Source organism: Pagrus pagrus, assembly GCF_965226575.1.
Source record: "Pagrus pagrus genome assembly, chromosome: 23".
In the NCBI taxonomy this organism is placed as follows: Eukaryota; Metazoa; Chordata; class Actinopteri; order Spariformes; family Sparidae; genus Pagrus; species Pagrus pagrus.
In genome coordinates, this window is record NC_140205.1 from 20,343,327 (window position 1) to 20,560,161 (window position 216,835).

Sequence of the window (216,835 nt, forward strand, 5' to 3'; positions counted from 1 at the left end):
ATACGTTCAATCAAGAAGACAAATATTTGGCAGGCACACACACACACACACACACACACACACACACACACACGTATACCTATTTTGGTGGCTCATAATCAAAGTACAGTCCCTGTTGCCCTGCCCTACATCCTTCCATGGTGTAATCCAGTGCAGCAGTCCCCAGCGGAGCTCCTAACATTGAGTCTTATTATAGACACCACACTGTCCAATTATCACCGCTATCAGCCCCAACCTCAGGGGAGGGGGGGGTTCTCCATGCTCTATATACCTGTGACAGCGTTGTTACACCTGCAGTTCAGTTTGAGGGTGAAGGTGAGATAGAGGTCAGTGGCTGATGAAGAGCAGGGGCCATAGACACATGGAGATCAACTGTAAATATACGTCAAGCTATACTATACGTCAAGCTATATTAAGGGCCTGAGCACCAACTGGTGCATTAAGGACCTTATTGGAATAAATCAGATTATTTTTCTTCTAGTTTAGAGGTATTGTGCATGGGTGTGGCAAAAATGGCTCACTACCATCCCCTAAACAGCAGCCCCCACAGCATGTTTCACGTACATATATGAAATTTGGTACACGTGTATCACACGGAGACCTATACTAACTCCTCCAACAGCTTTCACCTGATTGGCTTCAAATTTTGTCAGGGCAATCTTAACAACTTTTCAATGATGAAGGATCAAAAGCTTGAACTTTTGTTGAGGGCCATGGCAATGGTGGCATTGCAACTGTCTTATGTTTCACCAGGAAACAGGATGTTGCTCTCACTGTACATTGTAGAATCTGCTCCAAACTAACCCACATTTCATACTAGTCTCAGCCTGAAAACATCCACATGCCAATTTTCAGTTACAGTCATAACACCCCCGAGTGGCAGCAGGAAATGAGGATCATCTGCCTCAAACATGGTGAGAAAACACTTAAGACCTTGATGGTGTTGTATTGTGAACATTGTGAGTTTTCGTTGAAGGGCATTGCCATGACGGCATGGCAAAGGTCAATGTTTCAACATGAAACAGGAAGATGCCATAACCGGACTGTACATCATCGAAACTGCCCCAAACTTCATGTCCGATAAGAGCCTACACACCAAATATGCCAACATTCTGTTACAGTCATAGCGCCCCCTTACTGGCAATAGAAAATTACATGTTTCTATACCTCTATGTACTCTTCCTAGGAGGTTGGCCAAATCCACCTGAAATTTGAAGACTGTGCTATAACCATGGCAAAAAGTTAGTTGCCACGAAACAGGAAGTTGTGGTAAGTTGACTGTATATTGTCCAATCTTCCCACAGATTTGACGTGTTTGATCAGAGTCCCAGCAAGTCTGACCCTAATTAGGTGGGAAAAGAATTTTGTGACAGTGACCACTATGACCATAAATTATTATGTAACATGAAAATGCTCATACACTATATCAGAATTTGAATAAAACTACATATAAGCCCAGAAAATGTTCACCCTTGATCTGACTTGCTGATAATACACAATTTTCCATCCGTGACACTAACGGCAGATTAGCGCCCAGTATGACACATCCCTCACCAAAGGAAGGACATGACAGTCAAGTTACATAACCTGCTAACACATAATTTATGCATCAGCTGTTCAGAGTGCAGAGAGAAATTAAAAGATTATCCTGCAATACCCTTTTTTTCACCAGTTCGCAAAGTCATAAACACAGGAGAGAAAATAATTTAGATCAGAAAACGGATCACCAGAAAAAAAAAATCCTCACTTGCCACCTAGTGCAAAAGTAAAAATGTATCAGTTGTATTAAAACTCACTTGGATCTGAGTGGTTTTGAAAATGCCGCCACTGATATAATATGAAATTTAAAATGACATCAAATGTTGAAAATGCCATTCTCATTAGGCCATGAGCCATAATTCAAAAGTATGTAAAAAGAAAAATACTGACAAGTCAAGTACAAGTTGTGTGATGACTGGACACAAAAACAGACACTTTTATCTCCTTCACTAAGTTTTTAATAATACTGACCCATATGAGTATTTGGGGGGAAAAGGTTAAAAATTTAATGTGATAAACTTTGATACTTAATTCACTGAATTTTACTGACGTTGAGCCTTTAATAATCAAAACAAACAAATTCAAAACCCCAGAAGAACATGATTGGTTATACCTGTGCGTCCTGTCATCCGGAGCTAATAGTTCCACCCTCTTCATCGGTCATATGAAAAACATATTTTTTCCGCATTTTAAGAAATTTTGTCAGGTCACCATTTTTTTCTGATAATTTTGATGCACATTTTTCATGATTGGATTCTCTCAAACCAAAATGACAGTATTTTCAAATTACTACACTAATCATTAATATATGCCAAACCTGTCCCAGATATCAATGACATTTTATCCAACAAATAGTCATTTTATAATTTATTATGGGGAAATCATCGAGTCTGCTTTCACCAAATGTGTTTTTCCAACAGCCCTAATAATATTGTGTGAATTGTCTAACTTCATATTATAAAGTTACACTGATTTCTGTACTAATAAACATTGAAAAAGTTTCAAACAACCGAATCAATAAATCAGACATAAATAAAATAAATGTAGGAAGTTGTCTTCCCTACAAGATGATTGTCCAACTCAGGGGCGACTCCTATCAGCAGCATTACATGACGTGCCTGGGACTGAGCAAGGCATGGAAGTCACAGATTACATATTTTTGTTGGATATACAGTATTTTCATTTTATTTCTTATTTTTCTGTGATTTGTTTACTACTATTTGTTTTTCTTTATTATAGTAGAGCTGCATCAGCATGTAGCAACGTTTTTCTGAGTTATAATTACATTTAAGTGGGCAAGCATTCATCACAAGTTGTTAGAAATTGTCCAGACTTACTTAACGTGTAATTGTTCTGTAATCATATTTATATAAACAAAAAAACATAATATTTAAGCAATATATCTGTATTCATCAAATAATATCAGCATGATCTTTATTCCTCCAAACTTCCAGAAAAAAAATAATAATTTTGCCATCTTTCTTTGACAATACATCCTGTGGATGCACTGGGATGCATCAGTGAGTTTAACTGGGGTCATCCGGTGTTTCAACATCACACACCAGCGGTCAGTCCCCGGCTTACATCGTGCAGTCTTTGACCATGGGCCGTCCCTCTTCAGCCAAAGCCATCTGGTGGCTTCCTCTGCGGTGTCAGTGACTGACAGTGCCTTCTTTCCTTGCCAACCACACCAGCCCAAGTTTGGTAATGACTTTACAGTCAAGGTTAAAATCTGTACCAAACATTCACGTTCACATTATATGCTTATTAGCCATCTTTTGAATTAGGAGGTGGAGTGGATGATGGCGGCGTTATTACCAAGCTGGCTGACCATATCCACCTCAAACGTGGTTAGGAAAACCTTAAAACCTTGATGATGCTGTATTGTGAAGATTGTGAGTTTTTGTAGAACAGCATGGGCATGGCGGCACAATGAAGGTGGATGTGGATGCCACAGCGATTGACAGTGTCTATACTTTGATTTGTCCACTCCTCCCAAGCAGCAACCTCTGGGGCTGAGAAATGAAACCAATGCAGAAGTACCGAAAATTGCAGTTCCTCGAAATTCCCCCGGGTGAATTTTTATATAACTTACTTGTTTTGGTAATTTTAAGGCTTAAAATGACCTCAGCTAATTCCAGTTTCTGAACTTGATCTCTTGGCCGTATTTATGGTGTTGATGCCTTTTGAAGAATTTTGAATGCAAATATCAGACAAATAATATAGCTTTCTGTGCAGTTAACACACCAGGGAGGCTGTGTTTTAGATTAACACGCAAGTCTGTTAGCGCTGACCGGACAGCTGCTGAATCCGCCAAGTTCTGGAGGAGACAGCTGAAGCCCAGATCTTCTGGAGGAAAACACCGCTTTGGTATTAAAAAGTGGATTTATCTTCACTTTTCGCCTGCTGTAACGAGCCAAGGAGGTGTCGAAATCCAGTGTAATGTACTTAATTATTTTGACTGCTGACTGGAGGGGAAATTTATTTTAATTAATGGCTGTTTCACTAAAAAGACCACGCCATTGTATAGCATAAAGCTAGTTTATTTGAATTGATAGAATATTTGAGAAGGATAGGAAGGGGGTCGAGGTCAGGGGAAACCATGGATGAGCAACCGGACCTGGCCTGGGCGTCGCCGCAGAAAGGACAGGTGTGGAGAAAGTGGCAGCTAGACATATTACAACCAAGGTCATTGAAATTATTGCACACCATTTCACCAGTCCTCCCTTTTTTTGTTGGCCAACCAAAGGTCGTTAGGTGCATATTTAAGACATTATTGAAACTGGCATGAGTGCAAAAGTCAGAGTTTTATTAACCTGCAAGTATACGTAAAGCGTGGAACTAGAGGGCTGGAAAATAATTACAGCTGGGAAAAAACATCCCATTTCTTAGGTCAAACTGCAGGATCGCATTCAGATTTAGCTGATTTTGTGAGATTTTAATCACTAGCTCACACACACCATCTACACGACCGTCGACATTGACAGTCTGGGTTAAATGTGGGTTTAAATTAAGCTTGAAATTGTCTCCAGAGAGGTAGGGTGGATGCTGCAACATTTAAGAGGAATCAAAATCAATTCTAATCACACTGAATAAACACAATAAATGAGACATGGAGCAAGGGAGGAAACAGAGCTTGAGCTCTTGTGATGCAGTGGATTTTCTCTTCCTCGTACCGAATTCTTCTTCATCATCAGATTTGTCAGATGTGATTGTCTTTTTTTCCTTCCTTCCCATTAAGATCAGATTTTTTTTTTACAGGACCAGCTACCAGTGCACATTCAACCGATAATTAGATCGATATTAACTAAAAAGATCTTAATCTTAAACTACGGCAAAGCAGACATTAAATTAATAAATAAACAGAAGAAGAAAAAGAAGAAGAAGAAGAAGAAGAAGAAGAAGTAGAAAGGGGGGTGGGGTTGTCGGGCTGCTTGGGGCATCTTGCTCCCTCAAGCACAAAGCACACTTCCACATCAGAATGTCACCAGAACAACAGCTGCTACTCCAGCGATCATCCTTTAAAGTAAACTTTCCACAACTCTCCAGAAAGCACACACACACACACATACCTACACACACACACGCAGTGTCTTTAATGAATAAGACAGTGAGTGGGAGGGGTGGGCAGGGGATGGAGGGAAGTTGGGTAGTGTATAGGGGGGTGGAAGACACAAAGTGCTGATATTATGGGAGGAAATCTGTGCGGGAAAGACAGGCAGTCAAACTGTCAGGCGTGAGCGCTGAGACGGAACAAAGAGGAACAGTGGAGACGATTACAGTGGCGTAGCGGAGTGACAGAGGCATCGTGCACACAGATGAAGATGAAGGCAGAGGGGGAATTACACTGCCGTGCACGGACCGCAAACATAACACACACACGTGCACGCTCGATTGATCAATGCCAGAGAGGAGAAGCATCCTGATACAAGGCCTCAGCACTCTCTCATTAGGCCTCATGGATGCGGAGTGACGACTTCCACTTCCGACATCAGCCAGCAATACTACTGCAGCGGCTTTTAAGCCGAGAGGTTGTTCTTTTTTAAATGTATGCCTTCATTTTTTGATAAACATATGCATGCTGCTGAGGAATGTATGGAATAAAGCACAGAAATAATAAGTTAGTTGGCTGGTTCAGAGGAAAAACTGATGCCTGCTATCGCAACAGAGGTGCAAACAAATGACGTCTGCTTTAACAGCTGCCAGAATCACTTCTGCTCTGACCAGTCTCCGGGGCCATGGAGCATCATTTGTCAAAGAAAGCTGCCTGGGAGAGATAAAAATAATATATATATTCTACTGCCATCTTCTGGATGATACTTCACATAACAACACAGAGATAACATTCTAACACACATTTCAGGCCAGGCTTTTCTGAGGCCCCCATTTACACCCTTATCAAGTGGTACCCAAATACCATCAGCTCAAACTGGGTGTGTTACATATATTATTTTGGGAAAGCAAATGCAGCAACAGGAGCAATAAGCGCTCAACCTTGGAAACTTTGTTGAAGGACAAAATGAAATTTCATAGCTTCAGAGTTCATTCATGACCTTCGAAACAGAATTTGACAAAATTGGCCAAAAAATAAAAATGTAAACAAAATGTGCATATTCTGATATTGCCATGTTGGTGATAACACAGATAAGTTAAAACTTTGCATTTCTTGATGTCACAACCTTGCGTTTCCTTTGGAATTTTTCACTAGTGACAACGCTGTGCTTGTGACACTGGTGAGGTTTAGGCACAAAAACCATTTTGTTAGGGTTAGGAAAAGATAATGTTTTAGCCTAAAATACCTGTTTTGGTCACCACAAACGTGGCTGGAGATATCCTAACTATTCATCAAAAATATCTGTTTTTCCTCCCCTCAAACACATCTTGAAGTTATCTCCTTTTAAGTCTCCTTAAAAATATTCAGTGGTGTAACAATTACAAATGTTGTTACTGGCTTGCGAGCCTTGTCTCCTGCAACTCCACCACCATCCCCTCCACCTCCGAATATGAAAGTGAGTACTGTGACCGTGATATGACATGTACAAATTTGAATTGTCTGTGGTTTGCAGAAACATTAACTGCTAACTTTATATCCTGATAACTGGACCAGTTGTTCCCGGAACATCATAATTAATGTTGCTCCAGGACCTAATAATAGGAATGACAGATGCAATATAACATTTACAGCTCTTTAATTTTCAAACAATCTGACAGTGAACTGGGCAGAGGCATACAGTATTAGGCACAGCTGGTTCAATGCAAACAATACAACACAGGCTCTTAGAGCCATTATATGATGTTTAAAACTAATGAACCTGCAATGAATTATGAGTGCTTATATAGAAACAATAGAAGCACAAATATGACGAAGTGCATGGGCTTTTTTTTAAAAAAAACCAACACATTCCTACATACAAGCAATTAAAGTGCATATGTGCCTTTTAGAACAATAGAGGCCATATAAAGAAAAACAAATGATAATAATAATGAAGCAGTGATGTTGCAAGCATAAAGTAGTAAGAGAATTAGTCAGAATATTTGATCGTAATATCACAAGCATAAAGTCTAAATAAATATTACAATAGTAAAGTCATAATTTTATGATAAAAAGTTTTAATTTTGCAGTAATCTGCAGATTACTTTGTAACAAGTTACCCCCAACAACTAATCAATCCGTTCAGCCACAACAGCTTACTTCAAATGTGGACTTGGGTGGGTAGAAAGAAAGAAAGAAAGAAAGAAAGAAAGAAAGAACACAAGTGCAATGCTTTTTATCATCTTCTGCTTGAAAAATCAATTTAAATACAGAAGCAATTGTAAATGTTGTATGACACAGGAAATACATGCAATATGTTAGACCTTGAGAGCAAACATGATATGTGTTTTGTAGGTAGGTTTAATGAAAGCTTAAAAATCTACTTCATGTGTTGAATGGCTGTTGCACTGCAAGGTCTCCAGGACTCTTCTGACCTCTTCTTTGCTCAGAGACATTTGTTGTCAATATCAAGTAAAACCTAAAAATACACAAAACAATGAAGATTTGTGAATTGAGGAGGTTGATCAGTGTCATCTGCTGTGGTGAGTGCTATCCTTGTGATGCTCTGCTGTTGGTGTAGGGAGGTTAATGACTTTGGAGGCGGTGTAACTGACACTGTTAAGTTGTTTTTTGCTGGAAACAGCTTGGTGAAAAAGCAGAGGAAACAGTACAGCAGGATGAGATAATTATGCTTTTATAAAGCAATAACAGGAGGTAGAGGGCAACAGAAGGTGCTCTGATCTCACACTCTTTTATGGAGAGCAGTGATGTGTTGATAAAAACTGGGTTTATTGCCTATAACGAGTCCAAGTTACAACCCTGATGCCAAAAATGTTGGGATGCTGTGTAAAACATAAATAAAAATTGAGTTGTTCCTGAGCCCATGTAGTAATATCCTTTATACAGTCATGTGTTTTCTCTTTCATACCCAATCATGATACTGTCATCTGTTGCCACTAAACCTCTTTACCTGTGAGAAGGGTCAAAACAGGTGTTTTTGAAGCATTCCACAACTTTCCCAGTCTTTTGTTGCTCCTGATAAAACATTAAACATTAAATCGTCTTTGTACTGTTTTCAATTGAGTATATATAAAAAGGATGAGCAGATTATTACATTTTGTTTTATTTATGTTTTACAGAGCATCTCAACTGTTTTTGTATTTGAGAGTGTCAAGATGGTGACGTGCTTTGCTATGTATGGAGGCCGGGTTCAGTCCAGTACAGTGTGTGTTTGGTGCACCTGTGATAGGTTTGTTTGTTGTCATTGTGCTGGAGATACAGTGCCAATAAAAAGTATTCACCCCCTTAATTGTTGTACTCTTTTAATGTTTTTATAAATGGAATCATGGTCAATATACGAAAAATATACAATACAAAAAAAAAACTCTTTCATGTCAAAGTGAAAACAGATTTCTACAAAGTAATGTCCATTAAATAAGGATATATAATGTAAAATAAGTGATTGCATCAGTATTCACCCCGTTTAAAGTGACTGACCTGATTCAACAGAGGTCCAGCCAATTTGTGCTAGGAGTCTCGCAATTAGTGAACTGAAGATCACCTGAGTGCAGTGAATGTTTCTCCAGTGATTGTAGTATAAAGACACCTGTGTCTGAAGGTCCAGTCACTGTTAACCAGTATTCCTGGCTACAATTACACCATGAAGACAAATGAACACTTTCAAGTAACTCCCTGAAAAGGTAGTTGAAAAGTGTAAGTCAGGGGATGGATACAAAAACATTTCCAAGTCACTGAACATCCCCTGGGGTTCAGTTAAATCCATCATTAAGAAATGGAAGGAATTATGTGTAAAAGCGAAAGTTACACATAAATTGTTTAAAGACAACAAGGTTAATGTTCTGGAGTGGCCGAGTCAAAGCCCAGACCTTAATCCAATAGATAATTTGTGGCTGGACTTGAAAAAAGTGCTGTTACGCCCGATCCCTGTGCAACCTGACAGAGCTGAAGCAGTTTTGCAAAGAAGAATGGAGAAAAATTGCAGTGTTCACATTTGCAAGTCTGATTGAGACCTATCCACAAAGACTCAGTGCTGTGATTGCGGCCAAAGGTGCGTCTACTAAATACTGATTTGAAGGAGGTGAATACTTATTCAATCACTTATTTTACATTATATATTTTTGTATTAATTGACATTACTTTGTAATTGTAATAGTAATAGTTCACCTTAACATCCATTTTTGCAATTTTTTTTGTTTTGTATATTTTTTGTATATTGACCATGATTCCATTTATAAAAGCAATTAAAGCTGAAACAATTAAGGAGGTGAATTTCTTTTATAGGCATCGTAGGTATTGTGATTATCAGCTCATTTGTAATTTGTAATTTATTGTTTTTTTCCAAAGTGTCATACACCAAATGATGCCAAGCCTGTATGGATTTACAAGACATTACACAGATAAAAAAGCAATAATGTGAAAATATAATGAGTGAAAGAACAAATATAGTTCATCTCGATACATGTCAAAGACTGCCAAACCAAATGTGAGCACAATCCTGCAGTCTAGACATGACAGCTTGTACTTGAGTGTACCTTTTCACATCAAACATAAAGCACCATGCTGTTTGTTGGTAGCATTTAACAAAAATTGAGCTAAATTAAACACTTTGTGATCAAGTACTGACGCCTGCAGTCAAGTTTATTTGATTTACCTTGAAGAATATGGCAATATTTCTATTCTACAACTTGAGAAATGACGTCAGTCCTTATCTGGTAACACACAACACCAGAACAGTTTCTGTTTATAGGGTAATCATTATGGTACATCCTCTTAAATACTGGGTATGTTTTTGCTGATGTTTTTACAATTTACACAGTACGTAAGATGAAACTGGACTGTAAAAGGAAGTCTTCCAGGGTATTACCAGGATATTACTATATAACCTAACAGATTAGTCTCTTTTCTGCGCCATCAACACAAACCTCTACCATATAGGTTCCACAACATTAGTAAGTAAAACATGAATATTTACTCAGTAAGTAAGCTGAAACTGTACTGTAAAAGTAAGCCTTGTCTATTTCCAGGGTATTACTATATAACTTGTAATAGATTACTCCCTTTTCCATAGAATCAACACAAACTTGTACCATAAAGGTTCCACAACAGTACCAAGTAAAACATGAATATTTTCTTAGTAAGTGAGATGAAACTTGATGGTAAAATGAAGCCTTGTTTGTTTCCAGGGTATCACCTGGATTATATAGATTACTCCCTTTTCTGTGCAATCAACACAAACCCGTGCCATATAGGTTACACAACGTATAGAAATAAAGTAACCCATCAAAGTAACTTATTAATTAAACTAATCTGCCCTACAAAGGAAAAGTGCATAACTGCATTCCGACAGAATGCTTACTGTAAAAAGAAATCACACTGATCACTTCTAAATACATTTGTGAAATATTGACTATATTAGGGTTCAGTTGTGTGGCCCCTCACTTCCTGAAGGAAGTCTTCTCCCTCAGGTCAGATTCTCGCTGCTGATGCTGATGCTCAGTGTGCACATGCACTCTTTCAGGACAGCTCAGGGTCTGTGCACAATGTCCTCAGGTCTCTGGACTACAAGACAGATCGTTAAATGACATAGAGAGCCAAAAACTAAAGGGTGACTACTGTTTAAATGATGACCTTACAACGGATATAATTTATAGTGAAGTTCAAATGGCTATCAATAAAGCAAAACCAGGGAAAGCAGCTGCAATTGAAAATATACCAAGTGAGATATTCAAATTGTCCAAATTATTTGAACATGTTTTGAATCTGGTAAAATACCATCTATGTGTTCTAAGTCTATTACAGTGTAAACCCAATACCAAAAAAATGCAATGAGGACCCAAGGACACTACTAAATTACACAGGCATCAGCCTAATAAGCACAGTCTTCAAACTGTATTCTTATATAATTAATAAGAGGCTAATGTTGTATCTGGAGAAGGAAAGCCTCCTGGTAGAAGAGCAAAACGGGTTCTGTATATAAGATCATGTCTTGAGCCTACCTTTGTACTGTCGACAATTATATCAGATGTAATGATACAGAATAAACCTACATATGCATGTTTTCTGAATGCTTTTGCTATGATCATTATAAATCTTGAAGCCTACACATTTATTCAATATGGAGTAAATGGAAGGTTTTACATGGCTATACAGGCCAACTACAACAACACCACACTGGTGTACGATTAAATAAATATTACACAAATTGGTTTTCAACATCTTAAGGGGTGAAACAAGGCGATTCTTTGTACCCCACATAATTTTGAAATTAATATTAATGATTTGGCTAAAGAAATTAAAGCTTTAAGCTGTGGGATAATGTATGGAAAGTATTATTTTGTATGCAGTATGTATATGTATGTATGTGCTCATCTGAGATCTGGTATTTAACCACTTATGATTGAAACTGGACTTAATAGCAGTCTGGAAGAAGAAAGGTGAATTTGTTCTATGTGGTGTTTGGCTGATAGAGAAAATAAGTTCCATTTTGTTTCTTGTAATTGTTAACAATTATTGACTACGTACATATGGATGATGCAAAAAGATTAAGCTGGCTCTTTACATATGAAATATTGAGAATAGCCACTTACCTAGAGAAAGCATGGGAGATAAGGAAAAAAGGTACTGTAATTATCAAGATTGTTAGTTACACATCGTAACTCCAGATTCAATGAGTACAGGCATAGCCCTCTAGGTGCCTCCAGAATCACCTAGAGGGCACTTTTCACCCCTGATGTGTTTGCAGCCCTGCATTCAAGATCTGCACATGCCAGAAAAAATCTGTGCTCTTGGCTTGATGTTAATATTGGTGTTTACATTGTTCTTTTTCCACCTTTGTTTTGATACACATCACCGACATCAGAGGAGTTGAATTGCGATGATGTGACACAACCAGAGACCGATGAGACTTGGGATACCACTGTATGTAGCAGAACCTCAACCTCTACTAGTACCAGCACCTCTATGGGACTCGTCAATAAGCAGGAAGAGGAAGAGGAGGACACAGAACGATGTGGGTGACATGATGGAGACCTTCACGGACATGCAGAGGGAACAGCATGATGCCTTCATGCAAGCAGAGCAGATTCGCCACCGTCAGGAGATGGAGATGTTGAGCGAGTGGATGACGGCACGGAGGGAAATGGAGGCGCATTGGGAGCAAGAGACAAAAAACATGTTTCAGCTACTTGCTGCCATGGTGCCTTCTCTCCAGAGGCCCTCACAGCCGCAACACCATTGCACTCCTCTGCACTACTCCTTCTCTGCCCATGAGGGCACTTTACAGCCACAGAAGTACAGATCAGACTTCCACAACCTTTGGTTGTTTGACTGAAACTGTGTAATATTCAGCTAATTTCTTGGCAAATGCTGCTCCTTACACCATGTAATTTTTTTCAAAAGTGCTTTCATATTTTTAATATTTATATTTGGATATTCTATTTTATGTTTTCTATTTTTTTGTAATCTATTTTATTTTCAATTGTGCCCATTACACTCTGGTGGTTGGTGTTTTGTTAAATTACTCAGGTCATTTTCAATAAAACGTATTTTGTCTGTTATAATCAGAAAACCTCTGTCTTTTTTTCATACTATCTATATAATTGATCAACAAAAGATACAAAAAAAAGATTCCAGTTACATCATAAGAAACCCCTGAAATATTAAAGGTGCATGATTTGTCTGTTATATGCCAATAGGTCCACACTTTTCTTGTCACTTGTCAGCACTACAGACTTGCCAAAAAAGCACACAAAGCATCTCTAGTGGTGTTTGATGTGGTATTAGCACAGAAATAATTGCAATCACGTGCCTGTCCTCTTGACCATCGGTGTCATCACTGTTGTCTTCACAGAAATTGTGATGCACGCAACAGGCTGAGATGACAATCTGATGTTGTTGATGTTGCGATCATACCTCTTCATCAGGCACCACCACCTTCACTGAAGATGACCAAATGCCCTCTCACCAGTAATCTGAGCCTTGCTGAGGTGGTTGTTGAAAGTAAGCTGTGCATGGATAGTCTGTTGGTTTTCAGGGTATGGCTTCATCAACCATGGTAGATGTGGATATGACTCATCACCCCAGCATCACCACTGGCACGTGTACGCCTTCAAACCTCTCTGTGATATTATGGAACACTGTGTAGCACTTTGACCCCTCTCATACAAGGATGAATTGCCAACCCACATTGATGTCCCAGAATTGAGTCTATGGTCAATCACACCTTCTACCTAACAGAGTAGAAACCTTTACAGTTAAAGTAGTCTACAGGGCTGTTGGGTGGGGCTAAAATCCCAATATGAATTCCATCAATAACCGCTTCACATTGTGGGAAACCCCACCCGCCTCAGAAACCTTGAATTTTTGCCTTGAACTCATGTTCAGAGGATGAGGGGCATTTAACTGCCATTCATAATCTGTCCAGTTGGTGATAACATGCTCCCACCACACACCACATCTCTGCCGAATCCAGATGGTCCTGAGGCAAAAGGAGAAGTTATGTAAATATAACTAAAGTGATGCATAGATGAATAACTTACTCAAAATTATGAGATAAAACGTCATAATGAGATCAAAAGCGGAAATTATGAGATTAAAAACTCCTCAGCCCTCAGCTCATTGCCCTCTCCAGCTCACCTGAGGTGCCTGCCCTCGTCCTCGTCATTCCCCATTATTGTTAAAAGTTTACTTTGCAAAAATCCTCATCTTCCTGCTTTTGGGTCCGCCAGCACTAAAGCCTAACAATTTTCCTCATGAGAATGGTGACAGAAATCTTTGTTGTGAAAACAAAAAGGACTGTTATACCTGCAGATAAGTTTACTCTCAAGTGCCAAAGATTAATTGTGTATATTACAATACTCAAAATTAGTTCGGGATATTGGGTTATGGGTGCATATATGCATGGATATGCAACAAAAGTCAAAGCATTACCTGAAACATACCATTTATGGTTGAAACGTATTCTCCCTACAGAATAAAAGAAATGGGCATATGCGAGTATTGTTTCTAAATGATGAATATTCATCTGCCATCTGATGATTGCCTATACAATGCAGCCCTCTATGTTCCCAATTTCAACTGCATTTCATTTCTTTTACCAGCCTGTATTTCACGGTAGTAACAAACCACCTTTCACTGACTCATTTCCATTCCTCCTGATAGCAGCACTTTGAGAGCACTAAACACATTTGTGCAATTAACAGAAGGTCTGAACAATAGTTAAAAGAAAAAGAACACAGTCATTAGATATTGCCTGAAGACACAGCTTTATTAATAAACCAGCAAGCAAAGCATGTAAAATACAACGCAAAGATGCCCAGGAAACAGAGACAGTCATGTATAAAAACCCAAACAAACCACCTGTAAACAGAGTGACAGAAGAGAGAACAATGACCAGAAAGAATGAACGAGTCAATGTGACGGGTGTGTGCTGAGGTTGTTGTTTACATCCACACAAGAAAGACATTCACAAGTGTCTGGTAGAGGGATTGGTCTGCTGGACTGGAAACTACTGTGACAACAGAGCAAGAGGAGGCGGTGCTGGACTACTTGTAAGTGATGCCTCAGGCTAATAGTCTGACTCCACATACTGCTGCTGTGGTGACAATACAGGGAGTAGCAGAATACAGTAAATGCTGGTTATGGGTTAATACACTGCAACTCCTGCAGCCAATACCTGACAATTCTGAGAAACAGAGAGAAAGAGAGAAAAAGATCACTGATCATCCATTAGTGGTAGTATGATTGCTAACCAACCCTATTTACACTTGTGCACTTGATATGTCTTGGGTAGCTAGAAAGCAAAGTGTAACTGTATCCATCACATTAAAATCTGATTCAGACCTGCTGTGTCTATGGCAGCTGAAGTGACACTGAAGTGATCCATTGTTCTTCCACTCACATGTAAACTGATGGGAAGAAAAATGCCGCCAGCTATTTCAGCAGGTCTTAGAGGAATTGGCATGTTGCTGTACGGTTTATCTGATCCCTGATGATTGCTACCTGCGAGTGAGGAGTCGGAGCCTGTGAAGACATCATTAGCTACTCTTCTGTTAAACAGTTAAACTGTTGTTGTAACTAAACTGCTAAAGAGAACAAGTTATCCTTCTACTGGTGTTTTTTTAGCTGAGACCAATGAGCTTCAGGTGCATTACCCAGCACAGTCAGCAGAATATATAATGTTGGCAGTTAACATTTTTCCACATCAGAAATGATACATTCAGATTTGTACATCTCATAGACTATGTATCATGTTGACATTTTTACAATACATGTCCTATCATGTTCACATTACATGTTCAGGACCTGATGTTGATAGCGTGAGGTGGTGATTGAGTTATGTGTGAAGGATGCTAAGCCAGTGGCCACAGTTCAAGTCTGCATTGCAACAAAAAAGTTACATTTTTGACAGGAAGTTGGGATATCTGCAGCCACGTTTGTGGCAACCAAAACAGGAATTTTAGGCAAAAACCTGGTCTTCTCCCATCTCTTACTAAGTTGTTTTTGTGCCCAAATCTAACCAGAGCATAAGCACATGTTTTCAAATGATAAAATGTAACCTACAGAATCTCACTGGGGTTCAGTAGCCTGAGAATGATCACGGCTGGACACCGAAGTGGGATTGAACACAGACTCTGAGACAGATGGAGGTTGGTTTATAGACAGGGGATACAGCACAGAGATGATTTACAGCAGCTCTGACCGGTACTATGACTCCAGGGACCAGAAGACACAGCAGGCAGGGAGAGGCATGAAGCAGCAGCAAAACGGCATGTAGAGCCGGAATATTTTCACATTTTACTCTGTGAACTGAGGATTTATTTTGACCAAAGCAAAGGTGATTGTGGAAAGACAAAACAAAAGACTCTTTAGATGAGTTTTGTTTTGTCCAGTTTGAAGTGTGTTTTACCATGGGAATTAAGTTTGTCTTAGTTCAGTTAAGGAAAGTTGAATCCAGACGGTATACAGTTGCATTTTTCTGTTTAATAAGGAAAATAGATGGTAAGTATTTAGTTTCTTTGCATTTTGTGAGTTAACTTTGTTCATTTATTGCACTAAAAGCTAAGAGAGCTTGTGAAACACAGCAGGGTCACACCTGGCATATTATAGCTAAAACTACGGGGCTATCAGACTGTCGCCTCTGATACAGGTGGTATTACAAGACAGGATGGGCCGGGGCTAGCTGGTCAGCATGCTAACTGCATAACGTAGTTTTCTTCAAACTCAGTTGTGAATGTGTTTAACTAGAATTCTGGCCATATCTTACGAATTGCACATTTAAAATACAGAACAATGTCATGTCTTTTATTTCATGTAATCTTGTCAATGTTGCCTTGAGTTTTTGGGATAGGTCTTTGTCTACTTTCATGTGCATTATTATCAGTACAGTATATATGTAAACAAGTTTCTTTGTTTAATGCATGTGTATTTAAATGTGTTTTTCTGTCTATCATATGTTTCATAATTGCTGTATTTTTACTCTGCGAAAAAAGGGGAAAAAATGATGTCAAGGCCCTCAGTCTTGAATTCCATCACAAAGAAAATAAAAAAGTTTGTCTAAATTATAGCCATTATAGCTGGGAGACGATAGATCACATAATATTTACTGTGTTTGGCGCAACCTCATCTGCAACAGAGCAGCAGCTGCACATTTAACCACCAGGAGGTATAAATTTGATGATATACAGTAAACACAGTGCAGCAGATTGCATCTCAAATGCTGACGATGTAACCACCACGTTTTTGTACAAAACACCAGTTAATATCTCAAGCAAAATGTTCAAGTGTGGAGTGTGCTACCCCTTGCAACCATTATTTCTAGAATGTGCTCTAGATTCTTTGTCTTGCGTTAAGCCCGTTCATCTCAGTGTCAGATCTTACCACAGTGTTATTTTTGAGCGACAGAGTTGCACATAATTTATCATTCTACACAAAGTGCATTGAAAGATCCTTGATGTATCCTTGATTTTGTCGTCAGTGGGGACACAGAGGAGGCTGAAGGCAAGACATAACTCTTTGTCTTGCTTGCTTTCTCTCTCTCTCTCTGTCTTAGACAATAAACATACACTCACATACATCCATACACACACATAAAGCTTATACGTTAGTGTCCAGTGACAAATGGTAAAGGAAGATGAAAGTCCTGCAGCACTTGTAGCAAAAAAAAACAATGATCATCTGACACAACAGTCTCCCAGCCATGACACTGAGCTGCTGGGTTGATTTAGGCGTGATAGGCTTCTTCTTTTCTACAGGCTTCACCTCTTTCAGTTACCTTCCATGCATCAACCGGGCTTGGAGCCACCGCTGCATTAAGACAACTGCTAAAGCACTCAGTTTCAGGGTTAGACCGATATATTAGTTTGACACATTACAGGGCAAATGTCTTATCGTAGCTAAATTATATTTTCAAAAATCTTTTCAGCAGCAGAATGCTGCCCAGTTAATTCCTCACTCACAGGCAGTAATGTATTCCAGTTTCCCCACCAATAAACCGGTGTGTGGGGCCTGGCCTATAGAGCCACTTACCATAAAGCTGTTTCATTAGTCTGGGCCTCTCTGAAGAGGTTAAGTATCTCATGACGGTGTAAATGTTTCAGAGGGTTTGACCACCTGACAACCAGACACATCACGGAGTATTACTGAGGCTACTTACATATTAAAGATATTTGTGGCTGATCAACACTGTTATTTAACAGATCCAATGGCTTGCAGGTGAACAATAAAGAAATATAATAAACTTTAATTAATCAAAGTGGGTTAAATGACCATGTGCAATGTGAAATGGGTCGCTCGTAGTGATGACCCCCTGGAGAATCATCACTTGACTCAACAGTTGCTCTATGAAGGATTTTAGCTTCTTTAGGTAATTGACTTGCTTTTTTTCCAGCTAGCAACTTTATTTTTTTTAGTGCAGTCTGCTCAACCTGGTTTCCAGCAGGCAGCTGTTTTCAGCAAAACCCCCCACTATACACCAAACAGCAGACAAAGTTAGCAACTAGCGAGGGAACATGGTGGAGCATTTAGCAGCTAAGGTGACACATATTTTTCTCAAGAGTTAAGCGAAGACCCAAACAGAGCTAACAGGAGTGTGAATATTGAACTTATATTTGTTGGGCAGACAGAAGCATGAATCTAAATGAATGCTAATATTGCCACTCCTTACAAACATGTTTAGCACATGAACATTTTGACATGATAAATCAGTGTTGTCCCCGATCCTGCTGATCAGCTCAAGTATGATAAATCAGATAAATCAGTGTTGTCCCCGATCCTTCTGATCAGCTCAAGTAGACTAGAATGGCCCTTCTAGTTAGGGAAGGCTAGAGACATTTGTATTGGCATGGCAATGTACAACAAGTTTTGTAACTGTCTAAAACTGACAGTTCACATCATACCCTCTTCAGGTATCAGTGGTGAAGTGTGTGCAGGTGGGAAACTCAGATTTGAACCTCTCTTAAGCTCTTTTTAATCACCCTTCACAAACTGCTTCTGTCACTAATGCTGTATACAAATGAGTGCAACACATTGAAGGCTTTTAAGGAGAAAATGTCTAAAAGTGTGCACCATTATCCAATTGGAACAATTTCCGTATCTCAGGAACACTTTTTGCCCCTCATTTGAGTTACTATTTTTTAGACAGTTAAGAAAACTTTTGCTTACAGAAGATTTTGGACAACACTTCCTGGTTTGTTTCTGGTATACTCATGAACTTCGTGGGTCAGCAAATAAGGGATAACAGGATTACAGGACAAACCAACATGAAGAAATATTTCGACATTTAGACATGTGATTTTCTGTGTATTTCAGTCACAAATATCTTCATGTATTTTGATTATAAATGTTGCCCAATACTTTAGGTCAAAAGTATTGGTATTAGCCCCTAAAAAACCTACATCGGTCAAACCCTGGTTAGTATTTACACATATACATACACAGCAGTGGGAACATACCGTGGAGGTAGGGGTTGAGGGAGGTTGGTTTACTATTGATTGAGAAATTTCATTAAATTCCCAATAAATCTGGATTCATTTGGATCAGTCCACAAGGGTGGGGTTGGTGATGACTTGTTGATTTGAGACAGATTGCATTCTGGGAAAAGTCTTGTAGTGTACTCCTACTGTCTTACTGTACCATAAACTTCAGACTGATTGACTGAATGGCGATGTAGTAGCGTGGGCTTTGGCAGGAAGTGTGCACTTGTCAACTGTACTGAAGTAGATCAGTGGGTGTAGAGTAGGGAGACGATGCTGGGGGAGGGTCCTCCTCACAGGCAGAAGTCAAAGGTCAGGTCAGACTTGCCCATCTTCTGTCTGTAAATTGTGTCGAACTTGTCATTCATGGACACTGTGAAGACGTCCTTCCACAGACCCACACGACCTGCAGGCAGGATACACAGCAAGAGGGAAGAAATGAAAGCATCCATAAAAAGTTCAGTTACCTTTGAAGATGACATACTATTGACAAGTTTTGTACAGAATGAAGTGTGTTGGAATTTATTTTTGATAAAAAATATTTACATGTCAAATTATAATTGATATATGTTTGGTACTAACTAATGCTTTCATTCTGGCTCATCGTCATATTGGCATTGTGTCACTGACTGCGTCGTGTGGTTGGTTAGTTGGAGAGCTGGCCCAGGAAGACAGCAGTTGCTGAAAGAGAATTTTGCCTAATATGGCCAAAGACTTGGCTGAAAGTTGAGGGAGCCTTCCAAATTTTCATGACAGCGCGCCTTGAACTTTGACAATCTTGCTCCTATATCTGCTGCAGCCTTAACACAATTTTTTTTATTGTTCTTACACTTAGACGACAGACTGCAATGACAGATGAAAGCACATTTGTCAGTGAGCTGTCAAATGTTTGTGCTCGCCCAGCTTTGTTTTATGTTGCGTATGTGACGTATCTTCCGCTGCCAGAGTATTGTCGGTCAGCCAGAAAAGAATGCCGACTTACATGCTGCAACATGCCACCGGATGTAGCAGGACATCCTGGTATTTTTTCGCATTCTGTATTTCACATACTTCAGGACATTCTAAATCTTTTTCTGACATTCTAAATAGTATGGTAGTTTGGGTATTGGAACGCAAGGCTTTTTTGAGGGGATTCCCAGAAACCCAATGACTTACACTTTCAAGGCAGTGAGAAAAAGAGACAGTGGGGTACAAACTCAAGTTAGTTCACAAAAGCAGCCATTAGTTCTCTGAGGTACAGAGTGGGTGGGCAGCACCACCTTTTGCATGTGCAACGTTACTTAAATGCAGACCATAAGCGAGTCTGCTGTCATGGATCATTTGCTTTGGGACCTTCCCTGCATAACCCTGGGCCGCACTCAACCAGATCCTCTGCTGTGAGAGGGATGTCTTGGAAGAGTCCAAGACAACATTACAGTATAACAAACCACACATCTTTAAGGTTAAAATATAACAAATTAAACTAGTAAGCTTTGTGTATGAGATGACATTAAATATGCTATTTTACAAAAAGCAGCTACAAATTAGGCTTTGTTTACCATGTTATTCTTTCACAATTTTTTTCACACAGGTCTGTTAAGCTTTGTGTAGCTGCATTGGACCACAACCACAACGTGATTGTTACCACCCTAGTGTTGTGGGTGTGTTGGTGTTTTGTGCGTTCTTGTTTTCCCCCAGGAGCTACCCTCTTCTCCCCTCCTCTTTGCCTGTGAGTGGAGGAGACAAAGTGGCAGTCTAAACCTATTGCTGTCTAAAAAGACGAGACAACCCTTGTCAGAAGTGATTTAGAGATCATTTGCAACTTTAATTAATGCTGTGTCATTGCTATGATGCACTCTAAAACCTGATCATGAAGTTTAGTTCAATAATGAATTTATAATAGGTCTTCTGAAAATCTGACCAAATCTGCTGAAAAATATACATACAGCAAATAATAGGGCAAATTGAAAGATACATTTAGGTGATTATAGAAAGTTGTGTGAATTGAATGTTCTTTGTAGCATGGCCTCTTAACTTCTGAGTGATTCTGACTGATAGCAGCTGGTGACTCTGGGCCCATTTTAATAGGGCTTGTTTGATACAGCCACAAACACTACAATGGGAAAGTCTAATGAGCTCATCATTGATCTGAAAGCCCATCATTGAACAAGTCAGGAAAGTTGCTTGGAACCATTTCAAAGCAGTTATAGGACCCAAGATCAACTGTGCCAAACCACTTTTTGTAAGTATAAAGTGCATGGCACAGTTGTGTCACTGCCACGATCAGAAAACACAAACTATCACCTGCTGCCGAGAGAAAACTGGTCAGGATGGTCAAGAGTCAACCAAAAACCACCAAAAAGCAAGTCAACGAATTAGAAGTCAAGCGTGTTTTGCATCACCATGGGCTGAGAAGCTGCTGTGTTAGAAAGAAGCCCCAGCTCCAGACGCGACTGAAGTTTGCTGCTGATCACATGGACATAGAAAAAACAATAGAGGAAAACTCTGGTCAGATGAAACAAAAATGTAGTTTGGCTACAATGACCAGCGATATGTTTGGAGGAGAGAAGGTGTGGCCTTTAACCCCAAGAACACCACACCTACTGTCAATCATGGTGCTGGTAGTATTATGCTGTGGGGCTGTTTTTCTGCCAGTGGATCTGCTGCTCTAAAGAAAGTAAATGGAATAATGAAGACGGAATTATCTCCAAATTCTTCAGGAAAACCTAAAATCAGCAGCCAGAAGATTGGGTCTTGGGTGCAGTTGAGTAGTTCAAACAGGACAATGATCCCAAACACACATCAGAAGTGGTAAAGGAATGGATCAATCAGGCTAGAACTGAGGTTTTGGAAAGGCCCCCCCAAAGTCCTGACTTGAACCCCATCGAGAACATGTGGACTGTGCTGAAGAAATAAGTCTGTGCCAGGAAGCTAAGAAATTGAGTTGAACTTCACTGATTCTGTCAAGGCGATTGGTTAAAAATGTAGCCAGAGGCCTACCAGAAGCTTGTGGATGGACATCAAAAGCACCTAATCAAAATGGCCAAGAGGCTTTAAACCAAATATTAGAATTACTGTATGTATATTTTTGACCCAGCAGATTTGGTCACATTTTCAGAAGACCTATAATAAATTAAATATTGAATCAAACTTCATGAATGTTTTTGTGACGAAGTACTATGTGTTCCACTCATTCCATCACAGAGAAAGTTTCAGAAATCATTGGACCTCAAGACTGCAATGATACATATGTTATTTTCAAGTGTATATAAACTTTTGACCACGTAGACTGTAGAATCCAGATTAATTTGCATATCAATAGAATATTTCGTACTTAACGAGGCAAAGTTGAAGAGTTACATTTTTTCATGGGAAAAAAACCCAAATATGTAATTGTGAGGAACGGAGATCAGTTTTCAGGGTTAAATTTATGCCAGGAAAGAGTTGCTTATAAATGGCTTATAATCAATAAAAATGCTTGATAGTATCAAAAGTCTTATTGATGATATTACACATCTTATAACAATTTAAAAAGGTCCTTTTTACCTGTTAACTAACGTTTATTAAATGGACCTCAAAATAAAGTGTTACATGACTAAAACAGATTCATTAGCTAAAGCCCACCGAGTTATGCCACTCCCTAAAACATTCATTAATTTACATCTTGGCAAAGGAATTCGGTTCAAGTAAAACCAGATGTGAATTAGATGACTGCTTATCTAATCTAATTTATTGAGTGCTGTCCTATTTTTTTGTTCCAAATAGGGGCACAAAATATCCTCAAACTGCTGTTTTGAATCTTAACAGTTGGCTTGAAAGCTTTTTGCTTTGCTTCATGCAGATTCTAATTTTGTTTTCTGTACTGAAAACATCACATGTTGTTTTACATGTTTCAGCTGCAGAGTGAATACAGCCTGATGTGGCAGTGACTCACCTGCTGTGGTGTGTGTGAGACAGATCAGACTGACAGGCTGTGTGTTAAGCCTATAGCAGACCAGACATCAGACTTCCATGTACTAAAAGGAAAATAAAATTGATGGGAAAACAGAAAAAAAGCACGTGACAGAAACCAAAACATCAAATCAAAACAGGAATGGTATATAAACAAAACTGAATAATAAGAACACATTTATTTAAAGAATGTGTAAAAATGTACACATGAAACTCCAGAGAGGGTTAAAACAGGCTGGGCCTTGCAGGGTTAAATCATACCCTATATAGTTTATACATTAGTTATAGTATGCTGAAGTAAAGTATATTGAAATGCAATCTGTGGTGTAAGATCCAACATGTAGCCACATGGTGGTGCTATAATCCTGTCAAACTGAGTGTAAGAAAACACTATACACCATCAGCCACATTAAAACCACTGACAGCCAGGTGACGTGAATAACATTGATCATCTCATCACAATGCGATGTTCAGGACCAAGTGAACCCCCTCATCACAACAACACTACCCGTTGGCAGTGGCCCCCCAGCAGGACAATGTGCCCTGACACACCACAAACACTGCTCGGGAACAGCTCGGGTCAGACCGGGCCTCCAAATTCCCCAGATCCCAATCTGATCGAGTATCTGTAAGACGTGCTGGAGCAGGTCTGATTCATAGAGGCCCCAACCCCCCAAATACAGGACCCAGAGGATCCACTATAAAACGCCCTGGTGCCAGACACCACAGGACACCCTCAGAGGTCTTAAGTCCATGTCTTGACAGGTCAGAGCTGTTTTGGCTGCAAAAGGGGAACTTTCACAATATTAGGTAGGTGGTCATAATGTTATGCCTGATAGGTGTATATATCCATTAGGGATGCAATGGTACAGTTTTCCCACGGTTCGGTATGCATCACGGTTTTTGGGCCACGGTAACGGTACGGTATCTTAATATAAAACTACTCACACTAGCAAAGACAATATTGCATGTAAAAATAATTAAAAGCAGATATAGTCAAACCACAAACCTTATTATAAAAATGTAACACTTATCTTAATTGCCTTCCATAAAAAAACATATGCAGTATCCAATCAAGTTAAACAGCAAACATTATTGTAGTATTGTACTGTATTGTTTGCCTTTGTGTTTTGAACCTAACAGGGCGTATTGAACGGTTCGATAAAATATTGAATGTTGTTGCATACCTAATATCCATGTATTTAACTTAAAGTGACTTATAGCGATAACTATGGAACCCAAAGGTGTTCAATATGGTATAAATCTAGAAATGCATATGTGTATTTAGAAATTCTGAGAAAAGTAATCATATGAATGAATTGTGTAAAAAAAAAAAATAATGGAAAAACTATCAAAAAACTCAACTCATAATTATTTAATGCCATTTCATTATTTTCATAGCAACAATTCATCTTCATTCACCTCTTTTATTGCCACATATATTAGAGCCCAACCGATATATTAGTTGGTCAATATTATCAGCTGACACTGACCTATCACAGATATATCCTGTCACTGTATGTTCTATGATATTGGCTGATATGAAACCTTTTTGTTTTACAGACCATGATGCAGAAGAATTCTTACATGTCCAGTGAAGATTACCGTTTCAGTGCAGTGATGTCATTTTAGACAATAAGGTTTATTGTTAAACTTTAAAATGGATATTTTGCCTCTCTTACATATCTTTGTGACAACTGCTTCATAACCACATTTGAGGGATCACTGCAAAAAAAATTGCTTATATTAAGGGTGCCACGAATCGTATTTTTCTGTCAAGGTTAAGGTTACTGTCTTCAAGCACTGCTTGACTTGTCACCACACGAGTGGAAACACTTCAAACATGAGCGCAAATCTCAACACCACCACTCAGCAATAACACTGTGTGGAAGCAGGATGGCCGAGCAGGTAACGCTGTCAGTGAAACAGCAGTCTCTCTCTGATGCCTTCAGACAAACCTATCCTACCAGTTCAGAAACACCCCCCCCCCCCCCCCCCCCCCAAAGAAAACACCAGTGCAGTGGGGACGTTCATTGCTAAAAGACTTTCATCGCCAAATGAAAACAGCTGATCCACGTTACATTGTGCCCTCTTGTACTTTTTTTTAGCAGCCAAGTTATTCCCGACCTTTATGAAAAGGCACCAGTGTCATAAAAGACTAATTGGCTAAAACACAGACTCTTGGCTGTATGACAGGAAATCAAAATGCATACAAGAATAGCTAGATAATTGATATTGCACTTTACATCCTGAATATAGTGAATTATGTTTACTTAAAATAGGCTGAGCACTAGCTATTTTTGAATGTATGTTTCTCTCAGATTATATTGTCTGTGGGCTACCAGCTGTGAGCTGTCAGGACAAAAGCGCACTTTTACTTTTGAAATTACTTTTTATTATACCAGTAGTCAAGGCCAAGAGGCACTTTTCACATTTGAAAGTGTTTTTATTTTTATAATAAAAACCCAACCAGTAACATGGTGATCTAAAGTGATCTAGACAAAATATTCAATCCTATAGTAATGGTGAAATCCATTGATTGTACACATCTAAGTCCGTTTATAGGTCTTCAGTAGTGCACCTACAATTGTCAAAAGTTGGACAGGAAAGCCTCTGTGTTACCAACGTTATGTAGGGTATGTCCTCTAGTGATGTCATCTGAGTCAGTGTTGGTTAGTGCTGAAGACTGCAAATTTGAAAATGTGGTAAGTGGTGTGAGTTTTGGAGATATTGGCCATAGAGATGCCTGCCATTTCTCCAATATAATGGAACTAGATGGCTCTCAGCTTGTGATGCTAAAAGTACTCGAATCTGACTGTCATATGGTTGGCCAATATTATCAGCCAATATTGGCCTATCACATATATCGGTATCAGCATTTATGCTGCCCAATTTCTTTTATCATAATGCAGAAACAGATGCTTGGGGTAATTTACAATTATCGTGATTTTTGGAAAGAGACATTGCTGTCGAGTTTTTTCACATTTTTTTATTCATGTTTTTTATTTTCCATTATGTAGAAGAGAAGGCAGACATGGTCTGAGACACATTTGGCAAGCCTGATGCTTTGGAAATGCTACTCCACAGTGTCAGTGTCAGCTACAACGAGAGCCCTTTCAGCCAGGCATCTCACAGCAGATGACAAGGATCCAAAAACTCAAAATTCTGCCTAGTTAGCAGACCAGAGGAATGTTGTGTTTATCCTCTTCCACTCACCCCTGCAGATGGACAGTGCCTCTGTGTTGCTGCACTGCTCGATGAGCTGATTACAGCTCTCCACCATGCCCTCCAGCTGAGCCTTGTCACAGGAAACACCCAGGAAACGAGCTAACTGTTCCACAAACGTCCCCGAATCCTGGAGGAGAAAAAAATTCGAAATCTATGAAAAAAATCATTTCATACAATTATAGAGAAAACTGCCTCCCTCTTGAATTCTTACATAATATGATGGCAGCAATTCTGCTTCCCTAAACAGTATCCACCCACAGCTGTAGAGAACACAGTGCTCCCTTGCTCACACAATCTATGTGGTAGAAAGGTGAGACACACTTGCTGCAGACATATGACAATTGTAAGGACAACATGTACAGCTCTCACAATTTATTATCTAGGATCATATGGGTTATCAGTGAACTGGGTTATACTGTATACACATGCATGTTTATATATGGGTGTCTGTGTGTTCAAGGCATGTTCAGTTAGAATTATTGACCCAGATTGCAGCTCTGTGAGGCTATAGGCTACACAGGGCTTTAAAGTTGCAATAAGCAAGAACTGTAGTTTAAAACACTCAACAATTAACTAAAAACAGAACAGAATGTGGATAAATATGTCAAAGACGTCTGTGTGATATCTGTAAGGTATCAGAGATATCTACTGAAGTTAACATGCTAACAAGCTAGTCCTGTCTCACAATACCACTTTGTACCTCAAGAGGCAATAGTCTAACAGTATAGCTAGGCCTTCAGAGATGGTACCGACTGCTGTCAGTAGCCATCCTCTCAAGCTCCTCTCAAGCGTCATGTATCTCCGGTCCCTGTGCCTAAGTGTCTTTGTTGTCCCCAGAGTCCTGTTCGGAGCTGCTGTAAATCACCTCAACCCTGTATTCCCTGTATTCCCACTCCCTGACAGAATTCCCTGATGGGTCACCACTGTCTCAGGCCTGAAAGCCTCCTGGCAGTTTAAAGTTATTGTGCTTGCAGTGTAAACAATCTGACTCTGAGCTCCCTGTCCTGGGCGCGAGCTGAAGGTCTAACTAAGCTAACTGACAGCTAACAGCTGTTACAATTAACAGTAGTTAGTGGTTATTCTGGTGGTATGCTGTCTCCTTTTTGTTTGGAGTATGAATTCAACAGGTGACCAATTCTTATATATTGCACCTTAAAGTTAAATGCTAATGTCACTATGATCACAAATACAAAACTAACAGCACATTAGGCTGCTGACAATTAGCACAAAGCAGGCTGGAGACTGATGGTTATTTATTCCTCTATTTCTTAATGGATTAAACAAACAAGATATAATGTGTTAATTAATAATCAGTTCACTTTAGAAGAGGTTTTGTTAACTTTGGACAGAGCCAGTATAGCCGTTCGTGTCTTTATGCAGAGCTCAGCCCTCCTAGTTTCCTACTTAGTGTAAGCTACATATGATAGTTGTTTTGATTATCTAACTAGAACTAACTAACTAATTCTGACTCTAATGTCAAACTATTCCTTTAAAACAGTAATATTGCATAATTGCCTTTGCCTAACGTGTTAGCAAACAGTTGCCCGTTTACATATCCAGCAGAAATATAGCAAGATTAGCATTTATTTTGAGTCGTGCGTCTCGCCAACCTGATTAAGGTACATTTAATATTCCCTCTCCTTTTAGGTCTGGTTTGATTTCCACCAACTTTTGAGGAACCTTTGGAAAACCAAACAATGAGCTAAAAGAGGCTAAAAAGCTTTGTAGAGCCACTCATATTTAGCGGGATTATCACTATAAGTGAGTTTGTTTTGTTCTTTTACATTACACCATTGATCATTGCCAATATAAAAATAAATATAAATAGTGCAGCTTTAAATTTAATTTAATGTAGTCTTATGTATGACCACTGCTACTGTGTATATTAAGTGTCTAATTTGCCCCTTTTACTGAAGACTTGGAGAAGATGTACAGGCCTGATTGACACTGTGACACTGTGCTGTGATTGAGGCTAGAGGTGCAGCTACTAAACACCGACTTGAAGGGGGTGAATCCTATGCAGTAACTTATTTTACATTATATATTTTTAATTAATTGACATTACTTAGGCAATTTCCACGGAGAACTGGAAAAGTATTAATTCAAATGGCATACAATAAAGAGTGGATTTTTTCTCAACACTGGGCATGTTGGTCATGTTTATGCAAAAATGCCAAACAGTGAATCATTCAGACTGGTTACGTCTTCTCTGTTCAGTTCTAAGAAACCAATTCTGAGAAAAGCCTATGATGTGAGTCAGTGCCTCATAACCACGATAAGATCAGATAATGTAAAAAAAAAAAGGGGCCTTTGAGAAAGCAAAGGTCAAATATTGTTGTAAATGTGGCATATTATGTTCTTTTTCTTTAACTGCAGAGTTTTACACAAGAATGTTATGAGCTTCCACATCTTAACGAATCAAACTAAAGGTTAAATTAAGTTATGGTTGTAGGCAAATGATGGGAAATGTGCTTTTGGTTCACAGATAAGTTTTCCTTTACATGCAGGGTTTTTGTCAGCATATGCTTTGATCTGGCATGTCCCTACCAATGTCAAGGTGCTGCTGAATTATCCTTACCAGTGTGTGTTTTCCAATTTCAAATGATCTTATCATTATCATTACACAGGACTGTTGATGAGATCTATGCAGAGCCACCAGATTTGTGTTGTTTGCAAAAAGTGGACCGTTTTGATGAGGGGTGAAAGACTGAGATGTCAGGAGACCTCACCTGATGATCTAGCAACTTGCTGTACAACACATTGTTGGTGGTTACAACACTGGAGGTAGTAGTAGTACTGTGGATAATTTACCAGACTGAATGTAGATATTTTATCCCAAAGTATGATCCTAAACTTTACCAAGTTTAAAAAGTTCTTATGGAGTCTAAACCTGACTAAGTAGTTTTGGGGCCCAAACTTAACCAAGTAGTTTTGAGGCCTAAACCTACTCAAATCCTGGTCATTTGACAACATTGGTAACTGTCCAAAAGCCTTAATATGTCATAATATGTGAAGTGTTTGTCGGCAAGCTTTATTTTGAAAGTGTAACTGGGCAATGTGTGCTATCTATTATTGCCAACTTGACAAAAGACCCCTTCACCTCCAAAACTGCATCATAGTTTGAAGCTTCAGGCCATTGATCAAGCTGTCATATATGATGAGTTGGGAGTGAGAATGTGTTGTCTTACTAGCGGAAACTGATGAGTTGTGTAGCCAAATCAACAAACTGACTGAAAGACCGAATTACAGAATCATAGGTGAGGTCTTTGAAGTTAGTTCAAACAGAGTAACACATTACCTACAGGTTTATTTTCTTGTCACATTCATTGAAAATCATTTATGGCCTGTCTAACTTTTTAATTTATCACTTAAGGTTCATATTAATACACTAAAGCCTAAATCATCTGTTTAACATCAGAGAAAGATTCATATAATACATGTCCTGTTTGACAAATTGTACAAGTAAATATATTTTTAGAGCCTTTGGGTATGGGGGAAACATCCTTCTTTGAAGGTTGACCTATGGCTGTCTCCTTATCTCTTCAGAGCATTTAATGTAAATCTGCCAATTGGAGATGGTGATAAAATAACAATAATAATAGCAACAACAACAGGCTTGTAGTTGATGACTATACTATATCTCGCTTTGTGTTGGACAGATGACTAGATTAATAGACCTGACATCCAGGACTTTGCATTTTTATTAATCTTGTTAAGTGTTTTAACTCACACAGACACACATTTTAGTCAGAGTTTATATTAGAATATTACTATTCAGCAATATTGACAATTTGGAAATTGGAACCTACTGCAATGGAAAGTAAGACAAAAAAGAAAAATGTGCAGCTGCAGCTGTCAGGAAGATGAAGAAAATATATGTATAGATGGCAAGTTTCAGTGCTGTTTTGAAGATTTTATCCTGCTAAGGCATTTCAAAAGCTGGCTCCTGATTATATTGCTGATGCGCTACAAATCAGAGCACAGCCTTGGGCAGGACTCTGACTATTCCTCATCCACAAGACTAATGGCGACCAGGATATTGCATTCAGGGCTACTCAGCATTGAAACTCTCTGTCCGAGGTACATCTCAATAAAAGCGCAAAAAATGTGTAAGCATGCATGCTCACAAAGACCTTAAGTGTATGAATATAGGTTAAAAAGTGATTTCATACCAAAGAGCTGCACAGTACATAGTCTCACTCATCAGTACAGAAGCTGCCCTAGATAAGTTTACTGATTCACTGTACTTATCTGATACACCAAACAGTCAGAGGAGTCAGATCTTCACTAAAGCCAGAGCAGTGGCTTATGACTTGGAGTTACATACTAGCAGACAAAGGCTAAAAAAGCACAAGAGGTGTTACCTTGTACATGTCTTCATATTTCAAGAAGAGGACATTGGAGTCCATACGATGTTCCCAGAATTCCTGAACATGTTCAAACCAGGAACCATATCCCACTATGAGAGAGAGAGAGAGAGAGAGAGAGAGATAGAGAGAGATACAGAGATACAGGAGTTCACTGACCTGAAACCAGATTAAGGTCACCAGACAAGGTATGTCCCAGTCCATACTCACGCTTGTCATTCATAAAGCGCCGGCAAAACTCCTGGAAGGTTCCCCGGTAGCTCATGGTCCTGAGAGAGCGGTGGAACTGGTAGTAGGACACCACCAGGTCTTTAGGGTTACGAGCCATGTAGATCACCTAGAACAGAACCACAACAATACCCTATGCCGTCAGATACATAATATTAGTCCCATGTCATGCTGCTTAAGCCTCATATTAGAGACAAAGGCTCTTCCTTTTAGGGCACACTCTTAACATGTGAATCTGCCTAGAAATATAAGTGACAAAAATGTCTACATTAGCATCTTAATGCAATGAATAGTCCTTTCTGCTGTCAGGCCTCAATGGACTGACCTTGGCCTCTCCATTGTGCATGGCTGTGGGGAGGAATCGATAGGGAAGATGGCTTTTGATCAGACGAGGGGACGTCAGCTCCTGTGGAAACAAAGGGAGTAGTTACTTTTTCTAAAGTAAATTACTTTTCTTCACTTATAATTTGTGGCAAGGACGATGTTCTTGATAAGTTCGGGAATCCGTTAAACATACTTCAAGGAACATTTTACTGGTTTTGAAACACTCACAAAACATAAGTTCCTTGTAGCAGCTTTAATGTTGGCTCTGCATTGGTCTTATACCATAGTTGCTATATACATCTGCATTTGTGTTCCTTGTTTTCTGTTGAAGTAGGCAGTTTGCTGAGAAGTACATACCATTAGGTGCATTTATATCTACCTGTTTTTATGCACATTTTCAATTTGTGCAAGAAAAAAATTAAATGAAAAAAAAAAAAGAAAAAAAAAAAACAGTTGCAAAAAAGATTTTACGCTTGGCCTACATTCCCTGCCGGGTCAATGCCTTCATCAATAAAACTTCACAACCCCATTTGTAACTCAGGCTTTGTGCTATAAATATGTAGTTGATAACATCATCAGTGACTTTTCCAGATTTTAGGAGACTGTGCAAAACCAAAGAAAACATTATACAACTGTTCTCACAGTCCCTGTCATGAGTAATCTGACCTTTTAGTGTGTTTTTTTTTTTATTCCTGCAGCAGTCATGTGTAGTCAAATTAAAGACACTTCTCTTATACTGCTTTCAAAGCATGAATACATACAAAATAAAAAACTGAAAAACAAGTGGCAAAAAACACAAACACAAAAAGGGAGAAAAGTGCAACAACAGCAACAAAAAAAGCTTAATGAGCAACTTAAGCTCAATCTACTCCAAGACAGGTTATTGTTGAAGACTCGCAACCAAACACATACTGAGCGGGGACCACTCTGTCACAAACTCAAATAAGGTTCCTTGCGATACATATAACCTTTCGTAAAGAAAATGTCTGTAATTTATCATACCAGTGATAATGTAGGTGGGTGTACATCAAGCCAAACACAGAGGATTGAAAGGCGTGCAGCATAAAATATGATATTGAGGCGGCCAGCGGAGAAGGCATAGGCTGGGATCCTCTGGAGCCCGGCGGTGACGGCGTAGGTGTAGGCTGGGACCCTCTGGTGGCCGACGGCGATGGCGATGGCGATGGCGAAGGCGAAGGCATAGGCTGGGACCTTCTGGCGGCCGACTCCGACGGCGAAGGCATAGGCTGGGACCCTCTGGTGTCAGCCGGACCACCAACTGGGAATCACTGCCAGGAGTCAGCCAGGCCGCCGCCGAAGTAGCGGGAACAGGTATCCGCTGGGGTGTCAGCCATGCTTCTAATGGAGAAAACCCAGCAGGCGTTGGCTGGGCCTCCGACACTGGAGCTGGGCCTCTGGGCAGGCATGGTTCTGAGGCGCTAGGCAGGCACGGCCCTGGGGCGCTGGGCAGTAGTGAAGACGAAGCCCCGGGCAGCGACGAGGAACCGCAGGCGCTAGCAGACACCGGAACTGACAGATGGCTAACAGGCTGAGAGTCACTGCTATACAGGTTTTCAAATAAAGCCTGTCTGAGCTTCTCCGCCCCTGATACCAGTTCCGCGGCAACTGGAGCCTCCTTCAACCATGGCTTAAAAATATATTTTTAGCAAATTAACTCAAACCTATGGATTAACTTAACTGCTGAAGTGTATGAATTTGCTTTTCTTCTGAATTTGAAGGTGTTATTTATTGAGTTAGACAAATAGTGCCCTTATTTGTTTCCATATTTGTATTTCTTATGCTTTTTTTCTGGATTGCACTGTGTTAAGAGCAGATTGTGCAACACAACATCAACCTCCTCCAGCATTTGATTCAAGGCTTGTTGTATCTTTAGTTTTTTTATTACACAGTTCCAGTAACCACCCACTATCAGTAAAGGACAGCTGTATTTAAGGAATAAATCAAATGGCAAATAGCTTCTTCTGAACAGCCGTACTGGAGTCGGGATAAGTAGAGATCCTTCCCCCGCTGAAAAGAAGTTGTCCTCGCTCCCGGGCGCAGTTCATCACTTTTGTCGTCTGTTGGTAAGACTATAGGCCTTGTTCTGGACATTGTATTTGTGTAGAGCTATGAGGCCTTTTTTCAATTTGCTAAGGAGAAGCCCCTTGTATATCCAGGCCCAGGATCTCCGGCAAAAAACTGCACAAATGCCACAATGTCATTCTAATCCGCACCCTCCAACACACCAAAAATCAGCAGACTTGACTGTCGTAATCCATCTTCATTTCCAGAGCCTCTACTGTTTGAGCAGCCCTGTGATCTTTTTATCAGCATCCACTATATTATCCATGGTGGCACTGACTCTAGTTTGAACTTCGGCAGTTTGTTTATTGAGTGCATTCATTGATGAATGTATATGAGCCATCTGTTAATCTATCTTAGTCTTTCTGCTCAAAAATGTATTTCTACTTTCATTTACTATAGAGTAATGTGGCCCTCTGCCATTGTTGTCCTGCAACAATGGCAGAGGGCCAGGTGTAAACTCTGTGTGGGATTAGCATGGATTCTTCAAGTCGCAAAATCAAACAAAAAACTAACTAAACATTCCCAGTTGAGTTAAGTTAAGTTAAGTTAGATAGGCTAACAGCTGCTTATCTTGTTTCAGGGTAGACCTGAGAATTATTGATGTCTCTCCATACTGGTCTACAACTTTTGTTTGAGTAAAGCCTAAAATATTAATCACCCAGCAGTGTCTGAGGATGTGATAAACCTTAAAAACAACCTTGCTGTTCAGTTGTTCTTATGTTCTCATTAAACTAAAAGATAGAATCCTTGTGACTGTGAGCAAGGATAGCCTAGTTTGGATTTTGGTGGTGTAAAATTGAAACAGCTACCAGTAACATCTCATGTTACACATCTAAACAAGTTGTCAGTTTTATCATAATGCTGCCACACCCAGCAGGCCCCCAGAACTCCTGTAGTCCAGAATGATTAAGTCGATTAATGAAGTGAATGAATGCTAACATATTTTTAGCTACATTACCTGTATGATGTCCAGGCCAGGTTGGGGGTACTCTAAGACAGGCAGCTGTTCATCGATGTTCATGAGGCCAATCTCATCAGGGTCTGCTCCCTGACTCACGAGATACACAATCTCCTGAAGTAAACTGGTGCCTACGAGGAGAGAGGAGAGAAAGCAAGAAGACAGTCAGGAATTTGAGACAGCAGGAAGAGAATAAGTAAAGGGGGATAAACATGAAAATGAGACAGAGTCCAAGAGAAACTAACTCTTGCAATGTTGGCTGAAATAGTGTTTCAGCAAACCCTAAATGGCCAATACATTAGTGATTTTACTTAAAAGCTTACAAGGTAAATTCATCGTCATTTTTTTAATAACGAAGGTTTTAAAAACACACTGCCTTTTTGGGGGACAGCTTCGTTCTGCCAGCAGAGATAGTAACTGACCCTAGTCACCCTGTCTGTTCTACCAACTCCTGGTGGCTCCCGTAGTTGACTGGCGATGATTATGTGACATGATTTTCAACATGTCTTTGTTCGCTGGAAACCTCCACACACTGTCATTAAATCACTGGTGGAACCTGCTGTAAGATATTCTGACCTTAGAACTCTCTGTTGCATGGTCTCATGGTGCAAAGGGAAAGACCTTAGGGTCTTGGTCTAAAGCTCTCTTAGTTGTTGAATCACTTGCCAGAAGAAGGGGGAGTTAACTGCGTTTGGGGTATGCTTTAGTAAAGGATACACGGCTTTATGCCGACATTACTTGGTTCAGTGTGAACACACAAAGGCGGTGTTAAGGCAAGCCTTTGTTGCGACAATATTGCGGAATCTGTGTGACAAGGGCTAACTAAATATTGTTTGAGCCTTCCTCAGTTTCTGTAGGAAGTAGAGCCTTTTCTGTGGTTTTCAGGGTTCTCAGCGACGGTAATTCCAAGGAACCTTAAACTCAGAGGAACCTCAAACTCCAAGGAACCTCAGCTCCACTAATGTAGATGTTGTTGATTTACCCCCGAAATTAACACTCAATGTGTTTGTAATACAACTAATGATGGTGGTGTTGAATGCATACTTCACAATAGAGTTCTGTTGATGAATGGGAGTGCAGTCATGGGTGTACAATGTGAACAGGACTGGGCTGAGCACACAGCCCTGGGGGGCTCCAGTGTTGAGCACCAACATAGAGGAGGCGTGACTACCAATCCGTACTCTCCGAGGTCTGCTTATGATAAAGTCCAGTATCCAGTTGCAGAGTGTTGTGCTCAAGCCCAGAGTAGTTTTCCAATCAGCTTCATGGTGATATTGTATTGAATGCTGAGCTAAAGTCAGCAAACATCATCCTGATGTAGCTTTTCTTATTCTCCAGGTGAGTGAAGACTGAGTGGAGGGCAGTAGATATGGCATCCTCTGTGGATCTGTTGGTTCTGAAAGCATACTGATGAGAGGCTGGCAGGGATGTGTCTTTGATGTGCTGGGGAACCATATTCTCAAAGCATTTCATCACGATGGGGGTGAGAGTCACAGGGTGGTAGACATTTAAGGGTCGAATATACTACTCCTACTACGTAATACGTAATCCGACTCCGCAACCACGGAGACCCCTCGAGCCTTCGCAGTTCTCCGTCGTGGTGCCGGATACGCAATGCAATTTCCCCCCCGATACAAGCATCCTTGTATGTCTTTAAGGAGGTTACATAAAGGTTCTCGTATTTTCTAATTTCTTCGGCTAGGCGTTCTTCGATCGGATTCATTCTCGTCTTGATTGCGAACAAGTCAAACTCTTTCAAAAGTAATTCCGGAAATGATGTTTTTAGCAGACCAATCACAGCCCTTGCCGTCTCCGTTTCCCCTCAACGGAGTGAAGGACACTTAAAAAATCTTTCATGTGCCCAGAGTACGGAGAGGGTCTCCGACAGGCTCTCCGGCGACGGAGAGGGCTCTCCGTGTCCATGTACAGCACTTTACGCAGTAGTATAAATTAGGCTTTAGACTAGACACAGCAGACATTTTAGGTGCGGGAATGATGCTGGCTGTCACTCTCAGCAGGATTTTTCTCACATCTGCTGTTGTTACTGACAGTGGCCAGTCCTCACTTCACAGCTTAATCTTTTTTGAGGAGATCTTAGCGAGCATAAACTTGTTCAGATCATCCGGCAACATGGCCACACACATGATTTTTGTAACCTATGACATTTTGAATTGCCTGCCGCATATCTTTTGTGTTTTTGGTGTTGAGGTCCCTCTCCAGTCTCTGCTGATGTCTCCTCTTTGCCTCCTTGATGCCAGCTTTCAGGCTTGCTCTGGCAGTGTTGTATGATTCCTTGTCACCTTACCGAAAGGTAAGGATAGAGCCCTTACCTCTCCATTCATCCAGGTCTTCTAGTTGGGGAATAATCTTACTGTCTTTGTGATCACCACATCATCAACACATTTGCTGATCTATGAAGTCACTGAAGATGTATATTCTTCAAGACTGATGTTGTCATCTCATAACAGTCAACTGTTGTAGGCAGAAGGCAGAAATATGATCCGACAGGCCAAAGTAAGGACGTAGGAGGGCTTTGTAGCTGCCAGGAATGTTTGTATACACGTGGTTAAGGATATTTCTTTATTTGATTAAAATCTCTACCTAAACTGAAAATTCCTTCTGATTGTTTAGTAATGTTGCTGCTGATAAAAACACTGGTGAATTCTCTGATCAGATTATATGCTCAACATTTTAGCATCAGAAATTTGACATCTGGTGAACACTATCCATCCACTTTAACTGTGCTTGAGCACCAAGCATTATTTGTGTAGACACAGAGCCCTCCTCCCCTCCTATTACCGGAGTCCTGTGTCCTGTCAGCTCTGAACAAGGTCTGTCCATTCAGTAGCTTGATCCGGAATGTTAGGGGTTAACCACATCTCTGTGAAGATGTGCGCACAGCAGTCTCTAATTTCCCATTTCTGAGTGAGCCTGAGTCACACCTCATCTACTATAATCTCCTGCGACCGGACATTAGAGGAACAGCTATTGGTTCAAGTCCGATCAGCTTAGCTCTGATGCCACCTCTATTTCCATTTCACAGCATTTTCAGTGATTTTTTGTCTTGCTGGTCTGGCGGGCCACTCATCAGATTCCACTGTAGGAGATCCTCTCGCAGTCTGCTGCACTCAATCCAAACCCCACACTTCTTTTTCTGATATTGATAAGTGCATCTCTATCATAGGCAAATCGTGCTTCAGTAGAAGGGATGCCCCCTTCTAAAGGCAAAAAAGGTCATCTTAGATGGTCACACAAGAGCCAATCGCAAGGAACCTCAACCTGTGGTTTCTTCCATGTCTATGGAGCCTTTGATCTTCTTTTAGTTCCTTGTTTGTTTTTTCGGTCCCACAAACTCGGCTCTCATCAGCCTCATTTGCACCTTAATGACAAGCAGACAAGTAGACATTGAGGTGTGTTATACTATTAGCAGCTAATGTAACTTTGAGCTGCTAACCTACAGTACGGATGAGGAGCACGCTATAGAGGTCTAGTAAGCTCACCTCTTTCCAACTCCGCACCCACAGAGTTTTTTTCATTTTAAAGGCATTATTTAGCCACTACATGTGGCATTCCATCGCTCCCCTACTGTTGCATTCACATCACAACACCACTGTTGTTCAAATCATCTGCCCCCTTAAGTGGTTGCCAGTTACTGGTAGCTAATGTCGCTAACACTAAAGTTGCTTTAACATTAGCTGGCGAGTGTTACCAATGCTAGCTAATGTTTTGAATCAGAATCAGAATTCCTTCATTCGTCCGGCAAACGGGGACATTTCTGTGTCACAGCAGCCAAAGGACAGTAATATTACAATGAACAATTATAATAGTTAAAAATAAACAATATAATAAAAAGGTAAGAAATAAAAGAAATAATGTCGCTAACACTAGCTAATGTTAACATTGCTAACACTGGCCAGTTAATGTTATGGCAGTACAGTATGCTGGACCCATCCTGTAGAAATCAGCCATTTTTACTTTTTTTTTCACACAAAGTGGAAACTACCAAGACTCTTGATGCTGATGAAGCATGTTATAGCCTAATATAAAATTATTAATTCACAACCATAATAATGTTTTTAATGAAAAGAGATACTTTTATTCTGCACCTTTTTCCAAGCTCTGTAGATAGCTCTGTATTATTATTCATTATGTATCTACATAAAAAAAAGTTATCAATATTTACTTTAACTTGTAGTCTACAGACCAAAATAACCTTGACTAAAGTGACATCACTTCAGGACATTTATCAGACTTCACACAGCTCCCTATGAGGACACATCAGCGTTAGCATGATGAAATTGTGCTGTAAACATAAAAGTAGTAAATATTGAGCAAAGTGGGCCACAAAAACACACATAACAACATGTTACAGGTTTCAGATCAGTTAGGAAAATTCTAGTACAATGTACCACTTTTGACCACTCGGCAGCTCAGGTATACAGTATGTGTCTTGCTAAAGGGTAACTTGGCAGCAGATGTTCAAGTCAGCCTGGGGATTCAGTCTAGCCGCTTTTCAACCCTAAACCTGCTGGTCTTACCAACAATCACTTATTAAGTAAAAATTCCAATAAATGCTTGTACTAAAGCAGAATCTCTGTCATCATAATACTGTTTTATAACTGGCCATGCCTATGTTGTCTGTGTTGTCCCTGTGACTCATTGTGGTTTTGCAGATATGTTCAATCAGGTCAGTCTAATCTTAAATTCCAATCGCTTTTTTTGGAAAAGCTGAAGTCTAATAACACAACAAAGTGCAGGTTAAAGGCTGCTGTCAAATCACCTCATGAGAAACCTGAAGAACATTGCTTCATTAAGCAAAGCGTAAGGTGTAGCTCTGACTTTTAAAACAGTACAATGAATTCATGACTGTTTTTTAGTAAACTATCAACCTGACAGCTTGGCAACTTTTTGCCTAACAGGGTGACAGGAAAAAGACAGACTGTTCTTGTTTACAGGAAGTTGTCATCTGTGTGGCCTCAGGCAGGCCAAATGCAGCCCGTGAAACCAAATTAAACATGTAGCAAAGATTTTTGTAATTCCCCTGAAAAAACCTTACTCACTCTAAAAGAAAACTTTATTTCTCAGTGGTAGCAGTTATGGTGTATTTTGCAGTCATGAAAGGCTTGAGTTGTGTTTGAAGCATGAGAAACTTCAGCTGCACCCAGGACCAGCTTCCTCACAGCGGGGAAATACACAGAAGATGCATTAATGTTGAACATAGCGTGTTTGTATGTAATCCCCACATATTATATGCTCCTTTGCTTTATAAATAATGCTACTGCTCATAATTACTACTGTAGTTAGTAACCAGTTTTTGGTTTTAGAAAGGCTCAAAGAAGACACCATATTCCATGCTACATGCAAGGCTGACTAACAGTGATGGCAGTCTGATGGACAGATCTGTATTTAGCGGAAAACAGGAGAATGAAGGGAGTAATGGTCTTGGGCTGTTTTTTAATAGGGTGGTTTGGCCTAGGCCAATCAAAGGCACTGGCATTTAGACAGTACTTTCAGTTTGGCGAAGGCTTTTTCCTTTTTCAACATGACAGTTCCCTCGTGCACAAAGCCAGCTCCATAAGAAATGGTTTTCTCAACTTCTTGTAAATCTCCACAGTGCTGTTTCAGCCCTGGAAAAGGCCTGGCTGCTTTAATTCTCATTATGGGGAGAAAAAAAACACTCCGGCTTGTTCGTATTTCTTTAAACCAATTACAAACTTGGTTGTGCAAAGCCCAGGATACATCAACGGTGCCCTTGCAATATAGTCTGGGGGAGGGACTTGTTTTGCACGTAAGAAGGCGAGCCCTGGCATTAAAATGGCTAAAGCCCCACATGAGAAAGGGTAAGCTCTTCAAGCTTTTTCAGGTTTGTTCTGTCAGCAACCAGGTGGTAAATTGCGATTTTCAATGTGTAGGTTGCCAGCTCAGAGGTTTGTGTTTCCTGCAGTGAGAGGGATTTTAAAAATAGTAAAAGGAAGGAGAATACTGCCTAAAATAGGCACAGTGTACATCTGGTGAGTCAGACTAGCTGTGGAAGAACTTGACTTGCCTGCACAGAGCCCTCAACTCAACCCCCTTTATCCTACTTTTCTGAAATGAACTGGAATGCAGACCTTATTATCCAACATCAGTGTTGGACCTCTCAAGTGCACGTTATAGCAGCAGACTACTGCCCATGGTTTGGGATAGTCATCGTGTATACCTATTTAGACTGTTAAACATTTCATTACATGTTGATCTAGATACTTGGTGGTGCTGAATTTCAATTAACAAATTTCTTACTCCCCATGACTAGTTAAGAGATTTTAGTGTATGTATTATATGTATTAAAATATCAGTAGATTGGCTCTTAAAATGTGTATCATTTTAACTACACAGCAGCAGCACAACATGCAGCCAGACATCAGATTACCTCTCCTCTGTCAGATTACCTCTCCTCTGTCAGTGCTTCCAGTGTGTGTGTGTGTGTGTGTGTGTGTGTGTGTGTGTGTGTGTGTGTGTGTGTGTGTGTGTGTGTGTTTGTGTGTGTGCGCATGCAGTGCAGTGCGGTAAGAATCTTGCAAATCCCACTGAGTGTCACATGTCAGCCAATAGCACCACAGCTCTGCTGCATCCCAACCCAACACGTTCCTCTGCACCGGAAACCAACACAGAGCAGGGGGAAGTGAATAGGAAAGATGGGAGGTTCAGCGCTTTGGATTGCTTTTGACTGCTTCAGTCCTGTACACAAGAATCAGCAAGACAAGTTCTTTGGATCTATGAATGAAGTTATCATTGTCTTAACTCCACAATGTCATCTTGTTTAATTAAGACAAACTGCCTCGTTTACAGCTTGGTGAACATGGACTTCTTTCTGTGTCTTTATGTCTTTACTGTATGTCTTTTGAAAGGTTTTCAGCACCATTTGTCTCCTTCCACAACAGCAAGTTGAATGTCAAAAAATGAGGATCACCTGGATTCCAAAGTTTTCACCTGATAACATGAATATGGTGTGCAAAAAACTACAGAGAAAAGAGGAGAGGCCACTTGCATAATGATTCAAGTTCACTTTTTGCATTTATTCTTTTTTTAGGTCTCCAACCTAAGGTTAGTGAAATTGTCGATATTAGTGAGAAATGAGAGCACCAGACATGCATTTTAGATTAATTAGATAATTACATTTGAAATAACACAATAAAAAAAGACCATCAAGTTTTGTAAATAAACACTGTCATTGTTGCTATAGCAACAACAAGAAGAAGATCAAAGGAGATCAATGGAGACAAATCAAAGGAGATCAAAGAAGACAGATCAAAGGAGTTCAAAGATTCAGTAAACATTCTAGAATGTTGGAAATGCTATAAAGGTAAGAATCTACATTTATGCCATTAGTACTCAGACCCTGTTACAATGGAACGTGTCCAGAGTAGAAAAGAAAGAAGTCAGATGAGAAATCAAGCTGCGATTAGGAAAAGCGAAAGACGAGAGAGGAGAGAACGTATGCTGGCAAGGAGAAGACAGCGAAGCCAGATGAGACAAAACCCAGAGGTCCAGCAGAAGACAAAGCTGGGAGACATGGAAAAAAACACCAAGATGGATGAATTTGCTTTGCTTTCCCTTCAGAGAAACCTAAGGTGTGAGCTGAGGGACTGCAAGGTGAAGCTCATCCAAGTTGGATCTGAGGGCAGAGTCAAATTGGAAATCCAAGAGGATGCCCTGACTTATATCCTTGATCAGCTCCAAGGAAAGAAAGTGTGGAGCTGTGAGAAAGAGCAGATGGAGAAAGAGATACATGGCCTGAAAGCCCAGCTAAATAAGGGCCAGTCTGTCCATTCGGAGTTGAAATCACAGATCCAACTGCTCTGTAAGAGTCTGTCTCAAGCTCTGGATGATCGTGACGTAAAGATTTCTTACAGCAAGACCCTCGAAGACACACTGCGAAAGATGAAAGAGGATATGAATCTGAAGTTGGAGGAGAGTAAAGAACTGGAATCACAGCTCATCGAATGCTACGAGATGCTGAAGAACACTAACGGTGCCCTTGAGCAGCAGATGTCTAACAGCAAGGACGTTCAGGTCAAATTGGAGAAAGTGGAGGCTGAGAATGAGGGCCTTCAGAGGGAAATAGATGCAATGAAATTAGAAGTTCATGTTGAAAAGCAGCTGCGCGCATTGGCTGAACACAACACTGAGACAACTTCTCTAAGCCTGAAGGTGCAGCTCTCTGACAAAGAGGAGGAAGAGGAAACCAGGGAGATCGCGTCTGCCCTGAAAAAGGCAGAGGATCTGCTGGAGACCAAGTGCCTCTGCTGGCAGGAAGAGAAAACCTCCCTGCTGGAGGAGATGGAGAAATCCAGAGCTCTACATGTGGCTCAGCTGGACGAGCAGAAACACAAGAACGACACCCTCATGGCTGCTCTGAAAAACGTCAAGCAGCAACTGGACAACGGTCATTTTGAGTGGAAGGAGTTAGAGAATTCCCTCATTCAGAAGGGGAGGGAGACTATGGAAAGTTGTCAGGCTTTGCATCAAGCCCAGCTGGAGGAACACAAAGAGGAAACCAGGAAGGTCGCATCTGCCCTGAAAAAGGCAGAGGATCTGCTGGAGGCCGAGTGCCTCTGCTGGCAGCAAGAGAAAACCTCCCTGCTGGAGGAGGTGGAGAAATCCAGAGCTCTACATGTGGCTCAGCTGGACGAGCAGAAACGTAAGAACGATACCCTCATGGCTCGTCTGGAAAGCATGAACAACCATCATATTGAGTGGCTGGAGAAAAATACATATCTCATTTGGGCCACAGGAGACTTCCAGAAGACTCTGCAGGATATGCAGCAAGAGGTGCAGGAGGCTATAGAAAGATCTAAGGTTTCCCATCAAGCCCAGCTTGAGGAACAGAAAGAGGAAACCAGGAAGATCATGTCTGCCCTGAAAAAGGCCGAAGAAGATCTTAAGAAGACTCTGCAAGAAAAGGAGCAGGAGTGGGAGGAGAAAGAAAGCTCCTTGAAGTCCAAGTTGGAAGATCTCATGAGCAAGAAGAAGAAAAAGAAGAAATGGTTCCGAAAATTCTTCTAGAGCCCAGATCCACGCTCAGGAACAGAGACTTGCTCAAACACATGCATTTGTTATCCCTGTGCTACGACGGGTTTTCTCCGGGTGCTCCGGTTCGCCCACTTTCATTGAGGAAGAAATTCTTCAATGAAAAAAAAAAAAAAGTTAAATCAGTGCATAAAAATGATAACATCTGCACAGCATTGCACGATCTGGCCCAAACCACCTACGTTCATCTGGCCCACATATGGTCTGCAAGGCCATCTGTACCACCATCTGCATAAAATATCATTAAATCTGAGCATAACAAAAAAATAGCATGAAATAAAATCAAAGGAAAAAAAGATAATAATAATGTCACGTTTGTCAGTCAGTTGTTGTTGAGAATTTAAAATCTGTTGTACAGCTTTAACCACACACAGGTCATTTGACAGCAGAACTTGTGCTTTACTTCTGATACTTCAAGTACCTTCAGCTGATTATACATGTACTTAACTAAGGTTTTGAATGCAGGACTTGTACTTGTAATAAAATGTTACATTGTTGTATGTATTTCTACACAAATGAAGGATCTGAGTACTTCCTCCACCACCCATCTACTACTGACTACAGAAAAATAACATATCAAGTCCCAGAAAAATCCTGTGAGCTTTTTGATGAGGGAACCAAGGTGATCACTTTTTTAGATCACTCTGTATATAAAACACTGATGCAAAGGAAAAATACAGAAAAGCATAATATGTCTCCTTTGAATAATTTTGAATTTTTGAGTGAAAAGGACAAGAACAACATCACGGTGAAATGCAGGCTGTGCCTGCAGGATAAGTGCTTGTTGGATTGTTTTTATTGAACCAGCTGTGCCTAATACTGTATGCCTCTGCCCAGTTCACTGTCAGGTTGTTAGCCAAATAAAGAGCTGTAAATGTTATATTGCATCTGTCATTCCTATTATTAGATTGTGGAGTTACCGATTGTGGGCCGTAAAGACGGCTACAAAATGACGGTAGAATCAATACATTCAAAGTACATGTACAGCTGGCTACACGCCATCTGGACAATATAACCAACGTGCAATGAGTCACAAAGGGGTTTTACCATGATTTTTGGTAACTCTAAAGTTACTTTTTAATTATAGTAATCTTATAACGTAATGAATTACTTTTAAAAGTAACGTTACCTAGCACTGGTTAACACAGAGGAATGTCCATAGTCGGAAACAAGTTTGTTCTTAGTCTCAATATAAGGATAAAAACATACAGTACTGGACGGACACTCACACACAGAGGAAACGGCAAAGAAGCATGCCAGAAAATCAAAGGAAATGTCTGCAACCTGTGATTACCCATTACACTTTTGTCTGTATATATTAAATAAGACATTTATATGTATCTGTAATTGTAAGTACAATTCCTGCATTATCAGTACTGTTTTAATAATAAATGAGCAAAACCATGATCAATATCATACTGAAACATAAATATTGCTCAACCTTTTCCTGAATAATTTTATGCTACATAAACCCAAATATACTATTAGATAGCCCACTATCTCTTGGGATTACATTAGTCACTAACTTTGTCTGTCTTCTGTTTTGGTGCTGAGCAGGTAGCATACAGAGGGGTTTTAGACAGCTGCCTGAGACTGAATAAAAAAATAAAGTTGTGGGCTGTTAACACTTGCCACGACAAGTGACACCTTTCACATTACACACACTTATTTCATCTGTTATTTAATTAACAAACTCTAGCATACTCTGTCAAACATCAACAATTTGATATGATTAAATTTTTTAGAGAAGCGCAGTTGCTTTCCGCAGTTGGCTACTGGGGTCCAGAAGAGCTAAATTGAATCTTGTTAACACAAGCCTCTCTGGATGGAATGGGTAGATGCAGCACAAATATATGCTTGCAGGGCAAAACATTAATAGGAAGCAGCACGGTTTGTTACAAACAGGAGAGTCTGGCTCGACTGTGTTCTGTCACAGTATCATGTTACTGCATGTGTATAATATCAAGTAATGTATCTAATATACAGTCCATTCATGAATCCATCAAGAAACCTATCCACAGTCTTGCACTGTGTGCTTTTTTCTGACTCCTTTACTATTAGGCTTTTGCAATTGTCACAATATAACTTTAAATATACTCACATTGAAGGCCTGGTCACACCAGATGTTACAACAGCACATATCTGGGCCAATTTCTAATAATTCCAAGGGAATCGCCACCATTCATGGATTTGCACGCTTAGATAAGAATTATATATTATATTATTATTATAATATTATTAAGAATTATTATATTATAAGAATTATAAGAATTACTGTATATTCACATTTTTTGGCCTTTTATTTACTTTGTAGTTTTACATTGCTTACGCAGGCTTATGCATTGCCAATGCTACTATTAGCATGTTGTTGTTACATGTACTGTCTTTTAGGCACTGGTATGCCCTGTGATGAGGAGGAAAGCATTGGTTTCTATTTACATCAGAGGTTAACATTAGCACATTGAATATGATATTGAAAATCAGAAAACTTTATTAGGCATGACAAAAGCATTTCATTTTCACATGCATTTAGGCCAGAAACTATCATAACAGAGACAGAAAAGCCCATTTGTGGGAGCATATCGGCCTGACACTGAACGTTGCGGGTGATTGTTGTCCTGTTATCACTTAACGTGTTGTAAGCTTGTTATTACCTGTGTAGTCAACCCTCTGTTAACTTAGCGATAAGTTAGCTAGCTATAAAACTTGCACAAGCACTTCATCCCAGCGCTCCAATGTAGTGCTGCCAGTGCTGTCCTGCAAGAAAAACCACTAAATGAGCTTGAGGTCCAAGGAAGAGCGAGATTCTCTCACTTAGCCAACAGCTCTATTTAAAAAATGAAACACATTCAAATAGGAATTGTTGCATTCTAATATTCTTTATGCTATTCTAATTATATTTGACTCCCAGAATTCATTCCAACAGCCCTAACCCTAATCTTTTCATGACATTCATCTTTTGGGAAGTCTGACTTAGGAATTTGCCCCATTGACCAATATCAAGCCATCTTGATAGTGCTGACTTTGAGAAGACAGTGAGCTGGAGATCCCAAAATGGAGGAACCTATCTTATCTTTTTGCACCTTTGACGTTGATGTAACCCTCATCTCACGAAGTATAAACTGCTCCATAAATGAGCTGTGCTTTACAGTCAGTTATGAGACAGGAGTCAATGTCTTAATAACAAGCTTGACTATGCTAAACTATTGTCTTGTTAGTGACCAAGCTAAGCTAAGGAGCTAAGCTTGGTCGGCTGCACAGCTTACTGGTGTGATCAGGCCTTTATACTGATTTTCTTTTCAAGACAGACTTGTTTCTTAGTAATGTGTCATCTTTCAGCATGTGACATTCCATGAATGAATAGAAGTGAATAACATTGTGCCAACCCCTCCATCTCTCAAAGAAAGTTTTGGCTTGCCACAAAATAATAATAGCCTTATAATAATAATCACCTCCCTGTATCTTCTATATTTGTTTATGGTTTAAATTGTGTGTCAATATTATGTATATATTATGTTATACTATTACATAATATGCAGTATTATTTGATTGTTCGAAGATTAAAAATTGTATGAAAACATTAAGAGAACGTTAACTGTGTCACAGCAGAATGTGAACTCCCTGTCCATGACAGGAAAATGCTATTAATAAAGGCTGCCTCTTACTTAATATTTGGACGATAACTAAGTAACTGTGCACAGTTGACTTTCTTCCCCCAGCCTACAGTATCCTACACATGTAACTATGCTGTTGAACCAGACCAATAATTCCCACGACTATAATCAAACTCCCTTTGGCCATCTGCTTGCACTGAGGGCGAGCTCAAGCTGCCCACCCGCCGTCACATGACTGGACCCACCCAGCGCCCAGCAGGGCCCGGCGTGCGGCCGCCGGCCTGCAGCAGCGCTGCGCAACAACACTCCGAGTGTAAACATTAACTTCCATGAGTCTGAGGCAGCGCGTGTGATCACGGAGGATGCTGAAGGCCAGGTTAGACGTGTAGGCTCTGCACTACAGCCAGGCACGACTGATTCACTTTACATGACCACATTTGTGTGCATCTGATTATCCATGCTGACATCGGCTACTGCTTGTAATAGCTTATTAGAAGCCCATAAATAGAGTTCTGCGGCACAACGCAATATAAACAGCTGTGAGTCAGTCTGATAACTGTGACCCGCCCAACGCTGTTAAATGATCAACACGGCCTGATCTGCAACATGTATGTGTTTAATGGCTGTGCTCTGCGAGAGGAACCCTGTGGCTGATGGAGGATGTATATTTGCTCGCCCTGTGCTTTATTTATATGATGAAACTTTAATAACCACAAGGGAAGCCTGCAGTCACCGCTGCAGCAGAGAGCAGCAAACAGCCAAGAGATGCGAAGACATAGCCAGCACTGTACGGAAGGTGACGCAGAGGCTTGTTTACCTGACTTCGGGTACGTGACAATCCATATGTCGCTACTTCTGAGCGAGAAGTTGGCGATCTCCTCCATCTTCCCTCTGCAGAAGGGCGGCAGCCGCACTCCATCAAACTCGAAGTATTTGCTCTCAAACTCAATCGGCGTGCTCGGCGTGTCTGCCTCGCTCTCGGCCATCCTCGAAACAAGTCGCCAGTGCAAGGACAAGAAAACGCGCACACCCACGCGAACAGTTTGGTATCGTAATCAGAGATGATGGTGATGAAAATGGTGGTGATGGCAATGGTGGTGGTGATGATTTGAAACGCCGCTGCCGCTCGCTTCTTCGTGATGCTGGAGCTCGAAGTAGAGCTGCATGGCAAGCGGACCGGTTGACCTCCAGCCAATCATGCGGGAGAGAAGTGATGTAATGCGCGCGCACGAGTCCCAGCATCAGGACCACTCTCACTGGGCCGGAGGATGCGCGCTCCCGCAGAGGAAAGACGTTTCCCAACACATAATACAGACCTACGCGCTCCAGTCAAACTGCCATAAGGCTGCTGTAATAATCCTGTTATTATGTTATAATCCTCAATGCTTCATGTAGCAGCTAACTCAATTACCATGCTGCTACATAAATCAATCATGTTCATAATATTCTACAGCCTTTATTGTTGGGTGTTACAGTGTATCGGTTGTTTGATAGTTAAAGAGTGATCAGTATCATGCTGGTATAATACTCTTATAGTGTAGTCTGTGTAAGTCCTAGGCTTTCATAGTGTTTGTGAGTGCTTTTAAGTTTGACTGATGTCTTGTGTTAATTATGTGCATTTTTTATTTATTCATCTTAAATTAATAAAACATACAATGCTTACGTTAATAGCTTAATGCATAACAATACCAGCAGCACAGCACAATGCACTTAATATATACAATACTCCACATTAGAGTGTGTTTACAGGCCTTGATGAGTGCTACTGCATGTGGGTAATGTAGGTGCCAGGATTTGAAAATTGGTGGTTTGCATTAGTGAAAGCTGGTGGAAGAATTATGGACAGTTTATGAACAAATGATCAAAATCAACACAGCAGAACCAGATATATCGTCTTTTTTTATTCCACACATTCTTCCACCCTTTTAAAAACCTGGTACCTGCATTATCCACAATGCAATTTAGCACTAGAGGCAATCTATCAGATTACATGCAGCTTCCTCCGCCGCTAGAGGCTTTACACTACTTTTTTCACACATGAAGTAGTACTCCCCAAGACCTGTATATACACTTTAATGTGAGAAATTGGTGACGTCACACTTTAAATTATACTGTTATTTTCAATAATGTACATTTCCTGCATTTTTATAACATTTGCAGACTTCACAGCAAAACAACGTTGCAGCATTCTCCTAAACGACAGAAATGGATGGGGGCTTTGACCTTCACAGCTACAGTGAAGATTTCCGCTTTAAAAATGGTGTAGATAGCATCATATAAAATCAAGTTGGCATCTCTGGGCTGCCTGAGACTTGGATGATAGCTGACATGCTCTATGGAGTCATTTTATGTTTTTGTTGTTTTTGTATTTTTACATTTTAAAACCATTTCCCACATACTTCAGCTGTTCAGAAGAATGTTTGTCTGTTTTGCTGTAAAGCTCCACAAATGTTTTGGACTACGTATCTCCAGACTTTCTATCAGCATTTCGGTGAGTAGATAATGACAGAATTTTCATTTTGTGTGAATTTACCCTATAAGATCATGCTAATGACACGTACAGTTTACCAGTTAGATACCTTTATAAATTAAATCCTGATGCAGAAGTTTATTAAAGCCTGGTTTACCCTCAAAACATCTATAACTCAACCAATGCATTAAGTTAAAGTAACATTGTGTAGATATTGTCATTTTGTGCAATTTAGCAGCCCCCACAGTTTCTGAGTGCAACACCACTGTCATACATACAAACCACAGGTCTCTAACAATTTGTCATACGTGATGTAGGTGCTAACTACTGCAATATGGCAAGTTTTTCCTCACTGGAATCGAGGGTCTAAGGACAGAGGATGTCATTCACTGTACAGATTGTGAAGCCCACTGAGGCCATGTGATTGTGGTTTTGGGCCATATAAATAAAATTGATTTGATTTGATTCGAACTTCAAACTAAAATCATTACGTCATAACAATGTTATGTGTTGAAAACTTTTATCTTGAAATTAACATTTATGTAACACTGTGACCCTACCCTCTTACTGAAGTTACATAGAGCAGGAACAAGTGATAGAGGGGCAGAGTGGCTGCAGAGACACAGTTTACCATAATAAAAGACACTGTACCATCGAAATGATTTTGAAGCTGTTATTTTGAGGTAAAGAGGTTGAATAATGTTGCTTTAAGGACAATTAGCATCAATGCACACAGCAAACATACATATTCTTAGAGAAATTCTTTTTTGAGTTACTTGTACTGTCACTATAATAAAATGTTAACAAACATATTGTATTATAATCTACTTATCCTTGTGTTGTGAACACATTAATGCATAATCCTATCCTATTATTTAACTCTTATTAGGGTGTATGGTGCACTAAAAAGTTGACCTTATTAAGATATTTTGTCTTATCTTATTTGTAATAATATAATATTTAATAATACCCTTCCCCCAGGTCAACAAACAATTGGCTAATATATATTATTTTCATTTTTACTTCCTTCATGGTTTTGTGTGATATTAGTGTAATCTTTTAAGGACTTCACCATTGTGGCATAGCTGGACTTCCCAGTGGCTGTCCAGTTACTTATAGGGAAAAATCCCTCTAAATCAGATTAAGCAAGATGTGCCAACAAACTTGGCAACGTTCCTAACTCACTGAAAAGGAGAGTGTGGTCTGTCACCATTATAGATGTTTCTATGATCCCCATAGAAAAGTTAAATGTGTGAGACATTTTTAAATAACTGTTAGGGAAAGAGAACAGAAGCCAAGTATGACGTAGCCCTGCTGTTGTGTGTTTTTCTCTCTTTTTTTAAGGGGGCATGACGTCACCCTGTGTTGTCTTGTCTATCTTCCATGTTGATTGGCTGCTGTGTAGAAAAGGGAATTGATAGACGTGCATTAATCCAATCATGTTTTCAGTAACATATGTTGCCTTTACGGAACCTCATAAATCTTGCAATTGTTAAATAACTTGCGACTTGCGGCACATCCAGTGGCTTCACCCTCTGATTCACTTAGAAAGAGTGCAAATTATCATAATATAGACTAGGTCCCCGAATACAGTGAATAAACTCATGGAATTCCTTTGTCATATATTAACACTGGACAATAAAACCGTAGGCAACATGTTTAGCTACACACGGTACATGTACGTTTATGCAACATAACTGAGTAATTGCAGTGACACTTTTTTGTTAACTGTTTTTAAAATAATGTATACAATCTAATAGCCTTTCGTGAGAATACATTTCCCGACAGACGCACTATTGCCCCGCTCACGTGTGGGTGCTGATAGTTCCAACAGCACTTGAAGTTGTCGTCAGCAGACCGCCTCCCTGCACTTCCCTCTACAGACCCAGCTCTATAGAAGCAGCTGCACAGAGCCCGTCAGAGGGGCTGCGGTCTGTTTCGTGCTTCTCTCCGTCGAGTGGCTGTCCACGCTAGCCGCCGCGCACTCTGTCTGCTCTCAGGGCTCTCCAGGCGGGGCATACCCCGCCATGTTCGACCTAAACGGAGGCTGGAACCTGTCATTCGCCGGGTGCGGGTTCCTGGGGATTTACCACATCGGAGTTGCCAGCTGCCTGCTGGAGAAAGCGCCGTACCTCGTCAAACGGGCCACCAGGCTGTACGGGGCTTCTGCCGGCGCTCTGACCGCCTCGGTGCTCGCAAGTCAGGCATCCATAAGTAAGACATACCGCTGTGGCTCTGTAGCCTGCAGGACACCGGAAGTCCTTTATTCTTATTCTTATTCTTCTTATTATTATTATTTATGATTTGTTGTTTTGTGTTTTTTAGTTCAGTTTCTTTTAGTTCTATTAAAACTGGTTGGATTCTTTTTGTCATGTATTAAATTGTTTTATTAATTATTTTATTTTAAAAGTGTTGGTGACTTATAGTTAAATTAACTTTAGTTAATAGTTATTTTATTGTTAAAAACAATGAAATGCTTATAAAGGGTTTGTTAAGATGTTAAGGGGTTTTATTTTGTAAGGTGTCCTTGAGCGCTTTGAAAGGCGTCTTTCAATAAAATGCATTATTATTATTATAATTATTATTATTATTATTAATTGTTCATTGTAAAGTTGCAACTGATGTTTATAAACCTTTACAATTGCTAAATAAATGGCTTGTAAGGGATATTAACTAACTATTAACTAAAGATTCATTTACTTTAAATTGACCATTTATGATTGATGGTTATTAAAAAGTTTTATCGAATCTACATACATACATATCCTTTCACTTTCTCTTTCACGAATAAGCAATCATCAGGGCTGACATGTGAGATGTGAGATTGCTGATCGACCTATGTGTCTTGACCACTGAAAAGCTGCGGTGATATCAGCATGGGCTCGGAAGAGTGCTTGCAAAGGTCACTGTTGGTTACTGACTCCTAGTAGCTTTAGTGAATATTGATCCAGTCGCAGGTTGACACTTGTGTTTTTTGTTTAGTTTTTTGTTGTTTATTGATCACAAGGAATCTTTACTGCTCAAAGTTCCATCGTCTGATTCTAACCTCCTCACCTTTCCTTCTTATTTTAGCTAAATGCTGTGAAGATGTGATCGAGGTGGCAAAAGAGGCCAGGAAGAGAAACCTGGGCCCCCTTCATCCTTCCTTCAACTTGGTCAAGGTGATAAAGTCTGGCCTGAATCGTGAACTGGCCTCTGACGCACATGTCCTGGCCTCGGAGCGCCTGTGTGTTTCGCTAACCAGAGTGTCTGATGGGGAGAATGTGCTGGTGTCAGAGTTCAGCTCCAAAGAGGAGCTCATCCAGGTACGGGACGGTGGTCACATGGTTATCTTTTCAACCTTGAGACGCCTTTAGGGCCTCGACATGACATAGATTTCCTCTGGTGTAACCCTGCGCTCCATCCACAGGCGCTGGTCTGTAGCTGTTTCATTCCCATCTACTGCGGGCTGATTCCTCCATCCTTCAGAGGAGTGGTAGGTATCTGGTTGACTTGCTTATCATTTAGGTTTAGCTTAGGTTTCTCCTTCTGGAATGCAAAATGTATTTCACGTGCATGTCACTATAAGGAAAGTTTAAAAAAGAAGAAGAATGGAATTCAGTCACGCTTGTTTTAGAAAAATGGAGAACAAGCAAAGCAGAACAGGAAATCCTAATGAGTAAGACTGTGAAGTGTTGTATTAAAGGAGATCATGGTCTGTAATTCGAAGAACATTTGGTTTGCCTGTGGGCATAGCTGTAGATAAGCATATCTATTATATAGCAGCATACCAGTAAAACTTGTTAATAGGGCTACGGAAATGTAACAGGGGAAATATAGGTCAAGATGTAAGACCGAGATCATTTTGTTTAACACTAGAAAGGATCACGATTAGTCCTTTGCATGTTAAGAAGAAGAACTGTGGTAATCATTTTAACTGCAAGTCCTACTTGAAGGCTGCCTTCACTTTAACTTATCAGCTGCCGTTGGACTTTGACAGCGATCTTATTCAGATTGACAGCCTCGTTTGTCCCACTTTGAACAGGTAGCACTTATCAGGCCTGTTTCCCACCCTCTGTTGCCTGGTCATACAAACACGATCATAACTAAATTAGTCAGATTAGATTCAGATGACGTTATGTAGTTATAACAAAAACCAAAGGTCAAGTGATATACCATGTAATGAAAGTGCAAGGAAGAGTATTGACAGATAGCAGTTGAACTGTCAGTTAAAGAATTCGGAAAAAAGCAAATATATATATTTTTGGCTGATATTCTTTTGAAATATACAGTATATACTATATTGCTCCCTTACAACACGATTTGATAGGTATTGAGATACATGGGCTCTAGTTGAGACTGGTTGAACTGTTTACATGTCACATGTTCATGTACATACACGTACACATACACAGTCTGTCTGCACGCGTCACCTGTAGATTCTGTACATTGTGTTCTTTCTGCTGCCTCAACCACCGCTTGCTCAGAGCCCTGTGTGACTCATTAACTCATGTGCATGAGTGTGTGTTATCACTGTGTGTTCCACACTTTTTCTTTATTGAGGGGGCCTCTGTAGTTTCCTTACTTCCTAGAAAAGAACTGATATGTGCTATAGATTCTTAGAAAGATTCTTTGAAAGGACTGTGTAATTTGATAATAGGGTAAGTGGAGCTAGTGGAGACATTGGCTCTCTTTTATTTCATTCATTCACACAATTACAAATCGATACCATGCACAAGTTACATAGATAAGGAAATAACGTTTCCAGGAAGTTTATATCTACATTGGTTTAAGTTTAATTAGATTAGATTCAGATTTTAAAAGCCGTTTGAAAAACTCCATAGGGAAAACTATTACATCAAAAAACTAAACATTTTGCTAAAGCCTAACTGACACTGGGTTTGTGAGGCGGATACAGATATTGATATTTGACAGTGTTATTTATTTTTTAATGAATTGTGACCGAGATTTGTTCTGAAATGGACATTTCACAAAGAGACTTAAGAGTCTACAGCCATGCTAACAGTACTTTGAGCTAAATGATGACCTCAGCATGCTAACTTGCTCACAATGACAATGCAATCATGCTGATGTTTAGCAGCACCAACAAGGACAAACGCCACAAAATGTTAATGCTCTAGTGCTAATGTAAAACATCCAATATTACTGTAAGAAGTTTGCCAGTTGAGGTAAACATGTCAAAATATATCTTTTTATCCTCTGTACGCACACTGAATTATCCTGACCTCCATTTAATCGCTGACCTATATTCTGTCAGGCTGGCTGTTCCAGAGGCACGGAGAGAGAGAGAGAGAGAGAGAGAGAGAGAGAGAGAGAGAGACACACACAGAGGCTGAAGTTTCATCCGTTCAGTCAGCTGGCAGTGTCTCTGCCAAGCTGAATAAGATTTTAAGGCTTGGAGTTAGAATAAGGTTCATTCTTAGTCCATTGCATTTAAATGAGAACATTTCGTTTCATTTACTAATGTCCCACAGGTTAAATGTGATATGGAACTGGTGCATTTCGTTACATTTGAAATGTATCAAGTCTCTTAAAATTGTGTCACTCACACCTACAAAGATGTTAGTGTTAGAGAGATGTAAGCAGCAAAGCAGGTTCTTGTTTTGTTTTGTGTCTTCCGATGATGTTATGTCAGGGCAATTGCAGGTCACTAGAGAATGATTATTGTGTGATCAAAATGTTTGTGTATAAATAAAGCTTTGTTTTGAGTCTAGCCCCATTGTCATGATGCAGCAGCCAAGAACAATATCAGTTTGTCTCAGTGAGACCTGTTCTGTAATGATGACAAATACTGGCACCAGTGGGTGCAAATATTGTATCAGTTAAGTTAAAACTACACCAACCTTTAATTAAAAAGTAGGTGCTTACATTATACATGTCTGTTTCTGTGTATTTAGCGTTATGTGGATGGCGGGATCAGTGACAACCTGCCACAGTCGGAGCTGAAAAATACCATCACCATATCTCCCTTCTCTGGAGAGAGTGACATCTGTCCCCGCGACAACTCCACCAGCTTCCATGAGCTGCGCTTCACCAACACCAGCATCCAGATGAACCTGGGGAACATGTACCGCCTCAGCAGGGCGCTGTTTCCACCAGAACCCAAGGTAGGCAGTGCTTCAGCATCAGCGTGGACATTCTGCGCTTTCAGATGGTGTACTTTTTTCTGAATCTCAGTCATTTAATACTGAGAAATCCTGAGAGTCCTAGTTTGATATTTATGTCTTCCTACATGTCACAGCAACACAGTGTCTGTTTCGAGTCCATTAAAGCTACACAGTTAAACAACTTCCACGATCGTGCATTACTGGGCTTTATGAACGACATAACCAAACTGAAAATAATCGTAACAGTTTAAACAAATGTAAAAGCATGTGATATGGCCCAGTAGCTCTGTTGGTGTGTGAGCGTACGGCCCATGTATCGAGGCCTTATCCTCACTGCAGCGCTCCAGGGTTCGAGTCTGACCTGTGCTGCATGTCATCCCCCCTCTCTCATGCCATTTCCTGTCATCAACATGTGCCACATGGTCTTGCTCAATCTGAAGGCAACATTAACTTTAATCTACAACCATCTGCTAAACTAACATCATCCAAAGCAAGGACCTAAATTGTCAGAGGCTGGCAGATGTTACTGTAGGATAGGAAACATCCCCCAGCTTGATGGGATTAATTAAAGTAATTCCACACTGCGACGTTGTAGCGGCTCGCTGATTATTTTAATACGTATGCCTCACCCCTTTAAGGCACACATGAGAGCTGGAAGGTCAGAGTACAATAATGGTTCATATGCAGATCACTGAGATGTCTCTTTTGAAAACCTTCACTCCATGGCATTTTTTGCTTCCTTCTTTACCTTCCTAATCTCCCTCCATTCATTTACCTGTCACTGAAAGGAAGTAGTGTCTGGATCTACCCTCTGTCTCTGGTTTCACCTGCTGTCACTCTCCTTTATCCCCCGTTTCCTTTTGTTATTTCCTGTCGCTGCGATGATTGTGAGGTAACCTTTAAAATGAGGTGAGCTTTAATCTTGCTGTGTTCTCATACAGCCTGGCTCCTGACTGCTTCCCTCACGTGTGCATGCGACACCACGATTATGTAATTGGGTGTACATGTCTGTGTGACAGGAGCATGTGTGTTCTTGCACCACATTCCTTGAGGGAGGAAACACCAAACAACACAGACCTCTGTGTGTTTTGTCCCATGATCTGCTGGTCTGTCTAGCCAGTGATTTAGCTGTGAGCACTTCTGAATATGTCAGGGCTCTCTTTTATTTAAGAAGTTGGTCTTATGCAAATCAACAAATTGACTACAGTGATATGGCTTTATCATGATGACAGTGATAGGATATGAATTTCTTAACAAGGCAGGTGCATATCTTTGCATCACCTTTTGGCATGGTGCTTTATCATGAGATATAACCAGATTTCACAAATAATACTAAATAAACAATTTATCTAAAATTATTGTGAAACAAAGTAGTTAGTTCTTATAGGAATATAAATACATATAGTTTAAAAAAAATACACAATAAAAAATATAAAATAAAAATAAAAGTGACCATCGCAAAGGTAATGAAAACTTTAAAAAGCAGTAAGTACTTGCCAACTTTCTTAAATGTATAGTTTTATTTTTTCGGAAATGAGTTTATTCAGGTTTTTTTTTTTGCAGAGTTAGATGAGACGTTTGATACAAATGTAAAGGTTTGCATTCAGCATTGTATGGAAGATTTAAATTGCCTAAATAAAAAACGGCCAAAGAAATGATTTGAAATACAATACACATTGTTATATCTGTTAGCATATACTATTATATATAATAAATTGTTTTTCATTGAGGCAATAATTTTGCACGCAACATTCAAAATCAAACCACAACATAAAATAACAAATAACAAAAAATAAGAACAATTGTATGTTGATGTTGTCCAGCACAGGCATTTTTAGGCTTTCAAATGTTCATAGCCCTGTGTTGGACAACACTAAAATACAATACATTTCTACATGTTTTTCATTGTTTTTCATTGAAGTATGTCACAGTAAATGCAAGGGTTGTCACAGTTCTCCATATCCACAATTTGATTTGTCTTTTGAGTTTATGGACATGATTTGACCTGACCTGATGACTATGCCATTGTTAGACCATCAAGGTTTGACTTGTAAAGATCAACAGATCTCTGGTTGTATGCCCTGTAAACTGTACTTTACATTTTCAGATTCTTCTTTAAGAAGAATGGTTTCAAGTGTGACATAACCGCCATATTCTTTTAAATCCTGACACCACTCGTTAATGCATACATAAATAGGAAACACATGTAACAATTGTTTTGTATGTCACTATATTTTGATTTGTTTTTATTTAGGTATCTTCCATAGAATAGAGCTAGAGCCGGGAGGTAATTATTTTAGCTGACCTCGGCACAGAAAGAAGTAGTTGCTGCATTTCTGTTTGTTTATGGTTTAATGAACATTATACAATACATTAATTAGTGAGCTTTAGAGATGTTAGGAGGTGTATTCTTTAACTTTGGACGAGGCGCCTCTCCCTTTGCCTCCAATCTTTATGCTAAGCTAGGCTAACCATGTACTGACCCCCACTCCTTGTTAAACACAGACATGAAAAAGATCAATCTTATCGACATTCAATTAGAAAATGTAATAAAAATGTTCTTAAATGTGTTTTTCTTGTTATTATTGAAGTTTTCTTTGCTAAATATCATTTAGAAAATGTCTTACTGTACAATAGTAGGTTGAGGGGGAGAATGGCAGCCCTAAAAGGTAAAAAAAATAAAATACAATAAACTTTTAAGTACAACTTTATTGTGAAACAGGCAGGAGTGTGAAAGACAAGCCTGTACCATAAGTAGAAAAATAAACAGAGGATGGCAGCCTTACTGGCCGATGAAAAAAGGTCCAAGTATTAATTTAACACCAGTTTCACAAAATAATACAGAAATGTAAAAAGATGTCATTCTAGTTTGCTATTATTGATTTTTTTAAAACAGGAAATTCAACTGATAACAACACTATGTCACTGATCAATAATGTAAAGTCAATAAAATGCCAGACAAAGACAGATCTTTGTTTTCCCATATATAAGATGTGCTGTCTCTCTCTCCACAGGTGCTGGCTGAGATGTGTCAGAGCGGTTATAAGGATGCTCTACGCTTCCTTGAAGAGAACAGTGAGTATTTTACTGTTGTGTTACCATGTTATGATCAAGTTATGATGCATCCCTATCAGCCTGTAGCCTGACCTTTGAACTGTGTCGCTGATGTCATGTTTTGTGGTGCCAGACCTGGTGATGCTGGAGTGTCCGACGTCAGGCCCCTCCCTGCCAGAGAGCCCACCCACGTGCTGCTGCCAGCACACAGAAACCACCAGAGAGTGGGTGCTCCGAAGGCTCCGCCTGCTGCGTAAACAGCACTGGTGGCTTGATGAACAGATCGCTCTACCTCCGCACATCAAGAAAGGTGGGGTGTCATCCAGGACTACACAGTTCATAGTGAAGGTTAAAGTTAAAGGTCAAAGGTTTAAGGTTACAGTTCTTGTCGTGCCTCTTTAAACTGGTATGTAAATAATGGAGTAAACATGCCATGTGGTTGACTGGTCATGTTCTGTATGTGTGCTTGTCAGTGTTCTGTGAGGCCTGCCAAGACAAACCCGGCCTGTATGCCAAGGTGTCTGAGATGTTGCCTGTGAGAATGGCCTCCTACATGCTCATGCCATACACACTCCCTGTGCAGTCAGCCTACTCAGTGGCCCAGAGGTGAGTATAGATCCAAACATCTCAACTTTAAGCAAAAGAGTTCTGCGCTTAGAACTCATTTCCACTCATCTCATGGCAAGAGTCAGCTCCATTTCAGTATTAAACATCACCTTAGTGCTTGTTGAAATAATTTCTCCTCTGTCCAGGTTTGTGGAGTGGATTCCAGAGGTGCCAGCTGATGTGAGCTGGCTGGCTGGAATGGCGGGTGATGTTTACAGACAGGCCTGGAAAGGAGCACCAGCCAATTCCAAGAGGTGACAAATGATTTTCTATACAGTGCAAACAATATTCAGGTTCAGTCATACTGTTATCTACTACATATGTCCATTTAACAAGTGCTCAAGTACTTGAAATCAGAGTAATTTTCTCACGTATTTATTGAGTCTCAATGTGGAACAGTAAAACTGTATTACTGTTGGCACTATAAACACCGCTACCCCTAGCAGCATGGCTACTGTCCCAAGGAAAAAAACAACTATAAGAATCCCAGTTTGACCTAGAAACCCTGATGCCAGGGTTATGAATTAACAATGAGTAACACATGATTATATTAACAAGTAGGCAGGTTTTGTTACTTACTGATCTAGTGGAAAAATAACAGTTTTGAACCTCCTTCAGTACCGGTGTTAAAGGGAAACATATTTTAACTGGGGAACAGACTTTGACACAACACCAGCATTCTCCATGAAGTGAGTGCCCGTCCGTTTACTCTCATTCTACCTCAGTTTCTATCACTCTCCCTCGTTGCCTCCTTTGTCTCTCCATCAGCAGGGTTCTTTTTCTTTTGCAGTTAGTTTCCACATTTAATCCAGTTGTTCTACCATCACCTGGGGATAGCAACCCTGTTCAACTGTAATTTTTCCGTGAAAAATCCGGCCCAGTGGCAGACCAAATGAAAGTGAGGTTTATAGGGAACCAATTTATATGCAGATGGTGTCATTTTTCTCCAACCATTACACTGTGCAATTAGTGTTTACTTTGGAGTATGTTAAACCAAAAAAGTTGTCTATTGAAAGTTTGAATAAATTAATGCATTAATACAAAAATACTACATAAAATGATTGTACATTTGGCTTTCATGTGTGCAGTATGTTTTCGGCAAACTATCACTCATATAAATGATATCAACACGCAGCAGAAATAACAACAATGATTTCTATTATTCATAATAATGTTCATGTTTTGGGAACACCTCACACCAACTATATAACTCTCTAAAGCCGATGGTGTAATGTAACATTACTGTGTTACTGTGATGATGAAAGTTAAAGAAGGGGGTTTCATGCATATATCTAAAACTGTGGGTTTGGAACTGCTGCGTCTAGAACTGTGAGGTCTCTTTGGCTCTGCGGGTCAATGAAATGGCTGCAAGCAGCAATAGTGGCACTCACTAATAGACTCTCTAACATTATGACACATAACATTACCCAGAGTTACAACTCAAATCTTTAATACTCTTTCTCAACATTACATCAAACTAGGTTACCTACAATACTGCATTGTTCTTTGATACTACAGGATTTTCAGTGGTATTATAGTGTAAAGTTTGGGCAGCCACAGCCGGCATTTGAGCAGGCCACATGGTCATGTTTAAACCTCTAGACACGGTATGTCATCCCATAGAGTAATCAGTGAGACAAACAAAACAAACAATCTCTTTGATTCAATCTGAAATTAAGACACTTTTTTCAGATGTAAGTAAGGCCCGAATCATCTGGAGTATCTAGTGAATTAATGGCATGAAGCATTTTGGCGTTTTTAGACATAGTCAGACAGCATGTTTGTACAACTTAGTCAACAGGAGTCCTTTTGACGATGGACCTTTTAAGGTTATAATTATCAAAGGAATAAATTTGCTCCCTTGACCTTTGTTTTTGACCAGACCGCCGTGCCTGAGGAAATGCTTGAGTACACCGCCTCTACCTACGGAGCGTCACAATCCCATCCAGAAAGACAACCTGCCGGCTCTTTCCTCCCTGGACCTCCATGGCAGTTACTGGGAGATCCCCAACTCTACCTCCTCTTCATCCAAACATCACCCTCACACCGCCCCGTCCTCTCCGCAACAAGTCTGCTTCTTTGTCGGCTTAAAGGATGAACCTCAGAGCCATGCACAACAGTAGAATTATTTAGGACCTGCACTTTAACAATGACATGGTCAAATTTCCACTCGCACTTCAAGGAGCTGGTGTATCCATGGGTGGTAAAAATTTGAACCAATTTGACAGCCAATCCACACAGCACCAAGTGTATTATTATATGAATATTTTAAAGTGTGCTCTGGAAGATGGCATCGCAACTTCCTCAGGATCATGGATGTGTTTTATGACCTGTTTTAATGTACAGCACAGAAATGTGTCTAGTTTTATTGTCTTAATACAACCCTACCTCCCTGTTTGTTCAAATAATACTCAAAAAAGCATTCATTCCTCATTCTAATAATGTTAATTGAATCAAGATTCAATCTGTTGACTTTTACAGTTTAGTGATATCTTAAGGTGCCACCTGGGTGCTTTTTAGGTGACATAATGAAACTTCTGGCAGTCACATTGAAGGTCTGTTGGCCTCAATTCTTAACATTTTTAATCTCACCAGAAAGGGAAATCATTGCTCCAGAAGTCTGACGGTTTTTGTTTTTGACAGTGTTCCCTCTGTGGCTTTTGCTACAGCAGGAGCCCAGCCCTGCTGTCGACTGTGGTGAGAATATTTTCATAACCAATAGAAATGACAAAAATATAACTTAAGTAGTAATACACTAAAGTGTCCTTTAACTGAGATGATGTCAAAGACCAGACAATAGAACTCTATATATTGAAAAAAAAAACAATCAAATAAGACGAGTCACTTTACTTCCTGGTCACTAACTTTACTAACCAATATATTCTTGCAAGATAATCTATTCTATTTTCTATGTGTAAAGCCAGCAGCAGACCTCCATGATGATGTGAGGTGGCTCCTGGGAAATTTTTGATGAAGCCTCTGTAAAGGTCATTGTTAATACTTAAACTGCCAAAACGAAACACTGATGTAAAGTGTGCTGATCAAGAGAAGGTAACCAGTGTTATTGTAATGTCAGTGTTATCAGAGTATATGGGCTGGCCTTCAATTTGTAAATCTATTTAATGTCTGTTATCACTTAAATGTAAAGTTATGTCAATACAACTATGCTACTCTTCTAAGGATTAAAGATTTTTAAACTGGTTGTTTTGTTTATTTGACTGCCTGCAACAAATGGTAAGACTAGAAAACACAACCAGGATGCCACATGATCAATCATAATACATTGCCACAAAGAGCTTTTTGAAACAATGTATTTTAATAAGTACATGTTTAGGGACTACATAATCCGATTACAAACAGTAACCATAATCTTTGAAAAAAGTGTCTAATTGTATCATTGTTAAATTATCAGGGATTACTCAATTACATTTTTGACTACTACTTTAAAATATTTCACTTTTAAAATGATGAACTTATTTGTGTCAAATACAATATGTTCCACTGAATATCAAAGTAAATTACTCCTCCGAGGTTGCCAGTTTTATTAATGGTGTCTTAACTAATGATGATAAAGGAGTTTTAATTCCCTTTTATGGACATTGAACATGGAAGATGAAATTTTGAGTAAGTGCTTCTCTTGTGTTACAACACCAAAGTCCTCATGTGGCCTCTGATTTAAAAGACAGCAGCAACAACATCTTACACAAAAGAAACAGAAACATCCCAAATGTTGTAGAATGCACACAGTACACCTGAGAAAACTACTAAAACTGGTGAAATGGAAACTGGCCCACTGCAGGTTGTCCAATAAGAACCTAACCAGACTTGTCTGACTGTACAGTCAGGAAAGTTTATTGAAGTTTTATGCATGGCGAGATATAGGCAAATAATGAAGAATGTAAATTAAAACTTGTCAGTATAAACCACATTGTATCTCTGTACATAGAATTTACATTCACTCTATATGTACCAGAAAGACATTCGACTACCAGTGCTACCACTTTAAATGTGTCAACATAGAAAAAGCAGCCACATGAATCCCCAGGTTATAAGGCTGAGGTAGAATTAGCATACCTTGCATGAGATAAAATGATTACATTAACACAAACTGAGAGTTTGCTACATCAATTACAACTCAGTTATCCACTACAGCACAAATGGTGACATGCACCTCGAATGTCACTCAATGCACTACTTACTGCATAAACCATCCATGCAAAGAAAAAAAAACAGCAACAGCATTATTAACAAAGAGATAGCTACTGAATCTCTCTCGCTAAAGTCTAGAACTTTCTGCACACTGCAGCCTACTCAAACACTAGTGGACTTAGTCCTTAAGTTTCCAAAGACAGCAAGGCATCAGGACCAATAACACTTACGCTTTTGGTTACACACAACTTCAAGAAGACCAAAACGGGAAAATACATATGTGAAAAGTCTGTTCACAGCCGCTGCAGTCCTCTCGAGCTGCCTGAGTGGAGCTGATGAGTAAGAGGGCTGACTGTCGTCACTGATTGTTCAGGCATCAGGACAGTCCAAATTACAGCTGCGTTGCTAACAATAAATTAATGGCAGCTACAGTCCAGAGTCCATTTCATTAGTATAAAGTGCAATATGTTCAATGTTTGATTTGGAATGTAATCCAGAAATCATCTAAAAGAATTCAGAATAGATTACCAATTAGCCTGGAAATTACAAAAATTGCCATGTAATTTGTGTCCAGTAACCGACTACATTTTAAAGTGGTGTGACCCAACCCTGTGAAGCACAGTATTATCTCTGTTGATCTAATCAAAGGCTTTCTTGAAATGAACAAAACAGGCCAACATTGATTCCTCCTCTTCTATTCTTGCTCTCACCACAGAAGATATGGGATTAATATAATCGAAACATGTCCATGGAGGTGATAATTCATTTGACAAAAAAGGAGGCAATGAACCACACCCCATTCAAATGATAAGTAGGCCTACATTTATGTGATATGTGATGTAAAATTACACAAAAAAAAGCCAAAATTACACTTATTCAGAGGAAGAGTTAAGAACAGTGATTCCCTTATCTGATGTAGAATCACGCAATTTTGGAAAAAAAGGCATGTTTTTAGGAGCTTTGCACAAAACTCTGTAACATTTTTTGTGGCTCAAGTAAGGTGACACCCTGTCGCCCTCTATTGGCCAGCTGTCCCTGACTTTAAGTACAGTTTTGAGGAACCTGTACTTTACGTGAGTATTCCCATTTTCTGCTACTTTATACATCCACTCCACTACATTTCAGAGGTCAATGCTGTACTTATTACTTCACTACATTTATTTGATCATTTCAGTCGCTAGGCTACTTTGCATGCTGCCTCAGAGCCAAAATAGCACATTTAAACATAAATAAATAAAATAAAATGTACTTATTTTAAAAGCAATTGGTTAAAAAAAAAAAAAAACACTGATTCTGACCATCTGAAAAATGCTGAACATCAGATCGATAATTGACCAGGCCAATAATCAGCTGACCCATAGCATACAGTGTATGCATGCATGTAAATATTTGTATAATTTAGGCCTACTTGTACTTTTAATTGGTATCATTTAGTACTAAATCAATCACATTTAGTACTAAATGTACTAATACATTTATTGCCAGAAAAATACTTTTGATACTGAAGTACATAAATTAACAGACACCATTAGTCTTTTACTTGAGTTGGCTACAATTGGTATGGGTAACTTTTACTTTAATCAATATAATATTTTAACATCATATCTTTACTTTTACTCAAGTATGACTTCTGGGTACTTGTAACAGCTGCCCTGTCTACATGAGTGGTGCTGAGGGGCTCCTGGAATCAGCATCACAGAACCTCTTCCTCCTCACGCATCACCACTGTGGCTGGATGATGTGTGGGTTTGCGCATGCGCCCTGGCTCAGCAACAACATCAGGAGCAGAGAGGAGGATGGCGGAGGATGGTAAGGAAGAGCCGGTGGCGACGGACGGCGATTCAGACCACACGGCTGCAGATGGGAGTTACAGCTTGAACAACACGGTAAAACAGTGACTTGTCCTTCTCATTCCTTTTTGTGAAAGTGTTCGTAGCACAAGCCTGGCAGCGGGTAAAGGCTGTGTTAACCTCACATTGTATTTGTTGACCGCTGGCTAACAGTTTAAAGCTCAGGGCAGGGCTAGCTTACATTATGTTGTCGAGAAGCTAGCTAAATATAAGTTAATACACGTTCATTCAGCGTCATTGAGTTAATATGTTTACCACCATTTGAATTGTTTTCTCCCTGCTGCACGCTGATGTCATGTATGTATGCAGTATGCAGCCAGTCAGTTATTTTCATGCGAACATTAGTTCTTGATTAATAATGTGTCCTAGTTTATATGGACAGCTGTTAGCTTGTATCCTAGCCAGACACAAATGTGTAGACGTGTGGGAACAATGGCACAGCTGTGTTACCAAGAGCTGTTTCATTGGTTGTTGCTGGTTCTGTGTGATGTTGTGGTTCAGATGGTGGAGGAGGGCTCAGCGCTCCTTCGCAGGATGGAGATCTGTGTTGCTGAGGCTGAGAAAAGGAGTGGTAAAAACTCAGTCAACATGCAGGAGACATTCACCGTGTACCTCATCGAAACACGGTGAGAACAGCACTCCCCTTATCAGTCATTTGACAGGCAGCACTGTGGGTTAAGCTGAACCCTGAACTTCCTTGTTTTTGCTCTGTGTTTCATGAATTTACTTCTGTCTTTTGTCACTGTGGTAAAATGAGATTACAAAGTTGTCCTGTGGCTTCGTCTTTAAAGGCCAATGGATGCAGTGGCTGAAGGTCGTAACCTAGCCCCCGACTCTCTGTGGAGGAGATACAGTGAATTTGAACTGCTGAGGAATTACCTAATAGTTACCTATCCTTACATCGTGGTCCCCCCGCTGCCTGAGAAGAGGGTGAGTCCAGTTTAGCTGTGCTTTCCAATCCCTGTTCAGTGATGCTCAAAGGATGCAGCCTTGCTGTATATCCTTAAAGATGTAATATGACTGGAACCAACCAGCTGCCAGATAGTAATGATAGCAATGAGAGGTATTATCAGTTTGATTGCAGTCAATCAAATATTAGCATTGCCTCCAGGAATTTTCTCAAGTTTGTTCAGAGCAACACAGAAATTAGGAAATACGAGGCCCTTTTTTTTACTCTTGTGGCCTCAAAAAGGCAAAACCAGGCCAGGTCAGTGGTTTTCTCGAGGTAAAGTGGTGGTTTATCGCCAACAATTTCCATTTATAGAAGATTAAACCAACCCAATTAGATGAGAATGGTTCGACTGTAAGTATTACAAATGATACACCAAATCATGTACCTAAATCAAGCTTTAGTAAGGAAACTGAGAAAATGTGAGGAGAAAAGCTGAATGTTTGTTCTCTTGCATACAGGCAGAGTTTGTGTGGCACAAGCTGTCGGCTGACAACATGGACCCAGACTTTGTGGAACGCCGCAGGGTCGGGCTTGAGAACTTCCTGCTTCGTGTGGCCTCACATCCAGTCCTCTCCAATGACAAGATCCTCCACCACTTCCTCACTGAGGTACTTGCTGCAGCTGTTGGTCAGTCCAGTAGTTCAAGTGATCATTTATAAGTCAGTGGCTGATGAACTTTTTTCACTGCTGTGTGTGGCAGGAACACGGCTGGAAGGAAGTGGTGTATGAGACAGGATTCCAGGCAAAGGTACTGGATATTTGTGGAGCTTCTATGTCTTGATTCTTACAAAGATGTTTGGGTGTTCACAAAGCTTGACCACTTCCTGTTACTGCTGTTGCAGGCAGATTCCAGGCTGAGAGCTCTCAGTGCCACCTTCAGGGTGAGAAATCCGGATAAGTAAGTTAATGTTTCCATAACATACTATAAGAGGAGCTCAGTTGTATAAAAAATGTTGCCAGAAATAATCATATTATAATAATAATACCACTGAGATATTTTAAAGTTTGAGCTGTATGTTTACCCAAGCTACTAACTAATAACTAGATACAATGAGATGTTAGCTTAACGTGTTTGTAGGTAAATGGATGTTATGTTATTTGTTAGTATTATCCATTTGAAAAGAAACTGTACTAAAATAGTGCTCACATTTGAGAACCCCAAGCCATCAAATGTTTGATATTTGTGTTTAAAAAGTTACTTTGACTATCAAAATAAAGAATAAAGATATGATATCCTTGCATCTCTAGATTCATCAGATATAAAGAAAAAGAACAAATTTAATTAAATTGAGGGTAGAATGAATACATATACACTTTAAAATAACTAGGTAGAACATAAGTAAATGACATTTTATTTCACTGTCTTCTGTACGTGACTTTATTTTCTCTTACTCAGACGTTTCATGGAAATGAAACACTACAGCGATGAGCTGCAGTCTCACACTTCTCAGCTACTCCGAGCACGAGCAGTAAGTCCCTCTTTCTCTTTCAGACACACACACACACACACAGACACACACACACACACACACACAGACACACATGTTTTCATGCTTGCTTAAAATCAATTTAAAAATGACAATGGCTGATTTTTCTGGCCACATGAGGGCAGCAGAGAAAAGTTATGAACACAACAAAACTTGTTAGCAAAGCCCAATGCTCTGCTATACAGGTCAGCCACAATATTAAAACCATTGGCAGGTCACATAAATAACATTTATCATCTCAATACATTTCAGTAGTCTGTAGGAACACCTTGGGTCCTGGAACTCATGTGGATGCCACTTGACATACACCACTGACCCAAACACTGTTGCAGACTTAGTACACCCCCTGATGGCAAAGGCCCTCCCCAATGGCATAGTCCACCCCAGCTGGGCAATGTGCTTAAGAATTGTGACAAAAAGCTCAAGGTGTTGACCTGGCTTACACATTCCCCAGATCCCAATACCATGAAGCATTGGGCTGTATTGATCGAGTGGGGGTGCCTGTCAACAGTTTCATCCACATGAATGCCAGGACCCAAGGTTTCCCAGAAGCATATTGCGTTGTAACACACTGATCAATGTTATTCACTTCACCTGTAAGTGTTTGTAATGTTGTGGCTGATCGGTGTATGTTCACCAGCTAGTCTCTAACTGTGTCGGTCTGCTGTTTGTTGCTGAGCAGGTCATATCCAGATGGTTTTTAGGACTTTTTCTCTGAAAAGAGCTGCCTGTTGCAGCAAACAACAACACTATTAGGGCAGTGAGAGTGAACCAAAACAGTAAAGATGGGGTCAAACTTAATTAATATAGCACCTGACACCAGCAATGCAAAGCAAGCAACACAACAGTGACTTTATAAGCAACAACAGATCATAAAAAACAAGTTTTCAGCTACTTTTTAAAGGCATCAACAGAGACATAACATGTTTAAACTGGCTAAATCTAGAGTTGTATCTCTGTCCAGATTAAAGCAAAATGGCTCCTTTAGAGAACACTGTCCAAAATGTAACAACTATACACAATGGTAGGTGTATAGAGTGGAAGCAACCAAAGCTGGAGAGATTTGTTATATTGTATCGTTACAGCAGCGCAACTGTATAAAACAGTGTTCAGGGGGTAACCTAATGATATTAATATGAAAGAACGGATGCAGTATTTACAGGCACTCCAAACACCAAGCTGCAAACAGCTGCTACACAACAACTTGTCAAATCTGTTCCTCCTGTTAAAGTAACTTGACACTAATTAGAGAGCACAAATTATTCATTTGTGCCTATAAATAAAAAAAAAGATACTACTGACAGCTGCTGGGCTCCTTAAGCAGGAAATTTGAATTCATCAAGAAATATTGACTATAGTTTTAATTGTTTGAACTCTGAGTTTCCTTTTTCTTCTGTCTCTCTTCTAGAGGGTTGCAGATCGACTCTACGGTGTTTACAAAGTCCATGGGAACTATGGAAGAGTCTTCAGGTTTGAGAACAAGAACATGATAATGTATCTGTGCATGAATTATTGATGAATGTTTGTCCCATTATCAAGTCAATTATTATAAGTTCAGAATCACACCATGAAGGGCTTCAACATCTGTACAGCATACAACACCCTCTATCCTCAGACACTACTAAAAACTTCAACATGGCACAGTGTGTCTCCTAATGACAAAAAAGACATGGGGGGAGGGGGGCTACCTTTAAAAATGTTATTCAGTCCCAGAATTTAGGGCCATTTGAATGTGACCATCATTGTTATTACAAATACAGTAAAAATTAATTCTACTCTACATATCCAATACTGGAAAACAAACCTCTGTTTTTAAGACTATATTTCCTCCAACATAGCAGTGTGTGTGTGTGTGTGTGAGATTGATTCTCCTTGCTATTTTGGAAAATGTGTGTGTGCATCTCACGTGTTCACTACAGTGAGTGGAGCGCCATCGAGAAAGAGATGGGAGATGGACTGCAAAGTGCTGGTCATCATATGGACGCGTGAGTATTTGAGTCTGGACTTGCTGTCTTGTCATAATCTGATAATCCTATCTCTCTCAATTCCTCGACAAATGTTATCTCTATATTTAATACAGCAGGATTGTTACTGCACTACCAGCTGTGTTGCTTGTCAATACAAATGTTTTTTTGACACACACCTGTAGATATGCTGCCTCAATAGATGATATCTTAGAAGAAGAGGAACATTATGCAGACCAAATGAAAGAATATCTCTTCTATGCTGAAGCTCTGAGGTAAGACCCAACTTTAGCAGCACCTTCACACAATATGTTAGAGGCCTATGACACAGCGGTGCCATGAGCTTTATAATGTCCCCAGTTGGGGTCTTGTTGTAGAGAGTTCCCACAGCTTCCCAATACACCTTACTATTATGTTTTGTCCTTTTTTCTGATAAAGTCAAAGTAGCCATTTCATCATTTCACTAACACAATTCTTCTGTCGGGGAGATTATTTCTGGTGGCATGGTGTAGATAAATTCTTAAGAAAACATCAATGAACACTGATTTCGGGTGGTAACACATTACTGGACATATTTACAGCAATATTATTATGAAAATTATATTTGCAACATATCATATTTCTCTGTTAGTGCTTCATCCAGCCTACTTGCCTCTGTTGCTACAACAGAACACATTGGTATGATAACCATATGATAAATGAAAATTACAGATGTCCCGATAGAGTTTTTTTTGCCAGTACAGTAAAAAAAAAATTCTGATTTTGATTATCTTTTTTTTAGCTTCTAACAGTCCATTGATCCAGCTGCAATGATTAATCCATTAATCGCTTAGTTGTCAACTATTAGTTTATCACCACCTATTTTAATAATTGATCAGTACTTTGAAGTATTTTTTAAAGAAAGAAAGTCACAATTCTCTGATTCCAGCTTCTTAATGTAATTATTTTCTTATTTCTTTCCGCCCTCTATGACAGTAAACTGAATATCTTTGGGTTGAGGACAAAACAAGACATTTGAGGACATCGTCTTGGGCTTTGGGAAACACTGATAAACATGTTTTACATTATTTCTGACATTTTAGAGACCAAACAACTAATCAATTAATTAAGAAAATAATCAACAGATTTATCGACAATGAAAATAATCATGAGTTGTAGCCCAATCTAAACTTTGATAAACTCACAATGCTTAGATATAATGCTGATTATAATGCTCATTCATGAACTTATTTTTGGCAACTGGTCGTTGTTATTGTATCACATCAGTGGTCACTGGATCTCTTTCCTCTGCTGTGTTGAAAGCTTGTGTTAGAGGATAAGAGCAGAAATTGATATCATGTTGTACACTTTGCTTTGGCAGAGCAGTGTGCAGAAAGCATGAGCTGACCCAGTTTGAGCTTGAGATGGCCTCTCAGGACCTCATCTCCAAGAAGCAGCAACGTGAGGAGCTGGCTACAGGGGTACACTACTGTTATACTCATATTCCTTTATTCTTCCTCTCTCTGCTATTCTTGGTCAGTGATGGCTGATTTTGTGATGTCAAACAAAGGCCTGTAGATGTTAACAACTTCCAAACTAACGGTTTTCTGTGTTTATATCTTCCTCAGATCGTGCGGACGTTCTCCTTCAAAGGCATGACCAACAAGCTTTTTGGCCAAGAGGCACCTGAGCAGAGGGAGGCCAGACTGAAGCTGCTGGAGGAGCTGATAGCAGAGGGTGAAGAGACCATCAAGGAGAAAACTGTCGAGTGCGAGTGAGTCACTGCTGGCAGACTACGTGTGAAAGCATACATAAAGGTTTTGACTTATTAGCAGAATATCACAATCTGTCCTGAGCTGAAATATAATATTGTTTGTGTGCTTTTTTGATCTGTTTTTCTGCAGAGAGCATGTTGAAAAAGCATGGGTGGACATGCAGCGCTTTAAGGAGCTGAAAGACAAAGATCTGCGGGAAGCACTCATTAACTATGCTGTTATGCAAATCAGCATGTGCAAAAAGGTACAAAACAGCACATGAGCGTGTTTGAATGAATTTGATCATTTCACATTTGTTCGAACTTCGTTTTCTTCTCTCTCTCTCTTCAGGGAATACAAGTGTGGAGCAATGCCAAAGAATGTTTTCTCAAGATGTAAAGATGAAGCCATATTTAAAGGATGTCCACCCAGTGAACATCAGTGAAGCTTACTGTAGTTGTGGATGCTGGTTGAAGTCTGAAAACAACCACAGAAAAGTGACAAAATTGTGTGTAAAGATAATGTTATTCCAAGTGTTGATACAAAATGGGTTAATATGCAACTAATTTCAATAGTGATCTACATTCACTATTAACATTTTGAGGAGTGGACATGGGGGGTGATAAGAAGGTGTGTGATGGAACTCACAAAGCACATGGCTGAGACCAGGGTTCACAGCGTTGACTCTTTGAATATTAAAGTCATCACTCAACAGATCGTTTTCTTTAACCTTAAAGAGATCACTCGACATTTGTACAAGTTAAAATCATTTAACTAGTTCTGGGATCAATAAATTGACTTTGGGCAGAGAAAGATACTATTTAGTTGTATCATGGGAAGTGTATGATTCAGGATTTTTGGACTTAAAGTCTGGTTATCTCAGACACTGCTGCATGGATATTCACTATTATTTTTTAATTTTGTATCTTCTCAGTTGCCCAACTTAAAGAAAATTGTACTAAATTGCTTGAGGACACTGAGGGTGCCTTCACACATACAGTATGTACTGTACTGTAGCCTGTTAGTTCAGTTTGTTTAGTGGTGGTAAAGCCTGCCAATCAAACTCTGGTACTGAGAGGGGAAGGTCCAGTTCCAATTGTGGTTTGTTAATGGTGTGAAAGCAAAACAGACATAGGATTTTTTGAAAGTCGTCATTTTAGCATAAATTCAACCCCTGGTGCTGGTTTCACATAGAAAGACTTTGACTATGGCTTGGATCAAACTAATAGTCATCTAAATGCATCCTTTATTCTTACATGTCATGAATTCTGGGTAATTTTTGACTTTTCCAAAATGGAAAAAAACGTTGCTGACCAAGAAACCAAACTTCTTGGCTATGTTTACGTCTGGAAGAATTCCACTAATTCACTAAGGAATTTGTACAGGGAGTGTTCAGTCCAGAATGTAACTTCCAGTGGCAGAACATCTATGTAGCAGAGCTGAGCTGCTGTGGCTTCTTAATGTGGCAGTACCTGAACTTCTGCTAACTGGTCAGTCAGGTTAAGGATTGTTTCTTGGCCAACTGCAGTCTAACACTCTTTCCTTTATTTTTATTCACTTCACAAACACATACCACGTGACCATTCACATACCCTGGACATATGCATGCCAATAGAAACAGGAAGCAGAAAAACCTATGACCTATTTTTACTTTTAATTCTCTGCACTTGCTTACACTTAATTTTATTTATTTATTTTCGAATATGTTACAGGTACCAGGCTGGTACAGGGGCAACAGGTAATTGTACCTGTAAATAGCACAAAAATAGTTAGGTAGGGAAAGGTGACTACTGTAAACAGTTCAGTGTTAGCCTGGGGTTAAGGTGGCTAACTCTTCACAAACAAGTCTAGTAAGACTTTTTTTTGGAAGCTTCTCTCTGCCTAAGAGCAAATTTAAGACAAGACCAACACTACAGACCAGTTTAAAATATATTTGTAAATCTGGCCCGAGAGGTGTGTTATGACTTATGATGCCCAGTTGCAGTCTGGAAATAATAATGCTCATAAATCATTTCTTACCAGAGAACATGAATAAACTCACCAGGTACAATTAAGTGCAACACAACCTGCCATCAGTCACCAGAATTTAATTTCTCCATGTGGGCCCATGTAGAGCTGATCTTAGTTGACAAACCTGTCAAATGTCTTGCAGTCCATTTGGCTTCATGTTAACCTGTCTTGGTGAGTGTGAACCAAATTGGACCAGAACCTCAGGGGAAGAAATTGTCCTTGGTCCAAACCAAATGAACTTGAATTACAGGTGTGAAATGGACTGCCTATATAAACCTCAAGTACACTGTAGTGCTGAATAGCATCTAATCATGCTCAAGTTGCCAGGAGTGGATCTTGTAATGGAAACAAATCATGATAAAAACAGTATCTAAGTGGCATTCACTCCCCAACTTTTCTCTGCTATGAGGCAATTGCTTACATGTATGCTTGAAATGAACAAGTCAAAGTGAAGGGTGTATAAGATGTGAGATAGATGATTCTCAGTTTAAGATGATTTTATTAAAGTTCAACTGAATTTAACCTCCATTTATCGACTGAAACGTTTTCTATTAATTGTTCTATTATTTAAATAACATTTGATTTCCTGTTTTCGAGGATCGCCAGCAATAAGCTTTGTGAGTGTATTTATGAAGTTTTCGTAATTCCATTTGTCCGTAACCTTTCATATTTCAAATTTTAATGTTTAATTTGGATGTCACTCTTGTTTGTTGTTTATTTTAATACAAATGTGTCACACCACTGACTGTATTGAGTTCTGTTGTTTGTCCTTTTAACCTACACCATAATCCAGATGTCTGTTATACTGTGGCTTTATTTGAGCTTTACACATAGAACAGGCCTTGCAGTGCATCAAAAGCTCTGAATGTGAGGTAGAGGAATCTGCTCTCTGTGTTTATTCATCTGATGATCTGAAAATGTTTTAGAATAAAACAGAATTTACTGAAGAATGTGCTTGTTTCACAAGGATTTAGAAGACAGGACAAGAATGCATATTGGCTACCTCTAAATGAAATTTAGCATCAAACGTCTTGCATATAAGCCAACTGGATTTTCCCTCTCGTAAAATGATTCATTTCAAGTAGTAAGTGAATAGAATGGCTGTAATCATACGGTGGTGGAGAATATGTGAAACCAGATTTATCACCTCTCCTGTGATTGCTGACGTTGAAAACAGCAGTTGACAAAACAATCTCCTCACAAGGACCATTAGTAGGTCTTCTGAAGCGAGAGTTTTCCTCCAGTCTTTACAATGTATTACTCCATGACAACTAGGCAAACTGCCAAGGAAGATAAGATCAAAAAGAGATGAAAGAATCTTTCTGAGTGTAAAAATACTCCCTTACAAGTAAACTTTGCGGTGGCCCTGAGGGTCAAAACAAAATAGCAAGTTTGTCATTGTTGCTTTTTCTGAATTCTTGTATTTTGACCCACAAGGCCACTGTGGAAATTCCTGCATGCAAAATGTTACTGACGATAAAGCAGAGAGGTATTATTAAAATGTACTTAGTATGTCAAAGGTAAAGTACTCCATGCAAAACAGCCCCTTTCATAGTGTTTTCATACTGTATATAACAATATTAACGCCTATAAATTAACAAATTAGTAGCGTTTTAATGTTAGCTTGTAAAACCACTTCATCATGAATATGATTAGAAATCCATATTACTGAGTTTTAAAAGTCCAGTTTTCTAGAATAAGTGAAAAAAGAAGAATAGAAGAAAATAAATTGGGCTACCTGGTTCAATACATTTCATAAAAACAGTTGACTTCCAATAAAAGATGTTGTAATCAACTCACTGGCAGAAAGAAAATGAAAATTCAAGACAAATGATGGTCAAACATAACAGTAGGTTTGTGTGTGCAGTAAGCAAAGTGGTTAATCTGCCAAGTGACTCCAGCAGTCATTCAAATGCAGTCAAGTATTTCTGTCCTGCATTTAGTCAAGGCAGTATTGTAAAGAAAAATACTTGAAAAAAACTTTTTTTTAAAATACTGCGTTAAAATATTATTTTGGTAAAAGTGAAAGTCACCCATATGAATAGTACTTGAGTAAAAGTCTAGTATCAAAAGTAATCCCTGGCAATAAATGTACTTAAGTGTCAAAAGTACAAGTAAAAGCAAGTTATACATATATTTACGTGTATGTATGTATACACGTTTATTATGGGTCAACCAATCCAACACCTGTTTTTTTTTTTTGTTTTAAACTGCTGATAAATTAAATGAATTTCGAAATGCACTACTTTGGCTCTGATGCAGCGTGTAATCTGCAAAGTAACTAGTCACCAAATGTATCAAATAAATGTAGTGGTGCACAATATTTGCTTCCAAAATGTAGTAAAGTATTAAGTAGCAGAAAATGGGAATACTCAAGTAAAGTACAAGTACCCCAAAACTGTACTTAATCAGTGCACTTGAGTAAATGTTTCTTAAACTCTCCTACAAATAAATGTTTAATTTGGCTGAAATGACTAAAACTCAACCATACAGTAAAAAAGCTGTGTGGGGCCACAGTGTGCCAAAACATGTCCATCAGCTCTGTGGGTGGAGTCCTTTAAAGCATTCTCCCACAATGCACTGCAGACCGAGCTACCTTCTTCCGGATTTGAACAGTCCATCTCCACGTGAGTGACATCCTGGCTGCAGGGATGTCAACAAACCCAGTAATGTTGAATGGAGACCAGGACGAGGAGTTTAGCGCATTTGTGGCCCTCCACGCCGCGGCCCTGCAGTCCTCAGGAATACCCAGAATCTACTGGAGGAGCCTTTATCACAAAATCACCAACGAGGTCAGTACGATAAGGCAAACTAAATGATCTTAGTAGCTGTCATCCACGTGCTGGGTGTTTAAGAGTACTGTTGAAGTGTCGGTATGTTCCTGTAGTCCGGTGGCGGAACCATCAGCTCTGCAGCTGAACATGCTGTTTGTCATGGTCCTGCTCCACCGGTGTGACAGCGCTGCTGCAACAGGGTTGTGGTGATAATCAAGCGGTGAGAGGATCTTCAGAATCTGCTTCAGTAACAAAGAAATGATTTCTCTCTTAGCTCATAAACACAGTGTAGTTGTCAGTGTTAAAAGAGACAGTTAAACTACACACACACACTCCATGCTGCCATGCTGCAGTGGTGGCAGGCAGGCAGCGCTCAGCTGTCAGCAGCCACGTTTCCAGAAAATGTCAAGCACATTTTAAACGAACGCAAAAAAAAAAATCAAAATACGAATCTGGTGCGTTTCCATAAACTATACTGAGCGAATGAACTGGGCTACGTAAAGTATAGCTTGGTCAGAGGATGGCGGTGTAGGCTACGTCACGCGCGGATGCGGAAGTAAACAGAAGCTAGAGGACGAGTCAGCTTCTTTCAGAACTTTCCAGTCCACCTTAAAAGTGGCCCACCGCCTGTAGGTGGCGTTGTTCAGTCCTTTACCAGTTCATGGACTGAGAAACGTTATACATATGGGGAAGATAAGATGACAATGAATTATACAATGACACGCTCTGTAATTGGTTTTCAATCCTAATTGTTGATCATTTTAGATCTATTTTTTCCTATTGTTCTCGCTCATGATGAGCTGATTTTCAGTCTTGTTTCTATCCCTGCCCAATTCTATCCCTGCTCAGTATTAAAACGTCTCAAGAAACCAATAGGTTATTTGGGCTTTTTTTTTTAAGTAACTAAAAAGTAGGGTAATAAGTTTTTAAATGATTTGTTTATATTCAGTAATGACTGATGGAGAGTGTGTGATATAACACCTTTATATTCATATCACAGTTTGTTATGTTGCAGAGCAGAGGAAAGTAATAAATTACATCTTTTTATTAAAACTGATGACTGCTTGGCTTTTAGTTTTTCAGTCCATAGGTTGTAATGAGGAGTAATTACAGTTACTATGACACAGAAACTTTATTTGTGTTTTATAGAAACAACAGACTAGTTCCAGTCCCAGTTAACTGCATCTACTGTAAATAAGTTGGTTGTCATCACTGAATGCAATCTTACCTTCCAATAACATATAAACCTTGTGCAGGTTTGTTTACTATAATAAGGTATAGACTTGGACACAAGTGGTTTCCCTGGGGAATGATTTCACTGACATTTTCAAAGGCATCTCAGTCAACAGCCTTCTAACTTTCTGAAGAAAAATGCAAACATGGGTTGTATTTTAAGATGTAAATAACTGTATTTGAGTAAACTTTCCACCAGGCTTTACAGTTTTTATGTTACCAGAAGAGGTTTGTTGTAGAGCATCAGATCCAGACACTCGGAGATACCATGTGATCCTCCGATTGGCACTGGCAGGTACAGGCACAGCAGTGGCAACTTATAGCACCATTTGACAGCTACTGACACTCTCTCTCTCTCTCTTATTGTGTGTGTGTGTGTGTGTGTGTGTGTGTGTGTTGCTTGTTTGATGATGTATTATATATCACATTCATATTGACTGTCAGACCCAAGTCTGATCCACGATTGGGCCTCCGTGGATGGGACTTGTGCAGTGACGTCTCACGAATGCTGGATCAGATTGGGCTCTGGGGAGTCCGGTGATAACTCCCATGCTTTTTATGTCCTAGATTTATGATGCTGGGGAAGTTTTCGGAATCATGCACTTCCAGCAGGCAGGTGAAGAGGACGAGGGAAACGGAGAGAATGAGGAGACGGAAAAGCACAATCCCGGAGCAGAGATCAGATGTAAAGTTTTGGTGACCCGGGAGAGTGGGCTGCAAGCCTCAGAACCAACCAGGTGACGGTGCCAGAGCCCCAAAAAGCCCCATTGACAAACACATTTTAATTCATTATGGTATCCCAAAGTTTTATTTTTACATAAATACAAAGCACATAATGAAATGAATAATCACTTTCTTACACTGTTAAAAAAGGAAAATAATATATACATGTATGATTTGGCAGTTCAGCTTGCATTATGTCCTATATGTGTAAACAGTATCTGCAATAAAATCACCTTGTTGAATAATCATACTAAATTATTTTCCTATATTTCTGACTCAAGCGTAACATCAATTTAATTTTGCATCAGAGTCATTGATTTTGTTTGTTTCATGTGTGTGAGTCCTTGATGAAATCCAGACCTCTTCCTGACGATGAGACATTGGCCCCTAGAAGGGTCAGCGCTGGGTTGTTGCCATGCACAACTGAAAGCAGTCATAAATAAAAAAGTCATTATGGTCATCCTCTGTGAGTCCTGCCAGGCTGTTTTGTAACCTCTCCTCTTGACAGAATCGATGAAGTTCAACTAAATTTCTTAGCTTCCTGGCACAGACCTGTTTCTTCAGCACAGTCCACATGTTCTCGATGGGGTTTAAGTCAGAACTCTGGGAAGTCCATTCCAAAACCTCAGTTCTAGCCTGATTGATCCATTCCTTCACCACTTCTGATGTGTGTTTGGGATCATTGTCGTGTTGGAACACTCCACTGCACCCAAGACCCAATCTTCTGCTGATGATTTTAGCTTTCCCTGAAGAATTTGGAGATAATCCTCCGTCTTCATTATTCCATTTACTTTCTTTAGAGCAGCAGATCCACTGGCAGCAGAACCACCACACAGCATAATGCTACCAGTACCATGCTTGACAGTAGGTTTGGTGTTCTTGGGGTTAAAGGCCTCACCTTCTCTCCTCTAACATATCGCTGGTCATTCTGGCCAAACAACTACATTTCTGTGTCATGCAAGTGTTTTTTCTTTGTCCATGTGATCAGCAGCAAACTTCAGTCGAGCTTTAGGTGCCTCGTCTAGAGCAGGGGCTTCTTTCTAACACAGCAGCCTCTCAGCTCATGATGTAAAACACACCTGACTGTGGACACTGACACCTGTCCTCCAGCAGCTTCCTATTCACTGACTTGCTTTTTGGTGGTTTTTGGTTGACTCTTGACCAGTTTTCTCTCAGCAGCAGGTGATAGTTTGTGTTTTCTTCCTTATTGTGGCAGTGACACAACTGCAAACAAGGCAAATTTGATTCACACAACTTTCTATAATCACCAAAATTGATCATTAAAGTTACTGTATGTATATTTTTGATCCGGCAGATTTGGTCACATTTTCAGAAGACCTATAATAAATTCATTACTGCACCAAATACTGTGTATATCATCATTGAAATCAAATGAAAACCTTCTCTCCCTCTGTCCTGTGCTACCTGCAGTGTTTTCCTGGTGGATCACGCCTGGACGTGCCGCGTGGAAAACGCCCGTCAGGCCCTGAATCAGCTACCCGGCCTGCTGCCTAGAATGGCCGCCCTCATGGGGCTGGACTTCCACGGTGAGGCCCCTGACCCAGACACGGTGGAGCTGGTGATGGAGCGCATGTGGAAGTACAACCAGACTTACAGTCTCTCCCAGGGGGTATGTAAGGAAACATGATCCACACTTTCTTTATTGTTTAGATGCATATCTCACTCTGTTGAGGTACTCTCAGAACTGCTGGTATGTCCCTGGTTACTTAAGCTGTTTGGACAGAAATTCAAAATGTCCCTTATTCTCCATTGAATGGCAACCTTATATATTAACAGCCAATCCAATAAATAAAACAAAAAGCAGTAACATCAGTGTCAAAAGCAGAGCAGAGACAGTCACACTGAGCCACGCAGCTCAGTGCAACGACAAACAGAAGTTTGCAGGCTACATGGCTTATTAGCTGCTCGCTCAGCTGCAGCACATTAAACAGCATGTATATGTACTTGCAAATGTCACTCTTAGATACTCTTCAATACAAGTAGCAACACGCTGTCTGCCAGTGACATGTAAGTATAACCAAGTTAATTTCCTTTCTTTCTTTCTGTACAGTGAAACACTTGCACTCACATGCTGCTGTCAATCAAACAAGACATCTACACACTCCTTCAGCCACCAGAGATGAAAAACAGCAGTTATATTTCCCCAAAGACTCTTTTGTTTCTTAATGATAAAAACTAGAATTAACAATCAAACATTGGAGCACACTTACGGGCAGCCTAGCTCTTTTTTATGGAGTTTAAATGCACTTGTGTGTAAGTCTATTTTGGCAAGAGCATCTGCTAAGATAATTTATTAGACGCAAAAATGGCCACAACAGGAAAAATGCATACATGCATACACTGTCAGTCATGTCTCTGTCTTCCCCCGACTCACTCTTCTCCTCCTATTGTGTTTTGTTGTGCAGTCTGCAGAGGAGAAGGTTCCAGTGTGGTATGTCATGGATGAGTTTGGCTCCCAGGTGCAGCACTCTGACCAGCCCAGCTGTGGCATGGCTCCCTTCTTCTACATCCAGGGCCAGCTGCCCTACTCTGTCCTCTGGCCTCTGCATGACCTGCAGGAAGGAGGTGAAAGCAGACAGACTGACACATACACACACACACACACACACACACACACACACACACACACACACACACACACACACACACACACACGCATACACATGCTCTCTGTGTCCTCATCTGATTGTACTAGCCTGCATGATGGCGGACAGGAACGACTTCCGGTTCAAGCAAGGATTGAGGAGCGAGGATGCGAAAAATAAGAGAAATGAGACTTACCCCTTGTACTAATTGCTCTTGGTTCTCCTAAACCCTCACTTGGCGATATCACCTACAAATGACATGTCGGATGACATCTGATATTTGAGTCATAATGCAATTGGGACAAAAATGTAGACAGCAACACTAAATAAGTGGATGCAATGGATATCTATCTTAGGAGGCAAGTTATGGTGATATAATAATGCTACTCTTATTTCTTATAATCAAACCTCTGTCGGGGCGTTCGTTTATTTGCTTCAAGAGAATCCAAAGACAATTCTATTTCTCACTTCAAGTATTTATTTAAGCATTAGAGAATCAAAAGGCATGTACATGCATCTTTTTTGTTCAGAAAACAGCAGTCCACGAGCAGCTGTCTGCAAGCAGTTTCTGCAGCCAACGTCCCAAAAAAGAGTAACTTTCTTAGCATTCATAAATGGTTTATAAATGATTTCATTGTTTGTGAACAGTGAAATATAGTTCATTTAGTTTATTTAACTAAAAATGTACCATGTATTGATAATGGATACGATAAAGTGTTACCATTTCCCCCTTTAGAAAGTTACTATTTATTATACATAAGTGTATTTAAAGATTGTGTGTGTGGAGCTGAGCGCTGCACACAGAAGGGGGTTAGAAAGAGTTCCACACAGCAAATTTGTATATTTTATTATTTCCACAGATGAAGTGACCCGAGATTACACGTATGGTGAGACAAACCCCCTGGTGAGGACATGCCGTCTGTTACCATGGATACCTGTAGATCTAGAAGATGTCAGTAGTGTCACTACTGAGCCCCCGGACTCATACTACGAGGTGAGGACTATTATATTGCTTTATCAAATACGACACAGATTCCTTCACCTGTTCAACTGTCATTCACAGGCTTGATCTGGTATGTAAATGGGCAACATGTAACAGCAAAGAAAGAAGACATTTAATGAGAATTCAAGCAATGGCTAGAAGACGGTCAATAGTAAGCTCCATCGAGTTGCGTAGCAAGAAACGTGTCTGCCAAGGCCTGCCTTTCTTCCCTGACAGCTGTTACCATCACAGACAACATGTGTAACATATGTATATCATAGCAGTCTTCCCTTCCAATGATTTCTACAGCCCTCATTTTTGTGTGATGGAATGAGTGGAACACAAACTACTTGGTCGCAAAATACATTCATGAAGTTTGGTTCAGTAATGAATTTATTATGGGTCTTCTGAACATGTGACCAAATGCTGGATCAAAAATATACATACAGAATGTTTGATATTTGGTTAAAAGTCCCCTTTCACCTCAATAAGGTGCTTTTGATTAGCCATCCACAAGCTTCTGGTCGTCCCATGGCTGGCATCTTTACAAGTGTGTGTTAACTTTTGACCACAACTGTATATTTAGCCACATCTGTGGCACTGCCACAGAACAGTGAACTGGTGGAGCTAGAAACTTTTGATACTTAGTTCAGGTAAAAAATGATTTATCACTATTAAGTTGATTACTGTTAATATTCTGCAACAGCTAATTAAATTAAAACATGTTGCAAATCATCCTGAGGGTTTCGAAAAATTTGAAAAACAAGTGGTTGGTGAGGCTTAGAATTCAAACACAAAGAAAAAAAGTAATAACTTAAAGTATTTAGAAAAATAGAGTATAACAGAGTCAATCTATTTCAGCTGAAAGGCCAGAGGTCTGTACACCAGAGTGTACTTGGTGAGTCTGACAAAGAAGTACAAAAACCGACACACTTAATTGGATACAGTGATAACTCAGAAAAGGGAGAGCTAGGGAGGAATATGAAGTGGCCTTGAGAACAATCGCAGCACCTGCTTCGAACTGATTAGTGTCCTGAGAACGGAATGTTCATCTAACTAACATAGAAACATACAGTATCAGGGACACCGGCTCACTTCAGGTCAGATCAGCACTTCAGTTCATATAAAGTAATGATATGTAAGGTGATTAATGATACTGTATAAGGTAATCATACATGCTGTTGCTATACTTTTGGGAACACTTCATTTTACAGGTGAAATATTTATGTAAAATGACCCCCAAAATATATTACCTCTCAATTTATTGTGAATATATTTGATAATATTATACTCCTTTTTTTCCGATAAGCAGTTGGTAAATAGCTGGTTATTTCTTTAATACATTTCCAGGAAACTTCCAACTGGTTTCTGCCTAAACCTTTCTGTCTAACTTCCTAAGGCCACTAAATTATACAGATTAATACATTTCCAAATAATTGCTGCAGGTCTGACATCTGCACATTTTGATCACTTTCTTTATAATTTCAGCAGATCTGTCCAACTTTGGGACACATTTTCTAAATGTCAAATGTTTGTTTAAAGGAACAGCTCACCCAAAAATGAAAAATCAGTCATTATCTACTTGACCAAATAGCAAAAAAGCTTTGCAGCATTCTCCTAAACAACTGAAGTAGATGGGGACCAAAAAAACGTAAAATACACAAACTGCTCCATCCAAGTCTCCAGAAGCCCCAAGATCCCAAACTGATTTGAAAAAATGTGTTATTTTGTGCTTTGCGTTACCCCCAACTCCGATTGATTTATACAAGGAGCGACTGTCTACGTACGTATTTGTACCAGCTCCATACAAACGAACGTTTAATTGCTAAATTTTCTCACTTCTTATTTAGAACGGTTTCCCTGTCAGAGTTGACTTCACCTTACACTGGAGGAAAGGTTACATCGGCACTGTATTAGTGTTGAGCACAAACAAACAGATTGAATTGAAAAATTAAAGAGATGTTATATATATCAATAACATGTTTCCTTGATGCTTGCAATGTTTTATACTGTCCAAAATGTAGCAGTAGAAATCCTGTCAGCACTGACTTCACTCTCTGACTGTCCTTAAAGCTCAGAAATCATTCATCATCCACGAGCCTTTAAACAAATCAGTCATACCATATCGAAATGATTCTTTTCGTGTAACAAACACAACCCTGATTCACATCTCTTTTCTTCTCCTCATGCATGGATAGTGTCATGTTTTGGTGGCAGGATTTCCTCACAAAGTGATAAAAGAACCAGTTTGGCCTTCACTGTTCTGTGTCTGTTTCCTCTAGAACATTGCACGGGAGAACAAGGAGCAGCTTCCTGTAGACATCCAAGCCTACACTGTGCCCAAGGACAAAATCCTCAAGTAAGTGTCTCATCCCAGCAGCACAACATTGGGGATCTAAAGAGATGAACAGCTATTGTACAAAATACTGAAGCGACATAATGTTTTTGTGAAATATCTGAGGTAAAAAATCACTGAGCTGATGCTGACTTCCTTTATTAAACGTGTACAGTTGGATTGCCCATCATGATGATAATGGGCTGAGAAAATATATATTATTTTGGTCCAGCAAAACGGGTAAGACATCAGGGGAAAAGTCATGTCTCCCAAGCATATTTCCAGCACTGAAAGCACTTATTGTTACCAGGACCCTAAAGGAGCAGTTTACCCTAAAATAAAATTGCAGTCATTATCTACTCACCTGTGCGAATTGTAGCCTCAGTTTCCTGTTCTTAGCTGACAGGAGTGTCACCCGGTGTGGCCTTCTGCTGCTGTGGCCCATCTGCTTCAAGGTTCGACGTGTTGTGTGTTCAGAGATGGTATTCTGCATACCTTGGTTGTAACAAGTGGTTATTTGAGTTACTGTTGCCTTTCTATCATCTCAAACCAGTCTGCCCATTCTCCTCTGACATCAATGAGGCATTTTCGTCCACACAACTGCCACTCACTGGATATTTTCTCTTTTTCGGACCATTCTCTGTAAACCCTAGAGACGGTTGTGTGTGAAAATCCCAGTAGATCAGCAGTTTCTGAAATACTCAGACCAGCCCGTCTGGTTCCAACAGTCATGCCACGTTCAAAGTCACTTAAATCCCCTTTCTTCCCCATTCTGATGCAGCCATGTGATTGGCTGATTAGCTATTTGTGTTAACAAGCTTTCTGGGTAGATTCTAATAGATATAACATCAGCTCCAAATGAACATCATTAACCAATTATCTCTTTACCTGTATGATGATGTTTGAAGCCGTTACAGCCGTAACTATAATTACACTGGCTACAAGAACCACAATGATGGTTGCCATCAGAGATAAGTGCAAAAGTAGCTTAAGCTGGTACTGATTGAGTTGCAGCTAAATTTGAGTGTACTAGTGTCGCATAACGACTTCTCGTTCTTTGTTTGTTCAAAAGGTTTTTCAGAGATTCAAAAGTCACCAAAAATCATCAGGAGTCTTCAAAGCTGAGTGCAGTAGAGTTTTATTGCCGAAGATCATACGCAGACCAAAGTCTATGAGAAATGTTGGAGGTTGATTGTCTGATCACTCTCACATGTGTTTCCAGGGCGTGGCCCATATAACATGAGTGCCTGTGTTTCAGTATGGCATGATCTGATTCAAGAAACCTGAACATTCCTGAATCATTTGGTCACATACATTTTATATTCTTCAGTTCATTCATGATTATTCAGAAAATGTTGTCCTCGGAAGATAGAGGTAAATATCAGTTCAATGTAAATAAATCAAACTCCATTACAGTTTTTCTCAATTGTTTACACACATTTTCTGAAAGCATGCCTCATACTCTCAGAACTCTACACACAAATCAAAAAACACACACACAATGGGCAAAACCCCTCACTCCTCCTGCAAAATGAAACTTTACATTCAAAACAATGTTATTTCTTCTCAAAATGATATTTTGTTTTCAAATGACACACACAAACCATCATATGAATAGACATTTATAAGAACCAGTTGAACTCTGATGTGCTCAATGTAAAACAATATGATGAATGGAAAACACTTCTTCTCCATTCATCATTCACCTTTTTTGTTTGGTGTTACACTTACTACAGACAGTGCATACATAAGTGTGTTGTAAAATATTTTAGAATATTGTTTTTATACTCAGAACACACACATACACAGTAACAAATATATTTTATTTTTCCCACAAAAACAATGTACACGGTGTACATCCCAACCAACACAAAGCACATACAGTGGTCGACATACAAAACAACAGAAGAATTTGCAGTTACAGTAAAAAAACAAAAAAAAAAAAAAAACTATGCTGCATCCTCTCTTCTGTTTCGGTCGGGCCACAGCACCTCATCCACATTGCATCATCATGTCGCCCTTTTATGCTAAAGCTCTGATTGCTAATTGTAAAACTGTGTGACAGGTGTTTGCCCATGTGATGAGTCAGTGTGCATAGCGGGGCAATTAACTTTAGAATTTTGAATAACAGTGGGTTCCTTGTGAAAACAAGAGATTTTCTCCATGGAAATTGTGCCAAATGCAGAGAATTGTGCGTAGTGTTCTGAAAAAAGTGTGTTTTAGAACTGCAATTTGAGTGTAAAGCAGGAATTGTGTTTGTAGTTTAGCAGAATTGGTTCAGGGGATTGGTGCACAAGTTTCATGTTGAGGTCATTGTGTCTCAAATACCAGTAATTGTGTGTAAACAATTGAGAAAAACTGTAACACAACTGTGCCAAGTGTCCCTGTCCTCAATCAAACCCTGTTGCCTTCCCACACAAAGACATTGTCTTCTATGTCTTGTATTAACTGTAATGGAGCACATTTTTTACAGGCTGTTACTCTTTTCTAGTCTGTTTGTTTCTGTGTGTGAATTGAAATTTGAAATTGAACTTGTTCAGACCAGGTTTCTTATCATTCAGCCCTCCTTTCACTGTGCCTTGAAGACTGAGACTGTTTGCATGGTGAAAACCTGATAAACACACAAAGCAAATCTTAACTCAAGGATGAGGATGAAGAAATGACAAAATATTTGCAAGAGAACCTATTTCCCATGCGTTTGTTTGTTTGTTTGTTTGTTTGTTGGTTTCTGTCTTTTTATCTGTTCATTGTCCTGTGCTTTGCTTTCAGGGTTTACTCCGAAATGTCCCAAGTCACAAACAACCTGAAACATCCACGGTTCCAGTTGACAGAGAATAAGGAGGAGGCTGATATCATGTGGATGTATAATCACATCAAAGACTACGGGTAAGCACTGACTGGTAGATTCCACCTGGCACGGCTACATTGTGGCCATTCTACTCGTCGCCTAGGATTGATGATATGAGCAGTGTTTCCCACTGCTCATATCATCAATCCTGGTGGGGGGCCTTGGACCCTGTAGGGGGGTTTGGAAAGATTTTGGAAAGATTTTGCACAATTTAAAGTTAAAAGCATCAGTCTGGTGCTCATAGATACATACATGTTGTATTAAGATGCTTGGTGCACAGTGAGCCGGGCAGACATACTTGAGTTGTTGTGTAATCTATCTAAAGGAATTCTGCACTGTTTTTGTGGAGTTATATTATCATTATGACCTAACTTTTCAAATCCACCTGCATTTAGTCTGTATCACCACAAAAGAATTAAGAATAGAAGTGTTAACAATAATTAGTAAGACCTGTACCTGCACTCCACTTCACGCTATTAGAAAAAGTCAATATTTATACTGAATTACACAATTTGCATTAAAGGACATTTTGATTTGCGTTAAAGGATTATATTTTGCATTAAAGGTTAAGTTCATCCAAAAATTACGGGTGCAGTTCCGCTGATGGCCTTGAAGGCCAGTACCACCGTCTTGAAGGGGGAAAAGAGAGGAACAGTTGGGTGTCGTCTAGGGCTGCCCCCGACCAAGGATTTTCTTGGTCGACCAGTGGTCATCATTTAGAGCGATTAGTCGACTAATCGATGCATATATATTTATATATATATATAAAAATAAAGAAATAAATATATCTCCGCAGTAAAGTGGATGCGCCTGTAGAGAGATTTACACAATAAGTAAAACACAGTGAGCTGGATAATTTAGCTTCCCCAGTACACATGAATAGTCTAATATTAGCCCATATAACAATAATAAAATGTATTTATCTCTGTTTTCAAACGTTCGGGCCGCCATGCGCAGGTAGCTAGGCTACTTACACTCACAATGGAGGTGCGCGGTGCAACTTTTCTGTAGCATCAAAATCGCTATTTTTAAAACACTAAGAAGACTCGACACAACATGAAACTTTGCTCGTAGCATCACCAGGGTCTCTACACATGAACACGAGCATTGAGAACATCATTTGTGTACACAAAGTTTGCTAAAAAGGGTTTTCAACAACTCACGTTAGCAGTAGCAGTCCTGCCAGTCCTGCGTCGATCCCCGAGTGCGGCATAACATGGAGCTTTCTCCTTCATGTTACGCCGCACTCGGGGGGTCATCCTTCTTCTTTTCAAAATGATCCCATATTTTAGACGTCTTTCCCGACATGGTTGGCTATTAATTGTTAACTGTCTAACCGCGATGTCGAAGGGACCTGCCGTGTAAAAGAAAAAACACTGACCCGCAGATTCCACTGGATACGGTACAGCTCCGGTACGGCTGCGTTACGGCTCCGGTACGATTGTGCTCCGTCGTCCTCGTCCGGCAACCCCCACCAGTTGCGTTTTGAGTCCGCCACTGCGCAGCTCCGCCGATCAGCTGGAGAAACGAAACCGAGGAATTCCCGCGATAATTACATAATCACACACGACTGCAGTTATATGTATGTGTTATAAACACAACAACACGAAGTGTTTCCGACCGACGGATTAGAAGAAGAGCTCGTATTTGTCTCGTAACGCAGCCGTACCGTATCCAGTGGAATCTGCGGGTGACAGTGAGTGAGTGTCACGACCTCCTGTGTCTGGCCCTTCAAATTAAAAGCCCTCCAGCCTTTTATACACAGACCAGCCGCCAGTCACATAGATTTTGACTTAAATTTGACAAGACACGGCTCCAAATGTTTTTGGCTTTTTTTTCTGCGACTAATCGACCAATGAAATTTTGGTCTGCTAATGATTTTTTGGTCGACCAGTGCTTGGTCGACTATTTGGGGGCAGCCCTAGTGTCGTCTTTATAACAGTGGTAAGAGAATCCAGGGTGATGTGATTGCAGAGTCTAGTGATCTAGTGTATAGTGAAAACAGAAGTGGTCCGAGTACTGAGCCTTGAGGGACAACAGTTTCCGGAAAGCAGGGTTTGGACAAGGAGCCATTCCCTATAACCTGAAAGATGCTGTTTGCCACTGCCTTTCACTGAAGCAGTTTCAAGGCTTTGAACTGCACTGTGACTTCTATTCTTTAGTCTTGTCTCTTTTATTCTATTTTAGCTTACTTTCCTATGTCTTAACTTGTTTCAGTGTTTTGTTTCTTAAAGGATAACTACCGTTTTTTATAACCTGGACCTTATTTCTAGCAAAATATATGATAATTTACTCACCCAGATAACTTTGGTGTCATTCGGCGTCGTTCGGACGAAATTAGATCCAGTGGAGCGCCGTGTATATCCATATAATGCGAGTGACGGGGCACCGAAGCGCAGCCTCTATGAGCATTATCTGCCACGAAACTAGTTCATTTCACCAATATTTTGTTAAGATACGCTAGTGCTATTCCCCGTCTATTGTCAACATCCGGGGTCTGTAGGTTGACCTACCACCTCTGACCTGGAAGAAGTCGTCTCTGAGCTGCGCGCGCACCCGCGACAGCCGGCTTGTTTACCTGTAGCTGCTACTGCTAGTTTGACCCCGGATGTTGATAACAGACGAGCCCGGACTCAGAGGGGAATGGCACTAGCATGTCATGAAAAAATATTAGTGAAATGAACTAGTTTCGTGGCAGATAATGCGTTATATAGAGGCTGTGTGTCGATGCCCCGTCACTCACATTATATGGATATACCGGCGCTACACTGGATCTAATTTCGTCCGAACAACTTCAAATGATACCAGAGTTATCTGGGTGAGTAAATGATCATATATTTTGCTAGAAATAAGGCCCAGGTTGTAAAAAACAGTAGTAATCCTTTAATGTCTTCCTACTTGTTTTTAATATATCTTAAATGCAATTATTTATTTCTTTTAATGTAATTTTTATGCGCCTGTAAAGCGCATTAACAAGTTGCCGTGTGTCTGAATTGTGCTTTACAAATAAACTTGCCTTGCCTTACTCTTACATCCTTTAATTCATTTTCTCGTAGAGATTATTTCTTAGTTTCAACTTCACTGCTACCAAATATAGCTAGCTGTATATATGATAGCAGTCTAGTCTTTTTATGATCAGGGTGAGAATACCTGTAAATGTTATGTTCTTTTTTTAGGACCATCATTCATTTTTAGGATAGATGATAAAAAAAACCTGATCAATGAAAGTATTTTATTATTTTTTGTCCAAATAGTATGCAGCAGGAATGAGCACTAAAACCTGCATTTTTGCACTACCAGTTCCCTCATGTCAAAGACAGTGGGTTATTGAATGGGTTTCTGTTAGGTGACTGAAATGAGGTCTGTAGTTAACACAAGTGTAAGAGAGTTTCACGTTTGGTTCTATGACTTAAAATATGTCAATAAATAGCACACTTGTTAATTTTAAAGCATGTTGTATATCCAGCTGCAGCCACAGCAAGAATGTGAAGGAAGCTGAAGAGGGTTAAACTTCCGAATATGGTTTGTGCAGGGTTCAGAGGCTTATTTAGTCAGAGAAGAGCACAAAAACGAAATTTTCCTATAAATGAATAATGTAGCTGAGGGTTAAAATTTGCAGCAATACTTATTAAGTTAATAAAATGATAATGTGTTCTAATAATTTTGGCCACCACTGTATATATGTGATAATAAATAATTCAATATATTGTACAAAACAAGCAAACAGCTTCATAACTAAGAAACATGGTTCAACTGGGAAGAGACCTTGTCTCAGTAGTTTTCCACATACAAACCCAATTGCATTTTTCCCAATACAACTTGTAGTAGCTTTAAAGTCAAGCCTAAAATTGTGAATCAAGTCTGATTCAATTTCAAGTCCACACAGTTTTTGAAGCGTAGGATATTTTATTTATTCATGTATTTATTTTGGATACGATCGATTGATATGAGAAACGACTTCTTCTGTGACAGGAAGCTGAGCGAGGAGCGACCTCATGTGATGCTAAACCAGTTTCCCTGTGAGAGCCTTGTCACTGTGAAGGACTGCCTGGCTGCTGTGGCCCGCAGAGTGAAGGGAGGACCATCACCTGACTGGCTACCAGAAACCTTCAACCTCCAAACAGAGCTTCCGCAGTTCGTTAAGCATTATCAGCTGAAGCAACAAAGGTTGGAATCTGAGGATTTTTAGTGATCACTGAATATTCTACTGAATAATACTGTAATATAACCAAAAATACGTTTTTAGTTAGTTCGACTAGCTAAGATGTTTCGGTGTGTGTTTTAGGTGCGAGGACAACACCTGGATCTGTAAGCCCTGGAACTTGGCCCGTGGACTTGACACACACATCTCCAACAACCTCGACTATTTAATCAGGCAACGAGAGAGTACACCAAAGGTGCGAACACACAAACATGCACCATTAAACTACCTAGCCTAAGATCATGCACATATTAAGCTAACTAAACAAAGCATCATAAATGTGTCTTTTAGACTCCTTTTAGGCCTTCAGTTCACTACACCAAACCTCCATAACAGGTGTTAGATCCCAAGTTTACCCCTGCTCAGGTGGTACTAGACCGGTTCTCCTTCCAAAAGGTTAGGTACAATCATTTGAGACCCATTCTAACCCTAACCCTCAGGTAATCTCCTTTTCACTAATTGTGAGACTGCTAGCACCAATTGCACCTCTGCTTAATTAAAAGGGGATGAATATTTATGCAGTCACCTATTTTTACATTATGTATTTTGAATTAATGGACATTACTTTATAGAAATCTGTTTTCACATTGACATTAAAGAGTTTAGTTGTTTTTATTTGCACATTTTTTGTTTTGTATTTCTTTGTATATTGACCATGATTCTATTTCTAAAAGCAAAACAAGGGGAAAACAATTAAGGGGGTTAATACTTTTTATAGGCACTGTAGGTTTTATTGCCAGCAGAGTGAACCAAACAACTCCAAAATCCAATTTTAATCCACAGTTGGTTGGTAAAAAATGGTTAATCCGTTGATAAATATGATGCCATACGTTACAATTGTCATACTTGCTATAATGATAAGTAAGAATTTAATTGTGCATATGTAAATGAAGCTAAGCCTGTATTGGTTCTGTTGTTTTCTTACCTCTAACTTTGTGCCTATGTGTGTCTTGTTTTGTAGGTGGTGTGTAAGTACATTGAAGATCCAGTGCTGTTCAGTAGGGAGGATGTGGGAATGGTGAAGTTTGACATTCGCTACATGCTGATGTTGCACTCTGTACAGCCTCTGCGTCTCTACGCCTACAATGTCTTCTGGTTGCGCTTTGCTAATAGGTGCATCATACATACACATACATGCATATACATTAATTGTATTGGTTGTGATAGCCAGCTGTTTTAGAGACTACAACCACGATAGCTCCACTGTGATTTTGTAATGCTTGTTGTAAAGAAAACCAAACCATTTGATATACAGAACAAAATGTTGTGATGTCCAAATTGTGACTGGATCGTGGTGCTAGTAGAAGTCTGGGAGTCACCAGTCATAAGGATTGTGCTCTAGGAGCCAAGGATATATGTATTGAATTTCATGGTAGCTGAAGGCAGTGAGGTATTTCAGTCTAGACCAAAGTGTTGGACAGACCAACATGCTTTTCCATAGATGCATGCCGCTAGTATGATTACAAATAATACAGATGCCAAGAAAACACTCAGGTCAGATGCAGCATGATATTAGTTTCATTATTTATTTATTTTTATCTGTAATAAAAATAAATGTATTTAAATGTATATAGAGAGTGTACATTTTCTTGTGCCTTGACCTGGTCTTATTCCTTCTATCTAGACCTTTCTCCTTGGACCATTTTGATGATTACCAAAAGCACTTCACTGTCATGAACTATGCAGAGGGTGTGGAGCTTAAGCAGGTACTTTATATTAATTATTGTTTTGCCTGCCAGCACTATCTTCTTGAAAAACAGTCTGTGGTCATAAGAACATGGTCACTATGATATTGCTTGACCAAGGTGATTATTCAATTTAATGTAAGCCCTTGAACCCTGGAACAGTATATATAATAAACATCTTAATAGCCATACTGCAGCTTTTATAGTCAGATCTGTTAGCTGCCAGTAGGACAAGGCTATTAGAACTTTTGTTTAATAAATTGACCTTTTCTAGCATCCTGGTTGCCACAGTGTGCCCAGTTGGACTGTGCCTTGGGATTTTTGTTGCTGGTATCCTCCTTCTCTCCCTATGGTTCCCGTCTCATTACTGCTATCTATCACATAAAGGCAAGAATGCCCAAACAAACATAATCAGTAAGAACTTAAGGATTGTTTAAGTCTGGTAATGGAAGCTGAATCTCTGTCTCCAGGTGCACTACGATGAGTTCATCCCCATGTTTGAAGAGCAGTACCCACTGTATCCGTGGAAGGAGGTGGAAGTAAGTGTGAACTTGTAGCCCTTTTCAGTTTCTCAAGGAACTTCTTGTAATAAGGAACTAGACCATTTGAGTTTCTGGGCTATAACATCTGCCTTTTAACTCACTAGGTGGCACTCTGACTGTAACCATATATTAGCAGATAAATGTGTTATCCAACACTTTGATTGTAATCCAGTATTTGAATATAAGTGCATTCAGGGTGGGACACTTGCCAAACATGTGAAGTTTGGTGCAGATTGGTGCAGACAGTGGCTTTACAGCACTTCCCGCCACGCCCCTTCAACGAAAGTAAAAGCTTTTGATCTCAAAGGTGTTAAAGGTCCCATATTATGAAAAACTCACTTTTTCTGGGATTTGGGGTGTTATTTTGGGTCTATGGTGCTGCCACATGCATACAAACTTTGAAAAAAGACCATCCATGCTTTTTTGAGTGAGATACAGATTTCTGACGGTGTCTTGCCTGCAGTTTCCAGATGAGCGAGTCAAATCTGGCTTCGGTCGTCGACGACGTAACCCTAACCCTAGCATGACAAAATTTGAAGTCAGTCGGGTTAAAGCTGTAGAAGCTGTAGAAGACTTTGTTAAGTACAACACCTGCAAATCGCCAAAAAGAGCACAAATTCAATTCCTGTCGTGCTCGAAGAGGCTTTATGTAAGTCTGCCTACTAATTTTCATGCACGTAGATCAAACAGGTCTGGGGGCTGCTGTTTAAGCGGTGCGGTTAAGCCATTCAGCCATATCCCTGCACAAGACGAATATCAGGCATACATTTTCACAACTACTGACACGTGCCCAGTTTGGTGAATTTAAGTATGCTTAGCCCCACAAAAACGAGATTATATAGGCAGCAGAAGATGAAAAATAGTAACTCCTTCAGTTTCAGTAGGGTCCTTGCACAGGAAGTGCTTGGGCCTTAATAATTCCTTGCATTTCAAGAGGGTCCTTGCAGCATTACAGTAGGTGCTTGGGGCCTAATGACCAAATAAACTGAATCTCAGCAAGGCGACAAAATTGGGCAGGCAATATGCTGCACTTCTTAAACACTCCCAGTGGGGAATGAAGCTATGTGGAAGACCAAACAAAACCGCATTGCAGACGGTGGCGTTGAGGAAATCTTATTTACGTTGTTTCTTTATGTCATTCAGGTCCTTAATTTAATTTAATAATTTGGTTTTCTGTCCTTCCTTTTCCTACCTTTCACAGGCAGAGTTGTTTAAATCATTCAAGGAGCTCTTCCAGGCAGCTTCATCTCGACCAGCACCTTATGGTATCTGTCCCCACCCATCATCAAGGGCAATCTATGCCGTGGACCTCATGCTGAAGTGGAGTACAAGGCAAAATGGTGAGCATTGGTTTCATACTTGGTTTGTTTGCAGGTTTAAGAACTTGCCATCTCTGGAGAGATTTTAACTCCTGGGTTCAGTTTCAGTCTTGCAAGGATTTCTAAATCAGGACTCTTTCAGACACAAATTAGATGCAGGGGCCTGGTACTCCCCTCAACCAGTCTTTTCAGAGGTACAAGTACAACCAAGTTTGGGCCAACATATGAATCTGAGGGGATGGGGGGGACTTATATGACTTACAGTACCCCGGGTAGAGAACATTCCACTCTCTTCTCCATTGTTTAAATTATCCAGCTCCATAGATTCTTTGGCTAAATATATTATCGGAAAGGACTATTGTTGTACATTTTACAGTTCACCTTTATTGTCTTAAATTATATCATTTAACTGAACAGGTAAACTTTACTGGGAATTGAATAATTTCAAATTACTCCAAGCATCTTTTTCTGCATTATAATCTAAAAAAAAAGTTTTCATATCTGTGCATATCATCACCAATAGCTGACAAGCAGCATTGTTGGATCTGCACCGCAAATGTAATAAAACAGGGTTTAACAGTGCATCAGACATTGTCTGTCATAGTTCTAGATGACCACTTGGAACTCACATGACATCATCGTTCAGTCTGTGCATAAAGCAGTCATTGTTGCTCTAGTCTATGCTTCTCCTCTTCCCATCTGAGCTCTGGAAATGACCATTGGGAAGAATGCATTTTTAAGCTGCACACATTCACATCTCTGCACACCTAACCAATAACTGTGTGAATGGGGTGTGGTAAACAATAAGTAAACCACTAAACCATTTTAATTTAATGTGGGTATGCTGTAAATGTCTGTGTATTTAAATATACTGTTCTTTCACCTGTGGATCTCTTTGCATAGGAAACACTTGTTTCTGTTTTGTGTAATCACCCTAATCATCATTTTTTGTTTATCTTATTTGTGTACTTTCTGATGCCGGGTCAGGTGAGCGGTTTATGCAGCCTCAGATCCTGGAGTTGAACTTCAGCCCCGACTGTGCCCGGGCCTGCCTCTACCACCCCTCCTTCTACGATCACATGTTCCAGACGCTGTTTCTGGACCAACCCGAGCACTGCCCGGTCACACAGATCATATGATCAACTCAACAAAATCAGAGTGTCTGGGCGAAGTTCTGCTTTTTTATCAAGAGGCATCCATTTATTTTTGTCTATACTCCTTCTCTTTTGATTGGCTCATGTGTTTACTTGTCTTGTTCCAGTTCTTGATAAATCCACTTGCCTTTTTTTCATTTTGATGAAATGGTTAGAAAGTTGTTATCAAAACAGGCTGTACTTGGAATCCAGTGATAAAATCAAAAACACTACTGTACACAAAGGAGAAGCAATAAAGAATATTGTTAGATAAACTTGAATTCTTTATTCACGGGCTCTGGGGCAAATAATCTTTGGGGCTCTGACACTAAGCAGACAGTTACCTCTGCCCACTCTTCTGTTTGCTTGTTTTCTTGCCATATTTCTTCACTTGTCAGTCATCTATTGCTGGACAGAGCCCTGGGGCCTCATGTATCAATGTTGCGTACGCACAAAAACGTGGCGTACGTCATTTTCCACGCCAACGTTCAGATGTATCAAAAGTGAAATGACCGTGGAAATGTGCGGTGACCCACGCCAGCTTCATGGCTGGCGTACGCACGTTTCTACAGCTATTGTTCCTTTGGCGACACTTTGAGGTGATGCTGGGAAACTGTTAATTATGTGAAAACAATTAGTCCTCAGAGTAATGTGCACATCAGAGACAAGGACAATTAACACACACATGTTTGCAATCATATGGATCATAAATCATAAAAGCATGCGCAAAGTGATGAAATAATGCCATTAACAATGGCAGCCTTGGCCTTGTTAGAAGACATCGCAAATGGTTACATCAGACGTGAGAGGGTGTTTAGTGAACGGGAAGATCTGTTGGCGAATGACGACAACTGGCTCATGAGTCGTTTTAGGTTGCCGAGGCCAGTGTTACTGGAGCTGTGCGCAGAGCTGCGGCCGGCCCTAGAACGACACACAAAAAACGAGCTCAGACTCGGTGAAGTTGCACTTCTTCCCTTTACTCATGGTGTAAATCTGATGGTGCAGAGAGGGGAATCCCCGGTGGAGGCCCTATTTAAATTAAATTGCATGTTTAAATGGAGGCGTGGACAGGGAGAAGTTTATCAGGTACTTTCCAAATGCTCATTCGAGGACAGCTGCTCGCTCTCCATGCATGGTGATGTGCATTTGAGTTCACCTCAGGCCATAGGGACAACTTTCAGTCTCTACAATGTTCAAATAAGTGAAATGTTCATAAAACATCTGCTTGCATTTGAGTAACTCATTAAACAGAATACTAACACCTTCTCCTTTTTCATGCATTCTAGTCTCACTTATGAAAGAGAAGTTTGGAGGGCTTAATCCAATGTGAACAGCTGCACTGTTATCTTGGTCTAACCATGTTTCAGTTAAAAACATAAAATTAAGATTATGTTTGATGATAAGATCATGTATTAAATGTATTTAAAAGATTTTCCTGCCAGAGACCTGATGTTTAATATAGCTAAATTAATTTTTTGCAACAGTTTGTGGCTGACGAGGAATGGGAGTTAAATTTAATAGATTGGCAGATTTAGGTAAGCACTTTCTGTTTCTCAGCAAATTCACCATTTTCTCATATCTCCTCTTCGGACAGTCGGTAGAGGACCGCTGACAATCGCCACAGTATCAAGAGATCTGACTCTGCTCAACAGATCAATAAAGTCTTGTTTCAATACCTCAGATTGTTGCTTCATAACATCACAGGCCCCTGTGTGTAAAATGAGAGATTTCACCGTTTGACATTCAGCAACGATGTCCAGAATTATTTCTGAGATGTCAGAGACCATATCGTTGGTCAGACAGAGTACTTTGGTGTTCTCCTTGCTGCAAAAGCTGTTTCCCTTCTTCACAGCACCATCACCCAGAATGATGCCCAGTCATTAGCTCTCTCTGTAGCCGTTTACTTTTAGATGTAGTCTCATATCTTTCCTTGTTCTTTGAGGATTAGGTGTTTTTCAGCTTGTGGGACGGAGGACTTGTGAGGTCTTGTGAAAGTGGAGCAAATCTGTTCTTCAGATGTGTTTTTGTTATTTGGGTAGGTTTGTGGCCTCCATGTCCTGGTTGGCCTGCTATGTCTGGCCATCGGACTGGGGGTGGTAACCAGAAGTCAGGCTGGAGGCTGTGCCCACAGCTCACAGAATGCCTGCTACACTTGGAGCTGGAGGGGGAAGAGCTCTGACTTACCAGTGTGCTCTCCTTCACTAGTGAACCTTGTTTTTTTGGCTTTGTGGGGCATGAGGCTAGTGTAGGAGATACACTAGTAATAACTGTAATGTATTAATCACTGGCGATTAATAAAACACTCGTTAATGGGGCACCACCTCCGATGTTTTCTCTATTCGAATAATCCGGAGTTAATTATAAAATCCGACTAAACAAGGTTAACTTGTATCAATTCTAATCAATTTTAGATCAGTTTATTCAATCTCATGAATGAAGTAGTGAATTCTACACAGTTTCCATCGGTTCTCCACATTAAACACAAACCTGCACAGACAAGGACATACGGTTAAATATGTTTATTGACTAAATATTTCAGATTAAATCAATGAAATGGCAATTTAAATGAATATCAACAGGTAACAGGACATGTGAATAACTAAGAGGGCTAATGGGTTATTAGTGGAATATGGGCTGATGGTGAGATCACGAGTAAGGTTAGAGCATTTAAATATTACGAGAGTAATTTTAATACTAACAAATCCTAACTGAATTTCTCTTAAACTAAAAGATCAGAGCCCTAAGACACCAACTCATCATGTGTGAATCCAGCTGTTCTGGGTGATGGAGAGCCTACTTTCTTAGCAGAGTGGCGGAGTCAGCGGCGGAGGGTTTCTCTCCGGTGGTTTGCGACTCTAGCCGGAAGTCCCGGTCCAATGGCCGAGTGTCAGCTCGTCCGGTATCAGCCGGTTGGGGAGTTACCGCTTGAGAGCGTGGTGGTGGGTCAGAGCCCTTCTGGCTTGTCAAAGTCTGTCTTTCACGGTTTCAGACACAGCAAGTTGCTGTAGTGTCGTGATGATGACTTTAATAAAGATGTTCTTCTTCGTTGCTTCGAGTGGTGGTTCTCAGGCTCTGACTTTGTAAACTAAATTTAACTTCTTGGATAAAATAACGGAGAATGATACGTTGATCAGGCGGATGTTACTTAATACAAGATAATCTAAATTAAGTTCACTTCCTCTAAATCAGGTTACCATACTTAACGATATAATAAAATTAAAACAGAACTTCGTTCTGGTACAAATTTAATAAAAGAAGCTAATCAATACTGCGAAAAATATAAAAATGAGAAAAATCAATGCGTGAGCACTTCTGCTGAGATCGCTGTCTTGAAGCGTGTTTCAAAGTAAAAGTAGGCTAAAGAAAAATGAAAGACGAGAGTTTCAAAAATAAGAGTGAGACTAAGAATAACTAAGAACTTAAAAGACTGAAAAACAAAAACTACTTGAAAACTTGAAACTGAAACTTGAAACAAAACTTGAAAACTCTGAGGAGAGAAGTGATGTCTCTCTGTTTTGTTGTCTCCAAAAGGCGGGCGGGCCTGGGGGCAGGACTGCTAGCTTTTTGTCTCCAAGTAGATAGTGGAAAGTGTGAAGATCCACAGGAACTCACTAAAACTAAACTATAGTTTTAAACGTTTCAAAACCGTGCTTCACCTTTCACAGAATCTCACCATGGCTCAATAGATGGACTTTGTCTATCATGAAAAAGGATTATGTCATGATTAAAAATCACTGAACCATTAAAGGAAATTAAAACTGGATCAAAATAAAAACACACTTGAATATACCGTAGAACTGGTAGAATTGATAAGTTATACTTATTCCTCCTAGTTCTAGCTTAATACTTGTTAAAACAAAACATATCAGAGACATTTGCTGGTTATCAAGGAACTTATTACACAAAAGATCTCCTGAAGGTCTGTCCCAATCGTACCAGGGCTTATCATCAGGAGGTGCTGTGGTTTCACCGAGGGCAACAAGGGTTATTCAAGCTGTAAATAAAGAAGAGGGGTTTTTCCTGGGATGCGTCAATCTGACGGTTTCATTGGAAGCAAAACAAGTCAGGTGAAGAGGTGAGAGGTGTCATGGCGTCTCCTTCCTGCTTGCAGATGAAAGGAGTACACATTCACATTCATATTCATATTATTAACAGCACACAATAAATAATTGTTGTCTATATTAATATGTGACCAACTTAAATCTAACTTAAATCAGACTGCAGCATATTAAACAACACAAAAACTTGTGGGAAGTCGGATGTGAGGATTCAGAAGTGAAGCCTTGACAATATAAATATGTGACAGATCAATAATGTAATATTGTCTTGTATTTTTTTCCTTTTGTGTTTAACTTTTAATGCATACCATGTCTTAATGTAGTCTGAGAGGGAGAGGGTTTGAATAGGCTGCGGTGTCATAATTAACAACAACTGAAGACTGTGTAGCCTACAGACTGATCAATGTGTCTGATAACATTTAAATCAATCGGAATCAGATCTAACAGGATGAGAGTGTTTCTGTGACCTCCTGTACAGACTGAGGGCTGATGGAAGACTGCCCCACCTGGTCTCAGCTCTTCGGCTCTGCCCCCTGCTGTTCCTGCAGCCTGGTCTCGTCCGCTATCCAGCCGAGGCGCAGTTCATCTTCATCTACTGATACACACCCCTTCCGAAAACCCGACCAATCACAACTCCCGTTTAACGTCATATAGGCCTAAGTTCCCAACCCCCACTGGCTACTCTACTTGGAGTGAACGGTAAACCTTCTACCCGTTACGGATAACTATTACTGAGGGCTATCCTCAGCCTCGGACATATGGACGTTTACCGATAACAATCATACCAGTGGGATTACCTTCCGGTGGAGTGGAGTTTTACAGCGGCAAGAAATCCTTTAAAACAGTTTTGAAAAGGCTTCGGCGGTGGGAAGAGATGCGTTCAAAAGTGCGGAAATACGGTAAGTTAGGTTCACAGTTAGTGGACAGTCCACGTTTTCACTTGCAATGTTGTTGTTTTTTAATTGCATGAACTTTTGTTTGAATGTGTCAAATAGAACACACCAGGGCAACATGCTGCTCACCGTACTCATTTCTCAATGTGACGCACTTTCTGTTTCATTTCGAGCCTTATACGGTTCGCTGAACGTGTGTAACCAGGGTGTCCCCTGTGTTATCATCGGTCTCACTAGCTTAATGTCATTAAACGTAGGCTACTTGATAACCAACGCTGTCGATTTCAATGAAACGAAAGTTACGTTACCTGTTCTTGTCTCAGTGATGACTTCACAAGCATGGTGTTATAGGGATAACATATGCTTGTGAAGTCATCACTGAGACAAGAACAGGGCGTCGGCTAATTACATAATCCACAACTAAAAGTTAACAGCTAACCAAGTGCTTCAGTTGATGAAGACACTAGCTGTCAACATAAGCTAGCACAGCCTCTCTTCGTCTTTGAAGGATGCTGCAGCTGGTAAACTTCGCATGACCCTACATCAGAGTTGCCAGATCTCGCGAGAGAAAACAAGCAACCAGCTCTATGGAAACAAATAAATAAAATAAAGCCCAACAGGTGACCTAACCTACCACATTGGCTGTGTCCAAATTCAGGGGCTGCAGCCCACGAAGTGCGCATTTGAACACTGCGCGAAGGCTGTCCAAATTCAGAGGCTCCTCCAAACGCAGCCCACAAATGCAGCCTAGCCTTCCCTCTTTTCGGAGGACGCACCGCAACTATCCTTCGCGGCCTGCCATATCCCAAGATCCTTTGCGCACCGCTGCTCAGTCCCGAAACCATGGATCTAATAATACATCCATGCCCGAAACAGAAGAGGAAGGAAGAGAAAATGGCGACATCAAGTGGCGCAGACATGACATTTAATGGGTTTATACTCGGTTTTTATTCATTTGAACATCCAACGCCAGATATGTTAAACTTCAAAACCTCCAAATTTCAACTTTCAGTTAAAATATGTGACGCTGGTGATGCTATGGCAAATATAGTTGTTATTCACTTATTTATTTTGTAATGTTGATGATTCGATTTAGATTTGACACATTTTGTTGTTAATTTTTATACACACACAAATAAATGTACACGTTTGATAGATTTGAACCAAAACATACTTTAATGCATCTCTTCATTCACAATCGTGACGTAAGGGTAAGGGGCGGGAACATCTGGTGAGGCAACCAGGAAATACTCCGAAGGCTAGACCGTCCCATTTAACAACGGTGGACGAGGCCTTCAAAGACCTGTCCGAAGGACCCGACCCTCGTGGGCCGCAAAGGCTAGGCCACTGAAGGCTGCAGGCCCTGAATTTGGACACAGCCATAGTGTAAGGCTATGTACACACGTAGCCGGGTATTTTTAAAACCGAATATCTCCCCCCCTCCGTTTATAAAATAAATTTTATCCACACTACCTCGTTTTCGAAAAAACAAAAACCCTTCCACACATAACCGAACATCTGCGTTTTCAATCACACTGACGGGTGATCGCATGACAGTGGACTGCCCCTCGATATGAGGACGTAATAACTCCGACAGCGACAGGAGTGAGGACCGAGACATACGGAAATTGTCACGCAATGTTATCCGTCGCCTGTGCTCTTGGAGCAGTAGTTGGGCTTGTAAAATCAAAGAGGTAAACAGCGCCTGCACAATAATTAACACCACCACAGTTTTCAAGGCACTCGGAGCCATGCTTCTGCAGTAAACAAAGGTCGCACGTTTGATGTCAGAGCAGATTTGTTGTTGTTTTGGCGCATATTGTGACGTTCGAAAACGCAAAACTCCGGTTATCTCTGTCTACACGCAAACGCATAAACGGAGTATTCGCAAATCTTCACTTTGCCCGGAGTTCTTTTAAATATTCGTTTATGATGTGTTTTCATGTGGATGACAGGTCCAAACGTAGAAAAATATATTCGTTTTAGCAGATACCCGGCTACGTGTGTACATAGTGTTAGGTTTAACACTAATAAAATACACACAAACAGACACGGACTCAGAGTTTGTCTTTCTTTGCAAAGGGGAAGTACAGGTGTCAGCACTGTGAGTCTGATCAGCAGTCTTCCAACGAGCTCTCCCCCGTGCATAACTTTTATTCACAGACAACTGGGCGTGATCGTATATCATTGGTGTAACACAGAACACAGAGAACAACTTGTTGAGTAACTTGTTGCTAGGTGAAAGTGGCAGATATGTAAATGTCCTGTGGTCAAGCTCTCCCATGTTTTCAGCATAACAGAATAGCATAAGATTTAGCACAAGATTTAGCTAATCAAAAACTGATAATATATTTATTCACATATAATTCCAACATTTCCCTCCTGTTTATCAGTTTTGAACATGCTGTTTCATCAGAGACTTACTTGTCATGTATCATGCTTTAAGTAAGTCATTATGCTTGTTCAGAGTGATACTTTCTTACTCCCACATGTCACACAGCAGTGCAATCATCCTCATACTCACATCCATTCGTCTCAGCTAGATTAAGTAGCTCATATTGGGCCTCACATGCTTGTGCTAGTAGCTGCATCTGTACAAAACTTCTAGCAATCATCTTCTCAAACATGGAACGCAGGCAGGGAATAACACATGAAGCAAATAGACAGAACAATACCAGGATCACCAAAACAGGAGCCAGTGCTTTAAGCAGTATGTGCCACCAATTCCCAGAGAAAAATCCTGAGAACCAGTCCATAGAAGGGGTCGCTCCTGGGGTATTGTTCAACACATATCGCTGGAGGTTGGTCAGATTTTGCAAAGCTCGGTGAATGTCTCCTCCATCACTGAGTCCATCAGGGATGTAAGTGCAGCATGTCTCTCCCACGATTGCACACACTCCTCCCTGTGAGGCTGTCAATAGGTCCAGCACGATCCGATGTTGCATCACCATGTCACGTATGCTCCTTTGTTCCTTGGCCAGTGAGCGGCCCAGGCTTAGAGTGGTGTTGATGTGTCTCAGCAGGGCATATCTGTTGATTTCAACGTGGTCACGTACGTATCCTAGTCCCACCATTGGGACCAGGCTCTGGCCGAATTTGGCTCCTCCTGACCAGATGCGATATGCCCGGGGGACGTCCTTAAGACCGAGGTTCATACTGCGGTTGCTGCGGTGACGGTGATGGGGGTGACTGGAAGAGTCCCCACTTTCACAGTTCCATTTCCTTGCACACACTTGTTCAGCTGTCGTGGATATACTAACCCTGGCAAGGGTAGTAAGTCTGTGCTCCCCGAGCAGTTTTCAGGTCCTCTGACGGGGGAGTCACTCCAGGTGATGTTCAGCAGTGGATACTGGCATGTGTGTGCAGACATAGCAGTTCGTCCTGTTGTTTAGGTGAGCGGTGGTGTTCATGAAGCTCCACCATTCATTGGTGGCAAATCCATGTGGGTAGTGGGTGTGGCGTGCGTGCTCACCTGACAGCTCCCGTCGTCCGACTGGAGGCTTTTCTTTTTCTTTTCGCAGGAGCCACCACACCAAGAATCCTAATAAGAGTAGTGCAAGAAACATCACACTACACCATAACTCTCTGCACCACATGCGGCATCGTCGTCCTCTCCCTCTCCCTCTATGTCCACGTTGGCGGCGTCGGGTTGGATCCTCTGGATTGTCCATCTCCATGTTCTGCATCGTACACTCTGGTGACTCCTATTAGAGTAGGGATCAGTTGGTTTCTTCACTGGGTTTGAGACACTCGTGTTTCTATACAACAGAGCCCCTTTGTAGCCCAGACTTCCCCACTACTCCGGTGAGTCAGGGAACGGCTGCAGTTTACAATGGCTGAGGTGGATCCACGTAGTTCTCTCTGCAATCTTGACTGCCGTTGGCGTGGTCAATAACACTTGATATGGTCCGTCCCAGCGTGGACTGGACCAGCACTTCCTCTTTATGACTTTCACGAACACCCAGTCGCCTGGTTTCACCTTCTGGGCATTCTGTGAGAGGGGAAGAGAATCAGAAGGCAGTAAATTTGCATTTGATACTTGTTGCTCTTTAAACAGTTTCCTCATGTGTTCAGCTAACGTTGTTTCTTCGTCAGCTTTCTGTATGTCTGGAGAGAAGGATGGCAGTTTAAAGGCTCTGCCATTCACTATTTCAAATGGTGTTAATCCTCTCTCTGTAGGTGTTATTCGCATGTACAGCTTAACTAAGTCCAGGCATTCTGGCCAGGGACGCTTAGTTTCTTCCATACACTTTCTCAGTCTTGACTTAACTGTACCGTTCGTTCTTTCCACTAGGCCTGCGCTTTGTGGGTGATAAGCACAGTGATTTTTCAGATGTATTTGTAGGTGTTTAGCCATCTGTTGCACTATTTTGTTCACGAAATGGGGACCATTGTCACTGTATAGTGTTTCTGGGATGCCATGTTGTGGCACTATGCTTTTATATAGAGCTTTTGCTACTGTTAGCGCATCTGCATGTTTGGATGGGAATATTTCTACCCATCTGGAAAACGCATCCGCTATCACTAGACAGTACTTGTAAGGCCCACTCTGATTTAGTTCGATGAAATCCATGTGCAGGGTTTGGAACGGGTATTTTGGTGCGGGAAATTGTCCTCGCTTTGGTCTTAGATTGCCCTGTGGGTTGTGTTTTATGCATATCACACATGATCTGCAGAAATTTTTTGAGAAGGTGTTAAAGCCATAAGTAGTAAAGTGTTGATGTACTAGGTCTATCATCCCTCCTGTTGAGACATGGCAAGGCCCATGGCTCAATATTGCTGCAGCTTTAAATAAGCTTTGTGGAAGGACGGGTTTCATTTTTCCCCCGTGTTGCTGTAACAGTACAGATGTCATAAACCCCTGTCTACAGTCCACTGTTTGAGTGAACGGCTTCTCGTAGTCAGGAAGAGAAAGCACTGTAGCTGACATTAACTCCTTTTTTAATTTTTCTAAGGAGTGTGTGGCTTCCTCAGTCCATTTTACTTTATCTGACATTGACATTGGTTCGGTATAGATGAGGTTCAATAGTGGCTGTGTTTTCTCAGCATATGAAGCTATCCATGCTCGGCAGTAGTTACACAGTCCCAGAAAGGTCATCATTTGTTTTTTGTTTTGTGGTTTTGGGACGTCTGCTATCGCATGTTTTCGTGCTTCCTGTATCTCGCGTCCTTGAGCGCTGAGAGTGTAGCCTAAATATAGAACTTGTTCTTTCACCCACTGCAACTTTTGCTTTTTCACTTTGTTTCCAGTTTTTGAGAGATGTTGCAGCAGGGCGAGAGAGTCTGCAGTGCAGCTGTCTTTGCACGGTGAGGCTACAAGAATGTCATCCACATATACAATTATTTGGCTTCCTTTTGGTGGATTAAAGGTAGACAAACAGTTATTTATTGCTTGCGTGAATACTGTGGGGCTGTCACAATATCCTTGGGGCAACCTAGTATATGTGTATGACCTTCCTGCATATGTGAAGGCGAACCAGAATTGTGAGTCAGGATGCACAGGTATAGAGAAAAACGCATTACTCAGGTCGATGACAGTATAAAATTTGTTTCTTGGGTGCAGAGTGTTTAACAGAGTGTGCGGATCCGGCACTAGAGGAGCGCGAGATTGCACAGCTTCGTTTATTTGTCTGAGATCCTGCACCATTCGCCAATTAGTACCGTCTGCCTTTTTCACTGGGAAGATGGGTGTGTTACAGGGTGAGTCGGGACACTCTCTTATCACGCCAGCATCCAGTAATTGTGTAATTACGGGTTGGATGCCTGTAAGGGCTTCGGCTTTTAAAGGGTATTGTCTGACCCTTGGTCTCCAATCAGATTTTGGTTTAATTTTTACTGGAGCAGCTGTTGTCATTAACCCGACATCTTCAGGCCCTTTCGTCCACAGTGAGGCAGGCAGGTATTTTAGTTGTTTCTCTTCTTCTTCAGTTAAAAACGCAGAAACTAGTCACCTAGAGACATCATGCAGTCCGGGGACTGCAGTGGTGCTCCATCCTAAAGTTTTTCTGTACATCTGTGCAGATGGGCTGTAACTCCACCCATCGTTGTCAATTTCTCTATAGTCTGAGGCTCGTGCGGCTCTGGTAGCCATTTGACCTAAGTCTTTCCACTCCATATCTGGTGATTTGGAGAGAGAGATGTGTGGCGTCCATCCCATGTAGAATAACGACTTTACTTCGCGAGGGAGGATCACATCAGCTACTGCAACTGTTTTCTTATCAGAGTACAAATATGGCACTTTAAGTTCGACTGTCTGCAAAGCAAACAGTTTCTCTCGATACTTAGCATCTGGTTTTAGTGCTATGTTCATAGTTGCATGTAGCTGATCTGTCTCCATGTCGTCATGCTCTTCAGTTAGGGAGCTTTTGGCTGCTCTTAGCAGTTTGTCAGAGATATCAGTAAATGGATTGTTACTGAGATCCAGAGAATAGAACACTTTGTTCGGGAAGTTGTCTATGTGATACAATTCACCAGACTCATCGTCTAGCCGCACGGCCTTCATTCCCTCTGAGGTGGGAATGACACCTATTTGCAGTTGCTGCATTAGATCTCTGCCTAATAGGTTTATCGGACAATCCGGCGAGATTACTACAGGTGCTTTAGTGTTTTTTCCAGATTTCTCATCCTGTATATACAGAGGTTTTGACATGCGTTTCATGCTGACCGCCCCATTAGCAGATTTGACCCAAATAATCCCGTTGGAGGCCTGGAGGCCTGGGACTTTATTTCTTAGCACAGTTTTGCAGGCCCCAGAATCACACAGGAAACGCACATCTTTCCCATTTATTACCAATGTAATCTCTGGTTTGTCCGTCATGGCACTAAACACCTCCCATGCGCTGTATACATCCACTAACAACAGAGGAGATGCATCGCCAGGCTTGGGAGCTGTCTGTGACCGTCACTTTTGATTCCAGTTCTCATCTGGAGGAGCTGAGGGGGGAGGATTTTTGTTATCTCCCCATTGTTTTGTTCTCCCTCTGTATCCTCCCCTGCTCGATCTACATTCTTTTGACCAATGTCCTTTTTTCCCACAACGATAGCATGCATCTGAGTCGTTATTTTCAGACCTTCTATCCCCTCTATGTGGCCTAGAGCCCCCGCGGCCCCTTCCCCTTACTCTATACCCGCGGCCTTGGCCCCCCGAATGGAAGAAGGCGTCACTGTCTTCTTCAGTGTCATCGTGGAGGAAAACGTCTCCACTTCTCCCCTTTTGAGCCTTTTTACCCTCTATGTGTTTACATGCATGTCTTATCCATTGCATGGCTTCTGGGACGCCAGCTGTGTCCAGCTCTATGTAATGTTTTCGGGTCCAGGCTGCTACTCCTGGTTGGAGGCCATTTACTATAGCCAGTTTCAATTGTTGTTGGTAAGCACTTGTTTTAGCCTCGCCAAAGGTTATTCCACTATTTGCTCTGAACACAGTTTCCATCCGCACTTTAAAATCATCGGGGTCTTCACCGGGTTTTTGTTTTACTGCACTTATACGAGTGTAATCTGCTTTTCTGGCGAAAGTGGTTTTTACTCGTGCAAACAGTGCGTCTAATTGGGCTTTATAGTCGCCTGCTAGGGTACTGTCTGCGGGGTAAGGAAATACAACTCCTTGGGCTGTGCGTCCTGTATAGTCTCCTTTTACCCTGCCCCATTTTCTCCCCAGAGAGGATTGCATGGCTTCACCTGCTTCATGGCCGTTTAGTCTGTAAGAGTGAATTATTTCTGTCATATTTTTAACCCACTCTTCGGGGTCGTCTTCAGGACATGGAACTCCAGCCACTGCATTAGCTGCTTCGGCTAGTGTCCAGGGCCTGAAAACGTACATTGTTCTGTCTTCGGCCCCGGTAGCAGCAGGATTTGGGACTTCTATCATTGGAAAGATTGACTCTGGTTCGTACCTCACTGGGGGTTTTATTTTGTCTGCTGGTCTTAGTGATTTAGCTTCAGGCAGTTCTCTTGGGACCAGTGAGGGATATATTGGTGGGGTTGATTTTGATGTTTTTGGCCTGGTTATAGGGGGGTTTACTGCTTCTCCCCCCGCCGCCCCTTGTACATCGTCAGCATCGGGAGGTTGATCAGGCCTCCGTCTACCTTTAATTACTCCTTCATTATCTTCCTTTCGTACAAACATTGCTTTTGCGTCTTCTTGTCTCTTTTGTTTATTTTTTGTACTATTTGCTTGTCTTTTGTACGCCTGTTCTAGCCATTTCTTGGCATTTGTCAACTCTTCCTCCTTCCTATGTTTTTTAAATTTTTTTTTTAAATTTTTATTTTTTACTGCAACACTTAACTCTAATTTACCTACAAGCTCTTTTAATTCCTCTACTTTGAGTCTTCCTGTTACACCATACTTTTTTCTCCATTTAGGTAAGTATTTTACACTGTGTGGATGTAGTTCCATCATGAACTTTTCATCGCCTTTTATTTAGTAACTTGTTGCTAGGTGAAAGTGGCAGATATGTAAATGTCCTGTGGTCAAGCTCTCCACAGATTTCAGCATAACAGAATAGCATAAGATTTAGCACAAGATTTAGCTAATCAAAAACTGATAATATATTTATTCACATATAATTCCAACACATAGCGTAAGAGAGAGGCCACTTAATTACTCTGTGTGTGTGTGTGTGTGCAGTGTAATCAGCATCTTGATATGCAACACCTGTGAGGTGGGATGGATTATCTCGGCAACCGAGAAGTGCTCACTAACACAGATTTAGACAGATGTGTCTAAATCTTTGAGTTCAGCTCAAAGATATGTATAACTTAAACTATATATACATCCTCACATCCTGTCCAATGTTAAATATTTTTTTACAGGCTGATTTGAATTTGTCAAATGCTTACAATGTGCTGTTTCTTATGTCAATGTGGGTTATTTAGTCTCCACACCGGTCACACGGCATGCCTTCTCTTAATAGAATAGCCTACACCTACAAATAAGATCAACATCTAAACCAATCAGCTGTTAGATCAGGCACCAGCCAGGTATTTCCCATCATGCCAGGGTCTTGCAGTTGGTGGAGAGCAACTTTTTAAATTGTTTTTACTTATTTACAAGAAAAACATACAGCACCCTTGTAGGGGAAGAAATATCATACAATCAGTCAAAATGTATTTATAAAGCACATCTCGCTTGTGTGTTCCAGTTAAAAGACGAGCTGCAGCATTTTGCACCAACACCAACATAAGGGGCATTACAGTAGTCAAGCCGAGAAGCGAGAAAAGCATGTATAACCCTTTCCAAGTCATGAAATGATAAAAATGGCTTGACCTTCGACAAAAACCTCAGCTGGAAAAAGCTAGATTTTTACCACTGAGTTTATCTGTTTTGTCCGGCTTAAAGTTACTATCCATTATCACACCCAGATTTTTCACAGCAGGTCTTACATATGGTTCCAGGGAACAAAGGTGCATATGAGGGGCATCACAGGCACCACTAGGTCCTAAAATCAGGACTTCAGTTTTACGCTGATTTAAAGTTTAGAAAATTTAATGAGAGTAATACATCATGCAATACAAATGTTGTTGGTGGAAAGGAAAGGGATCACATAAACAAAATGGACCATGAAAAGAACAAAAAAAGGGGTATTAAATGAAAATCACAAGGCTAAGGCTAAAAGGCTTGACAGGAAACAACATTTAGGAGCATGTCTAAGGAAACATTTATCAAAACAACAATTGGCTAGATATATCACTATACAGCTTTCTTCCAATTTTGCTAGACTTTACCTTTTTTTAGCGAGGAGAAAAACTATTTAAATTGTTTAAATATTGTTTATAACCCATACAAAAGAAGGCTTACAATATCTCCACTTATTACAGTGAGTATGATATGTTGGAGAGCAACTGCAGTGCCTGGCTCTAAAAACTGCACCCACCTAGATCCCGTGAGATTACCATTGCCCACGTGTGCATGATAGCAGAGCAAGTCGGGATCAAGTCGAACACAAATTCAACCGGCATGCACAGTTGTCGCCGCTTATCAGTTCTGTGCAGGACTGGTTGTTCTTCAATGAGCCTTATTATGAGGACAGAACTACATGCCCAGTGAGCACAAACCAGGATTTCAATGTGGATTTTGTTTTTTTAGGTGAACCAAGGATTACTTCCAGTTTAAATGTCTCAGGCCTTGTTTCACTTGTCTTTTTAACCATCTAAAATGCGGTTGCAACATCAATGTGTCACAAAATATTAAATTGTAGTAATCTTTTTGATAATTTGTTCATTTGTAGGTTGAAAGAGAGACAATAGTGATTAATATTAAGCAGGGTGTAGTGCCATTTGTTGAAGTACCGAAGTGCACCCAACAGGCAAGTGTGTGCGTGCACATGACACCCACACCATCTTCATACCTCATCTAATACCATTGTAGCTATTCCAAAATATTAATGTTTTGCTGTCTTCATCCAGGTTAACCTTAGCTAGCTATAAACTGCAATTTTGTGCATGTAGTGCTGTTGCCAGGATTTTATAAATACTGAGGTCAGTACATTGGTACAACATGCATACTAGAAGGAGCAGTATAAACTTGATTTATTTATTGCCCTGATATGGAAGCCCATCCCACACCAGTTAAAGGCAAAAAATGATGATCAAAATCATGAGTTTAGTGTTGACATTTTATCTTTTGAATTTTGTATCTCAATTTGAATTTTTGTCTCATAATTTTGTAATCTCGTGATTATGACTTTAACCCATACTTTTGACTTTAATCTCATAATTTAGATTATATAATAATAATGCTAATTTAAACTAAATTTTTATTACATTTATGGATTTTTATGTCAAATGTATCATTTCTTTATTGTATCATTTAAAATTTCTATCATAATTTTGACTTTTTTTTAATCTCATAGTCTCTACCTTTTAATCTCATGATTATGGCTTTATCTCTCATAATTAGGATTTACCGTGGGAATATTTTTTCATCAAGCTTAGTTTTCATCTTATACTTTTCTTCAACTGGCAGAAATGGGCTTCCATATTTATTACTGTGGACCTTGTGCAAAGCCTGGCACGGGGCACATTGTTTTATTCACTTTTTTCATTATGTATTTTCCCACTGTGAATATTTTTGCCACTGAAAATGTCAGAGCAGAACTCCAAATTGACTCTGTGTGTAAAGCCTTGTCACTTTTTAATATAGGTTAATAGTTTGTTTGTTTGGGTCCTTAATAGGGTTGCTGCTCCTGTAACTCTTAGTTACTAGTTCTCATACTTACTAGTTACTTGTTTTGAGTGTGTAGGTCAGGTGAAATGCAGCCTCCCGCACAGAGAGTAAATGACGGGACTATACTGTACGTGCCCAGCCTGTTACACATATCTCACATGATGTAATGAGTTGCACATGCAGAGCTGTTCAGCTTTGCTGATGAGTACATGCCATACAACTAATACCCCTTTTTCCCTTGTCAAAAATCCCACGTAAACCTGCTTGTGTTGAAGGTGGAGCCCCGTTCATTACTGTGAAAGCTGCTCAGTGGTATTTTGAACAAGCCCCCAGGAAGAGTGCCAGGCTTTGAAACCAGTTTTCATAGCGGCCAAACCGTGTAATTATATTGTCAGGCGATTCACTGCAGCCCAAAAAGACTTTTTCCCATAAGCTAACTTGGTGAAAAAAAGGGTTTGTAAAACGGTGGATACATTTTTTAGCATCACAATCCCTGTGAAATGACTCATTTCACTCATTATTTGAGCCATTTGGTCCAATAACATCTAGTGGTGTCTAGAAGATCCGCACGATTAAGTTATTTTATCCTTAAGCTGCGCGCTAAACAGGAAGTTGGCCGGCTCGGTCATAATTAAAAAATCGTGCTCTGTATGATTGTAGGACGGGTCGGCCGCCATCCCAAAGCATCATTATTTGGTCTAACTGGCACAATATAAGGGTTGTAGCGATGCATAATGTCTGTGCCACATGAAACACTAGCTGATATGGCGTTGCGAGAAGATCAGCCATTGTCAGAACACATATACACAGGAGAGGTCACACAGAAAGGTTACAAAAATACTCTTCAGGATGATGAACTCCTTGGACAAGAGTCTGATGTATCTTAGGTTTTTCAACCCTCTCTATCACATATTGAAACCATATACTCTGCAACAAAACTGTCACATGACATAAACCATGGGAGGCCCACAGACATAATGTTTTCACTCTTAACACATCTTCTATACTCATTTCATAACAACAACAATAACATATCAAAATAACAAAGGGACATGTGGGAATCTCCCTCAAAAAGTCTAGAAAGCAACTTAAGTATGAAACTTCTGTACAATCATAAAACAGGTCCTCCCCATCACCATGCGTACAGTCCATTCTTCCTGCAAGGGTACAAACTTGCAGTGTTTGTGCCAATATTATATCCTGGTTTTAAGTCACCAATTTGTCATCATAATCCCTCGAGTGGTTTGTTTTTCTAACGCAGCCACCTGTCTGTTATACTCAAGCTCCCAGGAACAGCACCAGGCTTAGAAGGCAACTTTCGTAGTGGGCAAACTGTATAATTCTCACGTGACCATATATAAGTTCCCTCTGTGAAAAATTTATGAAAGGCATATTGAATAAGAAACTAGCCAACCAATAATTTTTCTTTTTGTTTCCTAGATCTGACGAGCACTTAACTGAAGCCCTCACTTGAAAGATTGCTCTACATGCAATGCGATCTGGATGTCCACACAAGGAGGGGCCTATCCTGCATTCCAACTCCAGAGTAACGTTTGCTTGCTTACATCGCCTCAGAATCACAATGTTTCAACTGTACCAGTGGTTTACCCAGCAGATGGAGTACAATACAACATTGTAGCCACTCCATATCCTGGGGAGCTCAGCGTGGCTGAACAGTCCAACTCAGTGGCAGCAAGGCAATGCACAATCACAACAGAATTTCCAGGGACTCCACCAACTGGAATCTGTATGTGCTAGTGAGACAATCTTTTTATAACAGTGGACAACAAAGGCATTGTAACATGCAAAAAGAGTCAAATTTGAACATTGCCACGGGACTGCAGCAAAGACAAAATCTGAATTTGCCTTCTCAGTTGGTACCAGTTATGCAGCACTTCAGGGAGACGGCCTTGGAATCACAGCACAGACATGTCATTCACTGACTCAGTGTTCTTCTCTGCCTGAGAGCAAAAAGTAGAGATCTAACCCACTGTTGGATTCATTACTTCCTCTGGATTACAAAGACTTTGTGACCACTCCTTCTTCTTTGTCTGGCGAAACTAATGCGAAGATGGATCTGAATAGTAGTACTAATTTTTCAGATGAAAGACACTGCAAGAGTCAACAAGTGAAATGTTCACTAACTGCTCTCAACTGTGGAAAAACTAGAACACAAAACTTGGATCATTCAGGAGGAACTAATTCCACCCCCTGTCAGCAGCAGGCCTCCTCTCCTTCTCCAAGCAATCAGTCATACCCAGAGAATGTCTTGCCATTTGGAGAAATTGTATCACCTACAGATGATGATATACAGGCATTTATTTTAAGAAGTGTTGTAGAGTTTACAACTCAGAATAACCGAAATAATGGACATGCACATTCTTACTCCACATGCCCGACTGACTGCATGCCAAAGTCCAACAGTAAAGCCCATCACCCCAAAACCTCTGTCTCTGACAAAGAAGATATGGATTTGCAAATTCTCAACTGTGCTGTGATTGAGCAGTGCACCAGTAAAGTTGGACAAGCACCTAAAGAGGGCAGCGCAAAGGGAATTAAAGCAAATGCTGAGTTCATTCCAAAGTCCAAGGACAGGGGGGATTGTGCTACATCTGCATCAAAGAAACATTCAACAGGTACACCAGCCTCTGCTGTAGGAAACTCTAGACATGCTTCCAAAACCAAATCTGCTGAGAGTGCACCCATAGATTTTCCAATGGCAGACTTGTTTAATCATAAGACTGTGAGGATAAAACATTTGCCGGGTGTCATGATGCAAGTTTCCGTAGTACTATATGGTGTGATAAGTACTTAGAGAATGACATGATCACTCTTTATTATTTATTAATTGCACTGAAGGAGCCAGTTGGTAGTCTGAAGAATGTAGAGAACATAGCAGAGATGGATAACTGTTTTAAAGTCGTACTGCAACAATATTGGAATGGGGATATCGATAACACTCATCTCTTTGCATCCACAGAATATCCACAAATTATTGGGAAAGTTGCTGCCTCTTGCACAAAGAATGAAGATGAGAGTCCAGCAATTATCATCACAGCGCCTTCAGTGACCTTGGATGAACTCACTGAGAAGCACCCCAGTTCATCACTCAGCTGCAGCTCATCACAAGAACAATATAAGTCTCTTGGGGAAAATATTAACAAGAATTTGGATGACACAGAACAAATGCCTGGTGTTTCTTGGCCTCTCAAGCACATGAAAGACAGGGATAAAGGAGATACAGGCCTAAAACCAGTGGATGCAGTTTGGATGGACAATGTGCAAGGTGTGACTGATGTCTCGGAAGATCTTAAAACCAAGTCAATTTCAGTGCAATCTGAAAGCAAAATATCTGAACCCACATCATTTACTGAAAATCAAGAAAAAAAAAATCAAAACACTGACTATCAGCAGAAGAGCGATGTTACCTGTCATGGGGTAATTGCACATTGCAAGCTGAATTCATCAACTGTTATTCAGATTCCTAATGTATTATCAATTACCACGAATCAAAGCGACCAGCTATGCAACCAAACAAGCTATGAAGGTGTGAGGGAGGATCGGTGTTCTGTGTATCCACAAACTGATGTAAGAATAGCACTTTCTGAAAACAAAGTGAAAGAACAGGCTCCTCTATCTAAAGGAGAGGATAGGGAAGCAGAGGGTAAGGAAGGAAGCTGTGTGAGATATTTCAAAGATCCACAATATGAAGACATTTCAGAAAATGAAGACATGTCTCAGCTAGACACAAAACTCCTGGTCTCAGAGCTTGGGGATTTAAGCATCTCAACACGTTTTGAAGACTTACATTATGAAGATATAAGTGAAGATGAAAATCCACAGACTGATAATATGGCTGTGGAGAGGCCTTCGCTTACTCAAGCACCTGAATCAGACAATATGCAGTCTTCATTTAAAAAAGAGAAATATGGACATGTGCAGTGTCAGGTTTTGGAAGATGAAGATGAGACTGATGATGAGATGAGTGATAACTGGATTGTCATTCCTATAAGTATATCTGACCTTAAGTTTGAACCAGAAGATGAAGACTGCAAAAACCAAGAAAACGTGTTGATAGTTGATGGTGCAAGTGGAGACAAAACACAGCTTGACACAGGTCCAACACACTGTGACCCTAATCGGCCAGCTCCACCTCTGTCATCCCAGATCGAGGTGTTTGACACATGTGAGAGCTTTCTAAAAGCTCATGGTGTACAATTGCCCATTGTATGTGAGGTGGAATTAGACTGCCACACAACAGAACATGAAATGGATGCTTTGGGAGAACCACAGAACCAGAGAGACTCAAGCTCTGAGGCTGAAGAAAGCTCTAAAACTGAGGACAGTTTTGATTACTCATCTGGATCAGAACACAACTTTTTGACACCTTCCAGGAAGTCATGGAACAAGAGATCAGCAGCAGATGAAAAAAAGGATGAAGATGATGAAGTTGAGCAAAAGATTATACGAGTGATTCAAGCCGAAGCTGCCTCCAAGCCTGTTCAGCAAAAGACCGATGGACAAAAGACTTCAAAAAACTCTAATATAATAATCATTGATTCTGACACAGAGGATGAAAGTGATCACAACTGCAAGAAAGAGGCAGAAAGCAAAAGATGGTTCTCAGGTTCAGATAGCAATGAACATTCCCCTTATAGTCAACAAAAGAGACATTCACCTGAAATTGTGGGCAGCAGGTGTGGAACTGTTAAAAAGAAGTTTAAAAAAAAACGACTAGCACCACAGCCCCAGTCTACACTTCATGATGCACAGTTTAAAGAAATGATGTCGGTTGTAACATCTGACCTGTTACACAGTACAGAAAAGAATGGACAGCTGATTAAAACCAAAGGTGTCTCTGATCATGGTCAACATAACGCACAAAAGAGTTCAAAAAATGAAAGATATGGTATTATAATCCTTGACTCTGACACAGAGAGTGGCAGTGACCAAAACTGCAATAAGGTTAGCGGGAAGAGATTGTTCTCTTCAGGATCAGCAGAAGGTGATATTGCCCCATGTGTTCAACGAAGGACACAATCACTTGAAAGAGTGGACAGTGAAACTGCCAAAGAAAAGCTCAGAGAAGCCCAACTCTCTTCTGCAGACTCATCACTGCCACAGCACAAATCTAAACTTCGTCATTCACAGTTTAAAGACGTGACACTGGATGCACTCGCCGACCTGGTACGGAAACGGTCACGTGGTATGAAAAAGAGTAGACAGCTGGTTGAAGCTAAAAGTGACTCTGAGCATGTTCAACACAAGACCAACCAACCAAGGATACCAGAACAAAGAGGAAATACAAAGAGAAGACTACCAGGATCAGAGGACAATGCCTTATTTGCTATAAAAAGCAGTCATTCAGCTGAAACTGTGGACAGTCTTTGTCGTACTACAAATAAAAAACCCAGAACAACAAGCCTGTCATCAGAAGACTTTCAAAAGAAGCAGCCCCAGTCTGTGGAGAAGGAGGCAGACTCCACTTTGGGTCTTAATCCTTTCATTCCTCGCTTTGTTATTCAGAAGTCTTCTCAACCCATGGAACGCTTGAAACTGTTAAAAAAATCTACAGTTTGCATGCGGGGTGATGATAAAACCCGGGTTCCAAAGACCCCCACAGAAACCAGCAAGAGGACCGATCTCTGTGAAAACAATACACTGCATTCATACAGAAGATTTGAAAAACCTGCGAATGAAAGAAACCATTCAACAAAGAATAAGGTTCAGGCCATCGTTGAGAAATCCAAAAAGGAAAGCCCAGCTCTTTCAGTTGCTCATCGAATTGTGACTCCGGCAGGGAAGCAGGACCTAGTCACTACAATAGGGCACCCAGACAGAGGCACAACTCTCCACAAGTCTCCAAACCCACTGAAACGAGGTGTGTTTTTTTAAAATGTATTTTTAATTGTCTTTAAAAATCATATAGTAGTCGAATTAAGTTATTTTGAATGCATGTGACCAAACATTCTTCATTCATCATTCACTCTGAGTGAAGGTTACAAGTGGTCAGGGAAGCCAAAAGTGGCTCAGCCAAGAAAAGGTAACATATTCCCATTAGTAACAATTCAGTTACACCACTTTTCGTCACATTTCACGTCACAAAAATAACAGACTGCATCCCAAATTCCTTCCTTAATTACACACCAGCACCAGATGTTCATAACACTTCATCACTCTGCTTGGCTGAGCCGACGTGATTTAAAAACCTGCATCTACTGCAGAGTCAATTGACGTGGGTGTAAAAGCCTAATCTTGGCGGGTTTAAGTGGGATTTTTGACCAGTGGAAAAAGGGATATTAGAGCCAACCTATGCACTATGCAGTTTGGTCAGGTTTTCTCGTTTCAGGGACTTCGGTGTAATCCTCTTTTCTCTTGTTCTGCCATTTTTCATTGTAGGTTCCAACAGATAAGGAGAGAGGTGCTGAACCCCTCCAGGACCCCATCTGAGAAGGGAAAAGCTGCCAGACATTCACGTCCTTGGACAAGTGGTTGATGAATGAAAGCAGCAGTTAATGTTGAAGCTGCATTTGTGAATAGTACGACATCTATACTATAAAAAAAGAATACTTTGTATTTGAATTGTTAACTGTGGCTATGTACACATATATAATGTATCAGCTGTTTGTGGTAGATGTCATTTTTTTTTTTTTTTTTTTTTTTTTTTATGTTTTGGTGTCAAATGGAAACTAGCTAAGTACCCCTTATTTTTACCAGCTACCTCAAAATGTAGGAATGATAAGTATTAGGTCACTTTTTTTTTTTTTCTGAAAACTGTCATTCCAAATATTTTAATCCTCTTTTTTTTTTAAATCACATTTCTTTTCCCTTTTTAAGTTTACTATTTTTGTACTTTGAAAACTCAGCAATAATTATACTATTTACTAAGGCAATGTTGTATTTCTTTTTTGAAGGTCAATGTCAAAATTCATAAAGTCTTAAATGGATCCATCGCTGTCTGACTTGTGTGTAAATTACTCTTTCACCTTTAGAGGGAGACATTTCAATAAATAATGCTTTTACATTTACTCTGCATTTCAATGATACATACCAGCGTCTGTGCCAAACCAGTCACCAGATCAGCCACAACATTAAAACCACTGACTGGTGATGTAAATCATCTTGTTAGAATGCAATGTTCTGCTGGGAACCTTTGGACACCACCCATACAAACATTGTTGTGAACCAAGTACACCTCCTCAAGGCAACGGCACTCCCCAATTGCAGTGGCCCTCCTGCCAGGACAGTGCCATGAGACAAACACAACAAAGTGCCCAAGGCTTGGGACCGGGCCTCCAAATCTCAGACCAAAAATTATCCACTAAAAACGTCCCAGTGCCAGACACCACAGGACACCCCCAGAGGTCTTATGACCATGCCTTGACAGGCGAGAGCTCTTTTGGCTACACAAGGGGAACCTGCACAATATTAAGTAGGTGGTTTTAATGTGATCTGAGTAGGAATAGTATTGTCAGTAGGTACTATATTGCCACTCTCCCTGTGGTTACATGATAAATTGGCAGCAGGAAAGTTTTCAGCAGCTGGAATTGCAAAAACGGTTTGATCAGGAGAGCCTCAAAACCTCATCTGTAAGTGTTAGTTGGGCATCTTGCAAAACAAAATCTATGGATTTTTGTGCAACGGTTGTCATATAATGATGAAAATACAATATAAATTAATTATTTATGAGATGAAGAATTCATGTCTGTCTTGGTAAAGTTTTGGTTGACTATTACAGGCAACCTCCTGTATAGTTTAGTGGGCTACAGAAGCTGGTGGTATTTCAGAAATCGGAGAACACATGGGCAAAATACGGGTGGCGGTTCCAGTCAGCGGACCATCTCAACCCAGCCCACAATGTCCTCAAAAAAGATCTCCAAAAAATCAATAAGAGGCAGAACATCAATGAGTCTCATGGTGACTGACTATAGTGCGTCTGTATTGCTACTTAACTTGATTGTCTACCTTTCAAGTCGACAATAGGCCTCAAGTTGACTCTTGCTCACTCACCTCGAGCGACAAGTTACAATAGCAGTTGATTAGATAGACATTGAACTTCAACAAGCCACGTTACAGATCACGACTGACTGATGAGCATCCATTTCTATTTACATGGGTGGGCATTGCCTTTCATGTTGTCATTCATAAATATCGTAGTTATAATTCAGTGTCATAGGTTAGTTATAGTTAATCTGTCAAACAGAAAACGGTTAATCCCTGTTAGAGAACCATAATGCACATGAGATAGCAAAGGCCAGACCATTTTTTTTGTGTTGGATGTGGGTTGTATTGCAGGGGTAAAAACTTCATTCATTTTATCAAATACCATGAAACTCACCCTTGAATTTGTACTTGAATTTGTTAGGACTTGCTGGATGCAAGTCTTATAATGACTTAACGTCAAGTCAGAGTTTTGGAATGGAAAGTTTGGAAAGTCTACCTGTATTCCAGGACACATTTCATTAGGCACTTCAGTTCTCGGACATTCCCCATAGCCTAAGCTTATATAAATAGATTTTAAAAAATAGGCTGTAACTCAAAACCAACCGTGAGAGTGAAGTACAGCCAGGGAAAGTGATAAATCACTAGAAAAAACACTAGAAGCTGATACAACTGGAACTTTCAACAGGGTTAGTTGATGGCACAACAATCCGGCCAACACACAAGGAATATATATATATGTATATGTATATATATATGGCTATATGGCATGTTATATGCATGCCATCTAGCCAGCACCCCACCCCCAGGAGCCAACATGCTCAGCCACAACACTGCTATCATCCAAAAGTCCCAGCAGCTCCTCTACGGTGTGAGGCACCTGAAGAAATTTGGCCTGAGACCCAAAATCCCTTGTACCAGGGCACCATAGAGTGTCAGCTATATCACCTGGTATGGCAGCAGTACAAGGAAGGACCGCAAGGCACTGATGAGGGTGGTCTGAACAGTCTGCAGGAAATCAATGACCAGTGGTGCCTCAGGAAGTCCCTGAGGGTTATCAAGCACCCCACTAAACAGTCCAACCTCCCACCTGCCCTCAAGGAATAGATACAGAACACTAAGGGTACATTCAGACCAAATCCAGTGAAATTCCGGTGAATTACTGGATTCATTCATACATCATTGGCATTATTCCACTTTTGAAAGCGAGCAATGCACATTTAGCATCAGCTTTTCAACAAACCTATAGTAATTCACATCATTCATATATTTTTGCCATTTTTCAAAGTTTGAAAATCCTTGAAAAAGTGTAAAACTGGGATTTTTGAACAATCCATCCATTTACTAGAATGGGGGAAAATATAGGTATCAATAAAATAAATGAGAAAAGTCATAATAGCATATGAGGTCCTAATTGAGATGAATATGTTGATGTTTGAATGGATTTAAGATGTTGTAAAATGTGGAAGGAGTTAGAGGACAGAAAAACATGACGGAAGTATGTTGATAAGGAAAGAATTCTGTCTCTGAATGCTTTCAGCTCCTTTTCAGCAGGAGCAGTTCAAGGAATTTTTAACAAGGGTGGCAAAAGGATTGTCTAGAGGTGGCCACAATATGTTGTCAATGATCGAACATAGCGCACAGAATTTTTAATGTGTGTTAATTTACTAATAATAGGCTAGAACACAAAATTAATATATGCATACATATAGGCCTAACTGTTGATGGTCAGCCTCCTATTTTGCAGAACCTTTATAGTACAGGAGGTTAATATTAAGAATGACAAATAAGAAGGACCTTTTTCTGAGCTCATTAACAAACATTAAGGCTATTATATAGTCAAGTGCTCTAAGCTTAATGCAGCTCTTTTGCTGAATTGAATGAATTGAATGACCCTGAACTGACATTGGTGTGTTTTATGCTCAGGCCCGAGGGTTGATTGCTATACATGGCTTCGGAATAGAAAGAAGAGGATTACCTCACATTGAAGTGGACTGTTTTTAATGCTAGGCTGCCATTATATATTTTATTTATTATCAAAGTAGGCTGTTTTTTATTTTATTCATTTTCACAAACATGGGGAGGACTCAAGTAAGCCTGCATGTAGTTCTGCATTGCTAATCTATTTCAAAGTAGGCCTACACATGCCAATATATATTTTCTTCACTTAACAAGTGTTCAGTTTTGTGTTGGTTATAGAATCCCCCAATAAAAATGATAAAAATATAAGCGGTTTTCCTATTGTTATGGAGCCATTTTATATTGTCTTTCATAGTTTTTTCACAATTTAAAACAAGTTCCCATCTACTTCAGTTGTTAAGGAGAGTGCATCAATATATTCTGCTGTGAAGCTTCAGAAGTGTTTTGTAGACTACAAAACTTCACCATCGACCCCTTCACTTTCCGTCAGCATGGGGATGAATAGATAATAACTAAATTTTCATTTTTGGGTTTATGTTTCTCATAACTTTCATTTGAGACATAGCGTTACACCCAGATGGTGCACTCTGCTCCTGGTGCTTGCAAGTATCTGTGTTGTTGCATAGAGCAACATTTTGTTGATGTTTTGCCTATAGCAACACAACTCTCCTTTATAAGTGGGACTGACCAGAAATACATGGTGCTACTCAAATTAACTCGACTTACTGACTTACACTAGGGGCTGCTGCAGGATCATCAGTGTGAAGTACACTTGTGAGTTACTGTCAAAAAAAGTTCAGGAGCCTAATTTACAGCAACCCAAACTGCATTGTGTCAAAGAGGAAAACAAGAGGAAAGATTAGACACCGCTGTAGTCCACAACACTGTACTGTACTGTAAATCCAGCAAACAAGACAGAATGATTTTAATGTTTGCAAACTGTATAGCTATTCTAGGCTGCTCTTGGTCACAACCTCACCAGTCTCATGTATTACATTGTGATTCTACAGAATACGCTGGTCGCATCTATTTCCTAATGAACAATGACGGTTATGCTGCATGTTGCAGGCTGCTGCTTAGCCTTAGTTTATAGTTTGCTGAACATATTAGGTCCTTGCCAAATATTTTGTTATAGTTTCATACCAGAATCAGCAGCAGCCAATTACAACTACAGGTGCTGATGGAGAGCAAAGTGTTCTCATTTGTTAGTCAACATTTCATGTTGCAAGCTATCTTTCATTTTAAACAAATTATGCTTTTAAAAAGTGAAGAATGAAATTAATTTCATTCTTGTTTCCTTTAATATTACTGCAGTGTTCGGTATTCATTCTCAACACGTAAAAGTTTAGACGCTGCCCCCCAAACTGCAATTGACTGAATCACCATTTTACTAATGTTAAAGCTGCTGTAAGCATTATTTTCTTATTAAAATACTGTGAGTGTCAAGTGCTTTAAATTCACTAACCCATGTCTCTTCTCCTCCTGCTCCTGCAGTAAAAGAGAAAAGAAATGTTCTGGTATCCCTGTCAACTTTATCCAATCAGGACAGAGAACTCCATAAAGTGATGGTCCTGTCTGCTCATGAATGCAGAGAGCAGGTTCCTCCTGTTACCTGCAATAGAGTGGTGTAGCAATGATGTATTTTTTTAGGCTAACCCAGAAGTTAGCATCGCCATGGTTCCCTCGACAAAAAACCTATGATATTTTTGAATCGGATTTTCAATATTGTCAAAGTTTACGATACTTGCACATTTTGTTCAGTAAGATAATCTTCACAGATGAACACCACTTGTAAAAAGTTATTTTTAGGCTATAAACACACTACATTGCGGTCACATAATTTAAACATCACCACCACTGAGCATCTTACTACACAATTACTAAAGACGTTTTCTGATAAATCTGCATGTTGGAATAGTTTGTAAATGTAAACATGGACTAGTGAGTAGATGAGTCTCCATGTCCGGTGTGATGATGTGTAATGTGCAAGACAACTTCTGTAGTCTTGTTTGTTTGCAACCATCGTTTTTAAAGACACGTTTGTGCTTTATAATGAATTGTGCGAAATTTAATGACATATTTTATGTTGTAGAAAAACATTTGTAAATATGTTAAGCCTGTATTAACCACAGACCTTATTTCAGGCATTCAACTCAAAAATTATTTAAACAAAAGTAAGATTTTGATATAGATATAGATATAGATATAGATAGTTATTATCTATAGAGCTAGATAGACAGACAGATAGACAGAGAGAGAGATGTATATATGTCATTATATAGAGATATATATCTCTCAATTCAATTCAATTCAATTCAAAGGGTTGCCAAAGCAACTGTCCAACTACTCGGACAGAACACAACAAATAACAACACAAACACAACACCAAGATTGATTTACATTAATTATACAGTATATACAGTGTGTGTGTGCGTGTGCCTGCGTGTGTGTGTGTGTGTGTGTGTCGGTCATTTACTGTCCCTCAGGTTGTGGCATGTTGACGCATATTGGGCAGCAAGATATGCCCTATCTTCTTCTCCCAGGAATATTTTAAATTTTGATATGTCGTTCAGCTCTTTGAACTCTGAGATTACAGAGCTGGACTTGTTAAATTAAATGTTCGTCGTTTGTAGGAGAAAGTGCATCTCTGTCTCAACCTCAACTGTCGAGCAGTGACCACATATTCTGTTTTCTTTTGGTTTCCATGATTGTTTGTGTCTTCCTGTTTAAACTGTCAGTTTGTGGTCAATGAGCCTGTACCTGATCTGTCTCTGCTTTCTATTGCTGACAGTAGAGAGATAGTCTGCTAATTCAAAATCTCTTTTTAGGGCTAGATAACATTTTAATCTACTTTGGCTTTTAGTTTCTTTCTTTTTCTATATATATATATAGAGAGAGAGATATATAGAGAGATATATATCAATAGAGATATATATCTCTCTATAGCGAGATATATAGAGAGATACATCTATATAGAGATATATATAGAGATATGTATCTCTCTATATAGAGATATATATCTAACGTTTCATGACGTAAAGTCATGATAGATAGGTAGTGAGAGATGTATATATCTCACTATATATAGATATTTATATCTCTATATAGAGATGTATATCTCTATGTATAGAGATATAAATCTCTAACGTTTGATGATGTAAAATCATGATAGATAGATAGATAGATAGATATCTATATAGAGATATATATCTCTCCGTAGCGAGATAGAGAGATATATCTCCATGTAGAGACATATATAGAGATATGTATCTATATAGAGCGATATATATCTCTCTATATGGAGATATATATCGAACATTTCATGATGTAAAGTCATGATAGATAGGTAGTGAGAGACACATCTCACTATATATAGATATTTATATCTCTATATAGAGATGTATGTCTCTATGTATAGAGATATAAATCTCTAACGTTTCATGATGTAAAGTCATGAAAGATAGATAGATAGATAGATAGATAGATAGATAGATAGATAGATAGATAGATAGATAGATCTCACTATATAGAGATATATATCTCTAGAGATCAGAAACAAATGATGAAATAAGCCATTGGTGTTTCATGTTCTGATTTTGGATTGTCAACAACAGCTGTTTCTAAACCTCTATATTCCTTTTGTTCAACAACACAGCTTTGTAAAGTGTCAGTGTGAAACACAACAATGCAACAGTCTGCCTGCTATCCAATCTCCACTAATACAACACTATTAGATGTTGGACTTTTGGCAGAACCGTACGCTCTTTGATCCACACAAGTCAAGCTCCATCACTGTTCTGTCTTTATTCAAGTGTTCTCGGTCTCAAGTCCACTTTCTGAAGGTCTCGTCTCCAAATCAACCACGTCTCCCGGTTTAGTCTCGGTCTCGGACAAAGAGGACTCAGGTTTGATCTGGAGACCGGTGGAGAGCACGACCGCAGGGACATGACTGTAGTGAATAATCCAGACCTTCTGTACGTCACCATGGTGGGAATGTGAGGATGAGAGCCGCCGACACAAAACCTGACGCTCGCCAAAACTTGATGAAACGTGGAAGAGGAGTGATGGATGCAGATGGTTCATGTTTGTGTTTGTGGCTCATATAACATCAACACAGTGAACATTGAGCTGGACTCTGATGTTTGATGGTTGAAGACATGTCTCATGGTGCACTTCTGTCTGGACACATACATATTTATATGGCAATAAAAGAGCTGAATGAAGAGAAACTTTCATGAGTCTTATGCGACTGTTTTCATCTCAATATTTGCCCCATCAGTTTCAGGAGGCTCTTTTTGCAGCTTCCACATCTTACTGGAAGCGGGTCCCGCAGTGTGGGCACACTGCCGCTCCCGGTCCGGACCCGGTCTTGGTTTAGGTGGTCTGGACTATGGCGCTGCGATCCAACACCAGTGTTTGCCGCAGGTTGATCATTTTTGGAGTGAACATGGGAAACTCTGGCATCAACACTTGAGAGTCTGAGGCTCAGTTTAGGAAACACTGAGGGTCTTTAGAAGATCCTGGACCAGCAGACAGAACAAACGCTTTCATGGCCACCAGAACATGATGCATGTGCTGCAGCTGATTGGTGCACGTAGAGCTGCAGGGATAAAAACAACAAAGTGAATTCTTCTGTGCGTTCTTCACTTTTCTCTTCACATCCTTCGCTGTGTTGAGACGTCCTGATAGGAGTCGACATCTTCAGGGCTGGAAGCATTCAATGACCTGGTTCTGGTCCACAAGTTGACACTGGGATCTCGAATCTGCACACTTCCAGGAATAATAGTCACACAACAGCAATCTGACAGCTTCTGTGACATCATCTCACAGCTGACTTTGCCTACCTCTGATTGGTCAAAGAAACCACGTGCGTCCTGCTGGTACCGCTCACAATCTGATGCTTTGATTTAGTTTCCATCACAACCCTTTGTTCTTTATTCTTATATTTTATTAACACGTTTGTTTATTTTGCATTTGATCTTTTCTGATTTGAACTATTAATGTTATTGCAGTTGGAGTTCATCAGTCTCCAAACCTGTCTGTGTTTTCTCCATCACTTGTGAAGCACTTTGAATCACATTTCAATGTGTTTGAATGTATCAATAAAATCTGACTGATTGATTTTTTACACATATACAACAATGCAACAAACGACACGTATCATCAGTATAGAGCCGTGTTAGAAACAAATGTCACAGATTTAGAGAATGGAGTCAGAATGTTTGGATTAAAGAAAGTCAGAATATTACAAGAAGTAGAAAACTTTCATCTTCTGAAGAGAATATGTGGAATCTGTGCATCTGATGCTCGCTGTGAGCGACGCCTGCAATAATCAATGTCCTGTGAGTGGTTTGCTACCACAGTCAGTCACATTTGATTAGTACTGTAGAGCTGAATGACTTCAGCTTTCACAGCAGATTGGAGGTAAATGTCTGATGGCGACACACAAAACTGGAGCCGACTGAATCGTGTGTTAAAGAGATATGGCCACATTTTCACCTGAGGAGACGAGGCTGCACAATCACTCACTTCTGTTCAATCACTTGTTAAAAGACACTTTTATAGACTCGCTTCATGTGAAGTCGTCCTTCTTTAACTCAAGTTTCATCTTTCACTCCTTTTGCTGCTCTCAGTCTATTTATCTGCTTTTAATTCCTCCCTTGTGATGTCTTTTGTTCTGTTTTCTGACCTTTACTGCTTTTATTTCTTATCTTTGATCCATTTATTGTCCTTTATTCTTTTTACTGCTCGTAATCTTTTCACCTGTCGTCTTCTAATCCTCCTTCATTGATTTATTCTCTCAGTACTTTTTCTTCTTGTCCTGTGATTTTGCCTGTTTGTCTCTTGTATTCTTTGACTGACTGTTTGTGTTTTGACATGTTCTGTTCTGCTTCTTGTTTTAACCTCAGACGAGGCTTCCTCGTGTTCATCTCCACTGTTCATTCTTTATTCTGTCATATTGTCGTCCTGACTTTCCTGCTTTTGCTTGATTGTCAGAACACTTTGTAAACTGTGTGTTGAAAGCTGCTGTATAAATAAAGTGTATTACAGTAAAAATCATATATTTGTGTGAAGCCTCAGCTTGAAGTATTTCTCAGTACTTTCTGAGTTTTCTCTGGCTCTTTATTCAGCATTATTCTGCTGGAGTTGGAGGACGTTGACGCCCTCTGCTGGTGAAAAGAAACCACAGCTGTTGTGTATCCAGTGAGCTCATATCACACTGTTCAGTCTGTATATATCTCAGTTTGTCGTCCTGGAATCAAATGAGGGAAATGTTCAGTGGTGTTCTGAGGCGGCACAATCACTGACATCTTTTAAATCAGCAGGAAGTCTTTTATTAATGCTGCCACCACGCTGTTTTATTTCAACATGTCTCGTCTGTTTTATTATCCTCCATATTACTCTTTATTTATTGTATTATTTATACATGTCTGCTGTTATTGGCCTCAACTCTGACATGTTTTAATCACAATAAAGTTTATTATTATAATTATTACACATACAGAACTCAGCACCAGTGTGCTTCAACTAATAATGCAATTAACCGTCTCAAACAGATGGACATAAGTGATCATTCATATTTACAGATTCAAATCCAACAAACATCCTGAAAATACAGCCGGACCTCAACAGCCACAAAACACAGAGAAACACAATGATTGTCATTAAAATGTGTTTTCTTCTCATATAATAATCACATAGAAATGAACAGATGTTGACAGTTTATGACGTCACTACGGACATAATTACATGTGTTAACCAACATGATCGAACTGTTTGTTTCATCATTAGAAACACATGAAACAAGTCAGAGTGTTTCAGGTGGAGTGTCGAGTACATTTGATCATATTTTACTGTCCATTTACAACTTTGTTCACAATGACTCTTTACAATTAAAGCTACAGATGAGTCAATGTTTTCTGTTTCTTACATTTCACTAATATTTCTGGATTTTATTGGAACAAGAGCCAGAATTCAAAACAACACATGACAGAAAGTACAAGTCAACAGAATTGGAAGTGGAAGAAGTTTAAAATGTAAATGAAGAATCTTTTCAATCAGTTTGAATCATTTTGTACAAAGTTCACTGATGAATTTATTACAAGAAGCTGAAAGATTGATGTGACTGTGATCCTGTACAGACTCAACTGTTCACCACTGACAATGTTTCTGTGACAGGAGGAGACTCTGCAGACTAAACATCACACAGACACACTGAGGAACCAGGCCTGGACCTGAAGAACCGAAATCCAGGATAAAGAGGTTCAGTGAATGTGGTGTTGAAGGTGTGGAGGTGGATCAGTGAGTCAGAGGAGACTCTGTAGAAGGACAGAGTGCCAGCAGGACAGTCCACATACACTGCTACTCTACCAGAGGAGGAGGAGGAGGAGGAGGAGGAGGAGGAGGAGATGTCTGTTTCTATGTCATTGTGCCAGACAGAGTAACGACCAGCAAAGCACCACAGACTCCAGGACTGATCCTTCAGTCCAAACACACAGTCTTCACTGTCTCCTCTCCTTCTGATTCTTCTGTAACCCACTGATATACAAACATCTCCTCTCCACTCGACCTCCCAGTAACAGCGACCAGTCAGACCAGTTCTACACAGCAGCCGAGGACACAAGGAGGACTCAAACATCTCTGGATATGACTGAACCTCTCTCACATGTGTCATCTTCCTGTTGTTGTCAGACAGTTTGATGTCTCTGCTGACTGTGTTTGTGTCGACTGTGAGCTCACAGGAATCTGATGGAGAGAAAAAGACACAACACAGCTGCAGTTATTAATGTATCAGCAGTGTGATGATGACGTCACAGATGTGACTGAGTGATGTCACAGTGTGAAGCTGCTTTGTTTTCATGAATCAAAGTAAAAACACACTCACACTTCCTCAGACCTGGTGTCAACCATCGGACTCCAGCAGGCTCCACCCTGAAAGGAGGAGGGGGGTCAGAGCAGCACATCCTCTTTCAGCATGCAGACATGGACATGACATGACTCATACACAGAAACACAATATGTCCATCAGGCCTGCTTCTCCCTGTTCTCCTGAACCTCTTCACCTCTGCCACTCTCCTCACACACAGAGTGAGCCACAGGATGTTGGTGTGTGTGAAAGAGGACGACAACATGTGAGAACACACACAAACACACACTCTTTTTGGATTTATGACTTCATCTTTATTTTATTGGATGTTGGTGCTGTTTCCTGTGGGCTACCTTACGCTTGCTGTCTGATCCAATGTCAACTTGTGCTTATGTTTGTATATTATAGGACTTTTGTATTTGGATGTCAGAACGTTTGAGGTCAGATTCCTGTTTGAAGCTTCCAGGGCTTTTCTGAATCTCACCTGCACAGTCTGCTTTTTGTTCTTGCTGTGTGTTTCTGCTGCTTTGTTTTACTGAGCAAATAAACAAATACAATTTATACGTAATAAATCATCAGAAAACGTTGGACGTTGGTTCCCGACCTCTGCCACAAAACCAAGTGACACAGACTCCCAGACTGTTTCCCTGCAGAAGCTCACAAGTGTCACTGAACCTGCTTGTGATAGAAACAGCATCACTTCATGTGTTGACATGTTCATGGTACTATAGTTTGGTGCTGGATTGATATCTGATGTACATTACAGCAGTAATAGTTACTGTGAGGAGAACTTCATGTCATGTTTGATGCTATTAAAAGCAGAAAAAATGACAGAAAATGTCTCTTAGTTTGAAATCTGCTGTGGTAAACATGATGTGTCCAGATGTGACAGAGGAACATCTGACTATAAAGCCAGGAATCTGTCTTTCTTTCTGTCTGTCTGTGGTTCACATGTCTCCAGAACCGTTCATCCAATCTACTTTATACTTGGCAGGTTTGTCGCTGAGGACTCAAAGAAGTGCAGTGTTGACTTTGAATTCAATATTGGAATTTTTTAGGGCTGCGACAACTAACCCATTGAATCCATTTTAAAAACAGCTGCCAACCAGTTTCATCGTGGATTAGTTGGTTTACGTTGTGATGCAGGCGCTGTGGCACGGAGCGAGCTGTTTCACTTCATAGTCAAAGACGGTAGAGCGGAAGATACGTCAGGAAAACACATTCAGTGCGGCAGTTCTAGCAAATGGCACGCTTCGCGTTAGCTCAGGTGACAAAACAGGAAGCTACTCGGAGTCGCGCCGTCTCCTTTCTGAATCAGCTCCGTTACGCATTTGCAATATAGCGGAGGCCACGGAGGCAACAGGAACTACAAACGTTACAGAAGAGGAACGTGTACGAGCCATGTCATCAAAAGTGTGGCAGCACTTTATATTAAAGTGTTCAAAGAAAACAGCTACAAGATGTGCAGAGCTGCTCTCACATGGCAGGTAGCACCACATCACTGAGCAGCTGAAGAGAAAGCACGTCGGAGCCACTACGGGTGAAGGAGACTCGGCACGGTAACTTAGTAAATGTTTCAAACCCTTAACCTGTCTACACTGATCCGTAGTGTCTGTCCCTTTAGTCACTTATTGTTCAGTATCTTTAATGAGCAGCAGTATTTGTTTGTTGGACAGGCTGACTGACACAAGTTTGGACAGGATGAACTTTTGGAGCTGATAAACTTCATCCATTAGTAAACCTGTTGTTCCTGCAAACACAAGATAAGGGCCCGGCTACATTACGGGTTTCAATTTAAAAAACGTTTAGGACAGAAACACCTTCCATCTGTGCTCTCAGGTTTGTGATGGATCAGTGTCGCCCCCTGTTGGGTAATTAGCTGAAGTACAGTCAGAGACACTGGAGTACATAGGAGGAGTTTTTAGAATATTTCATGTCATAGTAAGAGATCGTCTGAAGTCAAGTCTTTATTTCTTCACAACAGAAACTTGAGCATATCTGTTCTGTTCAAATATATATTACATTTCCTTTTTATTCTCAGTGCATGGCTCAGGCTGCGTTCACAATGTCCATTTATTTTTTTATTTCATTTTCTAAATTCAAAAATGTCTTTATTGGCACGATGTAACACAAACATGTTGCCAAAGCAAGCGCACGAACATTGAGAAGATAAAGAAGAAGAACATTCTAGTGTAAAGACTAGTACAGTAGATCAAAACACACCATAGATAGAACTATAACCAAAGCTGACAATAACAGCACAACACTAAATAATAAGTGTCATCACATATAACAGGAACAACTCTCAGCTGACTGTCACTCACTGTCCCTCAGTTTGTGGCAGCAGAACATAGACTGCTGCTGGATCACAGCTCTTTGGGTTCTCCCCTAGTAGGACTGTTGTTTCTTCATCTACTGGCTCAACAAACCCTTTGTAATCTATTACATGTTTAACATGTGTTTCTCTAATATGTTGATACTTTTCACATTTTGTGAGGAAGTGCTGCTCTGTTGTTGTTGTGTTTTATTGTACAGGCCTGATCTGTATTTGCCCTTTACATCAGCAAATATTAACTCAAACTGATATTTAACTGATATTATGTAATACTGTGTCTCTCACTTCACAAAGAAGTAACTCAACATGGGTGACTACGTTCTGAGGAGGGACGCCCCATGACACCACAGCCAGCAGCTGTTCTGACTGATGCTATCCTCAGTATGCTGCTAACACACGAGGCCACTATCAATGGTGGAGGATGAAGGAGTGCTATGTGCACTTTAGAAAACAAACAATATTCTACTTTTGCATTTTTTTTAAATTTACTTTTTATTTGTTTTTCTTTCGGTATACAAAACAACACACATGCGCCAACTGGGCACAAAACACATAACATGGGGGGGATCTGAGTGTTAAATAAGACAGGAGAATCAACATAAATACAATATGCATACACAGACACATGTACCCACACCCTTACTTATCTCGACAGCTCATTCATTTTACACATAGTACTGGAGTATAGGTACATATTCACATATATACACACCATACCCACTCCTACTTGTACAGCATGCGTCTTCTTATACTACATCTTTGTTTTTGCATGGGCACATACATCTAAACCGAAAAACATGAGGATTCTGCACTTAAGCAGCAGACATTGGGGACAACAAAGCTACAGACCGGCAGAGGGCGAAAACAACTCTCCACTGACCGGGATGACCGTCAACTCATTTGAATGTCACTCAGCAACCGTAGGATGACATCAAGTGACCTACAAAAAGAATGGCAAATGGCAGCTGGGGTGAAGTGCATGGCGAGAACGGTTTGAAACAGGATCGTGGGGGCAGGGCTCAAGTCCTGTAAAGCTAGAAATAAGCCCTTCATCAATGAGAAGCAAAGAAGAGCCAGGCTGAGGTTTGCAGAAGACCATAAGGATTGGACCATAGAGGGCTGGAGTAAGTTCATCTTCTCTGATGAGTCCAATTTTCAGCTTTGCCCAACACCTGGTTGTCTAATATTTAGATGGAGACCTGGAGAGGCCTACAAGCCACAGTGTCTCGCACACACTGTGAAATTTGGTGGAGGATTTGTGATGATCTGGGGGTGCTTCAGCTTCAGCAAGGCTGGAATCGGGCAGATTTGTGTTTGTGAAGGACGCATGAATCAAGCCACATACAAGGTTATCCTGGAAGAAAACTTGCTTCCTTCTGCTCTGACAATGTTCCCCAACTCTGAGGATTGGTTTTTCCAGCAGGACAATGCTCCATGCCACACAGCTAAGTCAATCAAGGTGTGGATGAAGGACCACCAGATCAAGACCTTGTCATGACCAGCCGCAATCTCCAGACCTGAACCCCATTGAAAACCTCTAGAATGTGATCAAGAAGAAGATGGATGGTCACAAGCCATCAAACAAAGCTGAGTTGTTTGAATTTTTGCAGAGCTTTTCCAGAGCACGGGCAGAGACACCTCTCCATTGTCATTATATTCTAAGTAGTCTTGGATTTCTCTTGCAAACTGTTCTGTCCTATTTTTATTCAATATACTAGGATTTAATTTCCAGAGTATAAGCTTCCGTCTATGGGTCACTTCTAGGGACAAATACAGTGGGCAATGGTCCGAAAGATTAATTTTTCCAATGTGGCATTTTTGTACCTTACTACTGTCTGTCCCAAATAGTAAAAAATAGTCAATCCTGGAATATGTTTGGTGTGGAGATGAATAGAAAGTATAGTCTTTGACGGATGGAGTTAGATGTCCCCAGATGTCAATCAGTCCTATTTCTGATAATGAGTTAATTTTCTTTGTTATTCTTTGGGGGTGAGATATTCTTGTTCCAGAGGAGTCAAGTTTTGGAATAAGAATAGTATTAAAATCACCTCCACACATTAGAGTCCCTTGTGATTCGGTTGCAATTCTATCAATTACTTGGATTTAGAAATCTGGTTCTGAACCAGGAGGAATGTATACATTACACAAGGTAAACAGATTCCCTTCAACTTCCCCACGTATCAGTATGGTGGAGGGAAGAACCCCTCCTCGATGGCTGTGGCCCTCCCTAGTGATGGAGTGATTGGCCTGCAGCTGCACTCCATATCCACTAATATGTCCAACTCTGATGTTTTGCTCAGTCGGTGATTTATAATAGTTTCAACAAATCAATATTATAATTCAAAATAAAGAGAGAGAGGAGAAGAAAGATCAGATTACCTCTCTTAATTTTCAGTCCGCTCACTTGTTGTCCTGCGCAGTTTCTAGTCTTTCAACTCAGTGGTGATCTCTTAAACTCCTGGAGCCTTTCTTTCACTCACGTCTCCATTTGTTTTCCTCTGTTGGCTGTTGCCATGGGAACGCCTTCAGTATACTCTCCTCCAGGATGGGGCCCGGGTCCTCTCTGATGGCAGCCACCTGTATTCCCTGTGCCCTCAGCTCCTGTGCAGCCTGATGTGCATCCTCGTAGGTCTGTGTACACTTTCTTAATTCCCCCGTAGGCTCTGCGTTTCTCCATCACCTCATAAGCATAATCATGGTCGAAGAAAATCTGTTCGTTGTTTAAGTGGATTTTCTTCTTCCAAGCCAACTTCAACACAGTTTCTTTGAGGTCAAACTGCAGGAAGTTTATCACGATAGACCGAGGTGTAGCATCAGGTCCTCGCTTCTGTGTCAAAGCTCTATGGGCCCATTGAATCTGCAGGGACATACCGTCTGGGAGAACGAGCTCCGTGGTCAGCAGGTTTTCTACAAACTTTATCCTCAAGTCACCCTTGGAGTCCTCCGGTACACCATATACCTGAAAGTTATTTTGTAATAATTTCCCTCAACTATTAACACTCAAAGGAAAAGTACAACGCAAATTCTAAGGGGACGGACGGACCTGATAAATGCGGCCAATGGACACTACCGGCTGGCCGAAAACTAATTTTAAACTCCCCAAAATTAAATGGCAAAACTCTCCCTTACACCTAAAGAAACGAAAACACACAGGAGGTTAGCTACCATATACTGTATTAACAGAGAATAAATTAAATTATGTCCGACCTGGACACATACACCTAACAAAAGAAAAGAGGCACACCGCAATACAATCAAACATTTGGCCAACAACCCCCAATAACCCCGAAAACTCCCCACAGTTCACATGTCCGACATCCAACGGAAAGAGTCCGAGAAAGAATTAGGTCCGAAAGGGAAAGTATCAAAAGAAAACTACCTTGCAAGGTGGAAACATGGCGAGCCGCCCGTAAGTCTAAAGCTCAAAAAGAGGCGAACCAACGCCAAGCTCACCCGGCCCGTTTGGCAAAAGGATCCCGGGCATGCAGACTCCAGTGGTTATTATAATCCTGCTTTGGTTTTGATGATTATTCATCCTGAGGAGATCCACCGGACACCGCTGCTGTCCACGTCCTCCAAACTCCGCCGGTCCCACCTGCTGCGCGCATCAACTCTTGCGACCTTTCCCCTCTCCCCCATTTAACCATTGCCAAAAAATAAATAAAAATAATAATAGCAGTCCATATCAATGATCCGTGTCCATTAATGATCCCCGACCATAGGCTCCTGATACGATTAACCACATCATGGTAATTAAAATTATGGCAAAAAAGACTACACAAGAGAACATGTTAATCACCATAATTACTGCAGGTCAAGGTAGACTTGGGCGACCTTACAATTTCTTCTGGACCTGCTTTCCAGATCCATGACTTTTTCCCGCAACCTGCGTTGTTCTTTCAGCAGACACAGCAGAGCCTCTTTCGTTACAGCGCTGCTTGTTTCCATGTCCGAGATGTGCTCCTCTGCCTCGGTGATAGCCTGGTCATGAGCTTGAAGCGTGGAGTTAGCTTCTGGTTTAGCTCTTGTCTCGGCATTGCTAATTCATCCTTGAAGTCTTTTTTAACATCCTCTTTAAAATCAAAGACAGCTGAATGTATGTCGTTCTTAAAGTCGCAGATGTTTTTAGAAATGTTCGACATTTCCTGGAGCAGTTTGTCTCTAGATTGACCAACTTCGCCGCTAGCTAGCGGGTAGCCATTATCTTCATCTGTCGGCTCCATTTGTTTTTCGTCGGGCTGTAATTGTTCAGTTACGCGCCCTCTCAGATTCTTAGGTCCTCTCTGTGATTACCCCCCACTCATTTCTTGCCTCTTGAAGTTTTGCTGTAGAAGTTCTCGAGTTGGGAAGTTGTTTTTAATAACGACTGGAGCAGAGCAATTGACTATGTGTCTTTCCCGAGCATGGCTTAACCAAAGTCACTTTTGCAATTGTCATGTAACAAACATTTTAGAGGTGTGAATCTTCACTGGCCTCACGATTTGATTACGATTCCGCTGTCACCGATTCTCGATGCATCTCAGTGTTTTTTATCATCCTCAATGATCTATATCACTGCACACGGCTACTTTTCATCATTTAAATTCCCCTTTTATTCAGAAAGTCCTTCCAATAATCAGACTACAGAAGGCTACAAAATAAAAGCTGCATCTATTCAATAATCAAACAAAACATGTTTCCATCTGCAGCGTCTTTCATGTGTGTCTACAATAATATAGTTTTCACATGGCAGCTTTAAGATAAAAGATTTACTGACTCTGCTGCACACACCTCTCTCAGAGTTGGACGGCAGAGTTGACAGCACCTCCTCAGATCTTGGCTGATTAGCTGGGCTGCTGTAACAGTTATTATTTATGGCTGCAGACGTTAGCTTCAGGTGAAAATGTCTGACGTGATTAGTGATTGTTGTGAGGAAGAAGTCTCGTCCAGTTCGTTCTTCACAGCAAGTTTATAAGTCTGACATGTGTCCCGAGATGTCCGTTTAAAGAAATCACTCTCAGATGATCTCTGCCTCCCTCCAACATCCCTCCTACATAAGTAACATTAGCTGGAAGTCCTCCCACAGTTCAAAACATGGGAGCAACGTCACAACGTAACTTTATTGTCCAGCTGAGGCCGAACAATCAACAATCAACGTGAGCTGCAGACTCTCGATTCTGCTCTGTCTCTACATCGTAATGCATCTTATAATGGAGACATTTCCACACAATACATTTATGTTGCTTTACAATTTGTGAGTTGTTTGAAAGTGAACTGAACAAGACTAAAGAGGAAAATGTAAGAGCAATGTTTTATTGTTTGAATAAAATACTGGAAATGTAAAGAAAAAAATCAGCTTTTGTCTTTTTATGTGATTAATGGGTTATGAAAATAGTTGTTAGTTGCAGCCCTATAATTAGTGACAACAAACACTACTCTGTGTTGTGTTGCTAGGAGTGAGTCTCTCGTATGTGACAGAGCTACGAGCACGTTGCTGCAGTCACAGTAAAGTGCACGATGTTATTTCTGTAGTCGGCCATAAAGTGTGTGATAGACCCAGTTAGTAACTGAAACCATGTGTGTTGTTTGCTGCCACAGAAGAGAAATTAAAAGTCCATTCATGCAACGTTGTCACGGCATCTTCCTGAATTTAACACGTCCTATAAATCCTTCACAATAAAAGTCCTGCATTATGTAGTCATTTGAAAGCTTTTATTTTGAAGCAGCAAATTCAGGAAACATTAGATTTCCACCAGCAGAACCTTAACACGACTCCAGAACAGCTGAAAGTGAAGCTGAGTCAGCAGCTACGAGCCAGGCTGAAGTACATTACAACAGCATTAAACCAGAGGTCCACCAACTACTGTAGAGAGCTGCAGCTCTGAACAGGTCACATATCATGTTAATCAATGGAGCAGATGATTGATCACTGAATGTTTTCATTTGTCTTTTGATTTTGCTGACGGTGCAAAACACTGAAACTGTCCTGCCCCTGCAGGCTGTTATAATGAGAACTACCCAAAACAGCCCAAACTCAGCTGGAGCAACAGTTTGCTCATGACAGGAGCCAAGACGGCACCACTGACCCATCTTAAATTCATCTATGCACTACTGCTGTTATGGTAATGTGACGGGAATGTTCCACCTTGTGTCATCTAACGTTGTTATTGGACTGGATCTTCTGTTCACTTTAAACTGATGCCACAGACAGTTGTTACAGTCTGTAAATCGTTTCACACTGAGGCACAAATACACTTGTCAGTGATGATCTAGAATGCAGTTACTCCAGTGTTGATAAAGATCCATGTCAGAACCATTTTAAGTTCAAAGTCAAGCACTTTGGCAAAAAACTGATTCTCCAGTTCAGGGAAAGAGTTTCTATGACATTCAGTGTTTCAATTCATTCATGTGTCACAGAAATCTTTTGAATTTGAGGTTCAGTATTTTCTGATCAGACATCTGACACAGAGGGTCTGTTGTTATTATTAATATCATACCACAACAGTGACATGGTGGAAATTAGATGTAATGTTAATGTTTTGATAACCCTCTGCAATCAGTGTGAGTGTGAAGTAGTTTGGATGAGCAGTTCATCAAGCAGCAAAACCAGAGGCCAACAAATCAGACAGGCACATTTTGAACAGGCACTGAACTAGTCTGAAAAAAGAGGTGTAACCAGTGTACGAAATTTGGGGGGTCCGCGGGGGCTTGAACCCCCCCCCCATTAACCCATGAGACCCCCTGAAAGCCTCAAAAGCAATATTTGAAGGGGGTCTCAAATTTTGTCTAAAAAATAAAAAATAAAATATTTTATTGTCACTAATGGTCACTAAAATGTGTTTAAGCTCACCATGTCCAGTATTCAGAATTCAAAACATTTATTCACAGATATGTTGTATTTGTTGCCAAGCGGAGCAGCTGTCCTGCGCACGTATGCAAATTGGCCATGTGCGCCAAACAGAAGAAAGACGTGACGTTGAGAATAGTGTTGGGAAGTTCGACTCTTTTTACTGACTCGGATCTTTTACTCTCGAACAGTAAATTGAACTAATCTTTTTTTGAGTCATTTCGTTCATTTTGTTCATTTTTACAGCGGGTGGCGCTGTAGCCCTCTTGTGGGCATTGTAAAAAAGACTGCGGTTCTCAAACACTTAACACTGAAGGCAACATGGTTTGCTTCAGCTGACAAAGCATAATAAACAAAATGCCACAAGCAATTAAAACCATATGAAAACCTAGGAAAGCAAATACACACCACAATAAAGTGACTGTATCCTGTATCCTCCCTGCCATTGTTGTTTAACAGCACGACAGTGACTAGGTAGCTGTCACATGACAAATGAACGAGAGACCGATCCGAGAACGAACGTACTGCTCGTCACACAGCCTGAGCTGCCTGTCACGTGACCAATGAACGATCCGGATGAACGAGAACGAACGAGAATGAACCGTTCAGCGTGAGCTGCCTGTCACGTGACAAATGAACGATCCGGATGAACGAGAACGAACAAGAACGAACTGTTGAGCGTGAGCTGCCAGTCACGTGACAAATGAACGAGAGACCGATCCGTATGAACGATCCGTATGAACGATCCATAGACCTATGAACGAACGTTTGTGCTTACTGCTCGTCACACAGTGCTTTGTCACGTGACAAATGAACGAGGACCTGAGGACGGACGCACAGTTGAGTGAGTCGTGAACTAATCATTTTGGTTTCCTGTCCTCCTGACTGAGCTTATGCAGCTGCCATGTGGCGAGGGAAGGTACTGCATGAAAATGAACGAATCACTCACTGAGATGACTCATTACTCCTGAGTCATAAAAAAGATTAGTTCATATTGAACGAATCGTTCACGAACATAACATCACTAGTTGAGAAGTCATACTAAACATGGCTAGCAAGCGAAAGCTAAACCAGAGTGTATCACTCACAAACTTCACTCAGAGATGAAAAGGCACCGAAAGACGATGCAGGTGCAGCTAGCGCAGTGGGCCCACTCGCTACCAGAACAGAGGACCCTCTCCCACCCAGTGACTCCCCAGAAGAACAACGTGAAGTTGAGGCCGAGTGCTCCGAAGACGCAGCAGGTGCTGAGGTAACGTTAGCTGCTACTGCTGCTAGCACAGGTGACCTGCGGCTGGTTGGACAACGAAGCAGGTGGGCGAATGGAAAGACCGCAAGTTATGTAGGCCCTGTGGTTGGTTGTGGTCTTAGAGAGAGCTTGGTGCTGTTTGGCTTGTTGTATCTAGCTCAGTTTCAGCAGCAGCAGGTTCCTCATCCTCATCTCATACCTCATTAAGTGGTGACTGAAAGTTATTATTACAAGTAATCGTTTCACATTGAGGTCGCCGACCTCGCGGTAAAAACAGTTCAAATTTGGAGCGATATTTAGCTCCTTTCCCAGTAAGCTAGCATGATATGTTTGGTATCAGTGGATTCATTTCAATTTCAAGATGTCTATGACCTAGCAAAGCTTAACATCATGAACTACATGACCCTCAGTTTCAGAGACAGCCAGGGAGATAGACATGCACATGCAGACTGTGTGACTCAATACAACTCTCAATACAATCAGAGAAATGTTTATATTTTCTGGAAATCAGAAGATTAAATCGCAACGACCATATAGCCCCATATATGTATTTTTTCACCCCAAATCCAACGCCACCACCTGTGAGTCTACAGTTAAAGATAAAAGAGATAAGAGATAAATTAGACCTGCATGTGGGACTACAAGGTAGTGAGCAGTGACCAAGTAACTGTCATGTTGTTCTTTTCACAAATATGGGAATGATAGTCAAAAATATCATTAAAATGCATAGTTTTACATAACACAGCATCAAATTTTTTCGCCGGCCTATACAAGGGCCCAATTAGATTTCTCTGCATGGGGCCCAAAATCCCTGGCGGCGCCCCTGGTTGTCATGTAGGCTATAGACTGATTGTCTTGGCTTGCATCCATGAAATATTGTAATGTTATAGGCCTACTGCATATTGAGAAAATGTATTTCAGTATTGCGCAACAATTGGGAGATGGGGACCCCCCCGAATATTGACGGGTATTTCGCACACTGGGTGTAACTTTAGTGTTAGTGCCAAGACTCTCCTGGTCACTGATCTTCATCTCTTCTTCTCATCTTCCTCTCTTCACTTGTAACTCTTGGCTTCAAGCTATGCTGCCTTTTCTCCTGAACTGAACTGAACTGGAGGTGGAGTAAACGAAGCAGACCTCCCGACACTGAACCATCTACAGTCGAGATACAGTCTCACACTGACTGTCTGCGGCTGCAGCGGGACTCTTCATACCTGAGAGTGTCCAGTCTCCAGCCTGGATCCTCCAGTCGAGCAGACAGAAGCTTCACTCCTGAGTCTCCTGGATGATTGTAGCTCAGGTCCAGCTCTCTCAGATGGGAGGGGTTGGAGTCCAGAGCTGAGGCCAGAGAAGTACAGCCTTCCTCTGTGATCAGACAGCCTGACAGCCTGCAGACACACAAAACAACACACACAGATCAGCTGAGGGTCCTGATGATTCAAAATGGGTTTAACATTTATTATATTCATCATCTTAGTTTTCACTGATTTACTAATTAGCACTAAACACAAAGTATAACTGAAACTGATGGAAATGCCATTAGTTTTGCAAATACTTGTGCATGAACCAACATATTATGCAGATTAAAATGATGACCTGATGATGGCACCAGATTAAAAGTCAGAGGTTCACCAAAGTAATTACAGTTCATCCTGAGGGGAGCATGGATGTCTGAACCAAACCTCATGACAATCCATCCAATGGTTGTTGAGATTAGTAAGTCTGAACCAAAGTGCAGAATAGACTGACAGACCCACATTTTATAGAAAATGCATTCATGCTTCCATCAGGATGAACTGTAATTACTTTGGTGATCCTCTGACTTCTCTTCTGGTCTAGACCTGCTCCAATTGGAAAGTCACAGGAAATAATGAAATAGAATAATGAATCCTGACCTGAGAGTTTCAAGGACACAGTGTGAACTCTTCAGTTCAGCAGAAAGTAGCTTCACTCCTGAATCCTGCAGGTTGTTGTTACTCAGGTCCAGCTCTCTCAGACTAGAGGACTGGGAGCTGAGAACTGAGGACAGAGCTCCACAGCTTCTCTCTGAGAGGTTACAGCCACTCAGCCTGGATAAAGAATAATGAGCAGAAAAGGAACATTATTTCTATTTGGGTCAATAACAGCACATTAACTGCATTCTGAAAAAACTTTTCCACACTTACAGAGCTTTGTTGGAGGCTTTGACCACTGGCAGCAGCCTCAGAAGAGCCTCCTCTGAAGCAGAGTATTTCTTTAGGTCAAACACGTCCAGATCTTTTTCTGATGACAGTAAGATGAAGACCAGAGCTGACCACTGAGCAGGAGACAGTTTATCTGTGGAGAGACGTCCTGATCTCAGGTACTGTTGGATCTCCTTCACCAGAGAACGATTGTTCAGTTCATTCAGACAGTGGAACAGATTGATGCTTCTCTCTGCAGGCAGAGTCTCTTCTAACTTCTTCTTGATGTAATCGACTGTTTCCTGATCGGTCTGTGAGCTCCTTCCTGTCTGTGTCTGCAGACCTCGGAGGAGAGTCTGATTGGTCTCCAGTGAAAGACCCAAGAGGAAGCGGAGGAACAAGTCCAGGTGTCCATTTGGACTCTCTAAGGCCTTGAGCACAGCACTCTGGTAGAGACTTGTCTCTGCAGACTGACGGTCTGTTGTTTGTTTTTCTGACATCAGATTGACACTAGAGTTGATGAACGTCAGATGGACATGAAGAGCAGCCAGAAACTCCTGAACACTCAGATGGACGAAGCAGAACACCTTGTCCTGGTACAGTCCACTCTCCTCTTTAAAGATCTGTGTGAACACTCCTGAGTATACTGAGGCTGATCTGATATCGATGCCACACTCTGTCAGGTCTGATTCATAGAAGATCAGGTTTCCTTTCTGCAGCTGCTCAAAAGCCAGTTTTCCCAGAGACTCAATCATCTTCCTGCTCTCTGGAGTCCAGTGTGGATCTGTCTCAGCTCCTCCATCATACTTGACCTTCTTCACTTTGGCCTGAACCACCAGGAAGTGGATGTACATCTCAGTCAAGGTCTTGGGCAGCTGTCCTCCCTCTCTGGTCTTCAACACATCCTCCAGAACTGTAGCAGTGATCCAGCAGAAGACTGGGATGTGGCACATGATGTGGAGGCTTCGTGATGTCTTGATGTGGGAGATGATTCTGCTGGTCTTCTCCTCATTCCTGAATCTCTTCCTGAAGTACTTCTCCTTCTGTGTGTCAGTGAACCCTCTGACCTCTGTTACCATGTCAACACACCCAGGAGGGATCTGATTGGCTGCTGCAGGCCGTGTGGTTATCCAGAGGCGAGCAGAGGGAAGCAGGTTTCCCCTGATGAGGTTTGTCAGCAGCACAGCCACTGAGGTGGATTTTGTGGCATCAGTCAGGATTTTAGTGTTGTGGAAGTCCAGAGGAAGTCGACACTCATCCAGACCGTCAAAGATGAACACAACCTGGAACTCTTCAAAGCTGCAGATTCCTGCTTCTTTGGTTTCAGTGAAGAAGTGATGAACAAGTTCCACCAAGCTGAACTTTTTCTCTTTCAGCACATTCAGCTCTCTGAAAGTGAATGGAAATGTGAACTGTATGTCCTGGTTGGCTTTGTCTTCAGCCCAGTCCAGAGTGAACTTCTGTGTTAAGACTGTTTTCCCGATGCCAGCCACTCCCTTTGTCATCACTGTTCTGATTGGTTCATCTCTTCCAGGTGAGGCTTTAAAGAAGTCTTCTTGTCTGACTGTTGTTTCTGGTCTGTGTGGTTTCCTGGATGCTGTTTCAATCTGTCTGACCTCATGTTCATCATTGACCTCTGCAGTTCCTCCCTCTGTGATGTAGAGCTCTGTGTAGATCTGATTCAGAAGGGTTGGGTTTCCTGCTTTAGTGATCCCCTCAAACACACACTGGAACTTCTTCTGAAGGTTAGATTTGAGTTTACGATCACAAACTCCAGAATGACTTCCTGAATAAAAACACAACAAACAAGATCATTAAGTTATTTATAAAGAAAATATGACAATTTCCTTCCCCTAAAGAAACAGATTTTGTATCATCATCATCATCATCATCATCATCAGACATCAGGAAACTTCTCATTTATCCATCATGTTAAATCTGTAGAGAAATCCTCTTACTGCTCTGCAGACAGTCAGCCAGCTCCTCCTGCTTCATTCTCCTCAGGAAGTTCAGTGTGATCTTCAGAAATGCCTCTCTGCTGCTCCTCCTCTGCTCTTCATCCTCACCATCCAACACCTCCTCATCCTCTCTCTGACTCTCTAAGCATTCTGGGTAATCTGAACTCAGAACCTTCTGGACCTTCTTCAGCTCGTTCTTCACAAAAGTGACAATGTTCTCCTCCAGCAGCTGGAACAGAATATTACGTGAATGAGACAATTTAAAATCATGGAGCCAAACATCAGATCACTGGTCTGTTAAGTGCAGCATGGAGATTATTGTGAACAGACCAGAAGTTACAGTAGTTGTTGTTCATGTACAGACCATAAATATGGAGTCCAGGTGTGTTTGATGCTGCTGGGCAGACTGACCTCTGGGAACCTCTGAGCTCTCCTGGTCGACTCTGTGGAGGAAGACTTCATGATTCATGATGACTTCATGGTTCATGATGACTTCATAATGACTTCATGGTTCATAATGACTTCATGGTTCATGATGACTTCATGGTTAGTAATGACTTCATGGTTTATAATGACTTCATGGTTCATAATGACTTCATAATGACTTCATGATTGATAATGACTTCATGGTGACTTCATGGTTCATAATGACTTCATAATGACTCCATGGTTCATGATGACTTCATGTGACTTCATGGTTCATAATGACTTCATAATGACTTCATGGTTTATAATGACATCATGGTTCATGATGACTTCATGGTGACTTCATGACTTCATGGTGACTTCATGACTTCATGTTTCATAATGACTTCATAATGACATCATGGTTCATGATGACTTCATGACTTCATGGTGACTTCATGGTTCATGGTGACTTCATGGTGACTTCATGACTTCATGGTTCATAATGACATCATGGTTCATGATGACTTCATGGTGACTTCATGACTTCATGGTTCATAATGACTTCGTGGTTCATGATGACTTCATGGTTTATAATGACTTCATGGTTCATGCTGACTTCATGGTTCATAATGACTTCATAATGACTTCATGATTGATAATGACTTCATGGTGACTTCATGGTTCATAATGACTTCATAATGACTCCATGGTTCATGATGACTTCATGTGACTTCATGGTTTATAATGACTTCATAATGACTTCATGGTTTATAATGACATCATGGTTCATGATGACTTCATGGTGGCTTCATGACTTCATGGTGACTTCATGACATCATGTTTCATAATGACTTCATAATGACATCATGGTTCATGATGACTTTATGACTTCATGGTGACTTCATGGTTCATGATGACTTCATGGTGACTTCATGACTTCATGGTTCATAATGACTTCGTGGTTCATGATGACTTCATGGTTTATAATGACTTCATGGTTCATGCTGACTTCATGGTTCATAATGACTTCATAATGACTTCATGATTGATAATGACTTCATGTTGACTTCATGGTTCATAATGACTTCATAATGACTCCATGGTTCATGATGACTTCATGTGACTTCATGGTTTATAATGACTTCATAATGACTTCATGGTTTATAATGACATCATGGTTCATGATGACTTCATGGTGGCTTCATGACTTCATGGTGACTTCATGACGTCATGTTTCATAATGACTTCATAATGACATCATGGTTCATGATGACTTTATGACTTCATGGTGACTTCATGGTTCATGATGACTTCATGGTGACTTCATGACTTCATGGTTCATAATGACATCATGGTTCATGATGACTTCATGGTGACTTCATGACTTCATGGTTCATAATGACTTCGTGGTTCATGGTGACTTCATGGTTTATAATGACTTCATGGTTTATAATGACTTCATGGTTCACGATGACTTCATGGATCATGATGACTTTATGGTTCATGATGACTTCATGGATCATGATGACTTCATGGTTCATAATGACTTCATGGTTCATAATGACTTCATGGTTCATGATGACTTCATGGATCATGATGACTTCATGGTTTATGATGACTTCATGGTTCATGATGACTTCATAATGACTTCATGGTTCATGACGACTTCATGGTTCATAATGACTTCATGGTTCATGATGACTTCATGGTTCATGATGACAGAGTAGAGAACATGTGAGTTAACATCTAGAGGGCATCAAAGAGGTGTATTTCAAATAATGTTTTGCCAGTGACTTTACTTATTATGTTGCTTATACAGCGATCTATTACCTAAACATAAAGATAATAATAAATTCATCATTTGTAAACATAAGCTATATTCATGTAAACATGCCTTGCAGTAAGAAAAAATACTGAACACACACACAAAACATCTGAGTTTCAAAATGCTTCACGTAACTTTAGGCGTATTTCTAACACTTTTTTTTTTGCATATTTAATAAATATTGTAAAATGTTCTGCCTTCAGTTCATATCTTTGTCTCAAGTGTTTGAACTATGTTTAAGAGATCAGAAAATAAGTTATTTGTTTTTATTTATTCTTTGAAAAATTAAAAAGTTTAATCGGGCGATATACTGTATTAGTTATCAGAGTTTTTTACTCGTTAATATGGGATTCGGTACCGGCCCCACAAAGTCCAGATCGGTCAGGCCCTTGTACGGTTAGATATAACCAGGGTATATAGAGAAATTCTTAAGTTGACTTTAATACCTTTTAATACCTTTTTTAATACCTTCACAATATTTTTTAATACCAACACAACTTCGTGCTGCAACTGTAGTGGCAACCTTTCGAACTTCAGTGTTGGGGGTAACTAATAATAAAGTAACGGACTACTGTCATTTTGTTACAACTTTCTGAGTGAATAAGTATAGTAATGCTTACAATTACAATCAAGTACATAATATTACTGGATACTTTGTTACTTTTTTGCCTCAATCAAAACACTGACCTATACACAATTATTTGTTATTTAATCCTAACCCAAGACAAAAAATGATTTCATTGTTATGTGTAGGAAGAGCACACACCACTTCTCCAGCGCTACACTCTTTCTTTCACTATCATTCTATCTCAATGAAGACAAAATAGAGAGAGAGAGAGAGAAAGAGAGAGAGAAACAAACATCCAACAGAGTCTTTTCATGCAGAATTCTGCAGACACATTTCACACGTACACAGAAACACACAAAGAGAGAGAGAGAGAGAGAGAGAGAGAGAGAGAGAAAGAGAGAGAGAGACATAGAGTTTGCTGTCTGACGTCTGTGTAGGTCTACTCAAGGTGCTGGTAAGCCTACCGCTGGCAGTGGCTTGCGGGAGAGCGGTGGAGGTTTGTGGCGATGTAGCCATCGCACTAGCGCAGAACATCAAAATTGGTAGTTGCTCACTACGTCCGTGCATTCTTGTTTGGTGGCTATTAGACTCCATGTGTGACTTGACAGCATTCGCTCCCATCCAGGTGATATTCATTGTCTTTTTACAGACGTGGCAATACGCCTCTCGGCTGTTACCAACTACTGGCCTAAGCCAGTCTTTGAATCTCTATTCCTCTAACCAGAGGTCCGAAAAATTACATTTCCCCATGACTTCGTCAATCGTAGCTAACTTTTGGAAACTTTTGGCAGCAAGCCAGCCGTGTGCTATCCGGTTGGAGCATAGACTGAGGCGCAAATAGTTTTACCGCGTCGCACACTGTCTGACTTCACATCATTGATACCTCTCAGGTCCTACTCACACATATCATTTATATAAATAAATTCACGCGATTTTTAGGAGATAGGCCTGCACTTACCACAAATGGAAAAAAAACTCATAGTTGGATAGTGGTTCGAAAATGTAATACCTCGTCAGATGACATTTATTACTTTTTAATACTTTTTAATGGCCTTAATTTTTGCTAATTTCATTTACTACCTTTTAATACCGTTTACAACCCCGCGGACACCCTGATAACACACAGCCCTCTCCTCTCCTCAGCAGCAGGGGTCAGATTTCAGCAGGAGGTGAGTCACTGCTGTTGGTACACAGGAGGAACACTGGAGTGTCAGAGTTGTTTAGGGACGGACATGAAAACATGTGAACCTGTCCTTTAATACTAATCCTGCTCTAACCTTCATCATCACTCTGAGAACATGAAGATCATCAGGACAACTGGTCAGACTGGATTTAATGAAGACAAACATCTACAGAGAGCAACATGACAACAACTTACTGTCTGTCTGATGAATGTTCTTGTTTAAAATTAATTATCAATCAATCAATCAATCAATCAAATGTTGGACAGAGAAGAAGCCCACCAGAGATGTTACTTTCTAGTCTTCAGACACAGAAGCTTCTGTCCATAAAATAGTGGAAAACATGAGGAATAAACCTCAGAGAATATTGGACCAAACTAATTCAATAAAGTGAAATGAAGAGTTGAAGACTGGTTCTATTGGGCCGCTTTCTAAAGTGACAATATAAACTTAAGTGAAGAAGAACGAAGCTGAAAATAAACATCAGGTTTCAAAAAACATCTTTCTCCACAGTTAAAGCACGAATCAGTCACATATTAATGTTATTAACAGCTCACCTATTTACAGCAGGAGGTTGTTGTCCTTTAAAATTAAAGATCTCATTCATTGACTTGTCACTCTTGAAGGACACACAGCTTGGTTCAGGTCCAAGTCCAGGTCCAGGTTCAGGTCCAGGTCCAGGTCCAGTGGTTTTAGAGGGAGGGCCTCCCTCCTCTCTGTCCTCACACTGATTCATGCTGCTCAACTCACACACACTTTCATTTGGAGAGGAAACACAAATCATTCATCTGCACATCAACTGAAATCAGCCTTTACATCATGTCTCCTCTCAGAACATCAGCTGCTCCTCCACTGATTGGCTGCTTCATATCAGTGTCACATGAATGCTGCACTTCTACTGTCGGTCCGCTAGATGGTGTCATGGAGCCATCAGACTGGAAGTGAGTCCTCTGCTCTGAACACCAGTTTAACCAGCGAGACACGACTGTAATCACTGATCTAGACACACTAGTAACAGTGGAGGAAAGTACATTTACTCGAGTACTATACGCAACTACAATTCTGAGGTTCAGTCACATATTTCCACTTCATGCTACTTTATAACTTTACTTGACACGTATCTTATTTACACATTCAGATGATCAAGACTAAATATCATTAATACATTCTGATGTATTCTTGTAGATGATATATATACGGAATCATTCAGTGTAGCAATGTCAGAGGAGCAGGAGCATATCGATCACCACGTCACATATCTTTTCAATCAAGGCCTGACACAGGCTGAAATAGCATTATGCCTTGCTATTACAGATAATATACACATTAGTGTGCATCATCTAAAAAGACGGTTAGCTATGGGGTTCCATTTGTGCCAAAAATATGTCGTCATGCGCACTGTCTATGTCTACTGAACATGTGAGAAGACATTTGTCTATTGTCTATTGTCTATTAAACGTTGAACTGTCCTTGTGTCATTTGACTTTGTCATTACATTGTGTCGTCATAATGTGTCATTTGACAAAGTGTTGTTATGATGTGTGCTGTGATGTGTTGTTTGACAGTGTCATTATGATGTGTGTTATGGCGTGTTGTCTTGATCTGTAGTTTGGCAATGTTGTTTTAACGTGTTGTTTGACAGTGTCTTTACTACGTGTCGTCTTGATGCGTCGTCTGACAACGTCGTTATGCCTGCCTGCCTACTCAGTAAACTTTGAAGTTCAGTGGACACTCCTTAATGCAACAAGCCACGAACTGTGTTTATTGCCAGAATTGGGACTTTTCTTGGAGGGCAGTGTTGCAATGGACACTGGTGACTGTTGGCCCTGTGTTTCCAGTGTAATTTTGTGTGAAACTTCTATATTTTGACTTTTATTCAGATTGTTCTTGTTAGTAGGCTATGATGCATGAAAAATAAATTAGTGTTAGGGGACAATACTAAAGTGGTACAGCTCTGCTGAGAGGTTCCCTCTGCCGACCACGAAGGGTAAGCAGGGAAAGGGGCGCCCAGTGCCACCAGGTAGCCAGGCATAACGACGTTGTCAGACGACGCATAGCAACAATGTTGTCAAACGACACATCGAGACGACACGTAGTAACGACACATAGTAACGACACATAGTAACGACTAGGGGTGTGAATCTTTGGGTGTCTCACGATTCAATTCGATTCCGATTCTTAGGGTCACGATTCGATTCAGAATCGATTCTCGATTCAACCGATTCTCGATTCAAAAATGTATATAGTGCATAGTGTGTTAAGGCAAATTATGGCATCAAAACAATACAGTTTGTATAAGATAATGTGTTTTTTAAACAAACTCATTCCAATGATATAATCACACAAAGGCAAACATTAAAAAAGGTAACATTTATTCATGCTAAACAAATAAAAACTTACTTACTGTACAAGAAATAACTTGCATAAATAAAATTGCCTAAATAAAAGCTTAGGTCAGCTGCCTTTTTCTCCCAGAAAAAAATAAACTGTACACAAATAACACAAATTGGTGTTTTGTGTGATTTTTCAAAATAGAAAAAAATATATATATATATATTTTTTTTTTTAAATCGATTTTTGAAGTTTATGAATCAATTCAGAATTGTGGATGATTAGAATCGCGATTCTTATGTGAATCGATTTATTCCCCCACCCCTAGTAATGACGCATACCAACGACGTTGTCAAACGACACATCAAGACGACACGTAGTAAAGACATATAGTTACGACGCATAGCAACGACGCATAGCAACGACGCATAGCAACGACACATCAAGACGACACGCCATAACACACATCATAATGACACTGTCAAACAACACATCACAACACACATCATAACAACACTTTGTCAAATGACACATCATGACGTAATGACAAAGTCAAATGACACAAGGACAGTTCAACGTTTAATAGACATAGACAAATGTCTTCTCACATGTTCAGTAGACATAGACAGTGCTACTCTCTGCAGCAGCATGCATGAGCATACACACTCAGATAACGATAGTCGTGTGGTAACTTAATGTATTTTGCTGCTCTCCTTACCTGTCAGGCAAAATGAAAAGAAAGATTACCTGCTACATCAGTAGAAAGACAGGGAAAGTTGGAAGGAGGGACAGTGTTGAGGACAGACAGGAACAGGATGAAAATGAAGTCAGCAGGGAAGAACACAGATCCACAGGTAGCTAACGTTACAGCACACTGTGACTGCCTGCCGTTTCTGCCTTTTGCATCATCTATAATGTTATATGTAATGATGCTTCATGAAATCATTAAGACTTACTGACAGTTTCAACATTTGTGTTTCAGACACTCTCACCACAGAACCCATGCAGGGCTCATCACAAGGTAGGTATGCCCACAGCTACTGTTTACTTTGTGTATTGCAATTATTCATCACATTCTAAGTAACAATGTTTGGTAATAGTATAGTATAATTTAAACCCGACATGACCAAATCCTCCTATTAATATTTTATTGTGTGTGGTTCAACTGACAGGTGTCAACAGACCAGACCCACAGCAGGAGACAGTGAACAACCCTGGGGTGACAGGGCCTCCTACAGGTATATAAATTAGAACTCCAACTAATGATTATTCTAATAATCTGTTAATCTGTGGATTTTTTATGCTTTCACGTTCTTATGTGTTGTAAATTGTTTTCTGTCTGTGTACAACATCCATTGCATGTCTGCCTGTCCTGGGTGAGGGATCCCTCCTCTGTTGCTCACCCTGAAGTTTCTCCAATGTTTCCCTGTTAAAAGGGTTTCCGGAGTTTTTCCTCAGTCAATATGAGGGTCTAAGGGTAGAGGATGTTGTTATGTTACTATGTAAAGCCCTTTGTGACAAACTGTTTGTAAAAATGGGCTATACAAATAAAATCGCCTTGCCTTGCCATAAATATATAAATATATTAATTGATGAATCAGCATTTTTAATTTCCATCTCTGCAGAAAAGTGCACAAATAAAAGTTTGCTGCGTTGAACATTCCTGAGCTGTTAAAGTAATAAATTATTTATTTTTTTTAGCAGTATTGTATTACATTAGTAATAGTTTTAACAACGGCCCATGGAGTAACATAAAACTAACTGTGAAAAGGATTAGTTTCAATATTAAAATTTGTTCTTAAAATGTTTTCTACAAACTAAGTAAAAGTGATCTTAAATGGCACTATCACACAGACCCTTACATTCACAGATCCACACTCACAGACTCGCGCTCAGACTCAAACAACAGACACACATGCTAAGACTTTTCTCTTGCTCTGTTGGCACTCTGCTTTTCTTCTCGTGTTTTTTTTTTTGGCAGTTTGCATCATCATCATACATATTAGACATTGATCTATAAAAATGTTTGAGCACATGGTTATGATGGCTTATAGTGTTTTTTCTTGTTTTAGACATCTCCAGATCAAGGGCCGATGCACCTGTCCAGCCATCCCTAAAAGTTTTCCCGAGGACAGTCTCTGGGGACAGACAAAGAAGTTTCAATGCCTCATGGTATACCCAACACACGGATCGAATACTCCCAGTCTAAAGACGCTGTTTATTGTTATGCTTGTAGACATTTTATTTTAATTTAACATTAAATAATTTAACATTTTAATCTACATCATCTTTAATATATAAATAAAAGTACATTTATTTCTGACTTCTTGACTTGCACAGATTTTGTTCTTGGGGAAACAAGACACTAAAAGAAGAAATGGAATGTATTAATCTAGGACAGTGGGAACAAGCTGATTAATGAAGTTTATTAGCCTAATATTTACATTTGTGGAGATTTCCTGTTAACAATCCAATTGATCTGGGGGCGGCCAGTGGCGCAGTGCAGAGCAGCCGCCCCATGTAGAGGCTATAGTCCTCACCGCAGGCGGCTCCGGTTCAAATCCCGCATCAGGCAGCTCTTTCCTGCATGTCATTCCCCCTCTCTCTGCCTCCCCCTTTCCTGTCTCTCTCTACCTTGTGCTATCAATAAAGGCATAAAAAGCCAAAAAATATATTTAAAAAAAACAATCTGAATGGTGGCAGGCCCACTGTTTCCCAAATTCACATTGAAAAAAATTAATAAGTAAAAATATAATATTGAAACAGCCATCTAGATGCTTCTGGTATCTACATATTGCCACCCCTATTTAAGTAATGGTCTCACCCTGGCCACCCCAATGAAAAATTTCTGGCTCCGCCACTGCTCAGTCTGTATAATGACATCATAGTAAATGGTGGGCCACATTCATGTGTTTGGACTCATTTGAATCTGCAGGATAACATGTATCTGATCATTATTAACAAGAACCTGAACACCAACATATTATACATCACATCAGCTACAGTCAACAGCAGCAGGGAGAGGAGGAGGGAGAGGAAGTCCCCAGACTCCCTTGAAAAATCGCTCCATTTTGTGAGTTGTTGAGTTAAGAGAACCTTTATAAACTGTGTGAAACACTGCCGATGACAAATTCTTAATGATTCGGGCCTTCTTGTAAATTCGGCATATGTTACAGCCTCGTTTTAGGGGGTGCTGCAGCCCCCTCAGCACCGCCAGCTCCCACATCCAGGCGAACAGCTGCTCTCCAGCCGCGTTTAGTGCGTCAGACAGCGGGAGAGCGGCGGCTCGTCTTCAGTCATCAGTAAGTGGAGCTACACAGTGACAACCACTCTGTGTTCAGATACTGACCAACTAACTCCCCTTCTACTCTTATTTCACATACAAAATGGCGGAAAGCGGTTTCCTCTGAGCTGACTTCTATCGAAGTTTGTTTTAAACGAAGTTAGTTTTGAACGAGCGGATTTCTGCTGTTTTTAGCCAACAAGCGGACAAAAGTGAACACTGACAAGATGAGCAAAGAGTCATTAAAGTGTGAAACATTTCAAATGTCCGTTAAATTACCTTTAAACGGAGAGAAGAAGCTGCTGCGACACAGGGATCAGTGAAAGTGAAAGTTAACTTTAAACCGGGGTGACAGTTTAAAGGAATAGTTCACTCTAAAACAAAATTCAGTCATTATCGACTCACCCACATGCTGGTGATAAGTCCGGTGTAGTTTCTTATTCCTCAAAGTGCAGCTGGAGACTCGCGGGGGTACTCTCCGGCAACGACAATCCATATAACGTGAAAAATAAATTAGTGTCAGGGGACAATACTGAAGTGGTACAGCTCTGCTGGGAGGTTCCCTCTGCCGACCACGCAGGTAAGCCGGGAAAGGGGCGCCCAGTGCCACCAGGTAGCCAGGCATAACGACGTTGTCAGACGACGCATAGCAACGACGTTGTCAAACGACACATCGAGACGACACGTAGTAACGACGCATAGTAATAACTAGGGGTGTGAATCTTTGGGTGTCTCAAGATTCAATTCGATTCCGATTCGGGTCACGATTCGATTCAGAATCGATTCTCGATTCAACTGATTCTCGATTCAAACGATTCTCGATTCAAAAATTGATACAGTGCATAGTGTGTTAAGGCAAATTATGGCATCAAAACAATACAGTTTGTATAAGATAATGTGATTTTTAAACAAACTGATTCCAATGATGTAATCACACAAAGGCAAACATTAAAAAAAGGTAACATTTATTCATGCTAAACGAGCTTAAGTGGCGACTGGGAGAAAATGTCCAGAAAACTACCCAAAAACTCTGTAATATTCCTCCATACTGCTCGTCCGCTGCAATCCAAGTGTCCTGCGTGTAAACATAGAATAGTGACTGTTTAGGCTAGAAAAATGTACTAAATGACGTCGTTTCGAGTAAACTCTGGATGTCGCCACTTCAGGACACTTGGATTGCAGCGGACGAGCAGTATGGAGGAATATTACAGAGTTTTTGTGTAGATTTCTGGATATTTTCTCCCGGTCGCCACTCGTTATATGGATTGTCGTTGCCGGAGAGTACCCCCACGAGTCTCCAGCTGCACTTTGAGGAATAAGAAACTACACCGGACTTATCACCAGCATGTGGGTGAGTCGATAATGACTGAATTTTGTTTTAGAGTGAACTATTCCTTTAACTGGTGTTCATTTTAACCAGTGATAATTTGTAATTTGTAATTTGTAATTTTAACCGGATAATTTGTATCCCCCCATATCTTTGGCTAGAAGAGAAGAAACTTGTTCATAATCCCAGAGGTTATAGAGTAGTATCTGAAGTACACATAAAACAAATTATTTGATGGTCAGGCTTCATCTGTCCATTTTGAGGCGGGGATACTGACAGACAGGTTGACAGTCTGAAATAATATGTTTCCCCCCATATCTTTGGCTAGAAGAGAAGAAACTTGTTCATAATCCCAGAGGTTATAGAGTAGTATCTGAGGTACACATAAAATAAATCATTTGATGGTCAGGCTTCATCTGTCCATTATAGTACATTTCGAGTGAAGTAGATTTAATAGAATAATTGAAGCCAGAAAACAATCACAGTGATCTTGATTTTGGATATTGACGTTTATTTAGTTCGACAAATTCCATACCAGGACTTGAATTACAGCGTGTTATATGTCAATCACATGAGGAAGTTATTGCCTTGGTTTTTCCGTTCAGTAGGCTGCGTAGTACGACGTTACGACGTACAAAAGAATAAAAGCATTTATTTTGATGGGTGGGCCATGTTGCAAAACCTCGTAGATAATTACAACACCAGAACATTGAATTAAACAATGCAATTGTTGTTAGTTTTAATTTACTTGGGTGAAAGCAAGCGCAGCGCTGTTTCTCCACCTTCGCTGAATGAATGCGCGCTCCCGCGGCCAGAGGAAACACTTTCTGTCAGGGATACCTACATTGGCACAACACCTGTTGACAAAACAAACGCTTTCATGGCCACCAGAACATGATGCATGTGCTGCAGCTGATTGGTGCACAGAGCTGCAGAGATAAAAACAACAACGTGAATTCTTCTGTGCGTTCTTCACTTTTCTCTTCACATCCTTCGCTGTGTTGAGACGTCCTGATGGGAGTCGACATCTTCAGTGCTGTAGGAAGCATTCAGTGACCTGGTTCTGGTCCACAAGTTGACATTTGGATCTTGTATCTGTACACTTAGGAATAATAGTCACACAACAGCAATCTGACAGCTTCTGTGACATCATCTCACAGCTGACTTTACCTGCCTCTGATTGGTGTAAGAAACCACTTGTGTCATTATTCCCATCTCGCTCTCGCTCTTATTTTGGATGTGGTCGTGACTTTCTCCCCATCATCGTGTCCTTATCGTGTCGTCACGTTTCTGTCACAGACTCAACTTCCTGTTTGTGATTCTACTCGGGTCTCGGATGGGCTCCTCCACCAGCCTAAAAAGTGGGAGGACGTCGTGGCCCAGTTAGAGACGTCACGCTTCTGTGTTCCCTCTGCAAAGGAAACATTGAAGGGGACTGAAGTGGATTCAGAGGGACAGTTTGTCTGACAACTGGGCGTGGTTTGTATCAGGTGTCCAGTTCACCTGGAAGGATTCAGACGACACTCACCTTCACCTGTATGGTCCTCGTCTGCACCTGAAACACCTCATCAGAACACTTTGACACACAGACGACAGAGATGATTGTTGACTAATGTCATTTTATCAAACCTGAATCTAGTTTGAATCTCTGATTGAATCCGTTTGTATCAAAAGTGACGTGGACTTTTTGTTGACTCAACATGAAAAGCTGAAACTGAGCCGATGCTGATGAAATATGTTTGAAACAAGAGAGACTCAGTGGTGTGAAAGTGAGACGGAGTGAGACCTCGTCCTGCTCTCCACACTCTCGGAGAGGACGACGTCATGAGAAGAGTCCAGCTTTGTTTTCACGCTGCTGCCACATGTGCAGCACGACTCGGCACAGAACCAGGTCCAGGTGAGAACACCGACTAGAGCTCTTTGTCTTCTGCGTCATTTCTAAATTTTCAACCATCCAGCTGACGTCACGGATTAATGTCCACTCACAGTCTTTAGCTTTACAACACATTTAAATGCTCCATGTGCCCAGGGTTCTGTCTGTCGGGCTCCGCTGGTACCACTCACATTCTGATGCTTTGATTTAGTTTCCATCACAACCCTTTGTTCTTTATCCTCATATTTTATTAACACGTTTGTTTATTTTCCATTTGATCTTTTCTGATTTGAACTATTAATGTTATTGCAGTTGGAGTTCATCAGTCTCCAAACCTGTCTGTGTTTTCTCCATCACTTGTGAAGCACTTTGAATCACAGTTCAATGTGTTTGAATGTATCAATAAAGTCTGACTGACTGATTTTTTACACATATACAACGATGCAACAAACGACACGTATCATCAGTATAGAGCCGTGTTAGAAACAAATGTCACAGATTTAGAGAATGGAGTCAGAATGTTTGGATTAAAGAAAGTCAGAATATTACAAGAAGTAGAAAACTTTCATCTTCTGAAGAAAATATGTGGAATCTGTGCATCTGATGCTCGCTGTGAGCGACGCCTGCAATAATCAATGTCCTGTGAGTGGTTTGCTACCACAGTCAGTCACATTTGATTAGTACTGTGGAGCTGAATGACTTCAGCTTTCACAGCAGATTGGAGATAAACGTCTGATGGCGACACACAAAACTGGAGCCGACTGAATCGTGTGTTAAAGAGATATGGCCACATTTTCACCTGAGGAGACGAGGCTGCACAATCACTCACTTCTGTTCAATCACTTGTTAAAAGACACTTTTATAGACTCGCTTCATGTGAAGTCGTCCTTCTTTAACTCGAGTTTCATCTTTCATTCCTTTTGCTGCTCTCAGTCTATTTATCTGCTTTTAATTCCTCGCTTGTGACGTCTTTTGTTCTGTTTTCTGACCTTTACTGCTTTTATTTCTTATCTTTGATCCATTTATTGTCCTTTATTCTTTTTACTGCTCGTAATCTTTTCACCTGTCGTCTTCTAATCCTCCTTCATTGATTTATTCTCAGTACTTTTTCTTCTTGTCCTGTGATTTTGCCTGTTTATCTCTTGTATTCTTTGACTGACTGTGTTTTTTTTTTGTTTTTTTTATAAATATACAAACAAACACACATAGAAGACAGAAACACTACATGTTGGGGGTGATCAGAAACATCAGGGGAGAAAAAAAAAAAGCAGAAACTAAAATAAACATCAGTAAATAAACAAAACACAGAAGTGGTGGTCAACTAACTATTGCTATGCTCATCTACATCGGGCCACGCTAAACCAAATAAGCATCTCTGGAGAGCCTGAGCCCTGTCCTCTCCAATATAATGCAAAAAAGGGTTCCAAATGTTAAAAAAAAGAAATGGTTTGTCCTTCTGCCATAAGCTGATAGCTTCAAGGGGGATAAAGTCCATCAGACTCCTCCTCCAGTGTACAATGGTAGGTGTGGTGTCCAGTGTCCAGTGAAGGAGGATGCATCTTCTAGCGCTGAAGAGCAGGGCCTGGAGCAGCCTCAGTGAGGAGGGTGTGAGGTTAAGTTCTGTAGATTGTACACCGAGAATGCAGAAAATTGGGTCTAGGGACAGTTTTTTCTTCAAAATATCATCGATTTCCCTGCACATGTTGTACCAAAAATCAGCAACAAAAGGACATTCAAAAATACAATGAAAATAGGTACCTTCAGCAGTTTTACATTTGTTACAGAATTTTGAAAGTAAAGGATTAAATTTATGACGTTTTACAGGGGTGATTTGAAGTCGGTGTGTAATCTTAAATTGTAATTCCCTAGCCCTATTGGTAGACAAACAACATGTGGGGCTCCTCCAGACTCTATCCCACTCATCATCTGATATGGAGGCCCCAAAATCAGTTTCCCAGAGGGACCTTATCCGGGCAGTGTAGTCCATATTTGGAGTTGACAGAGCCCCATAGAACCTGCTGATAAGTTTCTTTGTGTCAGAGTTCTGCAATATCTTCTCAATAGGTGAGAGAGTGAACCCGTTAGGGTGTAATTTGGAAACTGACATAATGAAGCTACGTGCCTGCAAATATCTAAAAAAACGATTTTGGGGAAGGCTATATTTCGCTCTGACTTGGTCGAAGGACATAATAGTACCATTTAAGATCAAATCACCTATGGTTTTAATGCCTCTAGTGGCCCAGACAGAGAAGGCCTGATCCTGTAATCCAGGGGGGAAATCAGGATTTAAATAAACAGGGGTGAGAAGAGAGAGAAAACCCTCCTGGCTTTGAGATTTCCTTATAAGTTTCCAAACTTGTAGGGAGGTCTGAAATATAACATTCTTCTTAGTATTGAGATTAACCCATGTCTTGGAAACATATAAGATGTTGCTGAGAGGAATAGGAGTTACTTGGGCCCCCTCAAGAGTAAGCCAGGTAGATTTGGGATCATTATTAAACCAGTGACAGAAATAACAGCACAGACATGCGATTTGATAACATTTGATAAAATGTTTGTAACATGTTCTGTTCTGCTTCTTGTTTTAACCTCAGACGAGGCTTCCTCGTGTTCATCTCCACTGTTCACTCTTTATTCTGTCATATTGTTGTCCTGACTTTCCTGCTTTTGCTTGATTGTCAGAGCACTTTGTAAACTATGTGTTTAAAGCTGCTGTATAAACAAAGTGTATTACAGTAGAAACCACAGCTGTTGTGTATCCAGTGAGCTCATATCACACTGTTCAGTCTGTATATATCTCAGTCTGTTATATTTCACTACACATATTTCACTGTTTGTCGTCCTGGAATCAAATGAGGGAAATGTTCAGTGGTGTTCTGAGGCGGCACAATCACTGACATCTTTTAAATCAGCAGGAAGTCTTTTATTAATGCTGCCACCACACTGTTTTATTTCAACATGTCTCCTCTGTTTGATTATCATCCATATTGCTCTTCATTTATTGTATTATTTATACATGTCTGCTGTTATTGGCCTCAACTCTGACATGTTTTAATCACGATAAAGTTTATTATTGTTATTATTACACATACAGAACTCAGCACCAGTGTGCTTCAACTAATAATGCAATTAACCATCTCAAACAAATGGACGTCAGTGATGATTCATATTTACACACATTAATATGTAACTGTAATGTTTTTATTGGATTATTGTCTATTGATTCATTAGTTTTTCTGTTTATTGTGTTTTTGTTGTCATTTGTGGTTTGTTGCATTTTCCCAAATGATGTAATATGAATAGTTTGAGTGTGTTTGTGTAATGGAGGGGAGGTCTGTGGTTCTTCACCTCTCCTGACACATCTGTTATGTTTCAATCATCTCATTTGATCTGATCTCATGTGTGTGCTGATCCAATCCAAAATAAATACACTCATATGTATTGAAGAAACAGGTTTGCTGAAGTTGTGCTGTTGTACTGACTACTTTAACTTTGTGGCAGCTCTTTATTTACTGCAGCAAAGGATTGTGGGTATTTCTACCACTGTTGATTCTTAACAAACAGATGTGGGCCTGAATAAGATTGTCCCTTTTTTTTTTTTTGGTCTTTATAGACAGGAAACAGGATGAGAGAGGGGGAGTGATCAGCACAGAGAGCCAGGCCGGGACTCGGACCCGGGGACGCTACAGAGAGGACAGGGCCTCTGTACATTGGACGCCCGCTCTAACATCTGAGCTACACAGTGCCCCTTTAGGCCCTTTATTATTTTTGTGGACATCAGGTTTAAAAATCACCTGAACTACCCAGGGAATGAACCCACAACCTCCAGACTTCACAGCGTCACTTCAGCATCCTGAACTCATGAATCAGTCTTCAATGAAATCACTTTCTTTGAGCATTTCACTTCATTGAGGACAAAATTATTGAGTGAAATCCTTAAGGATCTGAACTCAGAACCTTAAAAGTGGAGGCGACGTCATCAGATATTTGTCCTTCCTTTCTTATTGCTTCTGACTCCAGGCTTGAACCCACGACCTCAGAACTTGACATAACTTCTTCAGCTCGCTGAGCCGTCGACTCGGCAGCTTGTTGGTTCCGTGTGGACTATTTGGTCTCCGGCTTGTCAGTCCGTCGCCTGCTGTTGGACTTTAAAACTGGTCTGTAACAAGTGGAGCCAGAAATAACAGCCAGACCTCAACAGCCACAAAACACTGAGAGAAACACAATGATTGTCATTAAAATGTGTTTTCTTCTCATAATAATCACACAGAAATGAACAGATGTTGACAGTTTATGACGTCACTACGGACATAATTACATGTGCTAACCAACATGATCAAACTGTTTGTTTCATCATTAGAAACACATGAAACAAGCCAGAGTGTTTCAGGTGGAGTGTCGAGTACATTTGATCATATTTTACTGTCCATTTACAACTTTGTTCACAATGATTCTTTACAATTAAAGCTACAGATGAGTCGATGTTTTCTGTTTCTTACATTTCACTAATATTTCTGGATTTTATTGGAACAAGAGCCAGAATTCAAAACAACACATGACAGAAAGTACAAGTCAACAGAATTTCCACAATTTAATGGAAGTGGCAGAAGTTTAAAATGTAAATGAAGAATCTTTTCAATCAGTTTGAATCATTTTGTACAAAGTTCACTGATGAGTTTATTACAAGAAGCTGAAAGATTGATGCGACTGTGATCCTGTACAGACTCAACTGTTCAGCACTGACAATGTTTCTGTGACAGGAGGAGACTCTGCAGACGACTCACCACACAGACACACTGAGGAACCAGGCCTGGACCTGAAGAACCCAAATCCAGGATAAAGAGGTTCAGTGAATGTGGTGTTGAAGGTGTGGAGGTGGATCAGTGAGTCAGAGGAGACTCTGTAGAAGGACAGAGTGCCAGCAGGACAGTCCACATACACTGCTACTCTACCAGAGGACGAGGAGGAGGAGGAGATGTCTGTTTCTATGTCATTGTGCCAGACAGAGTAACGACCAGCAAAGCACCACAGACTCCAGGACTGATCCTTCAGTCCAAACACACAGTCTTCACTGTCTCCTCTCCTTCTGATTCTTCTGTAACTCACTGATATAGAAACATTTCCGCTCCACTCGACCTCCCAGTAACAGCGACCAGTCAGACCAGTTCTACACAGAAGCCGAGGACACAAGGAGGACTCAAACATCTCTGGATATGACTGAACCTCTCTCACATGTGTCATCTTCCTGTTGTTGTCAGACAGTTTGATGTCTCTGCTGACTGTGTTTGTGTCGACTGTGAGCTCACAGGAATCTGATGGAGAGAAAAAGACACAACACAGCTGCAGTTATTAATGTATCATCAGTGTGACGATGACATCACAGATGTGACTGCGTGATGTCACAGTGTGAAGCTGCTTTGTTTTCATGAATCAAAGTAAAAACACACTCACACTTCCTCAGACCTGGTGTCAACCATCGGACTCCAGCAGGCTCCACCCTGAAAGGAGGAGGGGGGTCAGAGCAGCACATCCTCTGTCAGCATGCAGACATGGACATGACATGACTCATACACAGAAACACAATATGTCCATCAGGCCTGCTTCTCCCTGTTCTCCTGAACCTCTTCACCTCTGCCACTCTCCTCACACACAGAGTGAGCCACAGGATGTTGGTGTGTGTGAAAGAGGACGACAACATGTGAGAACACACACAAACACACACTCTTTTTGGATTTATGACTTCATATTTATTTTATTGGATGTTGTTGCTGTTTCCTGTGGGCTACCTTACGCTTGCTGTCTGATCCAATGTCAACTTGTGCTTATGTTTGTGTATTATAGGACTTTTGGATTTGGATGTCAGAACGTTTGAGGTCAGATTCCTGTTTGAAGCTTCCAGGGATTTTCTGAATCTCACCTGCACAGTCTGCTTTTTGTTCTTGCTGTGTTTCTGCTGCTTTGTTTTACTGAGCAAATAAACAAATACAATTTATACGTAATGAATCCATCAGAAAACGTTGGACGTTGGTTCCCGACCTCTGCCACAAAACCAAGTGACAGAGACTCCCAGACTGTTTCCCTCCAGAAGCTCACAAGTGTCACTGAACCTGTTTGTGGTAGAAACAGCATCATCTCATGTGTTGACATGTTCATGTTACTATAGTTTGGTGCTGGACTGATATCTGATGTACATTACAGCAGTAATAGTTACTGTGAGGAGAACTTCATGTCATGTTTGATGCTATTAAAAGCAGAAAAAATGACAGAAAATGCCTCTTAGTTTGAAATCTGCTGTGGTAAACATGATGTATCCAGATGTGACAGAGGAACATCTGACTATGAAGCCAGGAATCTGTCTCTTTCTGTCTGTCTGTGGTTCACATGTCTCCAGAACCGTTCATCCAATCTACTTTATACTTGGCAGGTTTGTCTCTGAGGACTCAAAGAAGTGCAGTGTTGACTTTGAATTCAATATTAGAATGTTTTAGGGCTGTGACAACTAACCCATTAAATCCATCATAAAAACAGCTGCCAACCAGTTTCATCGTGGATTAGTTTGTTTACGTTAGGATGCAGGCGCTGTGGCACGGAGCGAGCTGTTTCACTTCATAGTCAAAGACAGTAGAGCGGAAGATACATCAGGAAAACACATTCAGTGCAGCAGTTCTAGCCAATGGCACGCCTCGCGTAGCTCAGGTGATGAATCAGGAAGCTACTCGGAGTTGCACCGTCTCCTTTCTGAATCGGCTCCATAATGCATTTGCAAAATAGCAGAGGCCACGGAGGCAACAGGAACTACAAACGTTACAGAAGAGAAAAGTGTACGAGCCATGTCATCAAAAGTGTGGCAGCACGTTATATTAAAGTGTTCAAAGAAAACAGCTACAAGATGTGCAGAGCTGCTCTCACATGGCAGGTAGCACCACATCACTGAGCACCTGTCTGTCCCTTTAGTCACTTATTGTTCAGTATCTTTAAAGAGCAGCAGTATTTGTTTGTTGGACAGGCTGACTGACACAAGTTTGGACAGGATGAACTTTTGGAGCTGATAAACTTCATCCATTAGTAAACCTGTTGTTCCTGCAAACACAAGATTAGGGCCCGGCTACATTACAGGTTTCCAATTTAAAAAACGTTTAAGACAGAAACACCTTCCATCTGTGCTCTCAGGTTTGTGATGGATCAGTGTCACCCCCTGTTGGGTAATTAGCTGAAGTACGGTCAGAGACACTGGAGTACATAAGAGGAGTTTTTAGAATATTTCATGTCATAGTAAGAGATCGTCTGACGTCTTATTTCTTCACAACAGAAACTTGAGCATATCTGTTCTGTTCAAATATATATTACATTTCCTTTTTATTCTCAGTGCATGGCTCAGGCTGCATTCACAATGTCCATTTATTTTTTTATTTCATTTTCTAAATTCAAAAATGTCTTTATTGGCACGATGTAACACAAACATGTTGCCAAAGCAAGCGCACGAACATTGAGAAGATAAAGAAGAAGAACATTCTAGTGTAAAGACTAGTACAGTAGATCAAAACACACCATAGATAGAACTATAACCAACGCTGACAATAACAGCACAACACTAAATAATAAGTGTGATCACATATAACATGAACAACTCTCAGCTGACTGCCACTCACTGTCCCTCAGTTTGTGGCAGCAGAACATAGACTGCTGCTGGATCACAGCTCTTTGGGTTCTCCCCTAGTAGGACTGTTGTTTCTTCATCTACTGGCTCAACAAACCCTTTGTAATCTATTACATGTTTAACATGTGTTTCTCTAATATGTTGATACTTTTCACATTTTGTGAGGAAGTGCTGCTCTGTTGTTGTTGTTGTGTTTTATTGTACAGGCCTGATCTGTATTTGCCCTTTACATCAGCAAATATTAACTCAAACAACAAGGCATGTACTGAGTTCACTGAGGTTCATGTGAATTGTGCTACTATGCATACTGATATTATATAATATTGTGTCTCTCACTTCACAAAGAAAACTCAACATGGGTGACTACGTTCTGAGGAAAGACGCCCCACGACACCACAGCCAGCAGCTGTTCTGACTGATGGTATCCCCAGTATGCTGCTAACACACGAGGCCACTATCAATGGTGGAGGATGAAGGAGTGCTTTGTTTGTACAGCATGCGTCTTCGTATACTACATCCTAAACCGAAAAACTTAAGGATTCTGCACTTGGGAAAGGGGAAAACCCTTTTTAAAGAGGGTATGACCTTACTAATGGTAGACCAATTATACAAAATCCGGTCTTATACTTGACACATAAGTGAGCCATTTTGACCAGTTTTCTTCAAAAGATATCAACTTGGTGTCTTAGTTTAAATGCGATCCTCTCCATCACGTATATACAGCTCTGGAAAAAAGTAAGAGTCCACTGCAAATTTTTCTGAAATCAGCATCTCTACATGTATGACAGCCATTCCATTCCAGTGTCTGTTGAATTCCAACACAAGCACACCTTATTCTACTTAATGAGGTACTGATTAGGTGATCACCTGTACCCAAATCTTATTTAATGAGGAAAAGTATAAAAACCACTGCTGTGGTCATCACTATCCTCTTGCAATAGGACCAGCTGGATGGCAAAAACAGTGCTAGTAGTACCTCAAAAGTAATTGGGATCAAAAAATAACTATTGACCATGCCAAAAGAGTTGAAAAGAACAGCGGTTCATAAGAACAAGGTCAAGCAGCAGACATTGGGGACAACAAAGCTACAGGACTGACAGAGGGCAAAAAACGACTCTCCACTGACCGGGATGACCGTCAACTCATTCTAATGTCACTCAGGAGGACAGTTCGAAACATGCTCCTAGGGGCAGGGCTCAAGTCCTGTAAAGCTAGAAATAAGCCCTTCATCAACGAGAAGCAAAGAAGAGCCAGGCTGAGGTTTGCAGAAGACCATAAGGATTGGACCATAGAGGACTGTAGTAAGTTCATCCTCTCCGATGAGTCCAATTTTCAGCTTTGCCAAACACCTGGTTGTCTAATGGTTAGATGGAGACCTGGAGAGACCTACAAGCCACAGTCGTGTCAGGATTCTTTCTGACCCTTTGTTTGGTGAGATACAGGAGTCATCTGGTGTTGATGGGATAAAGACTGTCACTGGGTTTAAAGCACAACCTAGAAACAAAATGAAAGGAAATGTTGTGACCACCACCATAACATCTATGGGAGTGCCTGAAAAAATTAAATAGCCTACATCAGGTCCAGAAAAAGCTGAATGCCTTTGCTGTGCTCGTGGCCACTCTGGAGGACTGCAAACAGTTCAAGGGAAAGAAGCACAAGGAAAAGATTCAGATACTGAGGGGAAAGGGGGTTTGTTTTGCATGTTTATGTGTGGGACACATGAGCCGTGAGTGTGAAAGCCGCTTGACATGTAAAATATGTAGTCAAACCCATCCCACTGTGCTTCATATTAAAAGGCAACCAGCCCCGGAACAGTTTGAAACATCTCACCAGCCAACTTCACTTAAAACATGTGGACATACAGGGGCCGGTAAGGACTGGTGTGTGTTATCCATCCTGCCTGTGAAGGTCAAAAGTGCAAAGGGAAATCACATAATAAAAACCTATGCCTTTTTGGACCCAGGAAGTTTGGCCACATTCTGCTCAGAACATCTAATGCGGAAGCTGAACATCACAGGGAGAAAAAACAACTTCCTGTTAAGCACGATTGGGCAGAAAACAGTGGTTCCAGCATACTCATTAACTGGCTTGGAGGTATTTAATCTGGACAGCGATGACTTTCATATTCTCCCAGAGGTTCTCACACAGACAAAAATGCCGGTCAATGTTAATAACATGGTAACATCTGAAGAACTGGCAAAGTGGCCATATTTGTCCAAGGTGAACATCCCAAACATAAAAGCAAATGTCGACCTGTTAATTGGAACAAACGCTCCCAAGATATTAGAACCCTGGGAGGTCATTAACAGTAGCGGGAATGGCCCATATGCTATAAAGACAGTGCTTGGATGGGTTGTTAAGGGACCACTGAATGGAAACAGTGGTGCTTCAGAGGTGGAGCTGCCCTTGGCGATGGTGCACAGGATTTCTGTGTGTAAGCTCGAAGAAATGCTGGTCAAGCAGTACAGTCATGAGTTTAATGAGAAGACCATAAAGGAGAAGGAAATGTCCAGAGAAGACCATAGGTTTCTGGAAATCATGGAGTGCTCAGCAGTACTTCAGGAGGGAAGGTATTGTTTGAAACTTCCATATAAGAACAAAGAGGTCTGTCTGCCTAATAACTTTGCAATGGCTAAGCAAAGGATCCAGGGTTTGAGGAGAAAATTCCTGAACAACAAACACTTGCATTAGGAGTATGCTGGGTACATGAACACGCTCATCAGTAAGAACTATGCAGAGCAAGCCTCAGCAACAGCTGCATGGTGAAAGGGGTAAGATGTGGTACATCCCTCACCATGGTGTCTACCATCCAAGGAAAGGATCTCTCCGTGCAGTGTTCGACTGTGGAGCCACATTTCAATGAGCATCCTTGAACAGTGAATTGTTGCCAGGTCCCAACCTCACCAGCTCATTGCTTGGAGTTCTTCTTCGTTTCAGGAATGAAGTGGTGGCATTCATGGGCGACATTCAAGCCATGTTCCACCAAGTGAAAGTTGCTGAGGAGGACAGAATTTCTTCGCTTTCTTTGGTGGCCAGATGGTGACATCACTCAGGACCTCAGGGAGTATCGGATGACTGTACACCTGTTCGGCGCCGTGTCATCTCCTAGCTGTGCAAGTTATGCACTGAGGAAAACTGCGGACGACAACCAGCCTGAGTTTTTGGATGAGGTAGTTCAGTCTGTTAAGCAGAATTTCTATGTTGACGACTGTTTAAAGAGCTTAGCCACCAAAGAAGAAGCGATCCAAATGATAAAAGATTTAACTGCTCTGTGTCAGAAGGGGAGCTTCATCTTGGAGAAATGGATAAGCAACAGTCGTGTTGTGTTACAAGCCCTCACAGAGGAGCAAAGGGCCAAGGACCTGAAGGAGTTAGATTTGGACCAAGACAACCTGCCAGTGGAAAGGGCTTTGGGTCTACTGTGGTGCGTGGAGACTGACTCTTTCAGGTTGAAGATGGAGATGAAACAACTGTCTCTCACCAGACGTGGTATGCTATCAGTCACCAGCTCAGTGTATGATCCGCTGGGTTTTTTGGCCCCAGTCACCTTGCCCGCCAAGATGATGCAACAAGAGCTCTGTAGGAGAGGCTGTGGATGGGATGATGATCTGCCCAAGGACATCTTACCTTGTTGGAAAAGGTGGTTGGAGGACCTGGGCCAGCTGTCTGCATTCAGTGTGGGAAGGTGCATCAAGCCAGTGGAGTTTGGAGGGATCAAGCCTGCCCAATTACATCACTTTGCCAATGCCAGCGAAGGTGGATAGGGAACTGTAACATACATCCGTATGTTAAATCAGGAAAACAACATCCAGGTCACCTTTCTGCTCGGCAAAGCCAGGGTGACACCTCTGAAGGCTGTGACTATTCCCCGACTGGAGTTGACAGCAGCTGTCCTCGCAGTCAGAGTGGACTCATTGTTAAAGGCAGAGCTGGACGTCCAGGTGGAGGATTCAGTCTTTTGGACTGACAGCACGTCAGTTTTGAAGTACCTTAATAATGAGGACAGGCGCTTTCACACGTTCGTGGCCAACAGAATCTCGACCATCAGAGAAACATCTGAACCCTCACAATGGAGGCATGTAGGTTCCAAGGATAATCCAGCTGACGATGCTTCAAGGGGAATAAAGGTTTCTGATTTTCATAACAATAATTTATACGAGGATTTTTAATCAGGTTTTAGAGCATAGATCATAGCACAGAGACGGCACTGGTGAAAGTTACAAATGACCTCCTAATCGCTTCTGACAAAGGACTTGTCTCTGTCCTGGTCTTGCTAGATCTTAGTGCTGCATTTGATACCATTGATCATCACATTCTACTACAGAGACTGGAACACTTAATTGGCATTAAAGGACCCGCATTAAACTGGTTAAAGTCCTATTTATCGGATCGATTTCAGTTTGTACATGTTAATGATGAGTCATCCCTGTATACCAAGGTTAGTCATGGTGTTCCTCAAGGCTCCGTGCTTGGACCCATACTATTCACCTTATATATGCTCCCTCTAGGAAATATAATTCGGAAACACTCCATACATTTTCATTGTTACGCAGATGATACCCAGTTATACTTATCAATAAAGCCTGATGAAACTAATCAGCTAACTAAACTCCATGCATGTCTCAAGGACATTAAGACCTGGATGACCTGCAATTTTCTGCTGTTAAATTCAGATAAAACCGAAGTTATAGTACTTGGTCCTAAACACCTTAGAGATGCATTATCTAATGATATAGCTAGTTTGGATGGCATTAACTTGGCCTCCAGCACCACTGTCAGGAATCTGGGAGTTATCTTTGATCAAGATACTGTATGTTCTTCAACTCCCACATAAAACAAATTTCAAGGTCTGCATTTTTTCATCTACATAACATTGCAAAAATCAGGCCCATCCTATCCCAAAAAGACGCAGAAAAGCTAGTCCATGCATTTGTTACTTCCAGGCTGGACTATTGTAATTCTCTATTATCAGGCTGCCCTAACAAGACTCTAAAGAGTCTCCAGCTGGTCCAGAATGCTGCAGCACGTGTACTGACAGGAACTAAGAAAAGAGATCATATTACTCCTGTATTGGCCTCTCTGCACTGGCTCCCTGTAAAATCAAGAATAGAGTTTAAAATCCTTCTCCTCACCTACAAAGCTGTTAATGGTCAGGCACCATCATATCTCCAGGAGCTCATACTACCCTATTACCCAACTAGAGCATTACGCTCCCAGAACGCAGGATTACTTGTAGTTCCTAAAGTCTCCAAAAGCAGAATGGGAGACAGAGCCTTCAGTTATCAAGCTCCTCTTCTGTGGAACCATCTTCCTGTTTTGGTCCGGGAGGCGGACACCCTCTCTACCTTTAAGAGTAGACTTAAGACCTTCCTTTTTGATATAGCTTATAGTTAGGGCTGGCCCAGGCCTGTCGTGGACCAGCTCTTAGTTATGCTGCTATAGGCCCAGTCCGGGGGACAAATGACACACTGAGCTTCTCTCTCCTCCTCTCCTCTCCATCTGTATACATTATGCCTATATACATGCCCCATCTCTACATGTCACTGACTTCACTTCTTCCCCGGAGTCCTTGTGCTTTCTAGTCCTACAGGCTCTCATGGATCCTGTATGGATCGTGGATGCGCCTACTGCCATGGCCCTGCCTGACACCCACCACTACTGTTGCTAATATTAGTCATATCTCTGTTACATTCGTTTCACTACTATTATTGTAATGCATTACTACATACTATCCTTACCGTTAACCACTACTACTGTTATTACTAGTAGTCACATTTCCATGTGCATTTCATTATTATTGCTGTAATACCTCTTTATGTACTTTCATTCCTGTCAACCATCTATTATAATTGTATACATTGTGATCTCGTTGATCTGCTCTGTACATGCGACATCTATTGCACGTCTGTCCGTCCTGGGAGAGGGATCCCTCCTCTGTGGCTCTTCCTGAGGTTTCTTCCGCATTTTTTTTTCCCGGTTAAAAGGGTATTTTTTGGGGCAAGTTTTTCCTCACTCGAATCGAGGGTCGAAGGACAGAGGGTGTCGTCTCTGTACAGATTGTAAAGCCCTCTGAGGCAAACTGTGATTTGTGAATTTGGGCTATACAAATAAAATTTGATTTGATCTGATTTGATTTTCTGAACAAAAACAGGTGGCTGGAAGGTCCTGCATTTCTTTGGAAGCCTGAGGAGGACTGGCCTAAAACTGTGTTGGACATCTCAGTGGACTCTGATAACCAAGAGGTCAGAAAGGAGGTAATGGTGAATGCCATCAGTGTGTGTGACATCTCTAGTCCTACGGACCAGCTCATTGTCTTCTTTTCTGACTGGAAGAGGCTCAAGACAGCTGTTGCCTGGGTCCTAAGGTTGAAGGTCATGTTGTTGGCACAGAGTTGCAAGAGGAAACAGTTGGAGGCTTCTGTGGCTAATTGTCTGGAGAAAGAGGGTCAGGGCAGCTCAAGGACTGAAAGAAAGGGAGTCACATCAACATTCATGAGTGACAGTCTGACGCTGGATGATTTGCTGGGAGCAGAAGGTGCCATAATCCGTTATTGTCAGCAACAGAGGTTTGGTGAAGAGATGTCTGCTTTGTCGTCTGGGAAAGGGTCAGTGAGTCGACAGAGTCCCATATGCCGGCTGGACCCAGTTTTGGAGGATGGATTCCTGAGAGTTGGAGGAAGACTGAGCAGAGGAGCAATGCCCGAGGAAGCCAAGCATCCACTCATTCTCTCCAAGAATCAGCACATTTCCATGCTCATACTCAGACATGTGCACCAGAATCTCGGCCATGGTGGGCGGACTCACACACCGTCCAAGGTGAGGAGGAGATTTTGGATTACAAACCTGTAAGCGATATGGTGTTATATTTACTTGTATGGCAAGCAGGGCTGTCCATCTGGAGGTGGCTGTTTCATTGGACACCGATGCATGCATCAATGCTCTGCGGCGTTTTATCAGCAGAAGAGGGCAGGTGACTAGTCTAACATCAGACAATGGCACTAACTTTACTGGAGCAGACAGAGAGCTGAAGGAGGCGCTTGCTGCTTTGAATCAGGACAAGATTCAATGAGCGCTGGCACAGGTTGGAATTCAGTGGAGCTTTAATCCACCAGCAGGCTCACACCATGGTGGTGTGTGGGAGCGAATGATCCGCCTGTTGAGAAGAGTGCTCAGTTCTGTTCTGCATCAGCAGAAGTTGGATGATGATGGACTCCATACAGTGTTCTGTGAAGTGGAGGCCATTTTGAACGATCGTCCATTCACCAAGCTCTCAGAGGATGCTAATGACCTGGAACCTCTCACGCCTAACCATCTTCTTCTATTAAGGGGTAAACCAGCTTTGCCACCTGGAGCATTTGAACCTCATTATCTGTATGTGAGAAGGCGCTGGAGTAAGTAAAGTATATCTCAGACCTTTTCTGGAAGAGATGGATACGGGAGTATTTGCCGTTGCTCCAAGAGAGGCAGAAGTGGAACGAAAGGAAGAGGAGTTTGAAAGCTGGAGATATTGTGGTGATCATGGATTCTTCAGCTCCACGTGGTTAATGGCCGCTTGGCAGGGTCTGGAGGTTTTTCCCGATAAGCAAGGGCTTGTGCGTTCTGTGAGGTTGCAGACAAGGGCCAACATTATTGAAAGGCCGGTGACGAAACTTTGTTTGGTACATGGAATATAGATTTGTCTGTACTGTACTTTAATGTAACCGTTTCAACACATTATTTGCTCCTGTCTTCTTGTATTTGAATTGTTTTGTCAGTCTACCATTAACAATTAGGGGCCGGTGTATAGGAGCTGAATGTGTTTGGTTGTGTTCTGAGGTTTTGGTGTAATTCACTCAGTGTGTGTGTGGGGTCGCTGTGCTGTCACCTGGGGAGCTCAGGTGCATATAGGTGGCATTTTTCACTCCCTTCATTGCAAACGGTTTTCGACCGCTGTGGCGCAGAGGCGCTCTTCATGAGCTGGTTTGTTTGTTTGTTTGTTTGTTTCCTTTCTTTATGGACAATGCACCGCAATAAAACCCACTGTGGAGCAACTCAAGGAACAGCGTGGACATTCATTTATTGCGGTATGATTGCAAAGCCAAGGTGAGGCGTGTCAACCATGTTATTCCGGAGTTAGAAGCCTCAGTAGCTCTAGTATTAGACTGAGCTCCTTTAATAATGGTCGAAGAAAATCTGTTTGTTGTTTAAGTGGATTTTCTTCTTCCAAGCCAACTTCAACACAGTTTCTTTGACGTCAAATTGCAGGAAGTTTATCATGATAGACCGAGGTGTAGCATCAGGTCCTAGCTTCTGTGTCAAAGCTCTATGGGCCCATTGAATCTGCAGGGACATAACGTCTGGGAGAGCGAGCTCTGTGGTCAGCAGCTTTTCTACAAACTTTATCGTCAAGTCACCCTCGGAGTCATCCGGTACGCCATATACCCGAATGTTAGTTCTTCTGGACCTGCTTTCCAGATCCATGACTTTTTCCCGCAGCCTGCGTTGTTCTTTCAGCAGACACAGCAGAGCCTCTTTCATTACAGCGCTGCTTGTTTCCCTGTCCGAGATGCGCTCCTCTGCCTCGGTGATAGCCTGGTCATGAGCTTGAAGCGTGGTTCCGACTTGAGTTAGCTTCTGGTTTAGCTCTTGTCTCGGCATTGCTAATTCATCCTTGAAGTCTTTTTTAACATCCTCTTTAAAATCAAAGACAGCTGAATGTATGTCGTTCTTAAAGTTGCGGATGTTTTTAGAAATGTTCGACATTTCTTGGAGCAGTTTGTCTCTAGATTGACCAACTTCGCCGCTAGCTAGCAGGTAGCCATTATCTTCATCTGTCGGCTCCATTTGTTTTTCGTCGGGCTGTAATTGTTCAGTTACGCGCCCTCTCAGATTCTGAGGTCCTCTCTGTGGTTTCCCCCCCACTCATTTTTTGCCTCTTGAAGTTTTGCTGTAGAAGTTTTCGAGTTGGGAAGTTGTTTTTAATAGGGATGGCTTTAAATAATACATATAATTTGTATAGATGAACTTTGCTTAATATGGACATCTAAAAACACCATGTTCAAACTGTGCAACAAATATTCTGCTCCCCTAAAGGAAGAAATAAAATCCAGGGTTTCCCACAGAATACTTGTTAAGCCCGGTGGTAGGGTGGCCCACCAGTGGCCCACCGATGCCCAAGTGTGTTTTTTTGTGTCAGGGGCCTGACCCTGACCATTGACTTATGGCAGGGCCCTATAGGTAACAGATTCATTAATGTAGCAGTAGAATTTAGAAGGAGTAATTCCATAAGGCTTTAAGATCAATGTTAAAAGTTGACTGGAAATTTGAAAATATTATCATTATCATGTGTTATTATAAGACATTTATGTAACACCAGGTCTTACAGATTGCACTCTTGAAATGCTGTTCAACCAACCACATAAATAAATAAATAATAAAAATAGTATTTAGATAAATAATATCAACTGTCTGCACTTTAAAAACTAAAAAACAACTGCCTGGTGTCCAGGCTTATAATACACTGGGGGAAACCCTGCTTGTGCGCAAAGTAATTCCACACAGCTGACATGATAAAATCGCTAGGCTGTCACTCACGACATTCTGTTTACACATGCTGCAGCTGCTGCATCTCTGTTTACGGCACGCTGCGCAACAGCATGTCACACGTCGCGCAACTGCTGTTGCTGAGGCAATAGTGTCTTACGGCATGTCGCGGAAAGTGAAGTTTTGAGCCACCCCTGACACCCCTGGCCACCCCCGACTGGAGCAGAGCAATTGACTATGCGTCTTTCCTGAGCATGGCTTAACCAAAGTCACTTTAGCATTCTTGATGTAACAAACATTTTAGAGGTGTGAATCTTCACCAGCCTCATGATTCGATTACAATTCAGCTGTCAACAATTCTCGATGCATCTCTGTTTTCGTCATCCTCAATGATCTATATCACTGCACACGGCTACTTTTCATCATTTGAATTCCCCTTTTATTCAGAAAGTCCTTCCAATAATCAGACTACAGCAGGCTACAAAATAAAAGCTGCATCATTTCAATAATCAAACAAAACATGTTTCCATCTGCAGCGTCTTTCATGTGTGTCTACAATAATATAGTTTTCACAAGGCAGTTTTAAGAAAAGATTTACTGACTCTGCTGCACACACCTCTCTCAGAGTTGGACAGCAGAGTTGACAGCACCTCCTCAGATCTTGGCTGATTAGCTGGGCTGCTGTAACAGTTATTATTTATGGCTGCAGACGTTAGCTTCAGGTGAAAATGGCCAACGTGATTAGTGATTGTTGTGAGGAAGAAGTCTCGTCCAGTTCATTCTTCACAGCAAGCTCATAAAATCTGACATGTGTCCCGAGATGTCCGTTAAAAGAAATACCTTATTTTATCACTCTCAGATGATCTCTGCCTCCCTCCAACATCCTTCCTACATAAGCAACATTAGCTGGAAGTCCTCCCACAGTTCAAAACATGGGAGCAACATCACAACGTAACTTTGTTGTCCAGCTGAGGCCAAACAATCAACAATCAACATGAGCTGCAGACTCTCAATTCTGCTCTGTCTCTGCATCGTGATGCATCTTATAATGGAGACATTTCAACACATGCGAGTTGTTTGAAAGTGAACTGAACAAGACTAAAGAGGAAAATGTAAGAGCAATGTTTTATTGTTTGAATAAAATACTGGAAATGTTAAAAAAAAAAAAAAAAAAAATCAGCTTTTGTCTTTTTATCTGATTAATGGGTTATGAAAATAGTTGTTAGTTGCAGCCCTATAATTAGTGACAACAAACACTACTCTGTGTTGTGTTGGTAGGAGTGAGTCTCTCCGGTATGTGACAGAGCTACGAGCACGTTGCTGCAGTCACAGTAAAGTGCACGCTGTTATTACTGTAGTCGGCCATAAAGTGTGTGGATAGACTCAGTAACTTAAACCATGTGTGTTGTTTGCTGCCACAGAAGAGAAATTAAAAGTCCATTCATGCAACGTTGTCACGGCAACTTCCTGCATTTAACACGTCCTATAAATCCTTCACAATAAAATTCCTGCACTATGTAGTTATTTGAAAGCTTTTATTAGACGGCACCACTGTCCCCATCTTAAATTCATCTATGTGACGGCACCACTGACCCCATCTTAAATTCATCTATGCACTGCTGCTGTTATGGTAATGTGACGAGAATTTTCCACCTTGTGTCATCTAAAGTTGTTATTGGACTGTTTTATATCTTCTGTTAACTTTAAACTGATGCCACAGACAGTTGTTACAGTCTGTAAATGGTTTCACACTGAGGCACAAATACACTTGTCAGTGATGATCTAGAATGCAGTTACTCCAGTGTTGATAAAGATCCATGTCAGAACCATTTTAAGTTCAAAGTCAAGCACTTTGGCAAAAAACTGATTCTCCAGTTCAGGGAAAGAGTTTCTATGACATTCAGTGATTACATTCATTCATGTGTCACAGAAATCTTTTGAATTTGAGGTTCAGTATTTTCTGATCAGACATCTGACACAGAGGGTCTATTGTTATTATTAATATCATAACACAGCAGTGACGTAGTGGAAATTAGATTTAATGTTAATGTTTTGATAACCCTCTGCAATCAGTGTGAGTGTGAATTTGGATGAGGGGTTCATCAAGCAGCAAAACCAGAGGCCAACAAATCAAACAGACACATTTTGAACAGGCACTAAACTAGTCTGAAAAAAGAGGTGTAACTTTAGTGTTAGTGCCAAGACTCTCCTGGTCGCTGATCTTCATCTCTTCATCTCTTCTTCCTCTCTTCACTTGTAACTCTTGGCTTCAAGCTATGCTGCCTTTTCTCCTGAACTGAACTGAACAACTGGAGGTGGAGTAAACGAAGCAGACCTCCCGACACTGAACCATCTACAGTCGAGATACAGAGTCTCACACTGACTGTCTGTGGCTGCAGCGGGACTCTTCATACCTGAGAGTGTCCAGTCTCCAGCCTGGATCCTCCAGTCTAGCAGACAGAAGCTTCACTCCTGAGTCTCCTGGATGATTGTAGCTCAGGTCCAGCTCTCTCAGATGGGAGGGGTTGGAGTCCAGAGCTGAGGCCAGAGAAGTACAGCCTTCCTCTGTGATCAGACAGCCTGACAGCCTGCAGACACACAAAACAACACACATCACAGATCAGCTGAGGGTCCTGATGATTCAAAATCATCAGGACCCTCAGTTTATTATATTCATCATCTTAGTTTTCACTAATTTACTAATCAGCACTAAACACAGAGTACAACTGAAACTGATGGAAATGCCATTAGTTTTGCAAATACTTGGTCATGGACCAACATATTGTACAGATTAAAATGATGACCTGATGATGGCACCAGATGAAAAGTCAGAGGATCACCAATCAACCCTGTCTGGTCTAGACCTGCTCCAATTGGACAGTTACAGGAAATAATGAAATAAAATAATGAATCCTGACCTGAGAGTTTCAAGGACACAGTGTGAACTCTTCAGTTCAGCAGAAAGTAGCTTCACTCCTGAATCCTGCAGGTTGTTGTTACTCAGGTCCAGCTCTCTCAGACTAGAGGACTGGGAGCTGAGAACTGAGGACAGAGCTTCACAGCTTCTCTCTGAGAGGTTACAGCCACTCAGCCTGGATAAAGAATAATGAGCACAACAAGAAAATTATTTCTATTTGGGTCAATAACAGCACATTTACTGCATTCTGAAAAAACTTCTCCACACTTACAGAGCTTTGTTGGAGGCTTTGACCACTGGCAGCAGCCTCAGAAGAGCCTCCTCTGAAGCAGAGTATTTCTTTAGGTCAAACACGTCCAGATCTTTTTCTGATGACAGTAAGTTGAAGACCAGAGCTGACCACTGAGCAGGAGACAGTTTATCTGTGGAGAGACTTCCTGATCTCAGGTACTGTTGGATCTCCTTCACCAGAGAACGGTCGTTCAGTTCATTCAGACAGTGGAACAGATTGATGCTTCTCTCTGCAGGCAGAGTCTCTTCGAACTTCTTCTTGATGTAATCGACTGTTTCCTGATTGGTCTGTGAGCTCCTTCCTGTCTGTGTCTGCAGACCTCGGAGGAGAGTCTGATTGGTCTCCAGTGAAAGACCCAGGAGGAAGCGGAGGAACAAGTCCAGGTATCCATTTGGACTCTGTAAGGCCTCATCCACAGCACTCTGGTAGAAGTCTTTTCTTCTGTTAGATGTCTGAGATGTTGTTTGTCCTTTTGCCAGCAGATTGACTCCAGAGTTGATGAACGTCAGATGGACATGAAGAGCAGCCAAAAACTCCTGAACACTCAGATGGACGAAGCAGAACACCTTGTCCTGGTACAGTCCTCGCTCCTCTTTAAAGATCTGTGTGAACACTCCTGAGTATACTGAGGCTGATCTGATATCGATGCCACACTCTGTCAGGTCTGATTCATAGAAGATCAGGTTTCCTTTCTGCAGCTGCTCAAAAGCCAGTTTTCCCAGAGACTCAATCATCTTCCTGCTCTCTGGAGTCCAGTGTGGATCTGTCTCAGCTCCTCCATCATACTTGACCTTCTTCACTTTGGCCTGAACCACCAGGAAGTGGATGTACATCTCAGTCAGGGTCTTGGGCAGCTCTCCTCCCTCTATGGTCTTCAACACATCCTCCAGAACTGTAGCAGTGATCCAGCAGAAGACTGGGATGTGGCACATGATGTGGAGGCTTCGTGCTGTCTTGATGTGGGAGATGATTCTGTTGGTCTGCTTGCTGTCTCTGAATCTCTTCCTGAAGTACTTCTCCTTCTGTGGGTCAGTGAACCCTCTGACCTCTGTTACCATGTCAACACACCCAGGAGGGATCTGATTGGCTGCTGCAGGTCGTGTGGTTATCCAGAGGCGAGCAGAGGGAAGCAGGTTTCCCCTGATGAGGTTTGTCAGCAGCACAGACACTGAGGTGGATTTTGTGGCATCAGTCAGGATTTTAGTGTTGTGGAAGTCCAGAGGAAGTCGACACTCATCCAGACCGTCAAAGATGAACACAACCTGGAACTCTTGAAAGCTGCAGATTCCTGCTTCTTTGGTTTCAGTGAAGAAGTGATGAACAAGTTCCACCAAGCTGAACTTTTTCTCTTTCAGCACATTCAGCTCTCTGAAAGTGAATGGAAATGTGAACTGTATGTCCTGGTTGGCTTTGTCTTCCGCCCAGTCCAGAGTGACCTTCTGTGTTAAGACTGTTTTCCCGACGCCAGCCACTCCCTTTGTCATCACTGTTCTGATTGGTTCATCTCTTCCAGGTGAGGCTTTAAAGATGTCTTCTTGTCTGACTGTTGTTTCTGGTCTGTGTGGTTTCCTGGATGCTGTTTCAATCTGTCTGACCTCATGTTCATCATTGACCTCTGCAGTCCCTCCCTCTGTGATGTAGAGCTCTGTGTAGATCTGATTCAGAAGGGTTGGGTTTCCTGCTTTAGCAATCCCCTCAAACACACACTGGAACTTCTTCTGAAGGTTAGATTTAAGTTTACGCTGACAAACTCCAGAATGACTTCCTGAATAAACACACAACAAACAAGATCATTAAGTTATTTATAAAGAAAATATGACAATTTCCTTCCCCTAAAGATTGCATATATAAACAGATTTTCCATCATCATCATCATCATCATCATCAGACATAAGGTAATGTCTTATTTATCCATCATGTTAAATCTGTAGAGAAATCCTCTTACTGCTCTGCAGACAGTCAGCCAGCTCCTCCTGATTCATTCTCCTCAGGAAGTTCAGTGTGATCTTCAGAAATGCCTCTCTGCTGCTCCTCCTCTGCTCTTCATCCTCACCATCCAACACCTCCTCATCCTCTCTCTGACTCTCTAAGCATTCTGGGTAATCTGAACTCAGAACCTTCTGGACCTTCTTCAGCTCGTTCTTCACAAAAGTGACAATGTTCTCCTCCAGCAGCTGGAACAGAATATTATGTGAATGAGACAATTTAAAGTTATGAAGCCAAACATCAGATCCATGTTTGACAGATTCACCACTGGTCTGTAAAGTGCAGCATGGAGTTTAATGTGAACAGACCAGAAGTTACAGTAGTTGTTGTTCATGTACAGACCATAAATATGGAGTCCAGGTGTGTTTGATGCTGCTGGGCAGACTGACCTCTGGGAACCTCTGAGCTCTCCTGGTCGACTCTGTGGAGGAATCATGAAGAATCAGCCACATTATGTCTGTCCACTCAGAGACAAACACAAGCTGAAGGTCCTTTGAGTTAAAGTGTTGATGACATCATTGAATCAGATGGTTTCCTCTGACATTAAAGTGTTGGTCGTACTGCTGATCTCACTGTGAATCAACAGTCCAGTCTGCAGCTCTGTGCAGCTTCAGTTCACTGTGATGGTTCAGCAGTTTGTCTGGTTTAGTCCCTCCAGCTCTGATTGTCTCAATAATACTGACGACAGCAACACACAGCTCACACAAGCTAATACGATGCTACCTGTCCAGTGAAAGCTGGTCGAGTCACAATAAACGCGTAGCAGGTGAAGTGAGTGAAAGATCAGGAAACCAGAGAGAACCCAGAGAATACTGGATCAAACCAAAGTTGAGGATGATTTCACACTGAACTCAGATTAAAGCTACAACCTTTTCTACATGGAAGCACAGGCGCTGATCACAGGAGTTGGTATGGCTGTTTCTTTTATTCTTGTTCTACATGTATCCTGTAGTTTAGAGTTTTTATAGAGGTGAGACTTGCCTCCACTTTGAGCTTCTGCACAGTTTAGTTATCTGTCACACCCTTCTCTGAATACAACTGACAGAACAGACTGAACTGTGGGTACATCAGCAGCAACACTGCGGTTTTCTAATGACTCAGCACAAATATCCTGACTGTCATTTATAGTCTCTGGTAGCTGAAACATTTTACAACAAAGTCCATTTCAGAGTAGAAAGACTTTAGAAGATCCTCTCTTGATTTGTGTCAGTCAGACTGCTGAAGCTTCAGATTATCCTCAGCTGAACTTTACAAAGTTGTCTTTACACAGAATGACCACTGTGGACTTTGTCCTCCATCACTGCCACTGAAACCACATGAGGAATCATTATCAAAGACCATGAACATCATGAGGACGACCGGTCAGACTGGATTCACTGAGGACAGACATCAGCAGAGGGCAACATGAGGAGGGAACATCAACATTTAGATCATGTTGTCCAACAACTTACCGTCTGTCTGAATCATGCTGTCCTTTAAAATCAATGTAGCGACTAAATGACCTGTCACTCTTCAAGGACACACAGCTGGGATCAGGTTCAGATTCAGGTCCAGCAGTAGCTGGTCTCCTATAGATCCTGTTAGACACAGAGGAAGACCATCAGGATGGAAATTCACATTTAGACACAGAAGCTGCTGGAGAAACTAGCAGCTATCCACAAGACACGGATCAACACACCAGAGTTCAATAAAACATGAAGCTCCACCTCAAACAATAAAGTTTAGCTCCACCTCAAACAATGTCGATTAGCTCCCGTGAATAAACAGATCATTTCTACATCAAGTATTGAAACCAGCTGGGACTGAAACGTTTTCCTGGTATTGACAGTTAACAGACTGAACTGTGGGTACATCAGCAGCAACACGGTGGGCCTGTTTTCGAATGACTCCCCACAAATATCCTGACTGGACTTTGTCCTCCATCACTGCCACTGAAACCACACGAGGAATCATTATCAAAGACCATGAACATCATGAGGACGACCGGTCAGACTGGATTCACTGAGGACAGACATCAGCAGAGGGCAACATGAGGAGGGAACATCAACATTTAGATCATGTTGTCCAAAAACTTACCGTCTGTCTGAATCATGCTGTCCTTTAAAATCAATGTAGCGGCCAAATGATCGGTCACTCTTCAAGGACACACAGCTGGGATCAGGTTCAGGTTCAGGTCCAGGTCCTGCAGGGCCTCCCTCCTCTCTGTCCTCACACTGATTCATGCTGCTCAGCTCACACACACATTGATCTGCAGAGGAAACACAGATCATTGATGTGCACATCACCTGAGATCATGGTTTACATCATTTCTCCTGTCAGAGATCAGCTGCTCCTCCTCTGATGTTCTGCTTCATATCAGTGTCAGCTGAATGCAGCCAGACATCAGAGGAAGCTGCCATCAGCTGCTGCACTTCTACCATTAGTCCACTAGATGGTGGCATGGAGCTGCAGTGACCTGAAGTGATGAGTTCACTGACACACTGACTGAATCTGACAGCAACTGAAGTGCAACCTAGGCTTTTTTTGTGAAGTTTCTTGTTGTGCCATTGAAAATGATTTTGACCCGAAAACGAAAATACGGTAAATCTTAAAAGTGGCTTTTTCGTCCTAATTATGCTTTTACACGAAGGTTTGACTCGGGTTCCTTCACAAAAAAAGCCCAGATTGCATTTTGATGAGAGTTTCACTTTACAGTTTTTCTCAGTCGCTTTGGTACACTTCTCAGATCAGAATTGAAATTCTTACAGTTTTTGGCGAATGCTTTGACACATGTTGCAGACTTTGGCTCACTGTGTCATAACTAAACACACAGGCAGAGTAAGACACAGCACATGAAGATAAACTCCTAACGTATACAGCAAAATGAAACTCTTGAAACAAAACCTAACAATCCCATTTCAAAACTCTTTTTAGCATCAAAACATTAAACACATGCACCTTTGAATTACTCTTTCCTAGCAGCAACAACACACAGATGTGCTTTATGTAAAACACAGCTGTATTCAGTACTTTGGATGGTTTTTGACTTTAAAAGACTCATACAGATTTTTTTTATGAAAGATTGATCCACTACAGTTGATCTAGACACATGAAAACAAAATGGAAACACAGTAAAAAAGTTCCAGGAATCTCTAAAAACAGAAACATGCAGATAATGTACAGTGAATAGTGAGTGTAATTGAAAACACAGGACTATCACATATACATTTACAGACAATACTGTAATGAGTATGTGTGTGTCTGTGTGTGTGTGTGTGGGGGGGGGGCTTACTTGTCATGTCCACAGTCCCACCCAATAAAAATACCCTAAATTATTCAACAAATGTATTTTCAGACTTCACATTCTTCACATTTTAGATTCACATCTAAAAAGAAATGCAGTACTTTTTGAATGATATGGCGAGCCTCTACGAAGTTGTGATTTATGGTGGCCTGGTATGAGCTGCATATGGGCAAAAAAAAAAAAAATATCACTTTTGTATCCCCCCAATCCTGACATCGGATCTGCACCCCTGCATCAGATATTTGTCTCCTTCTGTTGCCTGCTCCCCTTCTTCGTCCTCTTCCTCGTCCTGCTACTGCTCTTACTCTCCCTCTTCCTCTTTCTGCCTCCATGTTTCCAAAGTTGGCACAAAGGAGCTGAGCCCACATCAGGTGTATTTGTAGTGCTATGGCTTAGACTGATTGGTCTACAATGAGATTTTAAATGTTTTCATGTGTGTGAATCTGTGTGCTTTTCCAATTTTAGTTGTGTTTTGTATTTTAAATGGATGTGTTTTCCCAATGATTGCATTAGATTTCCTTTTTGAACAATGTGTCTTATGTAAAAAACAGTGTGTAGTGTTTTGCAAGAAGTGTGTTGGAGAATTTCAAACACAGTGCAAAGCATATATTGTGTTTGCAGGGTTGGTGCTTTTGTTTAGGGCATGGTCACCAAAGTTAGAGGTTGTGAAGCTTTGGGCATAGCAACCACTTTTAGTGTTTAAGCATTAGGCAAAAACTGTAATACTATTTGTTCAATCTTCACATCATTGTGTCACTTGTGCACATCAAAAAAGCAGTTTCTCATTTCTTTGAACAAGTTGCAAATGCTTTGGTACATCCATGCAAATGATTATGTACAATTCTATGCTGTTTCCTACATTATCAGCTGCTTATGTCATGTTGATCAAAATGTATTATAATGGGTCTCTGTTGAATAGTCTCACCCCCCACAACATTTAGGCATTAGTTCATCGCATAAGTCTTTACATGCAAAATGGTTGAACAAGTTGTCATAATATGTCAAGCATATTTCTATACATTTCCATTAGACTTTTTTTCTAAATCTGTCCTGAATTGGTAAATTGCTCCCAGGTGAATCTTGACTTTCTCTAACGAAGGGAAATGTGTGAAACATTAGATCAACCTATGATCAAACAGTTTTCTGAAATAGCTCAAAGGTGCATCTCATGAACCATCAACTGGCAAGTATATATATAGCTAGAGCACGCACAACACAATGTTACAATGTCTGACAATGGAAGGACAAGGAATTGGACGGGGTCAACAGCCAGAGAGAAGAGGAAGAGGAAGAGGAAGAGGAAGAGGAGTGAGGCTGCGTGGGGGAGGAGCTGGGAGGCAAAACATAGGAATAGGCCAAGGACATATGCGTGTTCCTGATGAGATAAGAGCCACACTTGTAGACCACGTTCTCAATCGTGGGCTTACAATGACCGAGGCTGGTCGAAGGGTGCAGCCAAATGTTGGGAGAACAACTGTGTCCTCAATCATTCAGACTTTCATCGACAGAACAGGTATGTAATCTAACAATAGGCACTGTACTGAAATACTGTATACTTTCTGTAATGCTTCATACAATATTACAGTATTCCACTTGCATTTTACAATATACAGTAAGTATACTTTTTACAGTGACATTTTATCTTACTCAATTTTGTGTTTTGCATTACTATATTTTTTCCACATAGGACTGCAAGACAACTTCACAGGGGTGGCAGAGGGCCCCTTTTCACACCTGAACAGGAGGAGACTATTTGCACCATGGTTGTAGAAAACAATGCCATAAGACTAAGGGAGATAAAGAGTGCCATTATAGAGGACAACAACATCTTTGAAAACATCCAAACAGTCAGCATCTCAGCCATTGACAGGGTGCTGAAAAGACAAGACTATGAAGCAGTAAATGTGTTGGATTTGATTATTGATCACATTTCAGTGGACAGTGACCGAAAGAGGCGAGTTTAAACCAAAAAAAAAGTGACCTGTTCTCAGTTTGTGTTTGAGTGATAGTTTCAGGAAGTGTTTAAACAAAGCGGAGAAGCTGGAATAGTTTTATGCTTCTCTGCCTTCCACATCTGATGACAAGATAACAAACCTGCATCTGAAACAAACAGGTTGTCTTGGTTTGTTGACACGACTTCACTTCTCACTTAAAAACTAGTATTAAACTGATGGACCTTGTAAAATCCTACAGCTGCACTGCAAATACTGTCAGTTGATGTAGAACAGACTGATGTAAAGTAAATGTGTTAGATTTGATTATTGATCACATTTCAGTGGACAGTGACAGAAAGAGGCGACACTTCCTGTTGGAGGAGTGTTCGCAGCTCTGACAGCTCATTTAGTGACACACTTACATTTTTATTCTTCATTACAAAATAAAAGCTTTCATCTGCTCACCGTCCTCTGAATGCTGCTTCCTGCCATCTCCACATCAACTACTGACGACCAACTAACTCCACCTCTGCTCTTCCTCCACAGTCCTCTGAATGCTGAATTTTTCTCTTTAGAAGGAAAATAGGTGTCAAAATATTTCCTTTCTTAACATTTAGTGAGTTTATTTTGTTGCCTTATTAGACTCAGTAGTGAACTGGCTGCTTTTACATCTCCAGCTGAAACTACAGGCTGTCAGACAGTCACCTCTGAGCTACAGAGTGCTGTTAGGAGACAGGACAGACAGAGACAGAGATGTCTTTGACAGGACGTCAACACTGTTGTTTCTTCACTCTGGTCAGAATTTTAGCTCATTAGCTGAATGTTATTGTGAAGTTAAATCATATCTTACCTTTAAAGGACTGAAAGCAGCAGGTGAGAGCAAACACAGTCCGTCCTCAGCTGCTGACGGTCTCTCAGGTGTGCTTCATCACAGGAGGAGGAGCCCAGGTGAGCTCTCACACTCTGTTTACACGCCCTGATGCCTGCTGGGTCCTAGTGCTCAACCCAGTGCTGTCCTCCCCTCCACATCAATAAAAGTCCTGACTGTTGTGAAACACATCAGACCTCAGATTAGACTGAACTCACCTTCTTATCACAGTGTCATCATTCAAAGCACCAGGACAAACCACAGCTTCTCTCTGCCTGCTCACACAGGCAGCCATCTTGGCCCAAAGACCAGGCAGTTTCTGTTAAAATAATTCTGCGTTAATTTAAAGCTGGAGGAAGGAGATCGGAGTCAGCTCAAAGTTCAAACAAGGTTTTAATCTTGTACAAGAGGAGCATTCACAGAGCAACATGCAGATCAGTTACAAAGTGAAGACTCAATTTCTGAGGAGGAAATCCTGGTATTTATCTCTGTCTCTCTGGGTGTGTTTACTCTCTAACAGCTGCCCTCCTGCAGAGAAGAGAGTGTTTACCTTCAGTGATTACTCAGGATCTTACATGGGTCATAAAACAAGGTCACAGGTTACAGTTCACGTTAAACAGGCTCTTTGAATAGGGCTGTGTAAAACCTCAATTCACATACCTCTACATGAAGTACATACTTCTCATCACATATCCCTCCTGTTTATGCTGATTTCAAGCATAATTATAACATAAATTTTGTGTGGAGTGTGAGAGCGAAAACCCTTTCAGGCAGATCAAAACATTCTAGTTAACCATTACCCTTCTAAATAAGGAAACTCTCACGGTTCTTCTGCCCCGGCAACCACACACAGGTACTCCATCAAGGCACAGAAGTTATAAAAATAAATATAAGTTCAAAAGCTTTTTGATTACAATGTTACCCCCAAAACAAAACATAAGCGTCCTCACCAAGCTGGTCAACCCATCGTACTTGGCTACGGACCTGTCCCTACCTGACTTAGCTGTCCCTTACACGTAAAAGAATAAAAGATGGAGTCACTTTCAATATGTACAATATTCACAAATGCTGTGCGCATTTTCCTCCTAAGTGGCTCTAGTTGGCCAATTCAAAAAGCTACAACTTCAGTTAGATTTTGTGTAGTTCCATCATAATCAGTAGAATAAACACATAAACAGCAATTAGCCCTTAAACCGCAGTATCCTCATCTTCATCAAAGAGGTTACCATATAGATCATCATCTGTGGGATCAGATGTAACATATTCTTGTGCTGTATTCTCACAGTCCCCTCGGTGGTCATCGGTGGTGGGGACCCTTTCATACAGCATCGTCCTTTTGGTCACAGCGGTGTCAATGAGTCTCTGTAACAGTCCTCTCAAACAGGGGATACAACAACATCCACAAGTGATTAGAATGGAAATCATTACAGCTACAGATAACATCATAGCTTTTATAGAACCTGCCCATTTTCCAAAAATGTCCTGAAACCATCCTGTCAGAGGATCATCAAAACCAGAATTTTCAGTTAGCTCTGCAGATAGGGAGGTTAATCCATCCAACGTCTTGGTAATGCTGCCATCAGGTGCTGTATTGTTAGGAATAAACGTACAACACATATCTCCAAACATTCTACATACTCCTCCTTTCTCGGCAACAACATGTCTAATGTCATCCTATTCTGCAATGTACCATGCAGGTTCCCTTCCAGTCTGTCGGTAATTTTGCTCTGAGTGTCTTACCCTCGCAGAACCACCATACATCCGCTCTGGCCATGGTGTGATCATTCACTACGCCATCAGTGACATTGCTCTCGCCCTTGATTACATTAATGGTGGTTTTGCAGGTTGTCAACATCCCTTCTGACACTGTGCCTTTACTTTGTGTCAAGCAGGTGTAATTTCTGGTGTACGGGGTAAACCAAGGTGGTTTAATCTGTGGTGACACTGGTGGGAACAAAAGTTTCAGTGTGGTGCAGTTTGTAGCACTGTCTGAGTTATATAAATCTAGCATACAGCTGTGGTGACCCAAATATATTTTTCTGACCCCAGCCAATTAGAGTGTTGTCCTGAACAGGGGGAAATCTCACATGCGTCAGTCTGAGCAATGCAATTTGTCCCTTCAGTACATTGTATTATCACTGCACCTCTCCTATTGTCCCACCTGGACTGTGTTCCTGTAGCTCTTTTCCTCGTTTTATCATGTGTCCGGCCTTGTGTCAATATACTTAAGATAAAGAATGCAATCGTGGTCACACATAAAACAGTTATTGCACATAATTTTAATTTCGGCATGGTGAATGCTTCCTCTTATCTGACAGTGGTATTTGTGCTCTTTTGCAGTGTGTGAGATGGATCCACATCTGTCTGTCAGCTGGGCAGACTGCTGTGGGTGTAGACAGCAGTACTTGATAGGGCCCTTCCCAGCGTGGAGCTGACCAATTCTTTCGCTTCAGGACTGTGATGAACACCCAGTCTCCTGGGTTTATTGGCCCTCCTGTTGATGCTGGATCTGTTGGAGGAGATACTGTAGACACAACACTCTTGTTAGGGTCCGGGCAGCTAAGCTGCCAGGAACCTATTGTATTCCTAGGAATTCTTTCTTTCTTTCTTTCTTCTTCTTCCGAGGAAGTCATACTTCCCATGGGCGAAAACTCACCAAACTTTACAGAAATGTCCGGCCCCATGCCAGATTTACTTAATTCCAAGGACATGTCAATATTCCCCCTGGGGGGGGCACAATAAGCGTTTAAATTTAAAAACTTTAAAAATACCTACAAAATCAACAGTACATGCTACAGTTTTGAAACTTTCACCAAACTGTAGCCCCAATACTGCTGAAACTTTAGTCCACTTAAACTCATTACAAATTATGAAGTCCATCACTCAGTTTTTTTCAAAACCTGTAAAACTTATAAAACCTATCTCCTCCCACAATTTTTGCCCAATTGTCACCAAACTTGCTAGAGAGCATCTTCAGACCGTCCTCCACAAAACTTGTTTCTCGGATTTTTGATTGATCAAAAATTAAGCCTACAGTGCATCAAAATGTTTGACCGTAAACAGTACTGTAAACATATACTATCAAATTCTTGCTAAATACATTTTCAATCTTCCTGAAAAAAAATTGAGAATATTTTGCAGTCATGGTTGATGGAGTTTGGCAAATAAAAGAATTTTATCTCAAAAACTGAATTTTTGAGAACATTTTGAATTCTGCTCTCATGGGAACAACTGGAGTCAATGGAAGAGTGGCATTTTTAAACATCAAATTTTCTCTTATGAAGCAAAACACTTTAAGTTAAAAACAAATCACCAACATTTCCATGCTGTCAAGATGCAATTTATGTATTATCAGATTTTTTTAAGTCAAGGAATTTCTGACATTTTGACCATTTTTGAAATCTGACTTGACAACAACTGCCCGGACAGTGACTCGCTGAGTCGACAAATGAAGCCACACAGCAGGTCTCACTTCCAGCCAATTAGCTCAGTGAGTTAGGCGCTGGTGATTGGTATCAGGGGTTGTGGGTTCAAGACCCAGCAAGGATGATGATGATGACAGATCAAAATGTCAGATGTCCTCAACATAAAACACAAGACCATTGTTCTGACGGTGGCATCACAGCAAGCCTCTAAATTAAATAAAATCAAATAGCTTGGACTGGACCATGGACGAAAGCTAACCAAATTTTGCACAAAGGTCCAGTCTCATGCCAGATTACCTCAGCTGTAAACCCAAGCCAATAGTTCTGATGGTGGTGCTACAGCAAGCGTCTAAAGTTCAAACCTTTGAAAATTCATAACAAATCAACCATACTTCCTACAGCTTCAGAACTTTCATCAAACTGTAGCCTCAATATTGAAGAAACTTTTGTACATTTAAACCTATTAAAAATTATGAAGTACATCACTCAGTTTTTTTTCAAAAACTGTAAAACTTCTTAAACCTATTTCCTCTCTCCTCCTTTGATTTATCAAAAATTGAGCCTCAAAAACTGAATTTTTCACAGCATTTTAAATTTTTCTTTCATGTGAACAATTGGAGTCAATGCAGTAATGACATAGCTAAGCATCAGTTATTCACTTATGGAGCAAATCAATCATTTTTAAAAACAAATTACCAACATCTCCATGCTGTCTAGATGCAATATGTGTAGGAGACAGGATCAGTGATCTAGTTCAGTGAGTGGGAAAAATATATATAAAAAAATCACAGCAAAACAAAGATTAAATCAAGAGAGCAGTATTTCAAACCAATCTTTTTGGGGGGCATTTTTGCCTATATGGATAATACAGTGAAAGACAGGAAATGTGGAGGCAGAGATTTTTTTTTATTTTTACAGTGGTTACAAATATGCCTGCATGACAGTGTATAGCTTACTCAATTTGTGAAGCCTCACATGATCTGTCACTAGCGAGTTAACTAAGTGAGATAGAAGATGGACTTAGGTGTCAAAGGTTGTAAGTTCAAGCCTCAACTAATGCAAAATGAACATTATGATGTCAACTGTCTGTCTTCCTGTTCTACACTTTGTTGCTCAGCCTCAGAGTTGCCTAAATTTGCCAAAAATAGCCCGGACCCGACCCATCGCTGTGCAGCAGCTATAATCTCCCTTCGTATTTATTAGTGGTGCCCTGAATGGCCTTCCATGTAATATTTCAAATGGTGACAGTCCTGTACTGTTGGGTTGGATGTGTAAGCTTAATGCTACAGCTGGTAGACATGTTACCCATCTTTTCCCTGTTTCCTCCATAGCCTTTCTTAGTTTTGCTTTAATAGTTCCATTGTTGCTTTCCACCAGTCCTGCTGACTGTGGATGATAGCTACAATGGAACCTGAGCTGGATTGAAAATATTTCAGATAGTTTTTGTATTACTTGATTCCTAAAATGTGGACCATTATCACAATAAATCTTCTCTGGAACACCATACCTTGGAGCTATTACTGTAGCTAAGATTTCGGCCACAGTTATTGCATCATTATTCACTGTTGGTGTGATTTCTACCCATTTAGAGAACATATCTATTATTACTAAACAGTATTTCTTTCCTTCAGCTCTACTTAATTTGATAAAATCCATACAGATGCATTGGAATGGGTATGTTGCTTCTGGGAATTTACCTGGTTTTGGACGTAATCTACCTTGAGCATTGTGCTTGAAGCATATCAATCATGAAGCACATTTTTTCAATAGTTTTGAAATCCATATGTAGTAAATATGTTCTCTATTGTGGATACCATCCCTCCTGTTGAGTCATGGGTATTGCCATGACTCAATATTGCAGCAAATCTAAATACATGTTTTGACAGAATAGGCTTTCCTCCGAGGCTCTGCCGAATACCTGTTTGTGTCTGTGTGGCTCCTTTGTTTTGCCACGTTTTTCTCGGTCTCAGGTGAGCTGTTTTGCACGTCTCTTAAAATGTCATGGTCTACATGTGTAGGCATAATTTCGGCAGTATAAATGTCATCTACGTGTTGCTGAGTAGCAGCCACTCGTTTTGCTTCCTCATCCGCTTTTTGATTCCCCATTGAAATAGGGTCTTTGCTTGAGTGTGCGGTTCACTTGCATATTGCAACTTTTCTCGGCAGTTGAACAGCATCTAGTAGCTGCAAAATAAAATCTTTATGTGTAATAGGTTTTCCTGTGGACGTCACCATGCCTCTATTTTTCCACTGTTGTGCAAATACATAAAGTGTGTTTGCACAACATGTGTGTTTGATTTTGGCCACAGTTGTTGCATCATTATTCACTGTTGGTGTGATTTCTACCCATTTAGAGAACATATCTATTATTACTAAACAGTATTTCTTTCCTTCAGCTCTATTTAATTCCATAAAATCCATACAGATGCATTGGAATGGGTATGCTGCTTCTGGGAATTTACCTGGTTTTGGACATAATCTACCTTGAGCATTGTGCTTGGAGCATATCAATCATGAAGCACAAAAATGTTTTGAATAGTTTTGAAATCCATATGTAGTAACTACGTTCTCTATTGTGGATACCATCCCTCCTGTTGAGACATGGGTATTCCCATGACTCAATATTGCAGCAAATCTAAATACATGTTTTGACAGAATAGGCTTTCCTCCGAGGCTCTGCCGAATACCTGTTTGTGTCTGTGTGGCTCCTTTGTTTCGCCACGTTTTTCTCGGTCTCAGGTGAGCTGTTTTGCACGTCTCTTAAAATGTCATGGTCTACATGTGTAGGCATAATTTCGGCGGTATAAATGTCATCTACGTGTTGCTGAGCAGCAGCCGCTCGTTTTGCTTCCTCATCCGCTTTTTGATTCCCCATTGAAATAGGGTCTAGTAGCTGCAAAATAAGATCTTTATGTGTAATAGGTTTTCCTGTGGACGTCACCATGTCTTCCACTGTTGTGCAAACACATGAAGTGTGTTTACCTTCAAATAACAGCTTCTAAATCACTTGGATGCTACACTGACTTCTAACAGGGTGAACCCTCTGGGATTTTAAACAGTCTGTAAGGGAAATCGTCCATGTTGAAGTTTGAGAGTTGCTGATTCTCTGAAGAGTTTCAGACTGATTGTGATGAATCAGATCTCTTTCTGACCTCTTTTAGACAGAACCGTGGTTACATACTTTATGACAGTTGTTCACAGGCCTTCCCCAAAACAATGATCCTCTGATGATTGTGTTGATGGTGTCTTCCAGCGGTCCTGTCGTCCTCTCCACCTTCCTGTTAACACCTCAGGTGAAGAGGATCTTCTCTCACATCCTGATATGTTCTGATCCATACACTGATACCTCAATCCAAAACTGTTTCATTCCCACAAGACGCCAAAGTTTTATTTTCATCACAAATCTATCTAATATTTATCATTTATTGTTCATTTCTGATGAAACTGAAGTGAAAGACTGAAGATAAAGCAGCAGTTTGTGGGTGTTAGTGGACTGTTAATAACTAGGAAGAAGAAATAAACCGAGGCTTCCTCTGGTTCTGCTGCATCGATGTGAACTGTGAGTCGGACCATGTTACAGAACAACTCTGTGACTCAGTCTGACCACAGTAAATGTTTATTATCTCACTGAATGATGGACTTTTCTTCTTCTCACTATTATATATTTGACACTGTTATTTTTTGGACATTGGGCTTATTTGTGAAAGTGAAAGTAATTAGTAAGAGTGATGTGACTGCGTGAGGCTCCACAGCAGCCTCAGCTCAGAGGTAAGAAGAGCTCTGGACGAGGACTCAACGAAGACACGAGACACTGCTGATCTCCACTCAGTCAACATTTATGTAGAGCTTCATGCAACATTAATAGGGAGTTTTGGGTTAAATTTGGCTATCAGTAATAATTAATGATTAGATAAGATGGACTTTATTTATCCCAATACGGGGAAATTCACTTGTTACAACAGCTCAAGATGCAACAAGTACAGGAAAAAAGTCAGACAAATACAAATAAAGTTGAATAGAAAATAAATAGAAATGATAAGATATTTAAAATAACAAAGTGAGACTCATTATGGCAAAAAAAGTCATTGAGAGTATTTGCCTCTCGTCTCTCCAGTCCTGGTCTCCACCATCTCTCTCTCTCCCTCCACCTTTTCCATAAGCAGATATTTTCTTCAGTCCTCTCCAGACATCCCTGGTGTTGTTCTGCTCCAGCTGCTGCTCCAGTTTTCTCTCGTAGCTGTTTTTCTCCTTCCTTATTTCATGCCTGAGCTCCTTCTGGACTCTCTTCAGTTCCTCTTTGTCCCCTGATCTGAAAACCCTCTTCTTTTTGTCCAGTAGGGTTTTGATCCCAGAGTTCACCCAAGGTTTGTTGTTGGGAAAACACCGTACCTTCCTGGAAGCTCAGTGTTCTCCACACAGAAGTGTATGTAGTCTGTGATGCAGTCTGTCAGGCCGTTGATGTCCTCCCCATGTTGGCTGCAGAGTGCTCCCAGGTCTGTGGTATCAAAACAGCCTCTCAGCCTTTCACTGGCCTCCTCAGACCAAACCTTCACTGACTTTTTCTATGGCAGATTTTTTATTCCCCCTACTTTCCTCTGACCTCCCTGATGATCTGGAAGCCTTCCAGGGTCACAGTGAGTCTGGAGAAAGTCTGTTCAGCCACTTCTCCATGTAGCACGATACTCTCTCTGCAGCCGGGTCAGCGCCGTTAGTTCTTCCATCTTATTAGGGAGAGATCTGACATTTCCCATGATGACAGACAGTCAACATGGTTTATACAGTCTTTTCATCGCCCAACGCATGTATGTGTGTGTGTGTGGAAGGACAAAAACAAAATGGTGGCTGGGTTCAAAGTACCACGCCACATGGCATGGACAAAGGAAGACTACAAACAAAATGGCTGATCAAAAGGGACTACAAGATGGCTGATTGCTTGATTGTCAGAGCACTAAACTGTGTGTTTAAAGCTGCTGTATAAATAAAGTGTATTACAGTAAAAATCATGTATTTGTGTGAAGCCTCAGCTTGAAGTATTTCTCAGTACTTTCTGAGTTTTCTCTGGCTCTTTATTCAGCATTATTCTGTTGGAATGGAGGATGTTGACGCCCTCTGCTGGTGAAAAGAAACCACAGCTGTTGTGTATCCAGTGAGCTCACATCACACTGTTCAGTCTGTATATATCTCAGTCTGTTACATTTCACTACACATATTTCACTGTTTGTCGTCCTGGAATCAAATGAGGGAAATGTTCAGTGGTGTTCTGAGGCGGCACAATCACTGACATCTTTTAAATCAGCAGGAAGTCTTTTATTAATGCTGCCACCACGCTGTTTTATTTCAACATGTCTCGTCTGTTTTATTATCCTCCATATTGCTCTTTATTTATTGTACTATTTATACATGTCTGCTGTTATTGGCCTCAACTCTGACATGTTTTAATCACAATAAAGTTTATTATTATTATTATTACACATACAGAACTCAGCACCAGTGTGCTTCAACTAATAATGCAATTAACCGTCTCAAACAAATGGACGTCAGTGATGATTCATATTTACAGATTCAAATCCAACAAACATCCTCAAAATACAGCCGGACCTCAACAGCCACAAAACACAGAGAAACACAATGATTGTCATTAAAATGTGTTTTCTTCTCATATAATAATCACACAGAAATGAACAGATGTTGACAGTTTATGACGTCACTACGGACATAATTACATGTGTTAACCAACATGATCAAACTTTGTGTTTCATCATTAGGAACACATGAAACAAGTCAGAGTGTTTCAGGTGGAGTGTCGAGTACATTTGATCATATTTTACTGTCCATTTACAACTTTGTTCACAATGATTCTTTACAATTAAAGCTACAGATGAGTCAATGTTTTCTGTTTCTTACATTTCACTAATATTTCTGGATTTTATTGGAACAAGAGCCAGAATTCAAAACAACACGGGACAGAAAGTACAAGTCAACAGAATTTCCACAATTTAATGGATGTGGAAGAAGTTTAAAATACAAACTGCAATGTCTGCAGACTAAACACCACACAGACACACTGAGGAACCAGGCCTGGACCTGAAGAACCCAAATCCAGGATAAAGAGGTTCAGTGAATGTGGTGTTGAAGGTGTGGAGGTGGATCAGTGAGTCAGAGGAGACTCTGTAGAAGGACAGAGTGCCAGCAGGACAGTCCACATACACTGCTACTCTACCAGAGGAGGAGGAGGAGGAGGAGGAGGAGGAGGAGGAGGAGATGTCTGTTTCTATGTCATTGTGCCAGACAGAGGAACGACCACCAAAACACCACAGACTCCAGGACTGATCATTCCGTCCAAACACACAGTCTTCTCTGTCTCCTCTCCTTCTGATTCTTCTGTAACTCACTGATATACAAACCTCTCCTCTCCCCTCGACCTCCCAGTAACAGCGACCAGTCAGACCAGTTCTACACAGCAGCCGAGGACACGAGAAGGACTCAAACCTCTCTGGATGATCAGGATATGACTGATCCTCTCTCACATGTGTCATCTTCCTGTTGTTGTCAGACAGTTTGATGTCTCTGCTGACTGTGTTTGTGTCGACTGTGAGCTCACAGGAATCTGATGGAGAGAAAAAGACACAACACAGCTGCAGTTATTAATGTATCATCAGTGTGATGATGACATCACAGATGTGACTGAGTGATGTCACAGTGTGAAGCTGCTTTGTTTTCATGAATCAAAATAAAAACACACTCACACTTCCTCAGACCTGGTGTCATCCATCGGACTCCAGCAGGCTCCACCCTGAAAGGAGGAGGGGGGTCAGAGCAGCACATCCTCTTTCAGCATGCAGACATGGACATGACATGACTCATACACAGAAACACAATATGTCCATCAGGCCTGCTTCTCCCTGTTCTCCTGAACCTCTTCACCTCTGCCACTCTCCTCACACACAGAGTGAGCCACAGGATGTTGGTGTGTGTGAAAGAGGACGACAACATGTGAGAACACACACAAACACACACTCTTTTTGGATTTATGACTTCATATTTATTTTATTGGATGTTGGTGCTGTTTCCTGTGGGCTACCTTACGCTTGCTGTCTGATCCAATGTCAACTTGTGCTTATGTTTGTATATTATAGGACTTTTGTATTTGGATGTCAGAACGTTTGAGGTCAGATTCCTGTTTGAAGCTTCCAGGGCTTTTCTGAATCTCACCTGCACAGTCTGCTTTTTGTTCTTGCTGTGTTTCTGCTGCTTTGTTTTACTGAGCAAATAAACAAATACAATTTATACGTAATAAATCCATCAGAAAACGTTGGACGTTGGTTACCGACCAGTGACAGAGACTCCCAGACTGTTTCCCTCCAGAAGCTCACAAGTGTCACTGAACCTGCTTGTGATAGAAACAGCATCATCTCATGTGTTGACATGTTCATGTTACTATAGTTTGGTGCTGGATTGATATCTGATGTACATTACAGCAGTAATAGTTACTGTGAGGAGAACTTCATGTCATGTTTGATGCTATTAAAAGCAGAAAAAATGACAGAAAATGCCTCTTAGTTTGAAATCTGCTGTGGTAAACATGATGTATCCAGATGTGACAGAGGACCATCTGACTATGAAGCCAGGAATCTGTCTCTTTCTGTCTGTCTGTGGTTCAAATGTCTCCAGAACCGTTCATCCAATCTACTTTATACTTGGCAGGTTTGTCTCTGAGGACTCAAAGAAGTGCAGTGTTGACTTTGAATTCAATATTAGAATGTTTTAGGGCTGTGACAACTAACCCATTAAATCCATCATAAAAACAGCTGCCAACCAGTTTCATCGTGGATTAGTTGGTTTACGTTAGGATGCAGGCGCTGTGGCACGGAGCGAGCTGTTTCACTTCATAGTCAAAGACAGTAGAGCGGAAGATACATCAGGAAAACACATTCAGTGCAGCAGTTCTAGCCAATGGCGCGCCTCGCGTAGCCCAGGTGATGAATCAGGAAGCTACTCGGAGTTGCACCGTCTCCTTTCTGAATCGGCTCCATAATGCATTTGCAATATAGCAGAGGCCACGGAGGCAACAGGAACTACAAACGTTACAGAAGAGAAAAGTGTACGAGCCATGTCATCAAAAATGTGGCAGCACGTTATATTAAAGTGTTCAAAGAAAACAGCTACAAGATGTGCAGAGCTGCTCTCACATGGCAGGTAGCACCACACTGAGCACCTGTCTGTCCCTTTAGTCACTTATTGTTCAGTATCTTTAATGAGCAGCAGTATTTGTTTGTTGGACAGTCTGACTGACACAAGTTTGGACAGGATGAACTTTTGGAGCTGATAAACTTCATCCATTTGTAAACCTGTTGTTCCTGCAAACACAAGATTAGGGCCCGGCTACATTACAGGTTTCAATTTAAAAAGCAACCTTTAAGACAGAAACACCTTCCATCTGTGCTCTCAGGTTTGTGATGGATCAGTGTCACCCCCTGTTGGGTAATTAGCTGAAGTACGGTCAGAGACACTGGAGTACATAAGAGGAGTTTTTAGAATATTTCATGTCATAGTAAGAGATCGTCTGACGTCTTATTTCTTCACAACAGAAACTTGAGCATATCTGTTCCGTTCAAATATATATTACATTTCCTTTATATTCTCAGTGCATGGCTCAGGCTGCATTCACAATGTCCATTTATTTTTTTATTTCATTTTCTAAATTCAAAAATGTCTTTATTGGCACGATGTAACACAAACATGTTGCCAAAGCAAGCGCACGAACATTGAGAAGATAAAGAAGAAGAACATTCTAGTGTAAAGACTAGTACAGTAGATCAAAACACACCATAGATAGAACTATAACCAACGCTGACAATAACAGCACAACACTAAATAATAAGTGTCATCACATATAACAGGAACAACTCTCAGCTGACTGTCACTCACTGTCCCTCAGTTTGTGGCAGCAGAACATAGACTGCTGCTGGATCACAGCTCTTTGGGTTCTCCCCTAGTAGGACTGTTGTTTCTTCATCTACTGGCTCAACAAACCCTTTGTAATCTATTACATGTTTAACATGTGTTTCTCTAATATGTTGATACTTTTCACATTTTGTGAGGAAGTGCTGCTCTGTTGTTGTTGTTGTGTTTTATTGTACAGGCCTGATTTGTATTTGCCCTTTACATCAGCAAATATTAACTCAAACAACAAGGCATGTACTGAGTTCACTGAGGTTCATGTGAATTGTGCTACTATGCATACTGATATTATATAATATTGTGTCTCTCACTTCACAAAGAAAACTCAACATGGGTGACTACGTTCTGAGGAAAGACGCCCCATGACACCACAGCCAGCAGCTGTTCTGACTGATGGTATCCCCAGTATGCTGCTAACACACGAGGCCACTATCAATGGTGGAGGATGAAGGAGTGCGTTGTTTGTACAGCATGCGTCTTCGTATACTACATCCTAAACCGAAAAACTTAAGGATTCTGCACTTGGGAAAGGGGAAAACCCTTTTTAAAGAGGGTATGACCTTACTAATGGTAGACCAATTATACAAAATCCGGTCTTATACTTGACACATAAGTGAGCCATTTTGACCAGTTTTCTTCAAAAGATATCAACTTGGTGTCTTAGTTTAAATGCGATCCTCTCCATCACGTATATACAGCTCTGGAAAAAAGTAAGAGTCCACTGCAAATTTTTCTGAAATCAGCATCTCTACATGTATGACAGCCATTCCATTCCAGTGTCTGTTGAATTCCAACACAAGCACACCTCATTCTACTTAATGAGGTACTGATTAGGTGATCACCTGTACCCAAATCTTATTTAATGAGGAAAAGTATAAAAACCACTGCTGTGGTCATCACTATCCTCTTGCAATAGGACCAGCTGGATGGCAAAAACAGTGCTAGTAGTACCTCAAAAGTAATTGGGATCAAAAAATAACTATTGACCATGCCAAAAGAGTTGAAAAGAACAGCGGTTCATAAGAACAAGGTCAAGCAGCAGACATTGGGGACAACAAAGCTACAGGACTGACAGAGGGCAAAAAACGACTCTCCACTGACCGGGATGACCGTCAACTCATTCTAATGTCACTCAGGAGGACAGTTCGAAACATGCTCCTAGGGGCAGGGCTCAAGTCCTGTAAAGCTAGAAATAAGCCCTTCATCAACGAGAAGCAAAGAAGAGCCAGGCTGAGGTTTGCAGAAGACCATAAGGATTGGACCATAGAGGACTGTAGTAAGTTCATCCTCTCCGATGAGTCCAATTTTCAGCTTTGCCAAACACCTGGTTGTCTAATGGTTAGATGGAGACCTGGAGAGACCTACAAGCCACAGTCGTGTCAGGATTCTTTCTGACCCTTTGTTTGGTGAGATACAGGAGTCATCTGGTGTTGATGGGATAAAGACTGTCACTGGGTTTAAAGCACAACCTAGAAACAAAATGAAAGGAAATGTTGTGACCACCACCATAACATCTATGGGAGTGCCTGAAAAAATTAAATAGCCTACATCAGGTCCAGAAAAAGCTGAATGCCTTTGCTGTGCTCGTGGTCACTCTGGAGGACTGCAAACAGTTCAAGGGAAAGAAGCACAAGGAAAAGATTCAGATACTGAGGGGAAAGGGGGTTTGTTTTGCATGTTTATGTGTGGGACACATGAGCCGTGAGTGTGAAAGCCGCTTGACATGTAAAATATGTAGTCAAACCCATCCCACTGTGCTTCATATTAAAAGGCAACCAGCCCCGGAACAGTTTGAAACATCTCACCAGCCAACTTCGCTTAAAACATGTGGACATACAGGGGCCGGTAAGGACTGGTGTGTGTTATCCATCCTGCCTGTGAAGGTCAAAAGTGCAAAGGGAAATCACATAATAAAAACCTATGCCTTTTTGGACCCAGGAAGTTTGGCCACATTCTGCTCAGAACATCTAATGCGGAAGCTGAACATCACAGGGAGAAAAAACAACTTCCTGTTAAGCACGATTGGGCAGAAAACAGTGGTTCCAGCATACTCATTAACTGGCTTGGAGGTATTTAATCTGGACAGCGATGACTTTCATATTCTCCCAGAGGTTCTCACACAGACAAAAATGCCGGTCAATGTTAATAACATGGTAACATCTGAAGAACTGGCAAAGTGGCCATATTTGTCCAAGGTGAACATCCCAAACATAAAAGCAAATGTCGACCTGTTAATTGGAACAAACGCTCCCAAGATATTAGAACCCTGGGAGGTCATTAACAGTAGCGGGAATGGCCCATATGCTATAAAGACAGTGCTTGGATGGGTTGTTAAGGGACCACTGAATGGAAACAGTGGTGCTTCAGAGGTGGAGCTGCCCTTGGCGATGGTGCACAGGATTTCTGTGTGTAAGCTCGAAGAAATGCTGGTCAAGCAGTACAGTCATAAGTTTAATGAGAAGACCATAAAGGAGAAGGAAATGTCCAGAGAAGACCATAGGTTTCTGGAAATCATGGAGTGCTCAGCAGTACTTCAGGAGGGAAGGTATTGTTTGAAACTTCCATATAAGAACAAAGAGGTCTGTCTGCCTAATAACTTTGCAATGGCTAAGCAAAGGATCCAGGGTTTGAGGAGAAAATTCCTGAACAACAAACACTTGCATTAGGAGTATGCTGGGTACATGAACACACTCATCAGTAAGAACTATGCAGAGCAAGCCTCAGCAACAGCTGCATGGTGAAAGGGGTAAGATGTGGTACATCCCTCACCATGGTGTCTACCATCCAAGGAAAGGATCTCTCCGTGCAGTGTTCGACTGTGGAGCCACATTTCAAGGAGCATCCTTGAACAGTGAATTGTTGCCAGCTCCCAACCTCACCAGCTCATTGCTTGGAGTTCTTCTTCGTTTCAGGAATGAAGTGGTGGCATTCATGGGCGACATTCAAGCCATGTTCCACCAAGTGAAAGTTGCTGAGGAGGACAGAATTTCTTCGCTTTCTTTGGTGGCCAGATGGTGACATCACTCAGGACCTCAGGGAGTATCGGATGACTGTACACCTGTTCGGCGCCGTGTCATCTCCTAGCTGTGCAAGTTATGCACTGAGGAAAACTGCGGACGACAACCAGCCTGAGTTTTTGGATGAGGTAGTTCAGTCTGTTAAGCAGAATTTCTATGTTGACGACTGTTTAAAGAGCTTAGCCACCAAAGAAGAAGCGATCCAAATGATAAAAGATTTAACTGCTCTGTGTCAGAAGGGGAGCTTCATCTTGGAGAAATGGATAAGCAACAGTCGTGTTGTGTTACAAGCCCTCACAGAGGCGCAAAGGGCCAAGGACCTGAAGGAGTTAGATTTGGACCAAGACAACCTGCCAGTGGAAAGGGCTTTGGGTCTACTGTGGTGCGTGGAGACTGACTCTTTCAGGTTGAAGATGGAGATGAAACAACTGTCTCTCACCAGACGTGGTATGCTATCAGTCACCAGCTCAGTGTATGATCCGCTGGGTTTTTTGGCCCCAGTCACCTTGCCCGCCAAGATGATGCAACAGGAGCTCTGTAGGAGAGGCTGTGGATGGGATGATGATCTGCCCAAGGACATCTTACCTTGTTGGAAAAGGTGGTTGGAGGACCTGGGCCAGCTGTCTGCATTCAGTGTGGGAAGGTGCATCAAGCCAGTGGAGTTTGGAGGGATCAAGCCTGCCCAATTACATCACTTTGCCTATGCCAGCGAAGGTGGATAGGGAACTGTAACATACATCCGTATGTTAAATCAGGAAAACAACATCCAGGTCACCTTTCTGCTCGGCAAAGCCAGGGTGACACCTCTGAAGGCTGTGACTATTCCCCGACTGGAGTTGACAGCAGCTGTCCTCGCAGTCAGAGTGGACTCATTGTTAAAGGCAGAGCTGGACGTCCAGGTGGAGGATTCAGTCTTTTGGACTGACAGCACGTCAGTTTTGAAGTACCTTAATAATGAGGACAGGCGCTTTCACACGTTCGTGGCCAACAGAATCTCGACCATCAGAGAAACATCTGAACCCTCACAATGGAGGCATGTAGGTTCCAAGGATAATCCAGCTGACGATGCTTCAAGGGGAATAAAGGTTTCTGATTTTCATAACAATAATTTATATGAGGATTTTTAATCAGGTTTTAGAGCATAGATCATAGCACAGAGACGGCACTGGTGAAAGTTACAAATGACCTCCTAATCGCTTCTGACAAAGGACTTGTCTCTGTCCTGGTCTTGCTAGATCTTAGTGCTGCATTTGATACCATTGATCATCACATTCTACTACAGAGACTGGAACACTTAATTGGCATTAAAGGACCCGCATTAAACTGGTTAAAGTCCTATTTATCGGATCGATTTCAGTTTGTACATGTTAATGATGAGTCATCCCTGTATACCAAGGTTAGTCATGGTGTTCCTCAAGGCTCCGTGCTTGGACCCATACTATTCACCTTATATATGCTCCCTCTAGGAAATATAATTCGGAAACACTCCATACATTTTCATTGTTACGCAGATGATACCCAGTTATACTTATCAATAAAGCCTGATGAAACTAATCAGCTAACTAAACTCCATGCATGTCTCAAGGACATTAAGACCTGGATGACCTGCAATTTTCTGCTGTTAAATTCAGATAAAACCGAAGTTATAGTACTTGGTCCTAAACACCTTAGAGATGCATTATCTAATGATATAGCTAGTTTGGATGGCATTAACTTGGCCTCCAGCACCACTGTCAGGAATCTGGGAGTTATCTTTGATCAAGATACTGTATGTTCTTCAACTCCCACATAAAACAAATTTCAAGGTCTGCATTTTTTCATCTACATAACATTGCAAAAATCAGGCCCATCCTATCCCAAAAAGACGCAGAAAAGCTAGTCCATGCATTTGTTACTTCCAGGCTGGACTATTGTAATTCTCTATTATCAGGCTGCCCTAACAAGACTCTAAAGAGTCTCCAGCTGGTCCAGAATGCTGCAGCACGTGTACTGACAGGAACTAAGAAAAGAGATCATATTACTCCTGTATTGGCCTCTCTGCACTGGCTCCCTGTAAAATCAAGAATAGAGTTTAAAATCCTTCTCCTCACCTACAAAGCTGTTAATGGTCAGGCACCATCATATCTCCAGGAGCTCATACTACCCTATTACCCAACTAGAGCATTACGCTCCCAGAACGCAGGATTACTTGTAGTTCCTAAAGTCTCCAAAAGCAGAATGGGAGACAGAGCCTTCAGTTATCAAGCTCCTCTTCTGTGGAACCATCTTCCTGTTTTGGTCCGGGAGGCGGACACCCTCTCTACCTTTAAGAGTAGACTTAAGACCTTCCTTTTTGATATAGCTTATAGTTAGGGCTGGCCCAGGCCTGTCGTGGACCAGCTCTTAGTTATGCTGCTATAGGCCCAGTCCGGGGGACAAATGACACACTGAGCTTCTCTCTCCTCCTCTCCTCTCCATCTGTATACATTATGCCTATATACATGCCCCATCTCTGCATGTCACTGACTTCACTTCTTCCCCGGAGTCCTTGTGCTTTCTAGTCCTACAGGCTCTCATGGATCCTGTATGGATCGTGGATGCGCCTACTGCCATGGCCCTGCCTGACACCCACCACTACTGTTGCTAATATTAGTCATATCTCTGTTACATTCGTTTCACTACTATTATTGTAATGCATTACTACATACTATCCTTACCGTTAACCACTACTACTGTTATTACTAGTAGTCACATTTCCATGTGCATTTCATTATTATTGCTGTAATACCTCTTTATGTACTTTCATTCCTGTCAACCATCTATTATAATTGTATACATTGTGATCTCGTTGATCTGCTCTGTACATGCGACATCTATTGCACGTCTGTCCGTCCTGGGAGAGGGATCCCTCCTCTGTGGCTCTTCCTGAGGTTTCTTCCGCATTTTTTTTTCCCTGTTAAAAGGGTATTTTTTGGGGCAAGTTTTTCCTCACTCGAATCGAGGGTCGAAGGACAGAGGGTGTTGTCTCTGTACAGATTGTAAAGCCCTCTGAGGCAAACTGTGATTTGTGAATTTGGGCTATACAAATAAAATTTGATTTGATTTGATTTGATTTTCTGAACAAAAACAGGTGGCTGGAAGGTCCTGCATTTCTTTGGAAGCCTGAGGAGGACTGGCCTAAAACTGTGTTGGACATCTCAGTGGACTCTGATAACCAAGAGGTCAGAAAGGAGGTAATGGTGAATGCCATCAGTGTGTGTGACATCTCTAGTCCTACGGACCAGCTCATTGTCTTCTTTTCTGACTGGAAGAGGCTCAAGACAGCTGTCGCCTGGGTCCTAAGGTTGAAGGTCATGTTGTTGGCACAGAGTTGCAAGAGGAAACAGTTGGAGGCTTCTGTGGCTAATTGTCTGGAGAAAGAGGGTCAGGGCAGCTCAAGGACTGAAAGAAAGGGAGTCACATCAACATTCATGAGTGACAGTCTGACGCTGGATGATTTGCTGGGAGCAGAAGGTGCCATAATCCGTTATTGTCAGCAACAGAGGTTTGGTGAAGAGATGTCTGCTTTGTCGTCTGGGAAAGGGTCAGTGAGTCGACAGAGTCCCATATGCCGGCTGGACCCAGTTTTGGAGGATGGATTCCTGAGAGTTGGAGGAAGACTGAGCAGAGGAGCAATGCCCGAGGAAGCCAAGCATCCACTCATTCTCTCCAAGACTCAGCACATTTCCATGCTCATACTCAGACATGTGCACCAGAATCTCGGCCATGGTGGGCGGACTCACACACCGTCCAAGGTGAGGAGGAGATTTTGGATTACAAACCTGTAAGCGATATGGTGTTATATTTACTTGTATGGCAAGCAGGGCTGTCCATCTGGAGGTGGCTGTTTCATTGGACACCGATGCATGCATCAATGCTCTGCGGCGTTTTATCAGCAGAAGAGGGCAGGTGACTAGTCTAACATCAGACAATGGCACTAACTTCACTGGAGCACACAGAGAGCTGAAGGAGGCGCTTGCTGCTTTGAATCAGGACAAGATTCAATGAGCGCTGGCACAGGTTGGAATTCAGTGGAGCTTTAATCCACCAGCAGGCTCACACCATGGTGGTGTGTGGGAGCGAATGATCCGCCTGTTGAGAAGAGTGCTCAGTTCTGTTCTGCATCAGCAGAAGTTGGATGATGATGGACTCCATACAGTGTTCTGTGAAGTGGAGGCCATTTTGAACGATCGTCCATTCACCAAGCTCTCAGAGGATGCTAATGACCTGGAACCTCTCACGCCTAACCATCTTCTTCTATTAAGGGGTAAACCAGCTTTGCCACCTGGAGCATTTGAACCTCATTATCTGTATGTGAGAAGGCGCTGGAGTAAGTAAAGTATATCTCAGACCTTTTCTGGAAGAGATGGATACGGGAGTATTTGCCGTTGCTCCAAGAGAGGCAGAAGTGGAACGAAAGGAAGAGGAGTTTGAAAGCTGGAGATATTGTGGTGATCATGGATTCTTCAGCTCCACGTGGTTAATGGCCGCTTGGCAGGGTCTGGAGGTTTTTCCCGATAAGCAAGGGCTTGTGCGTTCTGTGAGGTTGCAGACAAGGGCCAACATTATTGAAAGGCCGGTGACGAAACTTTGTTTGGTACATGGAATATAGATTTGTCTGTACTGTACTTTAATGTAACCGTTTCAACACATTATTTGCTCCTGTCTTCTTGTATTTGAATTGTTTTGTCAGTCTACCATTAACAATTAGGGGCCGGTGTATAGGAGCTGAATGTGTTTGGTTGTGTTCTGAGGTTTTGGTGTAATTCACTCAGTGTGTGTGTGGGGTCACTGTGCTGTCACCTGGGGAGCTCAGGTGCATATAGGTGGCATTTTTCACTCCCTTCATTGCAAACGGTTTTCGACCGCTGTGGCGCAGAGGCGCTCTTCATGAGCTGGTTTGTTTGTTTGTTTGTTTGTTTCCTTTCTTTATGGACAATGCACCGCAATAAAACCCACTGTGGAGCAACTCAAGGAACAGCGTGGACATTCATTTATTGCGGTATGATTGCAAAGCCAAGGTGAGGCGTGTCAACCATGTTATTCCGGAGTTAGAAGCCTCAGTAGCTCTAGTATTAGACTGAGCTCCTTTAATAATGGTCGAAGAAAATCTGTTTGTTGTTTAAGTGGATTTTCTTCTTCCAAGCCAACTTCAACACAGTTTCTTTGACGTCAAATTGCAGGAAGTTTATCATGATAGACCGAGGTGTAGCATCAGGTCCTCGCTTCTGTGTCAAAGCTCTATGGGCCCATTGAATCTGCAGGGACATAACGTCTGGGAGAGCGAGCTCTGTGGTCAGCAGCTTTTCTACAAACTTTATCGTCAAGTCACCCTCGGAGTCATCCGGTACGCCATATACCCGAATGTTAGTTCTTCTGGACCTGCTTTCCAGATCCATGACTTTTTCCCGCAGCCTGCGTTGTTCTTTCAGCAGACACAGCAGAGCCTCTTTCGTTACAGCGCTGCTTGTTTCCCTGTCCGAGATGCGCTCCTCTGCCTCGGTGATAGCCTGGTCATGAGCTTGAAGCGTGGTTCCGACTTGAGTTAGCTTCTGGTTTAGCTCTTGTCTCGGCATTGCTAATTCATCCTTGAAGTCTTTTTTAACATCCTCTTTAAAATCAAAGATAGCTGAATGTATGTCGTTCTTAAAGTCGCGGATGTTTTTAGAAATGTTCGACATTTCTTGGAGCAGTTTGTCTCTAGATTGACCAACTTCGCCGCTAGCTAGCAGGTAGCCATTATCTTCATCTGTCGGCTCCATTTGTTTTTCGTCGGGCTGTAATTGTTCAGTTACGCGCCCTCTCAGATTCTTAGGTCCTCTCTGTGGTTTCCCCCCCACTCATTTTTTGCCTCTTGAAGTTTTGCTGTAGAAGTTTTCGAGTTGGGAAGTTGTTTTTAATAGGGATGGCTTTAAATAATACATATAATTTGTATAGATGAACTTTGCTTAATATGGACATCTAAAAACACCATGTTCAAACTGTGCAACAAATATTCTGCTCCCCTAAAGGAAGAAATAAAATCCAGGGTTTCCCACAGAATACTTGTTAAGCCCGGTGGTAGGGTGGCCCACCAGTGGCCCACCGATGCCCAAGTGTGTTTTTTTGTGTCAGGGGCCTGACCCTGACCATTGACTGATGGCAGGGCCCTATAGGTAACAGATTCATTAATGTAGCAGTAGAATTTAGAAGGAGTGATTCCATAAGGCTTTAAAATCAATGTTAAAAGTTGACTGGAAATTTGAAAATATTATCATTATCATGTGTTATTATAAGACATTTATGTAACACCAGGTCTTACAGATTGCACTCTTGAAATGCTGTTCAACCAACCACATAAATAAATAAATAATAAAAATAGTATTTAGATAAATAATATCAACTGTCTGCACTTTAAAAACTAAAAAACAACTGCCTGGTGTCTCAGAGATTTGGGGGGGGGGGCCAAGTAAGACCTGGCGGCCCGCCAGGCTTATAATACACTGGGGGAAACCCTGCTTGTGCGCAAAGTAATTCCACACAGCTGACATGATAAAATCGCTAGGCTGTCACTCACGACGTTCTGTTTACACATGCTGCAGCTGCTGCATCTCTGTTTACGGCACGCCGCGCAACAGCATGTCACACGTCGCACAACTGCTGTTGCTGAGGCAATAGTGTCTTACGGCATGTCGCGGACAGTGAAGTTTCGAGACACCCCTAGTTTTTAATACCGACTGGAGCAGAGCAATTGACTATGCGTCTTTCCTGAGCATGGCTTAACCAAAGTCACTTTAGCATTCTTGATGTAACAAACATTTTAGAGGTGTGAATCTTCACCAGCCTCATGATTCGATTACAATTCAGCTGTCAACAATTCTCGATGCATCTCTGTTTTCGTCATCCTCAATGATCTATATCACTGCACACGGCTACTTTTCATCATTTGAATTCCCCTTTTATTCAGAAAGTCGTTCCAATAATCAGACTACAGCAGGCTACAAAATAAAAGCTGCATCATTTCAATAATCAAACAAAACATGTTTCCATCTGCAGCGTCTTTCATGTGTGTCTACAATAATATAGTTTTCACAAGGCAGCTTTAAGAAAAGATTTACTGACTCTGCTGCACACACCTCTCTCAGAGTTGGACAGCAGAGTTGACAGCACCTCCTCAGATCTTGGCTGATTAGCTGGGCTGCTGTAACAGTTATTATTTATGGCTGCAGACGTTAGCTTCAGGTGAAAATGTCTGACGTGATTAGTGATAGTTGTGAGGAAGAAGTCTCGTCCAGTTCGTTCTCCACAGCAAGCTCATAAAATCTGACATGTGTCCCGAGATGTCCGTTAAAAGAAATACCTTATTTTATCACTCTCAGATGATCTCTGCCTCCCTCCAACATCCTTCCTACATAAGTAACATTAGCTGGAAGCCCTCCCACAGTTCAAAACATGGGAGCAACGTCACAACGTAACTTTGTTGTCCAGCTGAGGCCGAACAATCAACAATCAACATGAGCTGCTTCCTGATTCTGCTCTGTCTCTGCATCGTGATGCATCTTATAATGGAGACATTTCAACACCTGCGAGTTGTTTGAAAGTGAACTGAATAAGACTAAAGAGGAAAATGTAAGAGCAATGTTTTATTGTTTGAATAAAATACTGGAAATGTTAAAAAAAAAAAAAAAAAAATCAGCTTTTGTCTTTTTATCTGATTAATGGGTTATGAAAATAGTTGTTAGTTGCAGCCCTATAATTAGTGACAACAAACACTACTCTGTGTTGTGTAGGTAGGAGTGAGTCTCTCCGGTATGTGACAGAGCTACGAGCACGTTGCTGCAGTCACAGTAAAGTGCACACTGTTATTACTGTAGTCGGCCATAAAGTGTGTGATAGACTCAGTTAGTAACTGAAACCATGTGTGTTGTTTGCTGCCACAGAAGAGAAATTAAAAGTCCATTCATGCAACGTTGTCACGGCATCTTCCTGCATTTAACACGTCCTATAAATCCTTCACAATAAAATTCCTGCATTATGTAGTTATTTGAAAGCTTTTATTAGACGGCACCACTGTCCCCATCTTAAATTCATCTATGTGACGGCACCACTGACCCCATCTTAAATTCATCAATGCACTGCTGCTGTTATGGTAATGTGACGAGAATTTTCCACCTTGTGTGATCTAAAGTTGTTATTGGACTGTTTTATATCTTCTGTTCACTTTAAACTGATGCCATAGACAGTTGTTACAGTCTGTAAAGCGTTTCATCACTTGTCAGTGATGATCTAGAATGCAGTTACTCCAGTGTTGATAAAGATCCATGTCAGAACCATTTTAAGTTCAAAGTCAAGCACTTTGGCAAAACACTGATTCTCCAGTTCAGGGAAAGAGTTTCTATGACATTCAGTGTTTCAATTCATTCATGTGTCACAGAAATCTTTTGAATTTGAGGTTCAGTATTTTCTGATCAGACATCTGACAGGGTCTATTGTTATTATTAATATTATAACACAGCGGTGACATGGTGGAAATTAGATTTAATGTTAATGCTTTGATAACCCTCTGCAATCAGTGTGAGTGTGAAGTAGTTTGGATGAGTGGTTCATCAAGCAGCAAAACCAGAGGCCAACAAATCAAACAGGCACATTTTGAACAGGCACTAAACTAGTCTGAAAAAAGAGGTGTAACTTTAGTGTTAGTGCCAAGACTCTCCTGGTCGCTGATCTTCATCTCTTCTTCCCATCTTCCTCTCTTCACTTCTAACTCTTGGCCTTTTCTCCTGAACTGAACTGAACAACTGGAGGTGGAGTAAATGAAGCAGACCTCCCGACACTGAACCATCTACAGTCGAGATACAGAGTCTCACACTGACTGTCTGCGGCTGCAGCGGGACTCTTCATACCTGAGAGTGTCCAGTCTCCAGCCTGGATCCTCCAGTCGAGCAGACAGAAGCTTCACTCCTGAGTCTCCTGGATGATTGTAGCTCAGGTCCAGCTCTCTCAGATGGGAGGGGTTGGAGTCCAGAGCTGAGGCCAGAGAAGTACAGCCTTCCTCTGTGATCAGACAGCCTGACAGCCTGCAGACACACAAAACAACACACACAGATCAGCTGAGGGTCCTGATGGTTTAACGTTTATTATATTCATCATCTTAGTTTTCACTAATTTACTAATCAGCACTAAACACAGAGTACAACTGAAACTGATGGAAACGCCATTAGTTTTGCAAATACTTGGTCATGGACCAACATATTGTACAGATTAAAATGATGACCGGATGATGGCACCAGAAGAAAAGTCAGGGGATCACCAAAGTAATTACAGTTCATCCTGAGGGGAGCATGAATGTCTGAACCAAACCTCATGACAATCCATCCAATGGTTGTTGAGATTAGTAAATCTGAACCAAAGTGCAGAATAGACTGACAGACCCACATTTTATAGAAAATGCATTCATGTTCATCATCAGGATGAACTGTAATTCTTTTGGTGATCATTTTAATCTGTACAATATGTTGGTTCATGACTAAATATTTGCAAAACTTCATACTATAAGAATAAGCTAGTGAAAAGTGACACCATTTTTTCTATTCCAAATAGTGGACCCTGTCTGGCTGAGTATGGTCTAGACCTGCTCCAATTGGAAAGTTACATGAAATAATGAACTAAAATAATGAATCCTGACCTGAGAGTTTCAAGGACACAGTGTGAACTCTTCAGTTCAGCAGAAAGCAGCTTCACTCCTGAATCCTGCAGGTTGTTGTTACTCAGGTCCAGCTCTCTCAGACTAGAGGACTGGGAGCTGAGAACTGAGGACAGAGCTTCACAGCTTCTCTCTGAGAGGTTACAGCCACTCAGCCTGGATAAAGAATAATGAGCAGAAAATTATTTCTATTTGGGTCAATAACAGCACATTAACTGCATTCTGAAAAAACTTCTCCACACTTACAGAGCTTTGTTGGAGGCTTTGACCACTGGCAGCAGCCTCAGAAGAGCCTCCTCTGAAGCAGAGTATTTCTTTAGGTCAAACACGTCCAGATCTTCTTCTGATGACAGTAAGATGAAGACCAGAGCTGACCACTGAGCAGGAGACAGTTTATCTGTGGAGAGACTTCCTGATGTCAGGTACTGTTGGATCTCCTCCACTAGAGAATGATCGTTCAGTTCATTCAGACAGTGGAACAGATTGATGCTTCTCTCTGCAGGCAGAGTCTCTTTGAACTTTTTCTTGATGTACTGGACTGTTTTCTGATTGGTCTGTGAGCTCCTCCCTGTCTGTGTCTGCAGACCTCGGAGGAGAGTCTGATTGGTCTCCAGTGAAAGACCCAGGAGGAAGCGGAGTAACAAGTCCAGGTGTCCATTTGGACTCTGTAAGGCCTCGTCCACAGCACTCTGGTAGAAATGTGTTGATTTCTCTCTGAACACTTCCGACCACCAGGATGTTGATTGCTCTTCTTCTGACACCAGGTTGACTCCAGAGTTGATGAACGTCAGATGGACATGAAGAGCAGCCAGAAACTCCTGAACACTCAGATGGACGAAGCAGAACACCTTGTCCTGGTACAGTCCTCTCTCCTCTTTAAAGATCTGTGTGAACACTCCTGAGTACACTGAGGCTGATCTGATATCGATGCCACACTCCGTCAGGTCTGATTCATAGAAGATCAGGTTTCCTTTCTGCAGCTGATCAAAAGCCAGTTTTCCCAGAGACTCAATCATCTTCCTGCTCTCTGGAGTCCAGTGTGGATCTGTCTCAGCTCCTCCATCATACTTGATGTTCTTCAGTTTGGCCTGAACCACCAGGAAGTGGATGTACATCTCAGTCAGGGTCTTGGGCAGCTCTCCTCCCTCTCTGGTCTTCAACACATCCTCCAGAACTGTAGCAGTGATCCAGCAGAAGACTGGGATGTGGCACATGATGTGGAGGCTTCGTGATGTCTTGATGTGGGAGATGATTCTGCTGGTCTGCCTCCCATCTCTGAATCTCTTCCTGAAGTACTCCTCCTTCTGTGGGTTAGTGAACCCTCTGACCTCTGTTACCATGTCAACACACCCAGGAGGGATCTGATTGGCTGCTGCAGGTCGTGTGGTTATCCAGAGGTGAGCAGAGGGAAGCAGGTTTCCCCTGATGAGGTTTGTCAGCAGCACAGACACTGAGGTGGATTTTGTGGCATCAGTCAGGATTTTAGTGTTGTGGAAGTCCAGAGGAAGTCGACACTCATCCAGACCGTCAAAGATGAACACAACCTGGAACTCTTCAAAGCTGCAGATTTCTTTGGTTTCAGTGAAGAAGTGATGAACAAGTTCCACCAAGCTGAACTTTTTCTCTTTCAGCACATTCAGCTCTCTGAAAGTGAATGGAAATGTGAACTGTATGTCCTGGTTGGCTTTGTCTTCAGCCCAGTCCAGAGTGAACTTCTGTGTTAAGACTGTTTTCCCGATGCCAGCCACTCCCTTTGTCATCACTGTTCTGATTGGTTCATCTCTTCCAGGTGAGGCTTTAAAGATGTCTTCTTGTCTGACTGTTGTTTCTGGTCTGTGTGGTTTCCTGGATGCTGTTTCAATCTGTCTGACCTCATGTTCATCATTGACCTCTGCAGTCCCTCCCTCTGTGATGTAGAGCTCTGTGTAGATCTGATTCAGAAGGGTTGGGTTTCCTGCTTTAGCGATCCCCTCAAACACACACTGGAACTTCTTCTGAAGGTTAGATTTAAGTTTACGCTGACAAACTGCAGAATAACTTCCTGAATAAACACACAAAATAAGATCATTAAGTTATTTATGAAGAAAATATGACAATTTCCTTCTCCTAAAGACTGCATATATAAACAGATTTTCCATCATCATCATCATCAGACATCAGGTAATGTCTCATTTATCCATCATGTTAAATCTGTAGAGAAATCCTCTTACTGCTCTGCAGACAGTCAGCCAGCTCCTCCTGCTTCATTCTCCTCAGGAAGTTCAGTGTGATCTTCAGAAATGCCTCTCTGCTGCTCCTCCTCTGCTCTTCATCCTCACCATCCAACACCTCCTCATCCTCCCTCTGACTCTCTAAGCATTCTGGGTAATCTGAACTCAGAACCTTCTGGACCTTCTTCAGCTCGTTCTTCACAAAAGTGACAATGTTTTCCTCCAGCAGCTGGAACAGAATATTATGTGAATGAGACAATTTAAAGTTATGGATCCAAACATCAGATCCATGTTGGACAGATTCACCACTGGTCTGTAAAGTGCAGCATGGAGATTATTGTGAACAGACCAGAAGTTAAAGTAGTTGTTGTTCATGTACAGACCATAAATATGGAGTCCAGGTGTGTTTGATGCTGCTGGGCAGACTGACCTCTGGGAACCTCTGAGCTCTCCTGGTCGACTCTGTGGAGGAATCACGAAGAATCAGCCACATTATGTCTGTCCACTCAGAGACAAACACAAGCTGAAGGTCCTTTGAGTTAAAGTGTTGATGACATCATCGGTGGACAAGGTGGAAGCCCTCAGGAAGCTGGGCAGGAGAGCACACTGGAGACCAGTGGCTGCAGAATGGAGCAAGGGACTGAACACCCGGGCTGAGGGACCGACCGCCACATATTGCGTTTCGTTTTCTTTTTTTTAAACGCTATTGAAAAACGCAGCGTATTCGTTCAGCTGCATTTCCTTACACACACACACACACACACACACACACACACACACACTATCTCGTGAACACCTGAACACAATCACACATTAAAAAGTGGTATAAAAAATATTCTATGTTCTGAATACAATGCTGTCAGTGTGTTAATGTTGGAGACAAACAGCAGTTGCTAGTCCTTCTTTAGATTAACTAGTTGCAAGTTCACGTTAAAATGCAGTTGGGGTTTGGTGCTGTTGTAAATTAAGACCTTTTTGGAATGTTGTAAATACAACTGTTAATAACATATTGGATTATGATATCCCAAATAACTGTGTTGTCACGTACCTAAGAAGACAGGTATCGGGTGAAAATTCTACTCATTGCCAGTAAAAAGACTATAACTAGGAACTGGTACTAAGAGGAAACACCGAACAAGGAGCAATGGTTTGAGATCATCCAGGGCATTCACTCAATGGAAACGTTGACTTACCAATTAAAACTCAAGGGACATATATTTGACAAGAACTGGAGCAAATGGACCACCTATAGGGAAAGTGATACCAACAAATAAATGGACTAATTTAAAGGACTGAGAAGGAAAACCACACATGATGGAGATGACCCTCTGTATTCTTGTTTATCACTGTTCGTGTATGTCTGTTTGTGTGAACAAAAATGAAAATGAAATAAAAAACAGTTTAAAAAACAATAAACATGTAGTTGGGATGTCAAGGTCAACACACGATATGTAGCTGCTGTGAATCAAATAAACTTAATGTTTGCTGCTTCGATCCAGATGAGTATTGAAAAGTGTTTTCCGTGAATGAAAAAGGCACGTGTTGAGGATGTGGACCAGCCTGAACCGGAGGCATCAGTCTGAAACAGAGCTCAACAGTCTGACCAGTCTGATTAGTTATGTTATTAATTTGTTTCTAATATCTCCAGTGCTGCTCAAGCAGAAAGACAGGGTCAGGAAGAGAAAGAGATAGAGCTAACGTTAGGCATTGAAGAAAGAGATGTAGGAGAGGAGGAGGACAGCAGCCAACATGCTGCTGTGAGAGAGCCAGCTGAAGCAACAGGTGAGATGGAAAAACAGATGTAGAAACAGGCAGGTAAAAAAGCAGGTCTCAGGACAAGGAACTCATTTCTGTTCTTCTGTTTCTGGTCGGCAGGACTTTGGCAACATCCAAAAGCACCAAACACAGGGGCACTGGATTCAATCCAGAGTGGTTGAACTCTCAGTTCAAGTCATGGGTGTACCACACAGCATGGTAAACTTAACGTCTGTATCATCTATGCCATCATTTACAAATAATCAGAAATAATTATTTTCATTGATTCTTCTCTTTATATCATTATCATTTATGTTATATGATAAAAAGAATCACAACATGTGACTGTGGAATGTCTGGCTATTTAACTAATTTGATTAATTATCAACGTACTTTTAAAGGGATGTTCTGTAGACTGTGCAGGCAGCACAAGACTGCACCTAAGAAAGGTGCCACAAAGAGGGCTTTTGTTGAGGTCGGAGCCGTTACCTATAGAAAGAACTATTTTGAGCAGCACATCACCACAGAGCACCACCAGGAGAGCATCAGCTGCCAGGCATCGCTTTCATCTGATCATTTCCGAGTCCAATGGACTTTAATGAAGTGGAGGCCCGACCGATTAATCTGCCGGCTGATTTAATCAGCTGATTATAGCCGATCTGATAATAATCACTATTGGGCAGAAGTTGACCTTTAGACGCTGATGTGAACACTTTTATTTTCCCTAATAAAGTTCAGGGAATATGACCTGGTTTTACTCTGAAATGATGTTGTTGCACTATTTATCCAGTAGAGTGCGCTCCGACTCCATCCCACTCAGGAGAGTCTCTCAGTCACACTCACCTCACTGTCTCCTACGATGTGGACCTGAGAGCAGAGCACAGTTGCCTCCACAGTAAGTTTATAACTAGTCTGTGAAATAAACAATGACTCCATAAGTTTGGGTCACAGTCGTGCTTAGTGAAATGCATCGCTGGCCTGGAAGTAAATGAATAACATAATGATAACGTCTCCGTCCTTTACTCTCCTGCAACAACCGTCATGTCTCTCTTGATCATAATTTCACTTTACCAGATAACGTTAACCTCATGACTGAGCACATTAAGACTATATTCACAGCAGCACCGGGTGTTTTTTTTACATTGGATTCACTTTGGTTACGTTGAGAGTTCCCCCTGCAACCAGCAGCAGAGGCACTGGTCACCTGTTTGTGACTGCTTGGTTCATAATGACTTCATGGTTCATGATGATTTCATGGTTCATGATGACTTGTTGGACAGAGAAGAGGACCACCAGAGATGTTAATTCACTTTCTAGTCTTCAGACACAGAAGCTTCTGTCCATAAAATAGTGGAAAACATGAGGAATAAACCTCAGAGAATATTGGACCAAAATAATTCAATAAAGTGAAATGAAGAGTTGAAGACTGGTTCTATTGGGCCGCTTTCTAAAGTGAAGAACGAAGCTGAAAATAAATATCAGGTTTAAAAAAACATCTTTCTCCACAGTTAAAGCACGTATCAGTCACATATTAATGTTATTAACAGCTCACCTCTTTATATCAGGAGGTTGTTGTCCTTTAAAATTAATGTTACGACCTTTTGACCGGTCACTCTTGAAGGACACACAGCTGGGTTCAGGTCCATGTTCAGGTCCAGGTCCAGGTCCAGTACAGGCTGGTCTCCTGTTGGACAGAGAAGAAGACCACCAGAGATGTTAATTCACTTTCTAGTCTTCAGACACAGAAGCTTCTGTCCATAAAATAGTGGAAAACATCAGGAATAAACCTCAGAGAATATTGGACCAAACTAATTCAATAAAGTGAAATGAAGAGTTGAAGACTGGTTCTATTGGGCCGCTTTCTAAAGTGACAATATAAATTTAAGAGAAGAAGAACGAAGCTGAAAATAAACATCAGGTTTCAAAAAACATCTTTCTCCACAGTTAAAGCATGAATCAGTCACATATTAATGTTATTAACAGCTCACCTCTTTACAGCAGGAGGTTGTTGTCCTTTAAAATTAATGTTACGACCTTTTGACCGGTCACTCTTGAAGGACACACAGCTGGGCTCAGGTCCAGGTTCAGGTCCAGGTCCAGTGGTTTTAGAGAGAGGGCCTCCCTCCTCTCTGTCCTCACACTGATTCATGCTGCTCAACTCACACACACTTTCATCTGGAGAGGAAACACAAATCATTCATCTGCACATCAACTGAAATCAGCCTTTACATCATGTCTCCTGTCAGAACATCAGCTGCTCCTCCATTGATTGGCTGCTTCATATTAGTGTCACATGAATGCTGCACTTCTACTGTCGGTCCACTAGATGGTGTCATGAGCCATGTATCAACATGTATCTGATCATGATTAACAAGAATCTGAACACCAACATATTATACATCACATCAGCTACAGTCAACAGCAGCAGGGAGAGGAGGAGGGACAGGAAGTCCCCAGACTCCCTTGAAAATCGCTCCATTTTGTGAGTTGTTGAGTTAAGTGAACCTTTATA

The 216,835-nt window shown here is 41.0% G+C and overlaps 7 protein-coding genes, 1 long non-coding RNA gene and 1 pseudogene across 11 annotated transcripts; 5 read left to right on the forward strand and 4 right to left on the reverse strand.

The window, feature by feature from the left end:
• Positions 1–14,336: 14,336 nt before the first annotated feature.
• sult4a1 (sulfotransferase family 4A, member 1) lies at positions 14,337–48,431 on the reverse strand. Its single transcript, XM_084345389.1, has 7 exons — positions 47,683–48,431; positions 34,183–34,313; positions 31,141–31,221; positions 30,798–30,924; positions 30,585–30,679; positions 26,209–26,347; positions 14,337–19,468 (listed from the first exon to the last, which is right to left on the reverse strand). The coding sequence occupies exons 1-7, from the start codon at positions 47,849–47,851 to the stop codon at positions 19,356–19,358; spliced, it is 855 nt and encodes a 284-aa protein (XP_084201515.1). The 5' UTR covers positions 47,852–48,431; the 3' UTR covers positions 14,337–19,355.
• Positions 48,432–51,264: 2,833 nt separating this feature from the next.
• pnpla3 (patatin-like phospholipase domain containing 3) lies at positions 51,265–62,302 on the forward strand. Its single transcript, XM_084345185.1, has 9 exons — positions 51,265–51,549; positions 52,408–52,640; positions 52,745–52,810; positions 55,233–55,442; positions 58,457–58,517; positions 58,630–58,806; positions 58,970–59,102; positions 59,249–59,356; positions 60,985–62,302. The coding sequence occupies exons 1-9, from the start codon at positions 51,363–51,365 to the stop codon at positions 61,223–61,225; spliced, it is 1,416 nt and encodes a 471-aa protein (XP_084201311.1). The 5' UTR covers positions 51,265–51,362; the 3' UTR covers positions 61,226–62,302.
• Positions 62,303–64,987: 2,685 nt separating this feature from the next.
• Positions 64,988–71,733, forward strand: LOC311252845 (sorting nexin-4-like). The gene is made up of 14 exons (XM_084346415.1): positions 64,988–65,137; positions 65,603–65,727; positions 65,893–66,031; positions 66,512–66,661; positions 66,754–66,801; positions 66,896–66,951; positions 67,450–67,522; positions 68,949–69,010; positions 69,460–69,525; positions 69,690–69,779; positions 70,865–70,964; positions 71,112–71,257; positions 71,388–71,502; positions 71,589–71,733. The coding sequence occupies exons 1-14, from the start codon at positions 65,006–65,008 to the stop codon at positions 71,634–71,636; spliced, it is 1,350 nt and encodes a 449-aa protein (XP_084202541.1). The 5' UTR covers positions 64,988–65,005; the 3' UTR covers positions 71,637–71,733.
• A 4,008-nt stretch (positions 71,734–75,741) lies between these two features.
• Positions 75,742–95,903, forward strand: ttll12 (tubulin tyrosine ligase-like family, member 12). Of its 2 annotated transcripts, XM_084345992.1 has the most exons (14): positions 75,746–76,039; positions 77,822–77,991; positions 79,409–79,607; positions 80,404–80,563; positions 81,444–81,577; positions 83,848–83,924; positions 86,670–86,786; positions 90,721–90,915; positions 91,034–91,145; positions 91,911–92,062; positions 92,574–92,655; positions 93,105–93,173; positions 94,378–94,516; positions 95,483–95,903. In XM_084345992.1, exons 1-14 carry the CDS (start codon positions 75,899–75,901, stop codon positions 95,632–95,634), a joined length of 1,899 nt encoding a protein of 632 aa, XP_084202118.1. In that variant the 5' UTR covers positions 75,746–75,898; the 3' UTR covers positions 95,635–95,903. The 2 variants fall into 2 exon arrangements, with proteins under 2 accessions (XP_084202119.1, XP_084202118.1); XM_084345993.1 differs by lacking the exons at positions 93,105–93,173; positions 94,378–94,516; positions 95,483–95,903 and adding an exon at positions 92,909–93,040 and having other exon boundaries at positions 75,742–76,039.
• Positions 95,904–98,451: 2,548 nt separating this feature from the next.
• LOC311252691 lies at positions 98,452–118,771 on the forward strand. The gene is made up of 4 exons (XR_014621574.1): positions 98,452–100,585; positions 113,184–114,379; positions 114,724–117,624; positions 118,143–118,771. It is a non-coding gene; the product is annotated as an uncharacterized lncRNA (long non-coding RNA).
• Positions 118,772–128,128: 9,357 nt separating this feature from the next.
• On the reverse strand, positions 128,129–149,433 carry LOC311252605 (NACHT, LRR and PYD domains-containing protein 12-like; annotated as a pseudogene). The gene is made up of 7 exons (XR_014624941.1): positions 148,541–149,433; positions 144,366–144,444; positions 144,002–144,230; positions 141,777–143,829; positions 141,096–141,269; positions 129,490–129,536; positions 128,129–129,350 (listed from the first exon to the last, which is right to left on the reverse strand). The product of XR_014624941.1 is annotated as an NACHT, LRR and PYD domains-containing protein 12-like (transcript).
• Positions 149,434–150,636: 1,203 nt separating this feature from the next.
• Positions 150,637–153,597, forward strand: LOC311252604 (uncharacterized protein). Of its 2 annotated transcripts, XM_084345899.1 has the most exons (5): positions 150,637–151,168; positions 151,297–151,335; positions 151,487–151,552; positions 152,387–152,486; positions 153,250–153,597. In XM_084345899.1, exons 1-5 carry the CDS (start codon positions 151,045–151,047, stop codon positions 153,263–153,265), a joined length of 345 nt encoding a protein of 114 aa, XP_084202025.1. In that variant the 5' UTR covers positions 150,637–151,044; the 3' UTR covers positions 153,266–153,597. The 2 variants fall into 2 exon arrangements, with proteins under 2 accessions (XP_084202025.1, XP_084202024.1); XM_084345898.1 differs by lacking the exon at positions 153,250–153,597 and having other exon boundaries at positions 152,387–152,654.
• A 7,495-nt stretch (positions 153,598–161,092) lies between these two features.
• LOC311252603 (protein NLRC3-like) lies at positions 161,093–181,548 on the reverse strand. The gene is made up of 8 exons (XM_084345897.1): positions 181,247–181,548; positions 179,513–179,591; positions 179,130–179,358; positions 177,164–178,949; positions 176,894–177,067; positions 176,390–176,563; positions 162,249–162,295; positions 161,093–162,109 (listed from the first exon to the last, which is right to left on the reverse strand). Exons 1-8 carry the CDS (start codon positions 181,450–181,452, stop codon positions 161,523–161,525), a joined length of 3,282 nt encoding a protein of 1,093 aa, XP_084202023.1. The 5' UTR covers positions 181,453–181,548; the 3' UTR covers positions 161,093–161,522.
• A 13,176-nt stretch (positions 181,549–194,724) lies between these two features.
• On the reverse strand, positions 194,725–216,472 carry LOC311252806 (NLR family CARD domain-containing protein 3-like; the record flags this gene model as incomplete). The annotated part of the gene is made up of 9 exons (XM_084346343.1): positions 194,725–195,287; positions 195,427–195,473; positions 209,559–209,732; positions 210,341–210,514; positions 210,605–212,399; positions 212,569–212,797; positions 212,952–213,030; positions 215,876–216,007; positions 216,402–216,472. 9 exons carry the CDS (start codon positions 216,470–216,472, stop codon positions 194,725–194,727), a joined length of 3,264 nt encoding a protein of 1,087 aa, XP_084202469.1.
• Positions 216,473–216,835: the final 363 nt, after the last annotated feature.

Coding starts and splice junctions, on each gene's coding strand:
- sult4a1 (XM_084345389.1), bottom strand. CDS start 47,851: ATGGCCGAGAGCGAGGCAGACACGCCGAGCACGCCGATTGAGTTTGAG. Junction 31,222..34,182: donor CTGGCCTGGACATCATACAG/GTAATGTAGCTA, acceptor TTGTTTCCACAG/GAGCTGACGTCCCCTCGTCT. Junction 30,925..31,140: donor TGCACAATGGAGAGGCCAAG/GTCAGTCCATTG, acceptor GTTCTGTTCTAG/GTGATCTACATGGCTCGTAA.
- pnpla3 (XM_084345185.1), top strand. CDS start 51,363: ATGTTCGACCTAAACGGAGGCTGGAACCTGTCATTCGCCGGGTGCGGG. Junction 59,103..59,248: donor GCCTACTCAGTGGCCCAGAG/GTGAGTATAGAT, acceptor TCCTCTGTCCAG/GTTTGTGGAGTGGATTCCAG. Junction 59,357..60,984: donor GCACCAGCCAATTCCAAGAG/GTGACAAATGAT, acceptor GTTTTTGACCAG/ACCGCCGTGCCTGAGGAAAT.
- LOC311252845 (XM_084346415.1), top strand. CDS start 65,006: ATGCGCCCTGGCTCAGCAACAACATCAGGAGCAGAGAGGAGGATGGCG. Junction 65,728..65,892: donor GTGTACCTCATCGAAACACG/GTGAGAACAGCA, acceptor TCGTCTTTAAAG/GCCAATGGATGCAGTGGCTG. Junction 70,965..71,111: donor GTGAGGAGCTGGCTACAGGG/GTACACTACTGT, acceptor TATCTTCCTCAG/ATCGTGCGGACGTTCTCCTT.
- ttll12 (XM_084345992.1), top strand. CDS start 75,899: ATGTCAACAAACCCAGTAATGTTGAATGGAGACCAGGACGAGGAGTTT. Junction 81,578..83,847: donor CCCCGGACTCATACTACGAG/GTGAGGACTATT, acceptor TGTTTCCTCTAG/AACATTGCACGGGAGAACAA. Junction 94,517..95,482: donor GTGGAGTACAAGGCAAAATG/GTGAGCATTGGT, acceptor ATGCCGGGTCAG/GTGAGCGGTTTATGCAGCCT.
- LOC311252604 (XM_084345898.1), top strand. CDS start 151,045: ATGAAAAGAAAGATTACCTGCTACATCAGTAGAAAGACAGGGAAAGTT. Junction 151,336..151,486: donor CATGCAGGGCTCATCACAAG/GTAGGTATGCCC, acceptor TTCAACTGACAG/GTGTCAACAGACCAGACCCA. Junction 151,553..152,386: donor GGTGACAGGGCCTCCTACAG/GTATATAAATTA, acceptor TTCTTGTTTTAG/ACATCTCCAGATCAAGGGCC.
- LOC311252603 (XM_084345897.1), bottom strand. CDS start 181,452: ATGTGCACATCAATGATCTGTGTTTCCTCTGCAGATCAATGTGTGTGT. Junction 178,950..179,129: donor GGCTGACTGTCTGCAGAGCA/GTAAGAGGATTT, acceptor GTGTTTATTCAG/GAAGTCATTCTGGAGTTTGT. Junction 162,296..176,389: donor TGGAGACTGGACACTCTCAG/GTATGAAGAGTC, acceptor TCCTCCTTTCAG/GGTGGAGCCTGCTGGAGTCC.